This window comes from Girardinichthys multiradiatus, chromosome 4 (genome assembly GCF_021462225.1).
Source record: "Girardinichthys multiradiatus isolate DD_20200921_A chromosome 4, DD_fGirMul_XY1, whole genome shotgun sequence".
NCBI lineage: Eukaryota > Metazoa > Chordata > Actinopteri > Cyprinodontiformes > Goodeidae > Girardinichthys > Girardinichthys multiradiatus.
The window spans coordinates 2801108-3066291 of NC_061797.1; the positions used below are offsets into that span (position 1 = coordinate 2801108).

At 40.5% G+C, this 265184-nt stretch overlaps 6 protein-coding genes across 16 annotated transcripts; 4 read left to right on the forward strand and 2 right to left on the reverse strand.

Annotated features, from left to right (window-relative positions):
- Positions 1-2071: 2071 nt before the first annotated feature.
- ano1a (anoctamin 1, calcium activated chloride channel a) lies at positions 2072-123103 on the forward strand. 7 transcript variants are annotated; one of them, XM_047363401.1, is made up of 25 exons: positions 2072-2217; positions 23238-23398; positions 55688-56035; positions 59612-59710; positions 60596-60747; positions 65114-65168; positions 67726-67777; positions 69878-69933; positions 73109-73150; positions 78464-78528; positions 78901-79035; positions 88488-88648; positions 91823-91908; positions 94738-94809; positions 100351-100425; positions 102468-102669; positions 103192-103303; positions 103478-103535; positions 106445-106545; positions 109475-109617; positions 115844-115996; positions 119997-120049; positions 120273-120457; positions 120615-120720; positions 122004-123103. In XM_047363401.1, exons 2-25 carry the CDS (start codon positions 23303-23305, stop codon positions 122247-122249), a joined length of 2853 nt encoding a protein of 950 aa, XP_047219357.1. In that variant the 5' UTR covers positions 2072-2217; positions 23238-23302; the 3' UTR covers positions 122250-123103. The 7 variants fall into 7 exon arrangements, 6 of the variants coding, with proteins under 6 accessions (XP_047219357.1, XP_047219359.1, XP_047219355.1 ...); XM_047363399.1 differs by lacking the exon at positions 2072-2217 and adding an exon at positions 5072-5423 and having other exon boundaries at positions 120615-120690; XM_047363398.1 differs by lacking the exon at positions 2072-2217 and adding an exon at positions 5074-5423.
- A 9565-nt stretch (positions 123104-132668) lies between these two features.
- fadd (Fas (tnfrsf6)-associated via death domain) lies at positions 132669-140653 on the forward strand. Its single transcript, XM_047363423.1, has 2 exons — positions 132669-133057; positions 138162-140653. The coding sequence occupies exons 1-2, from the start codon at positions 132757-132759 to the stop codon at positions 138452-138454; spliced, it is 594 nt and encodes a 197-aa protein (XP_047219379.1). The 5' UTR covers positions 132669-132756; the 3' UTR covers positions 138455-140653.
- A 118-nt stretch (positions 140654-140771) lies between these two features.
- Positions 140772-145582, reverse strand: LOC124867140 (hatching enzyme 1.2-like). Its single transcript, XM_047363422.1, has 10 exons — positions 145536-145582; positions 145372-145444; positions 144932-144935; positions 144767-144844; positions 144449-144604; positions 144194-144314; positions 143715-143893; positions 142693-142774; positions 141563-141687; positions 140772-140945 (listed from the first exon to the last, which is right to left on the reverse strand). Coding segments are annotated over exons 1-10 (828 nt in total). The 5' UTR covers positions 145544-145582; the 3' UTR covers positions 140772-140943.
- Positions 145583-164427: 18845 nt separating this feature from the next.
- On the forward strand, positions 164428-168074 carry LOC124867616 (high choriolytic enzyme 1-like). Its single transcript, XM_047364153.1, has 10 exons — positions 164428-164555; positions 164774-164804; positions 165113-165178; positions 165355-165507; positions 165916-166033; positions 166138-166316; positions 166567-166648; positions 167132-167256; positions 167463-167522; positions 167913-168074. The coding sequence occupies exons 1-9, from the start codon at positions 164505-164507 to the stop codon at positions 167513-167515; spliced, it is 858 nt and encodes a 285-aa protein (XP_047220109.1). The 5' UTR covers positions 164428-164504; the 3' UTR covers positions 167516-167522; positions 167913-168074.
- Positions 168075-183956: 15882 nt separating this feature from the next.
- mtch2 (mitochondrial carrier homolog 2) lies at positions 183957-202956 on the forward strand. Of its 2 annotated transcripts, XM_047363870.1 has the most exons (13): positions 183957-184097; positions 188512-188596; positions 191554-191660; positions 191788-191814; positions 192596-192652; positions 193552-193609; positions 193712-193763; positions 193850-193909; positions 195572-195665; positions 198540-198587; positions 198673-198740; positions 198813-198888; positions 202262-202956. In XM_047363870.1, the coding sequence occupies exons 1-13, from the start codon at positions 184011-184013 to the stop codon at positions 202346-202348; spliced, it is 906 nt and encodes a 301-aa protein (XP_047219826.1). In that variant the 5' UTR covers positions 183957-184010; the 3' UTR covers positions 202349-202956. The 2 variants fall into 2 exon arrangements, with proteins under 2 accessions (XP_047219826.1, XP_047219827.1); XM_047363871.1 differs by lacking the exon at positions 183957-184097 and having other exon boundaries at positions 188561-188596; positions 192573-192652.
- Positions 202957-205947: 2991 nt separating this feature from the next.
- Positions 205948-212092, reverse strand: znf414 (zinc finger protein 414). 4 transcript variants are annotated; one of them, XM_047362437.1, is made up of 6 exons: positions 211970-212092; positions 211269-211407; positions 209456-209572; positions 208820-208925; positions 208195-208742; positions 205948-206622 (listed from the first exon to the last, which is right to left on the reverse strand). In XM_047362437.1, exons 3-6 carry the CDS (start codon positions 209541-209543, stop codon positions 206453-206455), a joined length of 912 nt encoding a protein of 303 aa, XP_047218393.1. In that variant the 5' UTR covers positions 209544-209572; positions 211269-211407; positions 211970-212092; the 3' UTR covers positions 205948-206452. The 4 variants fall into 4 exon arrangements, with proteins under 4 accessions (XP_047218393.1, XP_047218392.1, XP_047218394.1 ...); XM_047362436.1 differs by having other exon boundaries at positions 211232-211407; XM_047362438.1 differs by lacking the exon at positions 211269-211407 and having other exon boundaries at positions 211970-212090.
- Between the last annotated feature and the right edge of the window lie 53092 nt (positions 212093-265184).

Consider the following 265184-nt stretch of genomic DNA (forward strand, 5'->3'; position numbering starts at 1 on the left):
TCACCCATTTCATAAGTTAATCCATCTATTTTTGCAGTACATCGGATTTATTAATAACACTTGAATCAGAGTAGAACATTGTTGTGTCATCAGCATACATAACAACTGAAGATTGTTTTAATACATGAGGCATGTCATAAATTGAATAAAGGAGAGGGCCTAGAGAGCTGCCCTGAGAGGGGCCACAGTGGATCTCACAACTATTAGACACGATGCTGAAAATAGCCAGAGCATCTGTGTTTTTGGTCCAGACTACATGACAAAAACTCTACTCCTCAAAGTTAAATAATTCTGTACCAGATCCATTTATGTTACTTCTTACTTATGATAGAGATGTTGCAGTATAAGAGCCAAATCAGTATGATTAGCAGCCTAGATAGTAGGTCTCTGTGTGTGTATATCTTTCTTCTGTTGTGATGATAGATGTGCACACTATGATTGGAATCTTCCTGCCGATGTTCACCCAACTTCTTTGTCTATGAGTGTGAGTTCTGGTCGGCCCTTGCATTGTGGATATTATAATTGTGGATATTGTTATTTGCCCCACCAAACCAGCTCTGTCCCCTCCCCTCTTAAACATGCTGTTGTCCATCTTATTTTTAGGACACCCAGCTTGGACTTCTCTCAATCAAATAATTACAGGCCCATTTATAAATACCCTTATACTTAAAAAAAGATCTAGGAAAAAATTGTGTCCTACCACTTGACACGCATATCCCCAACGTTTTGATCAATACCAATCTGACTTTCTTAAAATGTAGAAACTGCTTTATATAAACTGTCCATTGATAACATGAGCACCCTTTGAAACCTACTCAATCACACCATCACCATGGATCTCTAGAACTGTTTTAGACTGGTTCAGAGATTACCGTTCAAACACTAGCTTCAGTTCCATGTCAGATTCTATTGATCTAATAAGTGGGATACTCCAGGGGCTGTCTCGAGTCATGTTCAGGGTTCTTCAAACTGTTGGAATAACTTGAGGGCCTAAAAATTACAAACTAGTTAAAAATTAAGCTTGTTTAGACCTGTCTATCATTTAAGCAGGTTGGTTTGAAAACAGAAACTTAAGATGGTTATTCATGTTCTTAATTTTACTTATCTAGGGTTTTTGTAAGGCACTTTTCACATGAATCCACAAAAAAAGCCCTTGAATGTTTTCAGTTGGTGGAAACCTCTGCAGCAAGACTTTTAACTGGAACCAACAAAAGAGTTCACAACACTTCTATATTTATGTTCTTGCACTGGTTACCTGTTTGCGATGGGCTGGTGACCTATACAGGGTGTATACCACCTCTCACCCATTGGCCACTGGAGATAGACACCAACACCCCAGTGACCCAGCAAGGTTAAGCAGGTGTGGATGGATGGTCATGTTAGAATTTATTTTAAAATCCTGACTGGAACTTTCATGGCCCTGCATGGTCAAGCTCCTTTGTATATTACTGAACTGGCAAAGCCACATAGTCAAACTCGAGCCCTCAGATCTTTAAATCAAAATATCCTCATAGTTCCAAGGAGCATGTCTAAAACTCAAGGGGATTGCTCTTTCCAGGCTGTTGCTCCTCCACTGTGGAATGAGCTTCGTTTGTTTTTGCGTTGTCTTGAGAGTCAAACATTCCTATTTAACACGCTTAAGATTTCTTTAAATAATATTGCATATTTGTTATTTATCTTTGTCTTTTTAAAATGTTTTATGCTTCATCTTTGTGAAGCATTTGGTAATTTTTATCCAGAGGTGCTATATAATTAAATTTTACTTACTTACATCTGAATGCTAGTAAAAAGATTTAAAAAATGTCAAATAGCTTGAAAAGAAATGTTTCATAATTTACACCTACTGAAGCTATTCAAATTTCAGTGTTTACTTCTGGGACTAGTTTGCTGTGAAATTCTTTGTCCCTTAGGAACGGTCTAGTGGTGGAGGTGTCATCTGTCAGATGGAAAATTACCTGGCAGTGTACTACAAGTCCGTACATGCCGTTTGGGAGACTTGACAGTAAGACATAGGGAGTCTGCTTACCTGAGATCATGTTCCTCAGATAATTTCCGTTTCCCGAAGGGTTCCTGTCCCCTCGTACCCCATGTCTTAATATTAATATAATGCATAACCCCCAGTGACCTGACTTGTATCTGGGCAGTCGTGTGGGAGGAGTATTTTCCTGTGGATCCCCGAAGTACTTCCTCCTCCACCTTGTAATCAGGTGTGCCCAGGTGAGTGGAGAATGTGCTGCATTTAGTTTCAGCAAAGAAGTTGTGTGTCTGTGGAGAAAAGGTAAATGTCTGAACATCCTTTGAACGTGTTTAGATAACATGCATGCTACCCGGCTCCATTACTTGTCCTGACTAGTGTTTTAGTTTTTTTTTATGTATTTTGGGATAGTTTTTTTTATTTTTAAAGATGTTTTCAGCACTAGTGGCCTTTAATTTGTATTTTTCTTTTTGACAGTAGGCAGACAGGAAAGAGGGGTAGAGAGAGGGGGAGACATTCGGCAAATGTTACCAGGTCCGGGACTCGAACCCGGGACAGCCGCTTCGAGGACTATAGCCAATGAACATGGTTGCGCGCTTTTGCCCCTACACCATCAGAGCCGCGCCATTCTGGGATAGTTTATCGGCTTTCGGATTTATTGCACCAATTGCGTCGCAGTGTAACTGTTAGAATGAGCGCGACTTCTAGATGCTGGTGAGTTTGTGGGGACCGTGTAAATGCCATCTGAGGTGTTAAAACTGTGGAGAGAACCACCACTGAATGGTCTTTTCAGCTCGCAACTCCAGCGCCAGTGGGCGCCTCCTGTTGGCGCACTAATGTTCCAGCCGAAGCTGCATTCAGGCGTAATGGGAAACAAACCCCACTGTTCAATAGACTCCCTCTCCTGCACCAAATACAAACCAGCCCTCTGTTTATGCCTAACAGTGCTTACCATAAAATTTGAGTCACTGAATACGGCAATCAGAGATTTTGTTAGGAAAACAATCATTTATATAGTAGTTAATTCACTTCCTGCGTTTGTGAGTGCGATTAGGTGAATGTGGCTCTAGTGTAAGCAGCTTCGAATAGTCAGTATGTCTAGAAAAGCACTATATAATTCCATTCTGTTTAACCACTTGCCATTTGTTTTCTCTGTTTATTAGAGAATCAAAGCAATAAATTCTGCTGTGTATTATTGTACATTCGAAGCTTGATTTAAATTTCTCTACAACCTAGCAATGATGCCTATTTAGCTGTGATGAAAAGCTTTTGGTCATGCTTTGCCTGCTGTTGGCTTCCTTCAGCCCTTTGTTGGTTTCAGTATTATGTGCACACAATTGTTTTGAGTAATCATGATATGTTATTTTGTGTGTCGCAAACCCAGCTATTTTTGCTTTAATTGAAATTTTAGATTGGGAATACCCAGTTATGTATGCCCAAAATTCTATGCACTGATACACAAGGAATATTTTATTGGTATGTTTTGGAACTTGATTATTTGATATTTTAATTGATGAAATTATTATTATTTTTTTTGTTTTTATATGGATATAAACTGCATCATAAAATCAGTCAGTCAGTCAGTCATTTTCTACCGCTTATTTCATAGTGGGTCACGGGGGAGCTGGTGCCAACCTCCAGCAGTCTATGGGCGAAAGGCAGGGTACACCCTGGACAGGTCGCCAGTCCATCACAGGGCAACACACAAACAACCAAGCACACACTCATTCATACACCTAAGGGCAATTTAGAGAGACCAATTAACCTCACAGGCATGTCTTTGGACTGTCATAAGAATCATGTTTATTCTTACTTGCCTTTTTCACTACGCATCATAAAATATGTAGTGAAAAAGGCAAGTAAGAATAAACATGATTTTCCTGCTTGATTAAAGATGATTTTGGCCATGAGTGAAATAGATATTAGAATATTTTGCTCTGAGTTTTGCTTTAATTGGATTTTACCAGAAATTTTATCTAAAAAAACACAGTTTGTTGGTGTGACATTCACTGGTACGCTCAGCATCTTATATTGTGTTAAAAGACAAGCTGTAATTTGTGTTAGAACAAGAGGTAACAATTGTCTTTGACAAATTAAATCAGCATACAGGTCTTTCTGTGATTAATGTAAAGCTAGATCTGAAGGCCACCCAAAAAGCTATAATGACATGCCGGGTGAGTTAATATATTAAACTACACACAACACTCCTCTTTTAAAATGGCATGAAAAAGCCTGTTTGAATCTTTTACAACCATCAGTGGGAAGTTTTTAATTTGTATGCATAGCAATAAAAATAGAGAAGTTAAGAAAGTTTTGTCAGCTCTTGTCTGAGCTTTGTGCTGTTGAAGGTTTTTTCTTGTTCCTCTACTCAGCTTTTGCTTGCCAAGGAATGGAATGGGGTAAAGAATGAATGCTGTCTGCTGTATTACAAACTGACGAGAATCTGTTTGGATTTGCATTGTGATGGACCAAACTGGACCATATTAGGTGGAATCTGATATTGACTGATTAAACGGCAGTGATACTTGAATTTAACGTTTTTTAAAAGTATTTTTTGAGATTGTTTCATGCTACATTAATTAAATTTGATTGAATTTTAATTAAAATGTATGACATTTTATGTCCTAACAGGAACAGCCAATCTTGTGTGATTAAGAACTGAATCGTTCCTTAAGAGTTGAGGTCAGTCATATTTGTGTTTTCCTGTCATTTTTTTCTAGGGTATAGTATGTAAGCCATTAGCTGCTGCCCCATGTTCTTACTCTAAGGTTCTTTGTTAGCTGTTATTTGACTAGGTAATTATTCTTAGATTAAATTTTTAATGAATTAATCAAGATTTATCTCCACAGTCTTGGGAGAATCAAGCTGACATGCATAACAGTGTTACATGTAATGACACGTTGGCAGCCACACAGCCCCGCTTTCCCCTTTTTTCCTGTGGGAATTGAATGCAACACGTTTTAAGAGCATTTAGGCACGATTTTCACGGTTGTTCAAAGAGGGAGAAGATCGTGTTATTTTAAAGAAGAGCCTCTTTACATGCGGTTAGGAGGCGTGTAAGGTCGGAATGATTTCATTCTGACAGATTCCCCCCCCCCGCCCGCACGCCCGCCCTGCCCGCACGCACCAGCATTTCCACTGGCTATCTCCTGGAGATACGCAGCCTGCTCCGTTTAGATGCCTCTTCTTTTTGATTAATCGGAGGCTGTGGAAAATTGAACTGCAATTGGCTCCTCGGTTGTCAGTTTCAGAAAGATGGGAAGCTTGCTGTGCAGCATTTCCACGACCTGGCGCCGGCGGCTGTGAGAAATGGAAGCTGTTGCAGAGAGCCACGGCTCTGCAGATTTGTTGGAGAGGTCTTCGCAGGAGCGAGTCCTCGTAAACCCAATGGAGCAACAAGATGAACAAGTTGGAGACTTGTCCCACCATGGCAGAAGACAGGAGCTCGGTAAGATGCTTTTCCGTTTAAAGGAAATCCAACAGACATCCTGTGCTGACGAGGATGTGCAAGTGGAGGTTGAGGGAGGAAAATGCGCACATTCCTGACCGTCAGACATATCTTTCAAGTCCAATTGACTAATTTTAGGCTAAGCTTCAACTTTAACACCAGAGTAACCCTACGTTCAACTGGTAATATATTTTATAAAAAGTTGCTCATTGCTGTATTGATTTTTAACAACATTAAAACAAAGGTTCTACAGCAAAGCTGCCCAACTTCAGTCCCGTCACTGTTTGGACTAACACTGTTGTTTATCTGGTGGTACTGAATTCACCTCAGTTCAACAATACTGTATTAAACCCAAAGGGGAAATGGACATTGTTAGAACTCTCATTATCTAAGTTTCTTCAGCCATTATTCATGGCAATGAATGGCCACAATATAGTTTATAAATCAAGATTTATTAAAAGCCCTTATAAATATCATATGTTCAGTGGATTAATCCAACTCTGTTTATGTGTTAACTGTATTACCCTATATCCTACAATCGATCCAGAGTATAAAATGTTGAATTCAACCTTCTCAGTTTTACACCCATATGCTGCTTATAAATATGACTTAAGCTTTATGTATTATTTGTTGTGGATGGTAGTGGGCTGTGACAGATTTTTTAACTTTTGGCAAACAAGGAAAGTGCACATTTAGGTACGGTCTGATGTCCCTGCAAATATAGTGTTCACAGTTCAAATGGCCCTCAGAGTCAACTGTGTCAGCAGTTGCTCTCATATCCTGTTAAGATGTTCCAGTCTGTTCCAGATGCACTGTAAACACTTGCTGTATTTGCTTTGCAACTTCTCAAGGCAACAAGCAAATAACACATTTATTTTAACAAGCAGAATGTGACTTTGCTTGTGGGTGCGTTTAATTTACAGTTACTGCTGCCTGTACTGCCACAATAGCTAAATATCTTTGCTTGAGGCAAAAGGAGCCAAGGAGACGTGCCTGGAACACCTCCCGAGGAAGGCGTCCAGGAGGTATCCGGTATAGATGCCCGAGCCACCTCAACTGGCTCCTCTCGATGTGGAGGAGTAGCGGCTCTGCTCCGAGCCCCTCCCGGATGGCCCAGCTCCTCACCCTATATCTAAGGGAGTGCCCAGCCACCCTACGGAGGAAGCTCATTTCCGCCGCTTGTATCCGGGATCTCGTTCTTTCGGTCATGACCCAAAGTTCATGGCCATAGGTGAGGGTAGGAACGTAGACCGACCGGTAAATCGAGAGCTTCGCTTTTCGGCTCAGCTCTCTCTTCACCACAACGGACCGGCACAGCGCCCCCATTACTGTGGCAGCCGCACCGATCCGTCTGTCGATCTCCCGCTCCATTCTTCCCTCACTCGTGAACAAGACCCTGAGATACGTAAACTCCTCCACTTGAGGCAGGAACTCCCCTCCAACCAGAAGAGGACAAGCCACCCTTTTCTGGTCGAGAACCATGGCCTCGGACTTGGAGGAGCTGATCTTCATCCCAGCCGCTTCACACTCGGCTGCGAACTGCCCCAGTGCCTGCTGTAGGTCTTGGCTAGAGGGGGCCAGCAGGACCACGTCATCTGCAAAAAGAAGAGACGAAATCCTCTGGTCCCCAAACCAGACCCCCTTCGGTCCTTGGCTGCGCCTAGAAATCCTGTCCATAAATGTTATGAACAGGACTGGTGACAAAGGGGAGCCCTGCCGGAGTCCAACATGCACCGGGAACAGGTCCGACTTAGTGCCGGCAATGCGAACCAAACTCCTGCTCCGCTTGTACAGAGATCGGATGGCCCCTAGTAAAGGGCCCCCGATTCCATACTCCTGGAGCACCCCCCACAGGGCATCACGAGGGACACAGTCGAATGCTTTCTCCAGGTCCACAAAACACATGTGGACCGGTTGGGCAAACTCCCATGAACCCTCGAGTACCCTGTAGAGGGTATAGAGCTGGTCCAGTGTTCCACGGCCGGGACAAAAACCACACTGCTCCTCCTGAAGCCGGGGTTTGATTGTCGGCCGGACTCTCCTCTCCAATACCCTGGCATAGGCCTTACCAGGGAGGCTGAGGAGTGTGATCCCCCTGTAGTTGGAACACACCCTCCGGTCACCCTTCTTATGTAGGGGGACCACCACCCCAGTCTGCCTATCCAAAGGCACTGTCCCCATCCGCCACGCAATGTTGAAGAGGTGTGTCAACCATGACAGCCCCACAACATCCAAAGACTTGAGGTACTCAGGGCGGATCTCATCCACCCCCGAAGCCTTGCCACCGCGGAGCTTTTTAACCACCTTGGTGACTTCAGCCTGGGTGATGAAAGAGTCCAACCCCGAGTCCCCAGCCTCTGTTTCCACCAGGGAATGCGTGATGGCAGGATTGAGGAGATCCTCGAAGTACTCCTTCCACCGGCCGATAATGTCCCCAGTCAAGGTCAGCAGCTCCCAACGCCGACTGTAAACAGTGTTGGCAAAGCACTGCTTCTCCCTCCTGAGGCGCCAAACGGTTTGCCAGAATCGCTTCGGGGCCAACCGGTAGTCCTTCTCCATGGCCTCACCAAACTCCTCCCAGGTCCAAGTTTTTGCCTCTGCCACCGCCCGGGCCGCGGCACGCTTGGTACCCGTCAGCCGCCTCAGGAGTCCCACAAGCCAACCACAGCCGATAGGACTCCTTCTTCAGCTTGACAGCATCCCTTACTGCCGGTGTCCACCACCGGGTTTGGGGATTTCCGCCGCGACAGGCACCGCAGACCTTACGGCCGCAGCTACGGGCAGCAGCATCGACAATACATGCGGAGAACATGGTCCATTCGGACTCTATGTCTCCAACATCCCTCGGAAACTGGTCAAAGCTCTCCCGGAGGTGAGAGTTGAATACATCCCTGGCCAAGGGGTCCGCCAGATGTTCCCAGCAGACCCTCACTATGCGCTTGGGCCTGCCAAGTCTGTCCGGCTCTCTCCTCCCCCAGCGGATCCAACTCACCACCAGGTGGTGATCAGTGGACAGCTTAGCCCCTCTCTTCACCCGAGTGTCCAAAATATGCAGCCGAAGGTCTGATGATACGACAACAAAGTCGATCATTGACCTCCTGCCTAGGGTATCCTGGTGCCAAGTGCACTGATGGACACCCTTATGTTTGAACATGGTGTTCATTATGGACAATCCTTGACTAGCACAGAAGTCCAATAACAAAACACCGCTCGGATTCAGATCGGGGAGGCCATTCCTCCTGATCACGCCTCTCCAGGTGTCACTGTCATTTCCCACGTGGAAAGTCCCCCAGCAGAATAAGTCCCTAGGAGGGGCACTATCCAGCACCCCCGACAGGGACGCCAAGAAGGCTGGGTACTCCGCACTACCACTCGGCCCGTAGGCTGAAATGATAGTCAGAGACCTCTCCCCAACCCGAAGGCGCAGGGATGCGACCCTATCATCCACTGGGGTAAACCCCAACACGAGATGGCAGAGCTGGGGGGCAACAAGCAAACCCACCCCAGCCCGCCGCCTCTCTCCGTGGGCCACTCCAGAGTAGAAGAGAGTCCAGCCCCTCTCGAGGAGATAGGTTCCAGAGCCCACGCTGTGCGTGGAGGCGAGCCCAACTATTTCTAGTCGATATCTCTCGATCTCCCGCACAAGCTCAGGCTCCTTGCGAGGTGACATTCCACGTCCCTAGAGCCAGCCTAAGCATCCGGGGATTGGGCCACCGAGGTCTCCACCTTCGTCCGCCGCCCAATCCTCTTTGCACCGGTTCCTCACGGTTCCTCCTGCAGGTGGTGGGCCCACTGGGGGATGGTCTTGCGTTTCTCGTTCGGGCTTGGCCTGGCCGGGTCCCGCGAGGAGCAACCCGGCCACCAGGCGCTCTCCGACGAGTCCCGACCCCGGGCCTGGCTCCAGGGTGGGACCCCGGCTACGCCGTACCGGGCGACGTCACGTGCCTCAATTTTGTAGTCGTCATGAGGGGTTCTTGAGTGTAGTTGTAATACATCCCAAAATGACATTAACATTTAGCACTTTTTGTTTGTATTTTTTAAATATATCTAGACCAATCACATTCAATAGGAAAACACAGCAGCCATTTGTCTTTTTTTCAATTTCTTTTAAAATTGCAAAATACACAGAAAGTTATTCAGATATTACATAAAAGTTATATAACTTCAAAAAACTGAAGATATCTGTGGTCATATCTATATGAAGTGTGGTATGCAGTGCACAAAGGCTCCTTTAGTAAACAGGAACAAAACTTGCCATGTGACATCAAACTTATCTCAGATATTTGGCTCTGCATTACACAATTCATATCTTCATCATGGGGGCTGCACAGATTCTACCAGGCTGCATCCTGTCTGAACAAGTGATACAGGACAGAATAAGGGATAGCCAAATGACACTGAAACCTTGAGGATATAAACAAAGCTGCACAATCCAAGATACCTAGGAGTATAAGCTTAAAAATACGCTTTTTGGTCTTTGTTGCTTCTATTTCTACATTTGGTATTTACTTAATATTTGATAATCTTTTTACGTTTGGAGCAACTGACACAGAGTGGTCAATGTAAATTGGCTTAGCACCATTTTCATGAAAAAGTATCTCATTTGTTTGTTAAAATGAATTTACAGCAAAAGATCTGCAAACTTGAAACTTTCTTAAAATAAAAGGGCAATATTTCTGGTACAGTTGCACCTACAAATCATTCAACCCCCATGGCGAATTTTGCTTATTAACAAAATATGCAAAGATGCAGCTGTTTGTAACACAGTGGCTCATTGCAGCTGAAATTACAGGTGCTTTCTCCAAACTGAACAAAAATGGCACTTTTATGATTGAGTGGAGTCTCAAAATATTAAATCCCATCATGACAATAATATTTAAATCTTATCTATCTTATCTAAACATCTATAACCTGCTGCAAGTATGATTCACAGTTAGACACCGCCTTCTGGCAACAACTCTTAGGAATCTTGGCCCACTCCATGTGGGCAAAGGTCTCCAGGTCACTTATATTTGTGTGTTTTGGTCCTGCAACCCTCTTTTTCAAATCCCCCCAGAGATTTTGAATATAGTTGAAGTCAGGTGACTAATATGGTCATTCTAGTGTCTTTCAGGGTCTTCTGAAAACAATCTTTGGTGTACTTCAGGGTGTGTTTGGCACCATTGTCCTTCACTGAGCTTCAGACGGGACCATTGTCCTGTCTAAAGCTCTGATGACAAAGCTTCAGTTTCCTTATGGCACTTTCTGCTATGATTTCCTGATGCGCATCATTCTTTTATAATCCCAACACATTTTTGACAGTATAGTTTGAACAAATTGGAGCTGGCTTTTTAAATGCTTTTGGGTCAATAGTGTTGCATGTGCTGGAGGTTGGACAAGGACCCCTTCAACATTCAGTTTGTGTTATTTTGGAAAATAAAACCTTGGTGGCAGCTGTTGATGGCATGCTCCTTTAAACGTATCCAGGTGGCAGAGAGAGTACTATGTTTCCAACTGTATATCTAGGAACAATCAGGACCTTTTAAGATATTCTATCTGAAGCACACCTGATGCAACTAATGTGGCCCTTGTTTGCTTGCATCGTGTGTCCGTAAGACCACACTGGATTTGCAAATATGTGCTACTCCGAATCCTATTCAGGGGATCAAATATTTTTGAGACTGAATGTAGCTTTGGATTTGGATAAAATCCTTGTAATTATAGGTTTAACAATTTTATGTTTTCTTGTGTAACTTGTTGATGGAAACACCTAAACAATGTTTGAATTTGGTCAATAAACCTAATTAACAGTGAATCATTTTATATGCAACTGTATCTGTGTGAGTAAACAAATCTATAGTAACTTATATCCAATTTTTCAGTTGTAGTTACAGTACAAGTTTTACATGTCCCATCACCAGTGAAGAACTGAAGGAAATTCAAAAAATAAAAAAAGTTGCATCAGTTGTGCAATTAGCCGTCAGAGCCATTATCAGCGCTGATTTGATATTTGGATGGAGGGATGAATTCACAGCATTTAAAAATCCAGGATTTACTGTAACTTGACAAGTATACAAAGTAATAAGATTAGTGATGGGGGTGCAATGCATTGTAAGGGTTTGCCGGTGATTGTTTGAAGCCTTTCTGTTTTTTAAGATTTCTTTCTAGCTTTTCTGTCTTCCTCTCTTTCTCCAATACATAAGCATAATGGCTAAATTGATTGGTTGTATTGAGTACGACCTATGGTGAACTGGAGGTACTTTAATACTCCTCCACACGCTTTGCCTAATGGAAATGCTGACACACCATCAATATAATGAGCACAGGAAGATGAAGGGAAAGAATGTATGCTTTCGTAGGGAGTTGCAGCTTGCTTCCATAAAATTATCCTTGGCACTGTGATGATTTGGTAAATTTATTTGGTAACATTTTTGAGTTTATGACAATTATAGTCTCACATAATTAAATTTGTTGCTATAGCTGAGTAGGTCTGATTTTTCACTATTATCAGAATCAGCTTTATTGCCAAGTTCGTACATACAAACAAGGAATTTGACTTCGGTACACTTTGCTCTTTGTTTGCTCTTTTGTTTTTGCATTACAGAATATACATATTTACAATGTACAATATACACATATATAATAAAAAGGTGCATTTGCAACATCTGTATGCTGTTGTTTTGTACTCTATTGAATGTTCAACAGAGAAACAACCTGGGGGAAGAAACTGTCTCTGTGGCGGCTGGTTTTAGCGAACAGTGCTCTGTAGCGGCGGCCTGAAGGTAAAGCTCTGAACAGTTTATGTGCACGGTGTGTGGGGTCTGCAGAGATTTTAGCAGCTTTTTTCCTGACCCTAGACCTGTATAAGTCCAAGATGGAGGGGAGGTCACCCCTGATGATTCTCTCTGCAATCCTGATTATTCGTTGCAGTCTGGACCTGTCCTGTTTTGTGGATGAACCAAACCACACTGAGATGGATGAAGACAGGACATATTGAATGATGGCAGTGTAGAAGATGACCAGCAGCTCCTGTGGAAGGTTGAACTTCTTGAGTTGCCTCAGGAAGTACAGTCTCTGCTGGGCCTTCCTTCGAACATTGTCTATGTGTGAAGACCATCTCAGGTCCACAGCGATGTTGGTTCCTAAGAACCTGAAGTGGTCCACGGCCGATACGGTGTTGTTGAGGATGGTGAGGGGGGTGTATGGGGCTGGTGTTTTCCGAAAGTCCATCACCATTTCCACAGTCTTGAGTGGGTTGAGTTTAAGGTAGTTCTGACTGCACCAGTGTACCAGCCGATCCACCTGCTGTCTGTATGCAGACTCATCACCGTCCTGGATCAGTCCAATGACAGTGGTGTCATCTGCAAACTTCAGGAGTTTCACGGACGAGTCCGATGAGGTGCAGTCATTTGTGTACAGAGAGAAGAGGAGTGGGGATAGAACACATCCCTGGGGGGCACCAGTACGTATTGATCTACTGCGGGAGAAGATGCTCCTCAGTCTCACCTGCTGCTGTCGGTCCGTCAGGAAGCTGTTGATCCACTGACAGGTGGAGGCTGGGACGTTGAGCTGGGTGAGCTTCTGGTGGAGGATGTCTGGTATGATGGTGCTGAAGGCCGAGCTGAAGTCTACAAACAGGATCCTGGCGTACGTCCCTGGACGGTCGAGGTGTTGCAGGATGAAGTGTAGACCTAAGTCAACAGCATCATCTGCCGACCTGTTTGCTCGGTAAGTAAATTGCAGGGGGTCCAGCAGGGGGCCTGTGATGTCTTTCAGGTGCTTCAACACCAGCCGCTCAAAGATTTCATGACCACAGACGTCAGGGCTACAGGCCTGCAGTCATTTAATCCTAGGATGGTGGGTTTCTTGGGCACCGGGATGATGGTGGATCGTTCGAGGCTGGAGGGGACCTCACATTTCTCCAGTGATTTGTTGAAGATCCTTGTGAAGATCGGAGCGAGTTGATTTGCACAGGCTTTCAGACATGATGGGGAGACGTTATCAGGTCCTCCAGCTTTCTTTGTTTTCATGCGCTGAAAGAGCCTGTTTACCTCTTCCTCGGAGATTTTTAGTGCAGGCAGATGATCTGAAGGTAGGGGGTTGGTTGTTTTATGGGTCAAATTTGTTCCTGAATGGGATGTGGAGAGGATGATTTGAAGTGTGAATGGCTTCTTGTCATTTCTGCAGTAGAAGCCATTCAGACGGTTGGCCAGGAGACTACTCTGTTCAGGATGGGTGTGGGGGCTCCTATAGGCAGTCAAGTTTCTCAGACTGGTCCATACAGCTGAAGTGTCACCAGTAGAAAGGCTGTTCTTCAGCTTCTCACTATAGCTTCTCTTAGCTGCTTTGATCTCTTTTGTTAGTTTGTTCCTGGCCTGCCTGTACCGCGCCCAATCTCCACTGCTGTGAGCTTCTTCCTTTTCCCTGGGCAGATTCCTGAGGTGTGGAGTAAACCATGGCTTGTTATTCCCAAAGGTGCAGAAGGTCTTGGTCTGCACACACATGTCCTCACAGAAACTGATGTATGATGTCACATCAGTTAGTTGGTTTAGGTCAGTGGCTGAGGTTTCAAAACCAGTCCAGTCTGTGCATTCAAAGCAGGCCTGTAGCATCTGCTTTGATTCCTCAGTCCACTTCACTTCTTAACAGTGTGAACCTTGGGTTTGGAAGATCTTAGTCTCTGTCTGTAGGTTGGGATGTGGTGGATAAGACAATGATACGAAAAACCCAGAGCAGCCCTGGTAACAGCATGATATGAGTCCTTTAAAGCTGTGTAACAATGGTCCAGTGTGTTTTTGTCTCTGGTGGGACACTTAATATGCTGTCTGTATTTGGGGAGTTCATTGGAGAGGTTTGCTCTGTTAAAATCTCCCAGTATTATGATGAAAGAGTCCGTGTATTTTTTTCTCCACGTCTGTAATCAGCTCAGCAAGATGTTTTTCCGCAGCAGAAGTGCAGCCATGCTGTGGAAAATATAAATATAATTTATATTATTATAAACGAGGAAACTCTCTCGGTGAATAAAATGGTTTACAGATTATGGAAAATGACTCCAGACCCGGATTACATGTTTTTCCCAGCCCTTTTACGTTTCTGCACCAACCTTTATTTATAAAAGCAGATTCCGCCTCCTCGCCTCTTCCCCGATAGCTCCGTGTTGCGATCCGCTCTGAGCAGCTGGAAGTCCGGCATCAGCAGTGCACGGTCCGGGATGTTTTCACTCAGCCATGTCTCGGTGAAGCAGAGAATTACTGATCCGCGGAAGTCCATGTTTTTACCGGTGAGAAGAAGCAGCTCGTCCATCTTGTTGTTTAGAGAGCGGACATTTGCCAGGTGGATTGAAGGCAGTGGTGTGCGAAGTCCTCTTTTGCGGAGCTTTACCAGCACGCCAGCACGGTTTCCCCTCCGACGCTTTCGGCGCAGTATCCCATATAGTGCCGCAGCTCCGCTTGCCAGGAGCTCAGTGAACCTCGGATCAATGAAAGATGGTGAAAAAATCCCAAGAGAGGACTCTCTGATGTTGAGAAGTTCCTCTCTACTGAATGAGATCACAGTACTGTGGCTCGAAAAACATAAAAACACATAAAACAAGGAGAGAGCGAAGCTCCGAGGCTGTCATTGTCGGCGCCATCTTGGTTGATCATGACTGATCAATTAGTCAATTGATCAATTATGACTGGTATTACATTTTTCAATACGTTTTTTTTGGTAGAAACTGAGATTTAACAACAAATTCTCTTTGTTATGACTGTTAAAATTTTTGCCTAGCTTTAACAAAAGAAGAGAATTTGCGTTAGAACTACAGCATAATAAAAAGAATGATACATACCCAGATACACATAAAAATTATTTACCAATCATGAAAATATTAAAATAAAATCACCCATTACTACTGTTTTTAAAAAGACAGCTAGGTCCCTACAACTAAATTTATGTACAATTCTGTAACTACTACAACAAATTCTTTTTACAGATAAGACTTTTAAATTTGTAAGGCACAAAATCAGTTAACCCTCCTCGAGCAGAATAATGGGTGAATATGACTTACAAATGAAACATAATTGATCAAATACTTTAGAACCTTGTTAGTGACTATTTTAAAATGAGCAGCATGTGCGTGGTTGTAATTTGATAATAATTCTAATTTGTTTTGAGTTGTCTATAATTTATTTTTTAAAACCTGAAAAGGCAGGCATACCAAGAAATAGCATCATGGCCGAAGTGGCTGTGCACCAGTGCTCCAGGAAGAATACAGTGTCGATTCTTCCAAGAAAAATGCTTTCCTAGCTAGGAATTTAGTTATTTGATTTCATTTCTATTTTGGTTTGTTAGTGCATTTAGAGCTATCTCTTCACCAGTCAAACATACTACCAAGGTATTTTGCTTTCTCTGTGGTTGTAAATATACACTCTCCTGTTTTAAGTGTAAAATCTGACGATTTGGCTAACCTAATTATGCTGCTAGAAATAATAACTCTGGTCTTACCCAAGCCAGGGACAGCCTATTTGGAACCAACCAAACATGTGATTTTCTGTAATTCTTTGCCCAGTGTCCGAGCTACCGGTCAGATGCCTCGGAGCTCCACCGGTACTTGGACCCCGGAGACAGTCACCACTCTATCTAAAGACTCTTAAAGGAACGACTCTCAACCAGTTTCTAACTTTTAGCTCCTTTTAATCTAAATTAAGGCAGAGGAATGATTACAGAGATCAGTGCTGAGGCTCCCGTCTCGGACAGTCGCAGTCTGTTGGAGCATGACGAAGAGCCTCAATAGAAGGTCACATGTAGTTTTATATCTGGCACTCCAATGCAATGGATGTGCACTCCCTCAGTGATTATCAGTAGACTATGTGTCACCATTGTGGTGTCTGTCTGTTAGATTGTGTAGTAGCAGGTGTCCATCCTTAATCTACAGGGGTTGGACAATGAAACTGAAACACCTGGTTTTAGACCACAATAATTTATTAGTATGGTGTAGGGCCTCCTTTTGTGGCCAATACAGCATCAATTCGTCTTGGGAATGGTCAGAGGGATTTTAAGCCATTCTTCTTGCAGGATAGTGGCCAGGTCATTACGTGATAATGGTGGAGGAAAACATTTCCTGACTCGCCTAGGTCTGGTGACTGTGCAGGCCATGGGAGATGTTCAACTTCACTTTCATGTTCATCAAACCAATCTTTCACCAGTCTTGCTGTGTGTATTGGTGCATTGTTATCCTGATACATGGCACCGCCTTCAGGATACACTGTTTGAACCATTGGATGCACATGGTCCTCAAGAATGGTTCGGTAGTCCTTGGCAGTGACGCGTCCATCTAGCACAAGTATTGGGCCAAGGGAATGCCATGATATGGCAGCCCAAACCATCACTGATCCACCTCCATGCTTCACGCTGGGCATGCAACAGTCTGGGTGGTACGGTTCTTTGGGGCTTCTCCATACCGTAACTCTCCCGGATGTGGGGAAAATAGTAAAGGTGGACTCATCAGAGAACAATACATGTTTCACATTGTCCACAGCTCAAGATTTGCGCTCCTTGCACCATTGAAACCGACGTTTGTCATTGGCATGAGTGACCAAAGGTTTGGCTTTAGCAGCCCGCCGTGTATATTGACCCTGTGGAGCTCCCGACAGACAGTTCTGGTGGAAACAGGAGAGTTGAGGTTCACATTTAATTCTACCGTGATTTGGGAAGCCGTAGTTTTATGTTTTTTGGATACAATCCGGGTTAGCACCCGAACATCCCTTTCAGACAGCTTCCTCTTGCGTCCACAGTTAATCCTGTTGGATGTGGTTCGTCCTTCTTGGTGGTATGCTGACATTACTCTGGATACTGTGGCTCTTGATACATCACAAAGACTTGCTGTCTTTATCACAGATGAGCCAGCAAGACGTGCACCAACAATTTGTCATCTTTTGAACTCTGGTATGTCACCCATAATGTTGTGTGCATTTCAGTATTTTGAGCAAAACTGTGCTCTTACCCTGCTAATTGGACCTTCACACTCTGCTCTTACTGGTGCAATGTGCAATCAATGAAGACTGGCTACCAGGCTGGTCCAATGTAGCCATGAAACCTCCCACACTAAAATGACAGGTGTTTCAGTTTCCTTGTCCAACCCCTGTAAGTGTGCTGTAGTTTTCTAATCAAACCAGTTATATCAGCTGCTCCACTATCAAACCCAGTGCCCCAGCCTCAGGTCATTTATGACGAACCTTGGGCCATTTATCCTTGTACTGTATGTCTATGAGCATTCTAATCCTATTTTAACAAAAGGGAAACATTAGAACTTATACTCTATATCACTATGGTATATATGGGAAAAACAGCTATGAGCATATTAATAAAGGTTATTCCTAACACCAGCATGTCTTCTACCACTGATATGAACAGAAGTAAATTATTTTCCCAATTCTGTTTAAATTTAATGTTAACTGAGAGAATAAGCCTTTCACTTTAGTAGTCCTCATTGTATAATGGATGTGTAACGATCTAAAGGTCATAACCACCTTCTGTACTTGATAGCTCACACGTTTAAGAGCTTTGTCAAACTGGTTTTGTAGCTTTGGTCACTGGCCATTTTATTAGGTACACCTCTTCAATTGCTTGTTAACACTGCAGAATCTACATCTCACATGGCATCAACAAATCACATTTAAGCATCTATTAGACACGGTGAAGCCGACTTGCTCTTTGAACGTGGCATGATTGACATGCATTGATCCCTCCTGCCTTGTTTGAACAGCTGGTGGTGGTTTCGGGACACGTGTCTTGGCACATCTTTGGCCTCTTGGTACCACGGAGCAACATATTTTTCTATTGTGGAATTTTGGTGAGCAATACTGTCCAAATGCAATAGTTGATTCAAGTTTCGTGATAGCACAGGAATTGGTCTTTCAGCATAGCTTTCTACCAACCAGTGCACTGTCCATATGTAGATATTATAGAATGTATGCAACACTGCAGTGAATCTATTCTATACAAATATCCATTCTCAGTATGGGCAGTTTAATGGGCAGGTTGTGGGTTCCATTCCAGCTTCCTCCTGCCATATGTCGATGTGCCCCTGGGCAAGGCACTTAACCTCAAGTTGCCTACCGATCTGCGTATCGGTGTATGAATGTGTGAGCGTTAGTGAGTGCGATTGGGTGAATGTGGCTCTAGTGTAAAACGCTTTGAGCGGTCTGTATGACTGCAAAAGCGCTATATAAGTTCAGTCCATTTACCATTTACCATTTAATTATTAAATCTTAATATTACCTTGGTTGATGACACAAGTGATGCAATAAACAATAGAATTAACATAACTTGATTTTTTTTGTGTGCGTTATTAAAAATAGTCACGGTTTGAAATTAGCACTCAACCAAGTCATTGTCAAACGTTTTCTATTTCACCCATTCTGTTGTAGATTTACTGTTCTGCCTGGGTATACTGTTTTATTACCCAGTTTGAGCCAAACTCTTAACCGTCAAACAGATGTACTCACAATCACCAGATTCCCCCCCTCCAAACTTTAATATGCAGAGCAGTTTGTGGCTGATTAAATGGGGCAAATAAAACTTTAGGTGGTCAGAAAAGATACTGTACCTTTTTGGTATTACTTTATTTTCTCAAAATATTAGCTACATATTCATGAACATATTTTAAACTACTCATAATATGATGTTAACAAATGATGCACACATTTTATAATGCATAATGTTTGATGCTTCTTCCAAAAGCGAGTCATGGAATACCTTACAAAATAATGTATTACAACTGGTGGCTTTGGCTAGAAAATCTCAGAGAGTAAAGTGTAGAAGACATTGAGCTATTTTCATACAAGGGGAATGAGAATCGTCTGGAGACAGGACAGTCAATTTAGTCCAGACTTTTTGTGCAGTGTCTGTTCAGCATTGAGAATATACTGAAAAGGTGTAGAATTTGTAGGATATTGTGTGGGCCCTCCTTGGCCACCAAACACAACTGACTTATCAAGGTATAGACTAAATGTCTGCCCTGATACCTGGGGCTAAGCACCTGATTTCTTTTAAGTCCTAGAAGTGTTCAGATTGGACTTCATTGCATCATCACATGGATGATTGTACTGAAATCTGGGTAATTCAAAGCTGATATAACACATAAAACTCATTCTGCTGATCCTCAAACCATTCTTACAGCCTCTTTATTATATGGCAGGGAAAATGATCTTACTGAAAGAGGACAATGGCTATTGCCACCCTAAAACTAGTCACTGGTTCACTGGTTTATTCCAAATTATTCTGGAAGGCATTATGTAAATTTATTAAATGGATATAAAACTGTATTAGTATCTTAACATTGCCTATTTTACTGTTGCACCATTTGATGTGTGTGCATAATGGAGCTTCCTGTGCTCAGCATAAATCAAACATTGAGAACAGACAGTTGGACCGAAGTCTTGCAAAAATCGAACTCTAGTTGTTTTTTTATACATAATTTTCTTGTGAATTTTGGTGTTTCACCACCTTTGTAGGTACTTGTAAAACCATGCTTTTTATTTGGGTGTTGTGCTCTATTAAGTGTTTGCAAGATTCTCAGCATAAATAAACTGGTACTGGTTTATCCTATTTGCACTTAGAATGAAGGACGTAAAATAAACCGGAATTTCCAAAGGAAGGTGACATTCTGTCTTGGAAATTATATATTCCACACTAACCCAGATCTAAAAATCCTAAGTAGCTGCCACAAATATAAAGGCTTGTTATGGCTAATTGGTAAAGTTGTGCTGAACATATTTGTTTCAGGAAGAAATAACAGATCAATCAGTGTTCTTGTCTTGTATCAATTAGAAACATACTTTGTTACCTATATCGTTTACCCTTTTCAGCACACAGCACAGATTTTTACTGGCCAATGTTTGCTTTGGGCTTTACTGTAAGGAGTAAGCTACAGTCTGTTGATAAAGTCACAAATTAACACTGGTATAATTACAATAATAAATAAATATAAACTAAAACATGACATGAAATCTATACATGAAGGGTTTGTTTTACAGTTAGGAAGAAGCAGTTCCTACTATTATCAGTTCAGTATCTGAGCAGAAAGAGGATCTATCGATGTCCGTAGTGATAACTGTTCCCTGGTAGTTTGTGAGTGTTTCTACCCTTCCTGTTTGAAGTTTGAAGCTAATGGTGACTGTAAGTGTGCTATGTTTTTTATAAGATTGAAGTTAATTTGAGTTGGACTGTAGAGGCCCCGAGAGTTAAACCAACCCTGAATTAGAGTTGGATGATCTCGGGTGGGAAACTCCTCATATTTCTTTTCTGTACTAAACAGTTTTCATCATTATCACAATATATTAACATTCCAGTTTCTAAGCTAGCATCGTTTGTAATACAAACTAAAGCAACAAATTAATTTAATCATTATTAATAATTGCTTAGACTTACTTCAAAAACTGCGATAAACTAAACACAGTTCCCTTAAACATGGGGCATTGTGGTTTATATTTTGCTGGCATAGGTGTATATGTCTGTAAACAATAGTACTGTGACAAAATGTTTGATTTGTACTGACAATAAAGAAGTATTGTAATTGTATCGTATAAGTAAAATCAAATGGACCTTTAGTATTTTACATTTACAAGGAAATATATACATTTAATAAATAAAAGGGCAATCCTACAAAGAAAAATACCTTTACTACTGAAATATGTCAACGTGCAGAAATTAAAACAGTTTTAAGGGTAAACTGGTGGCAGGGAGTTGGAGGTAACGTTCCACAACTGAAGATTGAAGAGGATTGAAAGGTCCAGAATGTCATCAGTATCAGTTTCATCATATTTGTCCTTCATGTAGTGGATGACTTGTGAGTTATCCTTTAATTTCAAGATCTTCTTAGTGAGCAGGTGGAACATATGTCAGTGCATCTGTAAATTTAACCAGTGGATTATTTTTTTTTGAGTAACTGATCAGAACAGCAGATTTAATTTGAGGGAAATTATGTAATTAAAGAGAAAAAAACAAAGTTATGTGTAAATTGAGTAAAGAGTAAAAATATAAAAAAATCCTTATAAAACAACAAATTCAGGCAGAATAAACACACATTTCCAAATGTAATTTTGTGTACAACACAACACTTCTGAAACCAATACTTGCAGTAGGTAAAATAGGGAATGTTAGAACAGACAATATGTTCCGTTTACTGTAAATTCACTTTCAAATGGCTCAGCTGATGAGTCCATCGTCGTCTGATGAATTCCGGGTTAAAACTGTTATTCAGGACCTTGAGGTGAAAAGAGTAGCCAGAAACTGTACTCATGTTAGAGTAACGTTACTTCATATTATTTCTCAAGTACAAGTAGAAACGTACGATGGAGTAAATCTATTGCAAGAAGTAATTTTTTTTATTTTATTATTTTTTAGCTTTTTTGCAGCACTAGTGGCCTTTATTTTATCATTTCTTGACAGTAAACAGATAGGAAATGGTGGAAAGAGTGGGGGAACAGTGTGCTGAAAACGTCGCAGGGGCTGGGATTCGATCCTGCAACAGCCTGCGTCCAGAACTACCAAGCAGAATGAAAGAATAAGGAAGACTAATAGGCTATGTACAATATAAACAAGTAAATCAAAGGTGGTTGAAAACCATGACCGAAAGAGTGATGCAACATTACCATGCAAAGTTTATGTTTGAGAACCAAGGATTATCTTGAAGAATCTGGAAATGAAGTTAAGTTAGTCTTGGAACTAACTTAGGCAATGATTGGTATATCTTCAAACAACCATTCACAATGCAAGATCGGATAAAACATTATTTTAATAAAATAATATTTTAAAGAAGATTAGCTGCCTTTATTTATTAAAATAATATTTAAAAAAATATTAAGGAAATAGTAAAATAATATTTAAGGAAATATTATTTTTAATAATAACAAAATCTTTCTGGATAAATGGGTCTTAATGGTGTTTACTTAGTTATCAAGTTCTGCTGGGCCGGCTGAACTGCACGTTACTGCTGTAACAACGGTGATGCTGTCTCGTTGTCCTTCCTTCAGACCGGGAAAAACTGTTCCACTCTGCATTGTAGAGACGAGGTCTCTGCTGGGAACTCTCTGGAACGCAGTTTGGTTCTGTAGACCTCAGAAACAAAAGTCAAGCCACGCTTGTACCTTAATTACCCCGTTCATGAATAAATACCAGATACACAAATAGCAGTTCACTCCTACTTGACTTAGTCCATATGATCGCCTTATCGTATGACACTCTTGGATCCAGTTTGAAAAGTTATGTCTGTTTGCCAGCAAAGAGACATTACCGCGCTGTGTCCCTCCGTCCAGTTCCACTGGGGACCTGCGTGGAAGAGGTCAGTTTGTTTGGAACGCAGAGTTTTTATTCAAACAGTGACGTCACGGGAAGTCCGCTGTTACTCCCTTCTTGTTCCTGGCTGTGCTGGAAGTAGGTTAGTGTGATTTATTTTCAAAATTACAGAAAAGTTCTTACTGGGCTTTAATGTTGTAGCCCATGGCTGGGGTCCCAACACTAGTTACTATCCATCTCTGACCATTACTATTCTGAACACATTTTTCAGATTAATCTGTTTAATAGTTCAGTCTTTAAACGGTAGAGAAAGAACTTCTTTATGACTTATAGTTGTATTTATCCTTGTGAGTCATCTGATTTACAGATCCAAGAGTTCTTCAACTGAAAATGTTCAAAACAGCATATCCATGTATATTTAGATTTGCGGAGGACTTTTTCAGTGTTAAACTGCTGAAGATGGGCAGCAGTGGTTTGATTGTTTAAACATTGATAAATGGCTGTTTCCTGCACCTGCAGATTATTTTTTTTAAATTCATCTGTTTGTCTTTTCGTTAGGTTCACCACCCATCTCCTCTTGTGAGCACAGAAAAAGCTTACACCAGGAGGAGGAAGAAGTCACAATGATGAGGAGGAGTGAGAACTACCTACTAGTCCCTGCCGAGGACAAAAACTTGGGCAGGGACTTCAACGAAACAGCCAGGAACAATGAGTCAATGGTAAGATACTTCAGGAATTTTCTAGGCTAGGGGTTTAACTGTGTAGGGTTTCAGAATCCCCCAGGGAGGCTAAGAGATGTAAATCTGTGGGAGGTCCATGTTTTTATTCAAATTATTACCAAGTTAGGACTGTGTGTAGCACTGCAGGTGTTAAGTTTCATCAGATGTGGTAAATTGATTTCTTTCTACACTGATGGACTTAAGAGGGTGTGAGAGAGCAAAAGCAAGTGTAATTTTAATTCATGTCAAATTCTTCTTGCACACATTGCTGTGCAAATATAACAGCCAAAGTGCACCAGATTTGTTTCTCTAATATTTGGGATTGGTTGTAAACATTTGTTCCACTGATATTAATACAAAACCTGTCTGTGGTATAATGTGACTATGTAATTGGCCTACCATGAGCTCAGTGTTTAAGGCACCATTTCAATGTTGTTTATTGCTAATTTTGCTCACTGGTGGAAACTACCAATTATGTTGCTGGGAATAGTACCTTCACTGGCTTCAGGCTTAATGGGAAGTTTTGTTTCCAGCTGTAAACCTGCTTAACCGAAATGAAAGCAGCTCTCTTTTCTGATTGTGGGGTGTAGCATTTTAAAGATATTATGGTGTTGAACCTGAATGAGGAGCCTTACTGTACCAAATAAAATGGCATGTGTTACTGAGATTGTGGATTATTTAATTTGACAAAATCACATTTGCAGCAGCTGCTTTGTAGTGATTCTAAGTTCACGATTGCAGGTTTTGATGAGTAAACTATTTAAGTGTGCCAAGTTATACCTCGTAATAAAGCCTCGACATGACATTAGTGACCTATTTAACATCTTATTGTTAACTTTTAAACAGTGGGAGAACCACAGGTATAATATGAGGCCACCTCCAATAAGAGGAAATTATTGTTTTGTTGGTGCAGAAGTGGAGTCCAGATTGCAAATATTCACCTGACCCAGTCTCATTGTTTCAAGTTAAAATATCATGCAAGAATAAGCATTGTATTCACGTGAAACTTCCTCTTCTTAATGCAGATTCTCATTATTCTTTCTTTTTTGTGCAAACACCAGACTCCTGATATGTTGTCAGTTTCTAAGCCCCATAAACACACAGCTGTGAGCACTACGTGACATGATTGTTTTTTAAACTGCATTGAGCATTGATGAACCCCACATTATCTTTTGTTCTAATTTATAATTACCAGAGTTCATACGGGTGCTTGAAATCCTTGAAAATGATTGAATTGTGTTCAAGGTTTTCAAGGTTTGGAAAGTGCTTGATTGCTGTATAAAGTCCTTGAAAGGGTTTCATATTCTAACTGCACAGTTTTGTAATAAAGAACACTAACAGTTTGATTAAGAACCTGAGTTGATATTTGTATGTTAAAGGCAGTTTCAATGACCGCTGGCTCGAAAACACTAGATACAAAACATGGTTAAAACGAGGACCAAATCCTCAAGTAGCTGCCTGCAACATATGCAAGAAGGACCTGCAGCTTTTCACAATGGGACTGTTATCTACTCTACTTTAAAATGTGCAACAACCAAACATTTTATTGAAAACCCGAGTAAAGGTGGTTAGCTAATGGTTTAATTACGCAAAACGTAGCTGTGGCTTGACAATGTTCCGTCATGCATGCTGTGCTTGTGATGGCTTTGGGGTCCTCCTGCCTATATGTCCATTTCATCTTAATATCATAACTTGCTAAATTTTAATCAGTTGCACAGTATTGTAGATTGTTGAAAGGCTCCCTTCATTCAGGGAACGCTGTGTGTGCCATGGCACACAGGGATACAGACTACTCTAACATGCTTAAAAATTGCTTAAATGTTTCTGTGGGAAAAGTGTACGAACTCTGAATTACCCAATGACAAAAAGTAGTCCCATTCTATTAAACAGTATCTTAGCCAGTTTAGCACAGTACCAGACAATCCTATCTAATTTTCCAATCTTTTTATCAGGATGTTATGATCAAATGTACTGTACGCAGCACTAAGATCCAGTACAAGACAGTTTTTGATGGTTAAGGCTTGTGTCATTTGAAATTTCTACCAATTCAGTCTCAGTGCTTTGCAGTGGTGTGGTTGAAAGCATGCCTGGAAGGCATAACAGAGATTTTAATTAGAATTATCTTTGCCAAAATCTTAGGGTAGAAATCAGAGGATAAATGAGGGATTCAAAATCCTCATTTATGAATCGAGACCAGAGATGTCTTCTGGTGTTGTAACTGTGGCTCAACGCCTTTGATAATTACAACTGTTAAATACTCAGTAATAATTGATAAGTATTACCAGAGATGTCACTGTTTAATCAACCGTTTCTGCCAAAACGTGGGGAACTTTTAACCTTATTTTGACTGACGAATCACTCTTGCACAAAATAAACACAACGCCTTCTCTTTATCTATGTGAATATTTATTAAATCACAGCCTGATACAATCTGCTCTTCCGATTTAATAATCTTCACGTACTCAAACATGCAAAGTTCTACAAAAAAAGGGGGTAAAATATCTAACTAAACAAAATAAAGCAAAACAGCAGTGGGTGCATATGGAATCAACCAGCAGTTATGGCAAAAGTGATAATATGACAATATATGGTGTTGAACGAAGCTTTGGGAGCGCAGCCCGCCAGAAAGTGTAGCTCAGTGAGATGTACAGTCATAAACCTTCCCCCCCAGCAAGGATGTAAACCCCGAGGACAAAGGGTAATAAAACGTTTGGCGCAAGCCAGTAAGCAGTAAAGTTGAAGACAAAGAAAATGGTTGATTTTCACCATAAGGTTATGTTGGAGTTGTTCCTTAAACTCCTGCGTGCTCGTTTGTTTGGTAAAGCTAAGTCATGCTATACTGTTTTAGTAAAACTAAATAAAAGAAAACACAAAGACTGCGCAGTTCAAATTGCCTGTAGGGAGAAGTAATCACATCCACCTCGTCCGAATACTTCGAATACTTCTGATCTTTTTCTCCCCAGAACAGTGTTTTTATTCAAAAGCAAGGCGTATACATTTGCAAAGAAAAAACATACACATTATCAGTTGTCAGTTGGACTGTCTGAGTTGTCTTGCACCTTTGTTCAGCTGACCTTTCGACTTTTGCACAACATTTCCTGTTATTCTACTTTTGACTTTTACCTACAGACACATACAGAAATATCTTCACTGTTGTAGGGAAGATTATATCTAAGTCAAACACACACATACACAGAGACCTATTAAGCAGACCTCTAAGTTACACAATACATTTTATTTCACACATTATTAAACATAACTTGAGGATAGCAATGCAGACCCTATTAAGTATTTTAAATGTTTCCAACAGTTATTATAGCAGTCCAGTTTCACAGCGCACCTGCGCACAGGTGTTCACACGGTAAAGACACACTTGCGAGACACGACGGCCTCCGAAAGTACCAGCAAGTTTCAAAACAATGGCATGCACATACAATTCAGAACACATTAGACTCTAAATGGCGACTCTAATCGCACTAAAAATCCTACTCTACCCTGCCCACGCTATTCCTAATAAAGAAATAAAAAAAATAAAATAAAAGGATGAGTTTTACTTTGTTGAAGTCTTCCTTCTGAGCAGAGAGTGAAGAAAAAAGAGTTTCACGCGTTCGTGAATACTCAGGAAAGCAGTCCGTTTTCTTCCTTGGTGGCCTCCATGGCAGAAAGGTAGAAAAATTATTATGGACCTTCACTAGTCGACTGGTACAAACAAAAACGAGGGAAAATTGCGTCTCCTTGAAAACTCAGTGTTATCTTTTTGGTTACGTGTTAAACCCATGTCTTCGATCGGTAAAGTTGAAAACTTACAAGCCTTCTTATTCCTGTAAGCCTAATTTGCTCAGTTTCTCGTTGGCCAAAGGGGAGAAATAAATGAAAATCCATGTGGGCTTTTCTTCTCCAGAGAGAGATGCTTCAGATGTTGGTCCGGTATCCAACGTGAAAGCAGCTTCTTTCAAATGTTCACCTTCCTATATTGCCTCCTGTGACGTCAGACCTGGGACGGCCCCGTCATATCAGCCGCAGTGGCAGCTGGGTTTTGTAGGACAGACCATCCTGCGGTACAAAATGGGCCGATGACGCTGGAAAGGCATAGTCCAGCAACGTGCAAATGGTCCAATATTCAGCAAACAAGTGGTCCAACATACTGATGGCAGATTAGACTTCTCTGAAAGTGGTTTGATGTTTTCAGGGCCAGTGGAAAATGATCTGAGTGAAGAGAAATATTTGCTATCTGCAATACATGATGTGCAACATGGCTAAGGACATTTTTGAAAAAACGTGTGGGTTCCAATTTAACAATATAACCAATGTGAATTCCACCTTAAGTGCCTAATTATTTTTTATCTATATATCCTTTTATCTGCTCAATAGCAGAGTCTCATGTTTAATATAAATATAACAATATTTCAGTACAGAATAACATTCAAATCTGTCAGTCATTTAGCAAATGGAAAAAAACTGTTATTCAAATTTGTTTATATGAGATTTCTATGGTATTTTGTTTCTGCAGTAAAACCTTCTCAGCTCCAATGTTGGGTTTTAATGTTCTGTTAACACTTCACTTAAAAAACAGACACAGCTTTGTTATATACCCACTGGCTGCTATTGGGTACACTTTGCTAGTGCTGAGCTTGAACACCTTTTGCCTTTTGCAGTGCATTAATTTTGTGGCTTAAATTTGATGCCATCGATGCAATCTGCTGGGTTTCCTAAGATAGGAAAAACTTTTGACCAATTTGAATAATAAACTGAATCCGACTGCACTGTTTGATAGTTAGGATTAATTGGAATGTATGTACCTGGCTTTAAGTCTATATGAGTCTATTGAATTAAATTTGTAAAGTGCCTTGAGACGACATGTGTTGTGACTTGGTGCTACAGGTCCTTCTCAAAATATTAGCATATTGTGATAAAGTTCATTATTTTCCATAATGTCATGATGAAAATTTAACATTCATATATTTTAGATTCATTGCACACTAACTGAAATATTTCAGGTCTTTTATTGTCTTAATACGGATGATTTTGGCATACAGCTCATGAAAACCCAAAATTCCTATCTCACAAAATTAGCATATTTCATCCGACCAATAAAAGAAAAGTGTTTTTAATACAAAAAACGTCAACCTTCAAATAATCATGTACAGTTATGCACTCAATACTTGGTCGGGAATCCTTTTGCAGAAATGACTGCTTCAATGCGGCGTGGCATGGAGGCAATCAGCCTGTGGCACTGCTGAGGTCTTATGGAGGCCCAGGATGCTTCAATAGCGGCCTTTAGCTCATCCAGAGTGTTGGGTCTTGAGTCTCTCAACGTTCTCTTCACAATATCCCACAGATTCTCTATGGGGTTCAGGTCAGGAGAGTTGGCAGGCCAATTGAGCATAGTGATACCATGGTCAGTAAACCATTTACCAGTAGTTTTGGCACTGTGAGCAGGTGCCAGGTCATGCTGAAAAATAAAATCTTCATCTCCATAAAGCTTTTCAGCAGATGGAAGCATGAAGTGCTCCAAAATCTCCTGATAGCTAGCTGCATTGACCCTGCCCTTGATAAAACACAGTGGACCAACACCAGCAGCTGACACGGCACCCCAGACCATCACTGACTGTGGGTACTTGACACTGGACTTCTGGCATTTTGGCATTTCCTCCTCCCCAGTCTTCCTCCAGACTCTGGCACATTGATTTCTGAATGACATGCAGAATTTGCTTTCATCTGAAAAAAGTACTTTGGACCACTGAGCAACAGTCCAGTGCTGCTTCTCTGTAGCCCAGGTCTGGGGAATGCGGCAGCTGTAGCCCATTTCCTGCACACGCCTGTGCACGGTGGCTCTGGATGTTTCTACTCCAGACTCAGTCCACTGCTTCCGCAGGTCCCCCAAGGTCTGTAATCGGCCTTTCTCCACAATCTTCCTCGGGGTCCGCTCACCTCTTCTCGTTGTGCAGCGTTTTCTGCCACACTATTTCCTTCCCACAGACGTCCCACTGAGGTGCCTTGATACAGCACTCTGGGAACAGCCTATTCGTTCAGAAATTTCTTTCTGTGTCTTACCCTCTTGCTTGAGGGTGTCAATAGTGGCCTTCTGGACAGCAGTCAGGTCGGCAGTCTTACCCATGATTGGGGTTTTGAGTGATGAACCAGGCTGGGTTGATTCAGATGATTAGGTTCATAGCTCGTTTAGAGACCCTTTTAATGATATGCTAATTTTGTGAGATAGGAATTTTGGGTTTTCATGAGCTGTATGCCAAAATCATCCATATTAAGACAATAAAAGACCTGAAATATTTCAGTTAGTGTGCAATGAATCTAAAATATATGAATGTTAAATTTTCATCATGACATTATGGAAAATAATGAACTTTATCACAATATGCTAATATTTTGAGAAGGACCTGTATATACAGTACAGACCAAAAGTTTGGACACACCTTCTCATTCAAGTGTTGTCTTTATTTTCATGACTATGAATATTGTAGCTTCACACTGAAGGCATCAAAACTATGAATTAACACATGTGGAATTATATACTGAACAAAAAAGTGAAAACTGAAAATATGTCTTATATTCTAGGTTCTTCAAAGTAGACACCTTTTGCTTTGATTACTGCTCCGCACGCTCTTGGCATTCTGTTGCTGAGCTTCAAGAGGTTGTCACCTGAAATGGTTTTCCAACAGTCTTGAAGGCGTTCCCAGAGATGTTTAGCACTTGTTGGCCCTGTTGCCTTCACGCTGCGGTCCAGCTCACCCTAAACCATCTCGCAAATCCTAAACATACCCAAAAGACTGCATCATTATCAAATTCATTGCTGTTTTTTTTTTTTTTTTTGTACAAGAAACATGTAATTTCAGTGGGAAATCAGTCAGCTCAAGGGCACACTTTTGTTGACAAAAATGTGGTCATAAATGGCTCATGTGTCCCTTAAATGTGGTCTGAGTTGTCGAATAGCAACACGTTCTGGGAGTACAGATGCACACAATCAGGCACTGTTCACGCATGCCATTAATATGCTACTTCGCTAACCAATCATAAAAGGAGAGCTCTGAGCCTACAATACATCCTATTAGCTGTTTGTTTTGACTTGGATTATGTTTACCAGATTTATTGACACTGTTACCATCTTGGATACTTTAATTAGCTCTCTGTGAAAATGTTATGATTTCATGGCAGCTGCAGCTTCCACATTATTTCAGAGTGGCTGTGAAATACAGCAGGGAGTAGGAAACTGCTGAACTGATTATATCTCAGAAGTGTTTGTGTGTGTTGTTCACATATGTGGGGGAGGATGTGTGCATGTGGAAGCCCAAAGGAAAGGAGAGCATCATTTCCCGACAACTCGATGAGAAATGCACTCCTTTTGGTGAGTGATGCATACACCACAATATTCTCATCTGCCCTCGGAGAAGTGGCCTGTGACCTTTGCAGCTATGACTGCTTCCTGTTTAGAGAGGGCTGAATATGCAAGTGAATCTGTGTATATCACACAAACACACAAGCCACTGGTATTAATGCTAGTAATCATAAAAACACATAGCTGTTGGACAGGAACTTTGAGTCTTAATACAGAAGCTTTTTCACTCATTATGTCTGTTCTTTCAATACTGGTTCTATATTTAATCCATAGCCCTCCAAGATTCCGACAAGGTAGATATAAATATTTAACCACCCTAGTGCTAACAAGAGCAGTTTGCAGTTTTAGATTACAAAGGAAAATAACTTTTTTAACAACCACTATGGTATCACATGTGCTTGAAATATTAATGTGTATATGAGCGCTGAGGGCACATTATCTAATGATAACGGAGCAAATTAAATGCTATGCCTGGCTGGCCGTTCTGGAGATAAACCAAGATACAAATATATCACAGCTTATCACACCTTATAGGTCATGAAAGATCAGAAATATATTATCTCTAACAAGTTATTACACTAAAAAACAGTCTCTGTTGAAGGATCTCTATTTTTATTGGAGAGTTTTACAAATTGGGGCATAATACAAGATTTTGTGCCCTAACCAGGTCTTTAATAAAGAAAAAATAAACTCAGATTGTTAAAGTATGACATCTTACACGTTGTCAGTAGTCAACAGGTTGTAGAAGTACTTTAAGTAACTATAACTTTCTGTAGTCAAGTTTGGGAAGTTTATTTACATATCACATTTCAGTAATAAGACAATTCACAGTGCTTTATATGACTAAAACATTAGAAAAGAAAGCACAGAATAAAAGTACATCGCAGTGGCATAATAAAGGCAGGTAAAGAAAAGTTTGTCTACCGACTAAAATGATCTTACTAGTTACTAGTTTAAATAGAACAGTCACAGCCAACTCTTAACAAATGTTTTTTTTTTAACCTTACTTTAAAATAACTCAGGGATCTCAGCATTTTTGCAGTTTTCTTTGAGTTTTTTCCAAATTAGTGTAAATGAGCCAGCCGACGAACTTTAGAACTGGGGTGATGTGCTCCACTTCCTTAGTTTTTAGTCAGGATGCGGGCTGCAGCATTCTGGATCAGCTGTAGTGTCTGATTTCCTTTTTAGACAGCCCTTTGAAGACACTGTTGCAGTAATCAATATGACTAAAGATAAACTGTTAAGGTGGACATTTTTGTCTTGTAAGAAGATAGGAGGTGTGAATACGCGCAGTGAGATGTATGTAGGTTTGGAAGATAAAGGGCACTGGTCAGCGGCTTTGTGCAGGAGATGATTTGACCTATGATTTGAGCTTGCTTTGATGCTGGTTCTGAGCCTAATGTGATAAATTTGTTGGCGTCAACATTGATCTCAAGTAACAGTATGAAGTGACCAGCAGAGGTCAAGATTAACCTGAAGCAGAGATGGTAAGTATATTGCCTTCTCTTTGGAAGGCCATTGTACAATATAACCCTGACCTTCATTAAATCCTTGTTGCATTGAAGAAGTTTGTGTCTGTCTCAGATCGAGTGTTGTGCATTGTTAGGTATTATTTAGTCAACTCAGAGATAAGAACGATACAGTCATAGTTACTTGCAGCAAGGGTAGCCCACTTTGCAGTGAAACTACAAAGTTTTTGACACCCTATCTCTTTATTTATATGCACAGTTAAACAGACAGTTCAGACAGGGTGTGTGTGTGTGTGAGACGGAAAGGAGGCTGGTTCTCACAAAGATAGCAATGATCTCACACACACAGGGAGGAAGGCATAATGCAGGTGCCTTGCAACACAAAGTTTTTACATGAGTGATAACAAGTTTTTGCACCCATCCAACAGTCCCTCCTTTTATCACAAGTAAAAACATTTAATATAAAAACGAGTAAGAAAAATACTTTGTATGAGCGAAAACCCACGGACGGTAAACAGATTATATTTTGTGGGAAATACTCATACGGCCCCGCCGCCCTCGGCGACCATTAAAAGTTAAATGTTGATTAATACTTGAAATCATAAAAATAAAAGAATGATACTTGAAATCATAAAAATAAAAGAATAATACTTGAAATCATAAAAACAAAAGAATAATACTTAATGAAAACAGTGAAACATAATAAAGGAATTTAAAAATCTGCTCTGTTTATGTCATCATTGTACTTTTTATCATTTCACTTAAGCAACAACTTCTTTCGATTTTCTGCTGTAAGGTCATTTTATGAAATACAGGTCCTTCTCAAAAAATTAGCATATTGTGATAAAGTTCATTATTTTCTATAATGTCATGATGAAAATTTAACATTCATATATTTTAGATTCATTGCACACTAACTGAAATATTTCAGGTCTTTTATTGTCTTAATACGGATGATTTTGACATACAGCTCATGAAAACCCAAAATTCCTATCTCACAAAATTAGCATATCATTAAAAGGGACTCTAAACGAGCTATGAACCTAATTATCTGAATCAACGAGTTAACTCTAAACACCTGCAAAAGATTCCTGAGGCCTTTAAAACTCCCAGCCTGGTTCATCACTCAAAACCCCAATCATGGGTAAGACTGCCGACCTGACTGCTGTCCAGAAGGCCACTATTGACACCCTCAAGCAAGAAGGTAAGACACAGAAAGAAATTTCTGAACGAATAGGCTGTTCCCAGAGTGCTGTATCAAGGCACCTCAGTGGGAAGTCTGTGGGAAGGAAAAAGTGTGGCAGAAAACGCTGCATAACGAGAAGAGGTGACCGGACCCTGAGGAAGATTGTGGAGAAGGGCCGATTCCAGACCTTGGGGGACCTGCGGAAGCAGTGGACTGAGTCTGGAGTAGAAACATCCAGAGCCACCGTGCACAGGCATGTGCAGGAAATGGGCTACAGGTGCCGCATTCCCCAGACCTGGGCTACAGAGAAGCAGCACTGGACTGTTGCTCAGTGGTCCAAAGTACTTTTTTCGGATGAAAGCAAATTCTGCATGTCATTCAGAAATCAATGTGCCAGAGTCTGGAGGAAGACTGGGGAGAAGGAAATGCCAAAATGCCAGAAGTCCAGTGTCAAGTACCCACAGTCAGTGATGGTCTGGGGTGCCGTGTCAGCTGCTGGTGTTGGTCCACTGTGTTTTATCAAGGGCAGGGTCAATGCAGCTAGCTATCAGGAGATTTTGGAGCACTTCATGCTTCCATCTGCTGAAAAGCTTTATGGAGATGAAGATTTCGTTTTTCAGCACGACCTGGCACCTGCTCACAGTGCCAAAACCACTGGTAAATGGTTTACTGACCATGGTATCACTGTGCTCAATTGGCCTGCCAACTCTCCTCACCTGAACCCCATAGAGAATCTGTGGGATATTGTGAAGAGAACGTTGAGAGACTCAAGACCCAACACTCTGGATGAGCTAAAGGCCGCTATCGAAGCATCCTGGGCCTCCATAAGACCTCAGCAGTGCCACAGGCTGATTGCCTCCATGCCACGCCGCATTGAAGCAGTCATTTCTGCAAAAGGATTCCCGTCCAAGTATTGAGTGCATAACTGTACATGATTATTTGAAGGTTGACGTTTTTTGTATTAAAAACACTTTTCTTTTATTGGTCGGATGAAATATGCTAATTTTGTGAGATAGGAATTTTGGGTTTTCATGAGCTGTATGCCAAAATCATCCGTATTAAGACAATAAAAGACCTGAAATATTTCAGTTAGTGTGCAATGAATCTAAAATATATGAATGTTAAATTTTCATCATTACATTATAGAAAATAATGAACTTTATCACAATATGCTAATTTTTTGAGAAGGACCTGTATGAGTACACTCAGGCTTTTGATGTGATTTACTTACAACATGTCATCATAATCGTCCCCTTCATTTTCGTGCATTTCTACCTGGTTCAGTGTTGCATATGCCACCGTGATTGACTGAGTTACTATTCTTTGTACCATGCATTTGCAACATGGGATAATACATATTGACAGGAGATACAGAAGGCCCATGCATGCTATTACTGCAACTAAGAGAACCTTAAAACAGATTTATCCATCCCCCTGTGAGCTTCCAATCTAACCAAGAAGAGTTAGGATCTGGGTGGTCATGTGCCATGACATTTTGCAGATTCCGTAGGTTGTTTAATGCTCCCGTTATGTTTGCAGAGTGTATATTATCTGGGATATATGTGCAACAGGTGTTATTCAATAGAACACAAACGCCCCCCGTTGATGCTGTTAGAATATCCAAAGCCATGCGGTTCTGAATTACCATGGCTCGCATAGCGCTCATTTCTGTGTTTTGACCCTCTTCTACTATTATGGAGTTATTTAGAAACAATCCAAATCGATAACTTAAAGTTTCCACGCGCAGCATTAATTTGCCCATACCTAACCAGGGTAAGAGAGATAATAATGTTTTATCATCTTTAGACCAAAGTTTAAATTCATCTGGGACATTTGTTCCCCAAATGGGGTCATGTGGTTTAACATCTATTTCCCTTTTTGATCTCCTATGTGGTATAACTATAGTCTGCTTACTAAGTACCACAGTGTGATCTGATGTGAAAACTGGGGCACATACACCATACCAACTGGGTGGAAGTACATAAGCGTTATTATCACATAACCATGCCACCCCTTCTATCCAGTATGTGCCGTTTCCGGGATTATTCCTGTAAGTGTAGAAGTAGTTACATTTCGTAGTATTCCCTACAAAATGAGTATGATTCCCTGTAATATTTTGTCTTATGCAGTGTCGATGGTTTCCGGGGTCTGTTACATATGCTTTGAATGGTTCTGATTTCCCTGTAATGTTGAGAGGTTGCCATTGTTCTCTGTCGCAAGTGCAGTTTTCTGGGTCACAACTGTAATTTAATCTCTGGTTACTGAAAGATTGGTCTGGCATAAGAAAGAACTTTTTATTTGTATATCCTATCAGGCCCATTGATATGAGATACTTGTCTCGGTGAGGTTCATAGCTTTGACATATATGGTGGGGCCTTGGGAATGCACGGGCATTATAGAACACACATAACAATCAGTTTTATTTTGAGTTTTAGCTGTGTCATACACATAACGATACCAGTAATTTTGCAGAAATGGGTGTGTGTCATGTCCTTCCGTCAGTGGTCTGAGATGGGTCCCGTCTGATGTCCATCTCTTCTGGTTCGGTATCACCTCCTGTGGATCCTGCTTTAGATAGAGAAAGAGTCCTGCTACCAGAATTAAGCTCAGGCTTATCAGTCCTGTCCACATGTTACAGAGAGCCATTTTATAATTGGGCGCAGATCAGCTGTTTTCTTCACCGGTTTGAGACGCTGGGCCATATGGGTCCTCCAACTCCTTTGAACCCGGACTTCCTCTGCTACCCCGTCGGTTGGTTTGGCTCCTGTAACGGCAAAACTGGCTTACAGTGGCTTTTATGGATCCAGGAAGGCCTCTCTGCTATTTTCAGAGCTGTGGGCGTTGTCAGGAGTACTTGAAACGGCCCTTTCCACCGAGGAGTGCTCCAATCCTTCCGGTGGAGTGTCTTAATCAGGACCAGGTCTCCAGGCCTCAGGTCATTCTGTGGGATAGGAGCAGAGATTATCGGCAGACCACTAGACATTTGTTCTTCTTTTGTCTGCAACATTTTATTCATCCACTCAGCTAATGAAGTTTCCTGTTGTGCTTTCTCTATTTCATTCATGTCAGAGGGCAGAGAAAACGGTCTACCATGTACTATTTCTTTGAGAATACAAATTCACATCAGCAACTTGGTGCCACTTGATCTCAGGCTCAAAACACAGTGGGTGGAGCCATACAATGATGTACAGTAGGTGGCAAATGGAGTAAGACCAGTTTGATTTGGAGTTATTCTCATCCATAATTTAACCAGGGTTAGGCATTCGGGCCATGGCCTCCCTGTTTCTTCCATTGTTTTCCTTAATCTTTAACTGAAACCCTAATGCATTAGAACTTAGTTCTATTAATTTATTTACAAAATGAGTTCCATTATCTGACCTTATAATCTGTAGGATACCATATGTGGGGAAAAAATGTGTCACTAGGTTCATCTATTACAACTAGGCAATATTTCTTCCCCCGTGTTTGCAACAAATTATGCATGATCTGCAAAAATTCTTTGCATAGTCAGAAAAATTGATAGTGTAGCATTAATGCTTTACCAGATGTGACATATTCCCCCCTTGACATGTGGGTCTTCCCAATGTGTCACTGTAGCCGCTGTGTTGTATACATTTTTTGGGAGGATTGGTTTATCTTCTATCTGATAGATGTCATCTTTTTTCTGTGCTCCTCTCTTTAGCCAGGCCTTTATTTCTGTCTTGGGTGCTGACTGTTGGGCGTCTTTCAGCACGTCTGTGTCTATAAATAGCAGATCTGACATTTTCTCTTTAATAGGTTGAAATGAGTTAGTTCTGTCCCTGATGATGTTTAAAAACCTCTATTTTGCCAAATCTTAGCATGGTGATGTACTGATCCCAAAACGTATTGGCTGTCTGTGTATATAGTAAGTATTTGTCCCTCATGTAATTCACATGCTCTTACTACAGCATATAATTCTGCTGTTTGGGCTGAGCATGTATTGGGTAGAGATTTAGCTTCTATTATCCTATCGATGGTTGTTACTGCATAACCAACTCTATTCTTTCCATATTCATCTTTAGATGCTGAGCCATCTACAAACACAACACATGAATCTGGTATAAGGGTTTGAGAAATGTCTTGTCTGGGTTTTGTGTCTTCTTCAACTTTTGCTTTATAAGAATGTGGTTTTCCATCTTCTGCAGTAGGTATTAGAGTACTTGGATTTAAAGGGCACATCTTTTTAGAGTTGTGTTTGGCTGTGATAATAATAGCAATGTCAGTGTGATATGCCTTGCATGTAGCATCAGGTGCTTCTCTTAATATTCCTGACTTCAACATATCTTGTATTACTGGCTTAGTACCTTCTTCAGCTTCTGGCTTTAAGGGGTATTGGCGGACTGATAGCCTTTTTTCAGATATTAGTTTAACCTTGTATGGTGGGAACCACTTTATAAGCCCTACATCAGTTGATGATTGGGACCACAGTTCAGGTGGGACAGCAGCTAGGGCAGGATGCATGTTGCTCTCTTTGCTCTCAGCTAAGCCCTGTATTTGTCCCTCTGCCTCATCTAAATGTATCCTTGGATGGACTTTGACTGTCCACGCCAGAATGAGCTTCCAGATTCCTGTATTAGAATCCACTTTTGATAGTGTCAGTGCTGTTCCTGCAGAGGTTTAAAGCCTCTGTTTTTCCAAATTCTTATTATTCTTTTTTATCATATTTTATAAAGTAAGTCCTTATTACATTTAAAAATGAGATCAATATTTTTGGTAGTTGCTATTATTATAAATAATGCTTGGTTTAGTTCTTATTAAAAAATAAAAAATAAAAACTCACTCACTGATGAACACAAAAAATGAAGGGCATATTATATCTTATAATCTTAGTTTATCTTACCCAGTTTTATAGATACAACATACAGTTTCAGTCAGCTTTGTATTTAGTTCAAGTAACTAAAGTTTGTTTCAATTAACTCAAGTTTTCTCTATTTCAGTCCAGTCCAGTAATTCTGTTAAGGTTCATTTCATCTTATGTTAAGTTTGAGTCTAATTCAATCATTTTGAACCTGACTGGAAAAAGTCTAAACATCTGTTAAAATCTTTTTGTTTTACCATAGAGAACTGACCTAATATTATTATGGTAATGTTGAGGACTCTAATTTTTACATAACATGAAACAGACATTTATTTCACAAAAACAGAAAGTCAAACACAGACATTTGGCCACATGAAAGTTTAAAACCCTGTTTGTAAAAGAATTGTGAAAAATTGAAGACGGATCTATGAACTTTCTTATGGTTATCAGTATTTTCAATACAGGTAGAACCTTTGCCATCTTTATATGATTTTTCGAAAAAGATTCTGGAAACCTTATTAAGATATAAGTTTGGCAAAGATCATCAGAACATCAGACCTTTATTAGCGCTTTTAAGGTCCCTCAAAGATGTATTACAATGAAATCAGTCATTCCCATTCACACACATTCACACACTACTTACTTATTTCTCTGTCAGAGTCATTTTATTTGCAAAAATTTGAACATAATTTGACTTCTATTATTCTTAAAATGCACATTGTTTCCTCATGACCCCTTTTGTTTCCACAAGGTCTGTTTTGAACGCTTCAATTCTTTTTTATTCACCAAGAATCAATAAGGTGGTCTTAGTGGGTCCACCTTAAAGGTGTTGTCTGTTGGGTGTCATGTTATCATTGTCAGGTCAGTGAGGTTCATAAGTCAGTCAGAACCTTGGTCATTTGGTCTGTGCACATAATGTTTCATAGATCCAGCCTATGATTAGTCAGCAAAACTTCCACCTATAGAAGAAAAATTGATTGTTAATGAATGAGCTGCATTTCCTAGGAACACTGTCTTCCTCCTGGATGAGCATCACCTGTTGAAAAACTTTCATCATTGTTTGTTTCACATATTCACTCAGATCTTTATATTATACCAGTAGGTGAAGTTGTTAGTATCTCATGTAGACTGACATATACTGTTGCATTTGGAGAAGATCTCAGATTAAATAAACTTAGTTAGAGCTTCAATCCAGGTTCATGTTGTGTCTGCAGACTTTAGCCAATTTCTCTTTTTTTTTTACATAAAGAGCAAGATTCAAAACATTTTCAAAAGGCAGATTGTGGCAGAATGTAGACAAAACTGCTTATTGATTGACAAAATAACATTCAAGCACACAATCACCATATTAAAAGGCTCTACTTCTAGAGAATCACTAAACGTCTGGGGTCCGGTTTTGGCCCGCGGACCTTGAGTTTGACACATGCAGGGTAGAGTTACAATTTCTTTTTTTTTTTTTTCAGACCTTTCAGCAGAGACAGGCTTCTGCTGTTTGCAGAAGTTTTATCTTTGTTTTCAGGCAGCTGCATCTCTTTGTCAAGGTCGTTTCACAGAGCTGAAATTTAACTTCTCTCAAAGAGGAAAAATCAAGAATGCACACAATCTGAGCCAAATATGGAATTATTTCCCTGTAAAATGAATCTTTTGCATTTTATCATGATATTGTTGGTAGTATAACACCATAGAATGATTTTTAAAGCACCTGTTTCTCACTAATGCTTGCCTACAAAATATTTTACTCTCAGATTACTTCTTTAACAACATTCTTTTCTCCCTTCTCTAGTCATTGTTCACTGGGTTGTCCAGTTGGACAGTTTCCACATTGTCACCTCCTCTTTTAACTTCCTTTACCACGTCCTCTAAAACCACCTCTTAGTCTTTATAATTTGGGGCTACCTTGGTATTCTAAACTGGGATGGGTGGCGGTGCGCCCCCCTTTATTTGTTTTCAGTTAAGCTGAAAGTTTTTTTCTGTGCTTTTCTTAAGGCATCAGTATTATGGCTATGTCAGTTAAAGGCTGCTCTTATTGTTTTTTTTTTTTTTTATTCATCTTTTTGTTTTAATCTGTTTATCAACTGTCTGCACTCAGGGACTGAGAGGTCCCCTTTGAAATTATAATCTGGCAAGGTTTTTTATTGTCTCTTGAATCTTTTGAATGCATAATCTCCAGTTTAAGATCCCCGTGTAGTTTTAGGATTTCAGTGATAATTAAGTTACCTGAAAATCCGTATTTTTATGCCATAGTGTACATATTTCTGTTAAATCAGAGCTTTTTCTCTGTTCTTTCCCCATTGTTCTTTGTTATTTTTCTCTTTTTAGTTTTCATTATTTCTAATTTTAGATCCCCTTGTAATTTTAAGACATCCTTTGTATCTAATTTGCCCAAAAACCCATGTTTTTTATTTTTTATTCCATCTATGACAGATCATACCTGCTCCTTTTACATAGTTCTCCATAAACTTTACCTCCCCTTCTAAGTCAATTAGTTTACTTTGTTTCTTCCCCATTATGTTTTATGTTAGTTTAATTGTAGTATAAATGTCCCAGATAAAAGGTCACTGACATGAGACTTTAAGGAGAGGACATCAACACGGCCTTCTACTGCGACTAATTCGCAGCGGTGTTAATTTTCTGGAATGAAATCCGACCTGAATCTCCAAAGTCACCAGTACGTAGTTTTAATCTGGGCAAAAGAAAACACAGGACTAGCAGAATCCTACTATGATTCTATTAAAATGCTTAGTCCTCCATACACACACAACACAGTCACACAGTTAGTTTCAGGTACCTTGTAATTTTTCTAAGTTAACTTGGTGTTATTTTATGAGCTCAATTTACTCCGTTCTTTTTACTTTTATAGCGCTTATTCTATTCCCTCGCAGGGGAATAACCCTTAGTCACTTTATTTGGCCCCCTTCTTGGCGGGGCCCTACCTTAATTTGTCACTATTCCTTTCACGGTGGAATAAAACCATACCAATGCAGCGCCCTTACCGGCGACGCACTACCAACGACTTTTAAGTACTTTTCTTCTTTTATTTATATAGCGCTTACTCTATTCCCTCGCAGGGGAATAATCCTGTTAGGTTTAAACCCCAACACTCATTACAACATCTGCACAAAGAAAGACACAGAGAAGTTAGTTTGTTTTAACTTGCAAGGAGAGTGTCCCGGAGACTGTCTCAGTTACAATCCTCCAACACACTCTGAAGACAGTCTCCGCTCTTCATGCTTTTATTGGATAAGGAACGCCCTAGTTACATGAGGTTTCAACTGCTGAGGGAGTTTATCTTTATGTGAAAACAGACTGTTCTCACATCCTGTGCTCATGTTGCAACATCATATTCCTCTATGCATATAAGGAGATAACAACCATTCTCAATCAGTAATATAAACAGCACATCTAGATAGTAAATGAGTAATGTAGAATGAAAACTGAATAATGTATGTACATTTATCTAACATTTCCCTCCTGTTTATTCAGTTTAGCATTATATCAATTTTAAACATCATTCAGTGACTACTTCTTTTCAGATTTTCAGTCATGAAATCATTGCAATGCATAAAAAGTTACACTCAGAGGACCTCCCTAATAACCATCAGGGTCTGGATACAAGTCTGGAAAATGCAGAGACGTCTCTTCGTTGCTTGTCTCATCAGGGTCTTCATCTGAGTCCTCGTCTGGTCTTATAAGGGCATACATCTCTGAGAGCTCTGTTTTAACTGGTTGTATAGCAGAGGTGATTATTTGAGAACACAAGGCTCTTATACAAGGAATACAACAACATCCACATAAGGTGAGAATAGCTGCAAACACAGCAATAGACATTAATATAGAAAACACTAGTTGTTTATATTTTCCAAACATTTCCCCAAAACCATCCCACATTGAGGTGTCAACTCCAGAATGGTCTTTCATTTTGTCGTTGAGTGATCTAAGGCCTTCCAACGCTTTAGTCAGGCTTCCATCAGCTGCGGTGTTATTTGGTATAAAGGTGCAACACTGACCACCAAATATGGAACAAACACCTCCTTTCTCAGCTAAGAGCATGTCAACGGCAATTCTATTTTGGAAAGCCATAAGTGAGGTAGCTGACAGTTGTTCATGGATAGCGGAAAAACCTTCTTCAGTTTTGTTTCATAATCTCTGCACATTATAATGGATGTAGTTGATTCTGTCTACATTTTTATTGATTGTACACCACCAACATATGGTGGATTCAAAGCCTGCTGCTACTTGATCTGCTAATTTATATTCATCAGGGACCCCTCTTGGTATTCCTACAGCTCCTTCTCAAAAAATTAGCATATTGTGATAAAGTTCATTATTTTCTATAATGTAATGATGAAAATTTAACATTCATATATTTTAGATTCATTGCACACTAACTGAAATATTTCAGGTCTTTTATTGTCTTAATACAGATGATTTTGGCATACAGCTCATGAAAACCCAAAATTCCTATCTCACAAAATTAGCATATTTCATCCAACCAATAAAAGAAAAGTGTTTTTAATACAAAAAACGTCAACCTTCAAATAATCATGTACAGTTATGCACTCAATACTTGGTCGGGAATCCTTTGGCAGAAATGACTGCTTCAATGCGGCGTGGCATGGAGGCAATCAGCCTGTGGCACTGCTGAGGTCTTATGGAGGCCCAGGATGCTTCGATAGCGGCCTTTAGCTCATCCAGAGTGTTGGGTCTTGAGTCTCTCAACGTTCTCTTCACATTATCCCACAGATTCTCTATGGGGTTCAGGTCAGGAGAGTTGGCAGGCCAATTGAGCACAGTGATACCATGGTCAGTAAACCATTTACCAGTGGTTTTGGCACTGTGAGCAGGTGCCAGGTCGTGCTGAAAAACGAAATCTTCATCTCCATAAAGCTTTTCAGCAGATGGAAGCATGAAGTGCTCCAAAATCTCCTGATAGCTAGCTGCATTGACCCTGCCCTTGATAAAACACAGTGGACCAACACCAGCAGCTGACACGGCACCCCAGACCATCACTGACCGTGGGTACTTGACACCGGACTTCTGGCATTTTGGCGTTTCCTTCTCCCCAGTCTTCCTCCAGACTCTGGCACCTTGATTTCCGAATGACATGCAGAATTTGCTTTCATCCGAAAAAAGTACTTTGGACCACTGAGCAACAGTCCAGTGCTGCTTCTCTGTAGCCCAGGTCTGGGGAATGCGGCACCTGTAGCCCATTTCCTGCACACGCCTGTGCACGGTGGCTCTGGATGTTTCTACTCCAGACTCAGTCCACTGCTTCCGCAGGTCCCCCAAGGTCTGGAATCGGCCCTTTTCCACAATCTTCCTCAAGGTCCGGTCACCTCTTCTCGTTGTGCAGCGTTTTCTGCCACACTTTTTCCTTCCCACAGACTTCCCACTGAGGTGCCTTGATACAGCACTCTGGGAACAGCCTATTTGTTCAGAAATTTCTTTCTGTGTCTTACCCTCCTGCTTGAGGGTGTCAATAGTGGCCTTCTGGACAGCAGTCAGGTCGGCAGTCTTACCCATGATTGGGGTTTTGAGTGATGAACCAGGCTGGGAGTTTTAAAGGCCTCAGGAATCTTTTGCAGGTGTTTAGAGTTAACTCGTTGATTCAGATGATTAGGTTCATAGCTCGTTTAGAGACCCTTTTAATGATATGCTAATTTTGTGAGATAGGAATTTTGGGTTTTCATGAGCTGTATGTCAAAATCATCCGTATTAAGACAATAAAAGACCTGAAATATTTCAGTTAGTGTGCAATGAATCCAAAATATATGAATGTTAAATTTTCATCATGACATTATGGAAAATAATGAACTTTATCACAATATGCTAATTTTTTGAGAAGGACCTGTATGCTGTCTATGTAAGTAGGGTCATCTTGATTGTTTCATACCACTACAATCTAGATACCAGTCATACCCATCCCAGCTGTTTGCCCCATAGCCCCCTATTTGCAAGTTTCGATCAAAAGTGAACACAGTCTGTGTTCTGTTAGTTTGATAGCAGAAATACAGTTCTTTTGTTCTACTGCTATCCCCATCTGTAGTTTTACAGGGGGTTTTTAATATTTCATGTTGGATTTTGGATCGATTAGGATTATAGTACCCTGTTCTTCTTTTTTGCATTTTGTGATTTATTTCCCATATTAACAGGGCACTTACAACTATGATTGAGATTATGCTCCCTATTATCAATATCTTTTTGTGTGTAGGGGTGAACATCTTTCTGTAGATTGGAGCCCTTCCTAAAAACCTGTAGCAGAGCTGTGGACAATCTTCACCGGTTTGAGACAACAGCAAACTATAATTGCAGCCCCCTTTGTAGCCGGACTACCTCTGAAGGTCAGATGAAGAGCTACAATGCTACAACAGATACCACAATGCTATTACTACAACACAAACAATGATAGTTAGGGTAAACACTGCTATTGAGAAATTTATTTTAGTCATGTTCTATTATTCTTTTACAATGTGTTAGATGGATCCATGAGTTCCTTTCTGCAATCTTAATCGCAGTTCCAGTAGTCAACAACACCTGATAGGGCCCTTCCCACTTAGGTGAATGCCAATGCTTCTTCTTTATGCTTTGTGTTTTGCACATACTAAGCAGCTTCTACAAATTGTTTTAATAGGAGTTGAATCCATAGGTTGTGTATACTTGGTTTACCAATCCTGTCATCCCTCCTGTTGAGACATGTGACTTACCATGACTCAATATTGCTGCCCATTTGTATAGGTTTTTTGGTAGGATTAGTTTATTTTCTGCTCAGGTGAAAATACCATCTTTTAATTGTGCCCCTTTTCTTTGCCATTGTTGTTGTTCCTGCTTTGGTGATTGTTGTTGCATGTCTTTTAATGTTTCATTTTGTAACATTGTTGTTTTTCTCTCTTCCATTATTGTTCTTCCTCCTGAACTTAATTGATGACCCAAATACTTTACTGTTTCTTTGCAAAATTGCAACTTGCTTTTGCTTACTTTATGGCCTTCTCCTGCTAGATGTGTTAGGAGAGCTAAAGTGTCCTGTTTACATGCTTCTTCTGTTTCTGATGCCACCAGTATGTCATCTACATATGTTAATAGTTGACTGTTTTGTGGAGGCTCGAAGGTGGACAGACTGGAGGTCAAAACTTGAGAGTAGATTGTTGGACTCTCACAATATCCCTGAGGTAACCTTGTGTAGGTGTGCCTTTTTCCTTTAAATGTGAAAGCAAACCAGTACTGACTGTCTTTATGCAGTGGCACAGAGAAAAATGCATTGCTTATGTCCACCACAGTGAAAAACTTAGCTTTTGGGTTCAGAGAATTCAACAGTGTGTGTGGATCTGCTACACACGGCGATCTTTGAATGACTGCGTTATTAACTGCTTGTAAATCCTGAACCATCCTCCACCCTACAGATGGAGGTGCCTTTTTTACAGGGAATATAGGAGTGTTACAGGGTGACTCAGCACATTCAATTAACACTCCTGCCTTTTTCAAATCTGTAATAACTGGTTCAATTCCTATCATTGCATCAGGTTTTAGCGGGTATTGTTTCACTCTAGGCCTATATTCTGTTTTGGGTCTTATTACAACAGGAAGCGCTGTTTTGACTAGGCCAACATCTGTTGGCCCTTGAGACCATAGTTTTTCAGGAACCAGCTTCAACAGTTCCTCTTGTTCCTTAGTAAAGAAGATATGTCACTTTTCCTTTTTGTCTAGATGCACTCCGGATTGGACAGTCACTGTCCAAAACAATGCCTTTTTTGTCATCAGGGTTGATTGACTGTACCAGGTGTTTACACCTGTTGCAACCCAATCTCTTGCTCTTTCACCACTGTTTACTAATTGGCCCAAGTTTTTCCACTCTTCAGTTGTCTCTTTACACAGTGAGATATAAGGTTCTGAGTATTGTCTAAACAACCTTTTGACTGTATCTGGCAGTATTACTGCAGCTGCGGCATTTGCCGTCACGTCTGAGTACACATATGACACTGTTATTTTTACTGGAGTGATTTTGTCAAATTCGCTTTTGTATTTGGTGTCTGGTTTGTTTGTGTACCACATTGTAACATGTAGGTCATCAGGTGACATTACATCCTGAGGGTTTTGTATGGAATGTTTTCCTTCATCTACGAGAAATGACCCCGTGGAAGTTGGTGCTTTATTTGGGATGTCCAATGTATAGTAATAGTTTGGGCTTCCCACTCCCTGCATTACATATACATTTTCAGGCCTCTCCCTAGCTATTTTTAATCCATCAGGAGTTGGCAATATGATTAGTTGTAAGGCGACCATTGCATCTCTACCTAATAGATTTACTGGACATTCTGGCAATATCAGTACCGAAAGTTGGCATGTTTTTCCTTCCAGGTCTCTGAGCCATATGGGTTCAGTCTCAGTAACCCTTTTTGTCACTCCTTGGGCTGCTCTGACCACAGCATAATTTCCAATAGGCTTTGCATGTGGTAGTAGCTCTCTGAGGGTGGTTCTACATGCTCCAGAATCACAAAGGAACGTGATAGGTGTGCCTTGTACTATCAATGTTATTTCTGGTCTAATTTTTTCTACATAGAACAGTTCTTCCAGATTTAATATATTTTCTCCCTCCTCAGTCAAAAGTACCCTTTCTGTCATTTCACCAAGGGGTTGTCTGCTCAGTTTCCCCTGCGGCTCTGGTGCTAGTCACGCACTATAGTTTTGTTGGGCAGAGCTACTTTGGCAGTCTCTAGCCATATGTCCCTCTTTTCCACAGGACCAGCATGCTCTTGGATTTTGTACTCCAAAATGTCCTTTGCCTCTACCTCTTCCTCGACCTCTACCACGCCCCCTGCCTCGTGTTTGTAGATAATAAACTGCATTATCAAAACAGGCTGTCTCTTCCTCGTGGTAGAACACTATGTCTTTTTGTTTGATCTTTTTACTTTTTATAACTTTTTCTGCATGCAGGGCATGGTTGATATAATCCTGTAATGAGCCTCCACTCATTCCTATGTAATGGCGGTTTACCCAGCCATGTATTTCAGGTGACGAACCTGAATGGAGTGCATTTTTTAACTGTTGTTGGAAGGCACTGTTTGCATCTTCACTTGGTTCTAGACCACTGTGAACCTTGAACACCGTTCCCATTCTTGCTCTATATTCATCAAATGGTTCATCTGGTTTCTGTCGGCACCTTCCTATTTCAGTGTAATTTGCTCTCTTTTTATATTTAGCTTTAATTCTTTCCAATGTTCCACATGTTCTGTCAGATCATCACTTTTCTACTACTTTCCAATCTTTGCATGATAAATTATCAAGTAACTTTTGTTTTTCTTTACTTTGTCCCTTACCCATTTTTAGGCGACTTTTAGTTCCAGTATGGTTTTAACACCTGGTGTGTTCTAAATACTGGAAATACTTTTTAAACAAGATGGTGATCAACTAACCTGTTGCGGTAACATTCACTTCAACCCGTTAAGGTGGAATTTTCTTGCCTACATGCATCCGCAACGGCTCACCGTTTGTTCCTTGTTTAATTTATATGAAAAACAGTCACCTAGTGGTGGCTATTTTTCCACTCTCACACTCACTCGCTCCTTTTATTAGTTTCCTAACAGAGGACTCCGCCGTTCTTAACGTAGAATTTAATTAGTCTATTTCAACTAAGGGAGTCTACCCTCCTGCGGAATTTAATTGTATTCTTCTTAGTTTCCTAACAGAGGACTCCGCCGTTCTTAACGTAGAATTTAATTAGTCTATTTCAACTAAGGGAGTCTACCCTCCTGCGGAATTTAACTGTATTCTTCTCTTGTACCTGATAGTGTCTAGAATTGTCAGGGTTTTACTATTTTATTCTTTTGTCATTCATCCCTCTTTTTAATCATAAGATTTACTCACACTTCTCTGCGTCCTTGGAGTTCCGTCAACCCTTGGATTCCAGCTTGTCAGGGAGAACCAGTCCCGGAAAAGGTCTTTTTACCGTGGCCACGGAGTTTTACCTGGATCTCTCTCACCCGCTGGGATCGTCAGGTATCTTGGAATCCGGCTCTCGAAGGACCATTTAAATGTTAGGTTTAAACCCCAACACTCATTACAACATCTGCACAAAGAAAGACACAGAGAAGTTAGTTTGTTTTAACTTGCAAGGAGAGTGTCCCGGAGACTGTCTCAGTTACAATCCTCCAACACACTCTGAAGACAGTCTCCGCTCTTCATGCTTTTATTGGATAAGGAACACCCTAGTTACATGAGGTTTCAACTGCTGAGGGAGTTTATCTTTATGTGAAAACAGACTGTTCTCACATCCTGTGCTCATGTTGCAACATCATATTCCTCTATGCATATAAGGAGATAACAACCATTCTCAATCAGTAATATAAACAGCACATCTAGATAGTAAATGAGTAATGTAGAATGAAAACTGAATAATGTATGTACATTTATCTAACAAATCCTCAGTCGTTTTCTTTAATCCCCTTCACGGCGGGATTGTACCAAATTTGTCACTATTCCTTTCACGGTGGAATAAAACCATCCGAATGCAGCGTCCTTACCGGCGACGCACTACCAATGACTGTTAAGTACTTTTCCTATGAACTGTATTTTAAAACTGTCTCACCTCGGAGTTGACTTCTTGGTGACTCTCTGGACCCTGTGAGAGTCACCCCGCGCCGAGGAAGGCAATAACCCACTGGCCAGGTGTGAATTCACACACACCGGGACTTTCAGCCACTCCGGCTAATGGAGGCTGTGCAGCGGTGCTTCGCTCGACGTCAGGCTTCCCCCACGGATCCCAGAGTCACTGTTAAAGCAAAGAGAAATAAGGTTATTGAATTAATCCAGCTTCGAAGGACCAATAAATGTTAGGTATTATTTAGTCAACTCAGAGGTAAGAACGATACAGTCATAGTTACTTGCAGCAAGGGTAGCCCACTTTGCAGTGAAACTACAAAGTTTTTGACACCCTATCTCTTTATTTATATGCACAGTTCAACAGACAGTTCAGACAGGGTGTGTGTGTGTGTGAGACGGAAAGGAGGCTGGTTCTCACAAAGATAACAATGATCTCACACACACAGGGAGGAAGGCATAATGTAGGTGCCTTGCAACACAACGTTTTTACATGAGTGATAACAAGTTTTTGCACCCATCCAACATGCATCTATATGTTTTTTAAGATCCTGCTGGGACAATAGTCCTTTAATCCTGGAAATGATTATGGTTGATAGAAGGTCAACCTAGTAATTGTCTTATGTGCCTCTGAAGGTTCAGGTCTTAGTCGATCACTAAACAGAGATTTTGTGCCTGATCAGCAGTGTCTTGCTGTAACAACTGAAGCTGTGTGCTGACTCTTGATTGCTCCTCCTTCGGTTAAAAAGTATTAATTCAGTTTAGTTTTTTTTTCAATTATGGAAAATTATGGCACATCCAAACATTGATTTGTTCTTTGCATCTACCCAACACTTGAATGGGTTCATAGCCACCATAGACAGTGTAATGTATAGCTGTGTGCCATCTGCGTAGTTATGGTAACTTATCTTGTTGGTCGTTATAATCTAGGGGCTAGGGGGAATACGTAAATACTGAATAGGAGGGGCCCTAAGATGTAAACTTGGGGAACCTCACATGTGTTCTTCAAGACTCAAACCAGTCAAGAAGACTAGTCCAGTTTTCCAGTCGCTCCAGTGATAAACCGTGATCAACAGTATCAAATGCTGCAAATAATACCAACACCGTAGTTCTTCCACAGTCCACATTTGTGCTCATGTCATTGAACACCTTGACATAGGCAGTCTTGTTACTGTGGTGAGCACAGACACCTGACTGGAAGCAGTTGGTCATTTCTTAAGAAGGCATTTAACTGTTGAAATGGCTTTTTCAATAACCTCACTGATGAATGAGAGATTTGAGATGGGCCTGTAGTTTTGCAATAGCAATGTGTCCATAATATTCTCTGTTTAACAGAGGCGTTATAATAATAATAATAATGCTGTTTTTAGGGCCCGGGGGAAGACACTTGACAAAAAGGATGCATTTATTTCAATCAGCTCAGACGGTATGACAGGCAAATCATAACTGTTCCAGATTAACAACTGCTGTAATTGTTAATACAGAATAATGCCATGACTGAGTATGTCACAGAGTATATCACCTTCCCCATCAGAATGGTGGGATTCTTCCCCAGTAACAAACTCTGGATCACCAGTGACCTTACGGACCTGCTTAACAAGAAAAAAAGAGCCTTCAGGGAGGGAGACAGGTAATTATTGAGGAGTATACAGAAGCAACTTAAAGTCAAGATAAGAGACAGCATCCTTGCTGGAGGTGTACAAGAAGAAGCTGGAGAGCAAACTCCGGCAAAACAATATCAGAGATGTGTGGTCAGGGATGGAGAAGATCACAGGCTTCAAGCAGAAGGACATCAGACCGATGAATGTCTGGACAGAGCCAGTGAACAAAACAAATAGGTTCAGTAGGTTCAGTGCAGAAGCAAGCACAGCATTCTCCTCTCCTGCTTACAGCCAAACAGACATCCCGCCCTCCTTTGACCACAGCTTTCCTGTCACACCTCAAATGTTTTATCTTCCACCTCAGCCACAGACCCTTCTGCTTTTACATGTTTGCCTTCATCCAAATCAGAAGATACTGATGCTCCCTTTGCCTCCCCCCTCCACCTGTGTGTCTCAAGATGTCAGGTGAAGAGACAACTGGAAAGACTGAACCGGAATAAGGCTGCAGGTCCAGATGGTGTGGAGTGCTGAAGGGCTGTGCAAAACAGCTCTGTGGGATTCTGCAGCACCTCTTTATCCTTAGCCTGGCCCAGATGAAGGTTCCAGTGTTGTGGAAGACCTCATGTCTTGTTCCGGTACCAAAGAAAACTCACCCATCAACATCAGTGACTATAGACCTGTTGCCCTGACATCCCACATCATGAAGGTCCTAGAGACACTCCTGTTGGCCCACCTGGGTAAGAAAACAAACTCTCAGGACCCCCTTCAGTTTGCTTATTGCTGTGGAGTTGGAGTTGAAGATGCCATCATACACCTGCTTCAACAAACCCACTGTCATCTGGACAAAGCCAGCAGCAACGTGAGGATCGTGTTCTTTGATTTCTCCAGAGCATTTAATACAATCCAACCTGATTTGTTTTGTCAGAAACTCCAGAAGACTCAGATGGAGGCCTCAACAATCTCCTGGATCAAAGGCTACCCGAAAAACAGACCACAGAAGGGTTGTGTGTCTATCCAGGTCAGCAGCACAGGAGCACCACAGGGGACTGTACTCTCACCATTTAGGGAGAAACAGGAATAGGTCAAACACATTCTCATTCTCCCATCATGGGAAAATGAGTATAAACACCTCAAATGTTCACCTGGACAACAGACTGGAGTGGACATGCAACATGAAGCGTCTACAAGAAGGGACAGAGCAGACTGTAATTCTTGAGGAAGCTTAGGACCTTCGGTGTTTGCATGAAGATGCTGCATATCTCCTATAAGTCTGTTGTGGAGAGTGTGATCTCTTCTGCCATCATCTGCTGGGGTAACAGCATCAGAACCAGGGACTTAAAAAAGCTCAACAAGCTGATAGAGAAAGCTGGCTCTGTTCTGGGGACTCCTCTGGAACCTCTGGAGATCATAGTGCAAAGAAGGATTCTTCCTAAAATGAAGAACATTATGGAGAACCCTGAGAATCTTCATGAGACTGTCATACAACAACAGTGTCTTACCTGCATAATATGAGTACAATAACACATACAATAACACTTCATTTTCCTTTGGAATTCATAAAGTATTTTTAAATTAATAAAATTTTTGTATCCCTGAGACTACAATTCCTAGATTTTGTGGAGGGTGCACACACATTTCTTTTCAGAAAAGACATAAGGTTGACTTTTAATAATTTAATTACAGCTTGTTGTCACCCTAATTAAAACCACAGCCAGGCTGTGGGGTCAATCTTCAATTAAGGCTGCTTCTGGAGGCCTCAGAAGAAATGTCAAGCCACGCTGGTCTTATTACTACATCCTTTCTCTGAATAAATGCTGGATACATGTACAGCATATCATTATCATCAACTTTGTTGCATAAGATCGGCGTGATCGTAGTCACTTTTGGATCCAAGCAGAAGAGTCATGTCTGCTTGCCAGCGAGGAGACATCTGCGCGTCGCCTCTCCTGTCCGGTTCTTATCTGAGACCTGCATTGAAAGAGGCTGCCATGTTGGAGTACGGCGTTTTTTTTTTTTTTTCAGCTCTGACTCCTCTTCCTGGGCTGAAGTGGAACTCAGTGTAATACCGAAGTGTGTAGAAAAGTTCATACCGGCCAGTGTACAGTTCAGAGTCATCCGTGGCTGAACACGCATGTGAATATCTTGATCTCACTGGCCAAGACTATATTTTGGGGGAAACTCTGGATATAATGTAAAGTACAGGCTGCTGTATGTGCATCCAGTGACAGTAGCCCATCTGCCTTAACCTGTCTGTCTTAGCTTCTGCAGAAAATAATCTTTGATAAAGATTTTGAAGATATACCCACCATCCTAGGATTAAATGACTACAGGCCTGTAGCCCTGACGTCTGTGGTCATGAAATCCTTTGAGTGGCGTGTGTTGAAGCACCTGAAAGACGTCACAGGCCCCCTGCTGGACCCGCTGCAGTTTGCTTACCGAGCAAACAGGTCGGCAGATGATGCTGTCAACTTAGGTCTACACTTCATCCTGCAACACCTCGACCGTCCAGGGACGTACGCCAGGATCCTGTTTGTAGATTTCAGCTCGGCCTTCAACACCATCATACCAGACATCCTCCACCAGAAGCTCACCCAGCTCAACGTCCCAGCCTCCACCTGTCAGTGGATCAACAGCTTCCTGACGGACCGACAACAGCAGGTGAGACTGGGGAGCATCTTCTCTCGAACCAGATCAATAAGTTCTGGTGCCCCCCAAGGGTGTGTTCTATCCCCACTCCTCTTCTCCCTCTATACAAATGACTGCACCTCAGCGGACCCGTCCGTGAAACTCCTGAAGTTTGCAGATGACACCACTGTCATTGGACTGACGCAGGACGGTAATGAGTCTGCATACAGACAGCAGGTGGATCGTGTGATACACTGGTGTAGTCAGAACTACCTTGAACTCAACCCACTCAAGACTGTGGAAATGGTGGTTGACTTTCGGAGAACACCACCCCCATACATCCCTCTCACCATCCTCAACAACACCGTTTCGGCTGTGGACCACTTCAGGTTCTTAGGAACCACCATCTCTGAGGACCTGGGATGGTCTTCACACATAGACACTGTTCGGAAGAAGGCCCAGCAGAGACTGTACTTCCTGAGGCAACTCAAGAAGTTCAACCTTCCACAGGAGCTGCTGGTCATCTTCTACACTGCCATCATTCAGTCTGTCTTGTCTTCATCCATCTCAGTGTGGTTTGGCTCACGCACAGAACAGGACAGGTCAAGACTGCAATGAATAATCAGGACTGCAGAGAGAATCATCAGGGCTGACCTTCCCTCCAACCAGGACCTATACAGGTTTAGGTTCTGAAAAAGAGCTGCCAAAATCTCTGCACACCCCACACACCCTGCACAGAAACTGTTTAGCGTTTTACCTTCAGGCAGCCGCTACAGAGCACTGTTTACAAAAACCAGCCGCCACAGAGACAGTTTCTTCCCCCAGGCTTTTTCTCTGTTGAACATTTAATAGAGTACCAAACAACAGCATACAGATGTTGCAATGCACCTTTTTATTTATATATGTGTATATTTGTATATTGTATATATGTATATTTTTTAATGCAAAAAAACAAAAACCAGAGAGCAAAGTGTACCGGACTCAAATTCCTTGTTTGTATGTACAAACTTGGCAATAAAGCTGATTCTGATTCTGATATATATATATATATATATATATATATATATATATATATATATATATATATATATATATATATATATATATATATATATATATATATTGCCTAGAGAAGCCACGGTAATCAGCCCAATTCTCATTGAGAGAAATAAAAATCAGCCCGATAAAGTATGGGAAAGTTTGGAAGAAAACAGCACTGCACTTTTATTTCAGCAGATGGCCTTACCCCTTTATGCTGTTCAAAAGATAATTTTTTGGTTTCATTTGATAAATAATAAATGATGAGCAGCATTAGAGTTATACAGTTGATTAATTCCATCCATTATTCCTTAAGTTGCACTGGCTCCATAAGCAGGAAAAGTTACAATCATTATTTTACATTAATACTTTCCGAACCTGCATCTAGCCAGAGTTGTTGCCTTATAACGGCAGGGTTTATTTACAATAACTACTAAACACTGATTAACACATTTAGCTGAAAAATCTATTTTACATTCTGGTACTTGCAGTTATTTACCACATACCTACTAAACACTTTATTCACTTTCAGCCACCACAAACAGATAACAGGTAGCAGGAAATCCCAGAGATCAGGCAGTGGATAGTGGGGAAGTCCGAGTCCAATCGTCGGTTTGCTTAACTTAGCTTAGCAGCCACACTGGTCTGTAAGCGGAACTCTGCTGCTCCGAAAACTCCGATGGGAGATTTCGAAGTAGGCTCATTCTTAAAGAACTGGCTGCACAAATAAAAATTGATGTATACTTTCTTGCTTTAAACCATCTTAAAACTTTTTTTGTGACAAATTAACGGTCTAATAATGACTAATTTGTATACTGACCACAACCATTACTGCAGCTGCTGGTGCCATGCCTTGCTGCACACAACCCCGCCCATTTATCAATCTCGGGGAAAGCTGAAAAGACCATCTCCCGACCAGGACCATTTACCCGTGAAAGTACAGCCCTGGGAATGTGAAATGAAAAGGTGCTAAGCTGATAAAGAGACTGGCTCTGTTCTAGGGTACCTCCTGAGATGATTATGGAATGAAGGATTTTTAATAAAAATACAGAACATTATGTACAACCCTGAGCATTCTCTTCATCAGACTGTCCTGCTATCAGCATCTACAACAACTCTCAAAGAAACCTGCAGAATGAGTTACAGCAACATTCAATTTCCCTTTGAGATAAATAAAGTGTTTGCTTTTTTTATTTGAATAGAATTTAAACTGGTGTAGCTAGTCTTAAAGTATTTTTTTGGAACTGACTTATTTACTTTTGTAGTCTGCAGACTACACAAGTAATATAATGATTTTTTTTATGTCTTTACACATCACCTCATCATCATCAGTCACTTGTTTTGTGGAATTGATGATATGAAAAGTGTATGAATGCCAGAAGAGTCCTAGTCCACCCCTGACCACTCCTGTCAGATTTAAGTTAGAAAGTAAATATTAAGTAAAATTTGAGCAGCAGTGTGCAGGGAAAAGCTCTTCCTATTTCATGTTGTGTATGAGATCAAAATTAACATATGTTTGAGTCTGATTGCTATTAACCTGTTTTGCTTTCTTATTTATAATTTAAGACTTCCTGTACATATCTCTGATATTCTATCCATCTTTTTTCTAGCCAATGAAAACTCTTTATGCGAGTGATGGCTCATTCCTGCATCTGCCTCTTGGTCCGTACTTCTCTGATGGACTGCGCCGTGTGGACTATGTTCTGACATACAGCATCCAAAAGCCCAGCGGCATCCGACAGCAGTCATCCAAGTTTAGTGAAAACAACTTCTTACAAAGGCTTCGATGCAGCCTGAGCTCAAGAAGCAGCCAAGCTCCTCTACAGCCTAAGGAGGACCCAGAGATTGCAGCCACAGACCAACAGGCTAATTATCATGAGGATGACAAGCGCTTTAAGCGTGAGGAGTTTGAGGAAAACCTTCAAGAGATGGAGCTGGAGCTGGAAAAGGATGAAGAGGTGAGAGTTTTACAGCTTCCTGAACAAAGCAAGAACACATGGTAGAAGTTACACATCCCTCTTTAGGCTCGAAGCTAACAGTGTATCTGTACCCAACTTTGTAGACTGAGCTAAGGAAAGGATCAGACATTTTAAGCTGGGGAGACAGTACACAAGTATAACAGACTGGTTTCAGCAGATTTTTGAATGAGAACTTAAAGACTGAGAATTACAGGTCCTTCTCAAAATATTAGCATATTGTGATAAAGTTCATTATTTTCCATAATGTCATGATGAAAATTTAACATTCATATATTTTAGATTCATTGCACACTAACTGAAATATTTCAGGTCTTTTATTGTCTTAATACGGATTATTTTGGCATACAGCTCATGAAAACCCAAAATTCCTATCTCACAAAATTAGCATATTTCATCCGACTAATAAAAGAAAAGTGTTTTTAATACAAAAAACGTCAACCTTCAAATAATCATGTACAGTTATGCACTCAATACTTGGTCGGGAATCCTTTTGCAGAAATGACTGCTTCAATGCGGCGTGGCATGGAGGCAATCAGCCTGTGGCACTGCTGAGGTCTTATGGAGGCCCAGGATGCTTCGATAGCGGCCTTTAGCTCATCCAGAGTGTTAGGTCTTGAGTCTCTCAACGTTCTCTTCACAATATCCCACAGATTCTCTATGGGGTTCAGGTCAGGAGAGTTGGCAGGCCAATTGAGCACAGTGATACCATGGTCAGTAAACCATTTACCAGTGGTTTTGGCACTGTGAGCAGGTGCCAGGTCGTGCTGAAAAATGAAATCTTCATCTCCATAAAGCTTTTCAGCAGATGGAAGCATGAAGTGCTCCAAAATCTCCTGATAGCTAGCTGCATTGACCCTGCCCTTGATAAAACACAGTGAACCAACACCAGCAGCTGACACGGCACCCCAGACCATCACTGTGGGTACTTGACACTGGACTTCTGGCATTTTGGCATTTCCTTCTCCCCAGTCTTCCTCCAGACTCTGGCACCTTGATTTCCGAATGACATGCAGAATTTGCTTTCATCCTAAAAAAGTACTTTGGACCACTGAGCAACAGTCCAGTGCTGCTTCTCTGTAGCCCAGGTCAGGCGCTTCTGCCGCTGTTTCTGGTTCAAAAGTGGCTTGACCTGGGGAAGGCGGCACCTGTAGCCTATTTCCTGCACACGCCTGTGCACGGTGGCTCTGGATGTTTCTACTCCTGACTCAGTCCACTGCTTCCGCAGGTCCCCCAAGGTCTGGAATCGGCCCTTCTCCACAATCTTCCTCAGGGTCCGGTCACCTCTTCTCGTTGTGCAGCGTTTTCTGCCACACTTTTTCCTTCCCACAGACTTCCCACTGAGGTGCCTTGATACAGCACTCTGGGAACAGCCTATTCGTTCAGAAATTTCTTTCTGTGTCTTACCCTCTTGCTTGAGGGTGTCAATAGTGCCCTTCTGGACAGCAGTCAGGTTGGCAGTCTTACCCATGATTGGGGTTTTGAGTGATGAACCAGGCTGGGAGTTTTAAAGGCCTCAGGAATCATTTGCAGGTGTTTAGAGTTAACTCGTTGATTCAGATGATTAGGTTCATAGCTCGTTTAGAGAGCCTTTTAATGATATGGTAATCTTGTAAGATAGGAATTTTGGGTTTTCATGAGCTGTATGCCAAAATCATCCGTATTAAGACAATAAAAGACCTGAAATATTTCAGTTAGTGTGCAATGAATCTAAAATATATGAATGTTAAATTTTCATCATGACATTATGGAAAATAATGAACTTCATCACAATATGCTAATATTTTGAGAAGGACCTGTATATAAATGCAGTTTTCTCTGTGTGTGTATGTGTGTGTGTGTAAATATACAGGGGTTGGACAATGAAACTTAAACACCTGGTTTTAGATCACAATAATTTATTAGTATGGTGTAGGGCCTCCTTTTGCGGCCAATACAGCGTCAATTCGTCTTGGGAATGACATATACAAGTCCTGCACAGTGGTCAGAGGGATTTTAAGCCATTCTTCTTGCAGGATAGTGGCCAGGTCACTACGTGATACTGGTGGAGGAAAACGTTTCCAGACTCGCTCCTCCAAAACACCTCAAAGTGGCTCAATAATATTTAGAACTGGTGACTGTGCAGGTCATGGGAGATGTTCAATTTCACTTTCATGTTCATCAAACCAATCTTTCACCAGTCTTGCTGTGTGTATTGGTGCATTGTCATCCTGATACACGGCACCGCCTTCAGGATACAATGTTTGAACCATTGGATGCACATGGTCCTCAAGAATGGTTCAGTAGTCCTTGGCAGTGACGCGCCCATCTAGCACAAGTATTGTGCCAAGGGAATGCCATGGCAGCCCAAACCATCAACGATCCACCCCCATGCTTCACTCTGGGCATGCAACAGTCTGGGTGGTACGCTTCTTTGGGGCTTCTCCACACCGTAACTCTCCATGATGTGGGGAAAACAGTAAAGGTGGACTCATCAGAGAACAATACATGTTTCACATTGTCCACAGCCCAAGATTTGCGCTCCTTGCACCATTGAAACCGACGTTTGGCATTGGCATGAGTGACCAAAGGTTTGGCTATAGCAGCCCGGCCGTGTATATTGACCCTGTGGAGCTCCCGACGGACAGTTCTGGTGGAAACAGCAGAGTTGAAGTGCACATTTAATTCTGCCGTGATTTGGGCAGCCGTGGTTTTATGTTTTTTGGATATAATTCAGGATAGCACCCGAACATCCCTTTCAGACAGCTTCCTCTTGCGTCCACAGTTAATCCTGTTGGATGTGGTTCGTCCTTCTTGGTGGTATGCTGACATTACCCTGGATACCGTGGCTCTTGATACATCACAAAGACTTGCTGTCTTGGTCACAGATGCGCCAGCAAGACATGCAGCAACAATTTTTCCTCTTTTGAACTCTGGTATGTCACCCATAATGTTGTGTGCATTTGCATATTTTGAGCAAAACTGTGCTCTTACCCTGCTAATTGAACCTTCACACTCTGCTCTTACTGGTGCAATGTGCAATCAATGAAGACTGGCTACCAGGCTGATCCAATTTAGCCAGAGAATTTGCATCTTTCCGAACAGTTAAGAACTGTTCAGAAAGTTGAAATAAAAACTTTGCAGAAATTTTCTCTGGACAAGATGAATGGAGTTAAATAATTTTAATGTCAAACATCCATTATAAACTGAATGAGTGACGTTTTGAAACAAGAGCATCTTTGTTCAAAAATGACTTCTGGGAAAAGCTTTTAGCAGCTCATAGTGATACTTAGCATACCATCAGAAGTCACAGTAAATAGCCTGAGATTGAAAGGACAAAAATTATAGATGGTATCTTATAGTAGAAACTATGGCCTGGACAAAACACATGCTATACAGAAATGATGGATGCAGTCAAGCTTGGAAATTGTATTACTTTAGATGGATAGGTTCCAGCATTCCTACTGTATTTGCAACTTATTTATCAACCTTTTGGAAATCAGGACCTGCCTTTATGTGAATTCATAAAGAACATTCAGTTTGAAACTATTGTGTAACATATAACCTCCTGTTTGTCAGAGTAAAATCCTTGGAATCGGCTTCTTGAAGATCCATGCGCCTTGGACTGTTTTGTGTCGAGAGGCTGAGATCATGAAGCTCAAGATGCCAACAAAGAAGGTATTCAGTTCAACATCTGCTGATTCTAATTCGAAATTTCTGTTTAGTTTCTTTCTTTACCATTAGTTCCATATTAATTCTGTCTGTAATAATTTAGACTGTTACTGACCTAATTTGCTGATGTTTACCACATGTATTAATCATCATCCTCTTTTTTTATCAGATTGATTTTTATTGTTGTATTTAAAACAGAATTAATGGCGGGGCGGCTTTGGCACAGCAGTAGAGCGTGCAGCCCATCTTATAGAGAGGCTTTGGCCCTCGATGCAGCTGTCCCCTGATTTGCATTCCTCGCCAAAGTGCGAGTCCTGTGCTGCATGTCTTCCCACTCCATTTCCTGTCTCCCTACTATCAAAGAAAAACGATAAATAAAATGCCACAGGTGCCGCAAAACTTAACCAAAAAACCAAAACTGAGTATTGGTGAGAAACGTCTTGTAAATATGTCTGTACAATGTGTCAATCCTCATCAAGTAGTTTAATTCAGTTCAGTTTTTATACAGGACTGTTTTATGACAAATATCTCAAGGCACTCTACAGACAAACAATGCAATTTATACAGCGAAATATATACTCTGTTCAATGAGATAGACAGATTCAAGCGCAATTAAATACATTCCAATTCGATTCTAGTTATAATGCAGTAATGTTCAGTTTATTATACCAATTAATTAAAATGTTTGCTGTCAAATGAAGCCCAGACAATTGCATTGAGTCACTGGTCGTTGGAGCAATCCCTTCTCCTGAATAAACATGTGGTAACAGTAGACCATTGAATGCAATGAGTTTTTGACTTTGCCGCAATCCCTCATGTTGAGCATGCCTGTGGCAACAGTGGAAAGGTCAATCGCCCTTCAACAAGAATGATGTTATGTCTTTTCCGTAGGTTTATGAAGTTAAACAAGGCAGCAACCTAGTGGAGAAAATCCGACTGTTCATTCACAAAGTTACTGATCCTCTCCACCCAAAAGTGGATCCCAAACGACCGGAAGATGTCAAATCACTCTCACTTCCCTTCTCAAGGGAGAAGCAGCATCTGTGAGTAAAACCAATTTTGTGTTTTCACATGTAAAGACACACTCAACAACATTTTGCAAACAGTTCCTTGTATTGATGGGCCATTTTAATTATATTTATTTATTTAAAAGCAGAAAACAGGGCAGTATGGGATCTTTTTCCAAGATTGGCTAATGAACTGAGGTTTAAACCAAATGCCTGCCATTGGCTTTGGTTGACTTTTATCAGAGATCCAGAAAAGCAGCTCCCCTGGTCTACTGGGTCTTCACAGCTCTGTTCACTGAGGATGTGAGTGACACTGACCCTTAACCACAGTATATGTTGTAACCAAGCAGTCCATGTTTAAGGATAGCCTAACTGCAGGAATATATTCCAAGTTTTTCCTCTCATCAGGGGCGAATGTCCCATTTCATTTTTCAGGGGGATATGAAGAAAAAGCTCACTTTTCTCTCTTTTCTGGTCCTTTGTTACTTTGTTAAATGTTATTAAAAGTAATTATATTAGTTATAGCACTGTTCTTTATGGAACTGGTTGGCTGACAACTGGAAACACACACAAAATATGCATAGTTAATAATAATAAATAAATAATAAAAATATAAAATAAAAATAAAATATTTATTGTTCACCAAAGAAGCAGAACAATGTTTTGTTACAAGTTTTTTTACCGATCAAAACTGAACAATTTTTGACTTGAAAAGAAATTAAATATCTGTTAAACTGAACATCTTTCTCATGGTGTAACTGCTAGCCTACAAAAAATAATCAAAATCCTGACCTCAAACTTAAATGAAAAATACTTACATAGCCTACATTACAAAATCTGAATATCTCCACGAACAAATTTAAAATGTCAGTAAAATATGAATTATGCCTATATCTGACATTAAACATCCTGACAGACGTTTTTAAAAAATCTGCCCTCTTTATTTCCTCCCCTCTTTTCCCTTATCTATTTTTCCTTCCAGTCCTAAGTGATCTCTCTCTTTTTCTCCTCGTCGCTGTACTGCCTCCAATCTGTCCTCTTCTCTCTTCCTGTTCACATCCATCTTCACGTGTCCTCTGTCCCCTGTCACCGTTTCTATACTACATACTAGTTTCAGCTTGTCAGCCATTATAAGCTAAGCTGAACCAGCAAGCTGAAAAAAAGAGGCTGATTCTGGACAAAGAGGGAGAAATTTTACTTTTCATGTTCCAACCTAGTGCTCGTTGAACAAGTAGTGTGATAAACTTACTGGCTTTTGTGCAGTTTCCTCATTAAGTGAGCCAGCCACTCACTGGAGCTGTGGAGGGGAGCAGCCGGTAGCCCCAACCCGTTGGAAATTCCAGGCGGACCAACAATTAAGAAATGCATTTACGTTTTTATAATTTGAAACCGGTTGAATTGTACTTTTATTATCATTTATTTAAAAAATTTGTGTTTTGAATTATTTTTGGGGGGTACGTCTTTATGGAGGGGGGGCATATTCCCTGGGTCCCCCTCGTGATATCCACCTATGTCTCTCAGATAAAAAAAATATCTTAAAGAAAACGCTGTGTAGCTGCAAAGCATAATGTAGTTAACACCTAACATTACACTTAGAACACCTGAATAAGCACCTTGGAATATATTTAATAATGAAACACAGTGTGGTGGATACATTAACAATGCACTGAAATTGCGATCAGAAGTGCCAACATGTCTGTGCGGCGGTCAGCTAAAGATGACAGGAAAGCAGCAGAGTGATTCAGTCCAACTTCATATTGTTAAAGCTCCCATCCCCCAGCTTTCTCTGATCAAATTAACACAAGTCTGACTCATTGATGTCATGGATGTTCTCTGAACACAGTTACTGAGGGTTTAACATTGTAGCTTAAGCAGACATATAAGGAATTTTCAAATTTGTGAAACTCATGACTTCATAGATGATCTGTTTGGTCTCAACAAGTTTACCAGTTTTTACATACAGTCTTAAGAAGGATGTCTTCACATCAGCCCACTGGGACGTATGGAGGAGAAAGAGAGGCAGTGAGGAGCTAAATTTACACTCCAACAGCTAGCAGATCTTCCTCTACAGCTTGCACATCTCTTCATCTGTATTCTATATTTAAAATATAAAACAACGCAAACTTCTTTTTTTTTTCTTAAATTTTTTGTAAAAAAACAAGCACTTTAGTTTTTTACATTTTACTGGCAGAAACAATCACTTAACTTTAAATATTTTAACTTCTAAATATCAACAGTCATCATTCAAATAACGTTCACCCCTGCTAGCCTCTCATTATGTTTTATTATATATTGATGGAAAATCATTTGAATTGTCAAGTTGGAGCTGGACACTATTTTTCTTGTGTACTGCTCATTCTACATTGCTTGATGCTAATTGCAAACAGAATTCCTTATGGGTCTCTTTCAACAATGGCTTTCTTCCTGTCGTTCTTCTATTGCCCCTTTTCCACTGGCTCGTTTTAGGTAGCGCGGCTCTGCTCCACTTGGTTTCGCTCTATTCTGTATGGTACCAGTTGTGTCTGACCCACTGACGGCTGGAGTTATGCTGGCTAAATCTCCGCCTACCAGCTGTCAGTGTAGTGAGCTGTGCTGCTATTAACGTTACTTTGTGACATTGTCACATTAAAGTAATCTGCATGAAATGCTAAAAATTAATAAAGAAATAGAAAATAAAAACGTAAATAAACAAAATACAAATCATGTTTTTTATTATTGTATGTGCCAGAATGTCTTATATATGTTTTTTCATGTATAAAATAATCCACTGGGATAATTATCTAGAACACTGCCCAGCCAGAACTTCAAATAAGGCTCAGGGGTTTTTGATGTAAGGGACGTTGGCAAGAGCAGCAGAAAGGAAAGACACTGCTGTCTGGACTGGTGAAGCTCCAGTTTGTCTGAAGAAGTTACAATTTTGGGCTTTTTGAGGAAGTTTTTGTCTCACCCATGACAATAACAAGGACATGGACTTTTAAAGGGCAAAACCACAGACTTCTGACCCCAGTGAAGTTAGTCTCAGGTTGGATATTTGTGCTCGATGGATTCACTGGCGTCTTCCTCCCGTTTGATCCAAGGATTGCAGTCTGATTACAGGCAGCTGCTCTGTGCCTGCTCCCTCCTCCTGCAGACGGCGGTTCGTTTAAGGTCCTTTAAGGACATTTCTGAACCAATGAAATACAGCACCTGGCTGTGTGTGATTCAGAAAGCTGATTTGTCCTTTTTTCTTTTCTTTCAGCCTTTTAGGCATGGTTTATGACTTGTAAATAGTAAAATTATATGTCAATTTGACTTGCTGCGGCCATTGTGGTCTTTAATATTATTGTAGTCGCTTTTGTGTTTAATTATAAATAAAGATGTTTGGAAAAAGTTTTTCAGCAAAAAGTAAGTAAGAAAAATGTAGTACCGACTCAGCCCTGGTTGGAGCTGCTCAGGAGCAGGGACCAAAAAACTAAGTACCGGTATGGAAAAAACAGTAATGGAAACAGTTCCAAAGCGAGCCGAATCAAGCAAGTGGAAAAGGGGCATATAAATGCCAGGTTGTGTGGAGTGTGCAGATATTAACTGCTATCATCAAATTCACCCACCTGAGCTGTGGATCTCTGCAGGTCCTACAGAGTTACCATAGGGCTCTTGGCTGTAGATTTTATTCACCTTCTCCTTGCCATTGCTATAACCTCTGAAGACAATGTGTTTTACTAGATTTTTACCGTGGGCTCAATACAAATATACAATAAGTCTTAGTTTTCTGTTTGTAAAAAAAAATAAATCTATGTACTTTTTTCCTCTTTATAATTCTTTGTGTTAGTGTGTTGTATACATTCCCAATAAAATGTTATATCTTCTTTACAAGACACTTTCCTGTACCCAAATTGTATGCTTTTTGTATGTATACAGGTCATATAAATATTTAACCAGTAAACTCACCAGTTTTAGCATTTTCTGTCAGGGTAAACACCCCCCCAACCTTCCCACCCACACACACACTTTTTCTTCATTGGCATTTAATTCAAAGAGCAGGTAAAATATTTCACTGAGAAGTAGCGCACTCCTTTAAGAAGCTGATACATCATCCGTTTTCACTATTGCCTTAAACATGAACATTTGTTACTTAAATGCCTGAAGATGTAATTTTAACTGTTAAAAGCAGAGGTGATTTTTTAATGCTTGTTATATTAAAAAAAATGTAATTTGAATTCATTACATCTTATTAGACAAACTGACAGAGTAGCTAACATTAGATTTATTAGTTCTTTTCTCATCTTGCCCAGCCACTTTTTCAGCTTTCCATCAGTATTTCTCTGGACTGTAAAGTAATTATCATTCTAAAACCACTTTTGATTTTGTTTTCCTTCCTGCATCTTTAAATGGAACAATGGCTGTTTTTCTTATTTTTTCCCAGTTTTGACCTGTCTGACAAAGACAAATTCTTTGACAGCAAGACAAGAAGCTTCATCGTAAGTATTTCTTTTAGAATGGCTGTTAAAGGTTAAAGGAATCTGGATAAAATAAACAATGTAAAATCCAGCTTCTATATAGATGAGCATGCTTCCTCTATCTCTCTTTTACACACCGACACACACACACACACACACACACACACACACACACACACACACAGTACTACCCACTGTTTAGCTAATGACTAGATAATGTGATTGAACTCACAGTATTGGATGGAGGTGCATAATCCCAGCAGTTCTTTGCTCTCAGCTGTGCTCATCAATTAGACTCATTGGAGTTACTTTTATTGACACTCTAAGACATACATTGGGGCCTGGCGCTGGCGGTTAAGCGCGCGACCATGTGCAGAGGCTATAGTCTTCAATGCGGCTGTCTCGGGTTTGAGTCCCAGACCTGGCGACCTTTGCCGAATGTCTTCCCCTTTCTTTGCCATCTTTCCTGTCTACCTACTGTCGAATAAAAATAAAAGGCCTCTAGTGCCGCAAAAAAAAAAAAAAAAGATCTGATTTAATTTTGCTTTCATTTCATTTTTTTTATCCAATAAGCAAATAATAATTTTTACCGTATCCTGTCCGGCAGAGTAGCGCTCAGGATTGTTGTCTGAGTGCCAAGAAATTGCCCAACAGATTTACTTTCACAAGCGGAGCATCACAGCTAATGCTTTAAAGCTCTGCTTGATATTTATAAAAGAAACTTTATTATAAACGTCTTTGTGAATATTTAAATTGTTACGGACACGGAGACTGAAATGAAAAGGAAAAAGAAGCTCGAAAAAGAGAGAGATGGGGAAAAGGGGAGAAAAGGAGGAAAGAGTGGAGGAGAGAAAGAAGGATGAAGGGAATACAAGATTGCACCCTGCTTGCTTATACACCTGCAGCTGTTTTATTTTATTTTTTTTAACAAAATAGTACACGGTAATTATGAATGTAAAATGTACATCTGTGTATCTGTCAACACCTGAAGCTTAACACCTGTGAGTATGAGAGTGGACGCGCTTTTGTATACAAGGTTTCTCCACAAAATATGCAATAGCGAGTGTGAGGACCCACAGACCTGCCCCATGGTCCCTGGACGGACACTGAGGAGATCCGAGCCACATACATCCAAAAGCCCCCCAAATCACAGGAACCCCAGGAGAACCACCGCCAGAACTACCGCAACCCCCCCAAAGAAGAGCAGTGGAAAGTCCCAGGGGAACCACCCAGCAATGACAGTGCAGAAGCCCGAGGGAGCCGCAGTGACGAGCCCACAGGCCCCACCGGCAGCCGTCCACGCCCGAGCAGATACAGCCATGGACCCAGAGGCCCAAGACCCCAGGCAGACAGCGCCGGCACCGCCCAGACCCGGGTGACCCCGGCCCGGCTCCCGCTCCCCCGCCCCGAACCCAGTCCCCAACAACCCCCATCCACTTCCGGAGAGGGAGCTATGTTCAAAAGAGGGGTCCACATGGCTCAAACCAGCCCGCCAACCGGAGCCACCCCAGGACGGAGCAGTCCCGACCCCCCAATGAGCTCCGATCCCAACCCCATGAGTCTCCCACCCCCAGTGAACCCCAACAAGAACCTCCCCACAGAGCCACCCCCAATAAAGACACTGATATCGAACACATGCCCACGAACCCACCCCCACAGGTGAAGCCAATGAAGCCACACCCACACAGCGCAAGCTCCACACACAGCCCAGCTCTAAGCACCCCCGCCACAACCCGCTCCCCCACCACACAGCGCGCCGCAAGGCAAGGGTCCCGCGCAATGCCACCCCCGCCCACTGGCGCAACAGGGCAGACCCCACCGAGCACCGCACCCACAACAGGACCCCCGACCTCGCACCATGACGGGAGAAACTCATCCACCAAGAGGTCCCCGGCCAGCGGCAGGCACCCAGGGCCAATGTCCGACACCATGACCCACTCAGCCACAAAAAACACTAAATCACTGCCACTGCAACAATCGCCCAGGGAGAAACACTATCCAGCTCAGCTCCACCATCGCCGCCCAGCCGATCCAAACGCCGGTGAACCCACAACATAGAAGTGGACACAACCACTCCACCCCACAGGCTGCAGCCCCTCCACGCCATCCCCCAGCCTACCGCCCCAATCCCCCCCCCCGAACACGACAGCCAGCCGACCAGCACACGTTGCAAAGAGTCCACACCTCCATCCAGAGACGCAGACCCACCTACATCCAGGTCAGCCAAGCAAAAATGATAGAGCCGAGCCAGACCGCAGATCCCCCCCGAGCCAGCGCCACAGCAACACCACACATCCTTCTGTGCATTCGTAGGGGCACGGCGAAGACCACTAACCCCAAGCACACACAACCCACCAGGAACCATCCAGCAAACGAGTAAACCCCACCCCAGTACGAGGCCGAGAAGCCCGACACAAGCGCAAAGCTCAGCGATGCCCGCCCTGCCGCACCCACGCCCGGAGGTCAGAGCCGCCGCACACAGGACCACCGCCCCAACACCACAGCATGCCATACAGCGGAGGACCGAATGCAGCAAAGTTTTCCAGTTTTTAATTAATGTTTTTTCTTGTATCCCCAGGTTTTTGAAGTACTGAAGAGGATAAGATGGACGAGACCCAACTATTCTATGGGTAAAGCCTGTCTAATATAACAATGGCAGACATCAAGAAATAGCAATCTTCAGGTTTAGATTGTAGATCTTCTATTTTTATGTTTATATAGTACTCTGTTGACAGGCATTCCTTGCATCACAATTTTGTTTGTATACACCAGTTGGTGGATCTGTAAATGACAATAAAGTGGATATTATTTTCTAGATTGTGGACAAAAGTGTTAGCACGCACTCAGTTATTATTATTTTTTGGACAGATTTTAAATTTGTCCTAACTTTCTGAAACATGTCTCTGATGTAGTATTTCATTGCCCCGTATGATTTTAAGTCAGATATGTGAACCACACTGCAGTATTAGGACACAGGTTTTCCTAAATAAACACAAATATCAGTAGGAAAACCATCAGCAAAGAGTTATTCGTGTTTTAAATGAAAACCAAAAATTCATAGCACATGGAGCCAAAAATAACAATCATTTTCCCAGGAGTAAGACAGGCTATTATGGACATGCGTGCAGCCATTGTATGATGGATTGTGTGGTTGATATTGCAAACCCTTTTTTAATTACCTGGAAAAATAGATGCTGCATGAGTGGATTCATGGAACCAAGGCAGTTTGTACGTAGTAATAAAATAAATTTAATAAAAACTTTGCAGAAATGTTCTGTAGACAAGATTAATGGAGTTAAATAAGCTTAATGTCAAACAGCCATTATAAAGTGACGTTTTAAGACAAGAGCATCTTTGTTCAAAAATTAGTTAAGGGAAAAGCTTTTAGCAGCTCACAGTGATACTTAGCATACCATCAGAAGTCACATTAAATGGCCTGAGATTGAAAGGGCAAAAATTATAGACGGTATCTTATAGTAGAAACTATGGCCTGGACAAAACAATGCTATGCAGAAACGATGGATGCAGTCAAGCTTGGAAATTGTATTACTTCATTATTTCAGAACAGGTTGGATTGTTTTAGCACATAATGCAATGGCCAAGCACCAGTGTAATAGGAAGTAAAGAAGTATTTTCATTTTGTAGTGTACATTCATTAAATAAGTATGAAGTATTACTTCTTTATACCTGGGCAGAACTGGGGGGAACTTTGGTTAAGATGGATCTCCACACATGGATTGTAGGAGGATGTTTCACAATGGGCAGCACACATAAGTCATTGTAGTTCTGGATCTGGACAAATTAGTTTTTCAAACAATCAGAAGAATTTATTAGATAAAATAACATACCACCAGTCTTGTGCTCTTCATCTTTTCTTGCAGAATTTCACTGTGCTCCTAATATTTTTATTACACAGAAGTGACTTCTTTGCCCTCCTTGTGTCACGAGGCAAGTGCCCACTTTTAGAAGGATGTATTTGTGTGCTTGTTAAACATTCTTCGATGTCCTGAAAAGTCTTCATTCTAGCTGGATGTCTCATCTCGAAGTTGTAGGTGATCTAGAAAACTTTTGTTTTCACTTTAATTTTTCTATCATGAATTATCTTGTGAAGCAAGTTTAGTTTTAATGGTTGCACACTTTTTGAAGGTTACCATTGGTTACACAAAAAGACAATAATTTCAAGCCCAGTCAGAATGTTAGTGAGCTTCATCTGTGCTTCACCAATACAAACATGTTTTATTTTTTCTTAACATTTTTTGCCTATTTTGCAACAAATTAAAGAGCATCAATGTAATCTTTCATCACAAAACCAACACCAACAATTAAACTGCTTTTGATCACACATACACTTCTGTCCATTTTACACATCCCTCTGTTGGCTGAGCCAGGAAAACAATGTAAGATTAACAAACATGTTAAAAACCAAATCATAAAACATAATGTGTTTCAGAGCAGAAACAAAAGAAATTATACTTGGAGTACAAGAAATGTCTTACTCCATCTAATATTGATTTGCTGAAATTTCAGTAATTTATGATTCAGTGTTTTACCATTTACAATTACTATTCAAAAAAAAGAAACTACCAAAATTTTTTATATCTCTTTAAACATTTTCATGAGTCACCTTCATCAGCTCATTCATGTGTGTCAGGAACGCTTCTTATATGTTCCTGCTCTGTGAGACTGATAATATGTTGTAATTTAATCCTGTTGATTATGCATTCTTGCAGGGATAACCAGTCTGCTAGCCAATGGTGTCTACACATCTGCTTATCCCCTGCATGATGTGAGTATCAGCATCACATTTCATCTTTCATGCTTACAGGCCACCTTCCTTCTGTGGGCGTATAGCCTTCTGTTTGTAAAGCCAAAGGAAAAACAATGAGGAATACAGTGGCTTGTAAAAGTATTCATACCCCTTGAACATTTCCACATACTGTCACATTACAACCACAAACATAAATATATATTTTATTGGAATTTTATGGGAAAGACCAACACAAAGTGATATACCATTGTGATGTGGAAAGAAAATTATACACAATTTCAAACATTTATTAACAAATAAAAACCTGAAAAGTAGTGAGCCCCCTTCACTCTGAGTGCAACCAATTACCTTTGGAAGTTGCTAATGACTAAATAGAGCCCACCTGTGTGTAATCTAATTTCAGTACAAATACAGCTGCTCTGTGACGGCATCAGAGGTTGGTTAAGAGAATATTGGGTAGCACACATCATCATGAAGTCCAAGGAACACACCAGACAGGTCAGGGATAAAGTTGTGGAGAGGTTTAAAGCAGGTTTAGGCTAGAAAAAGATTTTCCAAGCTTTGAACATCTCATGGAACTGTTCAATCCATCATCCAGAAATGGAAAGAGTATGGCACAACTGTAAACCTACCAAGACAAGGCCGTCCACCTAAACTTACAGGCCGAACAAGGAGAGCACTGATCAGAGATGCAGCCAAGAGGCCCATGGTGACTCTGGATGAACTGCAGAGATCCACAGCTCAGGTGGGGGAATATGTCCACAAGACAACTATTTGTTGTGGACTGCACAAATATGGTCTTTATGGATGAGAGGCAAGAAGAAAGCCATTGTTAAAAGAAAACCATAAGAAGTCCTGTTTGCAGTTTGCCAGAAGCCATGTTGGGAACACAGCAAACATGTGGAAGAAGGTCAGACGAGACCAAAATTGACATTTTTGGCCAAACTGCAAAACCCTATGTATGGTGGAGAACTAACACTGCACATCACACTGAACACATCATCCCCACTATGGTGGTGGCAACATCATGCTCTGGGGGTGTTTCTCTTCAGCATGAACAGGGAAGGTGGTCAGAGTTGATGAGAAGATGGATAGAGCCAAATATAGGGCAATCTTGGAAAAAAACCTTTTGGACTCTACAAAAGACTTGAGACTTGGCCGGAGGCTCACCTTCCAGCAGGACAGCAACCCTCAACATAAAGCCAGAGCTACAATTGAATGGTTTAAAACAAAACATATTCATGTGTTAGAATGACCCAGTCAAAGTCCAGACCTAAACCCAATGGAGAATATGTGGCATGATCTGAAAACTGCTGTTTACAAACGCTCTCCATCTAATCTGACTGAGCTTGAGCTGTTTCGCAAAGACGAATGGGCAAACAATTCAGTCACTAGATGTGCAAAGCTGGTAGAGACATACCCTAAAAGACTTACAGCTGTAATTGCAGCAACAGGTGGTTCCACAAAGTATTGACTTAGGGGGCTGAATACTTTTGCACAATGCCCTTTTCAGGTTTTTATTTGTTAAAAAAGGGTTTAAATCATGTATAATTTTCGTTCCAGTTCACAATCGTATACCACTTTGTGTTGGTCTTTCACATAGTATGCCAATAAAATATATTTATGTTTGTGGTTGTAATGTGACAATATGTGGAAAAGTTCAAGGGGTATGAACAAGCCACTGTAACTGCTTCAAGATGAAGGATTATTTTATAATAATTTTTTTATTATTATTTTATAATTTTTACAGTTGCTTGATTCCTTGTAGTTTTTTTCTTTAATTTTGTTGGTAATTATTTGTTTTTAAATAAGTCTGTTTGGGGGATTTTACAAATAGAATTTTCATCTAGTCTTTGAAAGTAACAGTCAGTCAGTCATTTTCTACCGCTTATTTCATAGTGGGTCGCGGGGAAGCTGGTGCCTATCTCCAGCAGTCTACGGGTGAGAGGCGGGGTACACCCTGGACAGGTCGCCAGTCCATCGCAGGGCTTTGAAAGTAACAATTACATGATAATGTGTTATTTGCTGTTACCTCTAAAATTATTAAAAACAAACCCATAACTACTAAGAGTGGTTAAGCGTAATATGGGATTGCTGAATAAGCCTGACATTTTGATATGGTACAAAAAAAAGGCCGCAACACCCCAGTCCATGTGTGAGCACTGAAGAGAGCCAGCAGATGTTGTTCAAATGTCCGTGTGATCTGAGAAATATGGGGATGGCACACAACTTTCTTTGTCTTTCTTGTCTTTAAAGCACTATATTGCATTTGGACAGCCTTCTTGACGACTGTGATACAGAGCTCGCCCAGATATAAGGGAAATCCCGCACACGAATCTTACGCATATTCCTCAGATAAATAGTGTGTAGTTATAGGCCACACTTGTTTGGTTCCATGATCCCAGATTCATTCTCTGAAAGCACACACAACCTTTGATCTTTGTGGATTGTCTTGAACAATGTGAAAGAACAAGGTATTTGAGGGTTTGTGGTTGTGTGTGTATTGTTAAATGATGACCTAAAAGAGGCCACTTGTTGCTACAGTTTTCTAACAGTAAGCTTTGGAATTTTTGGATTCCTGTCCCATTCTCCAGATTTTACATGACAGCAAGTTAGGCTTATGTCCCCATTCAGTCCCATTTGAAACTGTTTCAGTTGGTTTCAACTTAATTTATTACTCTGACTGTGGACACCAGAGGTTTTAGACTAGTGGGTAATTTCTGGTTGTTATTTACTGACTTGTGAAGTTTAAGATACATCTGCCTTACTTAAATTACATATTTCCTTGTGTTTCGTATTTTTGAAGAGCGTATATGAGAAATGGTCCTCTCCCTATTTTGATAAGTAAGGGATTACTAAAGAGTTTCTGTAACCCGATTCTTTCAAACTGTTACATGTGCAGACTTGGCATGTGGTGTTGAATGAACCCTTACGATTCTGAACAAACAACCTTTGTTCTTCCATCAAACTGAAGTTATAGAATGAATGTGTAGAAGTCTAAACTTTAGCATGAAGCACATAATAAATTGCTCTTCATGTATTACTTAATGTTATAAAATAAAAAAAATTTCAGACAAAGAAAACCATTAAGTAGATATCTGAATAGTTAAAAGCAAAGTTTTATTTGTGCAGATCTTGAGCAGTCATAATGACGATGTACTTAAAATAAACACAAACTAAATTTGTTTTATAGGGAGAGATTGAGGACGGTGATGCAGAGCCTAATGACAGAAAGGTAAGTAGAAGAACTCAACTAAACATAACTTTATACCATACCAAGGCCATACCGCTATGTAAACTCTGTTAACTAAAGTGTATAAATGAGTTGGTCCACATAAGCCAAGCATAGAAGTACTATGCCTGTTATTAAATTTAAAATCTTCTTTGGAAAAATCATTTGAACTTACCATTACTACCATTTGGAAAATAAATGATTTTCTCAAAAAGAACCAACAAACTTCTCATGTGTCAAGTCAGTCATTGTGCTCTTTATCTGTTGCCATCTGTTTAAGTCCTTGACACATAACATTAGATCACAAACCTCCAATTAATATAAAAAAGTTTACGTGAGGTACAGATATATAGAATTGTGGGGAAATTCAGGTGGGTGACCAGCAATGTAAAAGGCAAATGGAAACATACATGTACTCCCAAATGTAAAGAAAACTCTGAAAATCAAGAAGAAAGAGTAGACTACAAAGGGAAAAACAGAAGAAAAATAAATTCTGTACAGTTATCAAAATGGCATGCTCAGATTAAATGAAATGTTCAACTGAGTAGGGTGATTTGAAAGATTATAAAAAGCTTATTTGTAATTGCATGAAAAAAACTATTTACAAAAAATGGAAAAATTGCAAATACCAGCAGACATTTAAACATTAATTGAGCTTGTTGGGAACAGTGGTGGTTATGAAGTCTAACAGCTGCTGGAAGGAAGGACCTACAGTAATGCTGCTTTGTGCACCTAGGATGCAGCAGTCACCTCAGGAGCTCTAACGTTCTGAACAGCTTCATGCACTGGTTGGGAGACATTGTCCAAATGTGATGTTATTTTTGCTACAGTCCTTCTGCCTCCCACTATCTGCACTGGGTCTGGGGCCTCCTAGGACAGAGGTGGCCTTCCCAATTGAGCTTATCTAACTGCTTCCTCTCAGCTGTATATAAGCTGCTGCTTCAAGTTACTACACCATATGAGATGGCTGGTGCAACTACAGAGTCAATAATGGTCTTCAGGAGCACCCCCTGCACTACAATAGACCTCAGTCTCCTTAGCAGGAGGAGTCTGTTCTGACCCTTGAGGGTCCACAGTTACCTGACAGGTCCAGTTCGTCCCTCAGAAGTCCAGTCTGGATGGTTTTTAAAGCACTGGAGAAATAAAAAAAACATGATCATCAAGGTTCTTCTCCAGGTGGAGCAGAGCTCGGTGCAGGAGGTAGATGATGGCATCATACACCCCCAGTGCCAGGCTGGTAGGCAAACTTGAGGTGACCTAACCAGGACGCGAAGATAGTTTAGGGTTGACCAATCTCTTGAGGGTCTTCATCGGATGCAGGGTCAGTGCCACTGGCCTATAGCTGCTGAGGTCCTTTGGATGTGAGATCTTAAGCACTGGTATCACACAGGAGGTCTTCCACAGCTGTGGTACTTTCCACAGCTTCAGGCTCATGTTGAACATGTATCCTGTGATGCCACACAGTTGATCTGTGCAGCACCTCAGGAGCCTGGGGGAGGCATGAGTGTCTGATGAAATCCTTTGAAGTACTGATGTAGACCATTTCTCCACCCTAAATCCATACAGCTTGGGGGTTTCATTTGTGAACTATTTTTTTTTTTTTTTTTCAGGTTCTTCCAAGTCTCATTGACGTTCTGCTGCAGCAGTCTTCCATCTTCTTATTGTAGATGTTTTTTCCATCCCTGATTTTTTTTCCTTGTTCCTTGTGCACAGCTCTCACCTCCTCCTTGTTTCCTGATCTAAGGCTCCCTTCTTCTCCTTGGTTAGGGCCTTTATTTCAGGGTTGATTCAGGACTAGTTTTGGAGAAACACTACCGTCATGAGGGGCACAATGTTGTCTACATAGAAGTTAAAGTACTTCATGATGCAGTCTGTGATGCTGTTAATGTCCTTCCCCATGAGGAGCACAGAGCTCTTCCTACACAGTAGAACTGAAACAGTCCCTTAGAAAATCTTTAGTCTCCTCAGACCATCTCTATACTGTGTCAAAGTAAAGAACAGATGAGATTGGCTGTAGTGGAGGCATTTCGAGTGACAGAGTATAGTAACCGTACGTGATTATTTATCTGGACAATGATTTTGTAGTTCAGCTAAACCATGAAGTAATGCCAGACCTCAGCCACAGCTGTGGTGGCGCCGTCCTCCATGTTTAAAATGTACTAACCGTCCGGGACCTGACGCTAGGTAAAATGCCTCCACTACTGCCAAACTCATCTGTTCTCTGATTGGATTGTTAAATCTGTGATTGACATGACCAATCCGCTGAGAGAAAGACAATTCTGGTCAACATTCATACTTCGAAATTGAAACTCACACGCAAGTTAGGGAACTTGAGCACAGAGTTTTACATGTAGTTCTTATTTTTGTATCTGTAAACAGACCTTCACAACGAAAATCTGCAACCTGTGTGATTATTTTTTAGAAGTACAAATGTGTTTTACACACAGATGCACACACATTTTCCTATCTACATATGCACAAAGCTAAAATTCCCATACAAAACATAATTTAAAACTACGCTGTCTGATTTACAAGCACAAAATATTTATGGCTGGAATTTGTGTCCATATGCTGGTAACAGCATGGATGACGTCACAAGCAGTTGCCGCATTGGCGGGGGGTGTGTACCATTATCGCAATAGCGATAGTGCAGAGCGTCTCTTTGATAGTTAACCAAGCCACTCTCTCTGTAGATGTTCTGAAGCTGGGTTAACGCTGCCAATTCATTCACTTCATTGGGAAGGGATGACGCCCGATCAGTGGGGAGGCGGCCCAATATAGCTACCAAGAGCTAGCAGCTAATCTCTAAAGTAAACAATGGGAGCATGACCTCTCATACAGTCTTAGGCCACAAATGCTTAAAAAATAAAAACAAAGCTGTCCACAAAACGGTCAGCACCATAAAGTGTACAGGTGCCAAATACAGGAACACATAACACTTCTAAAAATTCAAAAAGAAACACTCATCAAACAGTGTGCTGCACCACAAATTGGAGGGAGAGTTCAGTGTGCAGCAACATGTAATGATGTAATGTGCCATAGTGACTTTAAGAAAGTTCATTACATGAGTTACATCAGCAATGATGAGAGAAAATCAGTTGGTCCACTTGACTGTTCTATACATTTGTTTATATGGTCAAAATGTATGAATTTGTACACTGCCAATTCATGCATAGGAGAAAAGCAATGTGAGGCAGTGAATACAGGTCCTTCTCAAAAAATTAGCATATTGTGATAAAGTTAATTATTTTCCATAATATCATGAGGAAAATTTTAAATTCATATATTTTAGATTCATTGCACACTAACTGAAATATTTCAGGTCTTTTATTGTCTCAATACGGATGATTTTGGCATACAGCTCATGAAAACCCAAAATTCCTATCTCACAAAATTAGCATATCATTAAAAGGGTCTCTAAACGAGCTATGAACCTAATCATCTGAATCAACGAGTTAACTCTAAACACCTGCAAAAGATTCCTGAGGCCTTTAAAACTCCCAGCCTGGTTCATCACTCAAAACCCCAATCATGGGTAAGACTGCCGACCTGACTGCTGTCCAGAAGGCCACTATTGACACCCTCAAGCAAGAGGGTAAGACACAGAAAGAAATTTCTGAACGAATAGGCTGTTCCCAGAGTGCTGTATCAAGGCACCTCAGTGGGAAGTCTGTGGGAAGGAAAAAGTGTGGCAGAAAACGCTGCACAACGAGAAGAGGTGATCGGACCCTGAGGAAGATTGTGGAGAAGGGCCGATTCCAGACCTTGAGGGACCTGCGGAAGCAATGGACTGAGTCTGGAGTAGAAACATCCAGAGCCACCGTGCACAGGCGTGTGCAGGAAATGGGCTACAGGTGCCGCATTCCCCAGGTCAAGCCACTTTTGAACCAGAAACAGCGGCAGAAGCGCCTGACCTGGGCTACAGAGAAGCAGCACTGGACTGTTGCTCAGTGGTCCAAAGTACTTTTTTAGGATGAAAGCAAATTCTGCATGTCATTCGGAAATCAAGGTGCCAGAGTCTGGAGGAAGACTGGGGAGAAGGAAATGCCAAAATGCCAGAAGTCCAGTGTCAAGTACCCACAGTCAGTGATGGTCTGGGATGCCGTGTCAGCTGCTGGTGTTGGTCCACTGTGTTTTATCAAGGGCAGGGTCAATGCAGCTAGCTATCAGGAGATTTTGGAGCACTTCATACTTCCATCTGCTGAAAAACTTTATGGAGATGAAGATTTCATTTTTCAGCACGACCTGGCACCTGCTCACAGTGCCAAAACCACTGGTAAATGGTTTACTGACCATGGTATCACTGTGTTCAATTGGCCTGCCAACTCTCCTGACCTGAACCCCATAGAGAATCTGTGGGATATTGTGAAGAGAACGTTGAGAGACTCAAGACCCAACACTCTGGATGAGCTAAAGGCCGCTATCGAAGCATCCTGGGCCTCCATAAGACCTCAGCAGTGCCACAGGCTGATTGCCTCCATGCCACGCTGCATTGAAGCAGTCATTTCTGCAAAAGGATTCCCGACCAAGTATTGAGTGCATAACTGTACATGATTATTTGAAGGTTGACGTTTTTTGTATTAAAAACACTTTTCTTTTATTGGTCGGATGAAATATGCTAATTTTGTGAGATAGGAATTTTGGGTTTTCATGAGCTGTATGCCACAATCATCTGTATTAAGACAATAAAAGACCTGAAATATTTCAGTTAGTGTGCAATGAATCTAAAATATATGAATGTTAAATTTTCATCATGACATTATGGAAAATAATGAACTTTATCACAATATGCTAATTTTTTGAGAAGGACTTGTAGATGTGCCTCACCACCATGGTGCAGTCTGTGATGCTGTTAATGTCCTTCCCCAGTAGCTTTTTGCATATGTTTAACACAAATGTATAACTAAATAGCTAAATCATCACATTGTTATATGTCTAGAACCAATCAAGGGTTAATTTGGTAATTAATTACAACAATAATGATAGTACCAGAGTGCCAAGCCAGTGCAAAATGCACTAGTTAATTAGTTCCTTTGGAATAAGCAACAGTTTTTGTATTAATCTGTGATGGGGCTTCCCACATAATTTTAAAGAAACTCCTCCAAAAACCATGCAATTTAGAACAAGACCAAAAACAATGTATACGATTATTTGCTCTTTTGCTTTGGGATTATTTGAAGTTTTTGTTGTCTTCACAAACTATTTTTTTTAAAGAAATCATCGCTGTGTTTTTATTTACAGTCCAGCTCTTTTCTTGGTCTACTCAACCCTCTACATCTGTTGAAACTTTTCAGTAATTATTGACTCTTTTCACAGTTACTGTTCGAGGAGTGGGCCAGCTACAGCGTTTTCTACAAGTATCAGCCTATTGGACTGATCAGGTCAGATCTTTTTGTTTAAATCCATTAGGTACAGGTTTCTTTCCCTGTAAGCTCAGGTATACTACATCTAGTTTTATGGAGCCATCAGGACCATCATATTCACGAACTGGACAGAAAGGAGCCAGGAACAGATCTGACAGATGTAGCAGTTATTTATAGAGTTGAATAAATAAAATGCTACAACCACCTGAATGTAGCACCAATTTAAAAGGTTACATTTAATGACAATGGTGGTATATTCAGAGACAGGTTTAGGCACCGTATAAAGGGTGTTGCATTCTAAAAAACCTGAACAGGACACATTTTTATTTCTGACTTTGTTAAGTCACAACTGATTGGAAGCCTCTCAAACATCTTTGTTTGTTTCCACAGGAAGTACTTTGGAGAGAAGGTTGGCCTCTATTTTGCCTGGTTAGGAGTCTACACACAGATGCTCATTCCGGCTTCCATCATTGGTGTCATTGTATTCCTTTATGGCTGTGCCACAGTTGATGATAACATACCTAGGTACCAACCACACTTATACAGTGTTGTCCTAATTTCAGAAATATCTTACTAATAATGATTTTTCAATGTCAGGTTTCACTGTGTTGTCTGTTCTTCATTTATACAGTGCCTTGCAAAAGTATTCGGCCCCCTTGAACTGGTCAACCTCTTGCCACATTTCAGGCTTCAAACATAAAGATATAAGATTCAACTTTTTTTGAAGAATCAACAACAAGTGGGACACAATCGTGAAGTGGAATGAAATTTATTGGATGTGTCAAACTTTTTTAACAAATGAAAAACTGAAAAGTGGGGCGTGCAATATTATTCGGCCCCCTTGCGTCAATACTTTGTAGCACCACCCTTTGCTGCAATTACAGCTGCAAGTCACTTGGGGTATGTCTCTATCAGTTTTGCACATCGAGAGACTGAAATTCTTGCCCATTCTTCCTTGCAAAACAGCTCGAGCTCAATGAGGTTGGATGGAGAACGTTCGTGAACAGCAGTCTCCAGCTGTTTCCACAGATTCTCGATTGGATTCAGGTCTGACTTTGACTTGGCCATTCCAACACCTGGATACGTTTATTTGTGAACCATTCCATTGTAGATTTGGCTTCATGTTTTGGATCATTGTCTTGTTGGAAGATAAATCTCCGTCCCAGTCTCAGGTCTCTTGCAGACTCCAACAGGTTTTCTTCCAGAATGGTCCTGTATTTGACCCCCATCCCATCAATTTTGACCATCTTCCCTGTCCCTGCTGACGAAAAGCAGGCCCAAACCATGATGATGCCACCACCATGTTTGACAGTGGGGATGGTGTGTTCAGGGTGATGAGCTGTGTTGCTTTTACGCCAAACATATCGTTTTGCATTGTGGCCAAACAGTTCGATTTTGGTTTCATCTGACCAGAGCACCTTCTTCCTCATGTTTGGTGTGTCTCTCAGGTGGCTTTTGGCAAACTTTAAACGAGACATTTTAAGGATATCTTTGAGAAATGGCTTTCTTCTTGCCACTCTTCCATAAAGGCCAGATTTGTGCAGTGTACGACTGATTGTTGTCCTATGGACAGACTCTCCCACCTCAGCTGTAGATCTCTGCAGTTCATCCAGAGTGATCATGGGCCTCTTGGCTGCATCTCTGATCAGTCTTCTCCTTGTTTGAAATGAAAGTTTAGAGGGACGGCCGGGTCTTGGTAGATTTGCAGTGGTCTGATACTCCTTCCATTTCAATATGATTGGTTGCACAGCGCTCCTTGGGATGTTTAAAGCTTGGGAAATCTTTTTGTATCCAAATCCAGCTTTAAACTTCTCCACAACAGTATCTCAGACCTGCCTGGTGTGTTCCTTGGTCTTCATGATGCTCTCTGCACTTTGAAGAGAACCCTGAGACTATCACAGAGCAGGTGCATTTATACGGAGACTTGATTACTCACAGGTGGGTTCTATTTATCATCATCAGTTATTTGGGACAACATTGGAACATTCAGAGATCTGCACTGAAAGTAAAGGGGCCGAATAATATTGCACGCCCCACTTTTTGGTTTTTTATTTGTTAAAAAAGTTTGACACATCCAATAAATTTCATTCCACTTCACTATTGTGTCCCACTTGCTGTTGATTCTTCACAAAAAATTTGAATTTTACAGGGGTTGGACAATGAAACTGAAACACCTGTCATTTTAGTGTGGGAGGTTTCATGGCTAAATTGGACCAGCCTGGTAGCCAGTCTTCATTGATTGCACATTGCACCAGTAAGAGCAGAGTGTGAAGGTACAATTAGCAGGGTAAGAGCACAGTTTTGCTAAAAATATTGAAATGCACACAACATTATGGGTGACATACCAGAGTTCAAAAGAGGACAAATTGTTGGTGCACGTCTTATTGGCGCATCTGTGACCAAGACAGCAAGTCTTTGTGATGTATCAAGAGCCACGGTATGCAGGGTAATATCAGCATACCACCAAGAAGGACCAAACACATCCAACAGGATTAACTGTGGACGCAAGAGGAAGCTGTCTGAAAGGGATGTTCGGGTGCTAACCCGGATTGTATCCAAAAAACATAAAACCACGGCTGCCCAAATCACGGCAGAATTAAATGTTCACCTCAACTCTCCTGTTTCCACCAGAACTGTCTGTCGGGAGCTCCACAGGGTCAATATACACGGCCGGGCTGCTATAGCCAAACCTTTGGTCAATCATGCCAATGCCAAACGTCGGTTTCAGTGGTGCAAGGAGCGCAAATCTTGGGCTGTGGACAATGTGAAACATGTATTGTTCTCTGATGAGTCCACCTTTACTGTTTTCCCCACATCCGGGAGAGTTACGGTGTGGAGAAGCCCCAAAGAAGCGTACCACCCAGACTGTTGCATGTCCAGAGTGAAGCATGGGGGTGGATCAGTGATGGTTTGGGCTGCCATATCATGGCATTCCCTTGGCCCAATACTTGTGCTAGATGGGCGCGTCACTGCCAAGGACTACCGAACCATTCTTGAGGACCATGTGCATCCAGTGGTTCAAACATTGTATCCTGAAGGCGGTGCACCAATACACACAGCAAGACTGGTGAAAGATTGGTTTGATGAGCATGAAAGTGAAGTTGAACATCTCCCATGGCCTGCACAGTCACCAGATCTAAATATTATTGAGCCACTTTGGGGTGTTTTCGAGGAGCGAGTCAGGAAACATTTTCCTCCACCAGTATCACGTAGTGACCTGGCCACTATCCTGCAAGAAGAATGGCTTAAAATCCCTCTGACCACTGTGCAGGACTTGTATATGTCATTCCCAAGACGAATTGACGCTGTCTTGGCCACAAAAGGAGGCCCTACACCATACTAATAAATTATTGTGGTCTAAAATCAGGTGTTTCAGTTTCATTGTCCAACCCCTTTATATCTTTGTTTGAAGCCTGAAATGTGGTAAGAGGTTGACCAGTTCAAGGGGGCCGAGTACTTTCGCAAGGCACTGTACAATTCATTGCTTTAAAAATTTGTAATACAAATCTGAAGAATGTAACTTTGCATTTCATTTGCCTAGCATTATGCTCACATTTTTAGGCGTGCCTATGCATAGAGAGTTGAGACAGTGAAAACATCTTGTAGAATAGTACTGGTCTCACCATACCAAACTTAGATCACACCCTGATGACATGGTTACAAGAAAATTCCCCAGGTTTGCAGTTTTTTTGCCACACAGATTGAGAGACATCCATGTTCAGAGCATGTTGGCTAATGTTAGGCAATGTTATGATGCAAGGGGAATTAAGATTTCTGAAATCAGTAGATACACAGCTGAGGGTGCTCCTTGAAGGCTGTGTTGTGATTATGAATATGAATATATTATTTAATATTTAATATTAATACTTTAATTCGGGGGCTGCACGGTGGTGCAGTTGGTAGCACTGTTGCCTTGCAATAAGAAGGTCCTGGGTTCGATTCCCGGCCTGGGGTCTTTCTGCATGGAGTTTGCATGTTCTCCCCGTGCATGCGTGGGTTCTCACCGGGTACTCCGGCTTCCTTCCACAGTCCAAAGACATGCCTGTTAGGTTAATTGGTAACTCTAAATTGCCCTTAGGTGTATGAATGAGTGTGTGCATGGTTGTTTGTGTGTTGCCCTGCGATGGAATGGCGACCTGTCCAGGTGTACCCCGCCTTTCGCCCATAGACTGCTGGAGATAGGCACCAGCTCCCCCGTAACCCACTATGGAATAAGCGGTAGAAAATGACTGACTGACTGACTTTAATTTGGTCTGTTGAGGGTTGTCCTGTGAATACCAGCCCAATAAGGCGGTGGTATTAGGACTAAATTGAAAGGGATGAGCCTAGCTCTGGCAATATTAAACAGCACACACAGAATGAATTCATATAATTTCTTAAAATACAAGAATTTATTAACAAAAATAAGTCAACTCAAAGTCAAAATATTTCATTCAACAAACTCTTCACTATGCTACACAGACAGACAGACAGATTTATTGCAGACTCGTTGTCCAGATTTCAAAAACAAACAATGATAAAAGAAGAAAAGTACATTTTAAAAAAAACATTCATAAAAAAACCAACACTCCTAATCTTTTAGGAGGCAGTCGTACCATATATATATACAGATGTATATCTTACTGCTCTAGATTTAATGTTAGTCAGCAGTAGCATAATTATATTATTCGACTCATGTAGCCAACAAATAAATTTATACATAAGCTTCCTTAAAACAGTCATCAAAGAGCTGACATTAGCAGACACAAAGAGTTTACTGGCACTGCTCCATCTGGACCTCTTTAACAAAAGTCTTAATGCTTCAATCTGAAGGCTGACTTTTATAATTGCACCACAAGTGTGTTGCATACAGTGATGTAGAATATGATCTAAACAAGTTCAGTTTAACTTCATTAGAGCAATATCCAAATTTCCAAACTAGAACATTAGCTTGAGCATATAACATTCGAACCTGACGGTAAATGTCCTCATCATTTGACAGATGGTCTGTCAGCACATGACCAAGATATTTTACTTCATTTGAGATGTTCAGTAAGATCTTAGACAATTTAAAATTAGGAAAAACCCTATATTTGTCTTCTTTAGTGTGACATATCAGAATTACACTATTTGATGGGTTAAATTTAACATCCTGAAGTTCACCGTATACTGAACACACATTAAGCAGCTTCTGAAAACCAGCTGAACTTGGACTAAATACCACATACATCAAGTGGTTTACAATTGTGTTTCCAACCACACAGCCAGTTTTACACAGATTGAACTGCTTAGAAAGACCATTCATATAAAAACTGAACAATGCAGGGGAAAGGATGCCTCCCTGTCTGACTCCATTACTGACCTGGAAGGGTGCAGACACACAGTTGTCCCACTTGACCTGCATGGTTTGATTGGCACACCAATAAGGACAGACATCTCACTATATATCTAGGCACACCAGCTTGACTCAATTTCAAAAATAGTTTCCTATGGTTTACCCGGTCAAAGGCCTTTGTGGCATCTAAGAAACACCGAACGATCGTAGAGTTCTTGCTATTATAATTGCTCAATATTTCCTTTAGACCACATATGCACAGATCCGTGACATGTTTAGGCTTAAACCCAAATTGATTATCTGTAGACATTACTGTATTTTCAAATCTTGGCAAGAGAATTCCTTTTTTTAGACAGTCTACTTGCAAGGGCAATGGGACTATGATTATCAGAGCTGCCAACTTTTCCTGCTTTGTCTTTAATCACAGGAGATAGAAGCACCTTCATCAAAGAGTCAGGAATAAAGACATGCAAAATAAAACCTGTGAAGCACAAGGCAAGAAGAGGAGCTAACCTTGAACTTGCTAATTTTAGATGTTCAGCAGAAATAAGATCCATTCCTGTAGATTTATTGGCAGAGAGTATTTCGATTGGTTGATAAACCTCATGAGTTCTGATAGCTTCTACAAAATTAACATTGTCAACCTGGTAGGGTGCACTCTGAACACAGGTAAATAGCTTTCTATAATGCTGTTGCCAATGATCTACAATCAGATTTGCCCAAGAGACACCATCTACTGTGCAAGAAAAAGAAGGTTTAATATTGTTAATAGTTTTTACCTCTTTCCAAAAGGCTTTTATATCCTTACCTACCAGCTTTTTTGCCAAGGAATCCGCCCTCATGGTTTGCTCATTCTTTCTAACAAATCGTATAGCATGTTTATGTTTTGCATTTGTCAACTTTTAATGTTCAAATATAGGACCCTGTCTAGGTTTACCTGCTAGAGCCCAAGAAGTAGTAGCTTCATAGGCTTCAGCATGATGTTGAGACAAGTGTGTTCCAACCAGGCCTAATTTTGATCATGGTTTACGTTTATTATAAGGCAGGTTAGCTTCCAATAAAGCTTTAATTATATCAGAAAATAACCTGGATATATCAGTTTTATGCCAAATATTTGAACAATTACAGTCCGTAACTGGCTCTCTTGGTAATGTTATGTTACATAACAATTGATCAGTGTAGGTATAATAACCAGCTAGTTTTTCAACAAAGAGAGAAGGCCAGTCTATGTGCGTCTGATTTTGGGTACTAGACACATTTACCATGCAGGTATATAATCAAATATAGTTGACACCAAGGAATGTGATCAACAATGGACACATTGTACAAAATATTAATGTATACCAAAGCAGCATGAGCATCTGCTGTGGTGATACAATGGTCCAACCAGGACCTAGTATGCCAAGCTTCACTTATATAAGTATAACATGCTGCTGGCAAAAGTTCTCTACTTGATAATATTAAATTAGAATCTGTGCAAAAACGATTAAGATGTTTTGCAAACACTGAGCTTTTATCTGAGATGTCCGCGTTCATGTCACCCATCACAGAGACACTATACAATTTCTCAGTTTGCATAAAGGAACTAATAAAAGCAAGTTTACTAAAATATTCTTAATTTTGAAGACATTCAAAGGGAGCGTACACATTTAAAAGAGTGAATTCTTTGTCATGCTGTGATACATGTACTCCAATACACCAGTCCACACCAAGTCTAATGTCATGAGTCCAAGCTTTTTTTCCACAGTGCAGCCACTTCCTGGTATCCTTCCTCTTTTAACTCCCAAACTGAGGTTGGTAGAAAACTCTCCCGCACCAAGGAAACTATCATTAATGGAGTTAAATCCTTTTAAGTCTTGCTGGGCTAAAAAAGTTTCTTGTAAGCACAAGATGTCGCAGTGCTGCAACAACTGATCAACAACAAAACGGCGAGCTTTATCATCTGCGCTCTAACTTAAGCGCAGGCCACGACAGTTGTAAGAAATAACTTTGATGTCCATAGCAGACTTATTCCTTTTTGCTCATGCCAGCAACAGGAGCACGTATATCTATGGAGGGGAGAGCAGCACTTGCGCCAATAATGGTTTCACGTGGCTCATAAAACCGCCTCACATTAGTTCCCTCTGGCCTAAGCTTGGGGTTATACATGACAGCCACATCACTACATTTAGCTGACACTTTAAATGAGGCATACCTGCTATTAACAGTATTGATTCTGTGGCATGTTACATTGTGCCCAGGTTTGGCTTTGAGGTAAGCACAAAGCGTTTCCGCTTTTAAGTCAGGGGAGAATTTCAAGGCAAAGACACTCACCAGTTTAGTCTTCACGATCTTAATGTTCCTTGGGGCTCCAGTACCAACAATAGTTTGTCCCGCTTTCCGACGAGCCAGAGAGAATCCAGAGCGAGGTGCTAAATTAGCAAATGCAGGCTCTTTGGGCTGTCGAGGATGCCGTTTCACCACCTGGCTCTACTTTGGAGATCCGGCCGACAGTGCAGTTCCTCCGGTACACATCAATGTTGCATCTACCTTCGAAGCCGAGAGCGGTTGCCCCTCCGGTCCCTGAAGACAGTGTCCCATGTCCCAGGCGGCGTTCAGGTCAATGTCCGCAGCGCCATTCTCCCTCGCTGGTGCCGAGCCGGCAGCAGATCCTTGATCAATGTGCTGTTCCAGGGCAGACATCCGGCTTTGCAGGTCTACCGTGACATCGTGTAGGCCTTCACTGACCTTAGCCTGACATTGAAGTGACTGCTTCATGGCAGAAACTGCAACATGGAGCTGTTCCATTTTACTTAGCAGGCCATAGACATCCATGCTAGTAAAAGTCACTGGTGGCAACTCATCTAAGTAATGAGACACAAATCTGGGAAAATTGTCCCCGCATTCATTTAGCACTTTAAGGCAGGCCTTCACATTATTGAGTCAAATGTGTTGACAGCCAACATAACAATCTCGTCCTGGCTTAGAGTCTTTAGTTTAATTGAGAGGAAGTGTAAAAATTCATCCTCCACAATAGTTTCACCTTCAATAGTTTAATATGTGCAAGGTTTTAAGCGAGCTCTAGCAGACAGTAGATCCGGAAGAACGTGCTGCAGTCACATCCGCCATGACACATAAAACATTATTTTGATAAAACAACATTTTAAAGAATAATTTGCTGAATAAAACCAACTTTCTGGATGACCAATTCTCAACAGTGTTTAATTAGCTGCCTTTATTTATTAAAATGATATTTAAAGAAATATTATTAATGAAAATCTAAAAATATTTAGGGAAATATTATTTCCTAGATTGAAAACTAACAACCTTTCTGGGTAAATGATCTTCAACTGACTCAAAGTAAACAAGCACGTGTCCTTATCTGTTGGCGGTTGAAGCTAACAAAAGAAACTTGTAGCTGGTTATCATAATCAAACACATACTTTTAAAATACCAGTAATAAAAAAAAAGTTGAAATGCATAAGGCCGATTTTCTGTGTTAAAAATCCACCTTTTAAATAAAGTTTGTCTTAACTTTAAAAAAAAAAAACAACAACACAGAACCCGTCCTTAGCTGAGTGCTAGTCTGCTAGCACTAAGATAGCTGAGTTCTCAACACAAACAAAACCAAATGTCATAAAACGAACACTGTTAAGATTATTTAATTCTAAACTAATTTTCTCTGCCCTAAACATTGCCTCTTATGTGAACCGTTCTGAGGAGAAGTTGTCTGAGGCGACGAAGTTGAGGAAAGCATCCACGGTGAACAAAGGGTTAACTGGCAGCCAACCTCCGTAGCTGTGGGGGGGCCGTATTGTGTTGCGGTCCCATTGTCCTTCCTTCAGACCGGCATTGTAGAGACAGGGTCTCTTCTAGAAACTCTCTAGAACACAGTTTGCTTCTCTAGACCTCAGAAAGAAAAGTCAAGCCACGCTTGCACCTTAATTACCCTCGTTCATGAATGAATACCGGATACACAAACAACAATTCGTTCCTACTTAACTTAGTGCATATGAACACGTGATCGTCTGACACTCCTGGATCCAGTTTGTAGAGTTATGTCTGTTTGCCTGCAAAGAGACATTAGCGCGCTGCGTCCCTCCTTCCAGCTCTGCTGGGGACCTGTGTGGAAGAGGTCTGTTTGTTGGAAAAGCAGGGTTTTTATTCAAACAGTGACGTCACAAGAGGTCTGCTGTTACTCCCTTCTATTCCTGGTTCTGGCTGTGCTGGAAGTAGGTTAATGCGATTTATCTTGAAAATTCCAGAAAAGTTCTTACTGGCCTTTAATGTTGTAATTCATGGCTGGGGTCCCAACAGCTGGAAGGGTGTGTTCAAATAAGATTCAATCCCTTGCTGGTTACTCTGCTTTTATTACAAACCTCTTATGCCACAATTCATGTGGAAAGCCCTCTGTGCATACTGCCGACTGCTCTGCCATGAAGAATGGTTCTATGTAAACACTAAGCCTTTTTATCCTCCTTTAAGCAGCAGACCAGACATGCTGTAAATAATGAGAAACATTTCATGTGAAAAGAATCATGCTAACTCATCGGTTTGATTCAAAACTAATACCACTGTCCTCTCAACATTACTGGAATAAATTGCTTGTTCCATTGTTTCGCTGTTTTGGTTTTCTGAAACACTGTTGAATAATTCAGATTTTCAATCCTCTACTGTTTGTTAGCATGGAGATTTGTGATCCAAGGAACAACATCACCATGTGTCCTATGTGTGACCGTGCCTGCAGCTACTGGAAGCTGGTGACGGCATGTGGCACAGCTAGAGCCAGCCATCTGTTTGACAACCCAGCAACAGTCTTCTTCTCCATCTTCATGGCCCTTTGGGGTAAGTGTGCAAGCAACGATAAATCATTTGCAGACATGTAGTGAAATAAAAGCGTGTTTTATCCAATCAAGATAAGTACGCTAGAGAAGACCTTTAGCTGCAATTTGAATCCTGAATGGGAGATTAAAATAACATTTACAAAACAAATCCATCAGACAGCACACAGTTCGCCTTCTTCTGATGTCCTGCCAAATCTTGCAGCCATCTGTCAGCAGCAACAGGGCTTCAGTCTGCAGACGTGTTGTGTTCAGATGAAGCTGGTGTCTAATAGTGTCACAGCAGTACAGTAATCTGGATTCATCTAAGGAGCCATAACAAATTTGCTTTAATATTAGAAAAAAAAAAACATTCAGGATCTTTAAAGTTACACTGAACACAGAGATATGAGTTAATTGTCAAAATATAACTGGACTCAGCTATGATAAATGGTTATAAACCTCTGTAATGCTTGTTACGTGGATTCTGTTTGACATAAAATGTTGTTTGGGGTCAAAATCCCAGCTGGGACATTTGAACCATGCATTGATAATATAAGACAATTTAGATGTAAGTAGATTAAGATTAAATAAGAGCTATATACCTTCCAGCTGGATTGTATGGGACTGTTTGTCCAATAGGTAAACTTTCAACTTCTCCTAAAAATCAGTTTCTAGTTGGAAAACAGGATTTTGTTTCTCAAAATGTAACCATACTCTTATTTGGACTGCTTATGACAGCATAACAGTCACGTGTGCTATCAAAATAAGCCTCTGCTAATTTTCAGGGACTGCTTTTTTATGTGCAACATGATATCGATTGTTTGTGGTATCAGGTTAATATACACTGCTCAAAAAAATAAAGGGAACATTCAAATAACACATCCTAGATCTGAATGAATGAAATATTCTTATTGAATACTTTGTTCTGCACAAAGTTGAATGTGCTGACAACAAAATCACACAAAAATCATCAATGGAAATCAAATTTATTAACCAATGGAGGCCTGGATTTGGAGTCACACACAAAATTAAAGTGGAAAAACACACTAGAGGCTGATCCAACTTTCATGTAATGGCCTTAAAACAAGTCAAAATGAGGCTCAGTATTGTGTGTGACCTCCACGTGCCTGTATGACCTCCCTACAACGCCTGGGCATGCTCCTGATGTGACGGCGGATGGTTTCCTGAGGGATCTCCTCCAGACCTGGACTAAAGCATCCGCCAACTCCTGAACAGTCTGTGGTGCAACGTGACGTTGGTGGATGGAGCGAGACGTGATGTCCCAGATGTGCTCAATCGGATTCAGGTCTGGGGAACGGGCGGGCCAGTCCATAGCTTCAATGTCTTCATCTTGCAGGAACTGCTGACACACTCCATCCACATGAGGGTGGCATTGTCCTGCATTAGGAGGAACCCAGGGCCAACCGTACCAGCACATGGTCTCACAAGGGGTCTGAAGATCTCATCTCGGTACTAATGGCAGTCAGGCTACCTCTGGCGAGCATGCGGCCCTCCAAAGAAATGCCACCCCACACCATTACTGACTGTTGAGGTAAAATAATTCTATCACTGATATCCTTGCGGCCTCAACCTCACCTCAGTGTGGATATTGTGAGAAAGAACAGATGAAGAGCAGGAAATTAAGATTAACACAGGTTTAATTTGGAAAATAATAAGTCCAATGATTTCCAATGCAAAAGTTGAATACAAGAAGAATAATATAAAGAAAGATTGATTTACCAAAGGCCTTTGGGAGAGACTCAGAGATCAGCAAAGCGAGGCCGTATCACGAGTGGTCTGTCTTACGATCAGTGTGAAAGCATTTTATACCCTTATTTCAAAGCTTACTGACTGGCCCTCCTCTCCAAGAATTATTTTCAAAGTCTGTGTCGGCGCTGTAAATTAGCCAACCCCCATGGGAGTACTTTATTATCTATACCATGCCCAACAGCCGACAATTATTGCTTTACTGCCCATACAGACGTTTACTGCTTACAGCTGCTGGGAACATCCTAACCTGGGGTTCACCCTTGCTCCAACCTGAAGCCTGCTTTGACCTCTGACTTCTCCCACTCAGGCTCACAATACATGTTATTTCAGTTTTATGGTTATACATGCGAACTGAACTAATAGCATGAAGGTACATGATTTTAATTCTCAACATGACCCAGTGCCAAACCGGTCATGCTGAAGGATGTTGCAGGCAGCAGATGGCTCTCCATGGTGTCTCCAGACTCTGTCACGTCTGTCACATGTGCTCAGTGTGAACCTGCTTTCATCTGTGAAGAGCACAGGGCACCAGTGGCGAATTTGCCAATCCTGATGTTCTCTGGCAAATGCCAAGTGTCCTGCACAGTTTTGGGCTGTGCGCACAACCCTCATTTGTGGACGTCGGGCCCTGATACCATCCTCATGGAGTCGGTTTCTAACCGTTTGTGCAGACAAATGCACATTTGTGGCCTGGTGGAGGTCATTTTGCAGGGCTCTGGTAGTGCTCCTCCTGTTCCTCCTTGCACAAAGGCGGAGGTAGCGGTCCTGCTGCTGGGTTGTTGCCCTCCTACGGCCTCCTCCATGTCTCCTGGTGTACTGGCCTGTCTCCTGGTAGCGCCTCCAGGCTCTGGACACTACGCTGACAGACACAGCAAACCTTCTTGCCACAGCTCGCATTGATGTGCCATCCTGGATGAGCTGCACTACCTGCGCCACTTGTGTGGGTTGTAGAGTCCGTCTCATGCTACCACGAGTGTGAAAGCACCACCAACATTCAAAAGTGACCAAAACATCAGCCAGAAAGCATACGTACTGAGAAGTGGTCTGTGGTCCCCACCTGCAGAACCACTCCTTTATTAAGTGTGTCTTGCTAATCGCCAAAGATTTCCCCCTGTTGTCTTTTCCATTTGCACAACAGCATGTGAAATTGATTGTCAATCAGTGCTGCTTCCTAAGTGGACAGTTTGAGTTCACAGAAGTTTGATTTACTTGGAGTTATATTGTGTTGTTTAAGTGTTCCCTTTATTTTTTTGAGCAGTGTATATACACAAAAAAATATATATGAATACGGTGGTTGAATATGTTGAGAGCACTTATGAATTTTAGATGAGGTGGTTATATATGTTCTATAGCTACAACAAATTTTACAGATACATGTTGTGATAGGAGCATGTGATGAGAGTTTTGTTGATGCTTGCTTGTGCAGCTGTTCTCTTCATGGAGCACTGGAAGAGGCGACAGATGCGGCTCAACTATGTCTGGGACCTGACAGATTACGGAATGGATGAGGAGGTGAGATAGGCGAGCAAAATCTTCAAAGTGTCATATATAAATGCATAAAAACTGCCTTTATTCAAAGATATTGTTCTGAAAGTGTGTATAATGGGAGAATCTGCATTTCTGTCTCCACCAATGTGTGTCACATTTTGTAACAAATAACTCTTTTAGTTAAATGGCCTGTACTTGTACAGTGCTTTATCAAGTCCCCAGAGACCCCAAAGTGCTTTACACTACAATCATCCACCGATTCATACACACATTCACACACTGACAGTTGTAAGCAACATTGTAGCCACAACTGCCCTGGGGCTCACTGGCAGAAGTTTTACTTATCAAAAAAGCTTGATATATGTGTTAAACAGTTGTAATAACAACGAATCATACACTGTGAGCAATCAGGACTAGAAGCCTACCAACTTTCTATTAAATTGAGTTTTCTAGTTAAATTTAGGCTTTGTAATTACCTCCTCATTAAGCTTAAGTCATGGTGTGACCAAGCAATGTAATTGCGATGGCAGCGACACACATGAGAAGTAGCGATAAATGAACTGGCAGATTATTGGTACTTGCAAGTTTATTCCAAGGACATGGCACCGAATTATGGAGGACCAATTTTGCCATTACTAAGAATACATTTAGAAACACATACATAGCTTAATAAATGAATGCCCAATAAATATTTTAACAAATGAATTGTGCCAATAAATGCAAGAAAATAAAAGAAAAGGTTTATTCAAAAACTTATATCAGACATAAATTGATTTATCAGCTTCAGTATTTAGCTATTATAATTTATCTCTAGTTTTGTTTTTTGATGTTTCTCTATTTTCCTTTCATTTTTAACAGATGTGAATTTATTAATATACTTTTCCCCAGGCCTTTTATTTTTTTTTCCAGATTTATTTCCTCAAATATATTTAGAAAACAAATTACCTGAAAAATATAAAGAAAATTTCAGATAATTATTTTGTCTTTTTAATTCTTTAACATAGGTGTATTTTCTCTCCCAATTTCCCCCCAACAGATTTCCCTGATCCCATTTGTTCTCATTTTTATTTTTTACGTTCCTCGGTTGCTGTATTGTCTTTTCCTCCTCAACATGCAGCTAAAAATTTAAAAACTGATTAGGGCGGGACAGAGACAGAAGGGGCGGTGTTTGGAACAGTGTCACCACTTTAGCTTCTCTCCTGAGGTCAAGCCTCTAGAAAGTAAGTGTTGAGTCTCATTATGGCTGCCTGGTTTTGAAAAATAGCTGGCAGAAATGGCTAACTTCTGCCCTGTTGTTGCTAGGGAAGTTAGGCACATTGCAGATTTGGTGGTAGATAGTGCTGTTAGATAGGATTGTTTACTGTATCCTGAGAATATACTTCAGTTTGCTGAAGTACTAAGAGGCACGTTCATGTTTACAGACATGCTTTCAAAATAAAAGCATGACTCCTCGACTGACTGTTTTCCCAATCTAACACAGTAGAAAACATTCCATTGCCTTAGCTTGATTTGGATGTGTTGAAAGCATCCAATTTAAAATGAGTAAATATGTGCAACAAAAAAAACTAAGTTTAATTGGTTTGAATAGTATTATAATAGTTTAAGTATTGTGTCTCTGTAGTGTATTTTATTGCACATAGGGTGAACAGGATTTGCAAATCATGGTGTTCTGTTTTTATTTATGTTTTACACAATGTCCCAACGTCATTAGAATTGGGGTTGTATTTAAATGAACTCCAATGTTAAATTTGCGTCTTTAAACATTTCTGATGATGCTTGTTGAAAACATTAGGATATACATTATTTTAGACATAAAGCCTGATAAATGTGCCCTATAATAGTCATCATATAAATCATTTTTTCAACGTAAGCTGTCATTCAAGGATGATTTATATCCAGATCAGTTTCTAAAGATGTCACTGAATAGGTTTCATTTGGTGTGAAATTTAAAAGGAAAGCCCCCTAAACATGGGAAATCTATGTATACCTCACCATATCACCATATCGTTAAAAATCTTAAAGATAATAATGTCCCAGGCTGATTTCACTGAAATTTTTGCCTATTCTTCTTTACAAAACAGCTCAAGCTCAGTCAGATTAGATGGAGAGAGTTTGTGAACAGCAGTTTTCAGATCTTTCCACAGACTCTCGACTGGGTTTAGGTCTGTACTTTGACTGGGCCATTCTAACACATGAATATGTTTTGTTTTAAACCATTCCAATGTAGCTCTGGCTTCATGTTTAGGGTCGTTGTCCAGCTGGAAGGTGAACCTCCGCCCCAATCTCAACTCTTTTCCGTATTCCAACAGATTTTCTTCCAAGATTGCCCTGTATGTGGCTCCATCCATCTTCCCATCAATTCTGACCACCTTCCCTGCCCCTCCTTAAGAGAAGCACCCCCAGAGCATGATGCAGCCACCACCATATTTGACAGTGGGGATGGTGTGTTTAGAATGTTAGTTCTCCACCACACATAGCGTTTTGCATTTTGGCCGAGAATTTTAATTTTGGTCTCGTCTCACCAAAGCACCTTCCTCCCCATGTTTGCTGTGTCCTCAAAATGGCTTTTGGCAAACTACAAACAGGGTTTCTTATGGTTTTCTTTTAACAATGGCTTTCTTCTTGCCACTCTTCCATAAAGACCACATTTGTGCAGTGCAGGAACAAAGAAAAAGGAAAGAGAGAACAGGTTTACACTCATCATCTGGTGCTAAAAGCTATTTTTGATTTCTTCTTGCGTTGCTGTTGCTGAAATAGTGGCCATCACCTATCTATGAATAGTAATGATTGAGTTTTCATAAATCAAAAGCAGGATATGACTAAATGGAACAAGCCAACTGGTTTCTCTTGCAGGACCACAACAGGGCAGAGTATGTGTTGCGGGTTGCAGAAAAGACCATGAGACAAGATAAAAGTGCTCCAAAGGTAAGACTAATGTTAAACTCTGTGATGAGTCTGATGTAACTGATCAGTATGGTAAAAGTGATCAGTTACATCAGATCAGTTTTTATGGACAGAAATGTAATCTACATCAACCCAAATGTTTGTCGTTTTGTGTCTGATAAAACTTATTTAAGCAATAGATTATGGTTACCAGACTTAGTGAGACATCTGTATGTATCCACAGTCAATTGTTACATCATTTGAGCCCCGCCCACTAATAAAAAAGTGAGTGCAGCTTCCATCTGGAATGTCAGATTTTCCCCAAATTTTGAAGGCTTCTCGCCATAGAAGAACTCTGCATGACAGAAGATTGTATGACATGTTGCTCACAGTGTTATCTTGTGGCAACATGTGGAATTCCATGGCTGCCCCGTCGGTGCTGTATAGGCAGCGATGAAACGCTCCCGCGGTCTCTGCACAGGCTGAGTTGTGCTGAACTGCCAGGGCCTACGATGCTGCTTGCAGCTTTAATTTAAATTGCATCGCTATGATTATAGAACAGTAATATAGCCTGTCCGATATATGAAAATATATTCATTTAAACTGACACTGTGGAGACTAAGATGAGTTCAGTTGGTTTTAGTAAGTATGATAAATCCTGTGATCTGTCAGTAAGTGCAGTTGTTTGGTTTGTGATCCCCAATCTTTCAGTCGTGAAACAAAAGTTTGAAACTAGTCCGTTTGTGTGAATTCTAAGTCTTTTCAAAATCTGTGAGGACTGGGAAAGTTGTGTATTGTTTTCTTAGTTTAGGTTCACCTTCACTCACTAATTGATGATCAAACTTTCCAGTAACTTCCAGTACCATTGCATTTGTGATGCCACACTGTGAAGCTAACAAAGAAAAATACACGACCAACTATGAGTTAATGACAGAAGCTGGCAGTAGGGATGGACTGAAAATTGTATCTCAATATTTTGTGAGTTCTATTGTGATAATGATAAAGCTAACAACAAAAAAGTATTTAAACATCTATTACATTTATTGACAATATTTTTGTCAAGTCATGCTGTCAGAGCCCTACAAACACAATTACAGCTTTCGCAACATAAATAAGTCATGATCAAATAGGTTTTTTAGATTTAGCAGCAGTTAGATGAATTCGTACACTTGTACCTCTAAACAGCACAAAATATGCGGCACTCAGAGTAGAAGCATATTGGAGTAGCTCTGTTGTTTGTGTTCTGATCTTATTTTTAAAAACTCAGATTCCTCTTTTTGTGGTTTCTGTTTTTGGACGATTGTTCCCTGTAGTGTTGGATACTTTGCAGCTGGAAGGATTTTTGCTGATATATTTTCACTTTTGGACATTTCTTATGATGGCAAACCATAGCAACAAGGTGGAATTTTTACAGCCAGGAGCAGCTGATTAACATATCAATGATCTAACCATACAAGTAGACAGAGATTTGAAGAAGAGAGGCAAACCGAAAGGATGTGGATTAGCAGTTCTTGTGAACAACAGATGGTGTAATCCAGGACATGTTACTGTGAAGTGTCTTCTCTGTAGCCCAGATATTGAACTGTTGGCCGTAAGTTTTTTTCCATATTTTTCACCCAGAGAGTTTACCAGTTGTTTTTTTTTTTGGCAATGGCTTATTTTACACCATTAGCTGTTCATGAAACTTAATGTGATGTCATCAGTTTAGTTGTTTCTAAACTACTGACACAACAACTACAGACTCATACATTTCCATAGCAAGACCTTCTCTGTGCAAATCGGATCACAATCTTGTATTTCTTTGCTCTGAACTAAACCTCTGAGTTAAACCAGAAGCCCACCTCCTATGAGTAATGACCTTCTTTTTCAAGGGGTCAACATTGCCTAATGCACCACGCTATGAGGAAGTAACACTATGAACAAGAGAATCAGTTTGTGAAAATGAAGAAACAAAATTACTGTCCTCCACTGTTTTTTTTCTGTGATAATGAGAAAATAAAAAATGGAACATATTATTTAATGTTGTTACAGCATTGTCTGATAATAATCTACTATAATGAAATGTTCTTTCAGGTGTGTAACTCAGTTAAATTAAACTCAAAGGTTATTAAAAATGGTTAGACAGAACAGGGTTATGAGGAAATATTATTTCTTTAAATTCAATGCCATATGTCAGCCCAAGGTCCAGAGAATGAAGACAAAGGTGGGTTGGTTTGCTAATGTTTTGAGCAAATCCAGTTGAGTCTACAATAGCTTTAACGACTATATGTAGGCTTTGCGTGTCAACATGAAAATTATGTTGATGCTGTTTGATAGTTAGGATTAATTGGAATGTACACTCACCGACCACTTTCTTAGCCTGTCCAACTGCTCGTTAACACAAATTTCTAATCAGCCAATCACATGGCAGCAACTCAATGCATTTACGCATACAGACATGGTCAAGACGATCTGCTGCAGTTCAAACCGAGCATCAGAATGGGGAAGAAAGGTGATTTAAAGACTCTGAACATGGCATGCCAGATGGTCTGAGTATTTCAGAAACTGCTGCTTTGCTGGAATTTTCACGCACTACCATCTCTAGGGTTTACAGAGAATGGTCCGAAAAAGATAAAAAAAATCCAGTGAGTGGCAGTTCTGTGGGCACAAATGCCTTGTTGATGCCAGAGGTCAGAGGAGAAAGGCCAGACTGGTTTGAGGTGATAGAAAGGCAACAGTAACTCAAATAACCACTCGTTACAACCAAGACATGCAGAAGAGCATCTCTGAATGCACAACACGTCGAACCTTGAGGCAGATGGGCTACACCAGCAGAAGACCACACCGGGTGCCACTCCTGTCAGCTAAGAACAGGAAACTGAGGCTACAATTCGCACAGGCTCACCAAAATTGGATAAAAGAAAATTGGAAATCGTTGCCTGGTCTGATAAATCTCGATTTCTGCTGTGACATTCGGATGGTAGGGTCAGAATTTGGCGTCAACAACATGAAAGCATGGATCCATCCTGGCCTTGTATCAGTGGTTCAGGTTGGTGGTGGTGTAATGGTGTGGGGGAATGCCACAGCCTACCAGAGTATTGTTGCTGACCATGTCCATCCCTTTATGACCACAGTGTATCCATCTTCTGATGGTTACTTCCAGCAGGATAACGTGCCATGTCATAAGGCACGAATCATCTCAGACTGGTTTCTTAAACATGACAATGAGTTCACTGTACTCAAATGGCCTCCACAGTCACCAGATCTCAATCCAATAGAGCACCTTTGGGATGTGGTGGAACGGAAGATTCCCATCATGGATGTGCAGCCGACAAATCTGCAGCATCTGTGTGATGCTATCATGTCAATATGGACCAAACTCTCTGAGGAATGTTTCCAGTACCTTGTTGAATCTATGCCACGAAGAATTAAGGCAGTTCTGAAGGCAAAAGGGGGTCCAACCCGGTACTAGCAAGGTGTACCTAATAAAGTGGCCGGTGAGTGTATGTACCTGACTCTGTATGATATGAATTGAAATGACTTCATAATGTGCCTTGAGACGACGTGTTGTAAATTGGCCCTATATTAATAAAAACTGAATTGAATTGAATTGAAACCATTAACAGCATCGTTACTTTGCTAACAACTTTTCAATCCTGACCATACTTCACAGTCTGGTAGTGTATCGGTAGTTTCTGAAAATACACAATTTGAAGAATAGAAACAAACACTGAGAATGGCATAAAACAAATTGCTACAATAAATTGTCATTCAAATCACAGAATCATAACTGTACTTTACCAGACTGAGATTGCAACATAAACGTATATCATTATACATTTATGTATAATGACACTGGCATTAACAGTTAAAAAGCAGTATTTTGCATGTAATTAACAGAAAGGAATTTATCATGACAATATTTGTAGTCCCCAATTGGATATTCTTCCTAATGAAATTCATAAAAGAACAATACTAACACACATGTATTCGGCTGCTCACATTTGCCTTTAGCTGTCTGAATGTGAAAAATTGTCTCCCTTGGCAGCCTATATTCTTTCTCTGTGTGTGCATAAGAAGACAAGGAAAACATGTCCGATTGTGCTAATAGATGAGTGCTAATAGATGACTGAAGTGCCCTAATATGCAGTGGAATGTTCACAATGGAAATGAAAGGGGCAAGAAATGAAAAAAAAAAAAAAACACAGAGAACGAAGGGATTTAGGAAAATTTAGGGATTTTCTTCTGCAGCCCCGTCATGATATGACACTGTTTATACCCACCCTTCGAAGCTTTACCGTTAGCGGTCGCATAGGGTAACAGGAAGCGGGAGCAGAATCAGTGCATGCGATATAGCTGACATAAAAACCACACAGAAGTGGGCCGCTACGCTGAAATGGGCTGGCAAGAATCCTGATGAGGTGAATACTGACAAAGACTGACACTGCGTGCTGCAGGGAGGCTAGATGTCAGTCAAAGGGCGGTCTAATTTCAGTGTAGCGGGGATTAATAAAGTATTTTTTTATTTAACAAAATTTCATTAAATTGAAATACAGTGTTTTATATTTATTGATACTCTCATGGAACCAACAGTGGAATTATTTGTTGGTTAAAACTATAGCTGCATGATGTCAAAAAATATTTTATTTGCAACACCACTCTGCTGATGTAATTACAATGACTATATCAGTTATGATTTATTCACATTTTTCTGACTTTATATATATTTTTTTACATTTAGATAACATGCCCACCATAATCGATCGATCTCCGGGCAGCGATCTCCGGATGCTTCACCAGGCGATCGATCGATGACCTTTATTAATCCCAATTTCTCTTTGGGATTAATAAAGTATTTTGAAATTTGAATTTGAATTACCTCTTCTCTGCTGGAGCTGCAGTGTGCACAGATTTATGTTGTTTGATGTGTGCAACTGTTTGGCCATGGTTAAAAAGATCTGCTGCAAACGGAACACATGAGACTGTGGGATGAGAAATACACAGGTCCAAATCAGAGCTGACGACACAGTGTCTTCCTAAAGAATTCATCCCCCTAACCTTTTACCTATTTCGTTAAATTCCAACTTATAATTGAAATGTTTTTTAAACTGAATTTATGTGATGGATCTATACAAAGTAAGCCATGAAATCTATCATCTTTAAATGGAAAGCACATGGTACAAACCTGCCAAGAGAAGGCCACCCACCAAAACTCAAAGACCAGGCAAGGAGGGCATTAATCAGGGCAGCAGCACAGAAACCAAATGTTACCATGAAGGGGTTGAAGAGCTGTACAAGGAGAGGTCAGTGAAAAAGGACAAACTAATCTTGGCGGATCCAGCCCACCCACTGCTTGACAAATTTTAGCTGCTTCCATTCCAACATTTGTTGTTTGCTTCACAATAAAAAAATAATACATCTTCAAAGTTGTTGGCATATTCTGTAAATTAAATTGTGCACACTCTTAATTTTAATTCCAGATTGTGAGGCAACAAAACATGAAAATGTCAAGGGGAGGGAATTATTTTGCAAGGCACTGCATTTCATGTATGCATACTTTCTATTCTCTTCATGCATATTTGTGTTTGCTTTTGTGTGTTTTAGGAAGAGAAAGTGAAGCTAACATGTACAGACAGAATGCCAGCTTACCTCACTACTGTGGTCACGATGGGCTTTATGGTGAGACTCATTCTCCTCCCACATTGATCCACTGCTTCAGTTGGTTCAAAAAGAAAATAGAAAAAAAAATCATTCAGATGTTTTTTATACTTTGATATGATTTAGAGAGGAGGCATTTGCATAAAAATTGAATCTTTACATTAAAAGGATGTGCATACAGCTTACATATTAAGCAAAAATGGAAGAAACGGTTTCAACCTAATTTTTAATCTAATTTTGTGAACTTTTTAGAGCCATCTGATGGGTCCAACAAACAACTGGAATATTTGATGATTTAACAGTTGGGGCCAAAGTTATTTGGTAAATTGAGATTTAAAATTATTTTCATTCAAACTAGAAAGTTTGTTTTTGTTAGTAAATGAGAGGGATCTATGAAAAGATACACTATACTGCCAAAAAGTGGGCTACACCACCAAATCAATGAATTCCGGTGTTCCAGTCACTTCCATGGCTGCAGGTGTATAAAGTTTGGTAGAGAAACCTGACTTTCCTGACTATGAACACACTCCTAAACCTTGTGGAAGATGTTTATAGAATAGCTAAATTTGCTATTGGTGGCAACAGTGGGTTCATCAACAAATAGATTAAGATTAGGATGTCTTTAAAGTTCATGTACATGTAAAAGTAAACAGACAAATACTTTCTGCGATATAGTGTAATAAAAATAGTTTTTATTAACATTTTATTAGGCAAATGACATGTCAAAAATATGTATGCCCTTCTGAATAATTAATCCTTATTGGCAATCAAACCCCTTTTATAATCACTGATCAGCTTTTTGCATGTTTCCATTGCCATTTTTAGTTATTCATCGTTGGTGATAAATGATTTGTCTTTGGTGATAAGCTTGAAGTTTTTAAGAGTGGAGGGCCTCCTTGCCCTGACTCTCATCCTAATCTTCTGTTCAGATTCTTTATCAAATTCTAGTCAGAACTCTAGATGGGCTCTCTAAAAAAGAAATAATACTTCACATCATAAGAGATATGTTGGTGTAATTTAAAGACAACTTTAAATCTAAGTCTGCCAGGGATGTTTAAATCTGGATGTATTTGTACCTTTTCTAAGGAGTTTTCAAATCCTTTATATTCTTTCAGCTGACAGGTCTGTTGTTGGAGCCAGACTGTTGTGGTTTAAAAGCAACTGGTGAAATTATTTCATTATTTCCCTTATGTCTGATGACTAATATTGCTTTTTTGTAGAAAATACTGTTAACTTAAAAGGATTTTTGACTATATTTTATGTTCAGGCTTTGTTGATAAAATATATAGGTTTTTGGTTATCGGTGTTTTCCTCCAACCAAACAGCTGAAATGGAATAGGGGTAATTTCACATTTATTTATTTATCTTACTTTCCATTCTTGAGGTGGATCAGAGTTTGTTAAATGCTAAATGTTTTGTTACAGCTGATCGATGTATAGCTATGCTTGCAAATGTATTTTTGGACTATATTAAGGTACATTGTTGTGTCAAATAAATGTATGACAGTAGGGACAGAGAAATCATGGAGTCTACACGCTTACTAACATAAAATATAGTTTTAAAAAACAATTTCTGGCATTTGAAGGTGTTTAAGATTATTATTTTAGAGGTACATATTTTTGACTTCTATTGGTATCAGTCTGTTTAAGCTGCATTGACTGAAAAACTCTAGCAATACCATACAATAGATAGGTTGTTATTTAGTTACATACACTGCTGAAAAATAAGTCGTTTTGCTGCTGTGCATATGTGGGGAAAAAAGAGTATTGTGAATGTTTCATAGCTTAAAACAGAAGACGTGTTTTTTTTCTTTGCAAAGATGCAAAGAAAGTACTGTATTACGTCATTTTTTAGGTTGCAGGGTTTAGTGAAGTATGTTAGAACTGCAGTCCTGATTTTCTTTGCACAACACTATATTATGTGGTTACCCTATCTCTGCTTTACACATTACAGCTGGAAAGGTGTGTGCAGATATTTGAATCTGTCTTCTCTCATTCTTTAGTATTTGTTTTGTTGATGCTCATTTGTTTCTTAAACCAGTTTTCCCCCCTCCTTTCTTTTAGATATGTGTTACTTTTGCTATAGCCTTTGGGGTCATCCTGTACCGGATCAGCATTAAAGCCGCCCTGCATATAAGCACCTACCCTGCTGCACGTTCCAACATCCGAGCCACTGTAAAATCCACTGCCGCCATCATCAACCTCATCGTCATTATCATCTTAGATGAGATCTACGCTTCCATCGCTCTCTGGCTTACCACATTGGGTACGGAACCATGGGTCTGACTGCATGACGAGAACAACTGATGATCTTACTAACCATTACTGTTTCCTTGGAGTAAACTGGAAACATGACTTCATACATTAAATATGCTGTGTGTTTACTCTATTTTGTTTATGTTTGGTTTTTGCATTTTGTGATTCTTGAGCAACATCCAAAGGGCTTTATTTAAACTTTAAATGGTATTTTAGCTAGTGAGGCAAATATAATATTGAAATTATACAAGGTTTTATGGATAGATGATCAACGATCATTCAAAGCTTGGTCACCAATAAGCAGTAAAATTAACAAATAGAGCCTTTGATGACTAATGCTTTTTCTATCTTTGCAAACTATGTTGGAATGTCAGAAATGACATTGTAATGGCTTTTATCTTTAAAATAAAATGTAAGGATAGGGGTATAAAACATTTCTTTCCTTGGGTTTGCAGCCTCAGATTTAAAGTACAGCTACCTGTTATTTTTGTTTGAATGTAGTGTTACCAGTCACATGTGCTGCTTTTTTCAGAGGTTCCAAAGACTGATAAGAGTTTTGAAGAGCGCCTCATTTTCAAAACGTTTATCTTGAAGTTTGTCAATGCCTTCGCACCCATCGTCTACCTGGCCTTCTTTAGGGGCAGGTAAAACAACTCACCGTCTTGCCTTCTTTTTTATGCTAAAACACTTAAACCATCAGTAGTTTTCTTTCATTTGTCTGACACCTGACTATACCAAAATAAGCTAAATACCAGAATGGACACTCAGTTTTCATTCTTTTGATTTAAAGTGATTTATTGATGGTTGTTTGCTTACAGACTTGTTGGGAGACCTGGAAACTACCTGTACGTTGTTGGATCATACAGGATGGAGGAGGTAATTCAGTTTAATCAAATTCTGAGACATTCAAGATGGTATTTGTGTTAATTATCACACTAAAGTGTGCAAGAATGAGATTTGCTCTTCTCTGCCTTCCTATTGGGTGCTATTGCAGGATTTGTCAAAAATGGCAAATAAATTAAATATACTACCATTTATTATATGATATATTAATTTTCATTGAGGTGTTGCTTGAGTCATGTGACTTGTAATAGAGTCAGACCTAAGTCACAAATTTAATTACTTTAGGCCCACCTTAATAAACCCCAAAAGACTTTGAACTTGACTTGGAAATTCCCTGTGTTCCAGTTATCAGGGAATCAAACTTTTCAGCCTCCATGCAAATGCTTACTCTGGGGTGTTGGAGGAGAGGCATCACATCTTTACTCTTGCAAAATTGCTGGGGGGTCATGGAAGTTTGCTTTTTAGGTCTACATGTGTTTTGTGAATTTAGAGAACGCCTATGACCATGTCCCCCTGAGGTATTTAGTAGGGGATGCTCTGGGAGCATGGGGTATCTGATTGGCTTTTAAGAGCTATTTTTAAGGGCTATTGGATAACCCTCGGAAAAAGCAAACTCCCCACTGATTTTCTGATGCTTTTGAACATGCTGATTGTCTTGCTAACAAAAACGCCTTTCAAAAATATTTTTCAAATCTGGAATTTTATTATTTCTCTGGAAATACAGGTCCTTCTCAAAATATTAGCATATTGTGATAAAGTTCATTATTTTCCATAATGTCATGATGAAAATTTAACATTCATATATTTTAGATTCATTGCACACTAACTGAAATATTTCAGGTCTTTTATTGTCTTAATACGGATGATTTTGGCATACAGCTCATGAAAACCCAAAATTCCTATCTCACAAAATTAGCATATCATTAAAAGGGTCTCTAAACGAGCTATGAACCTAATCATCTGAATCAACGAGTTAACTCTAAACACCTGCAAAAGATTCCTGAGGTCTTTAAAACTCCCAGCCTGGTTCATCACTCAAAACCCCAATCATGGGTAAGACTGCCGACCTGACTGCTGTCCAGAAGGCCACTATTGACACCCTCAAGCAAGAGGGTAAGACACAGAAAGACATTTCTGAACGAATAGGCTGTTCCCAGAGTGCTGTATTAAGACACCTCAGTGGGAAGTCTGTGGGAAGGAAAAAGTGTGGCAGAAAACACTGCACAATGAGAAGAGGTGACCGGACCCTGAGGAAGATTGTGGAGAAGGGCCGATTCCAGACCTTGGGGGACCTGCGGAAGCAGTGGACTGAGTCTGGAGTAGAAACATCCAGAGCCACCGTGCACAGGCGTGTGCAGGAAATGGGCTACAGGTGCCGCATTCCCCAGGTCAAGCCACTTTTGAACCAGAAACAGCGGCAGAAGCGCCTGACCTGGGCTACAGAGAAGCAGCACTGGACTGTTGCTCAGTGGTCCAAAGTACTTTTTTCAGATGAAAGCAAATTCTGCATGTCATTCGGAAATCAAGGTGCCAGAGTCTGGAGGAAGACTGGGGAGAAGGAAATGCCAAAATGCCAGAAGTCCAGTGTCAAGTACCCACAGTCAGTGATGGTCTGGGGTGCCGTGTCAGCTGCTGGTGTTGGTCCACTGTGTTTTATCAAGGGCAGGGTCAATGCAGCTAGCTATCAGGAGATTTTGGAGCACTTCATGCTTCCATCTGCTGAAAAGCTTTATGGAGATGAAGATTTCATTTTTCAGCACGACCTGGCACCTGCTCACAGTGCCAAAACCACTGGTAAATGGTTTACTGACCATGGTATCACTGTGTTCAATTGGCCTGCCAACTCTCCTGACCTGAACCCCATAGAGAATCTGTGGGATATTGTGAAGAGAACGTTGAGAGACTCAAGACCCAACACTCTGGATGAGCTAAAGGCCGATCGAAGCATCCTGGGCCTCCATAAGACCTCAGCAGTGCCACAGGCTGATTGCCTCCATGCCACGCCGCATTGAAGCAGTAATTTCTGCAAAAGGATTCCCGACCAAGTATTGAGTGCATAACTGTACATGATTATTTGAAGGTTGACGTTTTTTGTATTAAAAACACTTTTCTTTTATTGGTCGGATGAAATATGCTAATTTTGTGAGATAGGAATTTTGGGTTTTCATGAGCTGTATGCCAAAATCATCCGTATTAAGACAATAAAAGACCTGAAATATTTCAGTTAGTGTGCAATGAATTTAAAATATATGAATGTTAAATTTTCATCATTACATTATGGAAAATAATGAACTTTATCGCAATATACTAATATTTTGAGAAGGACCTGTACATAATTTGTGCAATGACTTGTTTGAGACCTAAAAGTTTCCAACTTGGGCTTGACACCGAACTTTCATGCTTTAACTTGGGACTTGACTCAAGACTTTGGTGGAGAAACCTGAGACTTAATTGTTACTTGCAGAACAATGACTTGGTTGCACCTCTGCCTTTATTGTAACAGAAAAGACACTTTTCTTTATGTTGGAATCTTGTGTTTTCCAATGAATTTTCCGGTTTACTTTGCCACTCCAATTATTTTAGTATTGCTGCTAATACCTGCCAAATTTAACATACCAAATAAAACTGATTCCTTTTTTCAGCATCACTGTGGATAGAAAATGCAGCTCATGTTTTGTTAGATGACCTCTTTTACAGGTTCTACAATTCACATTGGAGCACAGATTTGGGCAGCACAGACACTACAGCAGTATTGCTCTTTTATCTCAGATCTCACAAGCAAATCAGATCAGCCAGCAGGCTAAAAATAACAGTCCAACATGGACGCCTGAGGAGATTGGTTCAGTTTTATTCCTTTGTTTATTTGCTCCACTGCCTTCATGATTAAGAGTGAGATATTGTTTATCAATGAGATTTGTTTCTGATTTTTCTCTGTTTTTCAGTGTGCTCATGCAGGCTGCCTCATGGAACTGTGCATCCAGCTGTGCATCACCATGCTGGGCAAGCAGCTCATCCAGAACAACCTTTTTGAAATCGGCATACCGTAAGTACAAATCTACCCGAGACACACAGAACACGAGCCAAACAAAATATCCTCACAAGTCATACAATGTGGGCTTACCAAATCACAGAATACATTATGCCCACCTACTCAGTTGTACTTGCATTTTACAGAAGTCATTTAAATATCTGATTCACTGACACCTACCTGCTATTAAAAAAGCCAGCACTTCGTTTTGCTGTTTTCTTCTCATCCTCACAGGCTTGTCTGATTGGAGGCATGTTTTACTGCTTGTCTGATTCTTTTTCGCCAAAAACATAGTTGTTCAGAATGGTGTTATCGTGATCATTCAAATCAATTGAGATGCTTACAAGTTCAGACATTAAATATTTCCATAACAACAGTCTGACTGGAAATAACTGAAAAATGGCTTCGACAACTTGCAGGCAAAGCACGAAACAATTGTCTACGATCTTGACCGACATTTGGTGGTGGCACTGGAATATTTTTAGATTTTTTATGTCTCTTTGGTAGGCTGGGAAACAATTAAGACCACAAACTTCTAAAGCCTTTATTGGGAATTTGAGAACAGGTTTCGGTGGTGATAGGATCTGTGGAGTTTCCAAGGATCCGGAATTTTGATATTCTAGTCTTTGGGCCATTTCATAATGTTTTTTAACTTGTGACATGGTGGGCCACAGTGATAAATGGACTTGATTTAAATAGCGCTTTTCTGGTCACACCGACCACTCAAAGTGCTTTACACTAGAATCACACACACAAATGTACACACATTCATACATGGATGTGCAAAATGGTACGCAACTTGTGGTAAAGAGCCTTGCCAAAGGGCACATCGAAATTTAGCTGAAGGAAGCTAGGATCAATTGCACAACATTTCGATGGCAATGTGACTACTACTCCTTACCACTAAACTACAGTCTTGACAAATTACTTTCCTAAACAATCAGGAAGGGTATTAACCTGAGAAGAAAACTTTGCCCCAGTTTTCTGCTGTTCATCCTTGTGCAGAATTTCAGACTGAAAGGTCTTCTTTGCTGTCCTTTTGGTCACAAGGCTGTTTATTAAGTGCTGTCAACTTGCCTTAACTGCAGACAGTCCTGGTGTTTTTTGGCCTCTATGTTCCTGAAGTTATCTTTACTGCAACTAAGCTTCTCAGTTTGAAATACTTGATTAATGGTTCTCAGCATTTTGATGGTTGCATGTTTTGCTAACATAAGACAATGATTTCGAGCACATCTGCTTCTCTCTTACTGTAGTCACTGGGGATTACAGGTCCTTCTCAAAATATTAGCATATTGTGATAAAGTTCATTATTTTCCATAATGTCATGATGAAAATGTAACATTCATATATTTTAGATTCATTGCACACTAACTAAAATATTTCAGGTCTTTTATTGTCTTAATACGGATGATTTTGGCATACACCTCATGAAAACCCAAAATTCCTGGTTCATCACTCAAAACCCCAATCATGGGTAAGACTGCTGACCTGACTGCTGTCCAGAAGGCCACTATTGACACCCTCAAGCAAGAGGGTAAGACACAGAAAGAAATTTCTGAACGAATAGGCTGTTCCCAGAGTGCTGTATCAAGGCACCTCAGTGGGAAGTCTGTGGGAAGGAAAAAGTGTGGCAGAAAACGCTGCACAACGAGAAGAGGTGACCGGACCCTGAGGAAGATTGTGGAGAAGGGCCGATTCCAGACCTTGGGGGACCTGCGGAAGCAGTGGACTGAGTCAGGAGTAGAAACATCCAGAGCCACCGTGCACAGGCGTGTGCAGGAAATGGGCTACAGGTGCCGCATTCCCCAGGTCAAGCCACTTTTGAACCAGAAACAGCGGCAGAAGCGCCTGACCTGGGCTACAGAGAAGCAGCACTGGACTGTTGCTCAGTGGTCCAAAGTACTTTTTTAGGATGAAAGCAAATTCTGCATGTCATTCGGAAATCAAGGTGCCAGAGTCTGGAGGAAGACTGGGGAGAAGGAAATGCCAAAATGCCAGAAGTCCAGTGTCAAGTACCCACAGTCAGTGATGGTCTCTGGTGCTGTGTCAGCTGCTGGTGTTGGTCCACTGTGTTTTATCAAGGGCAGGGTCAATGCAGCTAGCTATCAGGAGATTTTGGAGCACTTCATGCTTCCATCTGCTGAAAAGCTTTATGGAGATGAAGATTTCATTTTTCAGCACGACCTGCCACCTGCTCACAGTGCCAAAACCACTGGTAAATGGTTTACTGACCATGGTATCACTGTGCTCAATTGGCCTGCCAACTCTCCTGACCTGAACCCCATAGAGAATCTGTGGGATATTGTGAAGAGAACGTTGAGAGACTCAAGACCCAACACTCTGGATGAGCTAAAGGCCGCTATCGAAGCATCCTGGGCCTCCATAAGACCTCAGCAGTGCCACAGGCTGATTGCCTCCATGCCACGCCGCATTGAAGCAGTCATTTCTGCAAAAGGATTCCTGACCAAGTATTGAGTGCATAACTGTACATGATTATTTGAAGGTTGACGTTTTTTGTATTAAAAACACTTTTCTTTTATTGGTCGGATGAAATATGCTAATTTTGTGAGATAGGAATTTTGGGTTTTCATGAGCTGTATGCCAAAATCATCCGTATTAAGACAATAAAAGACCTGAAATATTTCAGTTAGTGTGCAATGAATCTAAAATATATGAATGTTAAATTTTCATCATTACATTATGGAAAATAATGAACTTTATCACAATATGCTAATATTTTGAGAAGGACCTGTAATTCTCAGTCTTTAAGTTCTCATTCAAAAATCTGCTGAAACCAGTCTGTTATACTTGTGTACTGTCTCCCCAGCTTAAAATGTCTGATCCTTTCCTTAGCTCAGTCTACAAAGTTGGGTACAGATACACCGTTAGCTTCGAGCCTAAAGAGGGATGTGTAACTTCTACCATGTGTTCTTGCTTTGTTCAGGAAGCTAAAGAAACTTGTCCGGAAAAGGAAGTCAGAGTTGACCTCCAAGCAAGAAGAGGAGCTCAACAAAACTCTGAAGTGCTATGAGAAAGATCACTTCCTGGGTCCTTTTGTTGGCATCAGCCCTGAGTACATGGAGATGAGTGAGTATCTTTTCTGGAAAGGATTTTTCAACATGCCTCAGCCAAAGTAATCAGCTCATTTACAGTGCTGTACAATGTGATCTTAATATTAAAATGTGTGTTAGCAAGCATTATGAGATAGCTAACCATGTATGCACTTCAGTATACACTTTCTTTAGCTTTAGTCTTTACATCTTACAGATTTGTCCACATATGACAAACTACATCTTTTTAATTCCAAATGCAGTTTCATAACAAACAATGGCACAAATTTAAGTTTGTCATTCTGTCTGCACATCAGTCAGAAAATGAGTAAAACCTTTCAGGAGCCTTTTTTAACATTCCAGTCGTTTTCTGGGGAAAATCAACATTTTCATCAAGACCTTTTTAACAAATCTTAAGTGGTAAAATTAATTATTTTGCAGCTTTTAATGTTCTGTGATACAGAATGTAGAAATCACATCTCCTCAGGATTGTTGATTATTCACCAGTTTTAAGTCTGAGTGGAGCAGACATGTTGCAACGTGTGTGTGTGTGTGTGTGTGTGTGTGTGTGTGTGTGTGTGTGTGTGTGTGTGTGTGTGTGTGTGTGTGTGTGTGCGTGCGTGCGTGTGTGTGTGTGTGTGTGTGTGTGTATACTCTCACTGTGACACATCTCAGGCTTGAATTATTTAAGTTCTGTGGATTATTGCAAACTTTGTCTGAGTTAAAATATGTTTTAATTTGCTTTCAGAGCTTAGCGGACATGAAATTAAAGTATGTCTTTAGATAGAAGGTTGTAATCCCCTTGGAAGATCTTCTCTTTCCTTTCCCCTGCAGTCAAGAGTCAGGATTGGCACAGTTTATTTAAAATTCATTCTACCTGTACATTTCCACACAGATTGAAGTGGCAGTATCTGGCTCTTAAACTGTAACTGCTTTGAAATGATCTGAGACTATTGCTCTTTTGGCCTGAACGAGTACTCCTCCTCTCCTCTCAGAGGGAGGAGGAACCACTCATCACCACCGGGGCAATTTGCTTAGACAGCTGGGTTTTTAGACCTCACATTTGAAACACATCCTAAGTAGATAAAAAGGTTCACAGAATTAAGTTCCAGAGTAGAAAACCTTTTGGAACCCATTGCTGAAACATGCCTCAAGTTAACTTTTATCTTCTGGTATGGTGTCTTAATTGTTCCTACTTAATGAAATTAGTCAAAGTAAATATTAGAGGTGATCTTATCTTATGACATTGTCCAGCCACAAACACAAAATTCTATTACTGTTTTCAAAGTTGGACGTTTACATATATTTCCTCAGTATTTGGTATACTTAATTTTAATTTGTATGACTTTGTTGGAATCTTTTGGCTATACTTCATCAAGCTTCTCACGGTTGTTTGCTTGAATTTTTGCCCATTTCTCTTGACAGAACTGGTGTAAATGTTCAGCTTGTAGGCCAGCTTGCTCGAAAACCAGTTTTCAGCTCTACCAACAAATTTATATGGGACTTAGTTATGGCCACACTAAAATATTGACTTTGTTGTCTTTTAGCCATTTTGTAAGTAACCCATTTGAGAACAATTTGGTCCCAAGCTTTAGCATCCTAGTTGATGGCTTGAGACATTGTTTCAAATTTTCCCCATAATATGATTTGGTATAATTGTCTGAACAGATGAACATGGCACCTTTAGGCATCTGGAAATTGTACCCAAAGGTTAATCAGAGTTGTAGACGTCCACAATTTTCAGCCAAAATATTAGGATGAAATCTTATGAATTTCCCACGATGTCACACAATGTCCTTCCTTAAAATATATGCATAGGTGTGCCTCCATTTAGCTCCATGTTTTGAAAAAGCTGATCAGAAGCTTACAAAGCCATGACATCATCACCTGGGCTGTCAAAAATAGTTTACAGAAATACTAATTTTAATGCATGTAAGACAGTGAGAAAAAAGGTTATGTGTTTTATACAGTGTATATAAACCTACAGTTTTAACATTATGAGTGTGACCATAGAGCATTAAATTGGTTTCTATTTGAAAGTTGTTCAATGCCTCCAGGCTTATGATCAGTGATGCTTTATATTTAAAACAATAAATTTTATCAGAATACCTTTTGCATCACTTCGGTCTGCAAGGAATAAAGTCAACATGTAGTGAATGTGCTTCACATACATAATGACTTTGAAGCTTGTGACAGGGCTCTATTATGACTTGGCCAAAAATGAAACGCCAATGCTGTGGTTCAACCTTAGGTGGTATTTATTGTGCTCATCTTCAGGTGAAAAAAAATGGGAAAGGTCTGCAACATATTTACGATGGATATCCGGGCAAGTAAAAAAAATAAATAAAAATAGCAGTACCTCCGTAGCAGCTCAAATCCATCACCTTCATTGTGACTTGTTGAAAGTCCAAACTCAGACTGACTCCTTGCAGCGCAGAGCCCCTTTTAAAGCTGCAGGCTCTGCTAATAAGAGGGGAAAAAGCACACAAAAAAAGATTATTTCTAAGTCAAGTAAACTCCTATTTAGCTCTGTAAATATCCAAAATTAAGTAAACAATCCTACATTGTAAAAGGAAACATTAAACCTTCTGCCTAGGGCTGAAGACTCGCTGACGTGCCTGCTGTTCATACCACATCTTTTGCTTCTGCTGGGTCTCAAGGAGATTCTTTTCAGCCTTTTCCTACGTACTGGACCACACCCATGGCACTAGATGAGGTCTCTGAGGCATCCCAGATTCTTCTCAACAAGTGTAGCGATTCTTGAACATCCCACCCATAAAGGAGTTCAAACGGGGTGAACCCTGTTGATGCTCTCTAGATTCATCCAGATTTCCTTGTAATCTCCATAAGTCCATAAACCCAGGGTATATGCAGCCAACCATGGGCCTTTCCAGCGAAATTGGCTCCCTCAGTAGAGGAATTGGATGAAATTAAGAAATCCCTCGGTTTTTTGGTGGTGGTGAAGAAGTCTCTACTGCCAGGCTAAAAATACATTGTACTTGGTGGAGGAGGTTAAAACTCTGCAGCTCCAGAATATTGAGAAGGAGAAAAGTATTGTTTTTTCGAGAGAACCATATGGTCGAGCTGGAGCTATACACCCGCATAAATGACATCACTGTGACCCTACTGCAGATTAAACCTCAGTCGTATGCACAGGCAGTGTCAGGAGGAGACAGGGAGGATCAGAGTGATGAGACTGTAAACTCTATGGAGCAGGAGGTGAAAACATTCCTTCACCCTAAGTGAATAGAGGTAAACAACAAAAATATTGAAGCATGTCATACTCTCCAACGTAGAAACAACACTGAAAAACCAGCCATAATAATAAGATTTGCAAACAGAAAGCACAAAATGGAATTACTAAAACAAGGAAAAAAAACTAAAGGTATTCAATGTCTACTTAAATGAGCATCGGACAAAGAAAAATGGCGACATAGCTAGAAAGGCAAGACTAGGAACACTGAGGAAGCAAGGAAAGAAAAATGCCTGGACACAAAATTGCAAAGTACTCATTAAGCTGAAAGGAACCCCTGAAGAGGACAAAGTTGTGGTCGTCCGAGATATTCAGGAACAGGACAAATATTGAAGTAACTGCAGATAAATGAAGCAATTATTAACCTTGTAGTGACTGGGACTGAATACAACCATTAAAAAACTAACAGAAGAACTAGACACTTTCATCTATGCTGAACACAAAGCATTAGATATAGAAAATGATACTGATCCATAACATTGTGAGTAATATCAACCAGACCTGCAGTTATACAGAATATCAATATAATGACAAACTTGAAACTAAATATAAAATATAAATCATTCACTTGAATAGTAGAAGTATTTTATGCAAATTTTTTCAGAACATAAAAGAATATCTTGGTCATTTCAGTACTCTGTTTAGTATAATAGTTGTGTCCGAAACGTGGATGAACAATGACAAAGGAATAAATTTTCAACTAGATGATTATGAATTTAATTGTATTAATAGAAGGAAAAAAATTGGGGTGGAGTGGCAAAATCTGAAAGCGGTTTGAAATTTAAAGCTACTGATAAAATGACTAACTGTGGACGACTTTCTTGAGTGCATTACAATAGAAATTACAGTACAAAAGATGAAAAACATAGTGATTAGTTGGATATACAGATCTCCTGGATCAAATTTTGAAATATTTAGGGACTGGATGGAAACCATGTTTTCGAAAGTAGCAACACAAAAGGCTCTATATATCTGTGGGGATTTTAACATCAATCTTCTAAATCAAATGAAACATAAAATGACAGAAGAGTTTATAAACTCAATGTATAGCATAAGCTTATATCCAACAATCAGCAAGCCAAGTAGGATTACTTCGCATTGTGCTACTTTAATAGATTTAACATAATTACAAATATTTCCATGAATATTTTATATTGTTACTGGCAGACTCCTGCTAATGGATCTTAGTGATCATTTACCTATTTTTACTGTAAATTATTGCAACTATAGAAAGAAAAAGGATACCAATAATTATAACTGTTTAGCCTTTTACCTTCAGGTGGCGCTACAGAGCGCTGTCTGCTAAAACCAGCCGCCACAGAGACAGTTTCTTCTCCCAAGCTGTTTCTCTGAAGAACACTTGACAGTCAGAGTTCCAGAACAACACCAGGCATACTTGGACTGTTCTCACATTATATTCTATTGTAAAGTCAATTTTGTATATATGTACATTTAAAAAGATATTTTTTATTTCCACTGTTTGTCTGTACAAACTTACCAACAAAGCTGATTCTGATAAATATTCAACATAAACATTCAAGGTGGAAATCAGCGGAAAATATAGCTGCATTTAAACATTATTTAATGATACACAACTGGGAGAATATCTATAAATAAAAAGATTTAAAAAAAAGAAGAAGCTTCTGAGGCATTTCTAAAAAATATTTACCTTGTATCTATGTCTGTCTGTCTGTCTATCTGTCTGTCTATCAGTCTGAATTAAGCCTTCTTTATTGGGTACACGGAGGCCTTGTGTCCTGGCTGCTGGCAATAATAACAAATCAATGTCTTACCGTTAGATTGTAGATTCAGGGAACAATTGGTGGTACCTTTAGCCTCCTGGTTAAGCTCCCTGGCATACCGTTGATGTTCAGGCGGTTGAGAAGATCGTGGCATAGGACTTGCTGCACCTCCTCGCCGTGCGTTCATGTACTACAGAGGCAACCATCTGGTTTGTGTTCCTTCACCCAGGTCCTTACATCAGGGGACAGAATGCTCAGCAGTTGTTCCTGGATGATGAGCTCACCAACCTCCTCCTTGGAAAGCTGGTCCAGCTGGGTCCATCATCAGTAAATACCTTTAAGGGGTTGGTAGGTTTCTGTGGGAGTTTCACCAGAAGGTACACCTGTTGCTCTGTACTTCTGTGTGTACATCTGGTGAAATGTCAAATTTTGTTCCCAGTGCAGTCTTGAAGTTATAGCAGTGAGCATGCTCTTCATCCATGGTGGCATAAGCCTCCAGTGGCTTTCCAGAAAGAAGTGAAATGAGACGACATGCCCATTCACTCTCTGGCCAGGTCTTGGCAATGCGCTCGAGCCACGGTAGGTAGTTTTCAAGGTCTTAACCTAGTTGATAAGGGGAAAATCTTTGGCTCAATGGTGGAACCTCGTAACTAAGGTTGCTGGCTCTGATCAATATCACTGTTGCCATGGACATCTCTCTGCTCAGATATTGTTACTGCAGTCAACGTCAACAATAACTGCATCACATGACTCCCTCACAGTGCGCTTTCGGGTTGAATGTTTGGCGTGTTTTATTTGGACCTGGAACATTGTCAATGGTTGTAGAAATCACAAACCACACCATGAATGCAACAACTGAGGCAGGGACATTGCGCCACTCTGCTATAATAGGACAGTAAGTACTCTATTTGGTTGTATGTATGAGTGTATGTCTGCAAATCATTGCAGACTTCATCGCTTACGCTACGTACCAAGCTCCTCTGTCACAAAGCTGCAGAGTCAATATTTTTGAGAATAATTTCAGCTTCAGCCAGTTGTTTCTGCTGAACGGTCAGACATGTCATAAGGCAAAGATGAATATTTAGCCAAACAGTGTTTCTGGTCTGAAAAATTGAAAGCTGATGGACGTTTCTGAGATTGAAAGCTGATGGACGTTTCTGAGCTCAGGTAATGAATTACCTGAGCTCAGACTCACCTCCTTCTTGATGTATTATATTGATTTCTGATGTGGTTGTTTTAGACATTTCTCCTGTCATCTACCTCCTCAGTTATCCAGTTTGGCATGGTGACTCTCTTTGTGGCCTCCTTCCCTCTGGCTCCGCTCTTCGCTCTTCTGAATAACATCATCGAAATTCGTCTGGATGCTAAGAAGTTTGTAAAGGAGCTACGCAGGCCAATTGCAGCCAAAGCCAAGGACATTGGTACGTTTTTGAAATATCAGCAAACAAAATGAAATCAGTCAATTTAAACAGGGTTCCACAACATTTAATTCAGTTTATTTATAGCAGTTCATAGAGCCAGGTTCTGCTGGGAGTTTGTTCCGGTTAAAGGGAAGTTTTTCTTTCCACTGTCGCTACATGCATGCTCATTATGAGTGATTGTTGCAAAATCAACGACACAATGCAAGTCAACTGCCGCTACATGCTCATCCAAGAGGAGTGAATGCTGCAAGTAACTTACTCGATGCGATCTGCTGGGTTTATTAGATGGAAAACCTTTTAACCAATTTAAATTATAAACTAATTTTGACTGCATTTTTTAAAGATTATTTTGCAGCACTAGTGGCCATTATTTTTCCCAGTATTTTTGACATTAGCTAGACAGGAAATGGGGGCAGAGAGGGGAAGACATGCGGCAAATGTTCCTGGGGTTGGGCTTCGAACCCGGGACAGCCACATTGAGGACTAAAGCCTCCGTATATGGGTCGCGTGCTTAATCCCCTTAAAGCGCTGCGCCCTTGACTGCATTTCTTGATCAATTGGAATGTATGTACTTGACTTAGAATCTGTATGATTCATTTGAATTTACTTTATAAAGTGTCTTGAAGTGACATGTTGTGAATTGGTGCAATATGAATAAACTGAATTGAATTGAATTAAATACACTTAGTCACAGTAGAAGCACAGCCAATGGCTATTTCTAGGAGAGCAACAAGGTTAAACACTGAAAGACACGGCCAAGTGTATCATCTGTAGTAAGTTAAAAGCTGAAATAATGTCGATAAATGCAACATTGGAAAGTAGTAGCAAAATGTAGCAGAGTGAGAAAAAGTGGTTATTATGTCCTCCAACAGCCTAAACTTGTAGCAGCATAACAACAGCGATAACTCAGGATAACCTAAGCCACTCTAACGTAACTTTTATCCAAAAGGAACGTTTTTAGCCTAGCCTTAGAAGTAGACTGGGTGTCTGTCTCAAGGAATAAAACTGGGAGCTGGTTCCCCAGGAGAGGAGCCTGATAACTAAAAGATCTGCCTGCCATTCTACTTTTAGAACCTCTAGGAACCACCAGTAAACCTGCAGTCTGAGAGTGAAGGGTTCTGTTAGGAACATATGGACCAATCAGATCTCTGATGCATGTTGGAGCTAGATCATTAAGGCTTTATATATCCGAAGGAGGATTTTATATTCTATTCAGGATTTAACAGGGAGCCAATGGAGGGAATTATAACAAAGTTTTCTACTAGGGCCAAGGGTTATTTGGGAATTTCCACCTTAGACCTGAGCGAGTCAGACCTCGCTGTGTGCAGTGAGAAGCAATTCACTGTGGAAGACCCCTCCCCTACTGACCGTGGCTGAACTGGGGTCTCCTAACAATAGTTAGGGGAAAGGTTACCAAGTAGTCTCGTGCCAAGAAGGCTCTGACTCTTGGTTTAGACATGGACAAGTTTTAAAGGAATATTCCCCCATTACCCAGGCTTGTAATGGGCCAGAAGGGTTCTATGGAATTACTTCCTCCCCAGCGAGAAACATTTTATTTTATGTTGAAAAACTAAAATAAAATATAGACCAAATAGCACCGAGTGCATTAATGAATGGGTTAAAGATGTAAATTTTCCTGCAGAGGGTTTGTTTGGTCTTACGATTTTACAAAAATGTGGAGGTCATTCATTTCAATCCGTAGTCCAACTTTTCTGTACATTCCTTCATCATGCTACTGCAATGTACTTTTTTAAAATGTTTTTGTTATCATGTAAAGCACTTTGAATTGTCTTGTTTCTGAAATATGCTATGCAAATAAGCTTGACTTGCCTTGCTGTGATGACTGAAATATTAACCTTTGGACCTCTCAATGAATGTCTGGGAAGTTCTTTCAAGACTCTGCTGTAAACAAAGATGCTTTCAAAAATGGAAGTGTTAATCATGGATTTTCATCAAGCAACATAATGCAGTAAATGAACAAAAGAGAAATCTAAATCAAATCAATACTGCATACATTTTTCTAGGTATACTTGCACACAGTTTTTGAAGGAACTTGGATGGTAGGCTGTTTCAAACATCTTGGAGAACAAACCACAGATCTGTATACAGGTCCTTCTCAAAATATTAGCACATTGTGATAAAGTTCATTATTTTCCATAATGTAATGATGAAAATTTAACATTCATATATTTTAGATTCATTGCACACTAACTGAAATATTTCAGGTCTTTTATTGTCTTAATACGGATGATTTTGGCATACAGCTCATGAAAACCCAAACTTCCTATCTCACAAAATTAGCATATTTCATCCGACCAATAAAAGAAAAGTGTTTTTAATACAAAAAACGTCAACCTTCAAATAATCATGTACAGTTATGCACTCAATACTTGGTCGGGAATCCTTTTGCAGAAATGACTGCTTCAATGCGGCGTGGCATGGAGGCAATCAGCCTGTGGCACTGCTGAGGTCTTATGGAGGCCCAGGATGCTTCGATAGCGGCCTTTAGCTCATCCAGAGTGTTGGGTCTTGAGTCTCTCAACGTTCTCTTCACAATATCCCACAGATTCTCTATGGGGTTCAGGTCAGGAGAGTTGGCAGGCCAATTGAGCACAGTGATACCATGGTCAGTAAACCATTTACCAGTGGTTTTGGCACTGTGAGTAGCTGCCAGGTCGTGCTGAAAAATGAAATCTTCATCTCTATAAAGCTTTTCAGCAGGTGGAAGCATGAAGTGCTCCAAAATCTCCTGATAGCTCGTTGCATATATTTTTGTTATAACTTTCATGGGGTTAATTGTGAGCATTTACTATGTGTAGCATGGATTACATGGCAAGATCTCACCTTATTTTGACACCCTTTAGATTGCAAAGCCACCTATGCGCTCCTTCATTACCGTAGACATACTTAGTGGTGTACATTCTTTTATTCCTCAATTATTCAACAGCAAAGTTACAGTGTGTCATTTTGTTTGTAATAGATCTGACCCACATACAGAGAACACTCCGGAGAACAGAATATGTAAAGGATGTTTATTGTGACAACAATAATCAGAAACGTAATGGATGATTCTCCAACTGTATGGGAAGAAGGGAAGAGCACTGGTGAAAAATAGGGAACTGAATAATGTCGAACTAAGAACAAGGAATTAATGCAAACAAGAGAACAGCTTACTAAATAGGTGTGTTAAGGTCGCCAGGGGAAGAGGCATTCAGGATCCAGGTTTATAGAAGATTCTTTAGGTGCTGTTCAGTGTGAGCTCGGAGCAAAACAGGAATGAGTTCGCTGTGCAGATGCTTACGTTGGAGGGTGGACAGGGTACGCTTGCAGCTTGGTCCAGGAGGCGAAAGTAGCAGGAAACTGCCACCTAGATGCGAATCCAAACAAAGACAGTAGATAGGAAATGAAATCCTCAGAACGTAGGTAGCCTTGATCATCCAGAAAGACCTCCGGACACATAGTCAGTATTCAGGGACCTAAATCCAGGGTTCCGGTTTACTTAGCCTGCGAAGGAGCATAAACAAAGTTACACGAGGTCAAAGAACAAAGCATCGATTTAGTGTTTGGCTTGAGCTTGTTACCACTGTGGGCAAAACACTCTGGCATCGAGGTGCTGGCAGCCTCCTGCTTAAGTAGTCCTCAAAGTAATCAGTAGAATAAGTCGCACCTGTCACCCAGCACACTTGAGATCTGCAGGACCGTCTGAGAACACTGAACACATGTAGCAAACACAAACACAACCCAGATCCTGACACAATGTAAGGCTTTTATTTTGTGGTCTTACACAATGAGAGGTTTAGCTTCTGTCACTAGTGTTTACGTTCATGAAAAATTTAAAAGTAATAATGCTTTTCTGGAGGGTTATTAAACATAATGAAATAGCTTAATAAAAAACCCACCTGTCAAATACCATGCCCATTCTTTGCTTTGATGCAGATCTTGTGACTTTTCTACATATTCTATTTGCATTTAAATGACAGTTATTTCTTACTTTTTACAGGTATCTGGTACAACCTCTTGAGGGGCCTCAGCAAGGTAGCGGTCATTGTTAATGTAAGTCTTATTCATCTTTATCTGTGAGGTTTACGTGACATGTTAAATTCAGTCTGGATAAAGCTTTTATTGTGGCACAAATGGGGGTCAATATTATGTCGCTTGTCACACTCTTTTTGAACTTCAACACCAGAAAGTGTCAGTGGTGGCTATATCATCCTCTGCTTAATTATTTGAGTTCATAGAGACAGCAAAGCAGCTAAAGTCCTTTTTTCTTTCCCAGGCTTTTGTCATTGCTTTTACATCTGACTTCATCCCTCGGCTAGTCTACCAATACAAATACAGTTCTGATGGGACTATGCATGGCTTTGTCAACCACACCCTGTCATATTTTAACGTCAGTGACTTTGAGCCGGGCACAGCACCTCTGCAGCCAGGGCACTTGGGTCACGACGTAAATGTCTGCAGGTAAGGTTTCATCTAGCTGGATCCACTAAAGAATCTAAACTTTATATTACAATTTTCCCTTTCATTTCTGATTAAAACAATATCAACCTTTACATCAAGGCATAAAATCTTAGATGGGTAAACAGATAATTAAATATATATGTTTTCTTCTGTGTAGGTATAAGGACTACAGAGAGCCTCCCTGGTCCAGCACAGCATATCAACTGTCCAAAGAGTTCTGGGCCATTCTAGCTGTGCGCTTTGCCTTTGTTATTGTCTTTCAGGTTTGGAACAACACATAATAATACCACTAGTGCAGTACACATGCAGTAGGCCCACACAATTTTTCCAAAAGGCAATATGGTCACTATTGTCATTTTGCAAATCAAACAGGTCAATCATAATGGGTTTTATGACTGTTGAAGAACACAGAAAAATGAGTTTAATATATTATAAAGGCCTTCTTGGGCTCTAGACTATAAAAGTTGCCAAAACACCATTCAGTTTTTAGGTTGCAGGCCTGTATGAAGCTCAAGTGATGCCTCCAGCGGTAAATCCTCTTCTCTAGAGTTAATCAGTATGGCACTTTCTGCAGATCGCCCTGCAGGTGTCCTTTCCTCTGACAACAGGGAGGCTCTGCGAGTCTAGCCACATCTAGGGTAACTCCACCACATGTGTCACAGGAAAGCATTTCAGCAGGGATGGGGCTGGTGTTGCCATGTTGTCATCACCATAGCATCTCCTCGGACATGCCATCAGTGTTCCAACATGCTTGTCACATGCTTTTCACTCCAGCATGCTCCTACAGAAGTCGTAATTGCAGCGATTGGGTTTGGCTCTTGCAGAAAGTCTATTAAAAAGTTTCTCCTTCAGCCTCATTCTTTGCAAGCATATGCAGCAGTCTGCATTATCCTCCTCAACTTTTTGTGTTCTTCTCATTTCTTCTTCCCAGCATCACCCACAGACACTGTTCCCGCCTCGTCAACATCTTCTCAATCCTTGTAACTTCTTGTAAAGTTCTCCTAAACTGGTTTCAGAAATATGATCCTCAGTCCTTAAACTAATCAGAAAATTTGTTAAAACAAACAAGAATACACATATATAAACAAACATGTCTTTTTTGTTCTCCTTTACCGTCTTTTCACAACTTAGAGGCACTTTTAATTACTTCCTGCAGAATACTCAGTCATTTCAGTTACTCATTCCCACACCATAACCGTACATTATATATGCAACTCATTTCTTTTGTTATAAATAATAAGCTAATGGCGTCACAATGTCTAAGAATAGATGTGCTGATTTTTTTTTTGTGAGAACCTTTCTAAGTGTGTCTAAGGGTGTAAGGGTCTAAGTGTATAATTGCTGCATCCAAACAATCATTGTTATAAAGCAATGTAGAACTTTCACATTGGCTTTATTTTTCAAATGACGTGTGCTGCATGCAGTCTGTGGTAGCCTTTATGTTGGGTAACGCTAAGAAAAAGAACATACTCTGTAGCTCTACTGCTGCAAGCCTGAAATGTTCTCTTCTTTGATGGAAACTCTCTGGTGTCTCTGTCCCATGCAGAACGTGGTGATGCTCATGAGCGATTTTGTTGACTGGCTTATCCCGGACATCCCCAAGGACATCAGCCTTCAGATGCACAAGGAGAAGCTTCTTATGTTGGAGTATTTTATGAAAGAGGAGCAGGGTAAAAGGCTTACAGCACGGGACAACCACAGTCATGCTGACTGCACCAGCCCCTCGTTGGATAATCAGAGCCCTCCACAGCCCCGTTCACGCCCCATTTTCCATGCAAGAGCTGGCTGGTAGTTTCACAAATTAGTCATTATCGCATGGCTTCCTTTTTTTAAATTTATGTAACATGTCCCTGTCAGAATATTATCCCTGAAAATGCAGATTGTTTTCCCGTATTTTCCATGTTCAATGTTTTACATAATACACAGGTTCAGTCATTGACCAAAAACGTTTTGAGAGGAATAAGCCATTAGGGGTCACTGTGGGACCAAGTTTAGGTTTACCTTTGATGAAGCAGTGCCAAACACCACCTACAGCCTAACGTGTCTCATATTTTAAAGCAGGATTTTTTTAAATCTTAAATTATGTAAATTGTGTATTTGGGATGAAAATATTATGTCTTTTTTATTAGATTAACATGGCTAAAGGGACTAATGATCAACAAAACACTACTGTTCTTCTTAAACAGCTTGTCTTCAATATTTAACAAGAAACCATCAACTGCACTGTTTGCTGTATGTAGAAAAGCCTGGGGAAGCACAGTGTGAAGCAGTTCTTAAACATTTTGTCAGTAAAGTTGTTTTTTTTATTTTTTGTCTCTCCTAGACATTTACATATTATGAATGTGATATACAGTGAAGGCATACATGCAGGGTCTCATAGCCTTGTTATGGACTAGTGCTTTTCCCTGGTTTATATACTGTGTTTTAAGTGAAGCCCCTCCTGAGATGTCGTTTTCCTGTCATCTTTAGCGTCATTGTGTTTAACAGTCTTTTGGACATGCTTAAGTGTCTTTTAGTGTGTGTCAAAGCACATGTACTAACAGGGGTGAGTGTATCTGCATGTTAAACCAATAAGTTTATCTCTGGTATTGTTCTCTTTTTGTTCATGTTTAGAAACTGTAAATAAACCATGGTTGAGTGGCCTAAGTTTGTGTGTTTTGCTTTATGTTTTCGAAATTGTGTTGATTAATGGAGTTCAAACGGAAACTTGACATGGAAGAGTCAACATCAACTCCAGCTTCGTCTAATTACTCCTCCATGCGGCTCTGCTCCACCAATCAGCATCAGGTCTGCATTTCTCCAAGGCCAATCATCCTTCAAGGCTATGCTTTAAAAGTTCTTCATTCATGGAACCCTCTGTTAGACAGACACTACCAGTTGATGGCGCTAAATGGCCTATAACATTGTCTACCAACTGCTAAGAACCACCAGGGCTTGAGATTCAACTTGGTCGGAACATGACGTGGCAGCTAGCCCATCTCGGGAAATTGGTTATTGAACCATCCAGCTTCCTTTTGACTTATTGGATAAACGTTGTTTTGATATTGGAAAAGGCGGTATACGGCATAAACTGGTATGTGAATGGTTCGGATGGAAGTATAGGTAGGAGACGGAGAAGATGTGGATTTTGAGGGATGGACACCGGTAGTTAAGGGGAGAGGAAGAGGATGTGGAGGAAGGAGGGATGTTTGAAAGTCAGGATAACAAGCGAGAGTTGGAAGTCAAGCCAAGTTTATTTATATAGCGCTTTTCAGCAACAAGGCACTCAAGGCGCTGTACATAAGCAAAAACATAATGATACAGAAAATCAAACGGAGGTCATTAAAAAAAATAAAGAGAATAGAATGATGGATAAGTAAAAAGGAAAATTGGACTGAAAACTTAACGTTAGATAACACATTGAAAGGCCACTAAACAAAAGTTTTTGATCTTGATTTAAAGCAACTTTCGGTTTCAGCGCTTTGTTTTCTGGGAGTTTATTCCAGATTAGTGGAGCATAAGAACTAAAAGCTGCTTCTCCATATTTGGTTCTGGTTCTGGGTCTGCAGAGTAGATTTGAGCCAGAAGACCTGAGAGGTCTGGGGTAAATCATAATTTACAGGAAGATTTACGATTGTCAGAAGTCCAATATGCAGCATGGACTTCTGCTCTACATTCCCGTAGAGCGGGCGGGAATGTGTTTTTCTTCTAACTTTGATTGCTTTAATTATGCCACTTTGGGGGCTGCTTGAATGATCATAATTGGAGGTGCTAATTAACCACAACTTAATCTTTACAGTAGTTGCATATAATTCTGTTTACTAGAAGACTAACCCTTTGCAGGTAGATAATCTTGCCAGAGAACATGGGGAGATTGATGTCAATCTGAGGGGAGTAAAGGTGGATGAAGAGAATTGACTGTTAAGGTCTACATTAACTGATTCATACGATTTTAGACAGAATTTTAAGCTGTGCTTCAGGCTGTTGTACTTTCTTTCCTTTCTCCTAATCATGCACATATAGCTTTGATGGGGTTAGATTTAGCTCCACAAGGTATGTCACCTGCTGCTTAGACACCACCTTTCGGGGCTGTTTCATCACTTCAATCACATAGTGGCTTAAGGACTGGAGCCATCAGTGCGGATCTCTGTAACCATTCCTCTGCCTTATTTAGAATAAAAGTGTTATATAACAATATAGAGCAGTATAGAACAGTTTGAGAATCATTCCTTTTAAGACAAAGTGATTGTAAGTAGAAATGATGCTTCAAGGGAGGATTCGGGGAAGCTCTGAGACATCTTTCCGCCAACAGGGTGCGATAGTTCGGACAATGTTAATCAGCTTTATTAATTTTGCCTTATAAGGGAGACATATTTCCAGCATCTGACGTGTTACTGAGCTAAGCCGAACCCGTTCTGACTATGCAGCCCCCCTGTCTGAATTTAGGAGCAGAAGAGCAGAAGTCATCCAAGTTTTTATGGCTTCAATACATGCTTGTAGTCTATCTAACTGGTTGGGTTCATCAGGGTTTATGGATAAGTAAAATTGAGTATCATCAGCATAACAGGGAAAATCTATTCTATGCTGCCTGATAATTTGACCTATTGGAAGCATATACAGGTCCTTCTCAAAATATTAGCATATTGTGATAAAGTTCATTATTTTCCATAATGTCATGGTGAAAATTTAACATTCCTATATTTTAGATTCATTGCACACTAACTGAAATATTTCAGGTCTTTTATTGTCTTAATACGGATGATTTTGGCATACACCTCATGAAAACCCAAAATTCCTATCTCACAAAATTAGCATATTTCATCCGACCAATAACAGAAAAGTGTTTTTAATACAAAAAACGTCAACCTTCAAATAATCATGTACAGTTATGCACTCAATACTTGGTCGGGAATCCTTTGGCAGAAATGACTGCTTCAATGCGGCGTGGCATGGAGGCAATCAGCCTGTGGCACTGCTGAGGTCTTATGGAGGCCCAGGATGCTTCGATAGCGGCCTTTAGCTCATCCAGAGTGTTGGGTCTTGAGTCTCTCAACGTTCTCTTCACAATATCCCACAGATTCTCTATGGGGTTCAGGTCAGGAGAGTTGGCAGGCCAATTGAGCACAGTGATACCATGGTCAGTAAACCATTTACCAGTGGTTTTGGCACTGTGAGCAGGTGCCAGGTCGTGCTGAAAAATGAAATCTTCATCTCCATAAAGCTTTTCAGCAGATGGAAGCATGAAGTGTTCCAAAATCTCCTGATAGCTAGCTGCATTGACCTTGCCCTTGATAAAACACAGTGGACCAACACCAGCAGCTGACACGGCACCCCGGACCATCACTGACTGTGGGTACTTGACACTGGACTTCTGGCATTTTGGCATTTCCTTCTCCCCAGTCTTCCTCCAGACTCTGGCACCTTGATTTCTGAATGACATGCAGAATTTGCTTTCATCCGAAAAAAGTACTTTGGACCACTGAGCAACAGTCCAGTGCTGCTTCTCTGTAGCCCAGGTCTGGGGAATGCGGCACCTGTAGCCCATTTCCTGCACACGCCTGTGCACGGTGGCTCTGGATGTTTCTACTCCAGACTCAGTCCACTGCTTCCGCAGGTCCCCCAAGGTCTGGAATTGGCCCTTCTCCACAATCTTCCTCAGGGTCCGGTCACCTCTTCTCGTTGTGCAGCGTTTTCTGCCACACTTTTTCCTTCCCACAGACTTCCCACTGAGGTGCCTTGATACAGCACTCTGGGAACAGCCTATTCGTTCAGAAATTTCTTTCTGTGTCTTACCCTCTTGCTTGAGGGTGTCAATAGTGGCCTTCTGGACAGCAGTCAGGTCGGCAGTCTTACCCATGATTGGGGTTTTGAGTGATGAACCAGGCTGGGAGTTTTAAAGGCCTCAGGAATCTTTTGCAGGTGTTTAGAGTTAACTCGTTGATTCAGATGATTAGGTTCATAGCTCGTTTAGAGACCCTTTTAATGATATGCTAATTTTGTGAGATAGGAATTTTGGGTTTTCATGAGCTGTATGCCAAAATCATCCGTATTAAGACAATAAAAGACCTGAAATATTTCAGTTAGTGTGCAATGAATCTAAAATATATGAATGTTAAATTTTCATCATGACATAATGGAAAATAATGAACTTTATCACAATATGCTAATATTTTGAGAAGGACCAGTATATAGTAAAGAGAATTGGCCCAAGAACTGAACCCTGTGGTACTCCACAATTAACCCTGGAGTTTAAAGATGATTTATCATTTACATGAACAAACTGGAGTCTGTCAGACAAATAAGATTTAAACCAGCCTAGCGCTGTTCCCCTGATCCCGACAGCATATTCCAGCCTTTCTAAGAGAGTTTTGTGATTGACTGTATCAAATGCAGCACTGAGATCTAAGAGGACCAGTACAGACACGAGTCCATTATCTGAGGCAAGGAGAATATCATTAGTGACTTTCAGCAGAGCTGTTTCAGTGCTATGATGAGCTCTGAAGCCTGACTGAAACTCTTCATATAGGTCATTGCTGTGTAAATGCTCACACATTTGATTAGCAACTATTTTCTCAAGAATTTTAGATAAGAATGGAAGATTGGATATAGGTCTGTAATTTTTCAAGTCATCTCGATCAAGCGAAGGTTTCTTAAGTAAAGGTATAATTACAGCTAACTTAAAAGCCTGTGGTACATATCCATTTACTAAGGATAGATGAATCATATCTAAAATGGGGCTGGTATTCAGAGGGAACACTTCCTTAAATGATTTGGTTGGGATTGGGTCTAACATACAAGTTGAAGGTTTAGATGAAGCTAATATTTCTGATAACTCAGGAAGCTCCACAGGATCAAAACAGTCCAAACACAAATCAGGTTCTGCAGTTATTTCCAATGTTGTCTCACTTGTTGAGGATGAAGTAATCATCTTCGGGAGTATGTCAAAGATTTTATTTTTAATAGAATCAATAACGTCATGACTGCTGAGAGCTAAGGGAATCGATGGCTCAACAGAGCTATGACTGTGTAAGTTTAGCAATTGTACTAAAGAGAAACCTAGGATTATTCTTGTTCTTTTCTATTAATGATGAGAAATAAGCTGTTCTAGCTTGGCGAAGTGTCTTTTTATACAACAGTAGGCTATTTTTCCAGATTTAAAGTACGCAGATCTAAATTAAACCAGGGAGCTAGACTCCTGTGAATAATTACCTTCTTTTTCAAGGGGGCTGCATTGGCTAATGTACCACGCAATGATGAAGTAACACTATGAACAAGAGAATCAATTTGTGAAGGGGCAGAAACAAAATTATTGCCCTCCACTGTGCTTTTCTGTGATAATGAGGAAATTAAAAGTGGAACAGATTCTTTAAAGGTTGTTACAGCATTGTCTGATAATGATCTACTATAATGAAATTTTCTTTCAGGTGTGGAGTACTCGGTTAAATTAAACTCAAAGGTTATTAAGAAAAGATCAGACAGGACAGGGTTATGAGAAAATATTGTTATGTCTTTACACTCAATGCCATATGTCAGCACAAGGTCCAGAGAATGAAGACAAAGTTGGGTAGGTTTGTTAATGTTTTGTGCAAAGCCTATTGAGTCTAAGTTAGCATTAAAGGCTATATATAAGCTATCACTTTCAGTGTCAACATGAATGTTAAAATCCCCCACTATAATAACCTTATCTGTATTTAACACTAAATCAGATAAAAGGTCTGAAAACTGATCTAACAATTGAGAGTAAGGGCCTGGTGGATGGTACAAAACAACAAACAGAAGAGGTTTTAGTGCTTTGCAATTTGGATGAGGAAAACTAAGGATTAAATATTCAAAAGAGTTGTAGCTGTTGATTGGTCTGGAGCTAATCAATAAATCCAACTGAAAGATGGTTGCTACTCCTGCTCCTCGCCCAGTAATTCGAGGAATGTGAAAATTTAAATAATTAGTAGGAGTTGACTCATTTATAGTAACATAATCCTCTTGCTGCAGCCAGGTTTCTGTGAGGCAAAGTAAATCAATCTGATTGTCACAAATCAGGTCACTAACTAGCAATGTCTTTGAAGAGAGAGATCTTATGTTCAGTAAGCCACATTTAATTGTTTTGTTTTTCTTTTCGGTCTGAGTTGTGTTTATTTTTATTAGATTTTCCTGATTTCCTCCTTTTAGATTATTTTTTAATCTATTCAATTTTGGCCGTGGGCGAGACACTGTCTTAATAGGGTAATGGGTGGGTAGCAGTACAGAAGCTGCAGACTGGTAGCCAGTCTTCATTGATTGCACATTGCACCAGTAAGAGCAGAGTATGAAGGTTCAATTAGCAGGGTAAGAGCACAGTTTTGCTCAAAATATTGAAATGCAAACAACATTATGGGTGACATACCAGAGTTCAAAAGAGGACAAATTGTTGGTGCACGTCTTGCTGGCGCATCTGTGACCAAGACAGCAAGTCTTTGTGATGTATCAAGAGCTACGGTATCCAGGGTAATGTCAGCATACCACCAAGAAGGACGAACCACATCCAACAGGATAAACTGTGGACGCAAGAGGAAGCTGTCTGAAAGGGATGTTCGGGTGCTAACCCGGATTGTATCCAAAAAACATAAAACAATGGTTGCCCAAATCACGGCAGAATTAAATGTGCACCTCAACTCTCCTGTTTCCACCAGAACTGTCCGTCGGGAGCTCCACAGGGTCAATATACACGGCCGGGCTGCTATAACCAAACCTTTGGTCACTCATGCCAATGCCAAACGTCGGTTGGGCTGTGGACAATGTGAAACATGTATTGTTCTCTGATGAGTCCACCTTTACTGTTTTCCCCACATCCGGGAGAGTGACAGTGTGGAGAAGCCCCAAAGAAGCGTACCACCCAGACTGTTGTATGCCCAGAGTGAAGCATGGGGGTGGATCAGTGATGGTTTGGGCTGCCATATTATGGCATTCCCTTGGCCCAATACTTGTGCTAGATGGGCGCGTCACTGCCAAGGACTACCGAACCATTCTTGAGGACCATGTGCATCCAATGGTTCAAACATTGTATCCTGAAGGCGGTGCCATGTATCAGGATGACAATGCACCAATACACACAGCAAGACTGGTGGAAGATTAGTTTGATGAACATGAAAGTGAAGTTGAACATCTCCCATGTCATTCCCAAGATGAATTCACGCTGTATTGGCCGATATATATATATATATATATATAGACCTGCTCTACCAGAACATTTAAGCGTTTTGTTTTCTCTGGTAGAGGAGCTAACAAACTCTTGAAACGTTAGAAGTATAGCAAAGAGTGAAGCATGGTTAAAATAACCAGATATTGCTGCAAACACATTGGAGTGTTGAGTCTGTAACATAGCAACAACTTAGCTGATGACATCACATGAAGAGTCAGCAACAGCAGAAGGTGGATCGTATACTGTTGCCAAAATAACACCGGTGAACTCTGTGGGTAAATAATATGGACGAAAACTTACTGCTAACAGTTCAATATCTGAACTGTAGAGACGACACTTCACAGTAACATGTCCTGGATTACACCATCTGCTGTTCACAAGTACCGCCACTCCACCTCCTTTGCTTTTGTCGCTCCTCTTCAAAACTCTGTCTGCTCTTATGGTCAGAAAACCAGGCAGAGAGACTCTGGAGTCAGGGATATGACCCTGCAGCCATATCTCAGTAAAACACATAATTATGCATTCCCGATACTCTGGCAGCGTTCTTTGTAGGGCTTGGAGTTCATCCAAATTGTTTCCCAACGATCTCACATTGCTCATCACCTCCTTCTCCCTCTTCTCTTTACTCCTGCTCTGCATCCACGGTGCCTCCTTCTCAACTCATCAGGGATTTGGGGTTGTAGTTGAAGTATTGTTTAAGTTTTAGAGATGTTAATCAGCTGCTCCCAGTTGTACAAAAAAAACCAAAAAAAAACCTTGTTGCCATGGTGACACATCATAAGAAATGTCTAATAGTAAAAAAGTATGAGCAAAAAATCTTCCAGCTGCACAGCATCCAATACAGGAGAGGATAATCATTAATAATAATAATAATAATAATATTTAACCATCACCAAGAGGAATTTGATTTCTTGAAAAGAGTTAAACAGAATTAAAAAGTAACAGAGGTACTCCAACCTTCTGCCACCTTGAGTGACACAATTCATGTAATGTATATCTATCCATATACAGGTGTTGGACAATAAAACTGAAACACCTGGTTTAGACCAAAATTATTTATTAGTATGGTGTAGGGCCTCCTTTTGCGGCCAATACAGTGTCAATTCGTCTTGGGAATGACATATACAAGTCCTGCACAGTGGTCAGAGGGATTTTAAGTCATTCTACGTGATACTGGTGGAGGAAAACGTTTCCTGACTCGCTCCTCCAAAACACCCCAAAGTGGCTCAATAAAATTTAGATCTGGTGACTGTGCAGGCCATGGGAGATGTTCAACTTCACTTTCATGTTCATCAAATCAATCTTTCACTCGTATTGGTGCATTGTCATCCTGATTTATTTAATTTCCTTTTGGGATTAATAAAGTATTTTTGAATTTGAATTGAATTTGAATTGATACACAGCACCGCCTTCAGGATACAATGTTTGAACCATTGGATGCACATGGTCCTCAAGAATGGTTCGGTAGTCCTTGGCAGTGACGCGCCCATCTAGCACAAGTATTGGGCCAAGGGAATGCCATGATATGGCAGCCCAAACCATCACACTGGGCATGCAACAATCTGGGTGGTACACTTCCTTGGGGCTTCTCCACACCGTAACTCTCCAGGATGTGGGGAAAACAGTAAAGGTGGACTCATCAGAGAACAATACATGTTTCACATTGTCCACGGTCCAGGATTTGCGCTCCTTGCACCATTGAAACCGACGTTTGGCATTGGCATGAGTGACCAAAGGTTTGGCTATAGCAGCCCGGCCGTGTATATTGACCCTGTGGAGGTCCCGACGGACAGTTCTGGTGAAAACAAGAGAGTTGAGGTGCACATTTAAATCTGCCGTGATTTGGGCAACCGTTGTTTTATGTTTTTTGGATACAATCCGGGTTAGCACCCGAACATCCCTTTCAGACAGCTTCCTCTTGCGTCCACAGTTAATCCTGTTGGATGTGGTTCGTCCTTCTTGGTGGTATGCTGACATTACCCTGGATACCGTGGCTCTTGATACTTCACAAAGAATTGCTGTCTTGGTCACAGATGCGCCAGCAAGACGTGCACCAACAATTTGTCCTCTTTTGAACTCTGGTATGTCACCCATAATGTTGTGTGCATTTCAATATTTTGAGCAAAACTGTGCTCTTACCCTGCAAATTGAACCTTCACACTCAGCTCTTACTGGTGCAATGTGCAATCAATGAAGACTGGCTACCAGGCTGGTCCAATTTAGCCATGAAACCTCCCACACTAAAATGACAGGTGTTTCAGTTTCATTGTCCAACCCCTGTATATCCTTATATTTATATATGAGTTGTTTTTGCAGACGTTGTTAGCTCTGTAATGTATAAAGGAGCACTGAAGACTGCCTTCAGTGCTCGTTCACTAAACTGTGCTTTGTGCCTTTCTTAAATGCTGTGAGCCTTTGAAATAAACAAGATTAGTCTTGGGAGAAATCAATTTATTAAAGCAGCATTGGCAGGATGGTCGGCAGGATATATATATATATATATATATATATATATATATATATATATAGTAACGAACATTTATTTTTGTGCTACATACAATAAAAACTATGAACAATTTTTAAATCATTGAAACAAAGCTCAGAAGATATGTTTATCCAATTCAAATCTGTTTGTTTATATACTGCGATTCACAGCATATGTCTTCTCAAGGCAATTTACCAAAAACAATATTTATATAATGAAATATTTAGTCCATTCAGTCCAATTGTACAGACAGTTCAGTCATTTACATGCAATCCAACTGGATCCTAGTTAAAAAATAATGTAGTTTTAATAACTCTACATTGTGTATTATTGTAATTGGTAAATGTTTCTTTATCATAGGAAACTCACCTGATCAGTCAGCCCATTATTTTAAAACATGCATTTTTAGACATATGAACAATTTGGCAAGGGCTAAAAAGGGACAATTACGTTTAGAAGTTTGTTCTTTGCAAAATATAACAATCAAAAGGTTTTCTCCTCTCTGTAAAACCCAAAACACGTGAAACACATTAAATGGCAAAATTATTACTTTTAAGTGTTTCCAGAAAAGCCCTCCTGCGGTGAAGGAAACGCCCTGTACTAACAGGCGGAAGTGAAAGTAAAACGACTTTTTCCAAGAGCTTCAGTCTGCGCCGGAAAATGAGCGCTGCACACCTAAACGTCGTTCTGCTGGAGATTTCAAATCAGCTCAACAATGAAAATCTAGAGTCACTCAAGTTCCTTGTCCGAAGCCAGATCGGGAAACAGAAACTGGAGAGGATAAAAACAGGACTCCAATTATTTGAAGTCCTGATAGAAAGAGGCCACCTGGCAAGCGACCAAACAGACTATCTAGCCAACCTTCTGCGGCAAATCCACCGAGAAGATCTATCTAACAAATTAAACAGCTTGGAAATTCAGAGTGGAAACTCCAACAATGACATAAGCGACGCCGAGAAAGGTAAAATTAGAACTGTGCCGCTCATCGGCGACGCGGAGTCCAGTTTCGCTTGCTGTCAGGGCCAATGTTTCACCATCATATATTGTCCCACCAGAGGGCGCTATTAGTTAGTAATTTTTAAACAATCTGATAGAACTACAAGTTAAAGCAATATATATATATATATATATATATATATATATATATACTTGATACTTGAACAAAGGTGGCTTTCCTTACTCTTTACTGAATATATAAAGATACAGCAAGCCTGACTGAACTTATGTTAACACTAACTTACAACATGGACTTGTTTTACATGTAATATTTTTGGGTTTTGATAATGTTTTTAATTGTCTTTACATTTCAGTTGACTTGTTTGGTGTCATTTGTTAGACTGGATGAATAAAGTTGGAAGAAACAAGACATTAGCAATTTAAAAATATCTATATTTACAGTGCCTTGACAAAGTATTCACCCCCTTGGCGTTTTTCATGTCTTGTTGCCTCACAACCTGGAGTTAATATGGATTGTTTGAGAGTTTGCACCATTCTATTTACAGAATATGCCTACAACTTAGATCTATTATGTTTTACTGTGAAGCAAATAACAAATGGGACTAAATAGCAAAAAAAAAACATCAGCATGCCTAACTGTTTACCCCTCTAAAGTCAGTACTTTGTAGAGGCAACTTTTGCAGCAATCACAGCTGCAAAGAGCTTTGGATAAGTCTATGAGCTCGCCACATCTTACTACTGGGATTTTTGCCTTTTCCTCAAGGCAAAACTGCTCTAGCTCATTCATGTTGAATGGTTTTAGCTTGTGAACAGCGATCCTCAAGTCTAACCATAGATTGTCAGTTGGATTGAGGTCTGGACTTTGAGTAGGCCGTTCCAGCAAATTTAAATGTTATCCCTTAAACCACTCTAGTGTTTCTTTAGTAGTATGCTTTGGGTCATTGTTCTGCTGGACAGTGAACCTCCGTCCCGGTCTCAAATCACAGGTAGACTGACATGGGTTTTGCTCAAAAGTATCCTTGTATTTAGCATCATCCATCTTCACCACGACTTGGACCAGTTTCCCAGTCATTGTGCTGCTGAAAAACATCAGCACAGGATGATGTGGCCACCACCATGTTTCAGTCACCTCCTTGCCTGGTCTGTGAGTTTTGGTGGGCAGCCCTCTCTTGGCAGATTTGTTATGGTATCATGTGCTTTCCATTTAAATATGATGGATTTGATGGTGCTCTTGGGGCACATTAAAGATTTGGATATGTTTGTATAACCACACCCTCACTTATTCTTCTCAGCAACTTTGTCTCTGACTTGTTTGGAGAGCTCCTTGGTGTTCATGGTGAATACATATGCACATGCCAATTTTCAGTTTCTTTTTTTAGATATATTTTTATCATTTTACTCCACAAACTTTGTGTAGATCCTTCACATACAATAGGATTTAATACATTTAAATTACAGGTTGGAATGTTACAAAATGGGTGAAAAGCGAAAGGGTGTGAATTCATTTACAAGGGACTGTATTTAACGAACAACAGCCTCAGTAGTGCTGGAAGAACTGTATACAGCCATAATAGCTAAGCAAATCCTCCGCATGCTGGTCCGCAGGTTGGTCACACACTGTTGTGGGATGACATTAAGTATCACCAGTATTTGTGACAAGTCAGCTAATGTGGTTGTGTTTGTCACTCTTGTATGCCCATGCTGATCCCACAGCGGTTCCGTGAGGTTGAAGTCAGGACTGCAGACAGGCTATTCCAACCCCCCACGCTCAAATTCTGGATAAAGTCTCTGAATAAACCATGCTCTATTGGAAAGAGATTTGGCATCCTGGAGGATAGAGTGTGAACAAGTTCCTAAGGGTGGACAAGTGGGGTTCTCACTAGCTGCAGAATTTTATATATTATTTTATATATTGATATTTTATATATTATATATTGATTTTATATATTAATTTATATATATTTCTATACTACCAGTCAAAAGTTTGGACACACCTTTTCATTCAGTGGTTTGTCTTTTTTATTTTTACAACCACCTCTGGGAACTCCTTTAAGACTGTTGGAAAACCATTTCAGTTGCTACCTCATGAAGCTGATTGAGAGTGCCAAAAGTGTGCAAAGCAGTGATCAAAGAAAGGGCTCTATTTTGACGACTTTAAGAGATGTTTTGAGTTATTTCACAGCTTTGTGTTTGCTACATTATTCTATGTACTTTTGCTTCATTGCTTTAATGTCTTCACGGTGTATCTACAATGTAAAAAGTAATAACAATAAGGAAAAGCCACTGAATGAGAAAGGTGTCCATATCTTTGACTAGTAATCTATATTATCTAAGAACAAAAGGTTACTCCGTTGTGAGCAGAAAACTAAGCCTCACACAGCCTCATCATGATTGGACTATACCAGCAGTAATTAAGCATATTCTAATTGCTATTTGTAGCAGGATGATGTATCATAACATCTGTGGGATAGTTAGATGATTTTAGATATGTCTCAAATCATCACTGATGGGACTTTATTGGCCCCTTTAGTGACCATAAAGGTCCTATTACAGATCCATAAAAAAATGTATACTTATTATTGAAATGTGAAATGGCCTGCACTTGTATAGCGTTTTATCAAGTCCCCAGAGACCCCAAAGTGCTTTACACTACAATCAGTCATTCACCCATTCATTCACACGCTGACAGTGGTTAGCTATAATGTAGCCCCAGTTGCCCTGGGGCACACTGACAGAAGTGGGGCTGCCAGACACTGGCGCCACTGAACCCTCTGACCACTATCAGCAGGCTAGGAGGGTGACTTGCCCAAGGACACAACGACTGAGACAGACAGAGCAGGGATTCGAACCGGCAACCCACAGATTACAGGACAAACCTCTACCACTGTCACCACCAGTAAAATCCATTAGATAGCTTATTACACATAGACTGATATTTTTAAGCCTTTATGTTAATGATGATGGCTTTCTGCTTCGGCTAACGAAAATACAACATTTAAGATTCTAATATTAGATCAGATCAATAAGAAAACATCTTTAATAGGTAGGTTACCTGCTTAAAGATTGTTTTCATTTATTTTCAAAGGCATATGACAGGTACATCTAAAGAAAAAAATCAATATTGCGTAGAAGTGCAGTATTTTTCACCAGTCATTTCAGAAAGTGAAACGGTTATTTTATAGATTCATTCCATATAGAGTAAAATATTTCAGAAACATATTTCAAGATTTTCTTGTAATTTTGATTATGGCTTACAGGTAAAGGAAACCCAAAATTCAGTGTCTCAGAAAATTTTGATATCACATTAGACCAATCAAAAAAATATGTTTTCAGCATAAACGTCCGGTTTCTGAAAGGTATGCCCATTTCTATGCACTCAATACTTGATTGGGCCTCCTCTTGCATGAATTACTACATCAATGTGCCGTAGCATAGAGCAGCCTGTGGCACAGTGTAGGTGTAATGGAAGCCCAGGTTGCTTTGATAGCTGCCTTGAGGTCATCTGCCTTGTTGGGTCTGATGTCTCTCATCTTCTTCTTGACAATAGCCTATAGATTTTCTATGGGGTTCAGGTCGGGAGTTTGCTGGCAAATCAAGAACCGGAACACCACGGTCATTTAACCAGCTTTTGGTACCTTTGGCAGTATGGACAGGTGCCAAGTCCTCCTGGATAATAAAATCAGCATCTCCATACAGCTTGTCAGCAGAGCTGAAGTGCTCTAGAATTCCCTGGTAGATGGGATGTCTCAGAACACAGGACTTTGGATCACTGAGCAACAATCCAGTTACTTTTCTTCTTATTCCAGGTAAGACGTTTTTGGCGTCTCTGGTCCAGGAGTGGCTTGACACGAGGAATGCGGCATTTGTAGCCCATGTCATTTGTCTGTGTGTGGTGTGTGGTGGGTCTTGATACACTGACTTTTTTTACACCATGAGCGTCCAATAATGAACTTTTTCACGGTATTCTAATTTTCTGAGACACAGAATTTAGTTTTTTTCTTTACCTGTAAGCCACAATCATCAAAATTACAAGAAACGAAGGCTTGAAATATGTCACTCTATGTGTAATGATTCTATATAATATGAATTTCACTTTCTGAAATGACTGGCAAAAAACTATTGTACTTTTACGCAATATTGTTATTTTTTTGGGCTGCATGGTGGCGCAGTTGGTAGTACTGTTGCCTTGCAACAAGAAGGCCCTGGGTTTGATTCCCGGCCAGGGGTCTTTCTGCATGGAGTTTGCATGTTCTCCCCGTGCATGCGTGGGTTCTCACCGGGTACTCCGGCTTCCTCCCACAGTCCACATGCCTGTTAGGTTAATTGGTCACTCTAAATTGCCCTTAGGTGTATGAATGAGTGTGTGCATGGTTGTTTGTGTGTTGCCCTGTGATGGACTGGTGACCTGTCCAGGGTGTACCCTGCCTCCTGCCCATAGACTCCTGGAGATAGGCACCAGCTTCCCCGTGACCCACTATGGAATAAGCGGTAGAAAACTGACTGATTGTTATTTTTTTGAGACTTACCTGTAAATATGACTGTAGTGTGATTGTTCTGACTACAACCTAGACCCTTGATACTTCTAACCCATGCTTAAAATTAAAAAGGTTATTGCATTAAAGGTGAAACGATTTCAAAAAACAAGATCAGTCTATCAGTTGCCTTCTATTGAGGCACTTCTATGAATGTTTTCTGCTGCTTAAATTGAGTTATGTCAGTTCAGTGGGTACTCTGCCTGTTTTTCTCAGGACTGTATGACCGCAAATAACTGTCTCAGAACACATTGGTGGTGTAAAACAATCATTGTCAAAACCATTTAAATACGTTCAGTGCTGGGGTTAACAATGTCACAATCAGATCTAAACAGGCTGCAGGTTACTTGTGATGAAATGAGAAATATTTGATTGAATTATGGAAAATCATCAATACACAAGCAAAATTAAGTAAATGTATAAATAAACAGAACTGAACTGAGAAAGAATTACAAAACAAAAAAAGCAAGGTTTTACTGCCATTGGTAGTTCAAAGTTCAAATACCTACTTTTACCTATTAATAATAATGCAGAAGTTTGGAGTATATTTGCATTAATCATATTCTTGTCCCTCAGCCAAACTGGATATTGCCATAGAGGTGATCAAAGAGAGTCTGGGTAAGAACTGGCGCAAACTAGGTCGCAAACTACGAGTGACGGAGGTCAAGCTGGATTCCATCTCCACACGGCATCCCACTGATCTAGAGGAGATGGCAGTGGAGCTGCTAAAGGAGTGGAGGAAGAGTCGAGCAGCTGAGGCCAGAACAGAGGAGCTGATAGCAGCTTTAAGGAACTGTCAGCTCAACCTAACTGCAGATAAAATACAGGAACAATTAGAATGTGAGGGATTTACCAGATTAGACCAATAATATCTTGGAAATATAAAGAAATATAAAAACACCTGTGATTTTAGGAAACCAACCAAAACATTATGTTTCTTCAGATGAATAAAATGCCCTTTTTAAACATCTGTATCTTTATAGTCATATAACGACCATCATCATGAATGTTTTCCTTTAAAATATGAATTATGTAACAAAAATGCAAATTTTTCTGTTTTTAAATATGTGTCCCCATTTGCCCATCCAGCATAGAAAATAAGTTCATGTTATTGTACACAGAAATGTCCCACCTATTAGTTTTGTTTTGCATAAATAGAAAATTGTAAAAGTAAAGGATGTATTGTTTTTTTAATTCAAATGACAAAAACCATTGAGCATGCTATTTTTTGTGTCTTCACTAACATAATACGGGTTTCATAAATGTCCAGCTGTGTTCTGAAAGGTCAGCACACAATGATTCAGTTCCAGTATTTTAGATTTTGTACTACAAATGATTAAATGTAGTCCAGATTCCTAAACAAAACCGTGAAACAGCCCTTTAATTCAGTAGTAATGTATGAATCAGACACCAGCTTCAATAAAGGAGAAAAAGGTTTTGGAGCAACTTAAAGCGGGGTTAGGTTAATCATAAATGCAAACCATACCTTGACATGGTTACCTAAACTGACAGCTAGGAGGAGCATTCATCAGAGAAGGAGCCAAAAGGCCAATGGTAGCTCTGTAGGAGCTGCAAAGATCCACAGCTAGAGTGGAAGAATTTGTTGACAGGACAGCTATTAACTGAGCACTCTGCAAATCTACCTTTAATGGAAGAGAGACAAGAAGAAAACTTGTTAAAAGAAAGCCATCAGAATTCCTGTTTTCATTTTACTGCGGGCCATGCTACACTGCAAGCATATGGAAGAAGGTACTCTGGTCAGATTAGACAGAAATTTAGTTGCACACATCAACCTGAACACACCATGGTGGTGGGAGTATCATGCTGGTGGATGCTTTTCTTCAGCGGTGATGGTGCAGTTGCTTAGAGCTGATAGGACCAAATGAATGGTCCCATCCATCAAAAGCCTTGATACTACAGCAGAGGTTCACCTTCTAGCAGGACAACATTAAATATTTCAGCCATAGCAGATCAAATGTGTTAGATTGGCCCAGTGAAGGTTGAGATCTGGTAAGATGGTAGAGGCATAGCCCAAAAACAGCTGATTACACTAAATTTCAACTGATTGTGGCTGAATACAAATCATGCCACACTTTCTAATTTAAAAAAAAAGAAAATCATGTATCATTTTCCTTCCTCTTTACAAATATGCACTACTTTGTGTTGCTCTAACAAATAAAATACCAATAAAACACTGACGTTTGTGATTGTAATGTAACGCCAATAAAATAGTCAAAGGTTATAAAAGAGTTTGCACAGCAGGTATTTTTTCTTTTCTTGCTAGTAAAAAGGGAACTGTTCATTGTTTTTGGCAAACAGGCTGTACTTGTTTTAGTTGTAATTATTGTATCTGTCACAGTAACACATTAATTGATCTATCTGTTCTGTTCTTGAATTTAAGTTTTGGGGTTTTAAATCAGTTTCATGTTTCTAGCTGCATAACAAGGTTAAGTCATGTCTTATATGGTTGTGTCTTTTCTTTAGTTTCCCCATTCAGTTAATATCAAAATGAAATGTTATACAAAACAAATCAGTTTGACTGTGCTTTCTGTTATAGGAGGACAGTGATGGGAAACTTTCCAAATCACATGTTTCAAGATCATCAACAAGAAGTTAATCAAACCGGGCTCTGTCAAGTTAAAAGTTCTTCTAGAACAGGGGTTTCAAACTCCGGTCCTCAAGTACAGGTGTCCTGCAGCTTTTACATGTGTCTCTGCTTCAACACACCTGAATCAAATAACTAGGTCATTCACAGGACTCTAGAGGTTGATTGTACATTGAAGATTCAGCCGTCTTAGTCACGTGCATGGGACCAGGGACACTGACCCTTGAGGATTTGAGTTTGATAACCATGTTCTAAAACCTCTAGCAACGCTTAATTAGTTGAAGATGTAGGTTTGATGCATTTATTTTAACCTATATGTATGATTTTGATCCACATTATATTTAAATTTATGCACCAAATCCTTGTGTTTTAATATCACTAAAGAATGGTCTTGTGAAATCATCCACCCTGGAACAAATCATGTCAAAGCTATCAATAAAAGCCCAAATTTTATTGCCCGTGATAAGTGGGTGTTGGTTTCTTACTGAAACTGCACATGAGGGAACAACCATGACTATAGAAGAATCTTCATTATAATCAGGTTGTGAATTTCAATAGTTCAAATAAATTTGAATGAATCATTTTTTTTATTGCAGCATTTTATTTCTTTTTATTTTGTTTCTCATCCAGACAGCAATCAATATTCAATGCTTTTGGAGTTTTCAACCAAACTGTCATCTGGCTAAAACCCACACCTCCTGTCTTGGCATGTCCATGTCATCAGATTTGTAGGTCATAGGGCACAGCTGATGTTTCTGCAAAAGAAGCTTCTTTCAGTGTGGGAACATTGTTCAATAAATTATGGTAAACTGGGATAACTGACTCTGACTATCAGTAGGCCTACTCTATTAGTCCTTGTTAATACTACAGTTAAATTATGGGAAAAAAACACAACTCTGGATTAATTCAGCCCGCAGTGGTAAATGTTCAGCAAGCTAGAGCTGACTGTCTTTTTGTCATGGTTTCTTCAGAATGACCATTAAACATATCTGATAAGTGACTGTTATTTTGACACTAGATGGCACGCTGCAGACAGGTAAAGACTTAATGTCGGGTTTGGTCAACAAGAGAAATCCTGCTATTCTTCCATGGAAGAGACACTCATCTTTAATTAGTTTTAGACCCCAACCCACCAAAAAAAATCCCAAAAACAACAACATCTGGCTGTATGTACTTCCAGTTAAAAAGTACTGTTTTACAAATGCTTTTTTAGTTGAACTGAGAGCAGCTGGGCTTGGAAAATAATCTCTTGTCAAGTGTTAAACTGTGGAAGATCCACTTAATTCTTTCTCAATTTTTTTATAACACAAGCCAGCATACATTGAGTACGATTTGCTGGTAATAGTGTATTACTTTCCTTCATGACACTTACAGCATTTGTAGAGTCTGTTCAGTCTGGCAATATCATTCTGGCTCATCTGTGTGGCCTGGCCGAAGGACACATTGCTGTTTGGAATGGGCTCCATAGTAGGACGGTTGTTCTTCGAGAAGGCGTACCTGAAGAGTGGCATATTCCACAGAGGAAAGGCAGTGAGTCTGTAGCAGTGAGGAGTATTTACTTTATAGTAAGGTGTAGCGATGGGTGTGCAATTTAGTTTAGAACAGCGCCACACTATAATCAGTCCGACACAAAGGAGGGTCATGTAAAGCAGCATCAGCAGCTCAAGTTGTGTGGGCAGCCGACAAAACATAAGTTTAACATTATAAGAGCTGCATGGACAATTAGCACGTGTTTTCCTACTGTATGTGTTGAATTTGTAGCTTGGTATTGATACAATTTGTTCTTCTGTTATATTTGAGACTGTAGGAGCTACGCACTAATGCTAAAAAACATCCAGTGCAGATTTTGACGTGTCGGCCCTGTTGTGCATAGGAGTTATGATTATTATAGGAGTTTTTTATTTCCTTATAGAGACCACACACACACGCTTACCCACCAATATACACTATATTGCAATAAGTATTTGCCTACTTTTACATTTGCATGAATTTTGATGACATCCTGTTCTTAATCTATAAGGTCCAATTTGTCCAATTTATTGATGGACCCACTGTTGCCAGCATTAGCAACTTTAATTATTCTGTGAACATCTTCCACAAGGTTTAGGAGTGTGTTTATAGTTAGATGAGAAAACCAGAATTGCAGCCTCTGCTCTAATTAGTTTTATTAGTACTGCATAGAATATATTTCTGAATTTGTTTTTTTAAAACATATGCATACTGACCAATTGATATAAATGTGAATGTAGCTATATTTCACATTTTCAGTGATTAAAGGAGCTTAAAGTTGTTCAAGCATCATGTCTGCGCTCCCTACCAGCACCCTGGGGAGGATATTAGTATAAAAAATAACACCTATACAGTCCTCAGTCCCAAAATATTTTGCTATTGGTAATTAATGTCGATGTGTAGTGGAAGCTCACCAAAATGTCTGATGTTAAGCATAAATGGAATGGAAATGTTTTAAATGAAGCCAATGACATAAGCAAAAAGTTGTCTTACCTTTCATATTGCATAACAGAGTTGTAATCATAAGGAGTTCCCTGGTTCAGAGTTTCAATCTTATAGAAATTGTACTCCATGCCTATAAAAAATAGAGAAGAGATGTACATTGTTAGTTTTGCCTGAAACAACTGTGTTATCAGTAGACAAGATTTGTGTGTCTCTGACTAGGTATAGTCCAAACTGTGGATCAGTTTGCAGTTCAGAGAAAAAAAGCACAATAATAACATGAATGCTGAGCATACAACACCTCTAGAGTTCCAACAGTGCAGCAACTGCACAGCAACTGAGAAGCAGTACTCTTTTACATTATCTTGTTTTAAGAGTTTTTTTTCTGCTAAATGAGTACATCTCTACCTTTACTCCTATAGCAGGTTTACTCTGTGTTCATAGCGACAGTTTCTAAACACGGGTCTTACCTTGATGTTTTCTCCATGTTTTGCTGAGATTTATTATTGACATAAAGAAAAGAGGTTTGGACAGTGGGAGTCCACAAATGTAAACCCAAAATGTCACTGAAAACATTAGTATTTTATTTTTATGTAAACATACTATACAACTACATAAAGTCACATGCTGGTGTAAACCGGGGAAACTGGGGAATAGGTTATTTAACTTTTTTGTCTTTATACATTCTGAAAACAACTTTTCCTTGGTATCATATCAGAATTTTTCTATTGCTTTCAATGTCTCAAAATGATCAGGGATCAGGGTCACCCACACTGCTTCCTATTGGATCTTTATGTGTCAAGCTCCTTTCTGGTTTGTGCTTACAGATCCAGAAAACAGAGCTTGTTGTTCCCAGTAGTGGCATCTTATACCAACACATTTTGTGACAGTGGAGTTGAGAACTTTTACAGGTGCCTCATCCAATCATAGTCAGTCATGATGATTTTTATGTGAAATAAAAACATTGTGGAGCTCCGTAATGTCTAAAAAATAAGGGCGGAATACTTTTTGTATAATTGTTAACTCAAGCTGAGCTTAGCTCTAATAAAAAAGTGGTGATGAAAGATTGTAACCTTCAAGGATATTGTTCCAGTGCACTTTGATGTGGTTGTCTCTGTCAGAGCGGGTCTGCTCATGGTTGAAGCCCAGGGCGTGGAGCAGCTCATGCTGGACGGTGCCATGGTAAAGGCACCCCTGTCGGCTCAAGGACACTGTCTGACCCCCACCCTGACGGCCCACATACGAGTAACAGCTGCAACACATACACATACCACTATGCTCAGAAATCCTTTGCAACAGAAGCACACACCGCTCAACACTATCCAACACTGCAGTAAACCTCTGCTTTTGACTAAATAAACAGCTGTTTTGCACTAGTTCTATTTTACCAGGCACTAGCCATTACTTATGGTTATGATTTCCCTAACCTTAATGTATTCCTTATGTAAGAAGAAGTCACCTAAAAGCATAACCTTCCAAAGTAATTTATCGTTTAAAATTACTGCTCTGAAATAGCATTAAATGTGGAAAAGAGCAACAAATTGACACGTACCCATTCCTGGATTCAATGCTCAACCATTCATGATCGCCATTTTGGTAGGGCCTGAAACGGATGCAGGAAACCGCCGAGAAAGACTCCAGTCCACGAATGATGATCTCTATCTCACGGGAAGCTGTCATTAGATAAGGCAGGTCACCATTCCCCTCCCATTTGTGGAGGGAGAATTCAGATCCATAAATTAAATTAACTGTAAAACTGTTAGCCTTGTGTTTTCAGTTCATCAATAAAAAATTAGCTGCTGCTTACAGTAGTGGTTGGCAATGTAGTAGGGGATATAGACTTTTCCATCAGTATATTTTAACCAGAGGCAACCTCTGGAGGTGCAGGGGTCAGCATTTCTGTCTGCCTCAGACTTGACAGCAATGTCTCCTCCGATCAGGCGGGGTTCATCAATGTCAGGGACTGCCAGACAATACAGTTACAATTTAGAAACTGTAGTGGTTCTCATCTGATAATATGATGGTGTAACTAAATAAAGGCCTTTTCTATCATCAAAGAGGATCTGGAATGAATATTCTAAGTAGCAGACAAATGTGAGCGTAATACACAGAAGTTTTGACCTACTGCGGTCTCTGTTGGCTCTCTCCAGCAGCTCACCAACAGACAGTTCCTGGGAGGTGTCCACCTCGATGGCAGGAACCTCTGTACAAAGGAGAACATTTATAAAACTTAACATCCTTTAAACATAAGCATTTAAACTTGGGACAAGTGTTTGCAATTGTGTCTTACCTTCCTGTACTCCCCACAGCATAAAAAAGAAGAGAAACAATATTCTTTAACATGCATGTCAGAGGCATTTTGTTTCAGTTAAAACAAACCGTTCTACAGCCTACATTAATTAAAAAATTTAATTTCAGAAACATTTCTACATCCCTAAGCTAATGAAAATTTTTCATAAAATTTTAAAAAGTCTAATGTATTTATTGAACCATATTTTATTGTTTAAACATGTAAAATATCAAGAATTTCTCCTATCATTAGGAATATTTTGAGATAGTATTTATTTTTTGTGTTTTGGTGATGATTTTAAAAACTCTCAGCCTGTTTTAAGCCAACAACAGCCTGACAGCCATTCTTATTCACTACAGAACAACAATTCTCAGTTTTGAACAGCCAATCACTACATGCCTGCAGGTCAGCATAATTTGTTTATAACTGGAAATCTTTACCTTAGCCCAGGCAGATGACAAAAGCAACAGAACCACAAAGGACCAAGAAAAAAACTGCATGGTTGCAACAGATCTGTGAGAGAGAAAACATGATATAGACACAAAATGATTGCCATAAGACCTGCAACTTTTACTTCTGAATACAGAAACTGAGAGTGGCCCACTGAGGCATGTGGTGCTGTTGGATTTGTGGATCTTACCCAAGAGCTAATAGCCCCCTGTAAGCAAGAACGATATTTTATACTGACCCAGCTATCTAAAGGCAAATAAACAAATGTGTAAAAGTGCACACACTGCAGTTCATTTTTATCAAAGTAAGCTGACGTTTCTGAGGTTTTCACATGCATGTTATTTGCACAGGTGCTTCACTGAATATGTTCCATAAACTAGCCTTCTGTGCTGAACAACATGCCTTACAATGATGACTATCAGTTGATTTGTGCTGCTCAAACAGTATCTGCAGCTCTTATTTCCAACTTTTATTCATAGGTTTCTCTAACACTCTTTTTTGAAGGGCTCTCTCAATTATTAAGTTTTTCCCAAACGTTAAAGAAGAAATAAAAACATTATTCTATTGTATTTTATTATTTATTTATTTTTAACTGTTGGCAGCAAAAGACATTTGATCAATGTTCCTTGTTTCTGTCATATGTGATAATATTTATATGCAGATTTCATCTTGTTGCAGTGGCTCTCAGATGTTTACCCAGAAAGGAGACTGTGAAAAAAAGATTATAACAGCTTTCTCCACCTTTAATGTTAAATATGTCCTATGCATTTTCTCAAAAAATTCAATTTAAGAAAAAGAAATAAAGATTTAAAAGCATGATTACATTGATAAAATCATGAAAAATGTTGTCCATCTCAGTTTTTGCACCATGCGCCCTAGTTTGCCTGAGGTAATTTGAGGGTTTGATAGCTGTAAAGCCAGTAAATGTTTTTCCACTGATATTTAAGAAAGGTATCCATAAATTCTGACATGCCATTTTTTTAAACCAAATGTAAATGAAAACGAAGAAATTATTGTTTTTTTTAAAAAATCACCCATCTTTAATATTGTTTTATTTCCTTTGGGAGATGCATGTTCGATTTCTTCATTGAATGTAAATAATTTAGCATTTAAATCTGCCAGACCTATAGGTAATTTGGGGCTTACTTGTATATATATTATTTAGTTTTTTGTTTGCCTTCCTCCCAACAGATTTGTTTCTTTTTCCGTTTCTTCGAAATTATCTCATTTTGTACACATGAAATGCACTGTATTTAAAAGACTGAACTCATATCATTCAGAAATTCGCATTGTATAAACCTTTAAAATTGATCTCTTTTTAAACAGCAAAGACATATGCAAATGTGAGAACTGCATGGAATTAATTTTGTAAATATTATACCTATGGTTTTTTATTGGGGATAATATACTAGTTTCATCCTTTTATGTTCTGTTAAAACACATAATTTAATTTCGTATTAATATTGACACTTTTATTCAGTTGCCGTATTTTTTGTCTGTTTAGTCCTATATGCAGTCTTTTCTGATAATTCAAACATGCAATATTAACAGCATATGGTTTAGTCTGGCCCTTTCACAGAGTGTGGGTGTGGGTAGGTCTTTCACTAAAAGCAGCGGTGAACTGAATGTCCCAGACTGATAAGTGCAATTTGCACTTTTTTCTAACAGGGAAACAGATGTTTAACTTACATTCCGTTGTCAAACAGATGGGTTAATACACAGATAAAAGCCGAAAGTTCAAACATAAATGTTCACTAAAATATGCTTTATTTTTATAAAATGTACAATGTAGAATAGCATTTAATAATTGCCATGTGATTGTAAGATTTGTTTAGGAGGTACAGTACAACATTTGTTATGATTTGGGGTTTTTCTTATATTTCTCTCACAGTTTTTGAATTATGCTTCTGTTTATTATTTTTCTGGTCATGTTTTAGTCTTGTTCATGTTTTGTCAAGTGTGGTTTTTGGTTCTGGTCATAGTTTAGTTTTTGTTTGTATTCATGAGTCTCTGTTCTTGCTCCAGCCACGTTCTGTTCTGTCTGTCAATTATCGTTATTCGGTTCACCTGCTCTAAGCTAATTTGTCTCCTTGCTCCACCTGGTTTTCTCTCCATATATACACACCTGTTCAGTTAGTCATTGCGGAGTCATTTCATAATCATGCCTTGTTTGTTCAGATCATGTCTTGCCTATCTTGCCTGCCCGTTTGTTATTTTGTTCCTGCCTCTTTCTGAGAGTGAATTTTTGTTAATTAAATCTTTTTTGCACTTACTGACATGCTGCCTTCTAGTCTGCATTCTGGGGTTCTCTATCTCGCAAGTCCTAACAACATTATGGCAGGAAAACATTTCTTTTGCATGAAGTTTTTCTATTCTAGTCAATTATTGTCATGCAAATTTGTTCTTGAAGTAGACTTGGAGTTTTCCAGCCAGTCAACACATATGTAGAAAATTGTGTTCTTACAACAGTGGATAACCTTTGTTTGAAGAAAACCTGTGAAAATACTTAACTATTATCTGAAATATTATCATAAATCAAGCTCTCAAAACAATGCATTAATGGCAACCTTTAATCCTTATAATGTGTTGCATATTACTAAATGATTGAGTTTACTGGAACCTTGGAGTCTCCTGACAAGGTCAAAGAAAAACATAAATGCCTTAAATTGTAACTTAAGTTAGAGGTAAACGGATGAATATGATTTATTATTTTTGATGTTCTGGAATCTTTATCCTCTCTGTTGAATCGCCACCTAAATGTAGAAGGGTTTGTGTCACCCTATGATTCTGAGAGCTTTGTAATTGAGAACTTCAACTTCTGTCAGGATTTCACATGGCAAATTGGCAATGGGGACATAGAATGTCAACTAACTGGCAGGTAACGAGCCAGAGCTGGTGTTTGAGGCTGAGTGATACCAGGTAGAAATAGTTGGGGTCACCCCTAGGCACTGTAATCCAACTCCTGGAGAGGAACTGGACTCCTTCCTACTCTGGAGTTGCCAAGGGAGATAGGCGCTCCTTGCTGAAGGCCTTAATTTCGGTGTTCTCCCTAGTGAGTGACAGGGTTGTCTTTTTGTGCTTTCAGGTTGCAGGAGGAAAGGTTCTGACTGTTGTCTGTGTTTTTGCACCAAACTTTCAGAAGCTTTGGCCTGAAGGTTATCGGTGCCTGTTGGGGTCCCGACTAGAGGACCTCCTAGTGGACACAAGAGGTTATGGAACCTATCAGGGTAAAGAAGGAGGCCTCTAGAGCGTAGTTGTCCTTTGGGATTCTGGAAGCAGCTGATAGGTACCAGGGGGCAAGAAGGGCCTGTTAACAGGGGACTAAGCTCAATTACTGAACCACACTGACAAAAATTCAATAATCATGTGCTCTATTTTGGTAGCTCTCAATATTTTTTAAATGTTTTCTAAAAAAAAAAATCCGGAATTAATTATGTGTATTCTATTTTCAAACTTTGCTTTATTGTACATGAAGTAGCTTCTTTTACAAATTAAACTCTACACTCTGACTTTCAGAGAGCAAACATGAAAAACTTGAACGAGTCAGTCCATGTATTAGAACCGGACATGTGCCGGGATGTTTCTGGAAAGTAAAGCTTAGCAGAGCCACATATCCCGAGTTAAACTCCTATTGCTCTGCACATCATGCAGGGAATTGAGTGAGATACCTTTCTATTCATTATTTTTTTAGTTTACTGAATCTGACTGATTATACTAGATGATAGCATTAAATAGTCTGCTAGTATGCTTTTGAATTGTATTCTGAAAAGAATCATACTAGATTGAATAATTAGAATTGCATGTTACTGGTTTGAATTAAATGTGTTCTTGTGTTTCTGATTAACTGGCAAAATGGAAATAAACTTAACTGTTTTCAGATCTAATCCTTTATTATTAGGACTGCACATATACAGCATACAATGTGCTATGATTGTGTTTTTCAACCCTGTCCTATAAGCACACTGTCCTGAATGTTTTAGAAGTTATCCTTCTTTAACTCACCTGATTCAGGCAAAAGCCTGTTAATCAACCAATCAACCATCAACTGAAATCAGCAAGGCTGAAGCAGGGAAACGTTAAACATGCAGGGCAATGTGCTTTGAAAAGCAGGGTTGAAAAATGCTGTACTATCAAATAATATAATTTATTTATTGATAAAAACATCATGTTGCAGAAAATGAAATGCTTACCTTAGTCATCAAGACCCTGTGGCGATATTCTGTTTGGATATTGAGACACTTTTCTTATCAGCTGTATTTTCTTATGAGCCATTGTACTGTTTGATAGTTAGGATTAATTGGAATGTATGTGCCTGACTTGAAATCTGTGTGAATTGACTGCATAAAGTGCCATGAGACGACATGTGTTGTGAATTGGCGCTATATAAATAAAAGTGAATTGAATTGAATTGAATCAGAATTTAAATTCAATTCAGTCTTATTTATATAGCACCAATTCACAACACATGTTGTCTCAAGGCACTTCACAAAGTCAGGTACATACATTCCAATTAATACTAACCATTGAACAGTGCAGTCAGATTCAGTTATTAATTCAAATTGGATAAAAAGTTTTTCTATCTAAGGAAACCCAGCAGATTGCATCGAGTCAGAGACTTGTAGCAGTCACTCCTCCTGGATGAGCATGTAGAGACAGTGGACAGTCACTGGCGTTGACTTTGCAGCAATCCCTCATACTGAGCATGCATGTAGCGACAGTGGAGAGGAAAAACTCCCTTTTAACAGGAAGAAACCACCAGCAGAACCAGAACCAGACTCAGTGTGAGCGGCCATCTGCCACGACCGACTGGGGTTTGAGAGAACAGAGCAGAGACACAAAGAGAACAAAGAAGCACTGATCCAGGAATCCTTTCTATGGGAAGGAAAAGTAAATGTTAATGGATGTAGCTCCTTTAGTCGTTTCATCTAGAAAGAAAGAACAGATAAACTCTGAGCCAGTTTTCAAGGTTAGAGTCTGAAAGGGAGCACATATAATTATTTACAGTAAAAGCTCAGTCAGTAGCTATGTCTAGGAGAGAGAAAGGGTTAAACACTGAAAGACAGGGCCAAGTGGATCATCTGTAGAGGGTGAGCATTAAGTTGTTGCCAGCAGAAGCTTGGACGATGCCCCTCTCCAGAAAGATGTCACAGGTAGACACAGAGCCAGTCCAGGTGTAGCTTCTAGGAAGAGAAAAGAGAGGACAAAGTTGAAAGTTGAAATAACAGCAAATAATGCAAAATTGGATAGTAGTGTGAGAATGTAGCGAAGAGGGTGAAAGTGGTCATTATGTCCTCCAGCAGCCTAAGCCTATAGCAGCATAACTACACAGATAGTTTCAGTTCAGATTATTTAGTTAAACGGCGCTTATTTACAACAATGTCGTCTCAAGGCACCTCACAAAGGGTCCCACTGACGGTCATTGTTATACTAAAAACCACAAGGATTGGGATACCTCTCTCTGTCAGACTGATTATAACCATTGGAAAAGAGAAGGGGTCATGCAGGTAGCAGAAATGTGTTTGCACCTCAACCATAACTGAGCCGGTTTAGGCTAAGCCTGACTCCCCCTTACTCCATCCAACAGGGAGGGAGGAAGGCACCCTCCCTGATAAACTAAACCACTCTAACTATAAGCTTTATCAAAAAGGAAGGTTTTAAGCCTAGTCTTAAAAGTAGACAGGGTGTCTGCCTCACGGACTAAAACTAGGAGCTGGTTCCACAGGAGAGGAGCCTGATAACTAAAGGATCTGCCTCCCATTCTACATCTAGAGACTCTAGGAACCACCAGTAAACCTGCAACGGGTCAGAACGGGAGAATAGTTAGGGTTCCTGGCACTGACCAAGGCAAAACCACAAATTTTCTATAGGGTTGAGGTCAGGGCCATTTCAAAAGTTTCATGAAATCATGCTTCATCCATTCCAACTCTAAATGTGATTAGTGTCTCTATTCACTATTCGGTTGGAACCATCCAGTTTAATATTCAGCCAGAATTAGGTCAGGACTCTGTTGATACCCATGCAAGGTAGTGGCAGAGGTGCAACATTCTATACAATATTAAATAAATATTAGTAGGGTTCTGCATAATTTTTTTATATAAAGTTGAGTGTGTGGGGATGACAGTGTTTTAAACTTGTGTACCCAATTCTTGACAACATGTGTTGTGAATTGGCGCTATATAAATAAAACTGAATTGAATATTCAAAATTGAGAACCAAAATAACTTAGCAATTGACAATAGGAGAGTTCTAAAATAGTTTTTTTAATATGCTGCATCTGCTTGTTGTGACTAATGATCAGGTAAACCACTGTGTGTTGTGATTATGAATCTGAGAATATTATTTAATATTAATATTTTAATATTTTATCAAATAATATTTTGGTCTGTTAAGGGTTGTCCTGTGAATACCAGCCCAGTAAGGCGATGGTATTAGGACAAAATAGAAAGGTGTGAGACGAGCTCTGACATTATTGAGCAGCATAAACTCTGCACATACATGGAATGAATTCACACAATTTCTTAAAATACAAGCATTTATTAACAAAAATAAGTCAACTCAAAGTCAAACATATTTCAATCAACAAACTCTTTACTATGCTAAAACAATCCAACTAAACTACCAAGCAGAATTAAAGAATAACGAAGACTAATGGGCTATGTACAATATAAACAAGTTGATTAAAGATGATTGGAAATCATGACCAAAAAGAGTGATGCAACATTACCAAGCAATGTTTATGTTTGAGAAGCAAGGATTATCTTAAAGAATCTGGAAGTGAAGTTAAGTTAGTCTTGGAACTAACTTTGGCCATAATCAGCAAGCGTTTAGACAACCATTCACAATGCAAGATCAGATAAAATATTATTTTAATAAAACAATGTTTTAAATAATGATCTGCTGAATAAAACCAACCTTCTGGATGACCATTTCTCAACGGTGTCTAATTAGCTGCCTTTAGTTATTGAAATAATATTCGAAGAAATATTATTAAGGGAGTATTTTGGAAAAGAGCCAAATCTACCAGGGTTAATAAAAGGGTTAAAATGCATAAGTGCGGACGGCGCGTTATGAGCAATGTTCTGTTTAAAATCACCCTTTAAATCAAGTTTATCTTAACCTTAAAAAATACAAAGAACACAAACCGGCACGTGTGCTACAGATAACCTGCTAGCACTAAGATAGCCGAGTTTCACACAAACTTCATAAAATGAAAAATGTTTAGATCATTTCATCCTAAATCTGTCTCTGCCCAAAACACCTAACCTCATGAACCATGGTGAGTAAACGTTGTCCAAGGGGCGAAGCTTGAAGAAATGTCCACAGTCAACAAGCGGTTAGCTTTCAGCTAACCTCGGGGATTGAAGGTGCGTTCGCTCTGTGAACAAAAGGGTTAGCTCCGGAGCTGTAGCTGGGTGGCTCGTCCTGTCCGCTGCGGTCTCTGCTGTCTTCCTTCCAGGCTGGGAGACCGCGTCTTTGCAGGGGCTTCTCTCGAACACCGTTTGCGTCTGCGGGGGCTCGGAGAGACAGACAGTCAAGCAATGCTTGTACCTTAATTACCCCCGTTCATGAATGAAAATACCGGATACACAGACAGTATTTCATCCGTACTTATCTTTGCATATGATCGATGATCGTATGGCTTCCTTGGATCCAGTTGAAGAGTTTATGTCTTTTTGCCAGCAAAAGACATCAGCGCGCTTTGTTCCCCACCTATCCCGATGGTCACCGGTGTGGAAGAGGGCGGATGTAGCAACAGCTCTGCTTTTATTTGGGTAGTGGCGTCACAGGAAGTCCGCAGTTATCCCGTTTCCTGGCTGTGCCGGAAGAAGGTTAATGCACTTTATTTTGAAAGTTCCAGAAAGGTCTGTACTGGAGTTTAATGTTGAAATCCATGGCTGTGGATCCCAACATCCCCCCTTTTAGTTCTGAAGAATGAGATGAAGTCCACAGTTTTTGGGGCTAACAATCCGTCCTCAGCTATGAGAAAAGAGTCACTGGGGTCCTGTAAGTAGGCAGAATTCAACAGTTCATTTTGGTTCAGAGGTTAGTGTTTGGAAAGGAGTGAGGTGGGCTTGGGCAGAGAATAACACTAATAAAATGTTTTAAAGAGAAAAAACTAAACAAAACAAAAGTCATGTAATAATTTTCACACCATAATAATACTGCTTTTAAGCCTTAATTTCTGAAGTTCAGAACTATAAGAAAGAAAAAGATTAAAACAGAATATAGGGTGTTGGAAATTATTTACCGTCTTCATACCTTGTTTGATAGATTTTACAGGGTTGATTCTGGACTGCAACGGCTTGCCATGTCTTTTAGGAACGCCGTTACCTCAGTTATAACACACTTGCAGATCATCTCAAACTCCTCCTTTGTGATGACATCTTTGGAGTGGCTCCACTCTTTACCACCAACCTTACAGTTCAATGTTGCACTGTGAAAAGGTGTTTGTCTTTTAACTGGTGGCTTGTCTTTTGGCTGGCGCCTGTTACCACCCCTCTGGTTCTGTTGCATCACTTGGGGACTTACTTTGCGCTTCTTCTTAGGCCTGTTCTCAGTTTGAATGTTTAACACTCTAACTTTGCCTTTTCCTGCTCTGTCTGAACGGACATGTGTTTCCCACACAAGTTGAGCATATCTACGAGTCTCCTGCATGGAGAGATTCTCGGTTATGCAATGCATGGTCACTTCATACTGCACGCTAACGTGGAGGTTGTGAAGAAACAATGACTTAAAAGTGTGGTGTTCTTCAAGACCTGGAGCATAACATACCTGAAAATAAGCTGTCTTTAAATGGTGGAAATATTCTCTGGGAGGTTCGTCCTGTTTTTGCATAACTGTCAAAGCATCAATAGTGGCAGTGGCTTCATCTCTGTAAACATGGTACTCTTCTCTAAGAGCCTGACAGAGAGCTGGAAAACTGTCACTAATTTCTGGAGGAAGAGTTTTTATGAACACATGAACATTCTTAGCTGTTGTTTTCCAAATAAGCCTCAGCTTCTCACGATGAGAAGGAAAACGCAAGTCAAGAAGACAATGTTCAACCTCAAACAGGTAAGCATCAATATTTGACTCCTGGTTACCTGGATCAAAAACTTATATGTCTTTAGCAAGGAATTCAAGCTGTTTGAAACGGACACCATGCTCCCAAGATGGACCACGTCCATCTGAGAAGTCACGCTGGTTAAGTTCATGAAATGGTGGAAGATCATGATAAAACCTCTGGGGGAGAAAACAAGTTTTCTCATGATTTAAATGAGAGCTTTCTCTTTATAATGAATGGACTCGTGCACATGGTGGTGGGTCAGGTTGGATTGAGTCACCTGAGAACCATGTGCATCTCTCCTGGCCCCTAAGGGACGACACAGAGTCAGAAAGGAGAGGGGTGCCGATCAGGCTGGAAGGGTGCTCCTCCCACCGAATTGGGCCACTTGTGCACACTGAGTCCGGCACTCGGTCATCTTGGTGGTTGTTCACTGCAATGGGATTTGACAGGAGACCACTGGAGACCATCTGACTTCCAACACTTTTGTTAAAGTCTGTGGAAGTAAGTTGAACACTTTGACTAGATTTATGAAGGGGAGACTCTGACCTAGGTGCTGGATGCCTGCTGTCTGAGTCTGCCCCCTGCTGTGGCTGCTGTGAGTGAAAATGCAAATCAGGTACCTTAACGGTGGGGATCTGTTCCTGCTTTTGGGATGAAGCTTTCTTGAGCTCATCTGCCTTCAGGTCCACTAACTTTGCTTCAGCTTTCTTGGTCCTCTCCTCAGCTTTTGAGAGCTCAAGCTTTGCAGCATTCTCTCTTTGAAGAGTCATCTGATGGTCAGTCTGTAAATGAGAATATCTTTTAGCTTCCAGTTGTGATTTCTGCTGATACAACAAGGTAAGCTGACAAAGAACATCTGAAATCAGAGCCTCTCTAGACGGATACTTAATGAAGTTTACCAACTCCTGAATCCTCTCATCACATGTGGCAAGGTCAAACTGATTTAAAACATCCCGCTCATCTGGAGACAAATGGATGAGATCAGCAACCACCACTTTCTGCATCTCCACGTCTGCTGAATTCATAATGGAGTTTAATTCCATTATTCTGGCAGACACTACAAAACAACAACAAAGTTATGAGAATATTGCTAAAAGCAACAATTGTATGTCCAGCTATATATGTATATCTGACTATACATATATTGGAAACATTTGATTGTAAAATGGGTGCACCAGTTGATCGTTCAACCTGTGACTTATGACAACACTATGCTCCAAGTGTTACAATGCTACTCCTTTCTCTAAGGATATTTGTGATTTTAGAGTTAAGTTTTCACCTTTCTTGGGAGGAGCTAGTGATTAGACACTACTCTTAACCTTTAAGGGAATTTTGTTTAAAATGCAAACGAAAAAGAAAATTGCTACACCTCCTAAGTGTAATAATTGCAATTTGACTTTTGATTCACCCCCCTTTATGGCAGGCATGGTGATTAGATTAAATTTGGGATTTAATCTGGCAAAAATCCTGTTCTTTCAAACCATAAAACAAACTATAAAGTTCCTGAATGGATACATGCATCAAAATTGGGTCAGATACTAAACTAACTGCAAAGTTAATTCGGTTTCAGATCTTACACAAAACACAGCCTCTGGATACAGATGTGCAGCAACTGTCTGGACAGTGAGGTTAACTGAAGTCTCAAGTTATTGCTTACACAGAAGAAACCAGACTGAGTCAGAACATCTAAAATTTTGCCAATGTAGCAGAGTTGATTGTTACTAGCATGGAGATACTGGAGTTATTAATTTTGACAAAAGTCTAAAATTGTGAACTCCTGGAGTATCACGAGTTATAATGTTCTCTTAAATATAATCAGTGACATCTGATGTTAGAACTCTGATGTTTTGAGTCCTATTGTGACCAGTGACAGCTGGTTTTAAACTAATCACTTGGTACATCAATAATGTGCAGTTGTGGTTTATTCATTCGCATTTATGTACAGTGCCAGCTGTTCATAATAATGCCCACCCAGGGACGCCAATATGTTGTGATTATGAATCTGAGAATATTATTTAATATTTAATATTAATATTTTAATATTTTATCAAATAATATTTCGGTCTGTTAAGGGTTGTCCTGTGAATACCAGCCCAGTAAGGCGATGGTATTAGGACAAAATAGAAAGGTGTGAGACGAGCTCTGACATTATTGAACAGCATAAACTCTGCACATACATGGAATGAATTCACACAATTTCTTAAAATACAAGAATTTATTAACAAAAATAAGTCAACTCAAAGTCAAACATATTTCAATCAACAAACTCTTTACTATGCTAAAACAATCCAACTAAACTACCAAGCAGAATTAAAGAATAACGAAGACTAATGGGCTATGTACAATATAAACAAGTTGATTAAAGATGATTGGAAATCATGACCAAAAAGAGTGATGCAACATTACTATGCAATGTTTATGTTTGAGAACCAAGGATTATCTTGAAGAATCTGGAAGTGAAGTTAAGTTAGTCTTGGAACTAACTTTGGCCATACTCAGCAAGCGTTTAGACAACCATTCACAATGCAAGATCAGATAAAATATTATTTTAATAAAACAATGTTTTAAATAATGATCTGCTGAATAAAACTAACCTTCTGGATGACCATTTCTCAACGGTGTCTTTAGTTATTGAAATAATATTCGAAGAAATATTATTAAGGGAGTATTTTGGAAAAGAGCCAAATCTTTCTGGAGAAATGGGGCTTAATGGTGTTTACTTAGTTATCAAATTTAGTAAATGATGTTTAGGAACTATTATTCACTAGCTTGAAAACCAACAACCTTTCTGTTGAATACTCTTTAGTAGCAAGCACGTGTTCTTACCGGTTAGCAGTTAAGCTAACAAAGAAGCGGATAGCTTAGCACCAGAATCAACACATGCCTTTAAAATACCAGGGTTAATAAAAGGGTTAAAATGCATAAGCGCGGACAGCGCGTTATGAGCAATGTTCTGTTTAAAATCACCCTTTAAATCAAGTTTATCTTAACCTTAAAACATACAAAGAACACAAACCGGCACGTGTGCTACAGATAACATGCTAGCACTAAGATAGCCGAGTTTCACACAAACTTCATAAAATGAAAAACGTTTGGATCATTTCATCCTAAATCTCTCTCTGCCCAAAACACCTAACCTCATGAACCATGGTGAGGAAACGTTGTCCAAGCGGCGAAGCTTGAAGAAATGTCCACAGTCAACAAGCGGTTAGCTTTCACCTCGGGGATTGAAGGTGCGTTCGCTCTGTGAACAAAAGGGTTAGTTCCGGAGCTGTAGCTGGGTGGCTCGTCCTGTCCGCTGCAGTCTCTGCTGTCTTCCTTCCAGGCTGGGAGACCGCGTCTTTGCAGGGGCTTCTCTCGAACACCGTTTGCGTCTGCGGGGGCTCGGAGAGACAGACAGTCAAGCAATGCTTGTACCTTAATTACCCCCGTTCATGAATGAAAATACCGGATACACAGACAGTATTTCATCCGTACTTATCTTTGCATATGATCAATGATCATATGGCTTCTTTGAATCCAGTTGAAGAGTTTATGTCTTTTTGCCAGCAAAAGACATCAGCGCGCTTTGTTCCCCTCCTATCCCGATGGTCACCGGTGTGGAAGAGGGCGGATGTAGCAACAGCTCTGCTTTTATTTGGGTAGTGGCGTCACAGGAAGTCCGCAGTTATCCCGTTTCCTGGCTGTGCCGGAAGAAGGTTAATGCACTTTATTTTGAAAGTTCCAGAAAGATCCGTACCGGAGTTTAATGTTGAAATCCATGGCTGTGGGTCCCAACAACTGTTAGCAACACACCATGGAGCATTTTTCTGCATTTTATATGTTCAAATGTATCCATGTATAGATTACTGCTGTACAGTCATACATACATGTATGTGCCACAAATGTTTTAAGGTACAAACTTTTAAGAGTTATAATGGAGTTTTTTTGACTGCATTATATATTAATATGTTTATATTTATGGTTTACACTTGAAGTGACCATATTGGATTTTGAGATTGGGATGATGAGAAACCTCTGAGTTTTCAAGCCTGAATTCTAACTCTTAGTAATTATTCCAGTATGTCTATTCCTCTCAGAACTTGGAAATTCAGACATGCACCAATACACCACAGCCACATAATGTGATACACATGCACATCAGTGATGGGTCTGTAAATTATTTAACTGTCTAAAAGCTGGGATGTCTAAAACAGACAACATGAGCATAGGTGGTGGTATCATAAGTGAAGTGATAAAGTAAGCAGGCAGTTGCTGAAAAGTCACACAGGCAGTCAAGACAGTTCAGTCAGATCCCAGACTGGATAGCAATCAACCGTCTCTGTAGAGATCTAAAAATGTCTGTGCACCAGTATGTTCCCCATCCAACTTGATAGAATCTGAGAGGTTGTGCAAAGAGGAATGGGGCAAACTGAACAAACATATGTGTGCCAAGCTTGTGGCATCATACTGAGGAACACTTCAGGCTGTGATTGCTGCCAATGGTGCATCAAGAAAAGTGTTGAGCAAAAGCTGTGAATACTTACGGTTATGAGATATCTTAGTTTTTATTTTCAAATATATTTGCAGAAATTCTAAGAATTTGTCAAATGGTCATTATGGGATGTGGTATGTGAAGGTTTGAGGGCAAAAAAATTATTTTTTATATTCTGAATAACGCTGTAACAAATGTAGAAAAGTTGAAAGCTACAGACAATGCCTTGTGGGTACATCACAGAGCATTACCGAAACTTGAAGGCTGGTCTTGCATGAGGCTGTTTTTATATTGTGTAGCTTCCTGGCTTGAGAGGTATAATGTTCATGGCCCCATGTAGCCCTCATGTGCCCAAATATTCAAACATCTAATAGTCAATCATACAATTAGGATACCGTGTTCAGACATCGTTTTTGCAAGACTGTCCTGGAACATTGACACAACCTGCTTCTCCACACGGTATCCCTGAATGCCACAACAGGACACATAAAAATGAATTAATAAATGCAAAAAAATGTGTTTGCTAACTTTATCATTTGAGTACTTATACAGAGACCCCTTTTACAGAGAAGGCTTACAACATGTATGTTTTTGCAATGTATGTGCAAACAATACTGTGCCCATATTTTGAAGAAGTACTGCAATACAAACACAAAGCAGGGATTGACAAATCTTTAACCCCACTTTTAACCACAAAGAGGTTGTGTAAACGTGCAAACTGAGACATATCTATTAAATTATAGTGCACACCAAGCAATTCAATTTATCTATGTCACTTAGAGCTCAAATGTCATCTTAATAAGGTTCACAAACAGGTCCAATCCATAGCCAATCACATAGAGCACGGAATTCAATTTGATTCTAATTTTGGTACAGAGACAACGCCTAAATGGCAAAGGCAAAATGGACAAAGAAAAGAGGCAGAACTCAAATGTTATTCAGGGTGGCTTTCTAAGTAAGAAGGACAAGCCTGAAGCCACTTCTGTCCAGTTGAAAAATAATTCAGTCCACTCAGTCTTTTACTCAGTGAAGGAGGCTGGAGTCATGAGCCACTACACAGAGATGATTTCTATGTGGAATGATTCTATATATATTACACTTTCTGAAATATTTTTGGTCACTTTCTGAGTTACCAGCAATATTGAACTTTTCATGATATAAAATATTGAGCTGTACTTATGGTTATGGCATTACAATTCAAATTTAATTCAGTTCAGTTTAGTTATGGCACCAATTCATAAAACTATAATTTCAGCACACTTTACGAAACAAAAAGTCAATTGAATTGAATCATACAGATTCAAAATCAAGTGCATACATTCCAACTAATCCTAGTTAATAAAATTCTGTTTATCATTCAAACTGATTAAAAAAATCTAAGGAAACCAGCAGACTGCATCAAGTCAGTGACTTGCAACATTCACTCCTCTTGGATGAGCCTGTAGAGATGATGAACAGTCACAACAGAGCATACAAAATAACAAAGAAGCACTGATCCGGGAGTACTTTCTATGTTAAAGAAAAGTAACAAAATTAATAGCAGCAGTAGCTCCTTTAGTGACTTAATTTAGGAGAGAAAGACAGCTAAGCAGATGAACTCGGAGCCAGTTTTCAAGTCTAGAGTATGAAAGGGGGCACATACAGTTAGTCACAGTAGAAGCTCAGCCAGTAGCTATTTCTAGGAGAGAGAGGGTTAAACACTGAAAGACAGGGCCAAGTGGATCGTCGGTAGAAGGTGAGCATTGAGTTGTTGGCAGCAACAGATCCACCAATGTCCCCCTCCAGGAAGGTACCACAGCTACTGTAAACACAGAGCCAGGCCAGGTGTAGCTTCTACAAAGAAAAAACAGAGAAAGAACATTGAATAGGAAATATAATGCAAAATCCACTTTTTCATACTTTTGTTGTGTACTTGGAGTCTGTAGAAGTGCAAAAACGTTTTGAAATGAATTTTGTCGCTCCAGGTGTTGCGGAGCTATCTTTACATTCTTATAATATTTATATTTGGCTCATATTTTTCAGTCTGTTCAGTTTTGTTTCTCATCTGTTAAGTTTTTTAAACTGTTACGTCACAGGGTTTGCTGCAGAACAGCTAAACAAGGGCATGGACTTCCAGCCGATGAATTTCATATATCCTCCATATTTATTTCTAGTTAAGATTTTGTTGTTCAAAAACAAGAATGCCTATGCTGCAAGAGGATAAGTTTGGTTCGGTTGTTGGGTGCATTAACCCACACAATTTCTTACACCGTCCCCCAGAATCAGAACCTCTTCAAAGAGCCTGGTTAAATTTTATTTTTCATAGAAATATACCCACATCTTTAAGGAACTTCCTCTTCATCTGTGTGCTTGACTTCAAGGACGAGTGCTTCAGCAATGTCAAAAAAGATTTGATGGAAGAGTTCATCTCATTAAGGGGTCAGTTTCTTCTGTCTATGGACGCAGCAAAGCATAAGCTGCAAATAACGCTGTGATGGCCAAACCCATGGCCACACTCCTTTAAAAATTGGTAACTCCCTTATGCACTATTATCCATTCAAACACAACACCACTTTAGTTTGCAATAAAATTATTGGTTGGTTTAAATACTTTGCTGTATTTGGTAGTGCGCACATTTAGTTTACTTATGTATTTTTCTCCACCTGTGGTTCATCTGGGTTTGTGCTTCTGATTAATTCTTGTGTCTTTTACTGGTACTTACCTGCTGTGATCCCTGGGAGTTGCCTGACAAAAGATGCTGGCCAGGGCTGAGCACCCTTAAATACAATGGACTGATTGGACTGCACCACCAGTTCTTGCTGGAGAGGGGGGACTGGAGTTTTTTAGTTAAACAAACTTTTCCATTTAAGTGAATATTTGTATTTAAAGTTTAAGACTTTTGCTTTCTATTTTTTGGTGTTTAGTTTATTAACAAACTTAGCTGTACTGCGGTGTTTGATGTAGTTAGTGATTGTATTCTCTTTAGTTACCCCTATTGTGTGTTTATGGTCTGATCAGCTAGCATATAGACTGTACCTTTGTGTGTCATTCCTTTGTTAGGTCAGTCATGTTTTGTTTGAGCAGCTAGTCTGTTTGTCCACATTTTTGCCTGAGTTCAGCTTTGTTTCTTTGAGCTCTTTTATGAGCTCAGCATTTTGTAATTTCAATTTTTGGGTTAGAATAAAAACCCTATTTTTCTAATAATTCCTGTGACTCCTCCAGTTTTCAACTCAGTCCCCCACAAACGCTAAAATGACAACAAACTTTATTTTGGACATGAATTGATTGTGTGTTGATATAACGTCCTGGCCATTGTTCAGTCGCATCATGCCTTCTGCTTATGTTAGTGATGTGTGCTCCTTTTAGCTCCCTGAGGACAGAACCGTACTGCTTGTTTTGAATAGTATTGTTCACTAAACTGTTTTGAATTGTTTTTGTCTTGTTTCTGTGCCGCTAGATAATTGTATCTGTTATCAAACTGCAAAAATGGCTGACTGGGTTAAAGTGTATCGCTCTTTGATCTTGAGGGGGGCGGGGTGTAAAGGGCCTCAACAGCATTTAAAGAGACGGCACCAAAACGAGCTGCTCTCAGACATACCTCAGAACAGGGGTAATAGAGGAGCCTGTGGAGCTTCAATAACAAGGAGTTCAGACCAAAGCATTGCAGTTCCACTTTATATAGACCATAACTGAATGATTTAAGCATGAAAAGCAAGGATTTAAATCATATGTCCCCTTTAAGTTAAAAGCTGATATAACGTCAAATAATGCAAAATTCATGAGTAGTATGAGAATGTAGCAGAGTGAGAAAAAGTATCAAATCCTCCAGCAGCCTAATCCAATAGCAACATAACTACAGGATAACGTAAGCTACTCTAACTATAAGCTTTATCAAAGAGGAAAGTTTTAAGCCTAGCCTTAAAAGTAGACAGGGTGTCTGCCTCACGGACTAAAACTAGGAGCTGGTTCCACAGGAGAGGAACCTGATAACTAAAGGATCTTCCTCCCATTCTACGTCTAGAGACTCTAGGAACCACCAGTAAACCTGCAGTCTGAGAACGAAGTGCTCTGTTAGGAACATATAGAACATTTACATAAATCAACAAGGGTCCAGAAACCAGTCAAGTAAAATGTAAAAGTGTAAAGGCTCGCGCATAGTAGGGCGTACTTCACATCCCAGACAATCGCACATACTCAAGACGGACTCAACGTGGATTTTATGACCACAAATGCAATGTGAGACAAGTAACTGCTTGGCACAAAAAAGTATCTGCATTTAATTGTTTTATATTTAACACACTGCTCCAAGTAACCGAGCTCACACAGTGTCCCTGCCACTCTCTGTGCTGACAGGTGTATTCCACTTCTTCATCCCCAGAGTGGTTTAACGGCTTTATATAATTCAATTCCTTTTTATTTATATAGTGCCAATTCACAACACATGTTGTCTCAAGGCACTTCTCAAAGGGTTTGGAATGGTGCGGGGTTACTGGGAAGGTTAGAATAAACTACTGAGTGTTTGGACATTTTAGAATGGGCTATGTGCAGGGGTACTAAGTAAAATCATAAACTGATAAAGTTTTCCATCTAGAGCCTACTGGTGGCCAACAAATGGAAATATACCTTCTTGACTTTTTGTTTTCCCAAAGCCACAAGGCAAATTATCTCTTCATCTTCGTCCGTAGCAAAACGTGTGGGAACTGTAATCACCTGAAATGTAGGAAATCAGTACACTCCACAATGACACCTCAAACATCCGCAGACAGTGCCGTTTGCAGTACGCCCGACTATGTGGACGCCTTAAGTTGCACATGCAAAATAATTTTTTTTTTTAAACTGCTTTTACTATAGCTCACATTATATGTAAGCAGACTGGTAGGTGGAAGAACTTTAAAGTAAACAATTTCACAAAAATGACATATCAAAATGTATATCAGCTTTCCATTGGTTTTATACAATGACGATGAAAATATGTTAGTTGAGCCTGACCAGGAGAGTGCATCATATACGAGCAGTCATCAAATCCTTGAACTCACTCCCTGTTTGGAAAAGGAGAGATTTTAAAATCTTGTGATTTTTCTGTGAGGCACTAAATGGTCTGGGGCCTAACTACTAAAAGTTTTATAACAGCCAAAGTTTATTTTTTATGAAAGTTTATTTAATCTGCTTATAGCTACCTAATTGCTTTAAATTCGCATTCAATATTTTATTTCTGTTTTATAATACTTTAATTTTACTCTTATTTAATTGTGTTTACCGTTTTTAATGTGATATTTATGTATGTTTTTCTTTTCTGGAAAGTGTCCTCCTCGCTTTAGAAATAAACTTACCTTGATTCATTGAACAGCCCTATATACCATCTGAAATCCACTTTGCAACGGCAGGTTGTATTTTGGGGGTTGTGTTTAGTGTTTTGAGAAGACAGGAAATTTCAACAAAACGGCTAATTGTGTCACAGTTTACTGATAACACAGTACCTCTTGAGTAATAACTGCCACTTCCAGTCTTTGTTGAGGAGTATGCCATATTAGGATCAAAGTAAGTTGGCTTTCCCACATATATAAGTGTAAGCTACAGTGTTTGCTTTGAGTGGTGAGTGAGTTGCTGCTACCAAACAAACAGCTATGATGCTCCTGACTGTTGTGCTCTGTGGGCTCCTGTGTTCCACATCACAGGTAAGATTACACACAGATAATTCCTTCTTAGAGACCTCAAAGCAGAAGGGATCTTTATTCCTAAGGTGAAATAAATTAGTATAAACCTTGTTCAAGAACAACTAGATCACTCTGCTGAAGATACATATACTAAAACTAGAAAACATTTGTGGGTTCTTTTGTGCTTTTTGATTTACACTTTGTCTCAGACTATAGTTAATCAACTAATTTTTTCACAGACTTTATTTAAAAAGACTAATGAACACAAAGGTAAGTGTTGGCTACATTTCTTTCTGAAATTTGCTTATTAAAACATTGAGTTTAATAATGTTTTATTCATTGATTAATTACATCTTTTGGTATTATTTATTGTATTTAGAGCTACTCATACCTATATTTTCCTGTGAGCAGCAGGATCAGGCAGTTTTCCAATAAAATGTCATGCTTTTAGTAGGCTAAATATAGTGAAGATAGCAGGTATTCAATTTATGTTTTTAATAAAGTATTGTTACTCTCAGTTTGACCTATTTCTTTCCTACCAAATTTATTGCTGAGATACACTCTGTTCTGTCACATAGGCAACAACATTGAGGACGATGACTTCAGTGTCTCCACACTGCTGGAAAAGGCCAATGCTAACCTGGGTACGCTCATGTCCTCCAGAACATCTGCTTTACCTCCAGTAAAACATATTATATAATAATAAATTAAGTACCTCATACAAACTAAGGATAAAGAAAACTTGCTAACCTCTACAACAGCACTGATGACAGGAAGTGCACATAGAAAAGAAAAGCTTCTCTCTCCTAATATTTTGCAGGAAAAAACTTCAATGATCCTCTGGTGATGTTTGGAGACATTGCAGTGCCAACAGGTCTACAGAACGCTGATCCCTGCACATCACGAGGCTGCCTATGGAATAAAAACCAGGATGGCAATGTCTATATTCCTTACAGAATTTCTAACCAGTTCTGTGAGTCCCAACATGTCTTTTAGTATTTAATGAGTAAGCATAAGTTCCATCTCAAGTCTATATCATTTGTTCAGAATTGATATGTATATAACCTTTCCAGATATCTCAATACGAAACATTTGTGGTGTGAGGGACAGATTTGACAGAATGTAACTTAGCTCAGTTCAGATCAAGCATGGTGGCTGCTCCTTTCTAACAGCAAGGATCTCATATGGGTTAAAGTGAATTCCACATAGCTGGACTATAGTTCAGTAGTAAGTCTGATTTTACGGTGCAATGAAAAGCTCCACAAACACAGCCTCTTTGCTTGTTTTCATAAATTTACAGTATAAAGAAAACACACATTCCTGCACTTCATTTTTGTGTTACTGTTCAAGCCGTAATGTTTCTTTACATTTTTATTTTAAGCTCAAAGAGAAAAAGATGTCATTGTCAAAGGTCTCGAGTCATTTCACGCCTCCACCTGCATCCGCTTCAGGCCCCACCAAAGAGAAAGAGACTTTGTGGACATCCAGTCTCAAACTGGGTAAAAACCACACAAAGACTACAAATGCATGGCTCTTCCACTTCATTAAGACAGTGGGCAGATTGTTTTTTGTGGTGTGATATTATTATCTCTTATGCCTCTAGGTGTTGGTCTTTTGTTGGTCGCCGTGGTGGTGACCAGGTGGTGTCTTTAAGCCGCAGCGGGTGTGTTTTCCACCAGATTGTCCAACATGAGCTTCTACACGCTCTGGGCTTTAACCATGAACAGACCAGGTCAGACAGAGACAGTCATGTTCGTATCCGCCTGGAGAATGTGATCCCTGGTGAGCTGCTGTATAGTTTCCTTTAAAACAATCTTTTAAGGAATGTGCGATACGAAGTTTAATAATATTTCTTCAAATTACGAATAAACAAGGTAAAGTACTTATTAGTTAACTATCATAATGCACACACATACATATACAGGATACAACATTCCTTTCTTGGATTCTTCATTTTGTGCTGAACTTAGCTTGTTTTGATTAGCCACATGATATAATTCAGAGAAATCAGAGTTATGTTCCTCGCCTACAGGACAGGAGCATAATTTCAGGAAAATCGACACCAATAATCTGGGCACTCCCTACGATTACAACTCTGTCATGCACTATGGAAGGTAACAACTACATTCCTTACCTTAACATCAAAAAGATGTAACCTTGAAAAATTACATGTAAAGTCTATGTAGATGTCACTTTTTTCCCTACTCTTTCGCTTAAACCTTTTCAAGACTTTAGAGATCCTTTTTGTGCTACAGACATCAATATTAGTAGCAGCAGAAAGACAGACTGACTGAACTAGAGTACTTATTTAAATATTTTTTCTGGTTGTTATCTTCTCACAGCTACAGAACAGGTTCTCCAATATCACATTTCTTCATTTCTTTTTTTTTTCGTCTTCCAACTGCTGGGGGAAGTCTCTTCCTCCTCTGTATTGAACTATTCTCTATTTTAGTTTATACTTCTAACCATATTTTTTACTCCACAACAGAAAACATTAAGTGCCTGAAAATGAAATAACATTTATTGATATATATATATATATATATATATATATATATATATATATATATTATATTTCTTGTTTGTGTGCATGACAGGTTCGCCTTCTCTAGAAACAGAGAGCCAACCATTGTTCCCATCCCCAATCCAAATGTAGAGATTGGAAGAGCCACCCAGATGAGTAGTGCTGACATCCTCCGGGTGAATCGCCTTTATCGATGCAGTGAGTATTTCTATGGAAATCTTGCCTCTAACTTTTCTGGAAAAATGGCACAAATAATAGGGGTATTTGTTTAATTCCTAATAAGATGCTGGCCCCAAAGGTGCATTACAATACAAGTTAAACATATGGACAGAACAGTTAGCGCAGTGTGTTGTACAAGAACATCTATCAGCTTTTGTTGATTTGTCTCTTTTTTTTCATTGCAGACTCAAATCATTTTAACGATAAGCAGTCTCCGTCAGGAAATGAGCTCATCTGAGTTAAAAGTAAGCAGGTTTTATCTGCTTGAAGGTTTCCTTACACAGTACTAATATAACACTCCCAGTCACATTAGATCTGAAGTATTTTAGTAAACATTTATTTTTACGGTTCTTAGAATATCAAAATACATTTTACTACTGATATTTGATGTGACGTTTTGTACACTTCCAAAATATACAAGCAAACAACTTTATATTCTACATAGCTGCAGCTGCATTGCCTGAAAGTAAATCATGCTGGAACCCTTTTATGTTATCACTGTAGTAACTGCAGATGATGCTAGTCTCATACACCATGTGATTAAAAACAGTTGTGCATGTGCTTAAACTTAACTAAAAAAATTTAAATGTCTGACTGCTTTTCATTTCTTACATATTTTTTCTTTAATCCTACAGGACACGTAGAAGAAATGCGGAGCAATGCTGTTTGCTTTAACTGGCTTCTTTGCTGACCTAATCAGAAATTAAAATGCCCAGTGCTTTTTATCACAAGCACACAATAAAGATTCCTTATCAGCTTGATGCAATGCTAACAATAAAACTACCCAATGATCTAAATTTCTATTGTTCTTATTTCTGTTCTCTTTAATTCCACAAACCTACCCTAAAGAACTGATTCATTGATGTTGCCTTCATTATGTGGCCTAAAGCCACACTTTGGCAGAGACAGGTGATCAAACATAGAAAATGTCAGTGATAAGCCTCGAGGTGGAACTGGTATGAAAGTTATCTCTATCACATTGCATGTGCTGAGCTATGTGAGAATGTTACATTTGGCATGATTAGAAGTTAAAATAATCCAAATCAAAGGTTTTGTGTTCCATTTTGATATATTTCTTATGGAGCTGTTGACTATACATTGTTGGGTGATATGTGTAGGATGGTAAATTTGTGCAACCTCTCACAAAAACAGAAACAATGTTCACATTTCTTTAGTTGCCTCAAGCATACTTTTCATCATGTCTGGAGACAGTGTTGAAACAAAGATAATGTGGTTTGGGTTTTGACATGTGCTGTCATGTTAGGTTCAGAACCAGGAGACTCTTGAGCAGCACAACTCAGACAGGAAAGGTTTAAACAGGTTCATTGAAATAATGCTTTCTGGAAGTGTTGGGACTCCGTAGCGGTCAGGTTTCTAGGATCGGCTCACTGAGAGAGAGATAATTATTAACTGGTAAATGGTTTTGAATGATGAAGAGGGAGAAGCAAAGCTTACTTCATGATGGATTTATTGATGCTGGAGAGAAGTGAGTGAACCACAGAGGCATGAGGTTGGCAGGTCGGTATGCTGTATGAGTGGGCCCCTCTGGTTGGTGAGTGGCATAGGAGAGTGGACAGGCAGGGCATGTAGAGCGAGGAATAATTTTGCAATAATTCTCCAGGGAGATCCTTGGGCTGAGGTAAACTCATTGAAGTATTTACCAGATTGGTAGGAGACTGAACCACAGTGGGTTATCCAGGACAAGGGTTTGCTGACAGCCAACAGACAATGAGGCACAACCTTGAAGGTTAATTCAGAGCAGGATTCAGCTGACAGCTACCTTCGAAGGAGAACAGAGCTGGATATAGGAAACCAACAGGTCAGGACAAAAGCAAGAACATGAGCAATTACCACTTGAGTTGAGCAAACAATCCATCTTAGTGCAGCATTCGACACTGTTGATCACTCCATTTTATTAGAGCGCCTGGAAAACTGGGTCGGCCTTTCTGGTACAGCACTCAACTGGTTTAAATCCTACTTGAAGGACAGGGACTTTTTTGTGTCAGTAGGTAACTTTACATCAGAGAGCACAAAAATCACATGTGGCGTTCCCCAGGGGTCCATCTTAGGGCCCCTCCTATTCAATATCTACATGCTCCCCCTTAATCAAACTTTAATAAACAACAACGTAAGTTATCATAACTATGCAGACGACACACAGCTATATGTTACGATGTCACCAGGTGACCATGAACCCATTCAAGCGCTGGGTAAATGCTTAGAAGAAATCAATGCATGGATGGGCCAAACTTTTCTTCAGCTGAATCAAAACAAAATTGAAGTACCGTATTTTCCGCACTATAAGGCGCACTTAAAAACCTTTAATTTTTTTAAAAAATGACAGTGCGCCTTGTAATCCGGAGCGCCTTATATGTGGATCAATTGGTTAATTGGTTGATCCATACTGGTTGTACACGGCGCTCTGTCAAAATGTTTCAGTACGACTGGTAAACTACAAAGCCGCACCGCTTGCAGCATTACGGCTACCGTAGTCAGGGGTGTCGCCGAAGTAATAGCGGTAAACACCTGTACTGTGCTTACTCCTAGTCCAACACCACTTGTGTGTGTATAACGTTTGAATGTACTGTTGCAGGAATTGCCTGAACTATATGTGATTAGAAGCTCAGTGTGTGGGGTGTATGTTTCGTGTGTGTGTATGGAAGATGTTGACATTACTCCTCCGGACAGAGGTGGCGCTGTGTGTTGCCGTAGCTGAGAATCAAGAGTGAAGGAGTGACGTCGGTATTATTGTGTGTGTGGGGTGGGTAGAGACGGCGACCGGAGCAGCAGTGTATGAGTCTGTAAGCCCTGTGTTTTTACGTGCTGCAAAGTCATTAAAAAGAACCCCAAATCTGGTCAACAACTCAGTGTTTTGATGCTGTTTCTTCATGCTCAACTCAGCAACGTATGAGTGAGTGAGTTAACCCCGAGGAAACTAGTAACTTCGGCCCTGGAGAAAGCGTCTCCCCTGTGTCATCAGACTACGGTCAGGGGACAGAAACAGGAAAGGTTAACAGTACTAACGTTTGATTTAGTGCATCAAACTGTTTCTTTTACGTGTTTACTGAATCAGGGAAAAGTTCCCTTTCACGTTTTAACTAACGTTTGATTTCAACTTCAACTTCATAGACTCCAATGCATTCCTAACGTGCGGTTGGCTCTATTCAATAGAATTCTATGTAGAGGAGACCTTACCATGAGAGTGAATGGAGTTATCAGAACGCTGGTTTGTAGTGTATTAATAAAGTTTGACTGACTGTTTTGTTGACATTCTCTTTAGCACAGCTCCATCTAGTGGATGCATAACGCAACCCCAGTCAAACGTTTGACTGCAATAGTTTCTATTCTATGCACCTTATAATCAGGTGCGCCCTATATATGAAAACAGTTCTAAAATAGGCCATTCATTGAAGGTGCGCCTTATAATCCGGTGCGCCTTATAGTGCGGAAAATACGGTAATAATCTTTGGACCAAAAGGAAGAGCGTTTAAAAGTTAGCACACAGCTTCAGTTAATACAGCTAGAAACCACCAGTCAGGCTCGAAACCTGGGTGTAGTGATGGACTCAGACCTGAACCTTCAGAGGCACATAAAGGTAGTAACTAGGTTGGCCTTCTATCACCTAAAGAACATCTCCAGGATTAAAGGACTAATGTCTCAGCAGGACCTTGAAAAACTAATTCATGCGTTCATCTTTAGTAGAATTGATTACTGCAACGGTGTCTTCACAGGTCTACCTAAAAAGTTGATCAAACAGCTTCAGTTGATCCAGAACGCTGCTGCCCGCGTCCTCACTAGAACTGTATGTCCTAATCTTAATCTTCTTATTACCCTTTCCTCCTTTCTGCTCCTTCTTCCAGTTCTTCTTTTACCTACTGCCTTTTTGATCCTATAAAACCATCTTCCTTTTCTTTCTCCATCCCACCTTTTCTGCCATTCTTTCTTCAATTTTTGTTTGATGATGCTCTTTGCCTCTGATTTACTTAAATGTACTGTAAAATTGAGATGATTTTGTGTTGCCTTCTTAGCCATTTTACCTGCCATCATTTCCTTTAACCCCAATATGTGCTGGAACCCATAAAAATACTATTGATAAACCCATCATTTGTAGTCTGAATAAAGTATGCTGTATTTCTAGGAGAATGTCTGGCCTGCTGTCTGAATGGTTATGTTTTAAACTCAATAATACCGAGCTTGAATCCAAACAAATTATTGTTTTTAAAGGTTTTATGTCTTCCACCCACTGTACTGCTAAAGTATTGCTAATATTTCTCTTGTGTATACTGATAAACCATTTGTGATTTGTTTTCCTATTTTTATTTGAAATTCCGGTACTATGAATGCTATTCCTATTTTATCATTTGTTTTCAATGCATCTGTATAAATCTGGAGGTATTGGTAATAATTGTTAACATATTCCTGTACTGTATTTAAATCTAATATACATGTTCTTTTCTTTTTTTCTGTTAATTTGTTGTGACTATGAATCTGAATGTATTATTTAATATTAATACTTTAATATGTCAGTCAGTCATTTTCTACCACTTCTTCCATAGTGGGTTGCGGGGGAGCTGGTGCCTATCTCCAGCAGTCTATGGGCGAGAGGGAGGGTACACCCTGGAGAGGTCGCCAGTCCATCGCAGGGCAACACACAAACAACCACGCACACACACACCTAAGGGCAATTTAGAGTTACCAATTAACCTAGCAGGCATGTCTTTGGACTGTGGGAGGAAGCCGGAGTACCCAGTTAGAACCCACTCATGCATGGGGAGAACATGCAAACTCCATGCAGAAAGACCCCAGGCCAGGAATTGAACCCAGGACCTTCTTGCTGCAAGGCAACAGTGCTACCAACTGCGCCACCGTGCAGCCCACTTTAATATTTTATCAAATAATATTTCAGACTGTTAAGGGTTGTCCTGTGAATACCAGCCCAGTAAGGCGGTGGTATTAGGACAAAATTGAAAGGGATGAGCCAAGCTCTGACATTATTGAACAGCAAAACTCTGCACATACATGGAATTAATTCACACAATTTCTTAAAATACAAGAATTTATTAACAAAAATAAGTCAACTCAAAGTCAAACATATTTCAATCAACAAACTCTTTTCCATGCTAAACAACCCAACTAAACTACCAAGCAGAATTAAAGAATAAGGAAGATTAATGTGCTATGTACAATATAAACAAGTTGCTAGCACTAAGATAGCAGAGTTTCACAAACAAAACAAAACTTCATAAAATGAAAAGCGTTTCGATCATTTCATCCTAAATCACTTCTCTCTCTCTGCCCAAACCCTAACCTCGTATGAACCGTGCTGAGGAAAAGTTGTCCGGGCGACGACGAAGTTTGAAGAAAGCTCTGTGAACAAAAGGGTTAGCTTCCAGCTAACCTCCGTAGCCGTGGGTAGGGGCGGCTCACTCTGTCGGGCCGACCAAACTGCACAGTTGCTACGGTAACCACGGTGATGCAGTCCCTGTTGTCCTCCTTTCAGACCGAGAAACTGCTTCACTTGGCGTCGTAGAGACAGCGTCTCTGCTGGGAAATTCTTTAACTTAGTGCATATAATCGATGATCGTATGACACTCTTGGATCCAGTTTGAAGAGTTTATGTCTGTTTGCCTGCAAAGAGACATTAGCGCGCTGTGTCTCTCTGTCCAGGCCCCTGGGTGACCCGTGTAGAAGAGATCGATTCCTTGGAAAGGTGGTGGTTTTATACGGCCAGTGGCATCATGGGAAGTTCGCTATTACCCCCAATTCCTAAGTTGTGCCGGAAATAGGTTAATGCAATTTATTTTGAAAGTTCCAGAAAAGTCCGTACCGCATTTCCTGTTGTAACCATGGCTGTGGGTCCCAACAAATGACATATCTACCTTTGCTTCTGGTAAGATCCAAGGTGGTACCACAGCTAGTTGCAGTATTGGACTATTACTATATTTTGTATTTGAAATTCTTCTGTTATCTTTTTAATAATCCATCCAAAACTTCTTGTATCTTTTTTAACTTTTTCCCAGCATGGTTTCAAGATGTCTCGTGTTGGATGACCCGGGTTATTGCCTTGTAAATGTATCCAGTTATTTATTGTTAATTGTGTTCTTCTCAAATCTAACGGCACTTCTGCCATTTCTACTTCGAGTGCTGTTGTTGGGGTTGTTTTCAAAGCTCCTGTACAAAGTCTTAATGCTTGATGTTGTATATTTAATTTTTCCAGATGTGTCTGCTGCTGACCCATATATAATACTTCCATAATCTATATTTGATCTGAACAATCCTGTCAATTTGTTTTAAAGCTTCCCTGTCTGCTCCCCAGTCACTGCCAGCCAAACATCTCATAATATTTAATACTTTCTTACATTTATCTATTGTTTTCTGAATATGTATATTCCATAGTATTTTCTCATCAAACCATATTCCTAGAGACTTTATACATTTAACTTGTTTTAATTCTTGATTATATAATTTTTATTTTATTTCCTCTCTTATTTTTTTCCGTGTAAATACCATAACTTTTGTTTTCTTGACTGAGAACTTGAATCCCCATTGAAAAGCCCACTCTTCTATCCTTAATATCTCCGCCTGCATTTTCTTTCCAGTTATCTTTATATTTCTCTCTCTTTTCCATTTGGTTCCATCATCAGCAAAAAGTGAACATCCTTTTTCTTTTCCAATTTCTGCAAATACATCGTTTATCATTATAGTAAACAATAATGGACTTATAATACTACCTTGAGGCGTTCCATTGTCTAAGACATATTTAGTTGACATTTCTTGATCTATTCTAACTTGAAGAGTTCTATTTGTTAAAAAGTTTTGAATCCAGTTAAACATTTATCCAGTAATTTTCATTTTATTTTATTTAATCAGTAATCCTTCAAACCACATCATATATTTGATGTTAAGGCAATGGGTCTATAATTTTCTGGTTTTGTGCTGTCTTTTCCTGTTGTAGCTATTGGTACAATGATTGATTCCTTCCAATTCTGAGGCAGCTCCCCCTACTCCCAGACTTTATTATAAAGCTCTAAAGTCTTTGGATATTTCACTAAGATGTATCATTGTGTACCAAATCTGATCTTTACCAGGTGCTGTATTCTTTATTTTTCTGAGCACAGAGCTCAGTTCTGCTTTTGTAAATGGTTCATTCATTTAGTTATTTGTTCCTTCAGTGTTTTGTAGTAAATATTTGTATTTCAGTTTTGTGGCTTCCCTCCCTTTCCTTCCCTCATCACTGATGTTACTTGAACAATGAATTCTATCAAATGCTTTAGCTAATATTTAAGCTTTTTCTTCATCTTTTATTATAGTTGTGTTTTCTACTTTTAATTTGGATATACATATTTTTTCTTAATACCATTCATTCTTTTAATTGTTTTCCATATTTTATGAATTTTTGTTTCTCTCCCTACCGTACTACAAAAATTCCTCCAATATTCTCTTTTTGCAATCCTAATAATTTTCCTCACCATTGCTTGTTTTCTTTTATATTCAATGAGGTTCTGAAATACTGGATTTCTTTTAAATGCTTTATTTCTTAATTTTATTACTTCTCTACATTCACTGGTCCACCATGATACCATTTTCTTATACACCGTCTTCCTCCTTTCTTTATTGAATTTTCTGCAGCTACTATAATTGTTTTACAAACACATTAATTTATATTATTTACATCCATTGTCATATCTATTTTTCCTAGATTCTTTTCACTCAAATATAGAAATTTAATCCAGTCTGCCTTATTAAAATTCCATTTATATATTTTTACATTCTTTATGTTTAATGTTAATCTTGTTCTGATCTTAATGGGGTAAAGATTACACCTTAATGCTGTGTTTTTATCAATATCCCACTTACAGACAGCAGCTAATGAATTTGAAACAAAGGTTAAGTCAATTAGTGACACTTCTGTTCTTACATTAATTCTTGTACCCCTTCCAGATATTCCAACATCTCTTCCATCAACTCCATTGATAATGTTTTACATGGGTTATAAAAATAAATTATCTTACATTTACCTTCTTTTTCTCAAATTTCAACAACTATTACTCCAAATCTTTACCTTTTCCTAATATTTGATATTGAACTCCTTTTTTTATAAATATTGCACACCCTCCTCCACTTCCTTCTGGTCGATCCCTTCTTATTCTTTCATACACTTTAATAACAAAATCTAATATTGGTTTTAACCATGTCTCCTGTACATAAATCACCTCTGGTTTCTCTTCAAGTCCATCAGAGTATCCTTTCAGTTCCTGTCCATTAGCTATCAGACTTCTTGGATTCCATTGTAGTATTATCATAGATTAACAGCAGGGGTTCCTGGTCTCCCCTTAGTTTCCAACCTTGTATTGATGTTCTCCCAAGAACCCTCTTTGAAACCCAGAAATGTTTCTGCTCCTCTCACAATTATTTTTTATTTTTTTTGTTTTATATTTGGCCTGGTCAGTGCAATTGATGACATAAGCCATGAATAGTATCAGTTTTTCTACCAATAGTGTGATATTCATCTCTGTTTGCAGTTTTTGTAGAGGAATTTGTCTCTCTTTTTGTTCCACCTCTCTTATCTTTTGTCCTTTCACACTTTTGACTGCTTCTGCATAACTTGTGTTTTTGCTCATCCAACATGTTGGATTTCCTTTGCTGTTTTCCTCACCTCACATCCTCCATATGTAACTCTATGTTGACCTCCACAGTCACAACATTTTTCTTGCACCTCTTTACAGTTTTCTATCTTGTGGTCTTCTCCACACTTTGCACACCTCTGCTTTCCTTTGAAAACTGTGTCCATATCTCTGTCATTTGTAACATCTAAGTGGTGGAGGGATGTATGGGCTTACTTGGAAGCTCAAGAATCCCATTTTTATGTTTTTCGGCAAGACTGTTTCCGCAAATTCAATCAGAACAGACTTCCTACTCTATCTCTGTTACGGTTTTTGATAATCCTTTCAGCGGGTTCACATTTGCACCAGTAATGCTTCTTTTTATTTTGTCTAAATCTTCGTCCAGAGTCGTCCAGAGGCATACCAAAAATCACCCCCCGGATTGATTGATTTATTTTCTCCTAAGATCTTTCTCTCTACAACCATTTTTGCTAATGCTCTGTACATGTAAAGCCTTCATTTTTTTTTTCGTTTTTACACGTCACTAACTAGTTTCCGTCTCTTAACACTTTCACCATTTCTACATCTCCTATTTTCTTTTTTATTTCTCTAGAAATCACTATCGGGCTTAGGTTATTGTGTTCCTCCTCATTCCTTAATTTTAATACTATTTTAAATTCCTCCTTCAATATTTTCCTTCTAACTATTCTCTCTTCATCCGAGATGCTTCCTTCCAACTCTCGCTTGTTACCCTGACTTTCAAACATTCCTCCTTCCTCCATTTCGCCACGTCCTCTTCCCCTACCTTCCGGTGTCCATCCCTCAAAATACATATCTTCCCCTTCTCCTACCTGTACTTCCATCCGAACAATTCACATACCAATTTATGCTGTTTTCCACCTTTTCCAATATCAAAACAAAATATCAAAACAATTTATCCAATAGGTCAAAGGGAAACTGGATGGGTCAATAAATACAGGTAGTGTATGCATTCCTGATCTTCTTAAAAGATCTCAAAGCTACCCATTTCTTTGAGAGAAAGTGCAGATATACAGGTCCTTCTCAAAATATTAGCATATTGTGATAAAGTTCATTATTTTCCATAATGTCATGATGAAAATTAAACATTCATATATTTTAGATTCATTGCACACTAATTGAAATATTTCAGGTCTTTTATTGTCTTAATACGGATGATTTTGGCATACAGCTCATGAAAACCCAAAATTCCTATCTCACAAAATTAGCATATTTCATCCGACCAATAAAAGAAAAGTGTTTTTAATACAAAAAACGTCAACCTTCAAATAATTATGTACAGTTATGCACTCAATACTTGGTCGGGAATCCTTTTGCAGAAATGACTGCTTCTATGCGGCGTGGCATGGAGGCAATCAGCCTGTGGCACTGCTGAGGTCTTATGGAGGCCCGGGATGCTTTGATAGCGGCCTTTAGCTCATCCAGAGTGTTGGGTCTTGAGTCTCTCAATGTTCTCTTCACAATATCCCACAGATTCTCTATGGGGTTCAGGTCAGGAGAGTTGGCAGACCAATTGAGCACAGTGATACCATGGTCAGTAAACCATTTACCAGTGGTTTTGGCACTGTGAGGAGGTGTCAGGTCATGCTGAAAAATGAAATCTTCATCTCCATAAAGCTTTTCAGCAGATGGAAGCATGAAGTGCTCCAAAATCTCCTGATAGCTAGCTGCATTGACCCTGCCCTTGATAAAACACAGTGGACCAACACCAGCAGCTGACACGGCACCCCAGACCATCACTGACTGTGGCTACTTGACACTGGACATCTGGCATTTTGGCATTTCCTTCTCCCCAGTCTTCCTCCAGACTCTGGCACCTTGATTTCCGAATGACATGCAGAATTTGCTTTCATCCGAAAAAAGTACTTTGGACCACTGAGCAACAGTCCAGTGCTGCTTCTCTGTAGCCCAGGTCAGGCGCTTCTGCCGCTGTTTCTGGTTCAAAAGTGGCTTGACCTGGGGAATGCGGCACCTGTAGCCCATTTCCTGCACACGCCTGTGCACGGTGGCTCTGGATGTTTCTACTCCAGACTCAGTCCACTGCTTCCGCAGGTCCCCCAAGGTCTGGAATCGGCCCTTCTCCACAATCTTCCTCAGGGTCCGGTCACCTCTTCTCGTTGTGCAGCGTTTTCTGCCACACTTTTTCCTTCCCACAGACTTCCCACTGAGGTGCCTTGATACAACACTCTGGGAACAGCTTATTCGTTCAGAAATTTCTTTCTGTGTCTTACCCTCTTGCTTGAGGGTGTCAATAGTGGCCTTCTGGACAGCAGTCAGGTCGGCAGTCTTACCCATGATTGGGGTTTTGAGTGATGAACCAGGCTGGGAGTTTTAAAGGCCTCAGGAATCTTTTGCAAGTGTTTAGAGTTAACTCGTTGATTCAGATGATTAGGTTCATAGCTCGTTTAGAGACCCTTTTAATGATATGCTAATTTTGTGAGATAGGAATTTTGGGTTTTCATGCCAAAATCATCCGTATTAAGACAATAAAAGACCTGAAATATTTCAGTTAGTGTGCAATGAATCTAAAATATATGAATGTTAAATTTTCATCATGACATTATGGAAAATAATGAACTTTATCACAATATGCTAATATTTTGAGAAGGACCTGTAGATGCGCATACTCGGTAGGTTTTCAGGTACAGGGCATCCATAAAAGGGTCGAAAAATACTGCCGGGAGTGTAACCGGCCCTCTAAACTCGTTAAAGAAAAAGGTTTAAAAGCTGCCCACTCGTTTTTTATTTGAGTAAACAGTGTAAATATAAAAGTGTAACTGGCTACTGTGAATGTGTGAGTCGATAACAGCGAGTAAGCGGAAGTAGCAGGGGGACACATTACACTGACGGACTTTGACTGCTAGATGTTAGGCTAACAGACGCTAGCTCACTGAATAAACTCTACTGTGAATAAGCTTTGGTATCTGAGAGATTAAGAAATCAGCTCTCATTTGGACCAGGAAACGGTGCTGTACTGCCTGGTTGGCCAGAGCGTATGAAAGTGTGTGTGTGAGGCGGAAGAATGACTGAGATATCACGAGAAAATGAGTTTCCTGTTTAGCAAGCATGGGAAACAGGGAGGAAAAGTATATTAGCGAGGATTCCCCACAAAGAATTCCCCACGATTATTTTGGGTCCCAAAATAATCGATGATCCACTGGAAAACGGTAGAAACAAAGTGGTTCAACTTTCTAAAGTTGTCCACACTTATTTTTAAAACAGTATCTTAAGTTAAAACAAGATAAGACCGAATACAGCATTGACACGGTGGAGCAGAGATATTTTTTCGAATTTGGTATTTGCAGTTTAATCGAACTTTTATATGGCCAATGTCTGTCCATTTTGTGGAATGAATTACTGTTTGGTGCTAATTGAAAATTAGGGTATAAGGGTATGGAGCTAAATTGGGGCCATAAAGTTTGTTCTAACGAAAAAAAAAGTGAACCTGAAAAATAAAAGTTTGTTCAAAATAAAAAATGTGAAACCTGAAAAATATAAGCTTGTTCAAAAGAAAAACATTTGAACCTGAAAAATTATTTTGAACCTCCCCCAAAAATATTTGAAAACTGGAAAAAAAAAAGTTTTGCAACTGAAAAAAAAACAGGCATGAAACTGGGGAAAAAAAAGTTCAAACTACTTTTCAGATTCAACTGTTTTTTTCGAACTTGTGAATTGTTTTTTTGGCATCAAACCTGTTTTGGTGTGGGGGTAGGGCCTCAGATCACGGTGGTGCGGAATCATGACTGACAGCTCAACACAGCGGCTGAACAACATATTCCCAGTTGTTGCATTCAGGGACCGTGGGGACTGGAATTATCTGTAATACATCATCGATATTCTATATATGTGATTGTTTTTGAAAGATAACATGCTTCACCGATAGAAGCAGCTTATGTGAATACACAACGCGCATCTCAGAGGAGAGAATATGTTCTTGACAGATTTGCACAGCATTTTAAGTCCGTGTTGGAGCTTATAGTTAGAGTGGCTTAGGTTATCCTGAGCTATCTCTGTAGTTATGCTGCTATAGGCTTAGGCTGCTGGAGGACATTATGACCACTTTCACTCTCTTCGCTACATTCTCACACTACTCTCCAATTTTGCATTATTTGCTGTTATTTCAGCTTTTAACTTTGTTCTCTCTTTTCTCCTCCTAGAAGCTACACCTGGCCTGACTCTGTGTCTACCTGTGACACCTTTCTGGAGAGGGGCATCGTCCAAGCTTCTGCTGGCAACAACTTAATGCTCACCCTCTACCGATGATCCACATGGCCCTGTCTTTTAGTGTTTAACCCTTTCTCTCTCCTAGACATGGCAATTGACTGAGCTTAACTGTGACTAACTCTTTGTGCTCTCTTTCAGACTCTAACCTTGAAAACTGGCTCAGAGTTTATCTGTTCTTTCTTTCTAGATGAAACGACTAAAGGAGCTACACCCATTAACATTTACTTTTCCTTCCCATAGAAAGGACTCCTGGATCAGTGCTTCTTTGTTCTCTTTGTGTCTCTGCTCTGTTCTCTCAAACCCCCAGTCGGTCGTGGCAGATGGCCGCTCACACTGAGCCTGGTTCTGCTGGAGGTTTCTTCCTGTTAAAAGGAAGTTTTTCCTCTCCACTGTCGCTACATGCATGCTCAGTATGAGGGATTGCTGCAAAGTCAACGCCAGTGACTGTCCACTGTCTCTACATGCTCATCCAGGAGGAGGGAATGCTGCAAGTCACTGACTGGATGCAATCTGCTGGGTTTCCTTAGACAGAAAAACATTTTATTCACTTTGAATAAATAACTGAATCTGATTGTACTGTTCAATGGTTAGTATTAATTGGAATGTATGTACCTGACTTTTGTTAAGTGCCTTGAGAATTGGCGCTATATAAATAAACTGAATTGAAAACTGAATTGAATAGTTTTTGAGCTAGACCAATTCTAATGTGGTCCAGCAGCAAAGAAAGCACTAACATGACCCTTTATTGAACAAATCAATTAAAGATTTCACAAATCACAAACAGGGTTTACAATACTCTGCTTTTAGTGTAAAATAATCTGTTCCAGGGTTTAAGAGTCAAGGTATTGTAGTTCTTAAACTAGAGCATATTGAAGATTTGAGAAAGATTAGTGAAAGATTCCCACCCTCTGCACCTTTGAGTTTGTCCCCATATAGGAGCTTAGGGAAATTTTCTAGTGAGTAATGCCAGAAACTGCTGTAATGTGTAATCACATAGCAAACAGCATAAAACAAATTGATACACTATTTCATTTATGCATAAACACTGGTAAAAATGAGGAAAATTGTATCAAAATTCTACCTCAGCCTGTGATCTGCCACTTTGGGTTTCCATTCTGCATTGGGAAGAAAATATATATATTTAGGACTCACATATTTCACCCCATTGATTATGTGGTTAAGAAAGTACAAATGATCTGTTATTACAGTCACTTCAGCATGTGAGGTATAAATTAATGTGGTCCCAAAGACACATTGTGCTGCAGCATTAGTGTTTTCCAGCTTTAGCATCGCTGCTAGCTAGTTAGCAGACATGGATGCATCACGTTACACACTTATTACATGGTCTGACATGGTGTGACAGGCAAAGGAGGATGGTGCTGCCGCTAGCCATTGTTCTTGCTCTTAAAGTTTTATAGGAATCAGTGCTCTAGCTGAGGCTCAAGAAAAAATGGGAGCTGATTACCCCATCTGAGCTCTTTATCAAGTCTTTAGATTATTTCTTTAATTATTATGAAATGAGGTTTTAGCTAAGTGAAACGTTTACAAACACAATGCTTGTTTTTGGCTGTTGTGTTTCTTTCTGTTGTTTTTTTATTATTATTTTGAGTGGGAAAATCCATGTATCATCTCCCATTCCAATGTCCTCCTGTTATCCAAGGCTGGGCCAAGGAGGTAACATCTTTGGTGAGAAAACTTATGAGACACTGTCCCCAGTGTCACTCATGAATAACACAGGTGATGGGCCCACATGGAGGGATCTCGGTGTTGTGTCTTCTAACTGAGCCCAGCCAAGCTCCAGGAGCAGAGGGTCAATGTGCTTGTCAGACAGCCAGGTGAGGAAGATGAAAGCCAGGACCAAACCAGAGCAGAACCAAGTACAAATCAATATCTTTAAATTGTTGCTCATATGACCTCCTGAGCCCAGTTTGTCATGGAAAATCCTAATAAGACATCGGGCTGTTAAACCTCTCCATAATGTTTGGTAATTGGTAATGAGAAGAGAATTATATCCATATTCAACCAATGTTTGACAATAGGCCCAGTGACTACCACCTCCCCTCTTAGGATAGGCTAAGGCCACTGTAGGTGCCCTGCCACTTCTATACAGTAGATGGTGGTTCCATTACTCTATAATATTGACCACTGGGTGAATGGTTTACGTGTCAATTGACAGACCTAGGAATTTAAACTTTTGGTAGATTGCTTAAACTGTACATTGAATGTAACTTCATGGCTTCCACATCAGTGGGGAATAGTGGACATAAAATGGAAGATCTACAAGAATGAAAAAAAGCTATTAAAAGAGGTCAAGAGCTAGAATCTGATCAGAGGAGAGTGAAGTGATTCAAGCAAAAAAAATGAAAAAAACAAACATGAGTTTGACTAAAAAGGATCAGGTAGAGCAAATTATAGACGAAGGATGGAAAGTAATGGTTGGATTTAAGCAAGAGATTTTGCAGTTTGAGATGATTATGCCTAATTATATTCAGATGGGATGTGTGAACTATAGGGTTAGAGAATACATTCCTAAACCACTCAGGTGGTATACATGTCAAAGAATGGGACACATAGTAAAGGGAAAGTAAGATGTACAAGATGTGCAGGTCAACATGGATTGGGAAAACGTGATAAAGATGCCAAAATAAAATGCAACTCTGGAGGACAGGACAATGCAGTGTATGGTGGGTACGCTTATACAGGAGAAAAGCGACAAAGTAATATGTCAACACTAGATATGGATATAACTATGAAATAACTTAAAACAGTGTTAAAAGGTACAGGATACTCAGCGCCAGGGAAGGACCAGTTATGCTATGTCATGCTTTGCAAGCTTCCAAAAGCCACACTAAATATAATATTAAAACTTTTTAATACAATATGGAAAAAAGTACAATTCTGACTAGTTGGGGAATGACCAGGGAAGGATCCTTCTATCCCACATAACTACAGACCAATAGCTTAAGCATCCTATATGTGCAGATGGACGGATAAAATAATTAACTGATTAGTGCATGTTTTTGGTCACAGAGGTAGTTAGTGATTATCAGTGTGGATTTAGAACTGGTCGGTCCACAGTGGCTATCAGTAATGATATATAGAAAAAACTCTGAAAATAAAGGAACCAATGATTATTCTATTTTTTCGACATATGGAAAACATATACCTCACTATGGAGGGAAGAGCTACTCATAAAATGAGGTCAGATAATTAGATATCCTAACAGCTAGGAAAATAAGAGTGAAAATTGGGGATGACTATTTAAGATAATTCAAAGTGGAAAATGGAATACTAGAAGGGAGTTCAGTCAGCCAAGTCCTGTTTAATATTATGATTTACTTTTTTTTTAAACTCGATGAATAAATCAAGTCAGAACTTTATGCAGATGACGGGGCCATATGGATGAAGGGAAAGCATGTGGAGAGAAGCAGAAGAGAAGAAGTAATAATGATGAGACTGAAGGTAGATCACACTGGTCTAAATAGCATGCTGTATGTAATTAGGAAAAAACAATAATAAATGTGAGGAATGTGGAGAAAGAGAAAACATGGAACATATTGTTGAATTGTGTAGTGTATTCAACTGAAAGACAAAGATTGGGGAAAAACAGTAAGAGAAGCAGGACCAACATGGAGTTTAGAAGAAATATTGGAAACTGGAGAGAACAAGGAGAAAACCCATTTAATAAGAATTCATTTTTCATATTTCTACATAACACAAAACTGTAAAGCAGAATTTAAGTGGTGGAAGATGTGTGCGTTAGACACTTATGTACAGTAGGTGGCGGTATGCACCTACAAGCTGTTTGCGATACGCCATTATAGAAAAGAAGAAGTGCCAAAAGTAAGAAGTCCTGACTCTCCAGAAATGGCGGATACATGCGGACAGATCCTGCTGGGATCAGGGCTCACCGTCCTTTCTCACCCTCTGATGTACATTAAAGTCCTCATCCAGGTAAGTGGGCCGCGTCTTATTTACGAGTCCAGTTGGTGGTCTAACGTGGCCTTTGGAAATATACTAGACTCTGGTGTTTGGTCGTGTGGAGAGTAACTGGCTCCACTGGAAAATAACGCAATTTAATATTACTTCTCACGTTAAAAATTGGGTGTATCGTGTTTAACAAGACTCATAACTTTTCAATGAAATGTTGTCAGTGTTTCTTTAAGGCAACATGATAGAAAAGCTTCAGCACTGTTCATCTGATGTCCGTGTGACCTTCTGTTGTCAAACACCGTGATCCGCTTCTTTTCCGTTCTGGGTGAGACGGTGGGTCAACATCCGGGTCCAGATAGGTCAAATGTAAATACGACCGCGTATTTTTTAACAAACCTTCGGGCACTAGGTTACTGTACACCAGGAGATAAACTAGGTGAGCCGCTCAGCTAACCTGTCAGCCGTGTGTTTTCCTCTGGCTGTCCTGTTCAGGGTTGCCAGTTCCTGCCCAGTAAAACCCGCCCATCTCAATAAAAAACAGCCCAAATCTCACGTTAAAGCGAATAACCATTACATGCATAATAAAGAGCACGTCATAAGCACACAAAACAAAGAGAAAAAGTTATAGATGGTATGCTATCAGGCAACCAGATCACCAACACACAAAGATGCTTTGCTGTCCTAGCCCTCTCTCTCTCCAGGTACTATATGTTGAGGACCTTGCATTGACTCTCATAGACTTAGATTCATTTTCAACCATTTCTATGGCCTCACCCTAACCATTACCAGTACATACCTAAGCCTAACCTAAACTCAATTCATACTTTAGTCCTAAACCTAACCCCTAGCAAAATAGCAAGTCAGGACCATGAAAATGTGCTCACTTTACAACAAACGGTCTTCACTTTGATGGTGAAATATGAAAAATGGTCCTCACTCAGTGCAAAAACAGGAGTCTTTATGTGGCACCATGTTCTTTTAAATATTGAAGTTGTGCTCGGATTTCTGTATTACAATACATGCAGCAAGTTTTCTACTCATCCTCTGGGACTGGGGCAATCCACGATTTTAGCTCCAGACCAGCCTCCCATTCCTTTGTGTATATTGTGTGTATTTTCCCCCTTCAACATGATGCTGTCTCTCAACATCATGTTAAAGTTTAACAGTAAAGGTCTGCAGGCCAACACACCACAGTGTAGCTTAGTCGAACGCTTAACCCCATTTGGGTCGTTTACAATTGTAATTGCCCAACATCATTTCACAGTGACACTTGAATAACCAATGACTATCACCGATGATGTCAACTTCCACAGATTCTCAGTATTTTAAAGTCATTGAACCAATGATATGAGTGCAGGGACAAAACATTTTACTGAAATGTGAAGTTTTACTTTTCTGCCACACGGCGACAACTACTTTGATGTAAAATCCCATTAATTCTTTCTAAATATCCACCCGATGTTGTGAAAAGCAGTCCAAATTTTAGCTTCCAGCCTGTGTTCAAAAGAGGCCTAACTGGGCGGAAACCTGCCCAAACTGGCAATACTGGTCCTTTTTCCAGATGACAACTCTTCAATATTAGTGGCGGTACAGCCAGCAAAGATGGTGTGTTACAGTTTTATAATAACCCTGAGAGAAACCTGTGTGTTTACTATACGGGTCCTTCTCAAAATATTAGCATATTGTGATAAAGTTCATTATTTTCCATAATGTCATGATGAAAATTTAACATTAATATATTTTAGATTCATTGCACACTAACTGAAATATTTTAGGTCTTTTATTGTCTTAATACGGATGATTTTGGCATACAGCTCATGAAAACCCAAAATTCCTATCTCACAAAATTAGCATATTTCATCCGACCAATAAAAGAAAAGTGTTTTTAATATAAAAAACGTCAACCTTCAAATAATCATGTACAGTTATGCCCTCAATACTTGGTCGGGAATCCTTTTGCAGAAATGACTGCTTCAATGCGGCGTGGCATGGAGGCAATCAGCCTGTGGCACTGCTGAGGTCTTATGGAGGCCCAGGATGCTTCGATAGCGGCCTTTAGCTCATCCAGAGTGTTGGGTCTTGAGTCTCTCAACGTTCTCTTCACAATATCCCACAGATTCTGTATGGGGTTCAGGTCAGGAGAGTTGGCAGGCCAATTGAGCACAGTGATACCATGGTCAGTAAACCATTTACCAGTGGTTTTGGCACTGTGAGCAGGTGCCAGGTCGTGCTGAAAAATGAAATCTTCATCTCCATAAAGCTTTTCAGCAGATGGAAGCATGAAGTGCTCCAAAATCTCCTGATAGCTAGCTGCATTGACCCTGCCCTTGATAAAACACAGTGGACCAACACCAGCAGCTGACACGGCACCCCAGACCATCACTGACTGTGGGTACTTGACACTGGACGTCTGGCATTTTGGCATTTCCTTCTCCCCAGTCTTCCTCCAGACTCTGGCACCTTGATTTCCGAATGACATGCAGAATTTGCTTTCATCCGAAAAAAGTACTTTGGACCACTGAGCAACAGTCCAGTGCTGCTTCTCTGTAGCCCAGGTCTGGGGAATGCGGCACCTGTAGCCCATTTCCTGCACACGCCTGTGCACGGTGGCTCTGGATGTTTCTACTCCAGACTCAGTCCACTGCGTCCGCAGGTCCCCCAAGGTCTGGAATCGGCCCTTCTCCAAAATCTTCCTCAGGGTCCGGTCACCTCTTCTCGTTGTGCAGCGTTTTCTGCCACACTTTTTCCTTCCCACAGACTTCCCACTGAGGTGCCTTGATACAACACTCTGGGAACAGCCTATTCGTTCAGAAATTTCTTTCTGTGTCTTACCCTCTTGCTTGAGGGTGTCAATAGTGGCCTTCTGGACAGCAGTCAGGTCGGCAGTCTTACCCATGATTGGGGTTTTGAGTGATGAACCAGGCTGGGAGTTTTAAAGGCCTCAGGAATCTTTTGCAGGTGTTTAGAGTTAACTCGTTGATTCAGATGATTAGGTTCATAGCTCGTTTAGAGACCCTTTTAATGATATGCTAATTTTGTGAGATAGGAATTTTGGGTTTTCATGAGCTGTATGCCAAAATCATCCGTATTAACAGACCTTCACATTTCAGTAAAATGTTTTGTCCCCGATTCCAGACCTTGGGGAGCCTGCGGAAGCAGTGGACTGAGTCTGGAGTAGAAACATCCAGAGCCACCGTGCACAGGCGTGTGCAGGAAATGGGCTACAGGTGCCGCATTCCCCAGGTCAAGCCACTTTTGAACCAGAAACAGCGGCAGAAGCGCCTGACCTGGGCTACAGAGAAGCAGCACTGGACTGTTGCTCAGTGGTCCAAAGTACTTTTTTCGGATGAAAGCAAATTCTGCATGTCATTCGGAAATCAAGGTGCCAGAGTCTGGAGGAAGACTGGGGAGAAGGAAATGCCAAAATGCCAGAAGTCAAGTACCCACGGTCAGTGATGGTCTGGGGTGCCGTGTCAGCTGCTGGTGTTGGTCCACTGTGTTTTATCAAGGGCAGGGTCAATGCAGCTAGCTATCAGGAGATTGTGGAGCACATCATGCTTCCATCTGCTGAAAAGCTTTATGGAGATGAAGATTTCATTTTTTCAGCACGACCTGCCACCTGCTCACAGTGCCAAAACCACTGGTAAATGGTTTACTGACCATGGTATCACTGTGCTCAATTGGCCTGCCAACTCTCCTGACCTGAACCCCATAGAGAATCTGTGGGATATTGTGAAGAGAACGTTGAGAGACTCAAGACCCAACACTCTGGATGAGCTAAAGGCCGCTATCGAAGCATCCTGGGCCTCCATAAGACCTCAGCAGTGCCACAGGCTGATTGCCTCCATGCCACGCCGCATTGAAGCAGTCATTTCTGCCAAAGGATTCCCGACCAAGTATTGAGTGCATAACTGTACATGATTATTTGAAGGTTGACGTTTTTTGTATTAAAAACACTTTTCTTTTATTGGTCGGATGAAATATGCTAATTTTGTGAGATAGGAATTTTGGGTTTTCATGAGCTGTATGCCACAATCATCTGTATTAAGACAATAACATACCTGAAATATTTCAGTTAGTGTGCAATGAATCTAAAATATATGAATGTTAAATTTTCATCATTACATTATGGAAAATAATTAACTTTATCACAATATGCTAATTTTTTGAGAAGGACCTGTAGTTGTAGCTAATTGAGCTGCCAAAATAAATAGAAAATTTAACTAAATCTCTTGCGCTTTACAAAAATGTTTTAAATGACAAAAACACAGCAAAAGCATATTCTTGTGTATTAATGGCGTGAACATAATATTGAAGCAATATGTCAACAGGTTATAAATCTAACAGCAGGAAGTGTGTTGCTGGGACTAAAATTGCAGCAGGTTACAGGAAAGCTCCAAAAAAAGGTTATCACTGTCCATTTTTCTGTCAACAGGTTGGACATGAGCCGCTGACTCCCACTGTGGGCAAGAACCTTTTTGGCAGGCAGGTCCAACAGCTGCCTGGCTTGTTTGCTTATGGTAAGCCCAACCCTGCAAATAACAGTCTGCTCACCTTCATTACACTTATTAGAATGTGTCTCAGCATGTTAAATGGTGTTGCTTATTACAAATGGATCTAAAAATGTGAGACAGAAGACTGTCTATATGCAACGTGGAGTTGGCGTGACGCTAAACATACAGACCTGGTCAAATACATATCTAAGCATTAGAATGTCCCAGTCAGTCTGTAGACCTTAATCCAGTTGAGACTATTAAAATTATGCACTACTCTATGTTTGTGTATCATATATCATTCAAATAAGATACATTAAAGTTTGTGGCTATAATGTGCAAATGTTTAAGAGGTGTCATTACTTTTGCAAGGCACTGTATATAGGGTGAGTTCTTTCACCATTTGACAAGCCCAAACATAAGATGCACTGATAACACGTAAAGCTTCGCACACTGTATCCTAATTAGAACAGACAAACACACTTCCCTACAGCGTCCACGGAGGGCATTATTAGAACATCACTGTTTAGTCCCAGCCAATTAGTGATTGGTTTTTCAGTTTTACAGACACATTTTATGTTCATTTATTCAGTTGTTTACAAAATCAAGATGGCAAAAAAGCCCACTTTTGAATCTGGTGGTTGGAGCATCATACTTCCTAACAGAAGGGCTTTTTTTACCCTGGTAATGAGCAGAGGCAGACTTTTTTCTGATGATATCAGCGTATTACATGTATGTTTCAAGCAGCCTTGGAGCTAATAGGTCACAACCAACTGATAGTCATATTCCTCTATATGCAGAGATTTCTATTTTTCATCTGCACTGAATCTTCATATGATTTTGTCATCTTTCTGCATTTATTTTAGTAACTCCAGCACTAATTGAAAAACATTATATAAATTAATTCAATTCAGTTTTATTTATATAGCACCAATTATATAACATTTCATCTCAAGGCACTTTACAAAGTCAATTCAACTGAATCATACAGATTTCAAGTCAGGTTCATACATTCCAATTAATTAGATCATTAAGGGCTTTATATGTGAGGAGGAGAATTTTAAATTCTATTCTGGATTTAAATGAGAGCCAATGAAGGGAAGCTAAAATAGGAAAAATGTGATCTCTCTTTTTAATTTTCTTCAAAACTCTTGCTGCAGCATTTTGAATCAGCTGAACTGCATTTTGTGGACATCCTGATAGTAAAGAATTACAATAGTCCAGCCTTGAAGTAACAAATGCATGGACTAGTTTTGCAGCGTCACTCCTGGATAGGATATTTCTAGTTTTGGCAATGTTCTGGAGGAGAAAGAAGGAAATCCTAAAAACCTGTTTAATATGGGATTTAAATGACATGTCCTGGTCAAAAATAACACCAAGGTTTTTTACTTTATTACCGGAGGTCAATTTAATGCCATCCAGGTTAAGTGATTGACTAAGCAGTTTCTTTTTAAAGACTCCGGTCCAAAGACGACAACTTCTGTCTTGTCTGAATTTAGAAGCAAAACATTTAAAGCCATCCAAGTTTTTATATCTTCAAGATATGCTTGTAGTCTATTTAACTGATTGGGTTTATCAGGATTTATGGATAAGTAAAGCTGAGTATCATCAGCGTAACAGTGAAAATTTATCCCATGCTGCCTGATAATTTGACCTATTGGAAGCATATATATAGTAAAGAGAATTGGTCCAAGTACTGAACCCTGTGGTACTCCACAATTAACCCTGGAGTTTAAAGATGATTTATCATTTACATGAACAAACTGGAATCTGTCAGACAAATAAGATTTAAACCAGCCTAGCGCTGTTCCCCTGATCCCTACAGCATATTCCAGCCTTTCTAAGAGAATATTGTGATCAACTGGATCAAACGCAGCACTGAGATCTAACAGAACCAGAACAGACACAAGTCCATTATCTGAGGCCATAAGAATATCATTAGTGACTTTCAGCAGAGCTGTTTCAGTGCTATGATGAGCTCTGAAACCTGACTGAAACTCTTCAAACAGGTCATTGCTGTATAAATGTTCACACATTTGATTAGCAACTATTTTCTCAAGAATGTTAGATAAGAATAGAAGATTGGATATTGGTCTGTAATTTTTCACGTCATCTTGATCAAGCGAAAGTTTCTTAAGTAAAGGTTTAATTACAGCTAACTTAAAAGCTTATGGTACATATCCATTTACTAAAGATAGATTAATTATATCTAAAATGGGGCTGGTAATCAGAGGGAACACTTCCTTAAATGATTTGGTTGGGATTGGGTCTAACATACAAGTTGAAGGTTTAGATGAAGCTAATATTTCTGATAACTCAGGAAGCTCCACAGGATCAAAACAGTCCAAACACAAATCAGGTTCTGCAGTTATTTCCAATGTCATCTCACTTACTGAGGATGAAGTAATCATCTTTGGGAGTATGTCAAAGATTTTATTTTTAATAGAATCAATTTTATTTAAAAAGAATCCTATAAAGTTAAAATTAATTACCCAGAATGATGTTTTCAAGCTTTTATTTCTGTTAATGACGATTTACCACTTCCAGGTAATGAAAACATGACATTTGATTTCTTAGATTAGAATATTACATCAGACCAATAAAAAATCATACACATTAATACAGAATTACATTCTGTATTAACTAATACATCTTAATACAAAAATGTGAGCTTAATGAAAGGTATATTTAATACTTGCTTAAAGGTTTTTATTTTCAAGATACTTTAATCTGACATACGAGACTCATTGGCAGGCTTCTTCCAGTTTACTGAGATGTTCCTGTAATCGCTTCCCTAAATACAGGACTAATGGACTAAACCCAGCAGAGCTATAGCCAAATCAAATAATTAGAAGTGAGATTTTCCACCATTTTTTTTATTACAGTTATCATTCAATCCAGATGTTTTAAATAGCCCCGCTGTAGTCACGTTTTTCACCTTAAGGTTTCCGTACCTGTTAAATGTCATTTTCTTTATGATGCAGCAAAACACATCATTAAAATTGATGGAAAAGCTGGTCTCTACAAAGGACTCGGTCCAAGGCTCTGTGCTGGAGCTATCGGCACAGTTGTGCACAGCAAGGTTCTGCAGGTAGGCCTGAACACATTAAAAAGTTGAGTAATGGGGTAATGGCATTCAAAGTATTATTTTTGTTTGTTTGTGGGAGAGGCTGTGAAATCACTTGGCCTTTGGATTATGATATTTTATGTTCTTACAGAAATGTCAGGAAAAGGGCACACCTCAGGTAAGACTTGTCCTGCTCTCAGCAGCAAAGTGTTAATCAGATTAGCTGGAAAATAACCAAAGACTGATAAATTGAACCTTCAATATCAGGGTTGTTATATTTAACTAAAATGAATGAAAAAATGAAAACTGAAGTTGGAAAAAGCATTTTCATTAACTGAAATAAATGAAAATAGTAATTAAAAGGGAAAATATGAGTAACTAGAACTGTATTACATTATAATGCGTAGTATTATATTAATATTATCATGTTCACGTGTGACATTAGTCTATGGACTATTTTCAGCAGCTGCAGTATTAAACACATTTTGCACTTAAGGCTGCTTTCTTGTGGACTTTTTTTCAAAAACAGTATGTTGTGAGTCTTTATTAATTAATACATATATACATCATTTTATTAATACAAAACTGACCTTTTGAGAATCCTGCAGATAAAAATTTACCAAAGTAAGAATAAACTATAACTAGTACTAAATCTCAGTAAATGATAATAAATAATAACTCATAAAAACTAGCAAACCAACTCTCAAGACTAATTAAAACGAACTCAATAGGAAAAAGAAAAGTTGCAAGGAAACAAAACTAAACTTTAATGAAAAATCTAAAACTATTCTAACATAGTTGAATTATTAGAGAGCAATAGCATAACATTATCATGATATCACAGACACGCCCAGGTTTACAGTGGAAGTAGATCTAGAAGAGAAGCAGCTATAGAATATGCCTAATCTCAAACTGAACCATAATAATGATGCTTAGTTGTTTTTGTCTCTGATGTGGAGGTACTGGGTGGCCAGCAGAAAGCAGCTGAGAGCTCTCTCCAACATGTTGTTAACGAGGTAAGGCCTGGATAGTTCTATTGACGTTATTTACCCACCAGGTTCAGGGTATTATTATCAATATACCAGTCAATTATTTGCTATGTTGATTAAGTTCCATAAAATCAGGATCTAATTAAGCCACTGACTGAGGGGCAACTAACTGGCTTAGGTGACAGAACTCAACAGTCTCCACCTCACTCCATGTCCTCTAGCAGTATAATGTCACGTTCACAAATTTCACCTTTTCACTGATGTTTGGAAATGCGTCATTACATTTACATGAACCACAGACCAGCAGCAGTTGTGTCTGTTCACTCATTTATCACCAGGCAATTAAAGAGCACACCACAAACTCTTCATACCTCATACTCTTTGGGTCGATCTTTTGTTGATGGTGCCTGTTGGGTTTTGTTATAGCAACCTCACTAAGGAACAACTGAGACAGTGGCTTGGTTGATCAGATCTACAATGAGCTGTTGACTTTCTAAACTTACTGTTTACTAAGGTCACTCCAACACTCAGAAGCTCAGAGATAGTTTTTAATGTTTTGCCAGGTCAAATGCTTCCACAGTGTCAAATAAAGTGGTTTAACTTTTAATGAGTTGTTCTTGCTTTAACAAACACGGTTAAAGTTAGCATCTTAATGGAAACTGAGACAATCAGAAAGCAACTTTGGCTTCTTTTCAAAATGAAAAAAGGCAAAGGTTCTGTGTGATTTAGAAAGAGCTTTAGTTTTTCTGCAAAGCAGAATGAAATTAGATGGTAAAAAAACTGATGTTTGAGTATACATTACAGTCTGAAAAGTGATGCTTTTGTTGCAAGGTTAGACATATCAGAAGTTTCAGACTTAACTGGATGAAATAATTACCACATCAACATCTACATTTGTAATGTTGTTCTTTTTCTGGATTGTCCAGACTACCAAAGAGATGGTTGCCCGTTCTTGTGCCACCATCATCACACATCCGTTCCATGGTATGTCAAGGATCTCTGCTAGAAGTGCCTGAACTCTGGTAGGATTTGTGTTGTAGGACTTGTCTGCATGTTATGTATATCTTACTTGGAATTTTGTTGCAGTGATTACTTTGAGATGTATGGTTCAGTTCATTGGAAGAGAAACAAAATACAGGTAATGTCCCGTTTTTTTAAATTAGGAAACAGTCATGATAAAAAGAGCTGTAAAGATTATATTGTAGTATTTTCTTCTGTTTTTAGTGGACTGTTTGATTCCATTGTCACAGTCTACAGAGAAGAAGGTGTTTTGGGCTTCTTTGCGTAAGTTCTACATTGTTTCGTGAACCCCCTGATATTTGTCCGATCTTCGATGTACAGGTCTAACATCTCATTTTATTCATTGCATCTTACTTTGTCTGGTCTTAAACACATAGTGACACATTGGAACTAAATGATCTGGTGGACTAGACCACTGATTCCCAAATGGGGGGGGGGGTCATCTTCTGTTTAGTCGTAGATGAATTGGTGGCTAATGAGGCTAATAATGTGAATAATGCCAGTAAACATTAAGAAATGATGAACCCATACTGAAGCTAGAAGGGTAGCAGGAACTAGACAGAACCCATTGCAACCTACCTGGCTGACTATACTTGATTTCCAAGGAAAATATAATGAAAATGACCAGAAACCCAAACAGAACAGGACTTCTGCTGAATATGTTTGCGTGGACAAGATCCACACTATAGAAATGATATTTGTCTACACTGTAAAAACTATTCCTAATTAATGCAATGAAAATATTGAAAGAACCCTGTGTCTTTAAAAAAGTGTTTATCTACGTATTGGTATCGCGTTAAAATGTTAGTTTCGTGACCGCCCCTAAAAACACAGGGTGACTTTAAAACAGTCTTATATTACAGTTAAGACAAAGCTTTTTGTTGTTAGTGCACCGCCTATGTTTACTATGTGTGTGTGTGCGTGCGTGCGTGCAAACATCACAGTGGTCGGAAGAAAGGCAGATCTCGGTAACAGAGGTTGGGAACCACTGGGCTAAATCAGTTAGAGTGAGGCAGAAAACGTAACTGTTGCTGCTGTTCTCAGTAAATAATCTGACATTTGTCCAGTACGGATTATATGTGTAAGGGTACATGCGTTCGTACTAAAAATATACGGTGCAACCCTGTCGCTTTGGTACACACATACTTCAAACAAATGCAGCGTTGTTTTATATGTGAAAACATGCAGAAGGTTTATTTGCGGAACTAAGTGAACAATGAAATGTTCTGTAGCGCACGCCAAAACAAAACAGACTCCCAGAGAACTCCCAGCTATCACTGAACTCCACTGTTTGGAAACCTGAAGGTTTCTCTATGCAGCTACAGCGGAGAAAGAAAGGTGGACCAAACCTGAACTTTATGTCAGCTTTCACATTTCCAAACATCACTGGTACTGGAAGAAAAATGTATCTAAAGTCCAAATCTAACTACCAGCAGCATTCAACCAGTCCAAAATGAACTAGGGTTATACATCAACTCAAAGTGATTTTAACTCTTTTTATTCTTCAGTGTCTGCACAATGTCTTCTTTAAAAAGTTCCTAAACGACCATGTGGTGGTGTTGTCCATCCAGTCAATGACTGAACTCATTTATGCCTTATTATAAAAAATAAAAAAATCTGATCTTTTGTCGGTTTTATAGTGGTCACTTTTTATAAGATCTTTTGATTGGAACCAACCAAAATCATACTGGACTGTGACTTTAGAAGTGTGTGTGTGTGTGTGTGTGTGTGTGTGTGTGTGTGTGTGTGTGTGTGTGTGTACTGTTATAGCCCTCTTTCAGATAATTTGTGTAGTTGAGCAGATTTGATGAGATTTAGTTTTCTGGTTCTGTTTAAGGCTTGTTGCATTTTTAAAAGTATTAACACACTTTTTAGTTTCTTTAAATATCATTTCAGTTATAAGTATTTTCTTTTTTTTGTCCTCAGTGGTTTGATTCCTCGCCTGCTCGCTGACATTCTTTCTTTGTGGATGTGTAACCTTCTGGCTCATGTCATCAACACATATGCCATCGATGACACGGTATGTAGGCTCTGTAGATGCATGAAGACTTACACTCACTGGTCACTTTATTACGTCCACCTGTCCAACTGCTCATTAACGCAAATTTCTAATCAGCCAATCACATGGCAGCAACTCAATGCATTTAGGCATGTAGACATGGTCAAGACGATCTGCTGCAGTTCAAACCGAGCATCAAAATGGGGAAGAAAGGAGATTTAAGTGACTTTGAACGTGGCATGGTTGTTGGTGCCAGACGGGCTGGTCTAAGTATTTCAGAAACTGCTGATCTGGGATTTTCACGTACTACCATCTCTAGGGTTTACAGAGAATGGTCTAAAAAAAAGAAAATATTCAGTGAGCGGCAGTTCTGTGGGCGCAAATGCCTTGTTGATGCCAGAGGTCAGAGGAGAATGGCCAGACTGGTTCGAGCTGATTGAAAGTCAACTCAAATAACCACTCATTACAACCAAGGCATGCAGAAGAGCCTTTCTGAACGCACAACATGTCGAACCTTGAGGCAGATGGGCTACAGCAGCAGAAGACCACACCGGGTGCCGCTCCTGTCTGCTAAGAACAGGAAACTGAGGCTACAATTCACACAGGCTCACCAAAATTGGACAACAGATTGGAAAAACGTTGCCTGGTCTGATGAGTCTCGATTTCTGCTGAGACATTCGGACGGTAGGGTCAGAATTTGGTGTCAATAACATGAAAGCATGGATCCATCAATGGTTCAGGCTGGTGGTGGTGGTGTAAAGGTGTGGGGGATATTTTCTTGGCACACTTTGGGCCCCTTAGTACAAATTGAGCATCATGTCAACGCCACAGCCTACCAGAGTATTGTTGCTGACCATGTCCATCCCTTTATGACCACAGTGTATCCATCTTCTGATGGTTACTTCCAGCAGGATAACGTTCCATGTCATAAAGCACAAATCATCTCAGACTGGTTTCTTGAACATGACATTGGGTTCACCATATGGCCTCCACAGTCACCAGATCTCAATCCAATAGAGCACCTTTGGGATGTGGTGGAACGGGAGATTAGCATCATGAATGTGCAGCCGACAAATCTGCAGCATCTGTGTGATACTATCATGTCAATATGGACCAAACTCTCTGAGGAATGTGGCATTTACTTTAATGGGATAAGCGAAGCCAGTTTAAGCAGGCCACTGAAAGGCCTTCTTAAAGCAGCGTGATTTGAACTGAACAGCCTTCCCACAGTTAGAGAAACATTGAAGTATACAGACTTTTTTAACACTCCATTGACATTACCCTGAATAGATGTCAAAACCCTCTGTTTTGCATTTTCTGGCTCTGACAAATCCTTGGATAACTAAACAGACCTCAAGGTTGTGTTAGTGAAAGTCATTGTAGATAAAATAATCATAGCGGAGTACATTAATATAAAGGCAAACAAATGGCATTTCCATAATATAAAGAAGATTGTTCCAATCGTAAAGCACCTCCTATGTTTGTTCAAGAGACTGACATAAAATGACCTTATTATCACTTTGTGAACTTCATACTCTTCTTGGATAAGATGGTGGATTATTTATAGCTGCAGGTATGTAACATGAAATAAGACTGTTGGGTTTTAGTTTCAGTTGAACCAATTTACAGAAGTGGGTCTGACTTTTCAATCTGTCCTTCTATATTGAAACATCAGATACTTAATCTGTGAATACATCATAAAATGTATGGTTCAGACTTCAGTAACTACATGGCGGTCAATGAGGCCAGATCCGGTTCTATAAACTTTCTAGCGGCTTTTAAAACTGAACAAAACATCAGGAAGAAAACATTTTCACCTAATGTGACCTAATATACAGAGTCTGTCAAAGTTATGTGCTCATCTCCCTTTTCCCTGATGACTGTACTGTTGAGTTCTGCACAAACCATCATCACTACAGTCATGGAGATCTGCATCACTGCAGCGCAGTCCTGGAGTTTCCACCAGACTCTAGCAAACCCGACATAGAAAGTTCAACAGAGGATGCACTTCACAGGGAGAGTGAAGTGTCCATGTCCACATTTGCCACCTTTTTACCTGAGCTCAAATGAGAGCATCTATGTTAGTTACATCTCATGTTTGCACAACAGTGGCGGGAAGTGATTGGGAATATTCTGCCATGTGTGGTAATGCTCCCTTTCTGCAATATTTCCTTAATGTGAATCCCTGTCTTCACAAAACACTGTAAAAACTAGAGAAATGCAAAATAAGGAGGAAACAAGTCACAATCGGTGTCCTAACGACCAATCAAACATCAGGTCAGTTAATGAATGCAAGCTACTGCCAACCTTGGCACTATCACAAACAAATGAACAAGTCCTACAAATTAAAATGAACAACGCTTTACAACAACTTCTGCCGTTGTTCCTAATGTGACTTGGCAGCTAAATGGACAGGACCATCATTCATTTTAGAGTCGACCACAGCAATAAACTTTCAGTACAGGAGATATTATGTTGAGGCATGGCGGACTAGTAAAGCTAGAGAATAGGAAGTGTGGAACACTTTGGCCGAAGACCATGACCTTCAACATAAAGCGCAACAACAAAACAAATGTAGTGCAAAAAAACACTGAAAATAAAGTTATTTCGTCGACCCTAACACACTGCCCACTTTTCGTAACCTTATAATAGATTTGAAAAAAGGGTTGTTGCCCTCAGAGATGTTAAAAAAAGGAAGAAAAAAACTCCCAGTCACTTATTAAAAAACATAGTTTGTGTTTCTCATTTAATGATGATGTTGAACTTCCAGCAATGATCTGTGTGGAGGAGGAACCCTTTTACTTGCCTTAACATTGCGTTGATCTTTATGATTACATTTACCCCCATTTGGAGGGGCATGGAGTTGATGAGGGCGATTCTTCTTTTTCTTCTCAGATGAGTCACACAGGAGAGATTAGGAACTGCTCCCAGGCGGTGACAGGGGTGAGTCTGACAAACATCTGCAGAATATTCTTTAGGATGTGCAGAATGTTCTCTAAATGTGTTCCTCCTTGGGCCTTTCTTCCAGTTCTTTGCCAGCATGGTCACATACCCATTTGGTTTGGTGTCTAACCTCATTGCTGTCAATAACTGCGGGTGAGTTTGGCAACCTCTCTGCTGAAATATCTCAGATCAGATCCAACAAACTTATTTCTGTTGTTCTGTCAGGCTTGCTGGAGGCCTGCCTCCCTACGCATCTATATATCCAACCTGGGTGGACTGCTGGAGGCACCTTAGCAGTGAGGTAAGTACACACAAAACGTGTTCCTCTGTGACAACAAGATAACGCAGGAAGTTCAGATTAACATTGGTTAATAGTAACGTTAGAACATCTCTGTTGGTAGGCAGTCAAGTAACAGTTTGAAAGTGCTTAGCCTGTGTGGCAGCTTTTAATGTTTGCTTTAGTTATGTGGTCAGTTCTTTCACATCATGGTTCTAATATAGTTAGACAAAACGGATCATATGAGGCGAAGCTTTTTAAGCAGTTTCTGGTGAGCTATTCTCTCCTTAATGGTCCAGCAGCTGGCCTTCCTTGTGGTGTTTGCTCGTCATTATTGTATCCAGCATGGAAAACACACTGTACTACAGATGTTTGTTTTATTTTAGTTTTTCAATCAAAATCCTGTTTTGGTGAGATTACCTTTGATGCATCTGTTACTGATGATTATCGTGACATGGTTGAGGATAGTGTCGGCAATCAGTGATGATTTTGCCCTCTGGCTTGTTGTCTCATAAAAAATATGCAGTTCATAACTCGATCCTGCCCAAAATGTAACATCTGCATAAAATCGTAAAACTAGAACAAAGAAAACCCAAAGGTGTTACAGTCTGATACAATCCTGTATTGTATTTGAGTTGGTCAACCAAAATCCAAAGTTCTTCATCTCCTGATCTTGGCTCTTACATATTTGGATTGTATTGGAATTAATCGGATTCGTTTATACTGAATTTGGACCAAGATGGATTTTCAATAACTGAATATGATGTGGACATGTTTAAGTAGTGCTATACAAGTACAGCTCAAAAACTTTTAATATCTTGAAAAAGTTCAGTATATTTGACCCTCATTTCAGAAAGTGAAAGTCATGTATTTATATTCATTACATATAGGACAAAATACCTGAAACCTTTATTTCTGTAGTTCTGATGATTATGGCTTACAGATGAAAACAACATTTAGTGTCTCAGAAAATAAGAATATTAAATAAGATCAATAAAAAAGTTATACTTTAAAAAGAAATGTCAGGCTTCTGAAAAGTATTTTCATTTCTATGCACTCAATACTTGGTTGGGGCTCCTTTGCATGCGTGGCAGGTAGGGAGAACGTGTGGCGCACAAAAAAGAAAGACGTACGAAACCGTGCGTAAACCTGTCACTGCACACACTATTTGAAGTACTCTAAATCTTTACAACCATTCAGGAGGCCACATAAAAACTAGATAATTACCTAGAAGCCAGCCATCTTGCATAGAAGTTTGTTTCCAACACAACTATTATTAGATTAATTATAATTATTTTTATAGTATAAAGGAATCATGAGCTGAGGAGGCCAATGTACCATCGTATTAGTGAGACACATTTGCGCATCATAAATAGGTCGCACTTATATTGAATGAAAATGCTTTCTATTCACAAAAGCATAATCACTTAGAGCTGCCCTTACTGCAGTATAGGTCCAGTCCGTAGTTCTGATTACATTCAGAAATCGGCTCCTCGGTGCAAATGAGAGCCACAGTTTAGGGGAGCGTTATTTATCAGAGCAGCATACGGATGAGGCCGACCCATTTGGCTGGCATGGCCCGGCTCAGGGATGACTGTTAAATGCCCGACCTGTCACTCAGCTCCCTCTGAGAAGTTCCGGTGTATTTTATGCTCCTCAGCACACAGACCAATGAGCATTAACATCTATAGGTGACATCCCACTGTAGTTGTTTCCATTATTTTCTGATGTGTGTTACGTTATTGTATGAAACTAAATGTGATTCAGTTTGATTGCTCAGGTTTAAACCATAACAGCTCAAACTCAACAAAAAAAAACGATCACGTTTGACGCTCCATGAATGAAATAAAGCTGAATCAACTCATATGTCAGTGGATTTAGCTGAGTTTTAGTTCTCTGTAGTTTATTATTGTCGATTGAAAAAGTTTGTGTGGCTTCCGCGCATTTTCACGGCGGATAAAAAATTTGCGTGGATTTACGCACACTTCCACACAACTTTTATTTTTTACATGCCGGGTTGTGGGTAACATGTTGAGCCGTAAGGTTCTTGTGCGCTTCGTACAATAGGCCCCTGAACTGTGGCCTCATGTATTTTCAGTTGAAAGTAGTTTGTAATTCTGGTAAACTCCTTGGAAATCAAGAGTCCCCAGAGTCTGGAGGAGGAGTCGGGAGGAACAGAATCCACAGTGATGGAAGTCAAGTGTGAAGTTTCAACAATGGTGCCATGTCATCTGTTAGTACTGGTCCAGTGGGTTTTCTGAAGTCCACAGGCAACGCAGCCATCTACCAGGAGATTTTGAACACTTCCGGTGCTGATTTTCATTTTCCAGCAGAACTTCAATGGTTCAATGACCATGGTGTTACTGTGCTTGATTAACCAGCAAACTGGCTGGACCAGAACCCCATAGAGAAGCTATTGTCAGGAGGAAGAAGAGGGACATCGGATGACCTAAAGGCAACTATCAAAACAACCTGGGTTTTCTGAACAGTTCACCAGAACCACAGGCTGATCATCTTCATGCCACACTGCATCGATGTAGTAATTCATGAAAAAGGAGCCCAGACCCAGTATTGAGTGAATAGAATAGAACACACTTTTCAGAAGCCTGATTATTACTGTTTAAAATATCCTTTTTTATTCTTTTGAGTTGTTCTTGTATGAGTAAGATATTTATCAACATCACTGTTTCCAAATTTTTAAATGTGTACTTTACAACAAATATTCACATGTTTTTATGTACCAGTTTTCTTTTTAACATTTTACTTGGCGTTTGTAAGTAGTAACAGTGGGGAGAACAAGTATTTGATACACTGCTGATTCTGCAGGTTCTCCTTACTTGCAAAGCATGGCGAAGTCTTTCATTTTTATCATAAGTTCTCTTCAACTGTGAGTAACGGAATCTAAAGCAAAATCCACAAAGTCACATTGTGTGATTTTTAAGTAATTAATTTGCATTTATTGCATGACATCTGATTCATAAACAAAACTTTATATTTGGTACAGAAACCTTTGTTTGCAGTTACAGATATCAGATGTTTCTTGTAGTTCTTCACGAGGTTTACACACATGTCAGTGTATCAAATACTTGTTCTCCCCATTGTATGTTATATTCAGATTATTGCACTCTACTTTAACCCCAATTTCACAGTGTTCCAGGGTTTTTGGCAATGTGTGTGTTTTAACTGTCAAGTGTGCTGCTAATCAGGCATTCAATCGTGTACCTTTCACATGTAGTTAAAGCACAGAAAATCTTTAATATATCTCCACCGTGGTGTTTGCTGTTCCTCAAAGGCCTTCTGTCAAAAGACACGAAGCATGTCCTCGTTTGTTTTTGTTTCGTTTATTCTTTGCTTAGAAGCTGATGAGGCCGAATCATCACTTTCCCCTCTCTTTCAGGGTAACATGAGCAGAGGAAATAGCTTGTTTTTCCGGAAGCTTCCAGCTGGAAAGAAGTACGCCTTTGACCAGAAGAGATTTTTTTGAAAACCTGAAGAAAACTCAGCTTGATATAGTTGTAATAATAAAATAAAACAAACTTTAAAAAAGAAACAAAAACATTGTCTAATAAGGAGGCCCAACTGTTGGTGCTTCATCTTCTTTTGTATGCACTGGTTTATTGTGGACTTTTGCTTTAACAGTCTGTCATCACCCGAAGTAATATGACCAGTTCCTTTTGGCATCTGTTAAACAACAGAAATATAAACTGTGGGGGTTGAAAATGAGATGGATCAGAAGTTCTGTTTAGGTCCTGCATGGACAAAAGGACTTGTAACTTTGCAGTCCATCAAGTAAATGCCCCCTTTATTCTGTTTTCTACAGATGATCTGTTGATGACCTCATTAACATTAAGGGGAGTGGCTGTTTGGTCACCCTATCAGTCTGCATGTAGTAATGTGTAGTAATCCACATATGAATGATGAAGTTCTGCTGAGCTCTCTGGGGCCTGGGTTTGTAATGTTTATAAAAACAGGAAACATCTCTGTGATTGGATTGGAAAGGAGAGCTGAGCTGAGCTTAAGTTCACTGAATTTTGGAGTTAGGTGCTTGTTTAAACTTCTGATTGATTCAAATAAAAACCTTTTTTGACCTTGTCTGTTTTATACAGGTGGTTTGTGTGAGGAATAAGAATATAGGAAAATACATTTCACCCTAAGGTTTTCCTTAGCCAACTATGAAGGTCTTGTGCTGTCAACAGAACCTAATGAGTTGAGTAGAAACCTCAAACCATCTAGTTCTTTTTGTGGAACATGGCTTGAGGTGATATTTGGAGGCCTGAAAAAGTATTCATTCTCAAATATTTTCATCTTGGATTCTGTGGGAGTACATTGTGGTGTAGCAGTAAGCACAGTAACCACCTCGGTAGGAATGTCTGTTTCTGCCTCTGCATGTGGCAGTTTTCTTTGTGTTCTGATCTCCCAGAGTCCAAACATGCATGATGTGGTGGATACAGAAAATTTGTAATGGAGTGTAATAGAATGGGTAATTTATTAATCCCCTGTGGGAAATTGGTGTTTCAGCAGCAACAGAGACATTTAGAATAAGACACATAAGCAATAGCACATACAATAACTACATTCAAAATAAAGTTGTAACAACTGGAGTCGATTGCGTAAAATGTTACATTTGGAGGCCAAAAAAAAAAACAAGTGGTCTACTTGTTAGATAATGTGTGCTTATGAGGCTTCTAAGAACCCTGAAGTAGAAGAAATGTTCTGAACAGGGAACACTGAGTACTGGAGGTGTACACTTTAATGTTCAGTAACAAACAGTTCTGTCAGATTCTGTATAAAGAACTTCAGACAGATTATTAGAGTGGGAACACAGGAAGATAACACTAGAGGTGCAGAGACTGCATTGTCTGCCTATCTGACCACTATATAATGAACTTTGTGGGTGGTGATGAACAACCATCTAGAGGGGTTAAACATGCTTTTCTATGGTGCTGTTAGATAATGCAGTTTTGTCCTAATGTTTACTTTGGTGCAACTTGTGGTGCTTTTACATTACATGAAAATCATTCTCTAAGTGAAGCATGATAATTTTTCAGGATGAAAATAGGGGGATGCAAATCTCGGCAACCTAAGAATCAGCCTTGCCAATAAACACCTGCCCCCGTAACTTAAAAGTCTAGGCACCTATGGATAATATAACATTTTCTATATTTTCACATACAGGTCCTTCTCAAAATATTAGCATATTGTGATAAAGTTCATTATTTTCCATAATGTCATGATGAAAATTTAACATTCATATATTTTAGATTCATTGCACACTAACTGAAATATTTCAGGTCTTTTATTGTCTTAATACGGATGATTTTGGCATACAGCTCATGAAAACCCAAAATTCCTATCTCACAAAATTAGCATATCATTAAAAGGGTCTCTAAACGAGCTATGAACCTAATCATCTGAATCAACGAGTTAACTCTAAACACCTGCAAAAGATTCCTGAGGCCTTTAAAACTCCCAGCCTGGTTCATCACTCAAAACCCCAATCATGGGTAAGACTGCCGACCTGACTGCTGTCCAGAAGGCCACTATTGACACCCTCAAGCAAGAGGGTAAGACACAGAAAGAAATTTCTGAACGAATAGGCTGTTCCCAGAGTGCTGTATCAAGGCACCTCAGTGGGAAGTCTGTGGGAAGGAAAAAGTGTGGCAGAAAACGCTGCACAACGAGAAGAGGTGACCGGACCCTGAGGAAGATTGTGGAGAAGGGCCGATTCCAGACCTTGGGGGACCTGCGGAAGCAGTGGACTGAGTCTGGAGTAGAAACATCCAGAGCCACCGTGCACAGGCGTGTGCAGGAAATGGGCTACAGGTGCCGCATTCCCCAGGTCAAGCCACTTTTGAACCAGAAACAGCGGCAGAAGCGCCGGACCTGGGCTACAGAGAAGCAGCACTGGACTGTTGCTCAGTGGTCCAAAGTACTATTTTCGGATGAAAGCAAATTCTGCATGTCATTCGGAAATCAAGGTGCCAGAGTCTGGAGGAAAAATGGGGAGAAGGAAATGCCAGAAGTCCAGTGTCAAGTACCCACAGTCAGTGATGGTCTGGGGTGCCGTGTCAGCTGCTGGTGTTGGTCCACTGTGTTTTATCAAGGGCAGGGTCAATGCAGCTAGCTATCAGGAGATTTTGGAGCACTTCATGCTTCCATCTGCTGAAAAGCTTTATGGAGATGAAGATTTCATTTTTCAGCATGACCTGGCACCTGCTCACAGTGCCAAAACCACTGGTAAATGGTTTACTGACCATGGTATCACTGTGCTCAATTGGCCTGCCAACTCTCCTGACCTGAACCCCATAGAGAATCTGTGGGATATTGTGAAGAGAACGTTGAGAGACTCATGACCCGACACTCTGGATGAGCTAAAGGCCGCTATCGAAGCATCCTGGGCCTCCATAAGACCTCAGCAGTGCCACAGGCTGATTGCCTCCATGCCACGCCGCATTGAAGCAGTCATTTCTGCAAAAGGATTCCCGACCAAGTATTGAGTGCATAACTGTACATGATTATTTGAAAGTTGACGTTTTTTGTATTAAAAACACTTTTCTTTTATTGGTCGGATGAAATATGCTAATTTTGTGAGATAGGAATTTTGGGTTTTTATGAGCTGTATGCCAAAATCATCCGTATTAAGACAATAAAAGACCTGAAATATTTCAGTTAGTGTGCAATGAATCTAAAATATATGAATGTTAAATTTTCATCATGACATTATGGAAAATAATGAACTTTATCACAATATGCTAATATTTTGAGAAGGACCTGTATAGAAAAAAGCTGACCTGCATCAATGACCCTGCTGCCTTGGTGGAGGTCTGCGCTCTAGAAGTGCTTTTTTAGTTCCAACTGATTATTACACCTCTAAATAAGGCATCAGTGAGCTTTACTATCACAGTGGCGGAACGTCTCTTTCATTACACCAAACGTACATTGATTTTTGAAATCAAAAATAATGTTCTATTGTTCTGCTGTATTTACCTTGAGATTACTGCAGCAGGCTCAGGACAATGTTGATTCTGACTATGACTAATTTGAAGGAAAAATTACAAACCATAAATGACTGACGCTGCAATGGACCTTTAAGTCTGTTTTAATGAAATTACATTTAACCATGTGAACCCAGGAACACACATCTCCTGCAGATGCAAAGCCAAAACAGCATTAGTTTTTAATAACATAATCACACATGCATTTTAACAAGCACAACCATGCTAAAAGCAGAGGCTATGAGCCCTGCCAATTCAAGACTTGTTTTTTGCCAGGCCATAAAAAGAAAAATCAGGTAGACTAGGTGTCATTGCATTATGCATCAGCCAACTACTAGTATTACATGAAAACCATATTAGGTATATGTACTCTTTGATCATGTTGAGTTTTCAAACGTCAAAAAATATTTTTAATCAATTGTCGCTTTATTTGCTATGTTGCGAAAAGCAAAGCAGGCCAATATTTAGTATCTGGTTTTTTTTTTTACTTTATCTGCATTTGCAGAAAGAGCCCATCAGCCCTGCTCGCTCTCCACTCAGCCGTGAAACTGCTCTCAGAAAGTTGATCTAAAGAGAAGAGCTCCACCTCCACACTAAGACTTTATGACAGAACTTCCTCCATCTTCTGCAGACTTGGCACCACTGTGCTGACTGTTGATGTGTTGTGTCATTTCCTTGCGATTGGTTACTGTGTGACCACACTGAACACAGGTGTAGCGCCCTCTGGTGTGCTCCCAAAGGACTCGTCTGTAGCACGACATAGCTAAAGCAAAGGACATACATAGTCAAGCCCCAAAACAGACATGGATGTCAAATATTTTCATTCAAACAAGATTGTCTCTGATAACAAATAAGGCATGCACCTCTGAAAAGATATAAAAATGTGAGAAGAATATGAACAATTTAAAAATTATTTACAAGTTTCTTGCTATATAGAAAATGATTTAGCCTGTTCTTAAACAATGGAAACATATTTACTGGCATTACATCACTGTATTACCCTGCTTATAACAGCTGACCAGCTTTTTGCATGTTCCCTGGTATTCTTTGTGCAAGAAAGGCCTCCTTGCCATCACCTTAATCTTGAGCTCCCTCCACTGATTCTCTATCAGATTTAAATCAGAACTCTGGCTGGGTGATTCCAAAAATCTGATATTACTTCTATTCAGAACAAACATGTTGGTCAAATTAAATATTACTTTAAGTCTAAGTCTGCCAGGGGTATGGGCTTAACTGCTGTAAAATAAGACAATACAAATTATAAATGCTGAAATCAGCAATGCACTTGTCTGACCACAAGCCTGTTTTATTTCATTTTATTCAACCTGTTAAACTCTATACTCCTGCTCGGCGCTGTCGTTTTTAACTCTTCCACCGCGGCTCATTTCTCCGTTGTTTTTTTATCATTTTAAATCACAGCCCTCTGTGTCTTCCAGCAGGAGCTTTCTTTATATTTTAATTCTGTGGCCCCGGTTAAAACCAGGTGATCGAAGCCCAGATCGGATCCTTGGTTCAGTGACCATACCTGTGCCATCAGACAGGAGTGCAGGAGAAGTAAACGAAAGAGGAAAAAGGACAAATTGCACGTTGCTTTTGAGATACTGAGGGAACTGGAGTTATCAGAGAGCTGTGAGAACTGCTAGAGAGAAATATTTTGCTGACACAATTGCTGCTATCTCCCACAACCAACACGTTCTTTATGATACAATTAACAATGCTCTAAATGCTCATGAACCTGTCCCTTTGGAAGCTTCCAGAGAAGTCTGATAAGTTTCTTCATTTCTTTTTGGAAACGGTTGTTAGCACTAGGGCTTGTATTTCTCCTCCCTCGCATGACCCATCCATCTTTGTCCCCTGCCCTGCTGTCCTGGATCGCCCGCTCCTGTTGCGTTATCCGCGTTCAGTCGGAACCCACCTTTAAACCTTCTATAAATCCAGTGGAGGCAGAGCCTTTACAGTTTAGCTCCAAAAATGTGGAATGAGCTGCTGCCGGAGGTCAGGCAGGTTCCATCTCTTGCTGTTGTTAAAACCCGTTTAAAAACACACCTTTTCTCCCTGGCCCTTAACCCAGAATTAGTTAGCATCCTTAATCTTTCACCTTTTTAATATTTTCTATAAACCTGTACTATTTTACATGTCCTATATTTCTTATGCATTTATTTTTTTTATTCCTGATTTTATTTTTTGTACAGCACTTTGGTCAGCTGTCATGTTGTTTTCAAAAGTGCTTTATAAAGAAAGTGGTATGGTAGAATAATTTGACACCCAAAACAAAAACGGAAGCACCCAGAAGGAGCTGTCTGCAGCTCTGTGCTAGTTGCGGGGATGGGCTCACCTTGATTCTTCCTCCAGATAGCTGCCGAAGGAGTGTATGGTGCAGACCCTGGAGCAGTGTGTACAGCTCCATGAGACCTGATATGTGCCTGCTGTTGACTCTGGACATCAGAAGGGTCAGCAGCTGCTTTCAGAGCAATAAGCTTGAGACCAGCAGGCGGTTTAGAGGGTTCGTCCCTGAGAGGAGGCTGGGAAGAAGCCTCAGTGAGCTTTGGAGTAACACGCTGAGAAGGATGGGGTTCCTGGAGAGTCAAGATGGGAGGCCCAAGCACAGGGGGCTCAGCAGAGTCTGGCAAGGGAACCACAGCAGGGACTGATTCATCAGGGTGTATGGTTTGAATGGGAACTTCTTGTGGTAAAGACACCGACTCAAGCTGTGGGGGTGCTAAGTCAGTGGTCTTTGGGGTCATGTTTGAAGCACCCACAACAGCAAGCAGAGGGGCTGCAGGTTCAGAAGATTTTGCTTTGGCCCGCGGCACTTTGGAACAGGTGTGCAGGTGTGCCAGGAGGCCTCTGTAAGACCGTAGTTTGGTGCGACAACTCTCACACCTTCACAAACAGAAAGAATTCTTTGTGTCATTTGCAACAATACATTCACATCACATCACCTGTTAGCCACAACTCACTGGAAGTATATGTTAGCTTTGTAGTGATGCCTGGTGTGTTCCATCAGTTTCTGCATGCTGGGGAAGGAAGCACTGCAGCCGCTAGAAGAACATAGCAACTTTTTACCTGCAGAGAGGGAAGCACAGCATTTACCTCTAGACATGGGCTTCACTGAAAGATAATACTCTACGTTTTCTATTAGCATCCCTTTTACCCATTGATGCATTTCTTGATCTTCTGTATTTCCCCATTTATTTTATTTTCCGAAATGTATTATTTTTATGGCAGATCTATTTCTTCACAGCACAGACCAGGCTTTGCTTTAATTAATGGCTTAACACAGTGACTTAAACCCAACACGTTACAACAGATCCGCCATTAATTTAAATGGCTGTCTGCTGAAAGCATGGAGACAGATAATGATGACCATTTCAGGTACCTAAATTGCCAGCAGATTTTCAAACCGGGCTGCTGTTTCAAGGTATTTTAGCAAAGGTGAAGCATATTTTGGGTTACTATACTCAGTGTTTGCCTTGGTTGTGTGTAATCAAATGTGATAGATAGACTCTGGGAGATAAAACTAGGTCAAGCTTTTGTAGTACCATTAAAGCATTCTAACGACAACACAGGAGTGGTGGCTCCAGATGTTTGCTCACCAGGCAGAGACTGTGCTGGAATATCATGGTCCTTGATGTGACTTTCTAAAGCACTCATCTCCGTGTACACGCGCTTACATCCGTGCATCGGACAAGGAAGTGTTCTGGTTCCCGATACTGAGGAATGGAAAATAAAACGTGGTAAACTGAGAGGTCTGAATGACACAATTACACCAAATAGTTTAGATCATATGCTAGCAAGTTAGCTCCCTGGCTAAATAATTACCACGCCACAGCAAAAGTTAGATTGAATAAAAGTGAAGGTGGCGAAAAAAAACAGTTTAATGTCTAAAGTAAAAGGCTAAAATGAAATGACAAACCTCCGTTTCCATTGTCAGGGGACTGCAAGACAGAGTCGCCAGGAGAAATCATATTACAGACAACAAAGAGAGGTTAGAAGGACTACTTAAAGGAGAAGGAGATGCGGTAACGCCGAACAAAACAGCGCACGGATTTCGGGCTAATCCTGGTCGGAATAACGAGGAGTTTTAAGTCCCAGACAAACTAATATTAAGATTTATCAGGTTAAGCTTCTTCTTCTTGGTGTTTATAGCCGTAGGCGAACAACGAAATGGTACATTACTGCCACCAACTGGCATGGAGTGTTGATCCTATCATAGAAATGCGTTGCTATGATAACTCAATGTGGCCTGATAACTTTTACTTGTTGAATTAGTCAGTCATTTTCTACCGCTTATTCCATAGGGGGTCATGGGGGAGCTGGTGCCTATCTCCAGGAGTCTATGGGCGAGAGGCGGGGTACACCCTGGACATGTCGCCAGTCCATCACAGGGCAACACACAAACAACCATGCACACACTCATACACCTAAGGGCAATTTAGAGTGACCAATTAACCTGACAGGCATGTCTTTGGACTGTGGGAGGAAGCTGGAGTACCCGGTGAGAACCCACGCATGCATGGGGAGAACATGCAAACTCCATGCAGAAAGACCCCTGGTCGGGAATTGAACCCTGGACCTTCTTGCTGCAAGGCAACAGTGCTACCAACTGTGCCACCGTGCAGCCCACTTGTAAAATTATTTCTAAGTAAATCAGTTAAATCTAGTTTCACTTTAATTCTATTTAGGTTTTGAATAAGTTGTCTTCTTTCATCCATATACTTCAACAGTGTAATATAACATCACCTTGTCTCATCGTCTTGACAATACTCACATTTTCTATTGCACCGTTTCCCTAAAATGAATAGTGTGCTGTTTAGCCGAGTGTGCCCAGATCGGAGACGTGAAATGATTCTCTTCTCTACACCAGTTTTCCTTTGGATTTTACAAACCACTGTTGTTTTCCTTCTTTCTCCCATTGCTTTTGCCATCACTCAATTTTCTGTTTTAATAGATTTTTTAAATTGTTTTACTAAAACTGACAATTATTTCCAAAACTCTGTTTCCAGTGACCTCATTTGCAGTTTTATCTTCCATTTTATTTCACTTAACACCGTTATGTTTAATCTTTATAGTGTTTGTTGAATTTCAATTAAGATGTCTGCTCTGCTTTCTGAACAGGTGCATTGTTAACTTACTAATGATGAACTAGAATTCAAACAATTTACTGATCCTGTCTTAGACCCACTGGATGCCTAATAATATTGCAAGTATTTCTACTGTGTATACTGGAGTCCATTATTTTTTTCTTGGCTTACTTACTTGACTATTAAACTCATGACATAAGGAAGGCTACTCCAAATCTATTAAATATATTGTTAGATGCATCTGTATACCTTTTTATGTAACTAATATTGACCAATTTATTTCTGTACCGTATGTGTCAAGTGGTTCCCACTTTTTTGGGCTTACACTGCAGGTTTCCCCCACTTGAAAAGGCAGCTTGCTTCAATAAGATTCAAACTGGATTTCACTCAATGACCCAGAAACAATTTTTCTTTTCCTCCTTTCCTTTATTAAAGTTCACAGGTGGTCACAATAGGTGAAAAACCTTAAACACAAAGAAAACACAAAAAGGTTAAGTAAAAACCCAATAAACCACATTTAACTATGATCAAAATAATTAGTCCTTTAAATGATTATGAATTATTCTTGAAACTAAGTGTTAGGGTTTGAAAACATTTGTATTGTTTATCACTCATGTCAAGTGCTTTTCCCTCCTTACATGTCACAGAAAGGGAGATGGGGAGCGGAATGAGTTATGCTTTTATCAGCAACATCTAGGGACTGGTACAGAGTCCTCACTCCCTCTCTCCATTTAAAATCAAGACACATGAACCCTAACCTTTCTGACCCCACACACACCCTGAATGTTTGTTGAACTGTGTGTGAACCAGCATGTATAACTAAAGAGAGAAGGGTGCCAACACTTTGTAGTCTGTGCTGCAGAGCTACCCTTGCAAGTAAATTGACTGTATCGTTCTTGCCTCTGAGTTGACTAAATAATACTTAACACTAAGTATAACATCCCAAATTACACCCAAAAATCAAACAAATATTTAAAGCATTAAATATCAGTTTCTACATATATTCAAGTACAGTCTGCAGCTCACCAGCTCCTTCCTTTCCTCGAAACAAGCTTTCTCAGTCCTGCAGTGTCCATTTTCCAGCCCCTCTCTCACACATCGTCAGCAGCTCATGTGTTAGAGAGTACCTCCAGACAATTTATTTAATCATCTCCACCTGGAGAAAACAGGCTGCTGCCACCAGGGTGGGAGACACACCCAGACCTGCACTCAGCCAGAAAGGGGCAGGGCCTGAAGCTCAGCTCAACACCTCCCACTCGATCTTCCCACTGAAACCGCTGGCAAGATCGCATAAAATCAGCTTTCTCCTGGGTTTCCTGCCTACTCCTCTGCTGTCAGCAGGACTACTAACCGTCTGACATCTCTGTGAAGAATTGTGGTCTGAGTGCCCCTCAGAATGCTGGAACTGGGATACTTGGATGCAGGATTCTTGGATGTGGGTCTCACCTCTGGGGCACAGCAACCTGTCATGACCAACATTCACATCCTGCACAATGCCTCTGGAGTCTGGGTTGACACTGATGACCCTCCCAAGCTTAAAGTGACCTTTCAATGCATTCTGATCACACAGACAAACAATTTCTCCGACTGCGACATTTCTTTGTGTGGTGTGCCATTTACTTCTGACAAAGAGATTAGGACCAGCAAATTGGCTCCAGGACCTCCAAAACTTGTTAACCTGGTGCTGCATTTCTTGAAGTCTTTTATAGGGATAACTTGTGAAGTCAAATGTTTTCCAGTCACCACTTGATGATGCTTGTCCCAGCAGAAGTGAATTAGGTATAATATACTGTACAGTGTCTTCCTGGCTCTGAACTCTGGCATCAATAGGGCGTTCATTTGCAAGGTTAGCAGCAAGTTGAAGTGTTGTTTGAAACTCACTGAAGGTGAGCCCTGACTTTCTTTCCAGACTCTGGAATGCCTTTTTCACAATCCGAACAGCTGCTTCAGCAGAACTATTTCAATGAAGGGAATCCGCTGGCTGGATTTTCCACTGCCAGTCAGTTCCATTTTGAGCTGAAGTTTCTTCCACAGCGGACCTGTTCATGCCATCCAGAAAATGGTACAACTCCTCCAAAACAGGCTTGGCACCAACAAAATTGGTCCCTGGATCAGACCAGATCTTTTTAGGATGCCCTCGAATCACTGTGAATCTCTGATAAGCGATTAAAAAACTTTCAGTTGTCATAGAGTTAGCAAGCTCTGTATGAATTGCTCTACTGGCCATGCAGCAGAATGCAACCCCCCAAACTTTAACTGTGACTCTCCTTCTCACATCATCTTTAACCTGATATGGTCCAAATAGGTCAACTGTTGTAAACTAAAATGGGGCTGCGGGCCTAGTTCTCTCTTGAGGCAAATCACTCATCACTTGCTGACATATTTTAGCTCTGGCTTTCTTGCATGTCACACAATTTTCAATGACTTTTTGAGCAATTCTTCGTCCCTTGATTATCCATGCTCTCTTTCTCACCTTCAAAAGAGTTGCAGCCACTCCCTCGTGACCCCTGCTGTGAGCTTCATGAACCAGCAGCGTTGAGACCCAGGCGTTGTGTGGTAATAGGGGAACACCAACTCGGTCTTCATTGAAAGCCTGGACTCTTCCACCACAAACCAGAAGCCCGGATTCTTCCTCTTGGACAAATTAGCGATCCAACCTTCATCTACTGAAACCCCTTCCCCTATAATGTGTCTGGCTTCCTGGGCAACTGTAGTAACTACATTGCTGACTGAGTGTCCTAATGTCTCATACCAACTACAAGCATGGTGATATGCTCCTTCCCCACAATTCTTGCAGGTTTCTTTAAGTGGCTTATATTTGAGGTTGGAGTAAAAAAGATTATATCATACCAAGTCTAAGCCCTTATCTATGTTGCCAGAGCATAAGTGCTGTCTAAAAGCATACAATTAGGCTAGAGCAATTATTGAGTCGGGAATGAAAGGCACAATAACATCCATGATGCTTTTCCTATGCCTGAGATTGTGTCCCAGTACGGTCTCGGCACAGGTCGAGCCTCCACCGAGAGATCTTCTCCACACTCCTCCAATTTTCTTCCACACAACTTCATGTGCATAGGTGTTGTACTCATTATCATAATGGGATTGGCATAATTGAGTCCAACCTGTGAGCTCTTGGCAGGGTCTGTGGGCAAGGCCTATGGTGCACTGAGTATGGGCAGTGTTACACTCCATACGCCAGGGTCTTGCGTGAACAAATCTTTCTGGCCAATAGAAGGGTTGCGGCCAAATGTCTCGCTCTTTGGAGTAAATCGTTGCTAAATATTGGTATTTAACCCAGTAGTTATCAGTCTGAGACAAACATGGAATAGCCGATTCTTTAACTTCATACTCCTGCAGTCCCCACTAGGTTCGGGACCAATCTCTGCTGTGTCCTTCAGCCCAGGCCTGCAGGAGTATCTTTGCTGTTTTGATTTTATTGAGGACGGAGCAGTCATATCGCGATGTTGACATGACTGAAATGTCAGCTTGCCACAGGTCACATCGAGGGGAAGCTCCATTGCTTGACCAATCGGAGTTGTTAAGACTGTCAAAAACTTGTTGTGCCACACACTGGTCAATTTTGTGAAAATCTCCAGTCGTTACATTCAATAATTCATCTAGCTTAGGTAGTTTTTGGACATACATATCTGCATAATAAGGTCCTTTCAAACCTTCATGTGTTCGGCTTTCACCCTCTGGGAAATCTCCTTTGAAGTGGGGAACACCATAAGCCTTCCATACCCAGGGAAACGTCGTGTTCAGCCATTCTTCGTGTTCAGTCCAGATGGTTTTCTACCAGGAGGTTATGAAGGAGAGGTAGACTCGATGAGTGTAAAGAGGGGCTAAGGGCAGATAGTTCTGAGTGCGGCATTGAGTGAATATGTTCCAAAAACAGCTGGGCAAATGTCTGTGCTTGGTATTAATACATTCTTGCAGGGCTTCTCGATTCCGAAAAGCCAACGGGTAATTTGTACGGTTTCTGGTTGACGAAATGTTTTTAGGCCTAGGAGTGTCAGGAAGGCATGTGCGATTCTGCGCTGTGGCGTTGGATCCTCTTGCAGGGATGACAAGGCCCCATTCGGTGCGGTTGCTGGTCTGCGTCTGGTTTAGTGGACACATTCTCGTCACAATTTAACTGATATTTTCCCCAAAATTCCCAACGGGGAAACCAGGCTGGGCAAGTCACAACTCTTGAAGGAGCCTTGTGGACAACTTCAGGCTCCCAGTAACCGTGGCCTTTAAACTGTACCAAGGGCCGACCGGCCCAGTCGCAGTGCCACTCCGGGACCCCTCGGTCAGGGTGAATCCAATTGCAGCGAATTGTACGGCGGATGAGTCGGTGCAGGATTCTCACCCATATTATTACTCCTTCGTCAGTGAGTTCAAGGTTGGAGATAGACCAGGTGTGATTGACAAGTTGTTGGGTCGTGGAGTCGTTTATCCATGCTGGGTTTCTCTGTAGAACCTTCTTCAGTCTGGTGAAATTGGTTTTTTGGCTTTCACGAAAGAACACAGACTGGTTCTTTACGGGAGGGTATTCTGTCCAAGGCAAAAAGATGTTCAGAGAGGTTGTGTTCCAGCAAGTTTGGTTGGCATATTTTGAAGAAATATGAGCGACCTTAACATGGGTTAAGTTCCATGGTCCCACTCCAGCTTGGTAAAGTATAATTAACAAAAGAACGATGCCAATAAGCAAAGCAAAAAGCCTAAGCAAAGTCTTCAAACAAGACGCTTTATCCGTGATCTTTATCCGTTTCCATACCTTGGGTCGAGTAGAGGGACTTGTGTTGTCAGGGTCGTCAGGAGGCTCTTCGTCTTGGGCATTAAATGTAGCTAAATAACTGAGGGGAATCATGTCCGAATGAGTCTCTGGCATGGTTATCCTCGGGAATAGCCTGCTAATTCCAGTTGATCTGCTTCTTCAGTTCTGTCTACTCGTCCTTTGAGCAGGGTTTGATAAATGGGTGATGTGTAAGGCAATCCAGGTTCCAACCCCTTCCACACCCACGTCCACTGGTAGACTATCCAGTAGTCAGATTATGTCTGTTGTTCTGTAAGGGTATATCCGTCTATGGCCCGCCTTTGTCTATAGGTCTCGTAAGCCAACACCACTTCTGATAGGATACAGATTGACATGTACAGTGGGTGGCCGTGAATCTTGAGTTCGACCCGATGGCCTGGCCGAGCCGGAGGGGTAGAGTGTGGATGTAGAAGGTTAGGGTAGACCGTGCTTTCTCTCACCGAAATGGGTAATTTGTGTTGTTGAGGACATATCTGCCAGGTTGGCGCTCTTTTCCCCTGACCTCTTTTGACATAGAGGGTGATGTGGCCCAAATTACAGCTCCGGCCATTGAAACTTCATAATACGTGCCTTGTAATGGTTCTTGATAATGTGGTCCTCATCTGATTCCCAGAACTGCTCCTCTTACTTTAAGGTGGACTGTATTGAATATCCATGGCAGGCATTCGGCCCCTTCTGGTGAGATTACAGCTTGAGTATCCAGTGGGTGGTGCCCTTTGTTGCCAGGTCAGGACATTGTGCGATATGAGAGGAAAAAGTTACTTACATCCCATGGCAAGGCTTGGTATTTCCCAGCATGGTCAGGCTTTTGCAGATTTCCTTTTGTATGATACTCTATATTAAGAGACAAAATAACTGAGGATGGATAGAAAGGGGCAAAATCCGCTCTTGGTTTGTCTTGTAGAACTAATCCTGATGGCAATTTTAGATAGGGGATTCCTTGCATCAGGCCGTTCCAGGTGTTAGGCCCAATCTTAACTCTGTCGTCAGTGTAAGAACTCAATGGGGAATAACATTCTTCCTGTTGTGTTTTTCTTTTCCTTTGATGCTTGACAACTTTTGTCCCTTTTCCCTGTCGGTCCGTCAATTTTTGTCCTTTCTTGTCCATTTCCACTTCTGTGGCAAAGAAGGCCAAGGCCAGGAATGTGAGTGTTTATTCCTGTATGCTGCTGCAACTTCTCCTTTTTCAGGGTCTACTCTTTGTTGCTCTGGAATGACTGTTATTGTTGCTCCGACAGAGTATACACCTCTAAATGGAACTACAACCATTTGTACTGCCAGTTGCACCTTCTGGGTGGAGCCAGGGTCAGTGGGTGTGTTTGTCCAATGAGCCACGGTTCCTGGAATCTGTAGCACCCTTTCGCGATGCCAGGTTTCAGAGGTTACGATGAACTCTCCCACCTTCTGTTTGGGTCTGGCTCCATGGCTGCCCCAGGCATCTAAACTGGTGGTGTAGTAGTATAGCCTTGTACCCCGAGCACCCCTTTCCTTGGGAGAGTCAGGCAAGTCTTCCAGGGGGAGGTTTGGATTTGCAACAACTTCTAATATTAACTGTCCCCACGTTGTCAACTCCCAGGGGCCAAACCATCCACTTGGCTGCGCCTGTTGTTCTTCATTGTCGGGAGGTTGTTCCAGTGCAGTGCCGAAACCCTCGTGACCCTGGTCTCTATACACTCAGAACACCAGGGGATGCTGTGTGGTGGTCAAAGGTGGGCGGTTTACCTCGCCAGAGGCTAGATCATATGGCCAGGACTCCCTGATTGATGCTGTCAGTAGATCTGTTGGTCCCCCATCCAGGCCATCATTCAGGTGACCCCATCCTTCGGTTCCACATAACACTTCATAAAGTGGAGGAGCTGATGGTTGAGCTATTAATACCATACTGTCTTGGTCCCGGGGTGCCTGTCTATATGGTGCAGGCCTCCCTTCATCAGGATGCGGTTTAAAGAATCTGAGTGGATCATAAAATTGCTTTACTTGCCACCATTCTGCTTGAACCACCTGCATCAGCCTTCCTGATCTTGTCTGGGCTCCGCCAGAGTCACAGTACTTAAGAAATGAACCGTCCCACAGGCAGGTACACTCTCTTGGTCTTTCTTCACGCAGATCCCACCAGGTCACAAAGACCACTCTGGGGAGAGTGGTGATTCAGCACCCCCCACAAATGAAGATGTCCGTTACCTTGACGGGCTTGAATGGCAGTTTGTCAAACGCTTCGTCACCGGTGTTGTGATGTAGTGGTTTCTCTCGTCCGGACTCCGGCTCGGGTATGAGCCTTCTGGTGCTCCACTTCAAGCTCCAGGCTCATCCTCAACTCGGCGATCTTCTTCCACAGATCGTGATGGGCCACTAACTTTCCTTTGGCGCTTTCAAATCCATTCTCTTCCCAAATGGATAAGTCTTCATTCAAGGCTTGTGCACAGTAGTGGCAGTCTGTGATTATCTTTGCTCTCTTGATTCTTCTCTTCATCAACTCTAACATTCCCTACAGCACTACTGTCACTTCTCCCGCCTGTGCACTACCGGGAGTTTTACCTTTCTGGCGGCACCTCTCTTGATCATGCTGTTTGAGAATAAACCCCCAGTAGGCCATCTGATCCAGTCCTTTCTTCGACCCACTCTGGCGGCCTTTCTTTCACAGACGGCTCTAAGGGTGTTTTCTTGCTGGCTGGTTGTGCTGGGCCAATCTCAAGGTCGGGGTCCAGCAGGATGTCTTCCCATCTTCCCCACCTTGTATTGGTTGCTTTTGTGCTTTCCACCGTTCCTTTTCTGAGATGCTTGTGGACTTGGCTCTGAGTGATGACTTTAATCTGCTGTCCCTGTGGTAGCTCTTTTAAGGTGCTCCAGTATCTAGCAAGCACTGCTAACACTTTTTCTTCTTGGGGGAATTTCTTCGCTACAGATGACAAAGTGTAACTCCACAAGGTTACTAACCCCCCATTTTCAATGCTCACTTTCACCATGGAGTCCTCATCTTCACAGCTGATCTCGGCCACCAACTTTTCTGTCAAGCTCCTCGGTTCCAACCTCACGGCTTCTTGGATTGCTCGTTTGAGCTTATCCAGGTTGTTCTGGTTTGATGCAGTCCATGTCCAATTTTTCTTTGTCATCATTTCTTCTCCTTCTCGCTTCTTTAGGCAGGCATATAATGGCTTAGCATACCTTTGATAATTAGGAACATGATCTCTCACATAGTTACAAAGTCCCAACATCTTTTGTAGATAATTTTTGGATTCAAGTGGCTGGATTTGCGCCAGCTTCTCTCGATACCCTTCTGAAAGTCTCAAATCGGTTGTCACTTGGAATCCTAGGTAGTTCACCTGAAACTGTCCAAACTGGCATTTCTTGAGATTCAGCTTCAAACCTGCTGCTGTGATTCTCTCCACCACTGTTTGCAGTCTCTCTAGGTGCTCCTCTTCTGTGTTGTCTCCAATGAACACATCATCTATGTACACTGTTGCTCCTAGGTCACCCAAAACTTCCATCACAGCTGACTGGAACACATTAGGGGAGTTCTTGTACCCCTGAGGTAACCTTTGCCACACATAACTCTTGCCTTTGTGTGTAAATGCTGTCTTGCCTTGTGATTGCTTTGCGAGTCTGAGGGAGAAAAATCCATTTGCTAAGTCAATGCAAGATTTATATTTCTTGACTCTTAATGTCTTCAGTGCTCCTTGGGGACTGATTAGGCTGGCTCGGTTTGCTATGGTTCTTTGGTTGAGGGCCTTGAAGTTGATTACTGGCCTCCAACCTCCTCCTGCTGACTCTGGTTTCTTTGCCGCTTGAATGGGACTGTTAGTGATGAAATTTTGCTCTTCTCTGATGATTCCTAAAGCACTCAATTCTTTTACTATTTTATTCATTTCTTCAACGGCACCCGGGTTCAGGGGATACTGTCGAACAGGTGGATGCACTCCCCCTTCTATAAGGTGCGCATACTTCGGTCCCAGGTCTCCACAATAATTCTTGAACTGGGCCACATTAGCTGAGGTGATGATCTTCCGTAACTTCTTTCCCAGCCGGGGAGAAGTCGCTTTCTTTCAGCTTCTGTTCAGTTACTTCGGGCACATCTACTGCTTTGTACCACTCTTGAGCCTCAGTTCCACTCTGAGTTGATCCTACTTTTACTAGCCTTGACCGTAGCTGGCTCAGCATTTGAGATAGAGAGCGGCGCTCTCCCCATGATTTGTTGAGTTCTTTCAAGTCTGTGACGGTGATGAGGTTGTATGGACCCTTCGCCCAAATGATTCCCTGCCAAGTTCCATACGGCATCTCTTCTACGGTCCCGTTGGCAAATTGGACCGTAAGGTATCCTGTTGTCTTTAGGCCTCTGCGAGTCATGGATACCTCAGCCCCGGTGTCCACTAGATAGGGTTCTCCTTCTACCTTTGTGTAGATTTCGTCCCCCCTCCAGTAGGCATTTTCCAGGGTGACTCGCGGCCGTGTCATTACTTGGCTGGCCCCCCGGTCCCTGATCTTCGGGACTCGAATAGGGCCTTCATTTCTTCAGAGGACAGTTTGTCGTACTCTTCTCTAGGGAGAAAGGTGCTTTTCGTTTGTGGGCCTTGCGATGCTGGTGGTCCGTAAAATTGGCTTTGCGGTTCTTCTCTTCTCTGAGGTGGCGGTCTGTTAGGAGGGTTGGCTGGAGCTTTCACACTGGCCTTAGTTGGTGGTTTGGCCCCCTGTCCTGTCTCTTTCTTTCTTCATAAAACTGCTGCTCCAGATCATAAGAAATCACTGCTTGGTCCATCTGTGGAACTGTTGTACCCTGCATCGGCATTTTGGCAAAAGCGATCTCACCTCTCCTCCCTTTAGTTACTTCTCGGAGGGCCTTCACATATCTACCTGGTGAGATTGTTTGCTTAAGCACATGCCACACCAGTGCAAGGCACTGACCGCCATCCATGCGCTGTCTTGCTCTTCTGATCTGGGAGTCTTCATCATCCATATCTTCCAACACCAACCTCTCATAATGACTGGGATTGAAAACAGGCTTTTACTCTCATCACTCTGTCCCGGAGGTCTCATGTTCTGATGGTTCTTCTTCTTCTGAGCCACTGACCTCACTGTCTTCTCTTTCTGGGTTCAGGGGCTCCATTTTGAATGGACTCAGGAGCTCCTCTTTGGCTGGACTTTGTTTTATCTTCTTCTTTGCTTTTAAATCTTTTGTTGGAATCAGCTCTGTTTTATCTAGATCTTCCAGGCTGCAATTAGCTAGGCTACGTTCCACAGCCTGGTTGAAGGGCCAACTGCATCTTTCTTTGCTGATTTTGGTCTTTTCTCCAGGTGGGACACTTGGTTGGTCTCACTCTTGTGCAGGTAGCGTTTTTCATCAGGGTGTGGTTTGATTTCATTCCCTTGTTGGATTCTTGGTATCTCTAAGTGAGGGGGATCTTTCGGCTTCTTCTCATCCATCCTTTCTACTAATGCCAGCTCTCTCTTCCTCCAACTCTCATGCTGGCATCTGTCAGCAGATTCTTGACTACATGGTGTGCTGTTCCAATGGCTACTTTTTCTGCCGACTCCCATGGCAGGTCATGTGATCTCAGTCCGTCTAGGCATATTGTTACCCTTCTCAGGCCGTGGTTGATGGCAGCAATCAGTCCTTCTTCCAGGGCTACCCACATTTTCTCTCTGTACTCTTTCAAGTCTTCTCCCTTTTGCAATGGGAGAGTGGATGACAGCATAATAAGTGAGATCGGCCCCACTAGTCAGCTGCACTATGCTTGCTTTGTTCTGGTTCACTTGTCTTCTCAGCTCTCGAACCTCTTTTTTGTAATCTTCCAATGCCTGGGGTCTTAACCTTTTCCTGAATTTGGTATAGTGGATCTTGAAGTTGTCAATTGTGAAAACTAACAGTCCGTCTCCCTCTTTGTCCCAGGGATCTCCGATAACTTGGTAGAGTCGGGTCCCATTTTGCAAGGAAATTCGTCTTGCATCTGTGGGTATCATGTCCAGGACTTTCCTCATCATGACTCTGTCTGACTTCTGACTAACGCTTCTTGGCTCTTTTCCCTTGACATCCGTCTTTCCTGTCATTCTGAGTTGATTACTGGCACTGTTTTCTTTGGCTTCTTGTTCCTGTCTTTCCCTGATGCTGAAACTAGTGAGTTTGGAGAGGCTTTGAAGACGGAGGCTCATCCATGCACCTGATGGAGATGTTTCTTCTGGTAACAATAAGTGGTTTCTTGAAGGGAATACAACTTCATCTTTAGTTTTCTTCCTTTAAGTGGCAGGCACTGATGCTCCAGGCTTCGATGGTTAAACAGAAACTTTATTGTCATATGTCTCCGAAGACAGTAGTTTCCAGAGGCTGAAGAGTTGAAGGAAACCCGGAGATATAAATGAGGTTGATTCAGGACTTCCAGAGGCCTGAAACATAGAGCAATCAGCTGTTCATCGATCAAGTTCACTTCTGTTGTCTGGATAAAAAGGCTTTAGATGAAATCAGATTCTTAATCTAGAGGCACAGTCCTTCCAGGGCACACGGGTTGATCCTCTTTTTAATGGAGTTGATCAGCTGGGCTGTGTCTCTGTTCCTTTTCCATCTGAGCTTCTTTTCTCCATCCAATCTTGTTTGCTCGTCTTCTGCGAGGAAACAACCGCAGTTCCCTTTTTTAGCACTGCTCTTATAGTGCAGATGCCCTCACTGGTCAGCCCTTTGTCAGTCTTCCTAGTTATTGTGCAACATACTTTTACCCAGTACAGTATTGCTCAATACTTAGTCATGGTCATCATGACTTTCTGGTGCTGCTTTTCGGCCTTGGAAATGCCATTAATAGCCGCGCAGCTGGCTGTAGTCTCATCCTCCCTTCCTTGCGTTGGTCTTCAAAAGATTCGCTGTCAGCATGCAGCTGGCTCTCGTGACTCCTAGTCATCCTACAGTTCTTTCCCTAATCTGCTCAGTATTAAACTTTACACAGTATTACACATTCCATTCTCAGTTTTCTGCATTTGCTTTAAAACACAATTGCAAAACCATCACTTCATTCTTTTTATTTATGCTTCACAAATGATTAACGTTATATCTCTTTCATATATATAGCTGATTGAGAATTTTTTAAATCTTAAATGTTTTTTTTACCTTAATTATCAGTTCTTTATCATATTTCAATCACACATCTTTTTTAACTTGATAATCAAAGATCAATAATTTCATTTAATACTTAAAGAATGGAAAATCATCATACATCATTTATTTGGATACTTGTTGTTTATACTTCTGCAAAAGATAAGACAGTTAATAAGTGGCTCCACACAGGCCTCTCCAGTCTCCAGTCTTTCAGTTTTTCATGGTTCCCCCTGCAGGGGCCCACTGGGGGATGGCCTCGCATCTCTTGTTCGGGCTTGCCCGGCCGGGTTGCGTGAAGAGCAACCCGGCCACCAGGCGCTCTCCGACGAGTCCCGACCCCAGGCCTGGCTCCAGGGTGGGACCCTGGCTCTGCCGAACCGTGTAACGTCAAGTGCCTCGATTTTGTGGTCCCCATGAAGGTGAAGGTTCCACATGGTAACCCCTTAAATAATATATATTATATATATAGCTCCATATATGAATGCACCTTACCGCAACAGCCTGCGGCATATAGATGGGAACATGCCCCTAATAAGGTGAATTCATCATAAAATTGATATTTAACCATTATCTGTGACCTATATCCTGTATTAATGTAAGCTATTGGTCAGATAGTCAACATTTGGCCGTGCAGCACAAAATAAAAGATTATATAGGAAAACAATCAGCTGATAAATATGAAGCAGACAATATCTTCCCTAATGTTATGACATTCATTTTCACATTTTCCAAAAAACCATTCAACAAATATTTAATTCCAGTATAGGTTATAAAAGATAATATTTAGAATTCTTAAATGTGAATTTGGAGAGAGCTGCAGTTCTTGGTAGGACAAACACACAGTACTACTTTTGAGAATTGTAGCACTTTTATAATTGTGATAATTGTGGAAAGGGGACAACACACAAACAGTGTTTGACTTTCTCCTACAGGCTGCCTAAATTATAGTTTTTAAAAACAGTTAGAGCATAAAAACTGTCTATCCACAATGAACACATAAATAACACAGAAACAGGCTATTATTAAAGTTGTAGTGTAAACTTGACAATCCTGATAGCCTGTTTCATTTGACTCCTAATAATGAAAGCTGCAATTCAAATATTTCTTCTTACATTGGACATTTAACACTGTATTGTCATATCAGCTAACCATTTCATTGGTCTTTTTGATTTGTTATTAATTTGTGGATAATTCTCACTTTAATAGTTACCTGTTTATGAAACACAAGCATTTGTTTTGTTTTTGTATTCACCATTTTAGATGGGGCTTTGCAGTTCATGACGCTATAGATGGAGACTCTCGGCTGATCACTTTCCTGAACTGCAACACAAACAACCATGCCACCACTGTACTGTCTCAGTTTCTTAAGGCCACATGCCATTATGGTCTACCATCTAGGGTACGATTACGGTGGTTAGAACCTGCAGGTGGCTTTATCAATGAACCTTGTGCGGGGCATCAAGCGCCGGAGCTTCATCACTGGAGAAACAATTCACAACCAGAGAATTGAGCGTCTCTAGAGGGATGTGTTTTTGCATGTGTTACAGTCTTTTTACAGTACGTTCTACTCTTTTGAAGATTCACATCTTCTGGATCCCAGTTATGACATTCACAAACTTTCACTCAGTATGGTTTTTCTTCCTGAGATTCAAAAAAGTCTAGTGTGCTTTAGGGAAGCCTGGAACAACCATGCTTTGCGCATGGAAAACAACCAAACACCATCTCAAATATGGACGGAAGGCATGCTGTCAAATATGGCAACAGACACTGCGGCGACCAACAGTGTGTTTGGGGAAAATCCCTACAGCCCACACAATTTGGAGGCAGTTCTGGCACAGCATGGAATTAACTCTTTACCTGCTACTGATGATGTTCTAGCTGTAGTTGTAGAGCAGTCTCAAATCAATCTCAGTCAGCAGCAATAGGACTCAATCTATCATGCCATTGATCACATCTCTGATTTCAAGATGAAATACCTCACATGCTGTGCAGAAATTTCAAATGTGCACAGAGAGCAGCAGCTGGGTGGAGGGCACAGACAACAGCGGCTGACCAGGAGTTGCATGGTGTGGGGCATAATCTCCATCATTTAGCTGACCTGAGATCATTTCCTTATTCAAAGACAAAAATGCACAATAGATGAGCTTGCATGAACCAAACACAGATGCCATTGAGACAGGACGTAACATATGCACCATACATTTACCTGTACATCCTTATTTGAAAGCCAAAGTACATATAGAGTTGTGGATGTTTTTAAGTCATGATCCATTACTGAGCCACAGGAGCTGCTGTCAATTGATCTTGATGATGTGGATTCCTGCATCATAAAGATTTCACTGGCCCTTTCATGTTGACCAACAACGTCAAACAAAACCTAGTAAACAATTAAGCACAGTGTCATACCAATCAATTGTTACAACCTTCTGAACCACTGTGAAGACCCTTCATATTTTGTGAAGCTGAACACCCCACCTGAATTGTCTCAGACAAACAGAATTTCCTTATGTTCACATATCCATCGGCATATTTAAATTTTAAGAACACCCCATCTGAGGGTTCCTCACATGCAGCCATTCGTTGACGTCTTGAGTGAATACCCTGAAATGTGATTCCTCTCATTAAATGGTTGATAACTGTTAGGTATTAATTAGTCAACTCAGATGCAAGAACGATACAGAGTCAGATTTACTTGCAGCAAGGGTAGCTCACACTTTGCAGTGCAAATCTACAAAGTATTAGCACCCCTCTCTCTTTATTTATACATGCTGGTTCACACACAGTTCAACAAACATTCAGGGTGTGTGTGTGTGTGTGTGTGTGTGTGTGTGTGTGTGTGTGTGTGTGTGTGTGTGTGTGTGTGTGTGTGTGTGTGTGGGGTCAGAAAGGTTAGGGGTCATGTGTCTTGATTTTAAACAAAGAGGGAGTGAGGACTCGGTACCAGTCCCTAGATGTTGCTGATAAAAGCATAACTCACTCGTCTGACCTATATCACTTTCTGTAGGAGGGAAAAGCACTTAGAGCAGACATGAGTGATAAACAATACAAAAGTTTTCAAACCCTAACAGTCCCCCCTTTTTTATCACAAATAAAGTCATCATGATTAGATACAATTAAAAGAAAACACTGTGTGAGCGAAAAACCCACGGACGGTAAGCAGATTATATTGTGGGAAAAATACTCAGAGTACAATAATAATATAATAAATCAAAGAAAACAAAATGTAGGAAAAGTAAAAGAATTAAAACAAACCTTGTTCATGTCATCATTGTACTTTTTCTCATTCCACTTAAATAGCAACTTCTTTCAATTTTCTGCAATAAAGTCATTTTATGAAGTACAATTATGAGTACACTCAGGCATCAAAGATATTTTCATTTACAACATGTCATCATAGGAATAGTGGTCTTTATTTTGTAGCTCGGTAAAATAAACCTTTTCTGTGTCATCATAGTCATCTGTCTTTGGGTTCAGTGTGGTGTCAACATTTACACACAGTATTTAAAGAGTATGTGGGTGTTATCTCAACTTAAAAGAGTTTGTGCTTTGCAGCCCTAAACCGTCCTCGGGTCAGGGGTAACAACCATCTGCTTTTCCTGAGACATCACCCAAAAGGAATGGGTTTTAACCATTAAATGTCTGATCCTGGTTTTTACACCTTCCTCCTCTTAACACAGATGTGAAGAAAGAGAGGTAACCTAAAGGTCATACACTTTGGAACTCCTTAGAGCACTTAATACAAGGATTTCCATTACAACTCCTTTCTTCTGATTACAAGGTAATCACAATTAAAAGAAAAAAGAAATTCTTCAAAACCATCAACCCTCTCTGCTAACAGATAATCCAAAGCCATTCTACTTTGCAAACTCATGTTCTAAGAGCTTGCTGCTCCTCGATCAGAACAGTGAAACCTTCCTCTCTAATAATGGGCTGATTGAATTATAAGTTGTGACTGTAGGTAGTAAATAAGCTAAATAACATACTCCAGACCAATTAGCAGGCAGATACAAATATGATCTATTTCCACACATCCAAACCATGTTCTTAGGACAGGGGTACCCATCTCTACTAAGAAAAGTAACAAGAACCCTGGTTAATTTACCTGCCTGGTCATACAACTTTACTTCCATTTGGTAAGGCTGTAAGATTAAGAGTTAACACAAAGGGATCTGGGACCAAAGATCCTGAAATAGTATAAGTAGCAGTTCTGATAGGACATGACTCAAATTCATGTCTGTTGATTAAACCACATGAAACAGATATAATAGTTTTGCAACCTTCTGTCTTTCCAAGGAAATAAGGTGTGTTTTCCTCCTGTGCTATACAAATATCTGTACCTATATCTGGATATCTTATTGATTCCTATTACCCAAAAAATCCATAAAGAATTCCTGTAGTAGCACATATTAAATTAGTCTCAATAGAAAATCTACTAACATTTCTGCTTTGCCTTACAATATAATTCCTCACCCAAGTAAAAATAACCTCCACCAGCTGGTTATGTTGCCTATCTGGAAAGAAAGTAGCTGGAATAGAAACAGTATCAATAGGAACAGGTCCTAAAAATGGTTGATCATTAATAGCACGTAGAATCAAACAACAATCATAGCAACTGTCATTTCTTATCTTCCTTACGGTTTGATGCATCAGTTGCCACCAGACATTATCAGCATGATCATGGTAGTCAGAAAAGTGATGAATCTCTCTTCGAATCAGCTGATGAGTATTATTGACGTAATTACTCAGATTAGCCACACATTGTCTTTGCTGTACCTTTCCCCAAATGAACACAAGAGTAATGAAAATACTTGCAATACCAATCATTAGCATCAGAACAGACCATCTTCCATATAGCTGCATCGTGACCTTGAGGTGGAATGTCCTTTCTTCTGATACTGAAAGCAAACAGTTTTTTTTCTCAAAGAAAACAAATCATACACAAAACTCAGAAATCCTGCCGCCTCTCCTGAGTGGCTTCTGCGCTTCAAGCTGCCCTGTTACCTATCATGAATTGCTTAGATAGTCAAATTAGAACAAAACCAGAGGATGAAACAGACTCCGCACACAGGATAAGACGGTAAATGAGGTTTATTTCTACTGTAGACTTTGTTTAAGGAATCTTGAGTTGGAGTTGTCCAGAAGCCAGAGGAGGAGGAGGTAAACCCAGGAATCCAAGGAGAGAGAGAGAGAGTACTGGTGATGAGAATATTTACAGTGCAGTCCTTAGGAGGGAGTATTACCAGATGTTGGCAGGCAGGTAGGCAGATAGGCTGGTCGACAGGCAGACAGGCAGGCAGACGGATAGGCAGACAGACAGGAGTCCACATAACTGAGGTTATGTTCCAGCAAAGGTCTGTATCAACAGCTACCTTAAGAAGCCCATGAGCTCATTAGGAGAATGTGTTGCAGCCGCAGACAATGAGCTGCCAGAACCAACCAGAAGAGGAGGAGCATAGATCCTACATTACCAGTCTGGTACAGGTGAGTGGTCGTAGGAAGCTCCTCTAGAAATATGTTTAGAAACAGGAACTCTAACCTGCTGGAAGTTCGGCTTCCATAGTCCAACTAAACAACAGTGGAAATGAACACATTTCAAATTTGTACCATAATGATAGATATCAAGCAATAAACATGAAAGTTAGATAAAAGCATCCGAGATTTCCTCCTGAGTCAGTTTCGCTGTCAAAGTGGGAGAAAAGAATTTGGCTGACCCTTGCTGTCCAGGCAAAGGAGCGCCTAGTAGCCACCAAATGTTAAGAAATTAAGGAGAATAAGCATCATGGTGCATGTTTGACCGTCTCTCTGTTGCAGACGTCGCCGGTCCATCATCCAGAGAAAGGTTATGTGCAAATGTGTAGAGGTCTTCCCTGTATGGTTCCCATGTGTCTGTCACTGTGGTGTGTGTGCAGTGAGGCAAATGACCTTATGATTTCTAACTTTCAGGCAATGCGATGGCCTTAAGTAGATTCGGAAATAACGTTGCACTGCTCAAGGGATTATTGTGCCCTTGTAAGAACAGTGTTCTTCAACCACCTCTTCAATCACTCGCCAGTGATCAGCTTACAGTTCCTTGTCTTGTGGTGGTCCGCTGTCCTCACACCTTTCAGGCCGTGGATGATCCAGTTGGAAGATGACTTGTGTCCTGGAAACCAGATGAAGCTGGAGGAGCTAGAGCTTTCCTCGGTGACTAGTAGGATCTGATATGGGCCATTCCAGCACCTGGACTTCCAGTGTTTTCTCCTAGATTCTCTGATCAGAATCCAGTCGCCAGGAATAAAGGACTGGAGGGTGGAAGTGGCTGTTCCTGGTAATGCAGCCTTCACCATCTGTGAAACTTGAGAAAACACAGTGGGTTACTTACCCTTTCATCGATCCGAGGTTCACTGAGCTCCTGGCAAGCGGAGCTGCGGCTCTATATGGGATCCTGCGCCGAAAGCAGCGGAGGAGAAACGTGCTGGCGCGCTGGTAAAGCTCCGCAAAAGGGGACTTCGCACACCATTGCCTTCAATCCACCTGGCAAATGTCCGCTCTCTCAACAACAAGATGGACGAGCTGCTTCTTCTCATCGGTAAAAACACGGACCTCCACGGATCAGCGGTTCTCTGCTTCACCAAGACATGGCTGAGTGAAAACATCCCGGACCGTGCACTGCTGTTGCCGGACTTCCAGCTGCTCAGAGCGGATCGCAGCACGGAGCTATCGGGGAAGAGGCGAGGAGGCGGAATCTGCTTTTATATAAATTAAGGTTGGTGCAGAGACGTAAAAGTGTTGGGAAAAACATGTAGCCCGGATCTGGAGTCATTTTCCATAATCTGTAAACCGTTTTATTCACCGAGAGAGTTTTCCTCGTTTATAATAATCGGCTCATATATTCCACTGCATGGCTGCACTTCTGCCGCAGAAAAACAACTTGCTGAGCTGATTACAGACCTGAAGAAAAAATACACGGACTCTTTCATCATAATACTGGGAGATTTTAACAGCGCAAACCTCTCAAATGAACTCCCCAAATACACACAGCATATTAAGTGTTCCACCATAGACAAAAACACACTGGACCATTGTTACACAGCTTTAAAGGACTCATATCATGCTGTTACCAGGGCTGCTCTGGGTTTTTCGGATCATTATCTTATCCACCTCATCCCAACCTACAGACAGAGACTAAGAGCTTCCAAACCCAAGGTTCACACTGTTAAGAAGTGGACTGAGGAATCAAAGCAGATGCTATAGGCCTGCTTTGAATGCACAGACTGGACTGTTTTTGAAACCTCAGCCACTGACTTAAACCAACTAACTGATGTGGTGACATCATACATCAGTTTCTGTGAGGACATGTGTGTGCTGACCAAGACCTTCTGCACCTTTGGGAACAATAAGCCATGGTTTACTCCACACCTCAGGAATCTGCGCAGGGAAAAGGAAGAAGCAGTGGAGATTGGGCACGGTACAGGCAGGCCAGGAACAAACTAACAAAAGAGATCAAAGCAGCTAAGAGAAGCTACAGTGAGAAGCTTAAGAACAGCCTTTCTACTGGTGACACTTCAGCTGTATGGACTGGTCTGAGAAACCTGACTGCCTACAAGAGCCCCTCCACCCATTCTGAACAGAGTCGTCTCCTGGCCAACCGTCTGAATGGCTTCTACTGCAGACATGACAAGAAGCCATTCACACCTCAAATCATCTCCTCTACATCCCATTCAGGAACAAATTCCTCCCATAAAGCAACCAACCCCCCACCATCAGATCCTCTGCCTGCACTAAAGATCTCCGAGGAAGAGGTAAACAGGCTCTTTCAGCGCATGAAAACAAAGAAAGCTGGAGGACCTGATAACGTCTCCCCATTATGCCTGAAAGCCTGCGCACATCAACTCGCGCCGATCTTCACAAGGATCTTCAACAAGTCACAGGAGAAATGTGAGGTCCCCTCCTGCCTCAAACGATCCACCATCATCCCGGTTCCCAAGAAACCCACCATCGTAGGATTAAATGACTACAGGCCTGTAGCCCTGACGTCTGTGATCATGAAGTCCTTTGAGCGGCTGGTGTTGAAGCACCTGAAAGACATCCCAGGCCCCCTGCTGGACCCCCTGCAATTTGCTTACCAAGCAAACAGGTCGGCAGATGATGCTGTTAACTTAGGTCTACACTTCATCCTGCAACACCTCGACCGTCCAGGGACGTACGCCAGGATCCTGTTTGTAGACTTCAGCTCGGCCTTCAACACTATCATACCAGACATCCTCCACCAGAAGCTCACACAGCTCAACGTCCCAGCCTCCACCTGTCAGTGGATCAACAGCTTCCTGACAGACCGACAGCAGCAAGTGAGACTGGGGAGCATCTTCTCCCGATCCAGATCAATAAGTACTGGTGCCCCCCAGGGGTGTGTTCTATCCCCACTCCTCTTCTCTCTGTACACAAATGACTGCACCTCATCGGACTCGTCCGTGAAACTCCTTAAGTTTGCAGATGACACCACTGTCATTGGACTGATCCAGGACGGTGAAGAGTCTGAGAACTACCTTGAACTGAACCCACTCAAGACGGTGGAAATGGTGGTGGACTTTCGGAGAACACCACCCCCATACACAACCCTCACCATCCTCAACAACACTGTATCGGCCGTGGACCACCTCAGGTTCTTAGGAACCACCATCTCTGAGGACCTGAGATGGTCTTCACACATAGACACTGTTCGAAAGAAGGCCCAGCAGAGAATGTACTTCCTGAGGCAACTCAAGAAGTTCAACCTTCCACAGGAGCTGCTGGTCATCTTCTACACTGCCATCATTCAGTCTGTCTTGTCTTCATCCATCTCAGTGTGGTTTGGCTCATCCACAAAACAGGACAGGTCCAGACTGCAACAACTAATCAGGACTGCAGAGAGAATAATCAGAGCTGACCTTCCCTCCATCCAGGACTTATACAGTTCTAGGGTCAAGAAAAGAGCTGCCAAAATCTCTGCCGACCCCACACACCCTGCACATAAACTGTTTAGAGTTTTACCTTCAGGCCGCCGCTACAGAGCACTGTTTACAAAAACCAGCCGCCACAGAGACAGTTTCTTCCCCCAGGCTTTTTCTCTGTTGAACATTCAATAGAGTACAGAACAACAGCATACAGATGTGGCAAATGTACTTTTTTTATTAGATATGTGTATATTGTACATTGTAAATTGTAAATTTGTATATTCTGTAATGCAGAATATTGCATTGTACATTGCATATTGTACATTGTAAATTGTGAATTGTAAATCTGTATATTCTGTAATGCAAAAACAGAACAAAAGAGCAAAGTGTACCGGAGGCAAATTCCTTGTTTGTATGTACGAACTTGGCAATAAAGCTGATTCTGATTCTGAAGGTGAATAGGAGAGGTTAGGAGTAGAAGAGAGGTGCCAATCCTGTAGGGAGAGGGAGCGTTTTAACACACCCCCTAACTCACGTGCTTCATGTCCTGGATGAAGGGCTAAAGAAACGTGTGGAACGCCATCAGACCACATTTTAAACCATCCTTCCTGTTCTTTGGACAACGCCTTCTGGAGCTGCATAAATGTCAGTGGTGACAATGTCCCACATCTTACCCTCCAGCTCATAAGCAAAGCTTTCCTGGTAGCATTCACAGTTATTTCTGTCATAAAACAGGGTGACATGCGGCGGGTCAGGGGGAGGGATATAGGGTGCCAGTGTGGAGATCCAGGATTTCCACTGAAGGAAAGAAGAGAGAACACCTCTGCATGCTGTGGTTTCTGGGTGTAGCAGGACCCAGTAAATATCAGCCATAGGATCAGGCAAGGGCTGGATTACATACTGGCCATGTGAAAAGTGTGTGTTGCTGCCACAGGAAAGTTGGGAGCCATTAGGAAGGTGCACCTGCAGTCCATCTGAACCACACAGAATGGTTGCGCCCATTTTGATCAACATGTCTCTGCCCAGTAAATTTACTGGTGTGTCTGTGGACACTAGGTAGCTGTGGTTCAGGGTTTGTCCCCCTATTTCGGTCCTTAGGGGTTTGGTCTATGGCAGGACCTGTTTAGCCCCAGAAAACCCCATGACACTGGTAGTCCTTGTGGAGAGAGTGTTGGGAGGGGCTTGTTTGATGGTTGAGCATGTAGCCCCAGTGTCCACTAGAAAAGGAAGACTTTGTCCATACGCCATCTGTCCGGGGGGTTCTGTGGGGACCCTCAGTGGTGGTCTGGCCAGAGACTGGGCTCATCCCAGGCTGGCAGTTGGAGTGAAGGCTGCTGCTGTTGGCCTCCACAGGGTGGACCACCTTTCCCTCTGCGGGGGCGGACTGGACCATGCCATCCATATCCACCTTGGTCATTTTTGTAGGGACATTCGCGGCTCCAGTGGCCTGGCTCTTCACAATAATAGCACACATCAGCATTTCCCCACCGCCTTGGTGGTCCTCGCTGCAATCCCCTTCCCCTGGGCCAACCCCGTCCCCTGAAACGACCTGCATGTCCCTGATGAGGACCAGAGGTCATAGGCCCCTGTACAAACGTGTCCTGGTGGCCAAGAAATGGAGGAGCTCGTGGTGTTTGGGACACAGCACCCTCATACATTCTTTTAGGGGTTTTATTTTCTTTTTTCTTGTCCCCTGTTTTTGTTTTGCTTCAGCTAACTGCATTTTTAGCAATTGTGTTTGTAATGTTTTAAGTTCTTCCTCATCTTTCTTGTTTTCCTCTCTTATTTTAGATAAATGGTGAATTAAATGGCGATCCCACGTTCCAGTATCAGCCCCTGGCAAATCAGGATTGTCTTCCATGTTGGTTTTAACCTGTGTGGGTAAGCCTCTTAGCACAGCGTCTCTGAACCAATCCCTCTGTGAGCCCTCATTGGCTGGATTAGTTCCTGTTTGTGTTTGCCATATGGATTTGCATTGATCCAAATATTCTCTTGGATTGGTGTTTGGATTCCATTCAAATTTAGGGATAGTGCGCCCCCTGGTTACAGGGTATAGGTCCCTTAGCGCGTCCCCTATCCACTGGGAATACCGAGTGAAAGGGTCTGAATCTGGGGCTAGGGTGGTGTAAGCTGTAGTTTCAACCTCTCTACAGGTGTGTGGTTTCATGCAACGTGAGGCAAATGCACGGTAATTACCTAGAGCCAAAGTGCTGCCTGCAGTAAGAGAATCTAATGTTTGTAACCAAATAGAAGCCCCCTCGGTTATGGGAGGAAGCTTGTCACAGAGTGTAGTCAGATCCCCCAGGGAAAAAGGCTTATATTTGTGCTGACCCCCGGTTCCAGGCTGATGGAACAGGGGCATCTGGTTTTTATAGAACCCAGGCTCCCCTCTTGATGCCACCTTGCGGAGGACGCGTGGTTGCATGGTTTGAGTTTCTGGTTGGGGGGCACTGTGCTCAGGTGTGTCTTCTGGTGGTTCATGTAGGTTTGAGACGGCTTCATCATTTTCCTGGGCCTCACATTCTACACTAGGAGTGGGTGAAGCCCAAGGAGTAGATGTCTGTGGTGGAAGTGTGGCATCAGGCCGCCAGTCACCATACACAGCAACATTCACTGAGCCTACTTGCTTAGATGGGGCAGGTGTTGCCATGGTCATGTTTTGGGGTGAATAATCTGCGCAGGTTGAACGAGGTGAGGGATGGTGCTGAGATGGAGTTAAAGGTGGGATGGGAATTGTTACACCATCCAAGATTTCTCGCAATTTTCTTAGCTTAAACTCATCTGGGCTTGCTTGAGTATAAGAGCCAACAGAGAGTGCTTCAGAGCAAGCTGGGTCAGTTACAGACAGAGAGTCTTGTGATTCAGATAAGAAAGAAAGAAAGTCCTTTTGTTTTTCTTGTGGAGCTGTAGGGGCGGGGCAGTAGGTGAGAGCAGCCTGTGGTCTGGACAAGCCACGAACAGTTACACGCCCTTCTTTGGCCCTGTCCCAATACCCGCACTTCCACCCTTGTGTCCCTGAATTGCGCGTTCCCGTTGATGGGTTCGAGTGCGTAGTGTGTCCCAATTCTCCAGAGTCGTCCTTAGCCCCGCCCCCTTTATGCCCCACATCCGCCCTTCGGCGAAGTCCGCTTAGATGCGGGCTTCGCCGAAGTATATTACCCACAATTCACTGCTGCAGGTGACGTTCTGAGCAAAAACCAATCACAACCGTCAACGTAACCAGCCATTAAATCAGAATAATAAGAACTGCGTAAACTTTAGACAGCAAGCTGACAAATATTTTTTTTTACTGGTTTTCCAGGCTCAACATTGTAAGATACCACTGGGTTCAGAGTGAGTCTGGGCAGTCAGTAGGCCATAACACTAAAGTTACCTTTCAAACAAACACTGGTGCGGTGAGAGTCTGGTGTATTAGCCTCCTCCACTTCCTGCACTTTCTTCTCCTCAAAACAATTGCTTGTTGCAGTTTTAAATAGTTTTTTTAGCAGCAAGACTGTGAAAACAGCGCTGGTTCCCGCCCTTTCTGATGTTTCAGTTACGGTGCAGAGGTGCAAGTCGATGACGTAACCCCTACTGTCCCAATTCTCCAATTTTGCACGCTTGTAACCTGCGCACTTCAACCCCTACATGCACTTGTACAAAGTAAACACTTCATAGAGGGGCGTAGGGTGTAGTGTGGGTATTGGGACAGGGCCTTTGACGTCAAGTACAGGGTACAGCCCTGTGGGAGGAGATGTAGGAAGGGGAGGAGACGGGGCAGGACCGGCAGGACCGGTGGGAGGAGCGTAAGGTGGGGGCTTGTCAACTACTTCCTTATTCCTGTCAGTGTGTGGTTCCTGTATGTGTGGTGTTAGGTTTATCAAACATTGCATATTTACCGCCCTGCCATATTAATACCATCTGAGACCAGAATGTCTCATTTTTTGCTGCCTTGTCTCTTGTCTCTTTGAACTTGCCTTTAAACCATCCACTGTCTTTGCATTTCTCCTCTGCCAATTCCTTTTCTTTTTTAGCTTTCTTCATATTCAGCCAAAACCATCTGCCAACACTCTTCCTGCTCTTTTCATCTGTTCCATCTCTCTCCAGTTCCTCTTGTATTTTCTGGTTAATTTTCTTAATCAACTTTTCAGCCAGTTTTTCCTCCTGAGTCTGCTGCACCAGCTGTCTTACAACATGCACCTGTTCCGTAAACGTTTTCCAAACCGGTGCCTCTGCACCCAAACCTGAGTCAACCGTCTCCCTATCAAATTGTCCGTCCATGTTTTACACTTTTATGTAATGTGGCCAGCCGGAGTTTCCAGCCCCTTTGAGAATGTTCTAATCAATTCTCAAGACACCACAATGTAATTTACTATATGAAACATTCAGTCAACAGCAATCAGTTATCTGTCCTTTGTTAATACCGCTAGGTTTCCTAGACAGAATAATTGCATTCACTCAACCGCTTATGAGAGATCTGCCGACTGCACCGTGTTCTCTCTGTTTGCGCTCTCATTCACTCCGCCTGACAACGTCTGTCTCACAGATTATGTTTTCTGTGCACAGCTCATACGATTTATGTGTTTGTGTATTATGTACTTTTCTCTGGAGTCCACTAGATGTCCTCCAAGTCTGACTATTCTTGTTGAATTATCCTATTTCAGCTCATAACTTTTCGGTGAACTGGTCTTGCTACAAATGTTATTTATAACTCACACTCACCCCTTTCTGTTGTTGTTGTTACAGGTTCACCTTCCTTGTTCACAACAACTTATAGCTTCACGGGACTTCAGGCTATGTGCTTTATGAATTATCACATCTGTAATCTGGTTTTATCGAGACAGAACTCGAATAAAACATAGCATTCAAACCTTTATGTCTTGCCCGGTCTTAGCTTCTGACTTCTTTAAACATAAAACTCTCAGGGACTCAAACCCTGCTTAAAGGGACTCAACCCCTATTTAAAGGGACTCAAACCCTATTTAAACCCGCTTTCAGGATTCGGAGCTGCCCAAACTCCGGGACTTTAACCCAGCAAAAATCACGCTTTTTCGTCAAAAAACATGTGGAGTTGCCAAACTCAGACAAAATTCATTTCTTTATCCCTTAACAGTATATCAGTTACTCTTCATCCTTTCTTTAAACATCATTAAGTACTAAATTTAGCAGAGTTTTCCACTTACTTGGACATCAGACACCATTTAATTTAGTCCTATCGAAAATGTCAAACGCAGAAGTTTGATTAAAACAGGTCTCCGCTTACCTTATTATGCAGTGATGGGTACCCAGTGTCTAATGTCTGTTGGTGGATCTCTGTTTTGTCCGAATTTCTCTGCTTTTTCCAAAATCACGTCGGGGTCACCAAAATTGTTGGAGTTTGTTACCTAGAACTCCTGCGTGTTAGTTTGTTTTGGAAAAGCTATCTTATACTTTATAGTACAAATAAAAACACAAAGACTGCGCAGTCAAGTTATTCTGGCCAGCCAGGAGAAACGCTGCAGCCCCGTTGCTGCTCACCACGAACGCTTCTGCTTTCCTCCCCAGCTTCAGCAGGTTTTATTCAAAAGTAAGGCATGTACATGCAAAGAAAAAACATACACTTTTATCAGATGTCAGTTGAACTGTCTGATATATCTTCACTGTTGCCGGGCAAATTATATCTAAGTCAAACACACACAGAAGGCCTGTTATCCAGGCCACTAAGTTACACAATACATTTTATTTCACACATTATTAAACATAAGTTGAGCATAGCAATTCAGACCCTATTAAGTATTTAAAATGTTTCCAACACTAGGTAAAATTCAATTGTAGATATCTCAAAATGGAATTACAGATATCCACAATTCAGTTGCAGATATCCACCATAAGAATTGCATATATCCGCAACAACTTTGGAGATATCTATAATGACAAACACCATACACATGAATGGCCAAATAGTTTGAATCTTACTGGTCAAAACTGAATTACAGATATCTGTAATTAGTTTTGACTAGGAAAGAATATGTTGCAGATATCAGTAATGTGTATCCAGTCTAGCGATTAAATGTTAAAATGGCTTGCCATAATTTTAGTGCCATACAAATGGAACTGCAGAGAGGAGAGCGCTTTTAACAAATATTAAAACGGCCTGCCATACTTGCTTTTACCCCTGTTCTGAGGTGCATCTGAAAGCAACTACTTTTGTGCGATCTCCCTTATGAGGAAGTTCCAACACGACACGGACTTTAAAGCGCTAAACTGCGGACTTTTGACCGCAGTAAAGTTAGTTTTTGGTTGGATATTCGTGCTCCGTGGGAGATACAGCGGGACTTTCTCCCATTTGATCCGAGGCAGGCAGTGTGATTACGGGCAGTTGTTTTCTGCCTGCTCCCTCCTGCAGACGCCGGTTCGCCGTTAATAAATGTCAGAACCAGACATGCTGTTTCATGGTGGTTTTGTTTTGTGTGTTTTGCGGGAAATGTTTGTGCGTCTGAAAAGCTGATTTTATGTGTGATCAGGTGGTTTAGGATGTTATCAAATACAGCGTCCCCTGCCTGCGTGTAATTCAGAAAGCTGATGTGTCCTTTTTCAGCCTTCAGGCATGGTTTATGATTTGTAAATAGTAAAAGGGTCCATCCCTCCCATGATAAAATGTGTCACTAGCTCACAAAGCTGAGCTCCTCGTCAACCATGCCTTGGCATATGCTTTGGTACTTTAATATGAGTGTAGTTTTAAGCATACTCTACACAAAATAAAGGTGTTAAGAAAGGGTGTTCCACAGCTGAGGAGCACCAAAGCAGAATGTGCAGTTCTGGTTTCAGGGACACACACTAGGCAAGAAGTCTAATGACTTGTTGCTATAGATATCAAAAGGAAAATAATCTTTACCGGTTATGATGTGAGTTTTACAGAAATTTGGAGTAATATCGGGTTATAAAAATTTTTTTTTTAAAGTGTACTTTTTCTAAGTGAGGGCATGGCTCAACAACATTGCAGTTTTCTGGATACCTATCCTTTTACAATTTTGAATAAATTCAAATATTTCAGTATTTCTATTACACAAGAATTTTCTGGCGTTTTTAAACAATCTATTAAACCTATTCAAACACACAAAACAAAATTTAAACAAATGGGTGAATCTCCCAGTCTCTCTTGCATGATGAATTAATATAGTCAGAATGAGTACATTACAAAGTTTTTTTTTTTATATATAAAAATTGATGGTTTTAATTTCTCAATTTTTTTGGAACAAAAAGACCCCGAGGATAGAAATATTTTTCGCAGAAACCAAAGGCGATTGATTGGTGGTATGGGATTGCCTGCTTTCGATTTACTACTGGTCTTGGTAATATTCGCTCCTTGTCATTCTAGTGTGGGGTCTAGAGGGCTGGCTGGGTTGAGACGGAAAATTGGAGTTGCCATCCAACCTCGTTACAAGAAAATTTAAAAATAATTTTTTTTCTAATTCACGAAAGATATGGCTGTCATGGTTTTGTTTAATTGCACAACGCTCTCAGGAGACAGGAAAGACTAAATGGTTTATCAAATAGAATGATGAAAGCGGTTAGTGAGATCTTCATCTTGACCATGTACTTCCCTGCGAGAGGGAGCAGAATGATTAGAGAGTTAGGGAAGGGAAATAATGGAGGCTTAATGGTAGCTGCAAATGATGACACCAGGGGAATGAACAGAGTCCAGGGGTTAGGTCCGAGTGTTTGAAATGGAGATGGAAGGTGGAGGAGCAGCCAGTTCCTCATATACTTGTCCAAATTAGCTTGATACGGAACAGGTGTGCAGCAGCACACCTGCAGCACTCAGCCCTCCAACATTCCCATGCAAAGGTAGAAGGGCATCCTCCAGTGGAGAACCTAGGAACTTATCTAAAGAACCTTTGCTACATTTGATCAAATGCGAAATAAGTAATATATTGATAAAAGAGACTTTTTCAAATTCTTACAAATTTGTAGTTTTGTAAAAAGGATGTTTTCGGTCTTTCCCCAGTCAGCCCTCTGTGTATGAGCTGAATTCAGTTATCCCACTGAAATGAGGCTTGATTTCCAATATCTGCAACTGCCTGTCAGATATGGAGTATGTGCCTATTCTGAACTACAAACTACCTGAAGGAAGCTTGTCAGAGAGTCCTTGGAGTGTACATAACTGATTCTCAGTGGACTAAGGCCCAGGATAATGTTCACTCTTCCTCAATCTGCACTCGACACAGACTACTGCAGTTCAGTGCTGAAGTAGTCTGAAACAATGTTTCTGGGACAAATATGTCCTATGATCGGTGTGGCATGAGACCAACCTCATTGGAACATACTTTTTAGTGTTGTCTGAACATTTTTACTCTTTGGACAAAGACATTCCAGACGTTGTCTAAGGTGTGCCATAAACAGTTAAGTCCAGACCCAATTTCTGTGTGATTTGGTGCTGTCCTGGTTACAGCCAACCTCTAGAATAAACAGAAAACAATAATAAAATTTGTGACATTCCTTGCCAGGAGGCTTATTTTGTTAAATTGGAAACAAAAGAACCCACCAGTCTATTTCAACCTGTTACAGGATATAATGAAACTTGTCCATTTGGAAAAGATAAAATTTGAGTTTAAAGGCAAATTGAATACTTTCTATGCGATATGGCAACCTGTTATAGACTATTTTAACAAGTAAGAAAAGTGAATATCTTAACATGTGACCTGTGCCAGCCCCATTATGTTCTTTTTTTTTCTTCTTCTCTTTTCGGTTTGTTTCGGTTTTCGGTATACGTTTTATGTTTAAAGCAGTAAGAAACTTTCAGAAAGTTTACATTTACATGTAAATTTATTTTTATCAAAATTAAAGCATATGATCAAAGTATAAAACATAAAATGCTACGATACTTGCAATTCCAACTCCTGACTTGCTACGGGGACGTGTGTCTGAGTGAGGCCCTGTCCCAATACCCACACTACACCCTACGCCCCTCTATGAAGTGTTTACTTTGTACAAGTGCATGTAAGGGTTGAAGTGCACAGTTTACAAGCGTGCAAAATTGGAGAATTGGGACAGTAGGGGTTACGTCATCGACTTGCACCTCTGCACCGTAACTGCAACATCAAAAAGGGCGGGAACCAGCGCTGTTTTCACAGTCTTGCTGCTAAAAAAACTATTTAAAACTGCAACAAGCAATTGTTTTGAGGAGAATAAAGTGCAGAAAGCGAAGGAGGCTTATACACCAGACTCTCGCCGCGCCAGTGTTTGTTTGAAAGGTAACTTTAGTGTTATGGCCTACTGACTGCCCAGACTCACTCTGAACCCAGTGGTATCTTACAATGTTGAGCCTGGAAAACCAGTAAAAAAAAATATTTGTCAGCTTGCTGTCTAAAGTTTACGCAGTTCTTATTATTCTGATTTGATGGCTGGTTACGTTGACAATTGTGATTGGTTTTTTCGCTCAGAACGTCATCTGCAGCAGTGAATTGTGGGTAATATACTTCGGCGAAGTCCGCGGATGTGGGGCACAAAGGGGGCGGGGCTAAGGACGACTCTGGAGAATTGGGACACACTACACACTCGAACCCATCAACGGGAACGCGCAATTCAGGGACACAAGGGTGGAAGTGCAGGTATTGGGACAGGGCCTGAGATGGTTTTATACCCGAACGCGTGGCTGTGACGCAGACATGTACCTGTACCGTTTGAACCAATTCAAAAAATGTAACTGCAGTAGCCACATTCAACCCAAAGGGGGCAACACTAAGAGAGTTTTAGGATAAATATTGCAGAATTAAACAAGTTAACAAGTACGTAACCCACGTGGGTTTCTGAGCTTGTTGTTGTGAAGTGGTGCAGTTCCCCGCTCAACCAAAGAGTGGCGCTTGCGTTGTGAGTAAGAGTCTTAGCCTGTGTTTTACTGTTTTTGGGTAAAGATGTAGACGAGAGCACACAATTCGCCTACAGAGAACTCCCGGGTGAAACACTGTGTGAGGATTCAAGTGGAATGAGACGCCTCTGTTGGCGGGCCTTAGCTCCAGTAGGAAATGCTAATGCAGCATTGGCTGTATTGACTCCTTGAAGTGATCACTTTGTTCTTTATGAAAAAAAAAAAACAATCTAAGCTGTGATATTGTTACCAAGAGTTTGATCCTACACAGATACAGGGACAGATCATTTTAAGTTGTGATGAATAATGGTAAAAAGATCGCTAATTACATTAGCATCGAGCTAATCGCTAGCGTTGTCATGCTAATGTTATTTACACTCTGCAGCTACTTTGGTTTAGCTAGCTACAGTTATAGTACTGTAAGCAGAGCAATAATAGTGTTTCACACCACTAAAGGTGCATTGTACTTAGTTGTTTGAGTTATTTTACTGAGGGAGTATTTGCCCTTTTGACTGTTTATATTTCAGATGGGATTGATTTATGTCATTTAATGGTTAAAATGTGTTTTGATGGAATACACAAAGGTTATGTAGTTCATCTTAACAATTAAAAGGTGAATACATTAAAAGATATATGTTAGATTAAATTGTTATATTTGCAGTAAGTGAGTTTCAAATACATTCTATGATTTCATTCACATGTTTAAGTGGATGCTGTGAAATGACAGTATATGATCGATCGCACATTGGCACTAAAATATCTTATGTGATGTGTGTCTCTTCATTTTTTAATGATTAGAGTGTTGTATATCCCTGATATTTGATGTACTTGAAGAGAAAGTTTATATGATAGTAATGAGTTAAGGAGATCAAAAGAGAGGAAAAGATTGTTACTTATGCATTCTGCGCTGTGTGCATAGATTGGTTTTTTTACTCAGATCGAGTCAAACGGGATCTGAACTTGGTGTTCAGTGGTGAGCCAGGTGAAGATTTGACTGTGGAGGGACCAGTACCGCGGTGTGGCCAGCCGCAGGACCCATCTGCAGAATACAGCATTGTCGATTTCCTTCTTCACCCACAGACAGATAAGATTTACACCGAAAATTCTACCAGAGTAGTTTTAACACAGACATTACAAGAACACACACTCATCCACAGAAGATCTTTGCCCCTTCCATAAAGGAGCATTGCACATTTGACATTGAACTTTACTCCTTATCTTGTGAGAAAACCTTCCAGAGGACACTATTATTTAAAGTTTATTTCTTTTACTGTTTTCGGGTCCATTTATTGTGCAGATGTGCACATTAGGAAGCTGGCTTAGGTTGGCAGGGTCTGTGATTGCATGTTTGTGTACAATATATCTAAATTCAAACCCTCTAGTTGTGTGTGTGGTATCTCTGCTGATACATACTTTCAGGCTCTGCAGCCATTCCTGGATTCTACGGATTACTATTACTATTACTGGGTTAATATTAAACTATAATCAATTTACTTACCTGTGGTAACCGATACAAGTAACATAGGTCAAGTCAAGTTTATTTATATAACGCTTTTCAGCAACAAGGCACTAAAGGCGCTGTACATAAGGAAAAACATTACAATGATACAGAAAATCAAAAAACAGAGGTAATTAAAAAAAATAAAGAGAATAGAATGATGGATAAAAAAACGATAGGAAAATTGGACTGAAAACGTAACTAAGAATATTTAAATAACACATTCAAAGACCACTCAAAACAAAGAAGTTTTTAATCTTGATTTAAAGCAATTTAGGATTTCAGCGCTTTTACAGTTTTCTGCAAGTTTATTCCAGATTAGTGGAGCATAAGAACTAAAAGCTGCTTCTCCATATTTGGTTCTGGTTCTGGGTATGCAGAGTAGATATGAGCCAGAAGACCTGAGAGGTCTGGGTGGTTGATACACTGACAACAAATCTGTAATGTATTTTGGTGCTAAGCCATTCAGTGATTTAAAGACTAACAGAAGTATTTTTAAGCCTATTCTTTGAGATACAGGGAGCCAATGTAAGGACTTTAGAACCGGGGTGATGTGCTCCACTTTCTTAGTTCTAGTGAGGACGCGGGCAGCAGCGTTCTGGATCAACTGAAGCTGTTTGATCAACTTTTTAGGCAGACCTGTGAAGACACCGTTGCAGTAAACAATTCTACTAAAGATGAACGCATGAATTAGTTTTTCAAGGTCCTGCTGAAACATTAGTCCTTTAATCCTGGAGATGTTCTTTAGGTGATAGAAGGCCGACCTAGTTACTATCTTTATGTGCCTCTGAAGGTTCAGGTCTGAGTCCATCACTACACCCAGATTTCGAGCCTGCCTGGTGGTTTCTAGCTGTATTAACTGAAGCTGTGTGCTAACTTTTAAACGCTCTTCCTTTGGTCCAAAGATTATTACTTCAGTTTTGTTTTGATTCAGCTGAAGTAAATTTTGGCCCATCCCTGCATTGATTTCTTCTTCGCATTTACCAATCGCTTGAATAGGTTTATAGACACGTGGTGACATCGTAACGTATAGCTGTGTGTTGTCTGCATAGTTATGATAACCTACGTTGTTGTTTATTAAAATTTGAGTTAGGGAGAGCATGTAGATATTGAATAGGAGGGGCTCTAAGATGGACCCTTGGGGAACGCCACATGTGATTTTTGTGATCTCTGATGTAAAGTTATCTACTGACACAAAAAGTCCCTGTAAGTCCCTCAAGTACAGGGGTTGGACAATGAAACTGAAACACCTGTCATTTTACTGTGAGAGGTTTCATGGCTAAATTGGACCAGACTGGTAGCCAGTCTTCATTGATTGCACATTGCACCAGTAAGAGCAGAGTGTGAAGGTTCAATTAGCAGGGTAAGAGCACAGTTTTGCTCAAAATATTGAAATGCACACAACATTATGGGTGACATACCAGAGTTCAAAAGAGGACAAATTGTTGGTGCACGTCTTGCTGGCGCATCTGTGACCAAGACAGCAAGTCTTTGTGATGTATCAAGAGCCACGGTATCCAGGGTAATGTCAGCATACCACCAAGAAGGACGAACCACATCCAACAGGATTAACTGTGGACGCAAGAGGAAGCTGTCTGAAAGGGATGTTCGGGTGCTAACCCGGATTGTATCCAAAAAACATAAAACCACGGCTGCCCAAATCACAGCAGAATTAAATGTGCACCTCAACTCTCCTGTTTCCACCAGAACTGTCCGTCGGGAGCTCCACAGGGTCAATATACACGGCCGGGCTGCTATAGCCAAACCTTTGGTCAATCATGCCAATGCCAAACGTCGGTTTCAATGGTGCAAGGAGCGCAAATCTTGAGCTGTGGACAATGTGAAACATGTACTGTTCTCTGATGAGTCCACCTTTACTGTTTTCCCCACATCCGGGAGAGTTACGGTGTGGAGAAGCCCCAAAGAACCGTACCACCCAGACTGTTGCATGCCCAGAGTGAAGCATGGGGGTGGATCAGTGATGGTTTGGGCTGCCATATCATGGCATTCCCTTGGCCTAATACTTGTGCCAGATGGCGCATCACTGCCAAGGACTACCGAACCATTCTTGAGGACCATGTGCATCCAATGGTTCAAACATTGTATCCTGAAGGCGGTGCCGTGTATCAGGATGACAATGCAACAATACACACAGCAAGACGAGTGAAAGATTGGTTTGATGAACCTGAAAGTGAAGTTGAACATCTCCCATGGCCTGCACAGTCACCACATCTAAATATTATTGAGCCACTTTGGGGTGTTTTGGAGGAGCGAGTCAGGAAACGTTTTCCACCACCAGTATCACATAGTGACCTGGCCACTATCCTGCAAGAAGAATGGCTTAAAATCCCTCTGACCACTGTGCAGGACTTGTATATGTCATTCCCAAGATGAATTGACACTGTATTGGCTGCAAAGGAGGCCCTACGCCATACTAATAAATTATTGTGGTCTAAAACCAGGTTTTTCAGTTTCATTGTCCCACCCCTGTAGGATTTAAACCAATTGAGTGCTGTACCAGAAAGGCAGACCCAGTTTTGCAGGCGTTCTAATAAAATGGAGTGGCATGTTACAGAAGATGGCCAAAAATGGTCTCTGATCGGACTCTACTTGCTAAAAAGATGGATGTCTTTATGAGCATCCCCTGCACTCCAAAAGACCTGTCTTTTTAGCAGGTAGAGTCTGCCCACACCCTCATTGTAAAGAACATCAGTGTTAGGACTCCAGTCCAGTCCATTGTTCAGTTGAAAATCCAAGTACTTCTAATAATCGAGTACCTTAATGTCAGTTCCCTGGATGTTCACTGGTGGCAGTTAGCACCAGCTCCTTGGTTTCCCTGGCGTTGATTATGAGGTGGTTACGCTGGCACCAGTTCACAAAGTCCTGTGTCCACTGTCTATTCTGAGTTGTCCTCACCTGCAATGAGGCCAACTATGGCAGAGTCATCTGAGAACTTCTGAAGATGCCAGCCAGGGAAGTTGAAGGAGAGGTTTGAAGTGTAGAGGTCGAACGGGAATGGTGCCAGCAAAGTTCCCTGCAGACAAGCCTGTCCGAGACACAACCTTATGTCATCACATACTTTAGGGGGCTAGTGAGTTAGTCAATATAGACTAGGACCGGTGGTGGTCCACTCCTGACGGCACCACCTTGTCCCTTTGAAGTCCAGGTTGGAGTGTATTAAAAGAACAGGTGAAATCAAAGAACATGATCCTCAAAGTGCCTCCAGGCCACTCCAGGTGGGTCAAAGCTCTGTGCAGGAGGTAGATGATGCCATTGACCATCTCGGTTCCCAGCTGTCAGGTGAACTGCAGTGGATCCAGCTGCCTATAGCTGCTAAAGTCCTTAAGATGTACGGTCTTCAGCATTGGTACCACTCAGGAGGTCTTCCACAACTGTGGTATTTTCCCGAGCTTCAGGTTCATATTGAACATGTATCCCATGATATAACACAGTTGACACACCACCTCAGGAGCCTGAAGCTGATGCCATTCAGATCTGGCTGTCAGGATTTGAGTTTTGTGTGTGTGTGCTTTTTCTTTTGTTTACTATGTTCACTTCTCAGATGGTGCTGGAGTTCTCAGGTGTGCTGGGTGACAGGTGCGACACAGTGTTTGCCTTCAGTGGTACAAGCTCAAGCTACAATTAATCCTTGCTTTGTTCTTTGCTCTAAGTAACCTTCTTAAGTGGTCCTTCGCAGGCTGTTTACCTAAACCTTTGGATAACCCTTGCTGATGCCTGACTTCGCTCTCTGCATCGTTTTGCTTATTTGGATTACCGACTTCTGGAGAAAGGATTCCTGTTGTCGTGGGTTAAGATCCCAAATTCCTGTTTCCTTCATCCGGACAAAGACCAGCTGGCAGCTTCCTGTTTCTCCGTCATCCGAACCAAGGCATAAGCGTAACCTGTTCACCCTCCAACGCAAGTACTACCTTTCTGAACTCCTCACCGTCCTTCACAAGTCTCTCAAGCTGTTCCAGAGAAACTTCTGTGTTGAACACTCAGACTCCAAATCCCTCAACCCCCCCGGTGGTTAGATTACTCCAACATAGTAAGCCTTTCCTTAAGTTACAGTCACCATGTTAAGTGTTTTTTTATTTATTTGCCCCAGGTTTTCTACAGCATTTTTGATTCACCTGCTTCTTCCTCTTCTTTCTGTACAGTTGGCGATCTACCTGTTCCAGAACAGTTCTCATTTATCCTTGTTAAAGAAAATAAACCTTCTTCATAACCAAGTCTCCTCTTCTGAGTGTTTCTCTGCATGTGGGTCAGAACTATCACAAGCAAAATGACACAGGCATTTTTCGCAGCTCATTCCTCACCTAAAGTGTTGAAAGGAAGCAGGTAGTCCTTGAACATATGGGGGTTAGCACCAAACACGCAGCATAGATTTTAAAAGAGAAAAACTTAGGACTAAGTGGGAGTTGCTGAAACAGGCTGCCTGCTAGTGCAGGGCCGGAAGCATGGGTTCGGATCTATACTCGGGAAGGAGTATAAATCCAGCAAGAGTGATTAATTCTATGAATATTTTTAGCAAAGCCAACTGACAGCATTGAAGGCTTGTGTTGGGCTGTCACTTTCACTGTCAACATGAATCATTAAAGTCCCACACTATAAGTGCCTTATCAGTATTTAAGACTATATCAAATATAAAATCTGAGAACTGGTTAAAAAAGTCTTCATAAGGGGCTACAAAAATACAAACAAGTGGTTTTATTGCAAAGCAATTTGGATGAGGAAAAAGTAATAGTTGAAAGAGTTGTAGCGATTAATTGGCCTGAAATCAATTTATAAAGTTGATTTAAAGATGGTTGGTACTTCTCAATGTTGGCCAGTATTTTTTTAGGAATTTGAATATTTTGATAATTATCAGTTGACTTATACTAACATAATCCTCCTGTAGCAGCCACGTTTCTATAAGACTAAATACATCAATCTGTTTATCACAAATTAAGTCTTTAACAAAGTATTTGAAGAGCGAGACTATGTTCAAGAAATGGCAATTAATTGTTTAATTGGGACTTGCTTTAAATAGGTGTAAAGATAATGTGTTGTGTGAAAATTCATAAAAATCTGTTTTTTCACATTGAATGTAAAAACTAGAGAATATTTAACTTTTTCAAGCTTTCAATGCATTGTCTTCCTGAAGATAGTCAAAGTAATTCTGCAATCTATCATAGGTTAACTGCATCAGGTAAATAAAATGAAACCACCAGGCAAGGAATTATACAGTGAATCAGGCCTCTAAGATGTGCAAAACATGCCACCAGGCTTGAGTTAAGAATGCATTCATGTAGTAAAATTCATAACAAGGAAAATAAGACAATGCTGTTCTTTTGGTCAAGTTTATGCTGGAGTATCAACACATGTCTCACAGCACTAATCATGAGTCTAGAATAAGCTAATCTTGGGCCATGCGGTGCATTATGGGTTAGGTCATGTTTTTGGCTACCAAACAACATTCAAAGATAGTGGAAAGCACCCCCAAACTATGATTTGGAGGTTCACAGCAGCTAAATGACCAGCTGCGGTGCTCCTCGCGACCCAAAGCACCTCTAAAGCACCGTACAGGTTGACGGTCTCAAGAGGCCCCAGGGCACAGGGATATATGCTGACAGCATGTACCATCAGACCATACTAAAATGCTTTTGTACAGCGCACATTACTGCAATGATAAAGAGCAATATATTGCCGTATTTTTTATATCAGTATGATGTACTGTAATCCGCTACCTTTGTAACGTGCTACTCCCAAAACTGCCAACAAAACACAATTAATGAAATGTTGTTTTGGCCACATTAACAAGAGTAAAGTGACACAACGACGTATGGTGCCATTGATTCAGACATGCAGCGTTCATCTACTATATTTAGCATCAGCTTTTCTCAGTTATTCCTGGATGAATTTGAATTATTTAAAAAGTGACAGTAAGCAAAATTACTTTTCTGTCAGACTGATTCCATGTTTTGTCTCTACTCGGTTCGCCATTGCCTACTGGGCAGCCACCCTGAGCCTGACGGCCTCCTTAGTTTCAAGATAAGATAGTCTACATAAAGTTGAAGATTAGACAAAATAAATGTGTGCAAAAACTTACCATTTTAGTCCATCTTTTATGTCTGTCTGGATCTTTTTTTCAGTTGAGAAATTGTGAAGAGTGAACGGAGGTTAACAACCACATTTCTTTTTTCCGTCTTTGGGTGAACTCAGTGGAGCTTTGCAAACGTGTTTTTTCCGGCACCTTTAAACCTATAAATTCTATTACAGCAATATAACATGGCACAAAGTGCACCAGTCATTGTGCAGCACATATATCAGGGCCCAAAGCTTTAAAACCAATGCATGTGAGCCATATGTTCACATCCGCTACCTGCAGTCCTCACAAATTACAATGGAATTGTGGTTTGTTGGGTAGCCAACATTTTTTTACTTGATTGACCCGCCCTGATTTGTTGTGCAATTTGCTTATTAGAATGAAATGTTCTTATTTCAAAATAATAAAAAAACAACCTAAATGTAATTCCAACTCCTAACTCAAAACATGGTAAAAATATTTTTTTTTTGTAAAGTGTATACGTAGAGTTCAGGATGGATATTTATCACTTTAACGCAAATAATCGTATTAAATGCACCAAGGCACTTCACTATGAGCGGTCAAAGTAACAAAAAGTAAATTGAAATTAATTGAATGTGTGAAATACTGAACACGGCAAAATTGTGTGCCGTAAAAACCAACATGTGATTAATTTGGCCTCTGTCATAATTAGAATCCGTGAATTTGGAGGTTATTAAAATGACCACCAAATTCTTACTTCAGGTAACAGTGGTTACCTGACTTGTGAAGTGCCTTGAGATGACTTGTGTTGTGAATTGGTGCTATATAAATAAACTGAATTGAATAACATGGTAAATATTAATATTATAAATATTAAGGTTATCAAATATAACGTTGCCTGTTTACATTCACTGCCTTGGTTTTAGCGCCTCCATTTTTACCACTTCAGTTTTATCATTCATCGCGTTCACAGTGTAATTTTTGGTACTTCCAGTAGATCGGGAATACAGCAGCAGCCCAGGCGCAACAGCGGAGTTTTGTAGTCTGTGAGCCACAATTTCCCATGATTCATTGCGGATCAAATCGGACTGGTCGAGCTCGGGCAGCAATGGCAGACAGTGGCAAAAATTGTGAACAAAAATGTGAATAATACGCTTTCTTTGACCCAAAATAAACTTTTACTTCCAGCTATTTAAAATAGCTGGAAGTAACAGTTAATTAACAGTAGCTTGTATCTTCACAAGGCGTTTGGAAAACTCTTGATGGGAACAATATAGCTACATGGAATAAAAGGACTTTGTGACATTACAAAAGAGCTTTCAGTAAGGATCTATGTTTTTGTCTGGTAGATACATCATTGGTGAATGCCTACTTTTTGCGATTTGGGAAGATATGCTTTTGTCACATCAAAATGTGCAGGTCAGCCAGCTACTTCTTGTAACATCACAGTAAGCCAATTTATTCTTGCTTTTAGATTGTTAGTGTAAGGATTATGATTATTGATTAATTAATATTTATCAAAAATTATAGTTAAAAATCATAATTCAGAAAAATTATTTCTTAACCAAAAATCATTGCTTAAGAATAGAAATCAAAGAAGTCATCTGGTGCTGTGATTATGGGCTCAAAGCCCCTAATAATTACAATTAATTAACTATAATTAAAAATGTATCATTATTAACCAAAACCACGCTAAATGCCACTGTTTAATCAACTGCTTCACCGAAAGTGTTGAAACTTTGACCTTATTTTGACAGATAAATCACTCTTGCACGAAATAAACACAAATGCTTCTCTTATATATACAGTGCCTTGCGAAAGTATTCGGCCTCCTTGCACTTTTCAACCTCTTGCCACATTTCAGGCTTTAAACATAAAGATATAAAATTCAAATTTCTTGTGAAGAATCAACAAGTGGGACACAATCGTGAAGTGGAATGAAATTTATTGGATGTGTCAAACTTATTTAACAAATAAAAAACTGAAAAGTGGGGCGTGCAATATTATTCAGCCCCTTTACTTTCAGTGCTGCAAACTCACTCCAGAAGTTCAGTGAGGATCTCTGAATGATCCAATGTTGTCCCAAATGACTGATGATGATAAATAGAATCCACCTGTGTGTAATCAAGTCTCCGTATAAATGCACCTGCTCTGTGATAGTCTCAGGGTTCTGTTCAAAGCGCAGAGAGCATCACGAAGACCAAGGAACACACCAGGCAGGTCTGAGATACTGTTGTGGAGAAGTTTAAAGCCGGATGTGGATACAAAAAGATTTCCCAAGCTTTAAATATCCCAAGGAGCATTGTGCAAGCAATCATATTGAAATGGAAGGAGTATCAGACCACTGCAAATCTACCAAGACCCGGCCGTCCCTCTAAACTTTCATCTCGAACAAGGAGAAGACTGATCAGAGATGCAGCCAAGAGGCCCATGATCACTCTGGATGAACTGCAGAGATCTACAGCTGAGGTGGGAGAGTCTGTCCATAGGACAACAATCAGTCATACACTGCACAAATCTGGCCTTTATGGAAGAGTGGCAAGAAGAAAGCCTTTTCTCAAAGATATCCATAAAAAGTCTCGTTTAAAGTTTGCCACAAGCCACCTGGGAGACACACCAAACGTGGAAGAAGGTGCTCTGGTCAGATGAAACCAAAATCGAACTGTTTGGCCACAATGCAAAACGATATGTTTGGCATAAAAGCAACACAGCTCATCACCCTGAACACACCATCCCCACTGTCAAACATGGTGGTGGCAGCATCATGGTATGGGCCTGCTTTTCATCAGCAGGGACAGGGAAGATGGTCAAAATTGATGGGAAGATGGATGGGGCCAAATACAGGACCATTCTGGAAGAAAACCTGTTGGAGTCTGCAAGAGACCTGAGACTGGGACGGAGATTTATCTTCCAACAAGACAATGATACAAAACATAAAGCCAAATCTACAATGGAATGGTTCACAAATAAATGTATCCAGGTGTTGGAATGGCAAAGTCAAAGTCCAGACCTGAATTCAATCGAGAGTCTGTGGAAAGAGCTGGAGACTGCTATTCACAAAGGCTCTTCATCCAACCTCACTGGGCTCGAGCTGTTTTGCAAAGAAGAATGGGCAAGAATTTCAGTCTCTCGATGTGCAAAACTGATAGAGACATACCCCAAGTGACTTGCAGCTGTAATTGCAGCAAAGAGTGGCGCTACAAAGTATTAACGTAAGGGGGCCAAATAATATTGCAGGCCCCACTTTTCAGTTTTTTATTTGTTAAAAATGTTTGACACATCCAATAAATTTCATTCCACTTCACGATTGTGTCCCACTTGTTGATTCTTCAGAAAAAACTAGAATTTTATATCTTTATGTTTGAAGCCTGAAATGTGGCAAGAGGTTGAAGATTTCAAGGGAATACTTTCGCAAGGCACTGTATATATATATGTGAAAATTTATTGAAGCCATATAGTCCTGATATACTACTATTCTGGTCCAAAAACCTTCACCTAACTAACAAGCACTATTCTACACCAAGGGGATGAAAATGACTTCCCACAATTAATAATAATACAATAATATAAAAGAAAAAATATGCCCATTGAGTGTCTATGAAGATTAAACCAGCGGTTTTAAGGACAAAATGTGCAATTTGGATAATTTGGAAAGAGAAGCCCTTCTGGTGTGCTGATGCGTCTCAACGGCGGCAATCAGCTGGTAAACAGTGGGCTGCACCCTTAGCCACTTGCAGCCCCAAATGTCGGACAAAGAGTCATAAAACTCTGAGGCGGGAACACAGTGGAAAAACTCCAGTAATAAAACTGGGACAAAGGAGTGGTCAGGCCACGAGGCGCAGACCGCTGCTTTGAATGGAAAACTTTTCAATTCCAGCCTTCCAGTGATTCTGAATCATCTTAAACTATGCCTTTCCCTGCCCAGACCTCTCAATACACCTATTCAATTTAATAAATAGAACAAATTTACTTTGATGTTGATTCCGTTTCTTCTCCGGTGGATGGGTAGTGTAGGATCTCTGCTCCTCCCCTTCTGGTTGGTTCTGGCAGCTCATTGTCTGCAGCTGCAACACATTCTCTTAATGAGCTCATGGGCTTCTTAAGGTAGCTGCTGATACAGACCTTTGCTGGAACATAACCTCAGTTATGTGGACTCCTGTCTGTCTGCCTATCCATCTGCCTGCCTGTCTGCCTGTCGACCTGCCTATCTGCCTACCTGCCTGCCAACATCTGGTAATACTCCCTCCTAAGGACTGCACTGTAAATATTCTCATCACTAGTACTCTCTCTCTCTCTCCTTGGATTCCTGGGTTTACCTCCTCCTCCTCTGGCTTCTGGACAACTCCAACTCAAGATTCCTTAAACAAAGTCTACAGTAGAAATAAACATCATTTACCGTCTTATCCTGTGTGCTGAGTCTGTTTCATCCTCTGGTTTTGTTCTACTTTGACTATCTAACCAATTCATGATAGTATGTTCCAGCCATCTAACATGTCGAAGAACAATTCAGATGATGAACAGACTTCCTTAAAGGAACGCCTACAATCTACTGAAACCATGCTTCAACAGCTACTGCAACAACAAAGGACTATGGATTCTCATCTCACAGAACTTGGTGGTATGGTTCATGCTTTAAGCGAAATCATAACCAAACTCTCACCTGCCTCTTCCAATCCTCCAGCACGTTTAGAGAATCCTCAGCCACCCACAATTCTATCTTCTGGGATCCGAGAGCCTGACTTCCGTCCGTCTGAACTGTTTGATGGTAATCCTAATAACTTTGGTGGTTTTTCTCTCCAGTGTGAATTAGCATGTAGTCGTTCCCCCTCCCTTTTCCCTACTGCTGCCTCCAAGATTACTTATATTGCTACCTCGCTAAAGGGATCTGCTCTGCGCTGGGCGCACGCCTATTTGGCATCTAACCCTGTTGAGTCTCTTAGTTATGCCATTTTTTTCAGTCACTTCAAGAGAGTCTTCGATCAACCACTCCAGCAGGAGGCAGCGGCTAAGAAGATACTCACCCTCAAACAGGGAAGGAGAGCGTTGGCTGAGTTCGCCATCGACTTCCGGGTGGCAGCGCAGGAGGTGGGTTGGGATGAAGCGGCACTCAAGGGTATTTTTGTTAATTCCCTTGCAGATCAAGTAAAGGACCAGTTGGTTTTGAGAGATGAACCCGAAAGACTGGATGAATTAATCAACCTATCGATCCGCATTGACAACCGTCTAAGAGAGAGACAAACAGAAAGGAACTACAATTCACAGTGGCAGCACTCTCTGGTGCCTCGAACCACTTTCCTCGACGCACCCACTTCCTCTTCAAAGGGATCTGCGGAACCGGAACCGATGCAGATTGGTCACACTCGACTCTCCCCAGAGGAACGACAACGTCGCTTTGAGGGTGGTCTTTGCCTATATTGTGGACAAGGAGGACATTTTATCACAAGATGCCCCAAGAAGGGAAAAGAGAGGGCTCGTCAAAAGGTCAGGGGACTTTGATGAGCATATCCCATTCTTCCCCTGTCTCTCGTCTGTGTTTTACGGTCACTATTATTGTTGGCCAAGAGAAGTTTCCTGTTGACGCTTTTATTGATTCTGGTGCTGAACAGAATCTTATTTCCTCGGATCTGGTTGATAAACTTCAACTACCCTCTCAGCCTCTCAACCATCCCCTTTCTGTCACTGGCATCACTGGTCAAACCATGTCTCAAGTGAGATTTAAAGTGCCTCAGCTTCACATCATCACCTCTGGTAACCATCATGAATGGGGTGAGTTCTTTGTTGTCTCTTCCATCTCTCCACAATTAGTTTTGGGGTTTCCCTGGTTGCAGAAATATAATCCTGCTATTAATTGGGTGGAGGGCAGAGTAGAGAGATGGAGTAATCTCTGTCTCCAGAACTGCTTAAGAACTGCTGTCTCTCACTCTATCAAACAACTCAAACCTTCTGAGCCTGTTGATCTGTCCAAAGTTCCACCTGAATACTACAATCTGGCACCTGTGTTTAGCAAACAAGGGGCTCTTTCTTTACCTCTGCATCGCCCCTATGACTGCTCTATTGATCTCCTCCCAGGCGCTCCGCTACCATCCAGCAGACTCTTTAATCTCTCCGGACCCGAGAGAAAGGTCATGAAAGAGTACATTGAGGATTCTTTAGCATCTGGGATCATTCGTCCATCTACCTCCCCTGTTGGCGCCGGATTTTTCTGTGTGGGTAAGAAGGACGGCACATTAAGACCCTGTATTGATTATAGAGGATTGAATCAAATCACTATTAAAAATAAATACCCACTACCACTTATTGATTCCATACATGAACAATTACATTCTGCCAAGATCTTCACTAAACTCGGCCTGCGCAATGCTTACCATTTGGTCCGGATCCGAGAGGGTGATGAGTAGAAAACAGCTTTCAAAACCCCCCTAGGACATTTTGAGTATTTGGTTATGCCTTTCGGGTTGACTAATGCACCCGCTGTTTTCCAGGCTCTTATTAATGATGTTCTTCGTGACTTTCTCAACCTCTTTGTTTTCGTTTATCTGGATGACATTTTGATTTTTTCCCAGGACATAGAACAACATCGCCAGCATGTCAGAACAGTTCTCCAGAGGCTTTTTGAGAATCAACTCTTTCTTAAAGCCGAAAAGTGTGAATTCAGTGTCACATCTGTGTCTTTTTTGGGTTTTATTTTTGAGGCAGGCAGGTACAGAACTGATCCCGAGAAAACCAAGGCAGTGGCAGAGTGCCCTACTTCAACTGATTGCAGGCAACTTCAAAGGTTCTTGGGATTTGCAAATTTTTATAGGAGGTTTATAAGGAACTACAGTCAGGTCACTGCACCTCTCACTCAACTCACCTCCTCTCTGAAAACGTTCCATTGAACTCCTGAGGCAGAAAGGGCATTTGGGGAATTAAAGACTCTACAGGTCCTTCTCAAAAAATTAGCATATTGTGATAAAGTTCATTATTTTCTATAATGTCATGATGAAAATTTAACATTCATATATTTTAGATTCATTGCACACTAACTGAAATATTTCAGGTCTTTTATTGTCTTAATACGGATGATTTTGACATACAGCTCATGAAAACCCAAAATTCCTATCTCACAAAATTAGCATATAATTAAAAGGGTCTCTAAACGAGCTATGAACCTAATCATCTGAATCAACGAGTTAACTCTAAACACCTGCAAAAGATTCCTGAGGCCTTTAAAACTCCCAGCCTGGTTCATCACTCAAAACCCCAATCATGGGTAAGACTGCCGACCTGACTGCTGTCCAGAAGGCCACTATTGACACCCTCAAGCAAGAGGGTAAGACACAGAAATAAATTTCTGAACGAATAGGCTGTTCCCAGAGTGCTGTATCAAGACACCTCAGTGGGAAGTCTGTGGGAAGGAAAAAGTGTGGCAGAAAACGCTGCACAACGAGAAGAGGTGACCGGACCCTGAGGAAGATTGTGGAGAAGGGCCGATTCCAGACCTTGGGGGACCTGCGGAAGCAGTGGACTGAGTCTGGAGTAGAAACATCCAGAGCCACCGTGCACAGGCGTGTGCAGGAAATGGGCTACAGGTGCCGCATTCCCCAGACCTGGGCTACAGAGAAGCAGCACTGGACTGTTGCTCAGTGGTCCAAAGTACTTTTTTCGGATGAAAGCAAGTTCTGCATGTCATTCAGAAATCAATGTGCCAGAGTCTGGAGGAAGACTGGGGAGAAGGAAATGCCAAAATGCCAGAAGTCCAGTGTCAAGTACCCACAGTCAGTGATGGTCTGGGGTGCCGTGTCAGCTGCTGGTGTTGGTCCACTGTGTTTTATCAAGGGCAGGGTCAATGCAGCTAGCTATCAGGAGATTTTGGAGCACTTCATGCTTCCATCTGCTGAAAAGCTTTATGGAGATGAAGATTTCGTTTTTCAGCACGACCTGGCACCTGCTCACAGTGCCAAAACCACTGGTAAATGGTTTACTGACCATGGTATCACTGTGCTCAATTGGCCTGCCAACTCTCCTGACCTGAACCCCATAGAGAATCTGTGGGATATTGTGAAGAGAACGTTGAGAGACTCAAGACCCAACACTCTGGATGAGCTAAAGACCGCTATCGAAGCATCCTGGGCCTCCATAAGACCTCAGCAGTGCCACAGGCTGATTGCCTCCATGCCACGCCACATTGAAGCAGTCATTTCTGCAAAAGGATTCCCGTCCAAGTATTGAGTGCATAACTGTACATGATTATTTGAACGTTGACGTTTTTTGTATTAAAAACACTTTTCTTTTATTGGTCGGATGAAATATGCTAATTTTGTGAGATAGGAATTTTGGGTTTTCATGAGCTGTATGCCAAAATCATCCGTATTAAGACAATAAAAGACCTGAAATATTTCAGTTAGTGTGCAATGAATCTAAAATATATGAATGTTAAATTTTCATCATTACATTATAGAAAATAATTAACTTTATCACAATATGCTAATTTTTTGAGAAGGACCTGTATCTTCTTCAGCACCCATATTGACCCATCCTGATCCATGTGCACAATTTATTGTAGAGGTTGATGCTTCTGACATTGGAGTAGGGGCTATTCTTTCTCAACGGTCTCCTCTGGATGATAAGGTACATCCATGTGCCTATTTTTCTCGTCGCTTGTCTCCAGCAGAGCAAAATTATGATGTGGGCAACCGTGAACTGTTAGCCATCAAGTTGGCACTTGAGGAATGGCGGCATTGGTTAGAGGGTACTGAAGTCCCTTTTCTCATTTGGACTGATCATAAGAACCTCTCCTACATTCAAAATGCCAAGAGACTTAACCCCAGACAAGCCCGTTGGTCTCTGTTTTTTGCTCGTTTTAATTTTTCTATCTCCAAGAACATTAAGCCTGACGCTCTCTCTCGCCAGTTTTCTCATTCTGACCTACTCAAGACTGAAGCTTCCATCCTACCGGATTCTTGTATTGTGGGCGCCCTCACCTGGGCCATTGAAAAGGACATCAGGGAGGCACAGAGACAGAGGTCCGAACCTGACCCAGGTACTGGCCCAGTGGGCAAGCTGTTCGTTCCCAACTCTGTCGTCAATAAAGTTCTGGATTGGGTGCACAACAATAAATTGACTTGTCATCCTGGGGTGACTTCCGTCTGCATTGGAGACTGCCCAACTCCTGGTTCTCCACGTTTTCCGCATCCACGGCATACCTTTGGACATTGTTTCTGATCGAGGCCCGCAGTTCATCTCGCAAGATTGGAAGGAGTTTTGCAAAGCTCTTGGTGTCTTTCGTCTGGATACCACCCCCAATCTAATGGACAGACAGAAAGATGCAACCAGGAACTTGAAGTTGCCTTGAGGTGCGTAATAAATGACAACCCCTCTTCTTGGTGCAAACATCTCACATGGATCGAATATGCTCACAACACACATACTTCCTCTGCTACTGGTCTGTCCCCCTTTGAGGCTTCACTGGGCTATCTACCCCCGCTGTTTCCCAGTGTTGAATCTGACATCCTGGTCCCCTCTGTTCAGCATTATGTTTCCAGGTGTCGTAGGATCTGGCAACAGACCAGGAGGACCCTCCTACGCTCCCTGGAACAAAATAAGAGGTTCGCTAACCGTCACCGTTCTGCTGCACCTGTCTACCGCATCAATCAGAGAGTCTGGCTTTCCACCAGGAATATTAAATTAAAAGATACTTCTAGAAAGTTGGCCCCCCGTTTCATTGGCCCTTTTCTCATCGAGAGGATCATCAACCCATCTGCGGTGAGACTAAAACTACCATCTTCCATGCACATTCACCCTACTTTCCATGTTTCCCAGATCAAGCCAGTCTCGGAAAGTCCCCTGAGTCCTCCCACCAAGCCCCCTCCTCCTGCTCGACTCATTGATGACCACCCTGCATATACGGTCAATCGTATCCTGGATGTTCGGCGTAGGGGGCGTGGTTTTCAATATCTTGTGGATTGGGCAGGATATGGACCTGAAGAGAGAACCTGGGTTCCCCGTTCTCACATCCTGGACCCTGCTCTCATCACGTCCTTTTACAAACGCCATCCTGAAAAGCGTTCTGGATTGCCTGGAGGCAATCGTTGAGGGGAGGGTACTGTAGGATCTCTGCTCCTCCCCTTCTGGTTGGTTCTGGCAGCTCATTGTCTGCAGCTGCAACACATTCTCTTAATGAGCTCATGGGCTTCTTAAGGTAGCTGCTGATACAGACCTTTGCTGGAACATAACCTCAGTTATGTGGACTCCTGTCTGTCTGCCTATCCGTCTGCCTGCCTGTCTGCCTGTCGACCTGCCTATCTGCCTACCTGCCTGCCAACATCTGGTAATACTCCCTCCTAAGGACTGCACTGTAAATATTCTCATCACCAGTACTCTCTCTCTCTCTCCTTGTATTCCTGGGTTTACCTCCTCCTCCTCTGGCTTCTGGACAACTCCAGCTCAAGATTCCTTAAACAAAGTCTACAGTAGAAATAAACCTCATTTACCGTCTTATCCTGTGTGCTGAGTCTGTTTCATCCTCTGGTTTTGTTCTACTTTGACTATCTAACCAATTCATGATAGGTAGGTCTGAAGAAGAAAAACGGGGGGGGGACCAAAGTGACACGTGTCTGTGATCAACTCAAAAACGGTAAACTTCAACCGTCCAAAACGGGGAAAATATGAGGAACGTTGCAGTCGACTGAATCAACAAATGGTCTCCTTGGAAATAAAACCTTTGTGGGTTTTCACCTGCGCAAGAGTGTCGGGGGGATTTTCGATCGGTATATGAATCTTCTGACCTTCTTGTATCAGACAGAATTCCAGCTTTCAAGTTCTTCCGGGAATGGCCGTGTGGAGGAAAGGTTCACCTGCAAGCCTTTGTCTCTCTAGATATGCGCCTCCGTTCTGCGTCCCATGAGACACGCTGGAAATGGCAATGAAAGTTTACAGTATTTTCCGCGAGTTTTATAATCCTCGGTGACGTCAGTTCTAGTCTGTTAAACTGCACAGCCCAGCCGATCTATCCCCCAAAACGGATGACCCCAACATGTTGACTAAACAGTTTGAACATGCATTTCATTTTACATACATGAAATTCTAGTGGTATTTTAAAATAAATTGTGATTTCTGATGTGATTTTGTTGTCATTAGCAGCTATTAATCTCAGTGCATGTGTGGGTTACAGGCATGGTTGGTAGTGTAGATGTATGTCAGAGACAACCGCTTAAAATGTCACTTTCTGTTACAGTCATGAGGGATGACATACGCTTTTGCGTGCTGTGAGCACAACAGCAGAGGGAATCATTTCTGATCACAGGGAGGCTTGATGGTAATTCAGCTGTGATAATAATAACAGAGGGCAAAAATGGGGGTTGGGAGATGAAACAGCAGACAGCGGCTGCTCTGCAGAGTTCTCTCTATAACGCACGAACAGACGCTGGTTGTAGCCCAACATGCCACATAAAATAAGAGCGCGTGCATGGGAAAGAGAAGATCACACACAAATGTGCATGGGCAAAAATTATTCCCCTGGTTACTTCAAGCCACCAGGTGGCCATACGGACGAGCAAAATGGTAAGCACATGATGTTTCTGATTATGTTTAAAGATAATTATAGGGCTTTGTTGTTTGAATGTTACGACAGAGTATTAGGGCCATACTAAGATATATATATATATATATATATATATATATATATATATATATATATATATATATATATATATATACATATATATATATATATATATATATATATATATATATATACATATATATATAAATATATATATATATTTTTTTATTTATTTTTATTATTATTATTACGAATATAAAGTCATAATATTAGGTCTACGAGAGTAAAGGTGTAACACTACGAGAAATTTGTAATATTACCAGAAGAACGTCACAATATTATGAGATTAAAGAAGTAGCCTTCTTAAATGTAAACTCTTACAAGAAAGAGCAGTGTTCCCCCTGAGTTAAAATGCTCAGCTGAGGCTGCTGTTTGGGGGAGCTTGGTTGATTACTCTATCAAAGCTTTCGTCTTATTAAAACAACTTTTTTGTCTCATAATATTACGACTTTATTCAAATATCATTATGACTTTATTCTCGTAATATTATGACTTTATTCTCCGAATTAAAAAAAAAGGTCTTAGTATGGCTCTAATACTCTGTTGTAGAATTTGTTTTTTCCTGGGGTTCAGATTTAAATGCATGTTTTGCCTCTACTGTTATTTCAAAAAAGTAGGAACTGTCAGACACAAAAATTAAGTTTCAAGGCACAAACATAAAGTGTATGCTGGTCTGACCGGTAGATTAAAAAATCAGGATGTCATACAGCTGATTACACAAAGTGTGTCATGCTGAGTTTTAAGGTAGGACCCAAATACAGGATGAGTGGAGTTGGCGAAAAGGTTTGATAAAAAATAAACTTACAACGAAACTTACAAAAGACCAGGTCAGGAACTCAGGCAGGTCAAAAACATAAACTAGATGATAGCAGGATGATAGCGGGGTGTTAAAGGAGTGTTAACAGAGTGTTAACGGAAGGAACCAGTGGAGAACAATGCAAACCAGAGAGCTCATAAACTGCGGGAAGTTGAGTGAGAACAATAGAGCAGCGTGATAATGAGGCAATGAGGAGGAATCTGGAAAAGGTGGCGGATCAGAGCTGCAGGGAGACAGAGGGACTGTGATCAATTAACAAGATAAGCACAGAACAGACGGTAAACAAGGGACCGGACAGAATGTCAAAACTAAAGTTCAACCCCAAACTTGGCACTGTCCACTTTGGTGGCATTTTTTTAATTTTTCTGGGGAGGGTTATGCTTTTGTATTGGGTTTAGTTCCACTTTAAGGGAGTGTTCCCTTTGATTAATCTGTCCTCAGTAAATGGATATGTACCACAGGCTTTTAAGGTAGCTGTAATTAAACCTTTACTTAAGGAACCCTCGTTTGATCAACATGAACTAATAAATTACAGACCAATGTCCAATCTTCCGTTCTTATCTAAAATTATTGAGAAAATAGTTGCTAATGGTGTGTGTGAGGATTTACACAGTAATGATCTGTCTGAAGAGTTTCAGTCAGGTTTCAGAGCTTGTTCTGTTACTTCTCTCTTTATGGTATGGGCAGAAACTTGTGCCATCAGAAGCTGTATTTGAATTGCTCAGACTGAATCTGTGTGTTCGTAATGGTTCGCATTGGTTTGAAAATAAATTTCACTTAATTCTAACTGAATATATATATATATATATATATATATATATATATATATATATATATATATATTACAGTGCTATGCAAACGTTTTAGGCAGGTGGGAAAAAATGCTGCAAATAAAGAATGCTTTCAAAAACGGAAGTGTGAATCATTTATTTTCGTCAATCAACAGAAACAGCATCAATTCTTCTAGGTACATTTGCACACAGTGTTTGAAGGAACTCGGCTGGTAGGTTGTTCCAAACATCTTGGAGAACTAACCACAGATCTTCTGTGGCTGAAGGCTTTCTCACATCCTTCTGTCTCTTCATGTAATCCCAGACACACTCCATGATGTTAAGATCGGGGCTCTGTGGGGCCATACCATCACTTCCAGTAAGTCTTGTTCTTCTTTACGCTGAAGATAGTTCTTAATGACTTTGGCTGTATGTTTGGGGTTGTCACTTAGCATTTTGTAAATTGATGAAAATAAACAATCATCATTTATATTTCTGAAAGCATTCTTTGTTTACAGCATTTTTTTCACACCTGCCTAAAACTTTTGCACAGTACTGTATCTCATGGCTTTTGTTTGTGATTGGCTCTAAATCAGACCTTATTTAATCCTACACGGAATCCTCTATTCTCATCTATTTTTATTATTTTTATTTTTGACAATTATAATCTGTTGACACATGTACAGATGATTTTCTCTCTCCATTGTCTGTCATTCTTTCAATGCTTCCTTTTCGCCACAGTGACAGCAGCAGGTGTCATAAATCACACTGCGGGAGGTAAGAGTTTACATTTGCATATCCCCCTCCCATACATTTGCGCGTTCAGGTCATTCTGCATATTCATGAAGACAAACACTAAAAGGTTTGCGCTGCTGATTTTACACAAACAATTCCATTAGCGCCTGGTTTGTAGATCAGGCTTGCCAAAGCAAACTGGTTTTGTACAGTCAAATCTTTGAAAATTAGGCCTATAGTTTTACATAATTTGATATAGTTTTGAGAGTTTTATATAAAGTTTTGCCTGGTATCATAATTTTGTTTTGGGGAAGGAAAAGTGCTTGGGTGCATTGGTGGAGCTTGCCATAAGATCTCTGAGAAAGATTGACCCCAGACTCCTGAATCAGATGCAGATTTCTCTTATACATTTTATTATTTTAGATAGTCCTCAAATGGTGTAAATCGATAGTACTACAAAATGTCTTCCAACTTTCTCTTTGCCTTTGCAAAGTTTTTTTAAACTTTTGCCTGAGTTTTATAGAGCCCCTCCACCGTTTTAATTTTCCTTGTGACCTATTCCTAGTAAGGAGGAATAGGTCTACATTCTAGATCAGTTCCTCTACTTATTTCTGTAACTGACATTTCTTCTGTCTTAAATGTTGCACATCCTCCTATTACTTCCTTTCTGTTATATGTCACTGAAACACATGCACTCATTCTAAAATTAAAAATTTTTCTTAGACATGCCACTTGAATAGAGGTTATATCTGGTTTATTATATTGACCATCTACATATTTTTAACATTCTTGATGTCGAACATTCATTCATCTTCTCAATAAATGTATTTTTGTACAAATGATTCTTATTTAAATGTCCCCAGTATCTATTTAGGCTAGGCTTTTAATCAGCACATGATTCACGTGTAAAAAAGGGACTTTGATGTTTAGTTGTTGGGGTTTTCTCATCTGAAAAAATCTAGGGACATAAAAGGAGGTAAAAAGGTTATATGTTTCTATGTGTAAATCATATAATTTAGTCTCCAAGACAAATTTTCCACACAGGCTTTTAATACATTCTGACCTCAGTGCTTATAGTTAGAGTGGCTTAGGTTATCCTGAGCTATCTCTGTAGTTATGCTGCTATAGGCTTAGGCTGCTGGAGGACATAATGACCACTTTCACTCTCTGCTACATTCTCATACTACTCTCCAATTTTTCATTATTTGCTGTTATTTCAGCTTTTAACTTTATATTCTGTTTTTTCTCTTTCTAGAAACTACGCCTGGCTTGACTCAATGTTTAGTGTGGCACCTTCCTGTAAGGGGGGCATCAGCTGAGCTGCTGCTGCCAACAACTTAATGCTAACCCTCTACCGATAATACTTGGCCCTGTCTTTCAGTGTTTAACCCTTTCTCTCTTAGACATAGCTACTGACTGAGCTTCTACTGTGACTAACTCTATGTGCTCTCTTTCATACTCTAGACTTAAAAACTGGCTCAGAGTTAATCTGCTTAGCTGTCTTTCTCTCCAAGATGAAACCAGTAAATAAGCTATAACCAATAATGTTTCACTATACTTTCCTATAGAAAATACTCCTGGATCAGTGCTTCTTTGTTCTTTTTGTGTCTCTGCTCTGTTCTCTCAAACCCCCAGTCGGTCGTGGCAGATGGCCGCTCACACTGAGCCTGGTTCTGGTTCTGCTGGAGGTTTCTTCCTTTTAAAAGGGAGTTTTCCTCTCCACTGTCGCTACATGCATGCTCAGTATGAGGGATTGCTGCAAAGTCAATGCAAGCTACAGTCTCTACATGCTCATCCAGGAGGAGTGAATGCTGCAAGTCACTGACTTGATGCAATCTGCTGGGTTTCCTTAGATAGAAAACCTTTTAACCAATTTGAATAAATAACTGAATCTGACTGCACTGTTCAATGGTTAGGATTAATTGGAATGTATGAACCTGACTTGAAATCTGTGATTCGATTGAATTTACTTTGTAAAGTGCCTTGAGATGACATGTGTTGTGAATTGGTGCTATATAAATAAAACAGAATTGAATTGAATATATTTTCCATTTTAGGCCTAGATTACTGAAATTACTCCTCCAAAGAATCCCCACATTAACAGGTTGGAGTTTGAGTACTCATATGATCCTGAAGGCTTTGTTGTTCAGGTATTTAGC

Coding starts and splice junctions, on each gene's coding strand:
- mtch2 (XM_047363870.1), top strand. CDS start 184,011: ATGGCGGATACATGCGGACAGATCCTGCTGGGATCAGGGCTCACCGTC. Junction 188,597..191,553: donor GCCTGGCTTGTTTGCTTATG/GTAAGCCCAACC, acceptor TTTATGATGCAG/CAAAACACATCATTAAAATT. Junction 191,815..192,595: donor AGGAAAAGGGCACACCTCAG/GTAAGACTTGTC, acceptor TCTGATGTGGAG/GTACTGGGTGGCCAGCAGAA.
- ano1a (XM_047363398.1), top strand. CDS start 5,285: ATGGAAGCTGTTGCAGAGAGCCACGGCTCTGCAGATTTGTTGGAGAGG. Junction 65,169..67,725: donor GCAAGACAAGAAGCTTCATC/GTAAGTATTTCT, acceptor TTGTATCCCCAG/GTTTTTGAAGTACTGAAGAG. Junction 120,721..122,003: donor CCTTTGTTATTGTCTTTCAG/GTTTGGAACAAC, acceptor TGTCCCATGCAG/AACGTGGTGATGCTCATGAG.
- fadd (XM_047363423.1), top strand. CDS start 132,757: ATGAGCGCTGCACACCTAAACGTCGTTCTGCTGGAGATTTCAAATCAG. Junction 133,058..138,161: donor CATAAGCGACGCCGAGAAAG/GTAAAATTAGAA, acceptor CTTGTCCCTCAG/CCAAACTGGATATTGCCATA.
- LOC124867140 (XM_047363422.1), bottom strand. Junction 144,605..144,766: donor GAGAGCCAACAGAGACCGCA/GTAGGTCAAAAC, acceptor ATTGTCTGGCAG/TCCCTGACATTGATGAACCC. Junction 141,688..142,692: donor TCTGTTATGCAATATGAAAG/GTAAGACAACTT, acceptor GCCACTCTTCAG/GTACGCCTTCTCGAAGAACA.
- znf414 (XM_047362435.1), bottom strand. CDS start 209,827: ATGATTTCTCCTGGCGACTCTGTCTTGCAGTCCCCTGACAATGGAAAC. Junction 209,573..209,775: donor CCCTGACAATGGAAACGGAG/GTTTGTCATTTC, acceptor TCCATTCCTCAG/TATCGGGAACCAGAACACTT. Junction 208,743..208,819: donor AAAGCTAACATATACTTCCA/GTGAGTTGTGGC, acceptor CTGTTTGTGAAG/GTGTGAGAGTTGTCGCACCA.
- LOC124867616 (XM_047364153.1), top strand. CDS start 164,505: ATGATGCTCCTGACTGTTGTGCTCTGTGGGCTCCTGTGTTCCACATCA. Junction 166,317..166,566: donor CCTGGAGAATGTGATCCCTG/GTGAGCTGCTGT, acceptor CCTCGCCTACAG/GACAGGAGCATAATTTCAGG. Junction 167,257..167,462: donor GAATCGCCTTTATCGATGCA/GTGAGTATTTCT, acceptor TTTTCATTGCAG/ACTCAAATCATTTTAACGAT.